We start from the raw sequence: 274801 nt of genomic DNA, 5'->3' as shown, positions 1-274801 counted from the left end.
AAAAAAAAATTCCCACAAGTATGCAAAACCAATGCTTTATCGATAACGGTAAGTGTAGTTATATAATAGATTGATAGATTGCAGTCTGAAATGTTTCTATCGACCGACCAGCGATTTAAAACAATTATTCATTTTACCCGCCCTCTCCGTCTTGCCCGTCCGTTCCCTACTGTATGTTTTAATAAAAGAGAGACAGAGTTCAGTAATTTGCGACGCCACCATCGAAAGATGACCAACTACTGTATGGAGGGTCTTATTGTGTGACTGAACAGATATTTTGGATATTTCCTGTGATACTGTAAGAGGATAAACCTTGGGCTTGTGACAGAGAGAAAACCGGGTCCGATTTCTCGGTGATTCAGAATTATTTTTTCGGTGTCCGAAACTTCTTTTTAATATGAGTGATAGAAAAAATATTATTATGGTAACATCGTAATTTTTCTTGTGGTGTATAAGACTGTGCGCAAGGTTGAACAGTACAATTCTTTGAAAAAAATTTACGATGTTGCATCGTATAAATTATGATATTTAAGTTCTGGTTCGGCACTACAATGTACTATACTAAAAATTACGAAGTTTTCATCGTAATTATTCGTATAATTTTCTTTCCGTGTATCAACTTTTTTATTTAACTATTTTTAAAACTTTTCACGGAAAAAATACATGAGTCATTCCAGACCAATTTTTGTTTCTTTTCTACCTTACTAAAGGCTTTATTCAGAAATTTTTCGAATTTTTATCGAACGAAAAAAAAGTTATAAATTTTTGAAAAAAAAAGCCTTTTTTACTTTTAATAATTAATTTATTATTATTATGCATTACATTTATTATTATACATTACATTTATTACTATACATTAATTAATTTATTAATTTATTATTAATAATAAATTAGTCATAATTTAAATATACACAACTTTATAAAAAATGGACTTGTAGGGACAAATTTTTGTTTTTACAATTATTTACCGAAAAAAAAAAATTGAATAAAAATCAAACAGATCTTTTTTCGATGATTTTTTCTTTGATTTATCAGAAAAAGCCGAAAATTTTGCCGATTATCGACATTTCTCATTTTTTTTCTCTTCTTTGTTCTTTTTTTTTTATCGTAAACTACAAATACTTCTTTTTCTCCCCTCCGGGCGGAGTGTCAACTTTCGTCCCGCTGCGCTGAACGAAGTTGCCGCTTCCCGCCTTCGTCGAGCAAAAAAGTAGTATACACACCATGGGCAGTAAATAAAAAAGCCTCAGATCATATGTTTGTCGACTTCGGCTTCCCCTCGGCTAACAATTGCATGTGATCTGAGACATTTCTTACTTTCCTGCCCTAGGTGTGTATTATACTATGGAATTGAGTAATTTTTTTATTGGTGTATTTGTTTCTTTTTCTAAACGATTCTCAAGCACAAACCGATTAACGGCGATTAACCCAATTCATTGCTAATGACAATACATTAATGTATTTACAATATACACTTTAAATGGTAGTATAGACTTATCAGTGGAAATCCCAGATTTCATTTTAAACTTTTTTAGATAAGAAAATATTGATTAAATTAAAAAAATATAAAAACCCAATAGTTCATACATAATTGTGTAAGCATCAAGACCTCTTAATTAATTAATGATGAACAAAAAAATATTTTCAGTTTTACTATTGTTTTGTGTAAACGAGTTTTTCATAGTGAATTCAGAAATCGCTGAAACATACGAATTGAAACTGGATAATAATGATTCTGATATAAAAAAATTCGCAAACGATGCCTGGTTCAAGATTGACAAAACACAATACTACAGACTCAAAACCGTTGCCCGAGTCGAAATTTCGATCGGATATTGAACCTTCTGATCCGAAATTGATCGTACTCAGAGCTCCATGGTCCGACTAGTTCGTATATTGAACTTCCTGATCCGAAATTGATCTTACTTTGAGCTCCATGGTCAGACTAGTTCCGATTTTGAACGTCTTGGACGTACTGTTGACCGGAAATCGGATTTTGAACTCCTCGGTCCGACAGTTCATCGAAAGATCCGACTTTAAACCTTCAAATCCGATAAAAGTAATAAATAAAATTTTATTAATTATAAATAATTATTGAACAAATTAAACGGATCACAAAAATAATTTCTGTCCACATTAACCTGTAACTTGCATGGATTTATTCTATTCATCTATACATTTATTATGTTTTTATTATTCTTCAAGCGCAATATAATTTGTATTAAATTAATTTTTTCGAGAAATAGTTCAATTTATTTTTAACTTCCCGCTAAGAAAATTGAAAATTTTCAAAAATCGGGAAGTTATTGGTTTCACCCCGTTTTTCGAAAATCGAGTTTTCAACGGATGCTGACGTTTTGAGGTCCTAGGAAGCCTCCCCGAATGTTTCCGCGATGATGTCCGTACGTCTGTATGTGTGTGTGTGTGTGTGTGTGTGTGTGTGTGTGTGTGTGTGTGTACGGCCGTATGTAAACCTCTCATAACTTTTAAACGGCTTGACCGATTTTATCGCGGTTGGCACCATTCGAAAGGGCTTGACTAAACTTAAATTTTGACCATAATTTTGATCGATTCGAACCAGTAGATTTTGAGAAATCTGAAAAAAACTTCAAAAAAAAATTTTTTCAAATGTGGTTTTTTTGGAATCACTTTTAAACGGCTTGACTGATCAATTCCAAAAACTAATCAGCTCTTAACATAAAAAAAACATGTCGATTGCCGCTAGCCCGGTCGAAATCGGTTAATTCGTTCGTGAGTTATCGTTAACGAAAAAAATCGAAAAAATCGTTTTTTCGGAATTACTTTGAAATTCCTTGTTCGATCAATTCAAACTCAAAAGTTCTTTAGAAGGCTTCAAAAACTGCGTTGAATGCCACCAACCACGTAAAAATCGGTTCATTCATTCAAAAGTTATTGCGGTTTAAAAACCGAAAAATAGTGTATTATCCAACCTCTAGCAGATTTTTGAGCTCGAAGAGCTTAAAATGATACGAAAATTATTTTTTTTGAGCTCGAAGAGCTCAAAAACGTAATAAATGTAGGTTTGTGCGCTTAAGTACGAAAGGAGCGGGAAGTTGCAGGGATGGCCTTTAGGGTCAACCGTTTTCCTAATTTTTTTTTTTTTTTTAAATCCTATCAATATATAAAGATAATAATATAATATGTGTTGAAATTAAGAAATTTTAAACACATACATCAAAAATGTATTTACGTCATAAAATACATCAGTTCTAAAAAATGTAAAAACCTACTAGGAAATACTATTAAAAATAATTATTTATTACTTGTAAAGAATTTTTTCACAATATAAATTCTTCAAATAAAGATGTAATTATAATAAATTTATACATATTTTTAATTAAAAAAAAATCAATCTTAAATATATAATTTTTATTTATTTTTACTTCTGATATACATTCTATAGAGGTGCATGACACCTGTGCATAGACACCAGAAAAATTCAATAATATTTAATTATATATACATCGAATTAAGAAATTCATTAGCTAATGCAATGTACAAAGTATAAGTTTTCTTACAATTAATTATACAATATTTTGCTAACTAATATACTATCTTAATTTATAATTCAATAGATCTAATCCACCTCCCAAAATTATTTCTTAATAAGTTCTTTTTGCATTCAAGAGCTTTTAGATTATCGGCAAGTAGATTGAAATATTTTATTGCCACGAAAAACGCATTTTTGGTACTTAAAGTTTTATTAATTTTTGGTAAAGTTATCTGTCTATTACGTGTATTTATAAACCCCCCAGAGTGCATTAATTTACAATCTGTAAAATAATAAGTAAGCGCATTCACAATAAAAAACTGGTTGATTTTTAAAGGTACTAACATTTCATTTTCTATTTTCATTTTATTTATCAATTTATTCTGTAAATTTACAATAGGTTTCAACGTATTATCATATGCACCACCCCAAGCAATGATTCCATAGTTTATAACACTTTCGAAAAGACCATGATATATTGTTTTCAGTATAGATGGGTCTAGCCAATTACTTAATTTATAGAATAAAAAAGTGAAATAGTTGACTTTTTTAATCAGTTCTGTTACATGCTTGTTCCATTTCATATGACAGTCATACATTACCCCTAAATATTTACAGCTTTCTACTCTCTTCAGTTTTCTATCTTTAATAAACAAATGAAAATTAGTGGGAACACTATCAATGTAACTTCCGAAAGTAATGTATGTAGACTTATCAACATTAAGCGTAAGCTGATTGCCTTTTAACCAAATATCTAATTTTTTTAACCATTCAGTCAGACATTTAAGAACTTCTTACCAACTACTTCCACTGCACAGGACTGCAGTATCATCTGCATAAGAAACTAGTGCATTCGTTGGTACAATATTAAATTTATCATCAATATACAAAATTAAAAGAAGTGGTCCCAAAATAGTCCCTTGAGGAACCCCAATTTTCACAGATCTAAAATCACTAGTACAATTATTTATTTTGACACACTGCTCTCTATTCGATAAATAATTTTCAATCAATTTATGAGGAAGACCTCTTATTCCTTTATGCCACAGTTTATTTAGAAAAATTTTATGGTTCACTGTGTCAAAAGCTTTGGCAAGATCCAAGAAAACTAACACGGTAGCTAGGTTTTTATCCAAATTATTGTAAATAAAGTTAGAGGTAAAAGCTAAGGCATCATCAGTACCTCTATTCTTCATGAAACTATATTGATTGTTTGCGATCAAATTATTACAAATACAAAAATCATATAATCTTATATAAATGATTTTTTCAAAGATTTTAGTCAACTTAGATATCAAAGAGATAGGTCTGTAGTTGGTAGCCAGATGGGCATTACCAGACTTGTAAATTGGAATAATATCAGCTTTCTTCAAAGCAGTGGGCCAGATGGCTCTGCTTATGCAGTTATTAAAGATATACTCTAAAGGCAGGCTAATATCTTTGGCTATACATTTTAGTATCTTGCTATGAATATTGTCAACGCCACCAGCTTTGTCTTTCATTTCATGGATAACTTTTTCTATTTCAAATTTACTAGTAGGTAATAAAAATATACTATTACAATTATATTCAACAGTTTTTTCAAAATTAATTTCATCATTGTTACCTAGCCTACTCGCAAGATTTTCACCAACATTAGTAAAAAAGTCAACAAAATTATCAGCAATTAATTTTTTATCGGAAACAATCTCATCATCACTAATAATATAATCTTTAGCTTGATTATTTTTTCCAATTTTGCTATTTACATAGTTCCACAGTTTTTTACTATCATTACAATAATTTCTGACTTTTTTAGATTCAAAGTTACTTTTGGCTAATTTAATTGTTTTGTTAAGAATTTTACAGTATGTACTATATTGACATTTAAGTTCCGCATTATCCCTGTCTAAATTCCAAATATTATATAGTTGCTCTTTAATCTTACTTCCAGTGAGTACATTGAAAAATTTATCAGGGTCTTGTATTTCAAGTAATGTCCACCATTTGAATTCACTACTAAGAATAGCAAGATGATTGTAATTTATAGGAGCGATACCATTGTTACAATTATTACTAATATTACTATTATTGCTTTTAAGATGATCAAAACTGACAAAGATCGGAAAGTGATCAGTAAAAGTATTAGTATAAGTAAAGGACTTTAAATTACATAAGTTAGATTTGATAAAGAAGTTATCAATACAAGTTCCACCAGAGTCATTAGGTCTGGTAACACCATTGAAATACGGTAGATAACCTCTGTCTAGAAAATTTGATAAAAAGTCGTTTGCTAAATGATCTGTTGACAACAAATTTATGTTAAAATCACCAACTATAGCATGATTTTTGCCATGACTATTTAAATTAATGTATTTGTAAGTTGCCTTAACAAAGTCTTACTTGCTCACATCATGACATCGGTACACAGCAGATAATTTAAAAACACTACCATCATTCAGTTTAATTTTAGTAGACATAAACTTTATTTGTCCCGACTCTTCAATTGACGTGCTAGATTGTAGAGTTTTCTTAATATACATAACAACTCCATCGGCTCTATTGACATTAGTATGATTATAATAACAACTGTATTCATCAAGGTGAAAAAAAGTAAAACAGGGTAGTTGCCAAGTCTCCGAACATATTATGACTTTAGGTTTGACACTTAAATTACGAATAAATATTTCAAGATTTTCAAAGTTAGAATTTAGACCTCTGACATTGGAGATGCAATATTGAGATGCAAACTCTGATGTAATATTTAATACATAAAATGTAATTAGATTTTTGGCGAAAATCGTGATAAAACTTCATGGATTTGGACTTGATTTTGACCCACTTCAAACGGTCAGATTTCATTTAAACTTCGTAGACTTATCGAGGACCGATGACAATACACTTATTTGATGAGATTATTCCATTATCTTAATTAAGATCGTCAAGATTGAATGATTTTTTCACGCTTCCTTTACGTGAGAGCAAGAGAGATAGGGCAATCTCGTGGTCTTGCGCATGCGTACCATTTTGATTCGAACACTCGGCTCGGCACAATAGTCAAGGCAATAGTCATATTACAGTTACTAATACTAATCACGGAATTAATAGTAGTCTAAAATAAATAAACCAAACAAAAAAGTAGAAAATAAATGAAAGTTTAAAAAAATTAAAAATCACGCGGTTTATAGAAAACCAACAAACTAAAAAATATAAAATAAATTTTAATAAATTTGAATTAAGAATAGTGTAAAAAATTTTAATAAATATAAATTAATAATAGTGTAAATAAGAAAAAAATGTATTTTATTTAAAAAAAAGCGTTGGGTGCTTTTTAAGATATTGTCGAAATAATAATCCTTCTACTTATATCTGTCAATAAAATATTTATAACTATTGACACCATGCACCCCACGCTTTTTTTACAATAAAATACATTTTTTTTATTTACACTATTGTTAATTTATATTTATCAAAATTCATTTTCTCTTTCTTAGTTTGGTTTTCTATAAAAAGCATGTTTTTTAGTTTGTTTTAAACTATTATTTATTATATAGAAGCAAGGTGCTTCTAATGATTCTACCGCGACAGCTTAATGTTTTCAGTTTTATCGCACTTACATAAGAATGATCTGCTATCATTTAAAAAATTATCACCATCAGCAACAACTACATTATTTGCAACTACTCCACGAATAACAGTAAAGTGATGATTAATTTTACAATTACGAATGTTTTGTAAATAAATACAGCGTGACCATTGCATAAAACAATAAATCAGTCCAAATCGGAGATGGTTATTTTTTAGATACTGCACCACTGAAGATTGTGTTTGCATTATTTTTATACATTATCTTTATACATTTCAGAGATATCAAGCTTATTCTTTTTCATAAGCCTTAATTGGCAAATACTTAAGTATAGTCTCATAGTAATATTATCAATTACTAGTTCACTTCATTGCATTTCAAGCATAATTATTAATGGAATATCAACATTTTCAAAACTTGTAATTGCCAACACTGTAACAATTATCAGAAGTTTGATCCAAAATTTTTGTGTTTACTTTTTTGTCTTGAAAAAAATTACATACACTTTCATTTGCTGATAGTTCAATAAATTTTGTCATTGTTATAAATTTATTTTGAGATCTTGCTAGCTGACTATCAATATGTCAGGTACCATGCAATAGTTTTAATATTTGACCATTTAGATCTTCGAATTCATAGTATGAGCCCACAAAGGTCCTAAATTTTTCACTGAGTCAGGCAAATGGATTAATGAGTAGGGTGGGCCAAAAAAAACTTTTAATTTTTTTTTCTTTAACTACTGTGAAAATATCGTCCAAGATGACGAAAAAAAAATTCTGGTAGAGTTTGAGCTCTTAATATCAATTTCTAGAGGTGTCACTTGGTGATTTTTGATTTCCCGTTTAAGTAACACGGGAATTTTTTTTTTTTTTTTTTGAATTTTGATGTATCTCAACGAGTTATTGTGTGGTAAAAATAAATAAATATTTTTGTAGGAAATTGAACGGCCTACAAAAAAGGTCTGATATAATTTTTCGCTAAGTCAACTCGATTAAAAGTTATTCGCAGTTAAAGTTCAACTTAAAATAATATACGATGACTTTCACAATTTTTTATTCTTTTTAACAATAAAACGGCTTAAAATCATAAAACAACATATTTTTCGTGATTTTTCTCGTTTTTATTTGCCAAAATTATTGAGAAAACCTTATGTCATATAGCACACAATTCGAATAAAAGCGTTGAAAACTGATTTCAATGTAGTCGGAAGTACTGTAAAGATTTTTGATGCGATTATATCTATTATTTCTTAATTTGCTGTTACCCGCTTGCTTCGCTGAGCGCTTTGTATAATTGCATTTTTAGATCTGGACTTGAAATTTAATTGGAGTATTGTTTTAATTTGCACAGATTCCAAATGGAGCATTGAAAGTTTTAGTTGAAGTCATTGCAAGTCTCATATGTGAAGTTGAAATCTAAATAGCTTCAAATGCGAAGAATTTTTCTGTTATTCAAAATTTTTTCAGTGACATCAATTTTTTATATAAAATAAATTAAAGATGTTTTTTACAACTTCTATTTAAATAATTAGCCAAATTTATTTTTTATATATCAAATGTTTGGAAAATTAATTCATTTTCATCTGTTACAAACCCTCGATCTCGCAATAAGAAAAATTTATCGGTTATGTGATCAGCAAAAATAACATGTTATTTCCATGCATGTATGTAAAATTCTTAGTCCATTGACTGAATAACTATCATTAATATTAAATTTTAAAACCCTTACAATGACTTTTCCCCTGCTGCCAGAGAGACGATTTTTGTAAGGAAATTTTTAGAAAATTTCATTGAAACCCAATAGACTTATCCTAAATTTCATGTCTCAAAAAGTCCTAGCTTATAAACAACAACATTTTTTCTATTCTACACATCTCTCTGACACAGTCAGCATATGAAGTCAATTATCGTGAAATTTGTTTTTAGCTGATATCTAATTATTAAGAAAAAAAAATATTCAAATCGGTTGACTCTGGAGGCCATTTCTGAAATTTCCTGTTTCTCTTGAGGTTCTCGCAAATTTTATTTCTGTACACAGAAAAGGAAGTAGAATTTATTGAAATCCGTATTGAGATGATCTCTACATGACCAATAAAAGACTACTACCAAATTAAGTCTGTAGGAACTATAGCTAGTAAATTTAAAATTTTCATTGTTAACACCCACCCCCGCAATCCGTATTGGGAGTAGGTTATCATATAACATAAGTTTTTCTGAATAAATTTGGGAAGTAAAAACGAGAAAAATCACGAAAAATATGTTGTTTTATGATTTTAAGCCGTTTTATTGTTAAAAAGTATAAAAAATTGTGAAAGTCATCGTATATTATTTTATGTTGAATTTTAACTGCGAACAACTTTTAACCGAGTTGACTTAGCGAAAAATTATATCAGACCTTTTTTGTAGGCCGTTCAATTTCCTACAAAAATATTTATTTATTTTTACCACACAATAACTCGTTGAGATACATCAAAATTCCAAAAAAAAAAAAAAAAAATTCCCGTGTTACTTAAACGGGAAATCAAAAATCACCATGTGACACCTCTAGAAATTGATATTAAGAGCTCAAACTCTACCAGAATTTTTTTTTCGTCATCTTGGACGATATTTTCACGGTAGTTAAAGAAGAAAAAAATTAAAAGTTTTTTTTGGCCTACCCTATTAATGAGTGTATATTTAATTTATTATTTAACCAAAACAATTACATATCGTTAAAATTGATTTGGTCTCAAAACAATTAAAATATAATAATTTAAAGTTGAATTTTAAATATTGTAATTTTAAACATTAAGATTTAAAATAAGATATTAAAAATATACAGAACGATGTACAAAGTCTAAAGTAATATTAGAACTTAACTCTTGCTTTTTTTTAACTAATAAACATTTGTAAAAAATAGTTTATTGTCATCAAAACACAATATTAAATAACATAAATTTTATAAATAATAAACCGTCACACTTCGTCACCTTATAGATTTAGTTTATGAGAATGATAAGATGTGCATCGCCTCATCGGTCGGACGGCGTAGGGGTTAGTTATCGGTCTAGCAAGCGCGCGGCTCGGGTTCGAATCTCGGTTAGAACGGAATGCGATTTTCACTTTATTTCTATATTTAGAAATAGTTAGGTCTAAATTAAGCGTCAAATGGTCTGAACGTGCGTTAGCTCTACATCAAAATCGAACCAAAAAAAATGGCGCTTAAAAATGATTTTTTTTTATAAATTTTGAATCAAATGTTAGGGATAGACTTGAAAATTAACTATGGCCCAGTCCTGGTATTATTGTTATTAATATTATCATTAAAAAATACGATCAAGGCGTTCAAAATCGGATCGAATTTTTATTTCTGTCTGATCGTACTTTGGACTCCAGAGTGGTAAAAACGGAAATTTGTACCACTGTGGAGATCAAAATACGATCAAATTTAACATGCAAAAAAATAAAAACCTATCGACCTGCCGATGAACCTTTTGATTATTCATGTTATGTATTAGTTCGTGCCAATAACAGCGATCCAATTTTTATTGGGTGTTATTTGAAAGACGTAGGATCTAAAGCAGATACATACAACGTAAGAAATTAATTGTTTATTATTTTTACATGCCTTAAGCGCGACCGTGAAAATATATTCTATTATCTTCTAAAAATCTATGTCCCAGCGTGTTTTCACATTAAGGGGTTATATGGGTTTCGCGGCTTCAAAAAATCGATTTTTAACTTCCTGCTAAGAAAATTGAAAATTTTCAAAAATCAGGAAGTTATTGGTTTCACCTCGTTTTGCGAAAATCGAGTTTCCATCAGATCTCGAAGTTTTAAGGTCACAGAAAGCTTCCCTAACTCTTCCCGCGATGGTGTCCGTGCGGCTGTATGTGTGTGTGTGTGTGTATGTATGTGTGTGTATGTTTTTTTCGTTTCTTCCATGATTTTGAGTGATACTCCAAAGCAAAAGGTCGTCTCCGAACGCGATGCCTCCGGAAGTGGAGGGGTGATCACTCTTACAGCTACCTCCATTGCTATAAGAGCTTTCGGTCACTGAAGCGGGAAATCTCAACCGCTTCGACCCTGCACCTGCTTCCTTCATCGGCTTCCTCTTGCTCCCGTGGGTGCGGCACGTAGATGCCGGGAGTTACCACGTACACCGCGCTATAAGGATCATTTCGCACATCTCTTTCGAGCAGCGTCACCGTATCCGCTTGCGTACGTGACCCTAGGTCAGATGGTGTGACCAACCCTTCCTGCCGAAAGGGGAGTTTTCGTTTTTTACCGCGAGAGCTATTTTATTTCGCTCTTACCCTCTGCTCCGAAGAACAGCGAGCTTTCTCCGACCCACAAGGATACACGGACGGTGGCTATTACTCTTCAGCTCCGATGCCTGATTTGGTCCGCGAGGGCTATTTTATTTCGCCCCAATCCGCCGATCTTACGACCGGTTAGGACCCCCCCTATCCGCCACCTGGGGACGCGCCCGACGGGTATGTGTGTATGTATATGTGTGTGTGTGTGTGTGTGTGTGTGTGTGTGTGTGTGTGTGTGTGTGTGTGTGTGTGTGTGTAAACCTCTTATATCTTTTGAATGGCTCGGCTGATCGGATCGAAATAGGTGGCGATTAAAAGAGTATAATTGCCATTAAATTTCGTGAAAATTTGAATTGATTCGGTTCACTAGAGTTTGAGAAATCTCAAAAATAAAATTTTCAAACAATCGATTTTTTGGAATAACTTCTAAACGACTTCACCGATCAATTCCAAAAACTAATCCGTTCTTAAGTTTGAATAACCACGTCGATTGCCACCAGTCCCGTCAAAATTGGTTGATTTGTTCAAGAGTTATCGAAAACGAAAAATTTCGAAAAAAGTTTTTTTTTCACATAACTTCGACATTTCTTTTTGGATCATTTTCGATGAAATCAAATAATCACTAGAGCCTAAAAAACCAAGTCGATCGCCACCAAGAACGTGAAAATCGGTTGATTGGTTCGTGAGTTATCGTTGTCGAATAAATTCGGAAAAAGTGAATTTTTCAAATTTCTCTAAGATTTTCGGTTCGATATATAATACTGCCAATCACGTAAAAATCGATTCATTCATTCAGAAATTATTGCAGTTTGAAAATTTAAATAATGCTGTTTTATTAAAGTTCTATCAGACTTTTGAGCTTGAAGAGCTCAAAAGCTTAGAACATGATCTCGGAGAGCTTGAAATAACATAGAAATTATATTTTTCAGCTCGAAGAGCTCAAAAACGTCATAAGTGCAATTTTAAGCGCTTAGATATGGAATTAGCGGGAAGTTGCAAATCCATCTAACCCCGTAAATCGTAACAGTTAAAATGTACATAAAAATAATACTAAAAGCATACTGTTGAGAAGTAATATAATCGCTGAACTTATCAAAATTATTTTTAAATCTATTTATATTTATTTTTATATTTTCCTTTATTAAGGGCCAACAGCCATAGGCCAATGACAGAGTCACTCAATATACTTACTTATAATCAGTTAACATTATTGGCAGAGTTGTAAAAATCTTTTCTCAAACTTTCGACTCTAATGCAAAATAAAATCATTCACGTAAATTTTAATCAATTTAATTAATAGAAGACACTTTAATTAATTAAATCTAAGTTACGCACAATATTTGGATCATTACAAAAGAAAATTTATAGATAGTTATCACTACGCAGAGATATGAGTATGGATGCAAGGGAGCTGACAATAGTTAGTTAAAACCAAATAAATCAAGTAATGCACCATCATTATCGGGTGATGATTATAAAGTTGAGTAAGTTTAACAAGCGATTGTTTAACAGTTTAACAATTGTTTAACAGTTTAACGAGTAAGTTTAACAGAAACTGACTTTGCATAATTTATTATTGATGTTTCAAATAATGATTTATATGATCGAAGCCAAGTTTTAAATATTTTATCCAGTAATAATAATTACGACAATAATCACCATGCACTTAATAATTGTCGATAAACAATGACAAATGAGGTTAGGAACTTACGCCGAAGACACTGGCGCTTCGAACTTAGATCGCGACCGTCAGGATCCGTTCCCTGATTATAGCGATATGCCGTTCACGATACAACGGATAGTGAAGCGTAGAGAACTTTTTTTTCAGTGTGGTGTGGGTTTTTAAAGAATTTAGAGGAGTATACACAATAACTTTTGAACAAATCTATTTTTTAACTTAATTTATTTTTTAATCTCATGATCTACCTTATGGAAAGTTCTGGAATTAAAATCGCAGCTTAATATTGTTTTGTTTAATTATAATTCATTTTTTTCGGCTGACAGAAAAATTTTTCTGTCCTTTGAGCAGCCATAAATAATTATTTTTTAAATTTATTTTTGTTGAAAATAGTTGATAATTTTTTTCTCTGTCGACGTTTGATATAAAATTATTTAAAAATTGAAATTGCTATTAAGGCTATTAGTAAAAACTTGTAAATTTAAACCTTACTTTGATCTATTTAGGTATAAAAAGAACGCTTAAGGCATGCACAGTTAAATTTACCAATTTTTTTTTCGCTGTCCATTATTTTTATTTATTATTTATTATTGAAACTACTATTTATTAATAATTTACTCAACTATATTTTATAATTAAATAAAAAGTTATTTTACTTTTTAGAGTTATTATGATGCACGCAATAAAGGGATCATTGCAATGTACGATTATTTGAACAGAAACATGTAATATCACGAACAAATATTGGAAATGAACACTATCAAGCTTTTGTACTGTCTTACACAATGATTGTTCCTAACATATTTAATCAATAATTTCCATGCTGAAATATATTTTTATAAATAAAACTCTTTTAAAACTATTCAGAAGTGCGTACATAAAATTGAAGAGATAAAAAATAAAGATTTCGACAATTTGACTTCAAAAGTTTGTTTATTTCTTCCAATAAATTATTTTATTTTTCTGTACACTGAAAGAACAATAACCCACTGTACATCCTCGTATAGTATACTCCGTGGTATTGGTAGTGAAAAAAAATTTCAGACTATAAGGTAAAAGCCCCAATAGATGATCACGTACCAGTATATGATCACTCCATGTATTTGTATATCTATATTCACAAATATAGGTATACAAATACATGGAGTGATCATATACTGGTATATCCGAGCAAAAAACAGTTTCACTGTAAAAAAATCGCGCCAAGTCCACGTTCATAAGACTATTAAGAAAAAAAAAATTTTATTTCTTTACAAAAAAATATAAAATAAAAAATTAAAAAATCCAAGATACCGATATGATTGTATATGATTTTCGGAAATTTAAAAAAATTTTTTTGTAAATTTAAAAATTAAAAGAAATCAATTTTGGAACGTACTTGGTGTGCATGATTGTGTATTTCAATTTTTTTTTAAAGTCCTAGTGGATAGATTTTAGGAATTTCATAAAAAGTGAAATATTTTGTAACCACACACACTTAATACGTTCCAAAATTGTTTCTTTTAATTTTTAAATTTACAAAAAAATTTTTTTTAATTTCCGAAAATCATATACAACCCTATCGGTATCTTGGATTTTTTAATTTTTTATTTTATATTTTTTTGTAAAGAAATAAAATTTTTTTTTTTCTTAATAGTCTTATGAACGTGGACTTGGCGCGATTTTTTTTACAGTGAAACTGTTTTTTGCTCGTATTTCAGTATTTTTCGTAATTATAATAAAAATTGACAATTTTAATTTAATACATTTCCGGTGGCAAACCTGGCATGTGTAATTGCAAGCTGTCAAATATCTTTTTTTCACCGTAGTTTCCCATCTATTATAAGATTAGCATGCATTCTTATATTATTTAGTCTCTGGCCATCCGCTTTTTACATAAGAAAAAAGTTAAAATCTAAAAATCTGGGTCGCTATAGTTTGTGCTGATTATTTTTAGTAATTTTAAATAGAAATTATAAAGATAATTGATAATAACCAAGTCATACGCGTAATAAAAAGCATGAACTACTATTATAAAATATCATATAAAAAAAAAATCAAAATAAATTTGAAAAAAAATTTGTAACCTCAAAAAACCGTTCTGCTTACGGTATATACACACTCGGTAGTCTGGCTTGAGAACGGAACTTGGCGCCGGACTCTATCGAGTCTGTTGATGATCATCTATTGGGGCTTTTACCTTAGTCAATATCCTTCAAAGTATACTAAATTATTTTTGGACTGTACTCAGTGAAGTCTCCGATTTAATCGATTAATTTTTCTGGTTATATCGCGTAAAACTTCACGGGATATAATCTGAAAAATTATATCGTGTAAATTAAATTATACTCTGTTGAAATTTGGATTATGCCCACGGTGACTTCGTCATTTTTTTTTTTCTAAGGCCTGCGCGTAAAGTGCTGTTTATAATTTGTGAGTTATAGTCAATCAGCATATTGGACATTAATTAAAATATAATCAGTGAATTATATGAGTGTGTGACTATTTATATATTTTGATATGTAAAAATATTTTTTTCTTAGCCTAACATTTTTAAGTTCGAAAAGTCTAAGAAAAGAAAAAAAAATTTTTTAACCCCAAATTATCGGAAAAATTGTGCTTTAATGCTCCTTAAATGTTTTTGATGTATGTAATAATTATTTAAAACAATATTTGTCTAACCTAATATTTAAAATACATAATAGATATGATAATGCTAAGTGCGCAGGCGCTAGAAAAAAAATTGGCGGAGTCACCGTGGGCATAATCTAAATTTCAACAGAGTATAATTTAATTTACACGAAATAATTTTTCAGATTATATCCCGTGAAGTTTTACGCGATATAACCAGAAAAATTAATCGATTAAATCGGAGACTTCACTGAGTACAGTCCAAAAATAATTTAGTATACTTTGAAGGATATTGACTATAGTCTGAAATTTTTTTTCACTACAAATATCACGGATTATACTATACGAGGATGTACAGTAGGTTATTGTTCTTTCCGTGTACTTTGTTTATTTTTTTTTTTAAACTTTAATTTTTGCTACTTGAAAGTTATTAGTGTCAAGACAAATTTACGAAAATTTTGTTATAAAAAGTTTTGTTTTTATATCAATGTTTCCTTTTGTATACCGATTACTTAACCCGACAAGACAAGAGTTTCAGAATTCAAATTAATGTTCTGTTGGAGTTTAGTAGTTTTGTTGGCTAATAAGAAGGTAAATTCAAGTTGTTAAATTTACTTGATGTACGAGTGGTGAAATTAAAATAAATTGTAGCTTCTGGCGTGAAGTGTCAGTTTGATTTTAAGTTATAGTCAAAAGCAATGAGATTTCTTAGTGATCCATAAAATTTCAATCAAAGATAGAGATTATGACTAACTAGATAAGATCCTTTTTTTAAATTAGAGGAAAAAGGGGTCAATTGAACCACTCGACTTAAAAAATTGAAAAAATGCTTCACCATTTTGGAATTAGATTCTAATATCCTTAACTCTAATATGATCAAAATTTGAAATCATTGTGATTAATAAATTTTGAAAAATCGAGATTTTTGTATTTTTAGGTGTGTAAATTTTTTTTTTCGGCTAGTGACAAATTATTTAATGATATTTTAATTTTTTAATTAATTCAAATCGGCTGGCGATAGAAAAAAGAAAAGATTCAATGCAATAAAATTCCATCTAATAGTATTGATGTAAGATACTAAGGCGCACGTAACCCAGGAGCAGAAGATTTATTATATTTAGATAATGCAGGGTGCTAGAGTTAATATTTTTAAACCAAGCGATTATTTACTATAAAAAAATTCTTTCTTATTTTTAAGAACAAAACTTTTTTGCAATAATCAAAAGTTTTTCCATAAAATGTAACACCTCCCCTCATCAACTTAACTGCATTTTAGTGTAGCTAAACTTCGAAGAAACTTTATTTTCCAGACTACTATTGCTCCCACGAAATGAGCTTCGATTGGGAATCGTTCAACCCGAAATAAAACGAGGTTATTTTGAATTTAACGGCCCGAGTTTACGAGCCGAATAAACAAGTTCTGGTCCAGAGCACACTGGTATCGAATTCTGGGTAAGCTACTGAGGTATCAACTTAATAATGTAAAATAGACTTCTGTCAATTAGAAGCCAGTAATATAGTATGGTAGTTAAAACATATGGTGTAAGTAGTTTTAGTTGCTCGGTCATAAACATCCTCCTAATGTAGGTTGTACCTTCACTCCGGCAAACGACTCTGAAGCTATCCATCACTCTGTACCCGACGAAAAGCCAATGACGTCGTTCATTTGCGCTGCGCTGGGACCATTCTCACTCCAGTGGTGTTTGCAGGATAAAAACAACCTCAAAAGGAAATTAAAGAATCCCACCGAAACATTTAACGGGCTTCTGTTCTATTTTTTTCTTAACTTTTCTAGCGCCCGGTGAATTTATGTTTATTTTTGCCGACGTCGGTAAAAATAGTGGATAAAAACTTTCCCAGAGACTGTTAGACAAATAGATGGATTTTTGTGCTTCATTTTCTCGAGATAATTTTTATGCTTACATTTAATTAAACTTATCTATTTACTCTTCCTTTGTATCTTTCTATCCGAAGTCAAATACGTTTGTTTTTATATTAAAGTTGTGGCTTACTGAATTTAAGAATTAGATTTTTTTTTTCTTATTGATTCTATTTCGGATATTTGTACCATGTCTTCTATAATTAAGTTTCAGTTTACGTTCGAGGATAGAAATTGTTTAATTAAGCTTTTGGTTATTTACTGTAGTCAATTTTACTACACGGAAAAAAAAATTTCGTTCTGGTAACCTAACTGTAGAGTTACCACAACTATACACAGTTTACTGTTTGTTGTAGAGTTACAGTAACAAAATGTTATTTAGTTCTGATAACTTAATGTTGTTGAGCTCTCAGAGCTCTACGGGATTGTTCTCAGAGCCAAACGGTATAGTTGGGAGCGCTCTACGTTTCACAGTAGTGGAGTGCGCTGGCATATTTCATAACCTTCTAAAATGACAAACAGAATTATTTTGTTACTCATCCATATTATTAAAAATATATGAGAACAATTAAGTTTCCAGTTTATTTATTTAAGGAAATAGGTTTTTTTTTTGTCAAATTGAATTTCGTTAGAACAGTTTTGTATTTATGGTTTTTCAAGGTTCATTTGCTGTGACTATTAATTTAATTAATTAGTTGAATATATTGTGATAAATAATAAGTTATCGAAAGACATTAAAAAGACCCCATTTAACACAAAATAAAATTTGTTTTCGTTTATTTATTTTTTCTTGTGCATATACGGTAGTGATTTCATGCCCAATATTTATTGATATAATTAAGAAAATAAGATAATTTTCTGACGACCATATTTTTATTTTACAAATAATTTTTATTTATAATATAAGTTCTATTATTATTTTATTTCTATTATAATACTATTTTTATTTGTCATATACAATTATCGTTGGCAATATAAATTCGTTCTGTCGCATTTATTTATTAAATTATCAATGCTAAATCGTAAAAAAAAATTATTAAACAGACTGCCAAAAATTTGTTATAGTCTCAGAACGATCCTGTAGAGTTGTGAGAGGTAAATAACGTTTAGCTCTCAGAGCTCAACGATGTAGAGTTGCAGGAGCCAAACGGTATTGTTACCATAAGGATACGTTAACCTACTGGAACTTTTTACAACTAACTAACTACTATAGAGTTCCTATAGCAAAATTTTTTTCTCCGTGTACGTCAAACTTCGAACTGCCGTAGGTTTTCCAAGCTATGCTCAAGTTTGGCAAACCAAACTTTGGTAAATCTTCGGTAACCGTGACTTCATGCAAGTCAGGCTTACTAATAGTATGTCAAACTCCCGACTAAAAATTGTAGTGAGGAATGCCGAAGAATGAGTGAAGGACAAGTTTGGTTTGTCTAACTTAGGCCTGCCTAAGTTGCACCTCATAAAAACCAAGGTAGGCAGAACGAAAATTGGCATGCCGAAAATATTCCAAATTTGGTTGTGATCCTGAAACTGTGTGGCATTGCCGAAGTCCGGAATATTATGGAAATGCCGGACTGATTTGTAATAACGGTAATCATAAATAATTGCTGAAGTTCGGCTTGCCAAACTTGGACGTAACTAGGAAAGTCTCATGGATTCCTTAAGTCTGATATATCATGGGAATGCCGAACTGGTTTCAAGTAACGTTAACCTGAGTCTTGCCAGTTTGGAGCGAACTTGGCTTTCCGAACTTAGGCTACCCCAATTCGAATCTTATTTTTTTTTAATTAGGCAAGCCGAACATTGGTCGTGCTTATAAATATCTTGAGGCACGAAGTTGCTCATCATCGGCGTAGCGTCGCGGTATGATATAGAGCTCTCGTGCGTCGGGTACGGTGTTCGAGTCTCGCGTTCGACATGTACGATTTTTAATAATTAATAATCCACAGATTCGGTAGAATCTGGCGCCAAGTTCCGTTCAAATCCGTTGTAAACGGAGCGCCAGACTACCGACTGTGTTTACTGTAAGCAGAACGGTATTTCGAGGTTGCAAAATTTTATTTAATTATATGGTTCTCCTTTTTCCAAAATGATATATTATAAAATTAATTTATACTTTATTTTACTGATATTAATTAATTATAATCAATTATACCACTTAATTCACTTAAAATTATTAAATTTTATCAGCACAAACTATAGTAAGCCCAGAAATTTCGATCCTGACTTTTTTTCGATGGGGAATATCAGCGCCACAGACTAGATAAAATAAAAATGTGTAGCAATCCTTCCTATAGACACGCAACTACAGTAAAAAAAAGTGATTCATAGCTTGCATTTATGGCCGCCAGGGTGCACTAGAATTACATCTACATAAACTGTAGCTTCAAGGGGATAGTTTGCAGTAAAAAATGCAATCAACACGAGATTTAAGTTGTTATCAATTGTAAATTTTCATTATAATTACAAAAAATACTAAAATCCGAACAAAAACAGTTTCACTGTAAAAAAGTCGCGCCAAGTCCACGTTCATAAGACTATTAGGAAAAAAAATTTTTTTTTTTCTTTACAAAAGATACAAAATAAAAAATTAAAAATCCGAGTAACCGATATGATTGTTTATGATTTTCGGAAATTAAAAAAAATTTTATTGTAAATTTAAAAATTAAAAAAAAAATTTTAGAACGTGCTTGGTGTGCGTCATTGTGTATTTCAATTTTTTTAAAGTCCTAGTAAATAAATTTTACGAATTTCATTAAAAGTAAAATATTTTGTAACCGCGCACACTAAATACGTTCTAAAATTTTTTTTTTAATTTTTAAATTTACAATAAAATTTTTTTTAATTTCCGAAAATCATAAACAATCATATCGGTTACTCGGATTTTTTAATTTTTTTATTTTGTATCTTTTTGTAAAGAAAAAAAAAAATTTTTTTTCCTAATAGTCTTATGAACGTGGACTTGGCGCGACTTTTTTACAGTGAAACTGTTTTTGTTCGGATTACTATTAAGGCGAGTGTGAAGTAAAGTTAAGTGTTATGTGTGACTAATGTATCTAACTCCTACATCATCTCCTTCCCCTTTGACTTATCAAATCTACCAATCAAAAAAAACTTCTTCACATAAAAAAAAACGCTCCAAAAAATAAAAAAAAAAATTACCGAAAAACTAAAATTAAATAATAAAAAATAATATTAAATAAAAGCAAAAAAAAATTTGTTTTTTTTTATTCACGAAATATTTAAAAAATTTAGTCCTAAATTCCATACTTATGCTTGAAATAGTAAAAGTAGATAAAAAAAAATAAGCATTTGTTATTATTAATTTTCGCTTGATAATAAAAAAGCTAAAAACCAAGAAAGAATTAAATTTGGATTCTTCCTTGTGAATTGGGTTTCCGAAATGCTGCCTACTTAGGTAGCCAAATTCGGACCAAATGAGATTTAGATAATCACCAGCAAGTGTGGTTTCCAAACTGCAGCCTAATCAGGAAGCCAAGTTAGGCTAAGCCTCGCAACTGCGTTACATCCCAAACTTCGGCCAGGTTTGGATGCCTCACTTACCGCAAGTTTGGAATTCGGCATGCCTTACTTGCACCAAATCACTGCCTCACTGAAATTTTTAGTCGGGAATTTATATTAATAAACCATCATATACTCAATTTGTTTTAATATAAATTTTTTAAAACTCAACAAAAATATGGTTATAATATTATAATTTTTTATGAATTAATTCAAATGTTAACTTGCCAAAAACGGTGCTAAGGTGGCCAAAAACGGTACTCCTACCCTACCCGGGTCGAAAAATTTAAACTGATTTTAAGCTAAATGATCTGCATTTGAACTTATTGATCTGTATTTGAACTTTAAAAAAGATTTTCATCTGTATTTGATTTACTATTCAAATTATTTTTGATCTGTTTTAAGTCTAAATAACTTTTCAGTAAAATAATTGAGCAACTATGAATATTTTATGCTGTTTCTAATTTAATGAGACTAAAAATTTTTAAAAGTTTGATCAGTTTTTAGTCTAGTTAATTTGTAGATGGACTTTATGTATTGTTTTCAAATTCAATATGAAATCTTATACTGTTTTTGTTCTACAATTTTCACTCTAAATGTTTGAAGGCCAAAAGTCGACTAAGATGGTGACATAATTTTTTGGACTCAAAAGTATCTCATTAAAAATTATAAGTCGCATTTATTTGAAAAAATAAATCAATTTATAATATATTCATGCGTTCTCTTGTTTTATGAACTGAACGTCGATTATAACCTTACATCTGTCATATTTATTAGTCATAGCTTAACATTTCATGGATTATAAAAGTTTTGTAACTGCGAATATTAGTTGCAGAAATAACTAATAAATTTGTATTAACTTACGTATATAAAATAGTTCTCATCGTTTGATTATGGATCTAAATCTAGAGTTTTCTAATTAACATTATTAAACACAATGTGAATACATCGACAAGATTAAAATGTTGACTAGATGACAAGATTAATGATAAATTTTATACTTTCATGCTCTCACGCATCATTTAATGAGCGGTATTTATTATTTAGTAGTGCGAAGAATACCGCTTGGTATACATTGCACTACGAAATAGTGAATAGTCACTATTTCAATTTCAGAGAATGAAAAGCTGCGCCCTGTAGAGGGTCTTCGAGGACATGAATAAAATAATAATAAATAAATAAATATATTATTATTATTATTTCTATTTTTATTCCGAAGATCGGTGATTTCATTAATTGAAGAGTTCAGTAAATTCAATAAATTCAAAAAGTTGGCTTTTAAGCGCCCAGGTATGGAATTGGCGGAAAGTTGCAGGGATGGCCTTCAGGGTCAATCGTTTTCCTCATTTTTAACTTCCCGCTAAGAAAATTGAAAATTTTAAAAAATCGGGAAGTTATTGTTTTTACCCCGTTTTCCGAAAATCGAGTTTTCATCAGATCTCGACGTTTTGAGGTCTTAGAAAGCTTCCCTTACTATTCCCGCGATGGTGTCCGTGCGGCTATATGTATGTATGTGTGTGTGTGTGTGTGTGTGTGTGTGTGTGTGTGTGTGTGTGTGTGTGTGTGTGTGTGTAAACCTCTTATAACTTTTAAACGGCTCGGCCGATCGGATCGAAATAGGTGGCGATCCAAAGAGTATCATTGCTATTAAATTTCGTAAAAATTTGAATCGATTCAGTTCGCTAGATTTTGAGAAATCTCAAAAATAAAATTTTCAAAAAATTTTTTTTTTGGAATAACTTCTAAACAGCTTTACCGATCACTTCCAAAAACTATTCCGCTCGTGAGTTTGAAAAACCACGTCGATTGTCACCAGTCCTGTCAAAATCGGATAATTCGTTCGAGAGTTATCGAAAACGAAAAATTTCGAAAAAGGTGTTTTTTTCACATAACTTCGACATTTCTTTTTGAATTGTTTTCAATAAAATAAAATAATTATTAGAGCATAAAAAACACGTCAATCGCCACCAAGAACGTGAAAATCGGTTAATTGGTTCGTGAGTTATCGTTGTCGAAAAAATTCGGAAAAAGTGATTATTATATTATAGAATTTCCAAAACTGCGTCGAGTACTGTCAACCGCGTCGAAATCGATTTATTTATTCAGAAATTATTGCAGTTTGAAAATTAAAAAAATTTTTTTTCTATTAAACTTCTATCAGATTTTTGAACTCGAAGAGCGCAAAAGCTTTAAACAGCTAACTCTATGAGCTCGGAGAGCTCGAAAGAACATATAAATTATATTTTTGAGCTTGAAGAGCTCAAAAACGTCATAAGTGCAATTTTAAGTGCTTAGATATGGAATTAGCGGAAAGTTGCAGGGATGGCCTTTAGGATCAACCATTTTCAGCTCAAAGAGCTCAAAAGTATAGAAAACGTATCTTTTTGAGCTCGGAGAGCTCAAAACAACACACAGATTGTATTTTTGAGCTCGAAGAGCTCAAAAAAAGCGGCCAGCTATTAACGGAATTAGCGGGAAGTTGCAGGGATGGCCTTTAAGGTCAACCGTTTTCCTAATTTTTTCATTTGATTTTTTGTAATGTGTAATGTGTTAATAAGTTCATTGTAATTGTTTTAATTAATTTTATTATTTTTTACACATAGGTTACCTGATGAAGTCAGAATTATGCTGACGAAACGTTGTAAATTGGAATAAATAGAAAGACAAACATAAATTTATTTGGTCTACTATATCCTGATTTGGTTCTTTCAAATTTTGTAATGGTTAGACCTGAGACAATGAATATTAAGATTAAATGTTTATTCAGTTTTATTTTATTTATTTTTCCAGATTATTTCACTATACATCCTACACTGGTAGAAGGATTTAGTTCTATTTAATAAGATTTAGTAACAGATACTAAATGATTTAGTAACAAATCTTTCATTACCAAATATTTAGTAATAGGTACTAAATCATTTATTAAAGCTCATTTAGTTTCACCAAATAAATATTTAGTAGTATTTAACAAATGATTTATTGGTACTCAATAAATCGTTTATTGGTATCAAAAAAATTAATTTTTTAACTAATTTCAGCGTGTAACCTAACTTTTTAACTTAAAATAAATAAAAATGATTAAAATAAATAATTTTAAGTAAAAATATAATGTATTATAAAGAAAAGAATTTCATTGAATTATATTTTTTCGTTTGAGACATTTATAAAATTTAAAATTATACAAGTTTTTAACACATTAATAATAGACAAATTAAAAAATGTAATCTATACTCCACTGAGAAAAGACATAAATAGAAGATATTTATTGGAAGTATGTGTGTTTTTAAAGGTTTAATAAATCTCCCAAAATCGAGCTGAATAAAATAATCTAAGTTAGTGAATAGGTTATGTATCACATAAACATTGGAATTAAAGCATAGCCGTATCTACCGACAATACTTGCCAAAGAAATATTTAGTACCTGTTACTAAATATTATTTGGTGGAACTAAATATTTATTTTCGTCCTAGGCGTACGTATGGGGGTTTTTACGCGCAGACGATACTCAATTTGTAAATAATACGCGTACGCGCCAGTATCCACTGGGCTGTATAGAACTTTATACAGTCGAGGACAATGTCACGCAAGCGTCACCAATCTCTATACAGCCGAGTAGCTTACGTTTCAACTGTCATTTTAAATTAAAAAGCGCACCTTTGACTAACTTCAAGACTTTCATGTATTTTTATTTAGAGGATTAGAGAGTTATGGCGTCGTACGATATTTATTTATAAATTGAGTATCTCCTGCACGTAAAAACCCGCATACGTCCGCCATAGGACGAAAAATTTTTTAAGCACCATGGGCAAGCCACGCGCAAATACGGTCTCGGCGATAATTATTTGCAGCAGGTATATAAAGCCTCGGCCCTATCAGGCCTCAGCCTTATACTATCCCTGCTGAAAATATTTATCACCTCGACCGTATTGGCGCGTGGCTCGCCCAAGGTACATAAATAACTATTCCATGTAATAAGGCTTTGTTCATATAAAGAAATCATTTATTAAGCTGTAACAAATAATATTGATGGGTACAAAATATTTGTTTCTCCCAAATAAATGAATAAAAATTTTGTTACTAAATCAATTTAGTACTCTGTACTAAATCCTTCTATCAGTGTATGTATATAAAATAATAAATAGCTAATAGTAAAAGAACGAATGGCATTAGAGATCATTTTTACAAAGAATAATTAACTAATTGCATAATATTTAATTTTAATGATAGTTGTATAAAACTTTGTTGGAATTAATAAATTTCTCCTTAAAATTTTGTTTCTCGGCTCGAGAGATCTGTATCTTTGGTCGATAAAGAGTAAATTTTAAGGATAATGTTTTATTTATATAAAGATTTTTTTTTTTTCCTAGTCTTGTTTTTAGTATTCTGTTAAGAACTATACTAATATAGTGTTAGATTGTGGACTGTTGAGCACCTTGGGAAAACTTTGTAATTTATGTTGATATATCTGCGGGTGATGTTTATTTCGTGTACTTTCGGCTGCGGAAAATAGGGTAATTCCGCTCACGGCCATTAGTCATCTCTTTTATAGTTTTTTTTAATCATGAATCATGACGTATGATTTTTTTTTTTGTTTAGAACCTAGAGTTTTATTTTAGTGCTGAAAATGGGGAGGTGGTTGAACCACTCCCAATTGATCAGGGTTGTTGAAATTTTAGTATGTATTTTTTGGAAAACAACCTTGATTAAAAAAAATGATTTGATATGATTGAAAATCATTTATATATTAATCATTTTAGAAATTTCACAATTAATCGTTATGAATTATTTTTGATAATAGGAAATCGACTATAGCCATATTAAAGCAAATTTTTAAGGGAGTTGGGAAAGAACGGATAGGGGAAAGGGGGGGACCTACTCAGTGGGAATTTTTCCGTAATTGAAAAAATAATCAGACAGCCCAGACTGGGAATCGAACCCAGATCTCTCGGTTACGCGCCAAGGGCTCTACCAGTTAAGCTATCCGAGACAAGTACTGACTACTTTATTCAGTCACGTATATAATCAGTCACGTATATAATCAGACAAGAAATGATTTATAATGGTTGAAAATTTTTAATTATTTTAAATCATTTCTAATGGTAAAGAAATTCTCACATTTTTGTCACGAGTTATGATTAAACATTTTTTAATCATTTCGTTTTATCAAGAGAAAATATTTTAATCTAGAAAAAAATTTTCAGTCCTTGAAGATTAGCTTAGATAATTATTATAAATAAAATATCAACAATAAATTTTTTAAAAATACCCAAAAAAGACAATAGAAGAGCAATTTCTTTTTAAATATTTTTTTACTATTGAAGTTTTTTTTTCATGAGACCAAAAAAAGATAAGGATTATATATTATCATAATTTCTTTCTTTATTTAATTTATTAATTTTATCACAATGTTAATATCAAATTACAAAAAAAAATATATTTATCTTAAAACTTACACTAATTTATACAATTTTCATATTAAATTGTTTCGTAATAGTAATCATACATCATCTTAAGCCCTTCTTCATCACTTGTTCTCAGAAGCTGAAAAAATAAATTTATTTGTAATAAATAGTCACTTTTAGCAGAATTTAGTGATAAAAAAAGCGTCATCAAGCTAATAGCAGTAGCAAAATCCATTTTAGGCGAATATTATTAATGATTGTTCGGAATCTAAATAGAGAAATTTATTAGCAACAAAAAAGCAATAAATTAACACGACAAATAAATTTTGTTTCTTCAATAATGAGTTAATGCATGATGGACGTATAAAAACAAGTGATTTAAGAAAAAAAAAACTTTTTTTTTTCAAGCAGATAAAATAAAATTTATAAATTTCATTAGAATTTAAACAAATTCAAAACTTCAGTTATTGGAAATTGAAATTTAACGTCAAGTAATGAAAACTTGATTTTTTATGTGACTTCCTAATCAGTTTTAGTAACGTTACTGCCTCCTTCCTTCCTTTCCGCAAAGGATCCAACGACAATATTATCACGAAATACAGTTTGGGCTTTCGAATCGGTTAGTATTTTTAAAACTTTAATTGTTTATTTAAAATTTTTAATCGCTTCAATAATTACTCCATCATGAGTGACTTCAGCTACCCTTGCTTCTGTACAACATAGTTAGTAGATAGTAATCATATAACACATGTTTAGAGTTGAAATTTTTTCACTCGAGTGACAATTAAATAAAAGTTGACGATTAATTTCAAGCACTACTTGCTTTAAATTTGTTAACCAAACTTTTTATGTCCATACATCTATATTCTTATAAATGCTGTAAATTAATTAATATGTTTTATTTTCATCAGTTGATTTGATGACAAGTATTTTTCAATATAAAATATAACAAATATGTTAGTTTAAAGCATAATTTGTTCATTGAATTTGTCAAATTAGATTAAATATAATTATAATCAAATATGAATCTATTGATGTAATATTAGATCAAGTATCTACTAAAGATTTAACATGAACAATAATTTAATTCCAGCGTAAGCATAAGATCAGCGGACAGCCTATGAAGCAAGTCTAAGAATTCTACAATGAAACTATGTAGTACAAGATGGGAAACTATTTGTTTAAAACATCAGATTATTGTTTGAAATAAAAAATAAAATTATGAACAATCTTTTTACCTTTTACGCCTTCTGTATCCTTCCCTGTTCTTACTTAGATGTTTAAAAAGTTTATCGTTTTATCGGACTAAGTCGTTAATTTGATCTGCCAAAATCGATAATTTTCTCGAGTGAAACAAAAGTACTGGATTATCGAAGTTAGATAATTACTTGATTAAACTTCTGCATCTTAAAATATAGAGATAAGAACTTTAATCTTTCATCAATTTACTTTCTGACATATTTTCGTAAACTGTTTTTAATGTAGTGGTCATGTTGGTAAAGAAAGTATATTCGAGCTTTTACGACATTCTATTTATACCTACAGTTTGATAACGTCATAAGTTTCTTTGACAATATTTATGTTGCATTAAAGAGTTTAATAGAAAGTGGAGGATGTACTGTATATAGAAAATAGCAGCATAAGTAGTCTATTAAAATTTTTATGATTCGAAACATCATAAAGACAAGTGGGAGATTTTATAAAGTTTATTGCTACATGACGTTAATTATACGATAGAGCATGAGCCCGAGGAAGTTCTCGACAAATAAAGGGCTTTTCTCAATTCCGAATGAAAAGTAGACAATGCTGAGAATTATCATTTTATCATTTATATTTTATATGGAATTTAAGTATCTACTGTGTGGCAGTTGAAAATAAAAGTTGAAATGTGAACTCACGGGATTTTATTGGACATATTTTAATGCGAAGAGCGAGGGAGTTTCGGGTTGGTAATTTTCTAAAGATTGCCAGCTTCAATTATAGAGGAAATTCCTTTTTTCGATTGCCTACGTAACATTTTGAAAGAAAAATTTTTTTCTTCTTCTAGAATGTAAAGTAAAAAATTTGGAACCATGAAATTATGAATTTTAAATGAGATTCGGTTTTTTTTTCTAAGAAGCTAGAAAAAAGCTATGGTAATAGTTCAAATCAATTTCGAAAATAAATATTTTTAAGAAATCAAATTACGAGAAATTTATAACTTATTAAATATTTTAAAAATTGTCACGGATCATGCATTTGTCGAGATCTTCAATTGAAATTTCTATAAAATTGAAATGAGTTTAAAATCACGCCCAAAAAATTCTACCAGTAAACATTAAACAAAATACTTTTTTCGATAAAAAAAAAATAAGTCAACCGGAAAATTTACTAAAATTTTTGTTGCCGGGACTTGAAAAGAAAATTTTCTTTATTTCAGCATTTGTATGTTAAAAAGTTTGATGACATATTACTCGTTCAAATTAACTAATAATAATAGAAATTTCTCGATTTTCAGAAACAAGGAATTTTACGTCATTAATTATAAGTTCTCAAATCAAAAAAAAATATTAGTCTCTCAATCGTGGACATTTAGAAAAAATAAAAATTTGAATTAATTGGGTTTCAAACTTAATGTAGAATTAACATTGATACAAGTTACTGAAATTATATCAATTAGAGTTTTTTTAATGATACTTAACTGGATATCAAATTTTTTAACCCAGATAGTATAGCAGCTAAAATAATTACATTAAAGTTACTTTAATAATTTAAGCAATTAATAAAAAAAAATAAAAAACAGTATTTAATAGTCTAACAAGTTATAATTATCAAATATCTGTAAGCTAACAATTAAAATTATCTAAACACTAAAACTGTTATTCTATTAGACGTACCCTACCAGAAATTTAAGTTCGGCGGTGGTTCGTTTCGAATTAGGCATGCCGAATTCCAAGCTCGCGCCGAACCAGGAAGCCAAAGTTGGCCCACGTCCCGGAAATAACGCAGTCGCGAGTTTGGGCCTAACTTGGCTTCCGACTTAGGCGGTGGTTTGGAAACCACACTTGCTGGTGACTATCTAAGCCTCATTCGGTCCGAATTTGGCTACCTACCTAGGTAGCAATTCAGAAACTAAATTCGCACGGAAGAATCCAAATTGAATCCTTTCTTTGTTTTTAGCTATTTTTATTATAAAGCAAAAATTAATAATACTGAATGCTTATTTTTTTTAATTTATTTTTTAAATTTTAAGTATAAATATCGACTTTATGACAAAATTTTTTAAATATTAAGTAAATAAAAAAATTTTTTTTTTCTATTTAGTATTATTTTTTTTATATTTTCGGTCATTTTTTCGCTTCTTAGGATTTTTCTTACTATGAAGAATTTTTTTTTTGATTGGTCATTTTTATGGGTCATGGGGGAAGGAGATGATGGAGTTAGATACATTAGTCACACACAATACTTAAATTTACCTCACACTCACCTTAAGAATAATAATAATTAATAATTATTAATTATTAAAAATTTTACATGTCGAACGCGAGACTCGAACACTGTACCCGACGCACGAGAGCCCTATACCATACCGCGACGCTACGCCGATGATGAGCGACCTCTTGCCTCAAGGTCGAATTAGGAATTCCGATATTATACCTAAGTGAGAACTTGCCACAGCCTTACCTAGTCAAGTTTCATTTTGATAGACCAAGCTTCAGAATACCTTTAGTTACTGTTCGGTAAGCTTTTGGTTACCGTTATCTCGTATCAGTTTGGCAATTCATGGCGTACCGAACTTAGGCATTGCCACAGTTTTGCCTAAATGAGCCCGAGCTCGGAGAATCAAACTTCGGTAATCCTTTGGTTACCGTTATTTCATACCAGTTTGGCAATCCCTGACATATCGAACTTAGGCATTGCCACAGGTTTGCCTAAATGGGCCCGAGCTTGGTGAATCGAACTTTGGTAAGCCTCTTTGGTTGCCGTTATTTCATAACAGTTTGGCAATCCATGACATACCGAACTTAGGCATTTCCACAGTTTTGCCTAAAGAAGCTCGATCGTGGTATGCCAAGTTTCGGTAAACCTTTGGTTACCGTTATTTCATAACAGTTTGGTAACCCATGAAATGCCGAACTTAGGCATTGCCACAGATTTTCCGAAGTGAGCCCGAACTTGGTGAACCAAACTTCGGTAAGCCTTTGGTTACTGTTATTTCATAACAGTTTGGCAATCCATGATATACCGAACTTAGGCATTTTCACAGATTTGCCTAAGTAAGACCGAGTTTGGTGAACCAAACTTCGGTAAGCCTTTGGTTACCGTTATTTCATACTAATTAGGAAATCCACGATATGCCGAACTTAGGTATTGCTACAGGTTTGCCTAAGTGAGCACGAGCTTGGTGAACCAAACTTCGGTAAACCTTTGGTTACCGTTATTTCGTACTAATTAGGCAATCCATGATATGCCGAACTTAGGCAGTGCCAAACTATTACGAGATTACATCGAATGTGGAATTCTTTTGGCATACCAATGTTCGACTTACCTAATTTAAAACAAATAAGATCCGAATTGGGCTAGCCTAAGTTCGGAAAGCCAACTTCGCCCCGAACTGATTTTTCGACATGCCTTACTAAAATTCTAGTCGGGTAGATGGTTTCAATAATGTTGATAGACTAATTTAAAGTTTGTTCAAATAATAATTATTTTTTAATATTTTGTTTTTCAGATTTCTTAAAATCTACCGGGTGAGATCTTAACGGGTTAATATCCACTTGTAAACTTGAAAAAATCGAATTTTTTTGCATATTTTGAATGTACATACATTTGAGAATATTGTTTGAAAATTTCACATTGATCCGGCAAATAGTTTCGGAGTAAAATTTTTTAACTTAGTTCAAATGGTTCCCAAAACTTTAAACGCGTTTTTCTCGAAACGGTGTTTCCAAAGTCGGTGAGGAAAATTTCTCCGGAACGGCTGAACCAATCGGCTTGAAATTTTCACACAATCGTCTTAGATACTTTTGTCAGGTAATGATTAGGTCAGGTGATGATCAAAGAATTAAAGTTTCTGACAATAATTTCGATTTTTTAAGCCACTTTGAAGTGTAAATTTAAAAAAATAAAAAAAGATTTTTTTTTAGGAAGCCACTATTTTGTCATAAATCAAAATTTTGAATATTCCATTGATCATTCCCTGTATTCATCTATCCTAAAAATAAATCTTTTGGTTTTTATTTTTGATAATTTAAATTAGAGATATCTTCTTCACCGCCGACACCTTTTTATGGAGGTACTCTAGAAAATCTACTACAAGAGCAACGGAACCCAATATGTTTTTAAATACATCGTGAATTCTTAAAATACATTAAATTTTCTATATGTACATTAGTTCAATGTATTTATTTAATAAAAGCCTCTTCATAAAAAATTCACAAAAATAGTATATTACACACCTAGGGAAGTAAAGTAAGAAATGTCTCAGATCACATGTAATTGTTGGCCGAGGCGAAGCCGAGGTCAACAAACATGTGATCTGAGGCTTTCTTATTTACTTCCCGAGGAGTGTATACTATTTTTTTGTCCGACGAAGGCGGAAAGCGGCAACTTAGTTTAGCGCAGCGGGACGAAAGTTGCCACTTTCCGCTCGGAGGGCAAAAAAACACGTTTTTTCGGACTTACAAGTGGATATAACCCCTTAATTAACACCGAACATAAAAACAATTAAACTCATTGAAACGCCGCAAATTGCGTTTAGATCGGTCTAGTTCAAAAGTTACGAAAGATTTATATACATTAGAAATTTAAATAGCGCGTTACGCGCACGCCTTAATTTCGACCAATAAAGAATTAGGTCCCATTTTTTTGCGAGTTTCGACTATTGACTAACTTTACACTCTCATGTATTTTTATTGTAGGGATACATATACATACGCAGACATACATGTATCAGGACATCCTCGTAAAAATTGTTAGAATAGCTTCATACATACAGAAAAAAAATCTGATCAAAGAAAAAATTCTTGAATCAAAAAATCATTTTTTTCAACGTTTGATCGTCTTGAATCAAGTGGAGAAATTTTTTAGTCAAGCAATATTTATTAATTTATTTAAGTCAAGGTAAATTTCTTAGTTCACAAATTTTTCTATCTGATTAAGGATAATAAAATTTTTCCAACTTGTGTTCGTGGTTCAAGAATTTTTCTCTTCAATCAAATTTAATTTTTTTTTAATATAGGATTCCAATTTTTAAAAATTATTGATGTTCATGATAGGAAATTAAATAACTATGAGTGCAATTTCATTTTAAATATTTACTTAATATTAATTTTTTTTTTTCCATTAAACAAAAAAATGGTAAAGTTTCTACTGATTTCATCATAATTTCCGTTTCATTCAATTTTATTGATTTTATTATAATAAAATTATAAGATTAAAAAAAAATAATCTATATTAAAATTAACAATCTAATTATACAATCTTCATATTAAATTGTTTTATTGTAGTAATCATACATCATTTTAATTCCCTCTTCTTCACTCGTTCTGAGAATCTGAAAAATCGATCAATATAAAGTGAATAGTTATTTCGTTTTAAATTTAGATAATAAGTGTAGGTGTTTTGGAAAGAAAAATTATTTTCTTCCTCGGACGGGCAATTAAAATTTATTAATTTCTTAATAATTTTAAGAAATTCAAAATTTTAACTACAAGAAACTGAATTTGAACGTTAAGTAATAAAAAAAAATTGTTTTTTACAAATGAATAATTTTTTTTTTGATTGGATTAAATAAATTTTTGAATGATGCGAAATCAATTTTTATCCAATTAATTATGCAATGTTATACAAGTTACTTTAATTCTGTATCCCTAACAAGACTATAATAATAGTAATAAAAATAGATCTAGAGCTTTGAGCGATGTCTGATTCCAAGCTCGGAACCAAGTTTGCGTCCTTTATATTTTTGTTCCCCAGCTCTTGAGTGATATTGACAACTTTGGGGTTGTTTTTGTCGAATGACGCACGAGTCGATAATTCTTGAGTTAGTTATTAATCGTTTCATAACGTGGACATCATTTAATGTTGATACGAACATGGATAGTAACATATTCTTGATATTCTTGTTAATTTGCGTGACTAAACTTTGTATAGTCGATTTACAACCAGTTCGGACCTACAAGGGGAAACTGAACCCTAATGACACCCAAGTAGTGGATTTCGCTAAAGAAGGCTTCCAGGAGTTTTTCAAAGGTCTCAATAATACGGGTCCGCCTAGCCCATATTCGCTGAAGGTGCAAAAAGCTGAGGTTCTGCGATTTGGTGAAGAAAAACGGTACACGATTTTGGTAAAATATACCGTTAAATTCAAAGAGCAGTCTTATGAATATTACTGTCATTTGCTTGCTCGAACAACGGAAAACAGTCCAATCTTCATAAGGTGTTTCAACTCAGATCCAACGACCATCCTATCACGAAATGCAGTTTGGGCTTTTGAATCGGTTGGTATTTTTAAAACTTTGATTGTTTATTTAAAATTTTTAATTGCTTCAATAATTACTCCATCATGAGTGACTTCAGCTATCCTTGCTTCTGTACAACGTAGTTAGTAGTTAGTAATCATATAACACATGTTTAGAGTTGAAATTTTTTCACTCGAGTGACAATTAAATAAAAGTTGACGATTAATTTCAAACACTGCTTGCTTTAAATTTGTTAACTAAATCTTTTATGTCCATACATGTATATTCTTCTAAACGCTGTAAATTAATTTATATGTTTTATTTCCATCAGTTGATTTGATGACAAGTATTTTTCGATATGAAATATAACAAATAGATTAGTTTAGAGCATAATTTGTTCATTGAATTTATCAAATTAGATTAAATATAATTATAATCAAATAAGAATCTATTGATGTAATATTAGATTAAGTATCTACTAAAGATTTAACATGAACAATAATTTAGTTCTAGCGTAAGCGTATGATCACTCAACAGCCTATGAAGCAAGTCTACGAATTCTACAACAAAACTATGTAGTACAAGATGGAAAACTACACGGTGAGAAATTCCTGTAGAAATTTACTATGCATACATAATAAGACTGAACCTTAATGACTCAATTCAAAATATTACCATAAAAATTTAAGAATATCATATTGTACCAATCAATATTTACTAGGGACCATAGTAAATTTGACCATGCAACTGTTACATAAACATATATAAAAAATTTTCGTAAACTGACAGAACAAAAACTGTTAGTGTGCTTAAAACTTTTCATTATAGTTCCATAGTAAAATTTCTGTTGCTCAGTCGACAATAAAAATTTATAAAAAAGTTTCACATTTAGTCACGTGTACTCGGTTTAAATTTAAAATTGTGACTATGAAATTTTCAAATGTCCCATAGTAAACGTATGCGCGTCAGTCGCGACGCGCGCTCTTTCATTTTTTCGTGCTGCTTTGTTTTGTCAACATAAGTCTACAGACGCTATCAGTAGTGGTTAACGGTGTTATGAAAATTGCAATAAACATTAAGTTTTAAATAAATATTAGTTTATAAATCCATCAACACATGAATAGTTAATGAAAATTTGTAAGATTCATAAATAATAAAATATTTAATAATTTACCGTGAAAAATTAAAATGAAAACAAACATTTGGTGGTTAACCTGCAACCGACACTTCTAATAATAATAAAAAATAATTTAAAAGTTATATATTGTGTTTATAATTATTCATAATAAAATTAACTGCCAAAATAAATCCTACGTTCATTGTTAAAAATGAAAAAAAATTAAAAACTATATTTTAAAAAATATTTTTAAAATTATTGCAAACAAAAAATCTTGTTTGGTTTGATATTTTTTTTGATTGCTAAAAACATTTTTTACTCTAAAATTTTTTATTTTTTACAAACGTTTTCTTATTTTTTTTGCTATAGTACATTCGGAAATTTAAATTATTGCATATTTCATTTTACTATGATACATTTCAATTTCTACCATTTACTATGTCTGATTTCATTTGTTTCGGAAATTACTATGGGCCATTGTAAAATTTTATTCTGAGTCAATAAGGTTCACTAGTAATATGCACCATTGTAATATCTAAAATCCATGCAGAATAAAAAATAATGGAAATTTCTCACCGTGTATTTGTTTAAAACATCAGATTATTGTTTAAAATAAAAAATAAAATTATGAACAATCTTTTTACCTTTTACGCCTTCTGTATCCTTCCCTGTTCTTACTTAGATGTTTAAAAAGTTTATCGTTCTATCGGACTAAGTCGTTAATTTGATCTGCCAAAATCGATAATTTTCTCGAGTGAAACAAAAGTACTGGATTATCGAAGTTAGATAATTACGTTATTAAATGTTCGCTTCTTAAAATATAGAGTTAAGAACTTTGATCTATCATCGACATACTTTCTGACATATTTTCGTAAACTGTTTTTAATGTAGTGGTCATGTTGGTAAAGAAAGTATATTCGAGCTTTTACGACATTGTATTTATACCTACAGTTTGATAACGTCATAAGTTTCTTTGACAATATTTATGTTGCATTAAAGAGTCTAATAGAGAGTGGAGGATGTACTGTATATAGAAAATAGCAGAATAAGTAGTCAATTAAAATTTTTATGATTCGAAACAACATAAAGACAAGTGGGGAGATTTTAAAAAGTTTATTGCTACAGGACGTTAATTGTACGATTGAGCAGAAGCTCAAGAAAGTTCTCGATAAATTAAGTGCTTTTCTACATTTTGAGTGAACAGTAGACAATGCTGAGAATTATCGTTTTATCATTTATATTTTATGTAGAATGAAAGTAACTCGATGTCTATAATTGAAAATAAAGTTGAAAATTGACAACTGATAGGGTTCTACCAAACAATTTATTTTTGTATTATGCAGACACAGTGAAAGAAAAGTTTAAATTTACAGTAAAGTAAATTTAGTTTGCGTGAAGTAAATTCACAGGAAAAATAAATAAATTTCATTACTTAAAATATAAATTTTGAAGAAAACTTAAAAATTTTTATCTATAAATTTGTGAGCGTCCGATAAGACAATTATTACATAGAACAGAAGCAAAATTATGGTGAATAAATGGAATAATTTAATCTTGTACTTTACAGACATGTTCTAGCAAACTTTTTTAAGTGTATATTTCAGGTTTTATAATGCAGAGTCGTGCTTAAGAGATTGAATCAATGCTCGTTGTAAGACAAGTAAACGTTGTACTTTACTTCACTTTGTGAAAGTTTAGTTGTTTCGTGAGTAAGAACCCATTTATCTTCGTAATAACTAGAAATAATGTAACGGAAAATACGCTAGGAACAATCAAAGGTAATTTTTGTTATTATTGTTGTCAACTCAATGGGTTACGAAGTATTATTTTCCAGTTCAGCAACAGGATCATCAAGAACAAAGATATTGGAAAATTGTTGGCTGCTACTTTTTTTTGTCTTTTACTTCAGTTATGTTATTTTTTGATGAAATTTATTGTATAAATACATGGAAAGAAATTTTCTTTTGAATTACCGTGAAAATTATAGCAATTGTGGGACGATCTGCAATTTTTGATCTGATTAAAAAATTTTTAATATTTGTTTACAAATCTAATATAAAAATATAGAGAAAAGTACTATTAATTTTTACCGTAGTAGTGTGGCGGTAAAAAATAATAAAGGTGAGAAATCAATAAGATAAAAAATTGTTTTTTACACTTTAATATTAAAAATTACAAAAGAAACCGAAAATAATGTGCAATAATGATATTAAAAGTGATAAATATATCATATATATATTAAGTTTGACATATATATGCATTAAGGGGACTAATGTAAGTTTAACTTAACTAAATTTGAAGAAGGAAAAGTAACAAAGATTTTATGTAAAGACTGTACTTATTAAAAAAAAAATTAATAAATAATTATTAAAAAATTTTACTAGTTTTTACTGAAATTAGTTAAAAATTTACCGGAATCGTCAGTAAAAATGAATCTAAGTAACGGAATTATTTACTGATGTTGAGGCACCGCTGCAATCGCTCTCTCAGCTGTAGAAAAAATTACACATGTCATTGATCAGTTGCTGTTGAATTATAATTAATTCTAACAAAATTTTAGACAATTAGCATTTTAATAAAATTCTATACAACTAGTTAAATATTATCTGTAAGAATGTACTATAATGAGATTCGTAATTTTTTTTTTTATTATTAGCCATTGTTCTATATATATTGTAACGTGAAATGACCTTAAGAAATAAATTAAATGAAAAAAAAAAATTTTTCTCACTTAATTTTATTAAATTAAAATCTAATTTTTTTTTTAAATGTAGAATTTATAAAAGTTATAGTAATTATATTCTATTAATAACAATATGGTCAATAATAATTATATTCCATGTATGCAGGAAGCTGCATTAAAATTTTTCCTTTATTTTACTATAAACTTCTGTAAGTTTTACTTAAATAAACTTTAAAAAGTTTTGCTGTTACCAATAATTAGTAAAACTGCGCTCTAGCGTCCCGCAATTACAATAGTGTGCGGTAATTTTTCTCATGAATTTGACATTAAATTTTAAAGAAAATTGCTCTTCATCTGTCTCAGAGAATAGTGACCCCCTTTAGAGAATAAAGTTTGAGAATAAATTTGTTGTCATCAAACTTTAAAAAGTTCCGTACTCACAGAAAAATTAAAGATGAGATAAAAGTAAAGTACCAAAATTTTTGAAGTAATAAAATCTGAAAAGTAAGATTTTATGCATTTTTTTTTTATCTTTAATACCATTCGACAAAACAGACTTGTTTTTTAATTTTCGTATTTTTGTACTTACTTTAAATCGTCTTATATTTTTTTGACATTCACCCGCATCTTACGCTCACAGTAAGCTTCAATAGTCGACAAAGTCTTTTCTGCTCCAGTCTACGCTTTATACATCGACTCCTTATTCATTATATTCGAGAGCTTCTATTAAAGAACTGGTCTCGCTACAGCTACTGGTACACATAATACTATTCTGTGCTTTTTTACCCTTCAATCTAATTTAATCTAGGTTTTATTTTTTACATTGATGTTCATTCAATGACTTGTGCTACTCACGGAGTTTAACTCACAGAGAGATGGCTCCTGCACTAAGGGTTGTTCATAAGATGAATAAAGGTGACTTGTTCTCATGTCTAACCGAGGATAAAGCTCCGAAACCCCTTAAATCCTCAATCATTATTACACTACATTTGATACCGTTTTTTCTTGTGCTTTTCTTACTTTGTTGCTTGATAATTAATTTATCAGGAAAGTTTAGATAATATATCTGCTATGGTTATTTTACTCGAGTCGTTTATGATATTTGAAAAAGAATAGCAATAATAATACTTACGAAATATGATTTGGTGGAAATTTACTTGAGTTTATTAATATTTACTAATTCATGTCTGTAAATAATATAATTCTCATAAGAAATATTCTATAGAAAGATTAGATAAAAATTATATTTCACATGAGTTTACAAATATATTTTTTGCTATTAAAGATACCTTTTAAAAAATTTATTTAGTTCTATTGTGGACACAAAATTTAATTCCCCAAAATTTTAATCGAATACAAAAAATATTTTTTTTCAAAATTTCAGTCTTATTTCAAAATATTTAAATTTCTTAATTAAAGAGAACGTCACTCTTGAATCAACAAATTATACTTCAACCGAGTAATTTAATGTTTTTAAACCAATTACATAATGTAAAAGCCCCTATTATTGACAGGGCCCCCACTATTGACACCCTATTTAATTTTATTATTTCATCCTTAAAATCTGTTAATAATCACAATTTAATTCCAAGGTACAAACCGCAAAATTTCATTTTTACCGCAAAATTTCATTTTTTCAAGTAAGCCAAAACTGCTTATACGTTTGTAATTTCTTAGCAATATTGTTAAGAAAGACCTTATTTTCAAATCCAGATTTATCAATGTTTTTTTTTTATGTAATTGCATTGTTAAAAATTATTTTAGATTATTTATAGTTTAAATAACCATATAATTATTTATTTACACTTTATCGAGTGGAAATTAATTTTAAAATAGCGGGATGTCAATTATGGTGACACAAAAATTAACTTGCGTCAACTAACGACATAGACCATAATGTAAGGTAATCTAACCCCCTCAACATCCATATTAACGTATTACTGTTTACATACTGTCATGTGATTTCATAAGAATCAAAGTATTTGAGATTAGAAAAAATTGCTAAAAAAAAACCTGGTCAAAAATATAGAAAAGCTAGGTCTTAAACGAATTTTAAAATAATAAAAATTATTGATAGTTTTGCATTAGTTTAATTCCCAGAACGAGATTTTTTTTTCCGTGTACTATTGGTATGCCTGACTTCCATGAAATCACAGTTACCGAAGATTTGCCGAAGTTTGGTTTGCCGAATTTGGGTGTAGCTTGTAAAACCTACGGCAGAACGAAGTTTGACAAACTATTGGTATGCCTCACTTGCATGAAATCACGGTTATCGAAGATTTGCCGAAGTTTGGTTTGCCAAACTTGGTCATAGCTTGGAAAACCAACGGCAGTTCAAAGTTTGACATACTATTGGTATGCCTGACTTGCATGAAATCACAGTTACCAAAGATTTGCCGAAGTTCGGTTTGCCGAATTTGGGCGTAGCTTGGAAAAACTACGGGAGTGCTGAACTTTGGCTTACCTATAGTGGAATTAATAAGGCGCGAATTAGGCTTGCCAAAGTTCAGAAAGCCAAACTTGCCCCGAATTGATTGTTCGGCAATGCCTCACGAAATTTCTAGTCGGGATTCATTTCTATCGTTGATTTGAACAATAAATGGCCATAAACGGTACAGTGGCCACAAACGGTACTTCTACCCTATCTCTCGAACAAATCAACCGATTTTGACCGGGTTGACGGCGATCGACGTAATTTTTCACGGTAAAGAGCTGATTAGTTTTTGGAGTTGATCGATAGAGCCGTTTAAAAGTTATTAAAAAAAACCACTTAAAAAAGAAATCTTTTCACAGTTTTTTTTTAATTTCTCGAAATATATCGGTCCAAATTATATTCAAAATCTAAGTTTGGCCAAGCCCTTTCGAATGGCACCAACCGCGGCGAAATCGGTCAAACCGTTGAACAGCTATAGGAGGTTTACACACACACACACACACACACACACACACACACACACACACACACACACACACACACACACACACACACACACACACACACACAAACACACACACACACAGAGCCGCACGGACACCATCGCGGAATAGTCAGGGAAGCTTCCTTGGACCTTTAAACGTCGAGATCTGATGAAAACTCGATTTTCGAAAAACGGGATAAAACCAATAACTTCCCAATTTTTGAAAATCTTCGATTTTCTTAGCGGTAAGTTAAATATATTGAATAATAATGTTTTGAAAAGCAAAAAATCAACAAGGATAAATTCTTGAATTTTCCATATCGACCGATGATAACATCTTTTGAATCAAGTGACAATAGTAACAGATTACAGATAAGTATCTCTTAAGCCAAAACGCAAAATTCAAAAAAGCAATTCTCGAAGCGTGACAACGAGTCATCAAAACAATTTGTTTCTTGGAAAGAAAATTTTTCCTATATCAAGATAGTTAATTAAATTAATAATTGTGTTTTTCTTTTCTCATCACCCTTAGTCACAAATAACGACGCTACAGCGTACAATAGAAACAAAATCTGGACCAAATCCTCGGACTCATAATATTTGAACCGGTCCATCGTCCATCGATAAATCACGAGGTGTTGAAGACTACTTCTTCGTCTCGGCGCGTACTGGGGGGTCGGAATCCGAATCAGTGTCTAGAATTCGACATGAAACCGCACGGAAGCGGTGACTAGGGAACGCCTGCGCGTAATTTGTGCACCCTCACCGATAGCACAAACCATTCCCTTGTTTCACCCCGAAGCCTCCCCCTCTTCCCCTCCACCTTGTTCTATTCTCCCTTTCCGCAACTCCGCAACTCCGCCACCCTTAAGCTTCTCCGCTACCCCTACCCTTCCTTCTACTCTCTTTTTTTACCGACGTACCTCCTGTGGCGCCACTTCCAGTCGGGGTCAGTTCAGTCTACGTTAGACCGGAGTCTCCGGTGCACCACATCTCCGGGTTTGTTGTCACCCTTTTACGTGTAACGCCCTGGCTCGTGTCACCGTCTGCTTTGTTAATTATTAATTATTAATTATCAATTATCGATGTTTTTTATTTTGTTTGTTGTTAATAAATAAAAAATATACAAATGTGAATATTTATAAAATCTGGGTATTCATTTCCACTGCCGTGTAGTGAAGTGCATCGCATTACGAGCAATTATTTATTTTTACTATCGGGTAGTAACTGGATTACATGTGAGTGTAGTGTTTAAATTTATTATGTGAAGTGAGTGCATTATTTTACGGAAAACGGAGCAAACGTTCAACTGGTACTGAGACATGAGAAACACCAGGGTGGGTTTTTTTTTATTTTAAATTTACAGCTGATTTTAGAAAAATATTTATTGACTTTTTCATGCAAGAAAATAATTTAGAAAATTTCTTGACCGAGCTCAAAATTTTTTTTAAAATAAAAAATTCATTTTCTTGTATTAAAATTTTTTTTAGTTTCATCAAAAAATTTTTCAATAAAGCTCAAGATAATTTTTGAAATTTGATGATTAAATTTTTTCATCAGTTTTTTTTTTCCTATCAATTTTTCGATGTTTTTTCAATTGTATCAATTATTTTTATCCAAATGTATTTTTTTTTTTTAATTAGAAAAAATTTTCTGAGCTCAAGAATCTTTTTTTGAAATTCAAGAATTAATTTTTTTTTAATCAAAAAAATTTTTTAAGCAAACTCAATTTTTTTGAATTCAAAAATAAATTTTCTTAACAAAACTTAAGATGTTTTTTGAAATTATACAAAATTTCAAATTAATCTTTTTCTTTTATAAAAATATATCAATTCAATACTCAAATTAGAATATCGTAAAAGTGGATATTTAACAATTTTTAATATTTTCATAATAAAAAAATTTGAAAAAAGTGTGCTTATAGTTTTTTTTTATTTAGACCAAAGTTTTTTTCTTACAAAAATTAATAATTTGTAAGTAAAATTTTATAAACTTCACATTCTAGAAATGTTCTACACGTGCATATTCTCAATATTATTCCGTAATAACTCAACTTGAAAATGAAAAGAGATAGAATTTAAGCTTATCAAACTGCTATTCCCAGTGTCGTTATTTTTTATTCTACGCTCGCAGACGTTCGTCAGTAACTCAGTTTAAAATACTGATAATGAATAATATAAATTTTAAAAATGTTTGCAAAGAAGTTTCCAAATCCTTAAAGTATACATTTTCTTTTATGATATTGTTTGTTTTTATTATGTCCATTATGTAAAATCGTATAACTATCTTATACTACTTCCATACTAAATTCTGTAATTCCTTAAAATGACGTTCGAAACTTTAACTAATTTTTCGAATTATACATGCTTTAAAAAAAAAACCTGTAAATGTTTTACACTTAATTTTTGAAAGAATGTCCCCGACTAGAAATTGTAGTGAGGAATGCCGACGAATTAGTGAGGGGCAAGTTTGGCTTGCCTAACTTAAGCCTATTTTGCGCCTTCTTAAATCCACGTTAGGCAAAACGAAGATTGGCATGCCAAATTTGCATGTAATTTGGGACATCTATGGCAAGCCAAACTTCGGCGAACCTTTGGAATGCCTGACTAGCTGGAAGTAACGATAACCAAAGATTTGCCGAAGTTTGGCTTGCCATAAATGTCCCTAATTACCTTTAAGTTTGGTAAACCGAACTTTCGTAAGCCTTTGGATTTTATAATTTCCTGCAAGTTAGGTATTCCAAACATTCGCCAAACTTCGTCTTACCATAGATGGCCCCAATTACTTTCAAGTTTGGCAAACCGAACTTCCGTAGACCTTTGGATTTTATAATTTCCTGCAAGTTAGGCATTCCAAACGTTTGACGAACTTCGGCGTTTCTTGCCAAAGTACTCTAAAATGGAGTGGGAGAAGATATTTGGCTTCAAGTCTTTCCAAGGTTAAGCCTTTTAGTTCTATACATATAAAAGTGTGTATTTATGAGAGTATTTGTGTATTGTACATATAAACATGGTGTCTCATGTACCCGACTAGAAATTTCAGTGAGGCATATGCCGAAGAACCAATTCGGGGCAAGTTTGGCTTGCCTAACTTAGGCTTGCCTAGGTTGTACCTCATAAAAACAAAGGTAGGCAGAACGAAATGTTTGGCTTGCCATATTTGAACGTAACTAGGAAAGTTTAATGGATTCCTTAAGTCTGATATATCATGGGAACGCCGAACTGGTTTCAAGTAACGATAACTTGAGTTTTACTAGTTTGGAGCGAACTTGGCTTTCCGAACTTAGGCTAGCCCAATTCGAATCTTATTTGTTTTAAATTAGGCAAGCCGAACATTGGTTGTGCTTATAAGTATCTTGAAGTAAGAGGTCGCTCATCATCGGCGTAGCGTCGCGGTATGGTATAGGGCCCTCGTGCGTCGGGTACCGTGTTCGAGTCTCGCGTTCGACATGTACGATTTTTAATAATTAATAATTACTAATTATAATTACTATTAAGGCGAGTGTGAAGTAAAGTTAAGTGTTATGTGTGATTAGTGTATCTAACTCCTCCATCATCTCCTTCCCCCTTGACTTATCAAATCTACCAATCAAAAAAACCTCTTCACATTAAAAAACGCTCCAAAAAACAAAAAAAATTACAGAAAAAATAAAATTAAATAATAAAAATAATATTAAATAAAAGCAACAAAGAATTTGTTTTTTTTTTTTATTCATGAAATATTTAAAAAATTTAGTCCTAGATTTAATATTTATACTTAAAATAGTAAAAGAAGATAAAAAAATAAGCATTTGTTATTATTAATTTTCGCTTGATAATAAAAAAGCTAAAAATCAAGAAAGAATTAGATTTGGATTCTTCGTTGCGAATTTAGTTTCCAAACTGCAACCTAATCAGGAAGCCAAGTTTGGCTGAGCCTCGCAACTGCGTTACCTCCCAAACTTCGGCCTGGTTTCGATGCCTCACTTACTGCAAGTTTGGAATTCGGCATGCCTTACTTGCGCCAAATCACTGCCTCACTGAAATTTCTAGTCGAGTCAATTGTGAATTTTTTTATAATTTCACAATCATTCAATTAATGCGACCGACATTTTTTTCTTTTTTTAATTAGGAGTTAATTAAATTAAAACATTTTTAGATTCCAAAACTAAACTCTTTCTTTTAGTAATTACAATTAGCAAAATTTTAATGGAAATAAAATGAAAAAATTCTAGTCCAATATTTTTAATTTAAAAAATCGCTCAACTTTTCCACAAAAACTGATTAATAATTAAAATAAGCGTAACAATAATAATAATTTTTTGTCTGAAAATTTTAATTAATTAAATGCAATTAATGAAAAAAAAATTCTTTAATTATTTACTTAATGAAGCCGAGTCAAATAATTACTAAAAAAAACAGCATAATAATTTTCAATTAATTTCGTCATACTTTCATAAAATAATTGCGGGTAGTTAATTTAAATTTCATCATTGTTTGTTTTCAATTAACCGTATTTTTGTCGGAGTAAATAGAGTCTGTCACTGTTATTTTTGCTGAAATTAAATTTTCGTTCTTATTCTTTGTGCATTTCAATAAAAATGTCCTTTAATTTAAAAAATTTTTTATTTTTTTTTTTTTTCATCTCAATCATAAAGTTTGGATTTAAATTCATCTTCAATTTTTTTATTACCGACTTTTTACAGTCACGATAAATTAAAGTTAGTTCGCTTTCTGTTCTAGAAAAAAAAAAATGACAAGCAAAATTTTAGGGTAAAAATGATTGAAATTAAAAAAAGTTCCAAAAAATGAAAATTAAATGTTTTAGTGAAAAATCTTACACTTATAGCAGGTAGTTTATTATTATGAGAGAGAGTAACTAATTTTAAACTACGTTCTATGTATGTAGGTCTGTATACAAAAGAATAAATAAATCATACACAGCGAGTCAGTGTACTGAAAGAATCGATATTCTGCGTGTACGCGGGCAATCTAGTTAAGAAATTAAAAATATAAAAAGGAATTTAATCTTTAATATATTATTTGATCAACTTTTTTTATCTTCTATCTCGGGGGAATATTATAAATATATTTTCATTCGGTAGTTTTTTAGTAAATAATTTTTAATTAACAAGTAAAAGAACACAGGGAAAGAAATAAAGCACGAAAAATACGATCTAGGTCAGCTGAAATTTTTGGGGTCATTATAAATTTATGAATTGGATTTTAAAATTCTTAGATTTTTTCGTCTGACTAAAAATAAGGGTAGAATGTCTCTTAAAGTGTAACGTCGGCGTTTAAAAATAAAATAACATTTTTTTATTTTTTTTTTTATGTAATGAAAATAAATAAGTAAACGTATTTATTTACTTTGAAAAAGTAGAGGATTAATAATGGAGTAGAATTTATTTAAACAGATGAAGGTATTAACTTTATTCAGAAAAAAATATTTCTTGAACTCAGAAAACTCGTTGGAAGAGAAAATATTGCTTCGAGAATTTTCTTTCTCTTGGTTTCTAAATTTTTGTTTCAAAATATGTTTATGTTTGGTTCAAAAGTATTCAACTCAATATAATCTAATTCTCAAAACAAACATATTTTTTTCGGATGAATAAAAATTCGAACACTAGATGGCGCGTCAGCAAACAACAGCCGTATTACTATGATGACAAATGTAATTTTTTTTCGGTTGTAAGTTTTCATTCTTTACATCAGAAAATCGTCTTCGAATTTAATTATTATTGTAATACTTAAGTAAATACAAATTTTACTAAAAAAAATCCAATATACCCATACAAAGTTTCCCATGCTCAACAATTTCCGTTCATTGGCCAAGACACGGCTGCTAATGCTCGGCCAAGTATCGGCGTTTTATATCGGCCTAGCCTCGGTAAACCATCGGCTTTAATGTTCAGCCAAGCATTGCCGTTTTGTACTGGCCCAGTCTAGGTAAGCTACCGGCTACCGCACGATAACTATTATAATATAATGGTATGTGACTTGATTATCAGCCATTGCTTGGCCGATGCTCTGGCTAATTCTTTATTACACTTGAGAACAATTAAGGAGGAACACCACTGTGACAATTGAAAAAAAGAAGTGATTCTCGGAGAGCTCAAAATGATACGAAAATTATATTTTTGAGCTCGAAGAGCTCAAAAACGTAATAACTGCAGTTTTGTGTGCTTAAGTATGAAATGAGCGGGAAGTTGCAGGGATGGCCTTTAGGGTCAACCGTTTTCCTAATTTTTTTTTTTTCACTGTAGATATATTTTTGAAGCGCCGTAAAATAATAACTGAATTATAAAAATGTGAAATTCTTAAAAGAAGTCGGTATCATCTTGAATCAATTTCACTGGTATTAAACCAATACACTGTAAAAAAATTGCGGAGTAAACGCGGAGTGAATGAAGAGTGAATGATTTTTAATTGATTCACTCCCAGCGGGAGTAATATTTACTCCGAGAAGGAGTTAATTTTTATTAATAATAAAATTCACTCCGCATTCACTCCCAAAATAAATGAATTTAGAAATAAATAAATTTTTGTAAGGAAAATATTTTTATAAACCCTTTTTATATTTAATTATTAAAAATTTAATTTATTATTTTTTTATTTATTAGTCAACCCATAGAGGAAAGTACCACGAGGCCTAGCTTGGCCCAGCCTTGGCTCAACTATGTAAAACTCTGGGCCAAGCTTGTAAGCCAGGCTTGGCCCAGTCCTGGTTGAAGTCTGGGATGATAACGATGGGCCAAGCCTGGTTACCAGGACTGGCCCACGCCTGGTTACCAGGGCTGAGCCATAGTTAATTTTCAAGTCTGGCCCATGCCATTTGATAAAAAATGATAAAAAAGAATTATTGGAATGTTATTTTTTTATTTTATTTTGTAAGTAAAGTAAATTCAAACCTAACTGTTGCTAATTATAAGAAATAAAGTGTGAAAATCGTATCCGTTCTTCTAATCGAGATTCGAACCCGAGCCGCGCGCTTGCCAGACCGATAACTAACCCCTACACCGTACGACCGATAAGTTGATGCACATCTTATTATTCTGATAAGCTAAATCTATATAGTGACGAAGTGTGACGGTTTATTATTTATATAATTTATGTTATTTAATATTGTGTTTCGATGAAAATTAACTATTTTTACAAATGTTTATTATAGTTAAAAAATGAAAGAGTCAAGTTGTTATATTACTTTAAACTTTGTACATCGTTCTGTATATTTTTAATATCTTATGATAAATTTTCATGTTTAAAATTATCAATATTAAAAATTCAACTGTAAATTATTATATTTTAATTTTTTTAAGACTACATCAATTTTGACGATATGCAATTGTCTTGGTTAAATAATAAATTTTAAATTTTAGAATTTGTTAGCAAATATTCGTTAAATAATAAATGTTTACTGTTTAAAATTCTATTACTTAATGATTTATTAAGTTTGAATTTCCCATTGAATGGCTAAGGCTAGGTTACCCAATTCTGGCTCAAGTCTTGGTTGCCATTCAACGCCCATGGCTACAAAGAAAAAAAAATTTACTTAAATCAAGTAAATAATTTTTAAGAATTTCATCTTCTTGATTTGAGTAGAAAAATTCTTAAACTAAGAAATTTTTCTCGATTTAAGTAAATTTTATTTAATTAAAGAATTTTTCGTTTTGATTGAAGACAATTAAACTCTTCAAAGTTATTTTCTTGGTTCAAGAATTTTCTCTTGAATTAAGTTAATTTTTTTTTTCAGTGTAGGTTTCCCAATCTTGGCTAACCCTTGGGTAATCATTGTGGCCGTGACTGGGTGACCCAGTTCTGACCCAGGCTCGGGTAATAATTGGGCTGACCAAGGCGTGGTTGCCCATTCTTGGCCCAAGCTTGGGTCACCGATGAATCGCCAAGGCTAGGTTAGCCAGTCGGCACAAGCTTGGATAATTATTGGCATGGCCGAGGCTGGGTTAACCAGTCTTGGCCCACGCTTGGGTCGCCAATGAATGGCCAAGGCTGAGTTAGCCAGTCTTGGCCCAAGGTTGGGTAATCATTGGCATGGCCGAGGCTGGGTTAAACAATCTGGCCCACGCATGGGCCAATACAGGTACGCCGAAGCTAGGTTTCCCAGTACTGGCCCAAGCCTGGCCCCTTTGTCAACTCTGGGGGTTTTCTGCATGGGAAGGTCAACAACAATTTATAAATAAAAAATCTATTAAATAAACATTTTCTCGTGGACTGAATTGTGAATCTAAACCATTCTGGAATCCACCGGAAGACACACAAAAAATTTCATTAAGATCGGTCCAGCCGTTTAGGAGGAGTTCAGTGACAAACACACGCACAGAAGAAATATATATATATATATATATATATATATATATATATATATATATATATATATATATATATATATAAAGATTAATTTTGAGATTTTTTTTGTAGAACAAAAATTCATCCTTATTTTATTTATTTTAAAAACTCCGAACGCGGATGTTTTTCGGAGTGAAATTCGAAATCACTCCGCAAATAAAAACTCCGGATTCACTCCCTACGCGGAGTGATTAATTACTTCAATCCGGAACTCCGAGTGATGGGAGTGAAATAAGAGTGAAATGCACTTCCGATTCACTCCGGATTTTTTACAGTGTAGAAAAAAATACTTGGGTCAAAAAAATATATACCTTGATTGAAAACAATAAAATACTCTATCGAAGAATGAAATTCTTGAATAAAGTTTTTTTTTAATTTCCATCAAAGAGTTATAATTTATTTCTTCAAGTGTGACATTTTCTTTAATTTATAAATGTAAATACTTTAAAACAAGACTGAAATTTCAAAGATAAATATTTATTTGAACCAACTTATTTTTTTTTTTTTTTTGTAAACGATGTAGTCTTGTTCGAGTTTGAAGTTGTACGAAATAAGTTTATTAGTCCAAAAGTTATGTTTGAAAAATGTATTGATTTTTTTTACAAATAACTTTTAACTAAATGATAAAAAAAAATAATATAATTTCAAAAGTATATTTTAGATCTTAATTTTCATCTGAAAAACTGAGAAATTAATCTTTTCACATCGGGCGTGGCTGAATAGCGTTTAAATTTTTCACTTTGATAAATAATTCAACTTCTTTGATTGAAAAATTATATTAAAAAATTAATTGAAAAATTATATTTAAAAAATGAAATCATGCGAAACATTTCTCTTTGTTATAAATATCCAGAAAGAAATACCATATTTGACACACAACTAAACAATGAAAATACGCCTTGCATTGAGTACAACCGTGCGTGACGTCACGAACCGCTCTAGTTTCGATCGGAACTCTGGTTTTAAAACTCGAGTTTACATTTAAACTTTACTGAGCAGAGGGAAAGCATAAAATCAAGTGAAAAAAAAATTTATACACAAAAAAATTTAATAATTTCACTTACTGGATTTTTTCATCCCCCGAGCTAGAAACTTTTGTAATAAATAAAAAAAAACATTCAGTGGAACGGGAATATGTGAATGAATTATAAAGAAAAACGAAATTTCATTATTCATTATTTAGAAATCTTTCACTGGATTATACGTCAGCAATAAATCATGCAACAAATTAAATTATTCTTTTGATAAAAAACGAAATTATAAAAATATATATTTATCCATAAATGTCCGTTTATCATTGTCTGATTATGTATGTATTTCATTTTATTTATATTTAAAACTCCCAAGTAAATGGAACGGAATAGATAAAAAAAAAACGGAGGGAGGTTTATTTCAAGTTCCTAATAACGATTTATGGCGGAAAAAGGAAAATAGGAAAGGGGAATATAAAGATTGATAACTATTTACCTCATTTTTATTCATTCATTTATAATCTTGTCTTGTAAAAAGAAATATTTTAAATAGAGTGGAGCATCATAAGGTTTTAACAGCTGCCGTTGTATTAAACCTCATGAGAATGAGAACAAGACGAGTTTTCTTAAAAAATCTAATGACTTTTTATTAAAGAATTTAGATGGTTTTATGTTGCGGATTATTAAATTCCGCTGAGATAATGAGGTAATATCAGAAAATATTTTAATTACATACCGCTTTAAGGAATATTATTACTAAATGGCTAAAGAATTTTTTTCATAAATAAAAAAAAAGTACGACCGTTTTTTACGCATTATAGTCTTTATTATCAAGAGTTCTAAATAGAACTTGTGTTTGAAAAATTTCTAATAAAATCATGTATTTTTAAAGTTTATAAGAAATTTTCTATAGGTTACGAAAATATATTCTTATAATTTTTAAAAATTTTGAGCAAAAGTATTTTTTTTCTCAGTGTAGAAAAAAAGAAGGTTGCAAAATTGAATATTCAAAAAATGAAATTTTTGAAATATTTTTGTGACTTTTCGAAATTTATGATAGTTTTTACGAGATTATGACAGAAAAACAAAAGAAACTCTATAAAATTAGGTTCTCAGGAAATAAAATCATGCCGAAATTAAAGATTTTTTAACCTGGAAAATTTTTTTTGAAATTTATCTAAATTAATAGATTAGTTAGGAAATTTTTCAAGCTAGGAAAAAGTATTTTTTATGATTTATCAAAATTTTTGATAGTTTCTGAGATCTTTGCAGAAAAATAAGAAAAATTGGCTTAAAATAAATTCAATACAAAACTCGGTCAATGTTGAATATTTGACTAGATAAAATAAAATTTTTTTTTTAATAAAGCGATTTTATAAAATAAATTTCTCAAGCAGTAAAAAGTATTATGCAGCTCATAAATTTTTTATAGTTTTTAAAATATTAATAAAAAGTAACTCTCTAAATGCAAAATTAAATTGACCATTAGCGATTGTATGAAAAGGGATCATTAATTTTTATTAAGAATTATTATCACTAATTTATCCAGAAAAATGTATATTTTTTTTCATTTGACCGTAAAAGATAGTAATTCTGAAGATATGATGTTGCATAAAAGAGATAAGAGCCAGAGAGGAGTGACAACAAAAGGGGGTTAAAGCATAATGTGAAAAAAATATACTCCGTGCTACATAGTATACACTATAGATACGGCCATAAGTACTCCCTATGTATATATGTGTATACATTTACGTTTACGAATGTCGTAGAAAAGTCGATTGCTCATGAAAACCCGAGAAAATGTGTTACTACTGTCTGGAGGATAGACATATGAAAAAATTAGAGATCTACTATGTCCTTATTGAATTTTTTTGTTTATCATAATTTTCTCGATAGCAACAATTTATCGCGGAACAAAAATGTTGTCTATTTTTTGACACTTTTGGCCCTTGAAATTGAATAAAAAGCCTCTTTAGATGATATAACAGATTACGAAATCTCTACTGGCTCGGATAGTCATAAAATAAAATTTTAGAACCTATCACATAAGTACGGAAGCCGGGTTGGCTCATTGGTGACTGGTAGACTAGTGGCACCGCACACAGGCACTTCCAACATGTGCACGCGTGCACGCGTGCACATGTGTCCGTGTGCGGGATAAATGCAGATTTCTACCTTATTCCGGAACGGTCATTAAGCTACGTATACTTTTCATCTCTGTCTTTGAATTGTCAAATTCTGTAAGCAGCGTTACTTTATGCATTAAGGTGAGGTGTAGCTGAAGTTTTGTTTATAGCGAAATGAGAAAGTAATAAATGAATTTTAAAGTAAAAATTAGAAATGATTTTCGTTAAAATTAAAAATGAAGATGTTATCGTAAAATTACCTGTGATGAAAATTTTAATTTTTAATTTTAACGAAACTCATTTCTAATTTTTAGTTTGAAATTCTTTTATTACTTTCTCATTTCACTATAAACAAAACTTCAGCTACGCCTAACCTTATTGCACAAAGTAACGCTGCTCACAGAATTTGACAATTAGAAGATAGAGATGAAAAGTATACGTAGCTTAATGACCATTCCGGGATAAGGTAGAAATCTGCATTTATCTCGCACACGGACACATGTGCACGCGTTCTCGCGTGCACATGTTGGAAGTCCCCGTGTGCGGTGCCACTAGTCTACCAGTCACCAATGAGCCAACCCGGCTTCCGTACATAAGTCTATTCATCTAAATTAAAGATTTAAATGCAATAAAATAGAATTATGACATTTGTGAAAATTGAAAAAAATTTCTGATAAATCATAATAATTAAGGTTATAAGCAGTGAAGTGAAATAAAAATCTGATCAGTTATTTCTTTTCGTGGATATACTAATTTATTACAAAAGGCCGGAACAATAAAAATTAATCATAAAACTCACTTTTGCCTTCAAAATTGTGTTAACGACCACTTTTAACAATTTTGTTCTCATAAAACTTTCAGCCTATAAATAGAATTGCGAATAGTGGGAATAATTTAGCATGTGTTGTATATAGATTCATAATAAAAACTACCTGGACATGGACAATTACAACCCGTGCGGCTATTATTCAATGATCGTCTGACATTACACCTCCCCATTTATTTACGACCTAAAGTTGGTATAAATTTTATGGTTTGATATTTTCAATTTTACGTTGTAAGTCTGTTCAGAATTTTTATGTTGTAATCATTATCATCGTTTAATCAATATCAATAACATTATTATTATTATTAGATCATTGTTATTATCATTATTAATATTAATATCAATACAATTATTATTCATAAATTTTATATAAATCTAACATTGCATTTGTCCTCATGTAGTAACATTTGAAAAATTTTCTAATTTAGCTCATCGAGCTCGTTCCGAAAATTCCGTTACTTTGAAAGTTTATTTATGAATGTATACTAGAATTCAACACACGTAAACTTTTGTTAATACCTTTTGATTAAACCAACTTATCGACTTCCGTGAAAAAATATTCTGATCAGGCTTGATATGAGCTGATAAGGCCATATAAAAATTTTTGATATGTTCATATCTGGCCTGATATGATCTGATATGTCCATATTTAATTTTTGATATGTCCTGATATAGCCTGATATGAAAATTGGCCATATCAGGCCTGATCAAGCCTTATTAATTTGATATGTCTATATCAGACTTGATATAGCTTGATATGCTCATATCTAATTTTACATTATTTTTTAATAGGTCCTGATATGCCCTGATATAACCTTATAAAGTTATATATACTTTGATAAACTTGAAAAAAAAAATCCCTGATCAGGGTTGATATAACTTGATATGGATTCATATAGTCTGATATACTCATACCCTTACCAGCACATAAGTAGTCTTATGTACTCATATAAAGGCATACCCGAGTAAAAAAACTATATATCATTATATATGATTCATATCTAATTATATAGAAGAATATGTAATTCATTTATAATTACATAGATGAATATATAATTCATATACAATTATATATGAATCATATCGAATTCTATATAATTTTTTTTACTCCAGTGGGTATTTTGTGATTACCATAAAACATTCTCTTTTTCTATCTAAGAGTCTGTTACTCCTATGATTAACAATCTTTTAATATATCCCGGGTCAAAAAATTTAGTCTGTTTTATGATTAATAAAAATTATTAATATTTTTCATTCAATTTAATTTTGTTATGTGTATCTATTTTATATAAGAATTTAATCTGTTTTTGCCTGTACTATTCCCAATTCAGACCAATTTCAGATCATCTTTAATGTTATAATAAAATTATTTTCTATTGTTTCAAGACCAAAATCAGACTTTTTTTGTCACAATCATTTAACTGGTTTTGATCGCATCAAGGTCAAAAACAGACCAAAACGTTGCATAATTTTTAGTCGGTTTTTGATCGCCTGTAGATCAAAAACAGACTTTTTACGAATTAGATAGCAATAATAATAATAATATACTTATTTATTTATTTATTTATTATTATTTTATTCATGTCCTCGAAGATTCTCTACAGGGCACAGCTTTTTATTCTCTGAAATTGAAATAGTGATTATTCACTATTTCGTAGTGCAATGTATATCAAGCGGTATTCTTCGCACTAACAAATAGTGAATACCGCTCATTAAATGATGCGTAAAAGTATAAAATTTAATATTAATCTTGTCATCTTGTCAACATTTTAATCTTGTCGATGTATTCACATTATGTTTAATATCGATAATTAGAAAACTCTAAATTTAGATCCAATCAAACGATGAGAACTATTTTATATACGTAAGTTAATACAAATTTATTAGTTATTTCTGCAACTAATATTCGCAGTTACAAAACTTTTATAATCCATGAAATGTTAAGCTATGACAAATAAATATGACAGATGTAAAGTTATAATCGACGTTCAGTTCATAAAACAAGAGAGCGCATGAATATATTATAAATTAATTTTTTTTTTTTCAAATAAATGCGACTTATAATTTTTAATGAGATACTTTTGAGTCAAAAAATTTATAAGTTGCCATCTTAGTCGACTTTTGGCCTTCGAACATTTAGAGTAAAAATTGTAGATTAAAAACAGAATAAGATTCCATATTGAATTTGAAAACAATACATAAAGTCCATTTACAAATTAACTAGACTAAAAACCGATCAAACTTTTAAAACTTTTTAGTCTCATCAGATTAGAAACAGCATAAAATATTCATAGCTGCTCAATTATTTTACTAAAAGGTTATTTAGACTTAAAACAGATCAAACATAATTTGAATAGTAGATCAAATACAAATGAAAATGTTTTTAAAAGTTCAAATACAGATCAATAAGTTCAAATGCAGATCATTTAGCTTAAAATCAGTTTAAATTTTTCGACCCGGGAGGTCCACGTTTTGTGAAAAAATATTTGAATCAAACGTTGACTATTTATTGTTTTTGGTAATTTAATTATTTAATTAATCTAATTAATAATAATGTTAATGTTAATAGCAATAAATTTTCGTATTCAAATTTTTGATTTTAATAAAAAAAAAATTTAGATTCTATTATGACTTACGGAGTACTGTATGTGCAATCTTAAACGATCGAGTTACTAACATGAGTGTCTTTAAAGTTCATAATTCTATTTCTCAGTCGATATCTCTCTTTTAAATGGTAGAGCGATTATAAAGTACACGGAGAAAAAAATTTTGCTATAGGAACTCTATAGTAGTTAGTTAGTTGTAAAAAGTTCCAGTAGGTTAACATATTCTTATAGTAACAATACCGTTTGGCTCCTGCAACTCTACATCGTTGAGCTCTGAGAGCTCTAAACGTTACAAATATAAATAATGCTGTGAAGCGGGAAAGAATAGGAGTTACGGTAATTATTGAGTGAAGCGTTCCACATTCACGTAACAGGATATTGGTAGGAAAGGATTGGGAAAGGAATGTCGAGAGGATCATCTTAATGTGAGTTTATAGAATATGCGAGAAAAAATTATTAGATAGCTCGGGCTGGGATTCGAACCCAGAACCTTCCGAAGACATGTCGGCTACTCTACCATTTGAGCTATCCGGTCTAGAAATTTCCTTTCGCTTATTCTATATAGATTAAGCCACACCGTCCATCTTACGGTAAGCATTTTTACAAATGCTTATTTACCTCTCACAACTCTACAGGATCGTTCTGAGACTATAACAAATTTTTGGAAGTCTGCTTAATAATTTTTTTTTACGATTTAGCATTGATAATTTAATAAATAAATGCGGCAGAACGAATTTATATTGCCAACAATAATTGTATATGACAAATAAGAATAGTATTATAATAGAAATAAAATAATAATAGAACTTATATTACAAATAAAAATTATTTGTAAAATAAAAATACGGTCGTCACAAAATTATCTTATTTTCTTAATTATATCAATAAATATTGGACATAAAATCACTACCGTATATGCACAAGAAAAGATAAATAAACGAAAACAAATTTTATTTTGTGTTAAATGGGGTCTTTTTAATGTCTTCCGATAACTTATTATTTATCACAATATATTCAACTAATAAATTAAAGTAACAGTCACTGCAAATGAACCTTGAAAAACCATAAATACAAAACTGTTCTAACGAAATTCAATTTGACAAAAAAAAAACCTATTTCCTTAAATAAATAAACTGGAAACTTAATTGTTCTCATATATTTTTAATAATATGGATGAGTAACAAAATAATTCTGTTTGTCATTTTAGAAGGTTATGAAATATGTCAGCGCACTCCACTACTGCGAAACGTAGAGCGCTCCCAACTATACCGTTTGGCTCTGAGAACAATCCCGTAGAGCTCTGAGAGCTCAATAACATTGAGTTATCAGAACTAAATAACATTTTGTTACTGTACCTCTACAAAGAACAGTAAACTGTGTATAGTTGTGGTAACTCTACAGTTACGTTACCAGAACGAAATTTTTTTTTCCGTGTAAGCTTATTATTGTCCTAAGATTTTATTAAACTTTTTGCAGGTAACAGAAACTTTTTCGCAATGATTGAATTATTTTCAACTCAAAGTGTCAATTTAATGTACTATCATAATCCAGTTATTAATTTTGATATCTTAAATTTTAAAATCAACTATTTATCAAATTTCTCTCTTTTAAATCGAGGAAAAATTTTAAATTATTTTTGTCCTAAATTACTTTTGTTAAATTTTTTGCATATATCAGAATCTGTTTAAAAAGAATTGAATTTTTTATAGCTTAAGAATTTTATTAAATTTCAATCATTCATTTGCAGAAAAACTTTATAGGTAATCTCGTTTTTGATTTTTGATGTTGGCTCTAAGATTAAATTATCTGTTGTTCAAACATCTGTGTTTTTGTTACCAAAGTTCCAAACAAAATTTCTCTTGAATTGATGCAATAAATGATTATAAATTTATCTCATTACGACTTCTATTATTATTATTGTTTTAATAATTGTTTTTACCACCGTTATTTATTTACTTGAACATATTCATTATTCAAAGCATAAAAAGGAGCCTAATGTAGTGGTATAACAACGACATACAAATGCTCGGTAATTTTTTTTATTGACTCAATTTCACGGAATTAAGGTCACAGAGAAGTAAAAAAGTTGAGAAGGTAACAGGGATAAAGGTCTTGGGAATAACGGTACATGGCGACTGACGAATGGTGAATGGTGAGCACTAGAAAACTAGGGTGTAAAGGATGGTGTGTAGTCAGGACAGAAGAACACGCTTGCGGGTGCAAGTATAAGTATAAGTTAGAAAAGGGTAAGAGTGAAGGTAAAAGTAGGGAAGAGCCAGGAGTGACAAGGGTTGTGGAGGCGAGAGTTTAACAAAAAAGGATGAAGAATGGGAGCAAAGAGTACGCCTAGACGCTATATACACATATTGCTCTCGGTTAGGAATCCAAGTCGACCGAAATGAGGAGCACAGCTAAGATAAAAGGCAAAGTAAAGGGGTGGGTGGGTTTTTAGTTTGAGTTTTGTTGTTTGCTGGATAAAATAAAAATGAAAAAAAAAAGAATGAAAAAAGAAAAGGGTGAAACTCTTAAATCCTAATGATGCTGTATGCTGTGTTTTTTAATAATTTCATGTCTCAGGTAAAATATGGAGGTTTTATGAGTTCTTTTGATTAATTGCTCGGAGATAAAATTTTAAATTACTGTGACAAACTCATTATGCTTTTTCATTGTTATTACTAATTCTGTTGAAGTTTAAGTTGTAATTACCGAGTTATATTTTTTCTTCAATCATACTAAAACGATTCTAGAACGGACAAACAATATAATTGAACACGGTCCTCAAGATATTGATCGTGATGTAAAGACATTCGCTTAGATTATAAAGTCAACAATGTTTAGTTGAATTTGTCTTTTAATTTTACACGGAAAAAAGTAAACTGTAAAATTCACTCGGATTCCGGTTAACTTTTATGGTTTTAAACAGTAGAGCGGACATCGGGATAACAAAAATATAAATATCACAGAACTTAATGTAGAATATATCGAAAATATCGAAAATAAGTGATTAGTAGCTGTCACTATAGTAAATAACGACTTTGTCATCTTAAAAAATTAGTTTCTAACGGTAAAAATTGCCGTTGTAATATATACACGGAGAGAAAAATACGGAAATGATTCCTATAATTTTAATGAAATGTTTACCTATACCGTTTTAGGAGCGATTACTTAAATTTTGGAAATTGTACCCATAATTTTTGGGAAATGTTACTACAATTATGGGAATGGTTCCTATAATTATAGGAACGATACCTATAATTATAACTGTAATATCGGCATAATTCCCATAATATATAGGAATGGTTTCTATAATATTATAAGAACCATTCCTATAATATTATAGGAACCATTCCTACACTATTATAGGAACCATTCCTATAATATTATAAGAACCATTCCCATAATATGATAGTGATGATGCATAATACACAGTAAAAAAATTTTCGTAAAATTTAACATAAAATTTTGTGTAGATGATTTTTTTACACAAAATTTATGTTAATTCTACACATACTGTTTGTATTGATGAAATCAACATAATTCTGAGTTAAAAGTAACACAAAAATATGTTAAAACTTTCATTGGCTGATTCTCGGATTTCTACACACTTAAATGTTATCCATAACACAAATAAAGTGTTGATTGTAACTTTTTCTTTGTGTTACTCAGATCAGCCGTCAAATATGTGAGTTTTACTAATAATTTAAATATATATATATATATATATATATATATATATATATATATATATATATATATATATATATATATATATATATATTTTGTGATTAAAAAAAATACATGAGCAATTGAAAATAATAAATTAAAGGAAAATGCACATGTAGAAAATTAAAAACTGTAAGTTTATTTTCTAATAATTTATTAATTTCAATTATTTATTTTTTTGTCTAATTCAAAAAAATAAATGAAAATTAAGTTAGCCGACATTTGAAAATTTTTACAATTTTTTTTAATGAAAAAATTATTACAAAAAAATTAAAAAAAAAAAATTTCACTTGTAGAAAATTTGAAGAATTATTCGTGTAATTTTTTTTAAGTATTTTTTAACTTGTAAATAATTTGTCAAAAAAAATCAACATGTCTGCTAGATTCATAATCATAAAATTTATAATTTTTCTTATTTTATTTATTTCCTCATAATTTAAAATTTATTCTGTCTTCTAGATTCACACTAGAAAGGACATTAACCTTGTAATGAATTTTAAGGTTACAATTCTGTTATCGGATGGTTTAATATAAATTACCCTTTATTTACTTAGTTTTTAATTGCTATACACTACAATTGTATATTTATTAGCTGCATTTAAGTATTTTACGTAATGACACAAATCAAAATCCACCAAATTAAAATGACGTTGAGGCTATCACATTTACATGTCTATCTTGTGTGGCATACGTGACTATATATGAAGAATTCTTTAACATAAATTTTGTGTTGGTTGGCCAGTAACATTAAAAAAGTGTAGTTTTACTTTGAATTAACACTTGAGTGTGTTAAAAAATGGATGGATTGATCAATACAAACCGTTTGTGTAGAATTAACATAAATTTTATGTAAAAAAAACATCTACACAAAATTTTATGTTAAATTTTACGAAAATTTTTTTACTGTGTAATATTGAGATATTTATCATTATAACTCAAGTTGTTTGTGACTTCGGTGACCACTTTGAAGCATTTAAAATTATTAGTAATTTCGATAATTTTACTTGCTTCCCAATAACATCATTTGAAATATGTAAAATAAGTAATATTGTTCATATAAATAATAAAAGTTACATACCCAAAAGGTGGATTTAATAAATATTCAACGTATGTATTGTAAATAAATAATTTGTTTTAAAAATACAATGAAATTGTAAAAATAAACAATGAATTTCCATATCTACATTGCTCCTCTAATTGTATAGTGAGAAAATATCCCTTTTATTATAGAAACTTTACAATTGCTACAATATTTTTCAATATTATCTAACACAATAATAACTGAGTTGGAATAAACAATTTAATATTAAGTACACACGTGAATAAAAATTATGAAAAAGAAATTTTTTCACTCTAGTAGAGAAAGATCAATTTTTATTTACAAAAAAAAAAATTTATTAGCAAAAAAATATATAATAATTACTTTATATTTTTGATGTGATTGCTTGATTATTATGAACATAAACGTTTTTCTATTATTATGTGCGTCATTCCCATAATATTATAGGAACCATTCCTTTAATAATATAGAGACCATTCCTATAACATTATAGGAACCATTCCCATAATATTTTGAAGCTATTCCATTATTGTATAGGAATGTTTCCAATAAACTATGGGTATGGTTCCCATAATGAGCATAGGACATACCTATAATGATCATTTTATTATAGGAACCATTCTCATAATTTTTGGAAAGGTTCCTATAAATTTCTCTCCGTGTAGTCCATTCTATGAGGAGAAGGGGAACTCAGATGAAGAGAAAGGGATCTCAATCTAGAAGAATTTAACATTTGAAACAGTAAAAATTCTACTTTTAAAATATACATTTTACCAGTCCAAGCTAGTCAATAATTATAGTTTTATTTTTAGCGTTGCGTTTAAAATTTGCCATTTTACTTTGTAAATATTGACGTTGCTTGTATTAGAAATTTAGTAACTTTATTTTGTACTTTTTGTATATCATGTGACTATTTTTTAGGTATGAAATGATAAATATCAAAGTCAAAATTCTTAATCATTATACTTTAACATTTTTGACATTCACATAGCGAATATTACTGTTTGAAATTGTATTTTCTTCCATGAAAAGAATAAATTGTAGCGTTTAAATGATAAATATTATAAAGTGAATAGTAAAATCACGATTTCACTGTTTGAAATAGTAATTTTTAGCAGTTAATCATAACTTATTATAGATCGACTATTATTTATTACAGTTTACTTTTTTCCGTGTAAAGTTTTATGTATTTTATTGTTTATGTAAGTATTGATTTTGAAATTTGAATCTGTATTAACGAGACGTTGTAATGAGCCATTCGATAGTGGGATTTAAAACATGATTACAATGCAACGATTTGTTTTTTACACGCTTTTTTTTAATGCATTTATTATTGTTTGGGTATTGAATGTTTTGCAAGGAAAGAACAACAATGAGCAGATGGATTTTTTGAAAACAAATATCGGAACAATAAATAAATGGGTGAATGGGTTTATCGAGGAATAGTTTCATTCATAGTTAATTCGAGTGTTATAATTGGGACTCGATTTATCCAATTAGTAAATTTACTAAGTAAATAATTAATTAAATGAATATTTTTTTGATTAAAGCAGTAGGATGCTTGCTTGTCGACGATTATTATTACAAGTAATGAGTCAGCTGTTTAAATGTTTGCACATGAAATTTAAAATCGATCCAATAGTTCTTTTGTTGGTTTATTGTTGTTAGATAAAGCGGGAGGAAGTTTATAAATAAAGAGACTCTGGTGCTCAAGATTGTGCCGCATTAAAAAGTGACACCCACCAGATTATTTTTCGACAGAGCTAAACATCACCGAGACAATTATCTGCACTCGAAATATTTCGGTATCGATTTGTATTTTGGTTGTTTATTTATTTATCGCAATTGCTCTCGGGGATCGAACGACTGACCGATTCGATGGACAGATAAATGATAAATGTTCGGTAATATGTTAAACGATACCAATAACTTGGAGCAATAAAGCAACAAGAACTCGTTATTTAGTCAATAACTAATTGGACGCGTGGTAATTGTCAACCTGGGAATTACCGCAGTTAATTTATCGGTTATTAACACTTGTAACGTGTCGTGATCTTCGGATATCAACCGACGCCAGAGAAAACGTTAATCGATAACTATTTTACTTTAAAAGGGGTTTTAATTATCTAAACATTCAAGATAATACTCGTATTAAATAGAATCTTACTATTGATATACAATAAAAAATAATATTCAAAGGTGAATAGATAAATCGATTTATTACTAATATTTTTATCGGACTTATTAAACACTAGAGCGATCGGTTATTTACAGACAAAGTCATTCAATTGAAGATACAGTTCAATATGTATGCATAAAACAAAATTTAGTATTATTAACAAATAAATATATACACAGAAAGAAAAATTTCTTGATTGTAGAACAAAATTCTTGACTCAAGAAAATTTTCGGGTGCCTGAAGGAAGACCGAAGTTGTGTTGGCCAAAGTAAAAATTTTTCTTGAAATTCTATTCTAGGTGGAAGTAATTTTTTCTTAATTCAAATTATCATAAATACTTGATACAATAAATTTTTATATTTTATCAAGATTTTTATATACTTTAGGGAAGCAGTGATATTTCATTTTTTGGAGCAAGAGGCTGAATTTTCTCAAAACAAGAAGATTTTCTTGACTTAAATAAATTTTCTTGAATCAAGATACGTATTTCTTAAAGCAAGAGAATTACACTGATAGAAAGATTTGTTTGTATTTAATAAATCAATTTATTAAAATCTTTTTCAGATATTTTTTTGGGTAGAAAAAATATTTTTGTATTACTCATGCGGGAAAAGTAGTATCTTGGCGCTCGCTGTTGCGGTTGAAAAAGTTTGATAAAACTTGAAACTGTTTGCCCATTTTTAAATTACGCACGAGTTTTTTCATAAATGAAACTGTTATTTGAGTGCGACAAGTTTACTTGTCGCGCGCAAATTATTTTTGGCACACTCAAACTATCCTTGTCGCACGCAATTGACTGTGAAAACTGCTAAAATTAAAATAAATAACTAAAAAAAAAAATCTAACTGTCAATATTAAAGAAGTGAGGTTGACATTGCAAAGTTCATATTTGTAACGAGAGTAAAAATAATTAATTAATATTGAACTGTGTAATTGTGATATAAATTAATTTAGCAAAAATTTGATAATTTTAATAATTTTTGCAAAAAATAAATTATGACAAAAAAAAATTTTTTTTAAATTGACATGTAGGAATTTTATAAAATAAAAAATCCAATTTTTTATCAATAATTTTTTAGAACAAATTTGTTTGTTAAAGAAAATTAAAAAATTGTAATGACAGCTAAATTTAATGTTATCTTATTTTATGTGTTGGTTGCTTCAACGAGTAAATTTATTTTTTGTTAATTAATGTTAGTTACTTTGCATTTATTATCTAAAATATATTTGTTTCTTTTTTTTTAACTTTTTATTTGTTTTTAAGGACTGGGGGGAGGGGGGGGGGCTCCGCTCCTGGACCCTGCCGGGGCTTCGCCTCTGGACCCCACCGGGGCTCTGCCCCTAGACCCCGATTTTGTGCCCAGATCTATCGCCGCATTTGTAATACAAAATAGTATGTGCAACTCGTGCGACGTTGTCGATTACCCACTTAAGCGAATGACCGTTCAACTTCGCTTTCGTGGGCAATCGACAACTTGCCGCACTTTTTGCACAATATACTATTTTACTATTAACAATACTCTTTAGTATTAACTAAATCTATTTTTTATGAGAACAAAATTTTTGTAACTATTAAGAAGCTTTAATGTATTGAAAAAAGTATTTATTTCCACCAAATAAGATTTGCTAATAGTTAACAAATATTTTGTTGGTGGTCGGTGTTGGTAGATGGCTGTACTTAACGCTTACAGTCAACGCTCTCTGTATCTGACTCGCCCATACAGGACCATTCTCTGTATTTGACTCGTCCTTGTCCATAAGAGCTGTGTCGTCAAATACAGAGGAAGAATGTAGTCAAATACAGAGAGCGTCGACTGTAGTTGTAAATATTTTATTTACTCTAGCGAAAAAATTGCAATTTGATTTATGCGAAAAATTATCAAAGCAGAAGGATTTAAACATGTCGTAAAGTTTGGTCAAATTGTAAAATATACTAATCTTGAAAAGTTATCAATTAATTAAAAAAATTTTTTGGCGTTTGAATCTATAAAAATTAACAAAAAAATATATAAACCATCGTACGCCTTCCACGTTTGTAATGATTCTGAGTATAATCCTGTATTCGGTTTTATTACTATATATAAAAAGTTATCAAATAATATTATCAAAAACAAATGATCCAGAAAATTTGGTACTTATAACTTTCGATAAATATTTTAAACCATTAAAAATTCATGTGACATCAGATGATTATTATGTAATATCTCAAAGGAGTTTGATTTGACTCGTTCATAAGTACCAACTTAACGATTATTGTACAGTAGTTACTTTGATTTTAAATGTATGGTTGCAATAAAAAAATTAATTGTAAACTTCTCTAATACTTCTCTTGTAAACTTCTAATTGTAATTTCTCTTTTCATTATTTGTATCCTTTAATTTCATTTTTCATTTACTTCATTAAATATCTAATTCTCTGTCATTTTTACAATTAAAATAAAATATTGAAACACGTTTTTGAGAAATTTTTTAAATATTAATAATCCAGTGTATAAATACTAATAAATGATTTATTAAATATTAACAAATTATTTTATAGATGTTAATAAATCATTTTTTATATGTTAATAAATCGTTTATTAAATAGTAATAAATATTTGGTTAGCACAAAAAAATAGCTGCTAATAAATGATTTATTAACTATTAATAAATATTTGTTAAGGACCTATCCTCTAATAAATCATTTATTAAATATTAACAAATCTTTTTAAATACAAAAAAATCCTTCTATCAGTGTAATTTTGTTGAAATAAGTGAAATTTCTTGTGTCAAAAAAAAAATTTTTTTTTGTTCAAGAAAATAATTAGGAAGAAAAACATTTTCTTGGCTCAATTGAAACTTTTTTTCTATGTAGTTACATTGAAAATATTATTACAAAAAATATCTAAAGCGTAATTCAAATTTTATTAAATATTTAATTAGTTTAAATGTGTTCGTGGCCCCGCCACTTGACAACAAAAATACTTGAAATATAAAAACAATTTTTAAAAAATAACTAAAACTCTCAATTTTATTGAATACTTTTACTAATTAAAATACACAGAAGGAATGGTTCACTTGAACCAAGAAAATATTTTTCTTGCTAATTATTTTCTTGGGCAAAAAAAAAATTTTTTTTTGGCACAAGAAATTTCACTTATCCCAACAAAATTAATTCTCTTGCTTCAAGAAATACGTATCTTGATCCAAGACAATTTATTTAAATCAAAAAAATTTTCTTGTTTTGAGAAAATTTTTCTCTTGCTCCAAAAAATTAAGTTCTTGACAGAAGTAAATTTTCTTGTCTTGAGAAAATTTTTCTCTTGCTCCAAAAAATTAAATATCTCAATAATAAATTTTCATTAATATTTTTATTGACGAACATGTCAAATGGGAAGATCAAATAATATTGAACCATTTTCTTTCATTCAATATGTATAATTGCGTGCTAAAATAATCTAAAATGGGTATCAAATATTCAAGAGAAAAATTTTCTCAAGGTGAGAAAATTTTTTTCTCAGCTGAAGTAGGTGGCACTGCTTCCCTAAAGTATCTAAAAATCTTGATCCAATATAAAAATTTATTGTATCAAGTATTTATGATAATTTGAATTAAGACTTTGAATTAATTTGGCCAAGACAACTTCGGTCTTCCTTCGGGAACCCGAAAATTTACTTGAGCCAAGAATTTTATTCTCCAGTCAAGAAATTTTTTTTTCTGTGTACTAACTGAAAATATAAAATTTAAAGTACTCAAATAATCGAATCCGAAAGTTAATCAACGACAGTGATAAATAATTTAAACATTACTCTGAAAACACTTATTGGATGAAAAATTTTCCATTAAACCATTAGCATAAACTCCCCCGACAAACGCTAAAAATTTCCATCTCAAATAATTTCCAACACTAGTTAAGACCTCAATAAATAATTCACAAGAATACAAAGATTACCTCTTATTCCTGTCCCTTGGATCCGAAGCTCCAAGCTTACATACAAATCCATTCGTATAAATCAGCAAAAAAAGAAAAATACAAAACAAAATAAAACTCGACTAAAAAAACTCTCTTCCTTTTCATTTCACTCAATCATCCGTTCACTCGTTAAGATCATTAATTTTATTTTAAAAGTAAACCCCCATCTCAATCACCCTCTATAAACCCACCCCATCCCTCTCCGCTTGCTATCGGCGTTTCTCTTAACGTGATTATTGAAGCACGAGTGAACTTGACTCGAAAATATTTTACGCTTGACACTATTCTTTACAGGCTTCTTTGTGTCTGAGAACTCCCAATATTCGCGATCAACCTCTCTCCCCTGCTTCTCCTTTTCGTTCTTCCGCTTTCCACTTCCTTCCTGACCTAAACCTTAACGTCATAATTAAACCTTCTGCAACTAGTGCTATCAATTTAGATTCAAAATACCCATCACAATTAGTAATTGTAATTAGAGCTTCTTATTCAGAGTTTTAGAAGTAATTAAAAAATTTTTGCGGTTCAGACATTCGGATCTACCCTAGTCGAAATTTAAGTCGTAGATTCAACGTATTGAACGTTCAAACCGTAAATTCGACGTATTGGACGTAAAAAATATAGATTCGAAATTTTCAAAAAAGAATAAATTCAACTGTTTTGAAAAAAAATATGATCCATAGTAAAAATCAAAAGTTACAAAGATCGTTATTTACATACTCACAATTATCTTTCTATTTGATCATTTGGCATTTGATAGACTCTTTCTAAAAGAAAACTGAGCTTGATAGCTTCTAAAGCCAAATTTTCTAGCTGTGAGAGTACCCAAAAATACTCCATAATTACCACTAGCTCTTAATTAAACGCTTGATAGTCTTCTTAAACAGCCATCATATACCTTCGAAAAAAAAAAAAAAACATTTTGGAAACCATTCCACAAGTAAAAAATTCGGACTGAGTATTTTTATCGAATGGATGGTAGAATTTTAACCAAAAAACTGAGATTCTGCCTAACAGAATTGAAAAAACATTTTTTATCGTACTTCCGTTTAAAAGCATATAGTTATCTAAATAGTTTTGATATTACTTATTTTCACTTCTTATCGGTTTGAATCGTTTTCAACTAACGTTTTTAACGTTCAATACGTTCAAATAACGATTTTAACGTCCAATACGTTAAACACGTTTTCAACTTCTAATACGCTAAACTTACGATTTGAACGTTCAATACGTTGAATCTACGATTTAAATTTTAACTCGGGTACTGATTTTAAAGATACACTGAAAGAAAAATTAACTTGAATCAAGACAAAAATTATTGAATCAAGTACAATTTATTTAAACCAAGAAAAATTTCTTAGCTGAAAAATTTTTACACTCAAATCAAAAATATGAAGTTCTTCAAATTTATTTACTTGATTTAAATTAATTTTTTTTCTGTTTAGTACTATCAATACTTCTATAAAAAAAGAAATTTTCTTTAAAAAATACCGTAGACATCACAGCAATCGTATGAAGTTTTACAATTCCTGATTCAATAACAATTCTTTTAATAATTATTCACAAACACAATTGCACGCCTCATATGCGAAGCGGATAAGGTAGTGCTCTATTCTCGCCTTACAAAAATCAAGTGATTTAATAATATTTACACATAAATGTCATGGAAAAATACTAGTTTCAACACTAATAATATTTTTAAAAGACATTTTGCTTTTTATATTAATAAAAAAAATGTTTAAAAAAATTATTCCGTGGAAGTCTGTTTTTAATTTTTTTACTCAAGAGTCTGATTTATAACTATAATTATTTTTTACTATTTTCATATTGAAAATTACAATTAAGTCTTTTATGTTAGTATCTGCGGTATCACAAGTAAACTTTAGTTACACTATGAGTTTCAGAAGCTTACCGCGATGCTACTACTTACATGTTGTCACCTGTTTAGCATAGAATGAAGCTTGAAAGTCATGGATTAGCTTCAAAGAGATCGACATTCTCTAAACTTTGATAGAAACATGTTTTACGAAATAGATCATTTCAAGAGCGGTTACTTTCAGTATTTTATTCTCTCAAATGCCATAAAAGAACTTTCTTTACAGTAAAAGTATTTGCTTGATTCAAATGTATCAAAGTTTTGACTTAGTAATGAAAATTGCCTACATCTAAATAATTTAAATTTAATTCAAGTTAGAATATATTTACTCAATAATATATATGTGTCATTAAAAGTAATTATTCTTGATAGTATTTTCTTGCAATTGCGTCTGCAAAAAATTACTCATTTGACAGTTTATTGTTCCAGTTTGAAAAATAGATGGTAAATCGTTTGAAAAAATCCTATTAAGGTAAAAGATCCAATTATTAACCTGGCCTAGTTATTGACACTTGCAATTTTATTTTAATTAAAAAAAAAAAATTAGGAAAACGGTTGACCCTGAAGACCATCCCTGCAACTTCCCGCCAATTCTATACCTAAACGCTTGAAATTGCACTTACGACGTTTTTGAGCTCTTCGAACTCATAAATACAATTTGCGTACTATTTTGAGCTCTCCGAGCTTAAAAATAGCTTTTGTATGCTTTTGAGCTCTTTGAGCTCAAAAGTTTGATAGAAATTTGATAAAACACTATTTTTTGAATTTTCAAATCGCAATAACTTTAGAATGAATGAACCAATTTTCACGCGGTTGGTGGCATTCGACGCAGTTTTTAAAGTTCCACAAAGAATCTTCAAGTTTAAATTGATAGAGCAAAAAATTCCGGAGTAACTCCGAAAAGAGACTTTTTTTGGTTTTCTTTCGTCAACGATAACTCACGAACGAATTAACCGATTTTGACCGGACTGTTGGCGATCGACGTAGTTTTTTGATGTTAAAAGCTGATTAGTTTTTGGAATTGATCGGTAAAGCCGTTTAAAAGTTATTCCAAAAAAACGACTTTTGAAAACATTTTTTTTTGTAGTTTTTTTGCGATTTCTCAAAATCTACCGGTCCGAATCGTTCCAAAGTATATTTAAAATTTAAGTTTGGTCAAGCTCTTTCGAATAGCACCAACCGCGATCAAATCGGTCAAGCCATTCAAAAGTTATGAGAGGTTTACATACATCCACATAGTGACAACCTCGCGGGAGTAGTCAGGGAAACTTCCTGTAACCTTCAAACCGGAAAGATATTCGAGCGTATAATTCATCAGTGAATAGAGGCTGTAGTCGATCCACTCCTGGCAGAAAACCAGTTTGGTTTCCGAAAAGGACGGTCAACTCTGGATGCGATCAAATTGGTTGTTGATACAGCCAAGGATGCAATCGCCGGAACGAGATGGAAGGGTGGAAAGAAGAAATACTGCTTAGTGGCTGCTTTGGACATCAAGAATGCCTTCAACTCCGCTAACTGGGACTGCGTTATGCAGGCTATAGAAGAAAAAAACGTACCAGGATACCTTCGCAGAATGGTAGCGAGCTACTTCACGAATAGGGTTCTGAAATATGACACGAAGAACGGTATGGAAGAGTACGAAATCACCGGAGGAGTGCCACAGGGATCAGTTTTAGGTCCTCTGCTATAGAACATCATGTATGATGGCCTCCTGAGAATAGCATTGCCTACGGGAGTCAAACTTGTAGCATATGCGGATGACGTAGCTGTCGTGATCGTCGCAAAGCACCTCGAACAGATAGAAATGGCATTTGATATTACATTCAGACGAGTCAATTTGTGGATGGACATGGTGAACTTGCAACTAGCCAATCATAAAACCGAGGCAGTGCTCATCACCAGTAGAAAAACGGTAAAAACTATCAAGTTGAGAGTCGGAGAACAAGAAATCACATCACAACCATTTATCCGTTATCTGGGAGTGATGCTGGATGCCCGACTCAACTTCAAGCAGCAGGTGGAACACGTCAGTGCCAAAGCGTCAGTAGTGAGAGCTAGTCTCGCACGGCTGATGCCTAACATCGGAGGCCCAATGCAGAGCAGGAGGCTACTATTGTCATCAGTAGTCACATGTGCTCACTTACGGAATATCCATTTGGGCTGATGCACTGGAAACCCAAGAATCATGGAGAAAAACTGGACCAGTATATCGACTGAGTGCCCTACGAGTAGCTAGTGCCTTCCGCACTATATCAGAAGAAGCAGTGTGCGTCATTGCCGGAACCCTACCTCTTAGAGTTCTAGCAGAGGAACGAAAAAGGTCAACTGCGCTGAGCCCTGAAGAATTTAGAATTGAAAAATGGCAGAATAGCATAGGCCGATGGCAACTACAATGGGATGCTGCAGAGAAGGGTAGGTGGACGCACCGCCTCATACCTCGGATCGACATTTGGCTTAACATGACACGGGTGTTTTCGAGAGTATCTACACCGCTTTAAGCACGATGACTCTTCGGAGTGCCCGTCCTGCCCAGGAGTTGCTGAAGATGCGGAGCACGTCTTCTTTGTATGTCCTCGTTTCGATCCATAGCGTGAAGAGTTGGAGAGGATCCTGAACCAGAGAATGCAACCAGATTCACTAGTGGAAGCAATGTTGTCATCAGAAGCTGCCTGAAACGCTACCAACACGTTTGCAACAGAAGTCCTCAAAGACTTGCGTTCCACCGAAAGAAGAAGAGCAAATATCAGAAGATAGAAGGAAGGTAGTTAACACCTTAGCCACCAGAAGGAAGAGCAGTAGCTAGTTCCTCCCCTCACGAAGTAATGCCTGACGGCGGTTCCCATGAGGGATCAGAGGAAAGAAGAAAAGGGGTTTAGGGTTTAGTGAGTAAGGGCGTTAGCGTCGAGTTTTAGTATGACGCGGCGTCGAATCGTCACATATCCAGGCCGAACAGCTATGCCTAGAATCCGTAAAAAGGATTTCCTCCCCTAAGGAAAAAAAAAAAAAAAAAAAAAAACACACACACACACACATACATACATACATACAGACACCATCGCGGGAATAGTCAGGGAAGCTTCCTAGGACCTCGAAACGTCGAGATTCGATGAAAACTTGATTTTCGTAAAACAGGTTGTAAACAATAACTTCCCGATTTTTGAAAATCTTCGATTTTCTTAGCGGGAAGTTAAAAACATATCAACTCTAATAAATTAATAAGTGTCATTTTGAACTATAAATTTTAAGATAATTAATTTTTTAAGAACATTTTATTTTTTTAATTATAATAAAATTGTAAGTGTCAAACAACTAGGCCAGTGTCAATGACTGGGTCTTTTACCTTAGATGTCAATTTATAAAGAGTAACAATTTCATTAGTTAACCTCAAACTTCATTTTTAAGTTCCATACTATTTAGACGTATTAATATGGTTAAAATTAATTAATAATACGATTTATAAATCTTTAGTATTAAATCGACATGGATAATATTTGAAGAAATATTAAGTATTCAAAATATCGAATATAATTTTTGAATGTTACTTAATTACTTGATCTATCGCTTTGCAAATGAAAACTTTGGACTATTTCTCACCACCCTTTAATGGTCGCAGAATTATTTACTATTGATAAAATTTGTTTCATTGAAATTAAGAAAATATAAAATAAAATGGTATAATAAATGCTTGGAACAATAATTTCCTCTTGTAATTTCCAGTATAATTTTTTCTGATAATAATTCTTTTTGTTTTGCTAATAAAATTCTTGAATAAGTTTAGAATTCAATAAATTAGAGAGAATTTTAACTAAACAGGACTAGTGAATCAATGATTGTTGAGCGATTGACCACTAATCACAAAAACGTTTCATGTGCACTGAAATCCAAATAAACAGAGATATTTGTCTCTTAAATCGCAACATAATTCAATTAATCATTGACAATACTCTATTGCAGGTGACGCCACGTGAATTAGCAGCAGTAGCAGTCACAGCTATTGGTTGCCAGCGGTAGCAGTAAGCCGATTAAGTCTTAACTCGCCAATCGCCGGGGAAACCAGTCGATAAAACCAGGAACCAGCATCTGCCTATTGCCCGTTCCCAAAACTAATCCACGATGAATCTGATCAACATGGACGCGGAAAACCGCGTTGTCCTGAATATAGGAGGGATCAGGCACGAAACATACAAGGCGACCCTCAAAAAAATACCAGCCACAAGGTTGTCCAGGCTAACAGAAGCACTCGCCAATTATGACCCCATTTTGAATGAATATTTCTTCGATCGACATCCTGGCGTCTTTGCCCAAGTTCTCAACTATTATCGCACTGGAAAGCTGCACTATCCAACAGACGTTTGTGGTCCACTTTTTGAAGAGGAACTTGAGTTCTGGGGACTTGATTCCAATCAAGTGGAACCTTGCTGTTGGATGACGTATACACAAGTAAGATACTTATTTAAAATAATGAGAATATTGTTAGATTGGTTGTTTTTCTAATAAGATCCGATCAAATTTATTTAACTTTTGATGGAAAAATTTGGTAAGATCTAAAATTGCAATTAAATTTGACAATTTTTGGTCATAACATTTTCTATTTCAGGTTATATTTAAACGGATATGACCTACTTATTTTATTTATAATCTTGCATCTAATCCAGATATAGTTTTTTTCGATTGAATCTGAAGTTATCTGACTAAATTCATTCAATTCTGATTATATTTGATGATTTAGTGCAGTTCTTGTCATAAATAATCAAATCTAACGTTGTTTGATCAAATATAGCCAGATCTGATCATGTTTAATGAACTATCTAATCTAGATATAGTTTTTTTTCGATTGAATCCGATGTTATCTGATTAAATTCATTCAATTCTGATTATATTTGATAATTTAGTGCAGTTCTAGTCATATATAATCAGATCTAACGTTGTTTGATCAAATATAGCCAGATCTGATCATGTCTAATGGAGTATAAAATTCAGATCTGGTTATATTTGATCAAATTTGACGTTCTCCAAAGAAATTCGATCAGACCTAATCATATTCGATAAAGGATTCAGTGTTGATATGATCTTATCTGATCATATTATATTGTCATTGGATTCAACCATTCCATTATTTAATTTCGATGAAATTTACACAGATTCAACGTAATTCAACCACATATAGCCAGACATGATTACACCTCTCTTTTACGTCTGATTAGGCATAACAAGATCTGCCTAGATATAATTCGATCTAAACGAACGATCATTCGGTTGTTTGCGAAGGAATTGAACTGGATGATGATAGTGTGATAATGAGAACGACGCAAATGATGACGAACCTAACTGGAATCAATAGACGGTGGGAGTATTCTATTAGTTATGTGTTATGTCAAACGGAGCATTTCCATCCAATCCACGTACACGTCGGCTCGTACTCGCGAATTCTCTCATTCACGTTATAGACCGTTTGACGGGAGATTTAACACTGTGGACCGCAATAGCGTTGATGATTCTATACCTTTGACATGAACATTTGCACAATCTATTGCTTTTACATTCGATGAACGATCAACGACAACGTTCTGGCATTGCCGTTTAAAATTATTGCTTCAAGTGCTTCAGAGATAAATTTAAATAGATTATTTTTCAACCGGGCTTAGAAATTCAAGTGCGTAATCTACAGATCCAGTGAATAACAATAATACTACACGGGGGATTTAAATTGTTGGACAATTTATGTCCGATCGGAAATTGAATCCCGGTTTAGAATTACTGTGATTATTTAAGTGATTCTTTAGCTGATTGTTAATACCGAGCTTTGACAGATTATCCGATAGTGAATCGTTATTCGGATGAGTTATTTATGAAAGAGTTTAGGTGATTATTCAAATTTTTAAGAGTACTCATGAAAAATAAAATACGAATGGGAGTAAGCCCAATTTGGACTGATGCCAAGTTGCATCAAACTTTCATATTTCCGGTCCTATACCGATATATATGTTTGGAAAATATATTGATTATTACTGAGATCGAAATTAGATGCTCTAAAAATAACCGTTATGTAGATTGGAGCGACGTTTGTAGGGCTCAGACTCGTTCCAAGATATTGGAACTTTCAATCTTTGCTGATTGGAAGTCGTCAATCGATTTCAGATAAAATTCAAGTGCAGAGTAGGGATTACTTTCTATGCTGTGATTTCGAGTATGATATGCTGCTTCAATAATGATAAATTCTCTCGCAAGATAAGTATTGATTTCAAATAGAAATTCGGATTTCTCAACTTCTTTAAAGTCAGAACTACTTTTCAAGTGATAGTAACTTTGGAATAGCTTTTACAGGTGATTCATTCGTGATTTCCATGATCGAAATGGAAAATCTGAAGTGATCTTCCATAAGTTCAAGCCAATTGTTAGTCTGAAGTTATAACTTGATTTTGATGTTCTAAGACCGATTCTGTAAATTTATTGCTTATTTATGAGTTGTAAGATTGCTTCAATTTTGGTGGAAATTGAGTTAAACCATTTTTAAGAAAATTAGCGAAACACTATTTTGGGTTTGAGTGCTTTTTAGTTATGGAAAATGTTCATGCAATATAAAGCAAAACTTGGAGTTTCAGTATTGTTTCCGAAAACTGATTTTCTGTAATTGGTTGGTTTGAATGTGGTACTTATTCAAAGATGATTTAATTTGAACAAAACATCTTTATTTTGAAGGAGAATTTCGAGGTCCTTTTAAATCCCAAATTTCCAAAGTCTTAGAAGGTTTCAGGAGATTAAACATCAAAATTCTTCAAAGAACATCTAAATTCACCGAAAAACTGATTTCGATCATTTCTTCCGAATTTTTATTACAATCTTCTAACCACTGGACTTGAACCAGTCACTCTAAATATAAAATAATAATAAAATGCAAGCGCATTCAATGATAAAAACTAGAATTTTATCAAAAATCATCCAATAAACTAAAAATATGCTAAAAACATGAATCTTAGCTGGGTTTATAATTTGATACCCATCTTAAAATGCGTATAACTGCACTAAACATTTTTATTTTGAAGAAGCGTTTCGAGGACTCTAAAAATCTAAAATTTCCAACGTTTCAAAAGACTAGATATCAAAATCCTTCAAAGAACATCTAAATTGACCAAAAATCTTAATTTTTGAATCATCATTTATTTTTTCATATCACTTAGTTTGGACCAGCAGTTCTAAATATTAAATACCAACACGATTTAGGGACATCCAACAATAAAAACTTGAAATTTTATCAACAATTCTCTAATACACTCGAAAAACATTTTAGAAACATTAATTTTAACTAGATATAGAATTTGATACCCTCTTTAAAATATATATAACTGCCCCGAATGTTTTCCTGTTGAAGGTGAACTTTAAAAACCCGAAAAATTTCAAATTTTCAAGTTTCAAACAACTAAACATCAGCATTTTTCAAAGAATACCAATCACAAAAATGCAAACTCTGACATTCTTCCTTTTTTTCGATAGCCATTACTCATTACTCTTCTTCAAGCATTCTATATCTTCAAAAGCGGCACATTTTCGCACCCTACAGATAAGACTACATCCATTAAAAAATTTCCTCAATAAATCAAAAAAACGTAAGAACATCTATTACCCGGGTCGAAAAATTTAAACTGATTTTAAGCCAAATGATCTGCATTTGAACTTACTGATCTGTATTTGAACTTTTAAAAACATTTTCATTTGTATTTGATCTACTATTCAAATTATGTTTGATCTGTTTTAAGTCTAAATAACCTTTTAGTAAAATAATTGAGCAGCTATGAATATTTTATGCTGTTTCTAATCTGATGAGACTAAAAAGTTTTAAAAGTTTGATCAGTTTTTAGTCTAGTTAATTTGTAAATGGACTTTATGTATTGTTTTCAAATTCAATATGGAATCTCATTCTGTTTTTGATCTACAATTTTTACTCTAAATGTTCGAAGGCCAAAAGTCGACTAAGATGGCAACATAATTTTTTTGACTCAAAAGTATCTCATTAAAAATTATAAGTCGCATTTATTTGAAAAAATAAATCAATTTATAATATATTCATGCGCTCTCTTGTTTTATGAACTGAACGTCGATTATAACCTTACATATGTCAAATTTATTTGTCATAGCTTAACATTTCATAGATTATAAAAGTTTTGTAACTGCGAATATTAGTTGCAGAAATAACTAATAAATTTGTATTAACTTACGTATATAAGATAGTTCTCATCGTTTGATTGGATCTAAATTTAGAGTTTTCTAATTATCGATATTAAACATAATGTGAATACATCGACAAGATTAAAATGTTGACAAGATGACAAGATTAATATTAAATTTTATACTTTTACGCATCATTTAATGAGCGGTATTCACTATTTGTTAGTGCGAAGAATACCGCTTGATATACATTGCACTACGAAATAGTGAATAATCACTATTTCAATTTCAGAGAACAAAAAGCTGTGCCCTGTAGAGGATCTTCGAGGACATGAATAAAATAATAATAAATAAATAAATATATTATTATTATTATTATTTTTATTATTATTATTACTATCTAATTCGTAAAAGGTCTCTTTTTGATCTACAGGCGATCAAAAACCGACTAAAAATTATGGAACGTTTTGGTCTGTCAAAACCAGTTAAATGATTGTGACAAAAAAAGTCCGATTTTGGTCTTGAAACAATAGAAAATAATTTTATTATAACATTAAAAATGATCTGAAATTGGTCTGAATTGGGAATAGTATAGGCAAAAACAGATTAAATTCTTATATAAAATAGATACACATGATAAAATTAAATTGAATGAAAAATATTAAAAATTTTTATTAATCATAAAACAGACTAAATTTTTTGACCCGGGTAATTCTTCAAGAAAGCGATCATCTTAATCAACCAACCTAAAGCACTTTTTTCACGAGGTTAATCCACAAAAAATGGCGATACTCTCTTTACTTGAGTATCTTGCCAAAAGTCCATAAATTACATTGATCATCCAGCCTTGGTACCCGATAGCCCTTACTGTAAACACCTAAACGCCATTCCCGGTTTTAATCTTCGACTTACTACCCAATAACACGACTAATTCCTTTAAACCGTACTAATAACCAAACATTTAGCTCGCCATTTAGCTTAAAAATATTAAAAAAAGGCTATTTAAATAACGACCAATTAAAAGAGCGTTTTTGCTGGCCCCCTTCTTCTCTTTAATCCATTTATCATGTTAATATATATTTATATATTCAACTACAAACTATAAACTCAGCTTTACTTCCATTCAAGTTGTTCTCAACTATTTTATTTCGAGGTCATGTTTTATAACACATTCTCTTCTGGCTAGCTATACTAAGTAAACTTTTTAATTTACAACCTTTTTTTGTGAATATACAAAACTGAGTTAACTTCCATGAAAAACAATAGAACCACTTAATACGTAAATTTAACATAAATATATTACATAAACCTACATTTTTTCAGCCAGAAATTAAAAGAAAAATTCTCTAGTTAAAATGTAAAATATTGGTAGCGCTAATTATGCAAAAGCTATCCACAGTTTGTGGGTATGGATTATTACCAAGGCTGCCAAATAAGTCCAATATCTAAATTATTTAAAACACCATATTTGCATTTTTATACAGTATTATAATATATTGTGTTACATAATGCAACATCTTGGTCTTGATATAAGTTGAACTATTTTTAGGTTTTTACATCCAGGTCATACGGCAATTTATCGCTAAGTGTTGAACAATTTGCTTTGGTCTATCCATGACGGGTTGATAATCTCGTGGGAATTTTAAAGCTTAAATGAATCGCGGGGTAGTACATTTCACTACACTGTACTAGATTGTACAGTACCTAGAGTAGGTAAGTGTTGTGAGTATTCTTTGTGATGGTAATAGTTTTTGTGGTATACTTACTTATACAAAGGAATTCTTGAGGCACATTACTATAGATTGTATACTGTATAAAACTAGAGTCTTCTTATCGGGGAGGAATAACTTAAGACTTTACTTGGTATACTAAATATGAAATGTCTTTCATGGAATAACTTGGTAAATGAGGAAGCACCGAATAATAGGTAAAACCTGTCGCAAACGGTAAACTCTCATTCAATGGTATGCCGGGAGTCTCTTTTCAAGCTTGTATTAAACTTTTGAATTTGGAATTACTTTGATTCTTGATCGGGGATTCAGGGCATTACTATTCTATGACGCAGCCTGTTTGACGGTTGATCGAAAAACTTTGTACTCTTCGAACCGGAAAATCGTCTTTTTGTTTAAAACTTTCGGGACCAAATGCTTTCTTACTTTTGATTTTTAGTGCGAGTAATTAAGGGATCAATATTTGATAAGTTACTTTGCTCCAGTTGGGGAAAATTTCTTGAAAATACACGGAAAGAAATTTTCTTTAGAATTTAATGTTAAATTAATGGAAAAATTATGGGACTGGATTGTAATTGTAGATACTAGGGCGCTACTTTACTATTTATTGGTAACAGCAATACTCTATATAAGGTATCTGAGTAAAATTTACCGGTACAATAAGATTACTACTTGAAAGCTTACAAAAGAATAAATTTGTATCATTATTGTTCATAAATAGAAGATAGTTCATAAAATACGAAAATTTAGTACCTCACTTATCCGCAAGATGGTTCTTGGCGCTTATATCTTTTCATACTCGAGAACATAGAATCAAGAGCATAGATATAGATCCGAACAAAAGCAGTTTCACTGTAAAAAATCGTGCCAACACTGTAAATCCAAGTGTTTTAACAAAACACACATAAAGTGTTTTGTTCCTATCTTGAAGCATTGTCACTTTTAAAACACTTCCATGGATTTTAATTTCCCATGTTAAATACCCATTCGTAGTTACTTTTAAAACACTTCGATTTACAGTGAAGCCCAGGTTCACAAGACTATGAAAAAATTAGAAAACGGTTGACCCTAAAGGCCATCCCTGCAACTTCCCGCTGAGTCCATATTTAAGCGCTCAAAATTGCACTTATTAAGTTTTTAAGCTCTTCGAGCTCAAAAATATAATTTTCGTATCGTTTAGAGCTCTCCGAGCTCAAAAATCTGGTAGAAGTTTAATAAAACACTATTTTTTGAATTTTCAAACCACAACTTTCTAATGAATAAACCGATTTTCACGCGGGGTAAAATCAATAACTTCCCGATTTTCGACAATTTTTAATTTTTTTAGCGAGAAGTTTTTGTAAAGGAAAAAATTTTTTTCCTTTACAAAAAAATATAAAATAAAAAAAAATCCTAGTAACCGATACGATTGTATATGATTTTTGGAAATTTAAAAAAATTTTGTTGTATATTTAAAAATTAAGAGAAACAATCTTGGAACATACTTGGTGTGCCTCATTGTGTACTTCAAATTTTTTCAAGTCCTAGTAGATTCCACGAATTTCATAAAATTATGAATATATCTTATTAGGTTTTTTGTAACTTTTTATGGTTGCCTAAAAATAAACTATATTGTAATCACCTATAAGAAAATTAGATTATAACGACATTAAAACTAGCTAAATCCAATGGACAGGATTGTAATAATAATAATAAATTAAATGTAATAATGTATTAATGGTTAGTCATACTATTAAGAACATTGTAACGTCTTATTATGTCAATAAAATTTTCTGAAATCTGGAATTTCATAAAAAGTAAAATATTCTGCAACTATGCACACCATTTAACGCCATTTTTGTTAGAAATAATTGATAGGCAATAACTTTATGATCCCAATCATTAACTATTATAGATCTTAAAAATTTTGATTTTTGCAAATTCGACAAAAACATCAAATTATACAAATGACAACTTCTTACCTGTAATTCTAAAAATATTTCCCGGCGTTGAAAGCCTTGTTCCGATTTAATACGAAATTGATATTTTTGTCGGATTATCTGGGATATTTGAGCCAAGAATATCGCAAATTTATCGGGTTTCAAGTCCCCTGTCAATCTAGCGTAACGTATGCCTGCAGCTGCTCGATTTACACAACGTCTGATGTTGATTGCGAAATCGGCATTGATCGATCGCCCAGGGACTCCGAACCTACTAAGAATTTAAAATTCGCTTCGTTTACCCAAGCTTATTTGCGGGAGGTCACTTTTTCACGGGAATTTACTAGAAAGTCGTGTTTTTACTTGAAACTCGTAAATCTTAGATTTTAAAACTCTAAATTTACTAACGAATAAATTCCCATTTGTTAAACCGACGTCTGATTATGATCTTTGAACTTGATTTATCCGTTTATTGATCGCCCGAACGGTTGACCTCTCAATGTGTTGCTAGTTTATCAAAGACTCCGATCCGCTGCCTATAAAGCCCTCATTTTTCGCGACAGCTCCAATTTCTGATGATTGATGACTTCAGATGTTTACAACCGTCCCGTACATCTTGAAGCACATTTTCAAGTGTCACTTGATTGCTTCTCAACATCTTCCAGTCACTGAATAGGAAATTACTTCTCTGGTGATTTCTGACCAATTTAAAAGTTCTACTACTTAAAATTTTAACTCTCAATAAGATGTTGTTCGCTCGCTTGTAGAAGTCAAATCTTACACTGTCTACTTGAACAGATCTGAGGAGATATAATTACATGTAAAATCTAAATAATTTTTTAATAGCAGAATTTACAAATTTAATTTAATTTGTTCAGATATTGTAAGATTGAAAAAATAATAATCAGATCTGACAGTTTTTCCATTAACTACGTCAAATATGATGAAATTTATTTAGATCTAATATTTTTGGCCAGATACAGTCATTTCTGATCAATTTAGAGCTTACAATTAGTACAGATCTTAATTTTATTTAATTAGACATCATTATATAATAAGATCAAATGTTTTTTCAAGTGTTGGAAATACTTCAATATTGTCGTCGAAAGGTCACACACACACACACAAAGCCTGCTTGTCATCTAAGAATACGTCTGGTGCGTTTAAAAGTTTTGTACTAATGTAAAGATAAAAGTGCGTGTGACAAACCGCGAGTTAATAAATAGTGAAACGTGAGTTATTAACGTAACACAAAATGGCGGGCACGAGTAGTAGTATACAGGCGCTGTCAAAGGAAAACTATGACACTTGGAAGATACAAATGGAAGCATTATTGATCCAGAAGAAGCTATGGCGATTTGCTGAAGGAACATCTGTTAAGTCTGCAGAAGCCAGCGGAAACGAAGAAGCCATTGCGAAGTGGACCGAGGGAGAATCAGCACGTGCAAGCATGATACTGGCCGTAGCACCATCGGAGCTAAAGAGCATAAAGACATGTAAGACGGCAAGGGAATTATGGCTGAAATTAGAAGAAATATATGCATCAAGGGGACCGGCGAGGAAAGAAACATTACTGAAATCGTTGTTCGTACACAAGTTGAAGGAAGGTGAGGACATTCATCAGTACCTAGACAATTTTTTCGACGTTGTAGATAAACTGGCAGAAATGGACATAGAGATTAACGACGATCTACTATCAACTATGCTGCTACATGGATTACCGTTGAGTCTTGAAAACTTTCGACGCGTCATCGAAAGCCGAGATAATCTGCTGAAGCCGGAAGAATTAAAGATTAAAATTCTTAACGAGTGTCTAGCTAGAAAAGGTGATTCACATGACACTGAAACAAAAGCATTTGTGGCAAGATCAAAAACTCGAAAAAATGTAGGAATTTACGGAAATTGTTACAAATGCGGAAAGCCAGGCCATTTTGCGAAAAATTGTCCCGAAAGGAAAAGGGATGTGAGACGGCAACGTGCAAGTGCAAATACCACGGAAGACTTCTACATTGCGGCACAGAACTGAGAAGAGGCGAACCAGATTCCAGATGAACCAAGATTGAAATGGTGTCTTGACAGTGGGTGTACCACATACGTGTGCGGAGACGAAAGAGTTCTCGAAAGTAAAGTCACGTGCAATTCAGTATTGAAGTTGGCAACTGATGCGTCAACGACTGCCAAGGTGAAAGGCGTAGCTAAAGTAGCGGTAAGCGGAGGCCGAATACAATTGGCCAAACTACATGACACGTTGTATGTTCCAAATTTGAGAATTAATCTCATATCGGTATCTAAAATTACGGAAAAGGAAAAAACAGTGATTTTTGATAGTAAACAGGCGATAGTAAAAGATGCCGATGGTAACACAGTGATGACAGCTGATCGAGTCGGCGATTTATATTTCATGAGAGAAGGAAATAAAATTGAACAAGCACAAGCTGTCACACGGGCAACCAGTAGAGGAGTAAAATACCCATCGAGTCTATGGTATAAAAGACTCGGCCATTTACACATGAATGGAGTTACGAAGTTGTCTAATGAAAATTTGGCTACAGGAATAAACATAAATCCGAAAGGCCAAAACCACGTGTGTGAAGTATGCTGTCGAGGAAAAATGGCAGCAATGCCGTTCGAAGAGAGGAGTTAATGTTAATTAAATGAAAGAAATGAAAGGAAGTAAATGAGAGCAAAGACAAACTTTGAAAAAACAAATGGGGTTGGTTACCAAGCCAGGAATCGAACCTGGATCTCCCTGATAACATCTTTATAATCTTTAATTAACATCTTTATAACTCGAACAGATACTACAAAAGCTTTCAGCTTCACTAGTATTCAAGTTCGGTGGATCCTCATCGAAATTATGTAAAGAGAGAATATGTCTCTCGACCAATATTGAAGATGGAATGTCCATCCGTTGGCTTGAATTTAGATCTACTATTCACTTGACCGCTAGGCGCTAAAACTTTAATTTATCATTTACTTTAACCAACTAAACTTATTATTTAAACAACATCAAGTTTATTATGATTAAATTCGTTCAAATCTGATGTACTTAGCCCAGATATGGTCAGATCAAGCTATTTTAAGTATTATATTTTGATCATATTCTAATTTTATCTCATCATACCGTGATCTAGAATTTTTTCTCACGACAAATTTAATAAAATTTATTCATATAAATATAGTCAGATCTGACTATTTTAAATGTTTATATTTAGACCTGATCTGAATTATGTCTATTAAAATTTCATAATATCGTCAGATCAAATTTTTTCTTACATCAATACGATTAAATTTGTTTAGATCTGACATTGCTTGACCAGATATAGCCAGATCTGATCACTTACAATGTTACATTTTGCTCAGATTCTAATAATACCTTGTCAGATCTTATTCTATCGTCAGAACTAATCTTTTCTGAGATCAAACATAATGAAATTCGCTCAGACCTGACATTATTCAATCGGATAAATTGATGTGACCATTTCAAATGATATATCTAGTCCAGATCCTAATAATATTTGAAGATCTCTTTGTATCGTCAAATATAATAATTTTTCGAGTTAAATACGATGAATTTTATTCAGATCTGACTTTATTTGGCCATACATAGTCAGATCTGATCATGTGAAATGTAGTTTACTCAGATCCTAATTATATTTAATTGAACTTTATCATATCGTTGGATTTAATCTCTTCTAACATCAAACACGATGAAATTTATTCAGATTTTACATTGTTTGACCAAATATAGTCAGATCTGACTATTTTAGATGTTTATATTTAGACCTGATCTAAATTATATTTATTAAAATTCCATAATATCGTCAGATCAAATTTTTTCTTACATCAATACGATGAAATTTGTTTAGATCTGACATTGCTTGACAAAATATAGCAAGATCTGATTACTTACAATGTTAGATTTTGCTCAGATTTTAATAATATCTTCAGATCTTATTCTATCGTCAGAACTAATTTTTTCTTAGATCAAACATAATGAAATTCGCTCAAATTTGATATTATTCGACCGGATGTATTGATCTGACCATTTCAAATGATATATCTAGTTCAGATCCTAATTATATTTAATTAAACTTTATCTTATCGTCAGATTTAATCTTTCCTAACATCAAACACGATGAAATTTATTGAGATTTGACATTGTTTGACCAAATACAGATCTGCTTATATTTGCCGTCACAATTCGCTCTAAATCCTAGAGTACAATTCCAAGGCTTTCAAATTAACCATTTTCTGCGGGCAGAACATCTCCAACATCTCGAAACCTATTCAAAAGTTTGACTGGTTAAGTCTTCTCAATTTACGAAGGCTTAAGACTCGTAAGTAGCATTTCGATTTAGAAGCTAGTTATAAAGTTATGTCATGTCCCGGAAAGCTGGGATTCTGAAGGTTCGAAGAGGCACTGCATGTCTCGATCACGAAGCGTGCTTAAATCCGACATCAAAGCTTCAAAACGTAGATAGCGGCAGTGGAAGTAGGGTCGTTTTGTAGCATTCAGACAATAGATAGCCATCGATAAAATCAAGTGTCGGTGAAGTGTGTCTTAAACAGTAATAAAGATCTAAACATTTGGCAACAGGGCGCTACAGACCGTAAAGATAATCTCCTCGAAAAGGTCGTAGTGGATTCCACAAGTTGTGTAAGTAGTTTTTCCACTGGAACGGGAACAAAAAGGGGGAGTGCACTTGAATCGAGAAAGTCGTTAAACTCAAGTTCGTTTTTCACTTGTTCAATCGAATTCTTAAAAGGATTTTCACACTCTCTTACCAGTTGGTTACACACCCGAGCTAAGTTTCCTCCCAGTATGCTCCACTTCTGGTCTACTCTTGTTTTATCTACCCCAAGTAGCTTTTTCATTTCATGGTAAATCGTAACCTCGAGTACCCACGACTGCAGTTGGGCAGCCACTCTCCAGATGGTTTATTTTTAACATAGCATTACCACTGGCTGCTGGCCAGAAACGCGATCATCGGAATTACTTTTAAAGCTTTACCAAGTGAATAAAAAGGGAATATGATATATAACGAGCGAATCCTCCGAAGCTGTGTAAAAACCTACGAGAGTCATCTTCCCTTCGGAAGCTTCCAATTTTCCAATGCCAGTCTCTATTTCCTCTTTTATCATTTACCCTCATTTTTCTCCTTCGCTCTTTTTATTATGTACTTCTATTTTATTTTTCTTTCTTTTTTTAACTGACCTCATATTCACTTGACCGTTTTCAGTTTCTAACATTCTGCAACTTTTCTGTAAGACGTATCATAAAGTTCCACTTGCTCAGTTATTCTTATACCCAATTAAAGGAAAAAAGTTTTGTTAGTCCAAATGTGCATGCCTTGAGTTTTCGTGTCATACTTAATTAAAGTAAAGTTTGAGTATATAAAAAGGTTTCACTAATAATTTTAATACTTTTTTCAATTTTATATCAAACTTTAATAAAAAAAAAAAAATTAGGAAAACGGTTGATCCTGCAGGCCATCCCAGCAACTTCCCGCTCAACTTAACGGCAATAGATGTAGTTTTTTGAGCTCTATAAATAATTCTGAACAAAAAAATTGATCTGATGAAAAATTTCGGAGTTATTACAAAAAAACACTTTTTTCGATTTTTTTCGACAACAATATCTCACGAACGCATCAACCGATTCTGACGCTTTTGGTGGCAGTCGATGCGGGTTTTCAAGGTTAAGAGCTGATTAGTTATTGAGGTCGATCGGTTCAGCCAATTCGAAGATATTTAAAAAAAAAACTTTTTTCACTTTTTTTTTTGCAATTTCTCGAAATCTACTGGTCCGAATCGGTTCCAACTTACAGGAAATTTAAGTTTGGCGAAGACCTTTCGAATGACACCAACTTCGATCAAATCGGTCAAGCCGTTCAGAAGTTATAAGAGGTTTACACACACACACACACACACACACACACACACACACACACACACACACACACACACACACACACACACATAGGCGTACGGACATCATCGTAAAAATAGTCAGGGAAGCTTCTTAAGGCTTCAAAACATCGAGATCTGTTGAAACCTCGATTTTTCCAAAACGGGGTGAAAACAATAACTTCCCGATTTTTCGAAAATCTTCGATTTTCTTAGCGGGAAGTTAAAAATAACTATCTACTGTATACTACAATAATAAATTGAATAAATTTTTTAATAGTAAATTAATTACAATAAATTTTTATTTACAATTCAATTTTATAGCTCGTTTAAATTTTTCCATAGATAATATTTATTTTATACGAAATGAACACATTCATTCGTTTCGATGCATGGATCATAAAAAAAAAAAAAAAAACAATAAAACAAAACAGTATTAAGCTGCCACTTTAATTCCATAACTTCCCATAAGGTAGATAAAGAAATTGAAAAATAAATTGAATTAAAAAATAGATCGTTTCAAACGTTATCGTGTTTACTCCTTCCATAAAAACTTTAAAAATCCACACCATAAGCCATTAAAATAACTTTTTTGTGTAAAAATAGCAATTAATCGATTTGAAAGAAATTTTTATGAGTTCAGCGATAAATTTTATTTCTAGCAGTATGCTCTTTGTACCATTGGTAAGTATAATATGACTGTCAGGCACGATTTAATGTGACAAAAAGTTGAGATCTTGATTTTTAGAGGATAATAGAATATGACTAAGCCCTCGGACTGAAAACATGCAATTGTTTCGCAAATTCCATATTCCATGAAAAAATTTTCTGATGTGGCCTGACGTGTTCATATATAAATTTTTTATAGGAAGTAGTGTTAAATCCCTCCACTAGAAGGTGCATGATCGCTGAATTATCTTCTTACAAGAGAGTTAATTTTAAGATATTATAACAGAACCCAATTATTGACGTACATTATCTGTAAAATAAATAACAATGATTACGGAATAGATTTCAATTAAAGAAAATGTAATAATTTTATAAATTGTATTGATTCACCTATTTCTTAAAAATTCCGTTGGTAAAAGATAAAGTTTCAGCTATAAAATATAATTTTTTCTGAGTACTAGCTAAAAAAGCAAGCTTTGATTTATCATAAAACGTCAACAGCGAAATTAAAGAAAAAATAATGGAGTGGAATAGCGGTTTACATGTGCATAAAAGCCTTTCGTGTACGTGTTTATCCTCAGTGGTGGGCTCAGAAGCTCTACCTGACGCCTGACGCCGCTTGTAACTTATCGATTGGCTGGCTCGGTTCTACACGGCCGAGGAAAAAGAAAATAGATCAAGCCTCTGGTTGTTGGTTGGATATTTCTTTAGAACAAACGCAAGCGTCACTGTACACAAATGGAATACCTACAATATATAAAAATATATATGTATATTTTTTTTTACTTACTTTCATTCTCTGCACTCGAATTCTGCCTCGTTCTTCCCTTTTGTGCCGTTATATTTTATTTTTATGTTCCGTACTTATTTGACAAATAACTAGATACATACTGACGAATTTGAATTGGATTACAGCGATTCCTGCGGCTTTTTTACGTTGGCAAACTTTCCGAACATATACGACCTAGATTTTCCAACCGACGTATAACAGTAATAATATAATACTGAATCGTATACTGTAGACACTGGCACACATAGAGAAAGCGTATCCAGAGTATTAACATTCTATCCCTTTTCACTTAAGCTCTCTTCGTATTCGCTCGGCATGGAGACTAAATCGATGTCTGACCCAGCAATAACACTTTCAAGTCAAGTACCTATTAACACCTTTAAATCACAGTGTAAACACTTGGATGTATTTACCGGGTACTAAGTCAAGATTTTTAAAATCGATAAATTTACTTACCATTTCTACCACTTGTGAAATTTTCCTTAACCGCTTTCCATCGATTTTATCCCATAAACGATTAAAAAACACCAACTTCCCGTCCTTGAAGCAGCTTGCACTTTATTATGAAATCTCCATATTTTCGCCGCTTCTATAAATATATCAGGTGAAAACTTGAAAATTTAAACCCGCTCGGGTACTTTTCTTTGTTAGGGCATTTACGGACCCTCATTATCTCCCGAACCGTTCGAGATACTGAAATATATTATCGGTCCTTTTTTGTTCAGAATTTCATTTCCTGTCGAAGTTTCTTTGATCATATATCACCGCCAGCCATAATTTTAGCGTTGCAAGCAAAAATTGAAAACTTTATCTTGTAGGTCTCGATAATTTGTAATTTTGAGATAATTTTGAGAAAATTTTAATTTTTAGAATTAATATCAATTAACAAAAAAAAAATAATAACAATTAAAAAAAATTCCTTTTTTAATAATTTTTACAAAAACAATTTTTTAAGGTAACTAATTTTTAAAAAACTGACTAATTTTTCAGAAACAAAAACTTATTTTTCTAGAAATTATGCACATGCAACAATATAATCATAACTCTGAATAATTAATATCTTCTACACGGAAAGAAAATTGAAGGAGTTTTTATTATTTTACTATTGTAATTTTTACTAATTAAAATAGTAACGGTGGACTATACTTCTCATTTAGTAATTTTTACGATCTACTATTGTAAATTTAATCCAACAAATAAGACTAGCAAGAGTCTTAAAAAGTCGAATACTATAAAGCAAATTATACAATATGTGTTTGTGAACTTCACAATTCAACTATTGTAAAAATTCACAGTTGGATTTTTTAAAAGAAATATTAGGGAGGGAGAGAGATAGAAGGTTGGACTAATTGGTACCTGTACAGTAATCGAAAAAAGAAACCGGCATTTTCGTCCTCTGGGAATCGAACCCAGAACTCTGTGTTGGCAGCCAGAGACTCTCCCTCTACGCTATCCGAGGTAAACTAAGGCCCATATCCTTTAACATTTACATAAACTCGGAGTCTAGCGCTGTGCACGGCCATCACTCACACTAATTGAAAAACATTCTAATTCAACTATTGTAAAATTTGCTATAGTTCTATTGGAAAGATACAGAGGCAGCACTGGAAATTTTCATCTCTTACTTTTTACAATAGTAATATCGTATTTTTTCATGAATAAATAGTATTTTTTCTTCTAAACTATTTGACAATTAATAGTAATAAAAGTATAGTCCAGCTTTACAATAGTTGTATCGTAAATTTTCCCAGAAATTTTTTCCCGTGTATTATCCATTATATCACAATATTATTTATCAATGAAAATTGTTGGTTTTAGAAATTATCAATTTCATTAATAATAATGATTCATTTTTATAAAAATTGACTAACGAATAGAAAAATTTTGTGTTATTATTTACTTACTGATAATCGGTGGTCCTAATTAATTATTCACTGATTACAAAATTAAGAATTTTATAGAAAAGAAAATGACTTTTTTTACAAAAATTGGAAATTTCAATTAAGGTACATTCACACAAATGATATTTAGTTAATTATATAAAATTTTATAATAATGATAATTGTATAAAACTGATAAATGCAACAATTGATGACTGACATGTGTAATTTTCTGTACCAGTTAATAAGTCGAGAACGATTGTAGCGCTGCCTTAAATTTAGTGAATGATACCGTCATTTAGAATAATTTTTACTCGAGAGTCTCGACTCGAGAGTCGAGACTCCTATAAATTTTGTAGTAGTTTCGGAAAAAATATTTAATCTTACTGCAATTTTTAATATTAAAATAGTAAAAAGTAGTTATTAATCTTATTGACTTTTTACGTTTCTTATTTTTTACTAATATACTATTGTAATAATAAATAGTAATTTCTTAAAAATTTTATATTTTATTTGAGAATAATTATTGAAAGAATTACAATCAAACCAAGAATTGCAGAACATTCCACGATCACTATAATTTTAATCACAGTAATTTTAACGCAGTTCCTACATGTCAACAGATTTTGTTAATTATTTTTTGACGGTTCAAGAATAAAATTTACTAAAAAATCACGAAGTTTCAGAATTTTTTGCTATTTAGAATGCAAGATAGGGGAGGGTGGGGCAAGACGGCCCACCTGGGGCAAGAAGGCCCACCTCAAAAATTGACCAAAAATTTGTTTTTCTAATTTTTTTTTTTAATCACCACAAATTCGGGTTATTGATGCATTTTTAGCTCAAAAATGTAATAAGTGCAATTTCAAGCGCTTACGTATGTAATTAGCTGGAAGTTGCAGGGATGGCCTTTAGGGTCAACCATTTTCTTAATTTTTTTGATTTGCACAGATTCCAAATGAGCATTGAAAGTTTAGTTAAAGTCATTGCAAATCTCATAAGTGAAGTTGAAATTTATCTACCTTCAAGTGCGACGAATTTTTCTGTTACTTAAAATTTTCTTAGTAACATCCATTTTTTATAGAAAACAAATTTAATATGTTTTTTACGAATTCTATTTAAATAAGTAGCCAAATTTATTTTTCACATATCATACGAACAATTTATCGGCTATGTGATCAGTAGGGCCAGGACTTTCGCAGCAGTTCCTGGCCCTAGTGATCAGTAAAAATAACATGTATGTTAAATTCTTAGTCCGTTGACTGAATAACTACACGGAGAGAATTTTATGTTAACGGTAACCATCCCTATTTTGTAGCTTCTACTATCCAGGATGGTTATTAACTTTTGCAAAGTTAAAATGATAAATGCAACTATCCGGCGATTGTAATTAGTACAATCAGTATATATTAATTCCCACAATTATGATGATACGGTTTATTATCTAAATGGTAACTTTTATCATCGGAGATAGTTAAAATCATCATGATTGCAATCATAAAAAAAATAAACAAGAAGTATAAAAAACCAAACTTTTTCGATTTTAGAGAATATAATAACATTCTAATGTTTGACATAAGAGTGAGTATTGAAAAAAGTATACCTATATTATTAAGAGAATAACAAAAATTTTGTCTCCAGGCCAGTCATATAATAAAATCGGTTTTTTTAGTGAAATTTAGTGTCATTGCAAAGATCTTGGCTTGAATTTCCGCCTTTTCAAGGTTTCATATCATTCTCATCGATAGTCAATTTATCATGATAAGTATTTAGGCTGCATTCGAAAATGCTCCACTTCTAGACACATAATTAAGAAATGACCTTTTATCTTGTTAACTATTGACATTTTTAAAGATATAAGCTCATCCCGACATTACACTCATCGAGACCTTTCATTTGAGTACCCACATCAATTTTTCATATATTTCATATATTTATATATATTATATATATGTATATATCAAAAATATATCAAAAATGCATGTGGGTACCCAAATAAAAGCTCTTGGTGAGTGTGACATCAGGATGAGCTTATATATTAAAAAATGTCAATAATTAAGAACTGACATTGCTATCTTGTCAACTATTGACATTTTTAAAGATATAAGCTCATTCCGACATTACACTCATCGAGACCTTTCATTTGAGTACCCACATCAATTATTTATATATTTCATATATTTATATATATGTATATATGAAAAATATATCAAAAATGCATGTGGGTACTCAAATGAAAGCTCTTGGTGAGTGTGACATCAGGATGATCTTATATATTAAAAAATGTCAATAATTAAGAATTGAGATTGCTATCTTATTAACTATTGACATTTTTAAAGATATAAGCTCACCCAGACATTACACTCATCGAAACCTTTTATTTGAGTACCCACATCAATTATTTCATATATTTTATATATTTATGTATATTATATATAAATATATAAAATATATGCTTATATCTTCAAAAACGTATATGCTTATATTTTCAAAAACGTCAATATTTAAGAAGGTACAGTGCAATTTAACAAAAGTCATTATTTAATAAAGCGAAATTTTTGTTTATTTATAATTCACAAGTCACGATAGTAACTAATCATATTACTAGCTGCGATGGTAATAATTACCATCATGATTGTAGAATTTACAATCAACATGATTTTAGCGGTTAACATATATTATGATTAAGTTTACCATTTTTAAGTTACCAGCCAGATGGTAATAATTATTATCCAGATGGTAAATGTAACTATCTGGATGGTTCAGTTAACAATTTGGATAGTTCTTACAATCATTCATACTAAGAAGCCTGTTTTTACAATACTCGGATAGTTGTATTTACCATTAAATTCTCTCCGTGTACATGTAATGTTAAGTTTTGGAAACCTTACAATGATATTTTCCCCGCTGTCAAAGAGACGATTGTTGTAAGGAAATTTTTAGTAAATTTTATTGAAATAAAATAGACATGTCCTAAATTTCATGTTTCAAAAAGTTCTAATTTATAAACAACAACATTTTTTCTATTCTACTCATCTCTTTGACACAGCCTGCATATGAAATATATGCATATGAAACTATTGTTTGGAAATAAGAATTGTTCGTTGTTAACGCCCCCACAATTCCTATTGAGGTTGGAATTTAATTAATAAAATCCATTCTTAGCTGAACTTGACACGAAGATTATACACGAAGATTTCTACTAAATTTGAAGTCTGTAGGAACTATAGCTAGGAAATTGAAAATTTTAATTGTTAATATCTACCCCTGCAATCCTTATTTAGGTTAGGTTGTCGTAAAATCTTCATTTAGATTACTTCTACATCACACATAGAAGACTCCGACCAAATTTTGGAGTCTGTAGGAGCTATAGCTCGGAAATTTACAATTTTCATTGTTAACACCCACCCCCGCTATCTATATTGAGAGTAGATTGTCATAAAATCCGCTTTTAGATCATTTCTCCATCACATACAAAAGATTCTTACCAAATTTGGACCTTATAGGAGCTACAGTTCGGAAATTTTTAATTTTCATTGTTGACATTTACCCCCGCAACCCCCTGTGGGAGTGAGATATATCATTTAGAATTATTATAAATTAATCCTCACAATATTCACAAATGTAATTATCGGTACTGTACTTGGTAATAGGTTTGTATTAAAAATCATTTCACTCAATTTTTTTTCTGTAAAAGTAGGGGAACGATTGGTATTATGTTAACAATAGTTTTTCTGAGTAATATAAAAGTGAATGCAGTTGTCCAGGAGAGAAATAAAAATATTTTTGACGTGAAAAACAACTTTGCCATGAAAAAAAAAAAAAATTTTTTTTCATTTTTTGGAGGTGGGCCATCTTGCCCCAAAAAAAAAATTTTTTTTTGAAGTTTGGAAAAATTCCGGTGAATTGAGTCAAAGTTGGACGAGAGTAAATCCACTTGATAGTAAAAAGCCACAAAAAATAAAAACCGGCTTAGGTGGGCCGTCTTGCCCCACCCTCCCCTATTTAATAACAAATTTCGTGATTTTCAGGCTTACTACTCATTTAAAGCTCTCTGACTACCCAAATATTCTCTATTGTATTAAAAAAATTCCTCGATAGAGTAAAAAAGAATATTGTTTTAATAAATTAATAAAAAAGTAGTTCCTTATTGTTTTGCTGTCGAGATGTAAAAATTTAATCATTTTTCGTGTCATTTCAATCTGGTATTTCTATGGTAAATGATTTGACAATAATATCAACCCTCCAACAAAAGTAAATGCTCTGAAAACAGTATCACAGAAAAAAAGAAATATTTGATCGAAATAAGATTTATTTGTGCTAAAGATATAAGATATCCGAACAAAAACAGTTTCACTGTAAAAAAATCGCGCCAAGTCCACGTTCATAAGACTATTAAGAAAAAAAAAATTTTTTTTTTTCTTTACAAAAAGATATAAAATAGAAAAATTAAAAAATCCAAGTAACCGATATGATTGTATATGATTTTCGGAAATTAAAAAAAATTTTGTTGTAAATTTAAAAATTAAAAAAAAATTTTGGAACGTATTTAGTGTGCGTGGTTGCAAAATATTTTACTTTTAATGAAATTCGTAAAATCTATTTACTAGGACTTTAAAAAAATTGAAATACACAATGACGCACACCAAGTACGTTCCAAAATTTTTTTCTTAATTTTTAAATTTACAACAAAATTTTTTTTAATTTCCAAAAATCATATACAATCATATCGGTTACTTGGATTTTTTAATTTTTCTATTTTATATCTTTTTGTAAAGAAAAAAAAAAATTTTTTTTTTCTTAATAGTCTTATGAACGTGAACTTGGCGCGATTTTTTTGCATTGAAACTGTTTTTGTTCGGATTTCAGTATTTTTTGTAATTATAATAAAAATTTGCAATTGGTACTAACTTAAATCTCAAGTTGGCTGCATTTTTTATAACAAACTATCCCCTTGAAGCTACAGTTTATGTCAAAATAATTGCGGCGCACCCTGGCGAGTGTAGATGCAAGCTGTGAAATTTATTTTTTTAACTGTAGTTTCCCATCTATTGGAGGATTACCATGCATTCTCGAATTACTTAGTCTGTGGCATGTCACTTTTTACATCGAAAAAAAGTCAGGATCAAAATTTTTGAGCTTGCTATAGTTTGTGCTGATAAAATTTAATAATTTCAAGTAAATTAATGGTTATAATTGAATATAATTAATTGATATCAGTAAAATAAAGTATGAATTACTGTTATAATATAAAATTTAGGAACAAGAAGTACCGTCGAATTAAATAAAATTTTGCAACCTCGAAATACCGTTCTGCTTACAGTAAACACATTCGGTAGTCTGGCGCTCCGTTTACAACGGATTTGAACGGAACTTGGCACCAGATTCTACTGAATCTGTGGATTAGGATATGGCCAAATAAATATTTATTTCTGGTAAATATATGTAATTCATTTGAGCGATTTAATTGCGTAAAATGAATAATTTATTGATGGTAAAGATATGGTTTATTTTTGGTAAGTAAATTATAGTTGATGAAAATAATGAACTTTTAAAATTTATTTTATCAATTTTCAGAAATTATAATGGCTTTAAAATGAAAAAAAAAAAAAAAAATTATTTTTTATTCTTTTAGTTGAATAATGAAATATTTTCCGTGTCTTCTATTGAATGAAAGTGTTAATTATAGGTTAAGAATAATTTAGATTTGTTTTCGTAAAATATAATATTTTAAACAACTTACCATATAAGTTAGGTATGACTTTTTCTAATCCCCAATTAATTGATAGTTTATCCATCGATGAATAGAATTAATGATCACTATTATGTATGTAAATAAACTATTTATTGAAACCACGCTGTAGCTGAGTTGTGATCAAAACAATAAACACTTAGTAATAATGGCGGTCACTTTTGGCGCGGTTCAAGTGACGTCATGAGAGCAGTAGCTAAGAGTTTCAATACCAAAGATGTCGTTGTTTTCGACAAATTTAGCATCTTTACTACAAATAAATGATATACTTCTGACGAATAATAAAATAATCCGAGTCAATTGTTATATTTACTTGTATCAAATCTATATACACAGAAAAAAAGGTTCACTTGAGCCAAAAAAATATTTTTCTTCCTAGTTATTTTCTTGAGCTAAAAAAAAATTTTTTTTGACACAAGAAATTTCACTTATTCCAACAAAATTAATTCTCTTGCTTTAAGAAATACGTATCTTGATCCAAGAAAATTTATTTAAGTCAAGAAAATCTTGTTGTTTTGAGAAAATTCAGCCTCCTCCTCCAAAAAATTTAGTTCTTGTTAGAAGTAAATTTTCTTGTCTTGAGAAAATTTCTCTCTTGCTCCAAAAAATTAAGTATCTCGATAGTAAATTTTCATTCATATTTTTATTGACTAACATGTCAAATAGGAAGATCAGATAATATTGAATCATTTTTTTTCATTCAGTATGTATGATTGCACGCTAAAATAGTATAAAATGGGTATCAAATATTCAAGAGATAATTTTTCTCAAGGTGAGAAAATTTTTTTTCTGCCCTCCGGCCGGAAAGTGGAAACTTTCTGGCCGCTGCGCTAAACAAAGTTGCCACATTCCGGCTACGTCGAGCAGAAAAATAGTATACACACCTTGGCCAGTAAAAAGTAAAGCCTCAGATCACATGTTTGTCAACCTCGGCTTCGCCTCGGCCAACAATTACATGTGATCTAAGACTTTTCTTATTTTACTGGCCTAGGTATGTAATATACTATTCTTAGCTTAAGTAGGTGGCGCTGCTTCCCTAAAGTATTTAAAAATCTTGATCAAGTATAAAAATTTATTGAATCAAGTATTTATGATAATTTGAATTAAGAAAAACTTACTTCCACCAAGAATAGAATTTCAAGAAAATTTTTTACTTCAGCCAACACAACTTCGGTCTTCCTTCAGGCGCCCGAAAATTTTCTTGAGCCAAGAATTTTGTTCTCCAGTCAAGAAATTTTTCTTTCTGTGTAGTTGTCACAAGGAAATATTTGAAAAAACAACTTAAATAAATTAATTTATTTGACAAATATTTCTTTTTTCCTATGTATAGACCACGATGTAACTACCTTAAAGAAAATGTCTTCCCGCGTATGCAAAGTTGCAGTGACGTGGCAAACGGGTTAAATAGTTTCTCCTAGAACACACAAAATAAAGCTTCTAAGAATAGTAAAATACTTGCACATAATATGATATGCACTGTACAAACAAACCTTTTGTTGTATAGTCAATGTCAGTAGTATTAATATAGCTGTAGGTAGTAGATATTATTATGTAGGACGCGTCGTTTGCAGAGCAAACGGCAACATACATGTCATTGGATTTGTATAAGTATATTCCGTCGTTATGCAAATCATGGCATATACACAATAATACACTCTTACACGCGAATGTGTACTTCGCATTTCGTTGTCTAGTTTTCGTACCCGATTTCGATCTCTCGTGACCTTTTCAACGGGGTAATCTACCCAGGTCGTTTCCATGGCATGCAGACAACAGACAGCCCGATTCATGTTGCCCTAGGATACCAGGACAATCTCAAACCTCGTATATATCTAACACCCTTAACAATGTTTCCCAACTCTCGGCTGTCCAACTCCTTCCTGCCCTCGAAACTTTCGCACAATTTGATGAATCATCTTCCAGTTCACCGATGTTTATGTAACTAGTAACTAGTAACAAAACTTGTGTTTTTGGACGAGTGGAGTATCTCACACATGAGCTCGCAATGGAACACGACTAAACGAATTTGTTTGGACAGCTCAATTGGATTTTATCCATTAGAGCTCCGTGTCCGATTAAATCACGAGGTGAATCTAATATGCTTAGAATTTAACTTCTCTCCGGATTTAGATTTACTGCCGAAGCTTTCAGTCAAGTCCTCGCATGGGTTTTTTTATTTTAATAATCTGGATTTGAAGTCAAACTTCTGAAAAAATTTTAATGGTTTTTATCTTTTGTTTAAAGTACTAGAAATAATATGTGTGCGCTTTAATATAAAATTTTATATATTTCCATGCTTATAAGATATTCGACCAATCAGGTTACGAATAAATTGGCTTCACATACATTTCATCTCAATTTTATTATATGGATTTTCGATCTGTTTTCATTCTGAATAAAAAGTTATATTATTTAAGTATTCATAAAATTTCAGAAATTTGTTGAACTTTGTGAAATCCGAAGAAATAACTAAAAATTGGAATTTTGCTGCTCTTTTTCTCTTTATATCTTATTGTTCTCTTCCTTCTCCTCTTTCTTTTCTCCATTTCTCAAGAGTTGTTACTTATCCGAAGTGACAAACTCCAAATGATCACAGGTTGCAAACAAGAATATCATTGAACTTGCACTTTTTGTTAGACCTTATCTTCCGCCTTCTATCTTACGACACTGAATAAGTTATATTATTCATGAAATTTCAGAAATTTGTTACAGTTTGTGGAATCTTGAGGAACCCCTAAGAATAAGATTGATATAAGACGACATAAGAATTAATGATCTTAACACAAGAACGTATATTCTTTGAAATTTCTAACTACGTACACGAAAAAAAAAACTAAATTATAAAATTTACTCAGTATAATCATTAAATATTACAAAGTATACTTTGAGAAAATATAAAAGCCAAAATCTATCATATATATTAAAAGTATTTTGTAGGGTTTTCTATACACGGAAAAAAGTAAACTGTAATAAATAATAGTCGATTTATAATAACTAATGATCAACTGCTAAAAATTACCATTTCAAAAAGTAAAATCGTGATTTTACTAATCACTTGATAATATTTATCATTAAATGCTACAATTTATACTTTACATGGAAAAAAATACTATTTCAAACAGTAATATTCGCTATGTGAATGTCGAAGATGTTAAAGTATAATAATTAAGAATTTTGACTTTGATATTTATCATTTCGTACCTAAAAAATGATCGCATGATATGGAAAAAATATAATAGTAATGTATATCATATGGCCGCAAAGTGGCGATTTTCTGACGACGATGTTGCGATATGAGCTTAAGTTGGTGGCGGGAATGTACGAAAACGGGCGTAATTTTAACGTCCGAGGCGAAGCCGAGGACCGAAATTTACGCTCGTTTTCATACATTCTCGTCATAAACTTTAAAGCAAATATCGTAAAATCGTCGTTGTCAAAATCACAATGGCCAAATGACATACAATATTTTTTGTTATTATCGCTCCATAAGTTTAACTTTTGAGAGGTAGGAGGCAAATAATGACATATTTAAATTTTATGAAGTTCGATAAGGGCAAAAAAACTTAATTTTATATTAAGTATCTTTTTATTAATATTTATTTATGACGTGGTTGTTATTTTATTAACATTAGGTCCGCTTCGTAATAAACTGCCAGCAGAGAAATAATTAGCGCCACTTAATAGTAACTAAGTTTAAATTGACTCAAAATCATCGGTCGGTACATTAGAATTTGATTTATTTCGTTCTAAATTTCATCCGATTGCACAAGGACAGTACGGAAAAAAGGGGGAAGTCAACTTTGCGGCTTAGGCCGCGGAAAAAAGACGGTATGGTAAAGTCTCTAGAAATGAGTATCTTTTCGGACGCCACCCAGTGCTCAAAAGTTGAACTTTTGGAGCAAGTATAACAAAAAATACAGTTCCTAAATTTCCAATACAAGCAACATCAATATTTACAAAGTAAAATGGTAGATTTTAAAGGCAACGCTAAAAATGAAGCTATAATTATTGACTTTCTTGGACTGGTAAAATCTATATTTTAAGAGTAGCATTTTTACTGTTTCAAATGTTAAATTCTCCTAGATTGAGGACCCCTTCTCCTCATCCGAGTTCCCCTTCTCCTCATAAAATGGACTAGGGGAGGGTGGGGTAAGATGGCCCCCTGGGGCATAACGGCCCCCCTTCAAAATTTAGTTGAAAAATAATTTTTTTTTTTTTTTTTACCAAATTATCATAAATTTGATATATTTATATATTTTGGAGCTAATATAGGGGAACCTGGGGCACAACGGCCCCCCTCAAAAATTAGGTAAAAATTTTTTTTTCACTTTCCGTCAAGTTATAACTTCTATAATATTTTTATGATATTTTGGGCCAATATGTGATATGTGGGGCATAATGGACCACTTGAAAAACAAATTGCAACGAAAAAAAAAATTTATTTTTTCGAATTGAGATAAATGTGGGGTAAAATGAATTAGAAAAAATTTAATTGACCCGAAAAATTTAACAAGAAATTGAACTATACAGGGGAGAGTGGTACATGACGGCTCGCTGGGGCATAACAGCCCCTCTCATAAATTTGTATTTTTTTTCTTGTATGTAGGTTTGAAACCTTAAAGTGCAATAAAAGGAATTAATTATATTATTGAGTATTATCTATATAAAACTAACTAACAGCGTAACAATAAAATTTATAATAATTATTTTATTAAACGTTGACAAAAATTAAACTTTCGGAATAAAATATGAAACATAAATGTTCGATAATTAGGAAATCACATCGAGATAATTTAATGAATATACGATTATTCGCAATGATCACAGACATATTCGTCAGAATAATCTTCGCCAATACCTGCGCAATAATTATGAGACCATTTATTACAATTTTTACACTGAATCCATGACTCTATGGATTCTGAGTAACGTCCATTGCAATAAAGACAATGGCAATCATCTTTTTTATATTTTGAATGGTTTTTTTTTTTTTCAAATTTTTTGGTTTTAGTTTAATTTTTTTTTTGTTTAACTGAGGACTTTTTTTTCCTTCATTTTGATTTTCTTTTTCTTTGAGTTCTCGGCGATACTAAAGACTCGTAAGAATCGTGGTTTTCCCTCAACGACGTTTTCTGGGAGGAGAATCTCTAGATTTGGTGGTAATGGCTTCAATAAAAAAAAAATTTTTTTTTTGATTTTTGGCAAAATTTCGACTGATTCATTCGAAATAGACGGAAAATAAAGGAATTCGATGGTTAAAAGCCACAAAAAGGAAAAACTGGCTTAAGGGGGCCGCTCTGCCCCACCCTCCCCTATGTATTAAAATGGCAATTTTTACTGTTTAAAACTGTAATTTTTTAAGATGAGAGAGTCGTTATTTACTATAGTGACAGCTACTAATCACTTATTTTCGATATTAAATTATAAATTGTGGCTTTTACACTTTCTACATTAAGTTCTGTAATATTTATATTTTTGCCACCCCGATGTCCGCTGTACTGTTCGAAACTATAAAAATTAACCGGAATCCGAGTGAATTTTACAGTTTACTTTTTTTCGTGTAGTAAATATCAGACTGTCACTTGTTGAAAATTATAGTTTCAAACAGTAAAAAGTACTAAGTTCATAATTATTGTTTGGTTTTTATCGTTTATACTTAGTAAATATTAACTTTGGCAATATTAAATTTTAAACTTTTACTATAGAAATTTAGTAACTTTTCTTGATAATTAATGGATCTCATACTGTAATCTTTAACATGCAAAATGCTAACCATTGAAGTTGGAATTATTAGTTATTATACTTGAACATTTTAAACATTCACATAGCTTTTATTACTATTTGAAAAGTATTTATTATAAATCGATTATAACTTATTATAGTTTAGTTTTTTCGATGTACTTTTTTGTCTGGAGTATTCTTTGTTGTCTGAAGAGTGGGTCGAATTGATTGAAAAATTTTTTCTTCAATTCCAGTGGAGATATTCATTCGTTTTCCTATAATAATAGAAACAGATGTTCATATCATTCTGTCAAAAAATTCATCTATTAAATTGTTAATATAAATAAATTTTTGAGTCAACAAATCCTTGTCTAGACATAATTTTTATTTTTTCTCAGTGCAGACCAAAAAAATTTCTAAAGAAATCCACTTAAAAATTTTCATTTGCTTTAAAGCAAATAAAATGTTTTGAGTCGAGTTTTCTATTATCTGTAGTTGCAAATGTGTGCAGATCGCAAGCTACGTATGATACGGATACCTCATGAGTAGGTGTGTTTGGCTTGTTGGGTGGTTGGTTGCAAGACAGCTTGGAGATGTAATACGTCAGGAAAGTTTTAAGCTGAAAAGCCACTTTTGAATGACGGATATAAGTTTTTAAATTCTTTTGTTCGTAGTGTTTTGTCTTGTTTGTAAGCCGCAAGTTTCTAAATCCGGATTATCGGAAGTAGAACTGAGAGATAATAATTGAATTAACTTTTGTGTGGTATAAGCAGAGTTTTTAGATGAATTGAGGGGAATAGTTTCTCTTTGCGGGATGTGGACAAAAAAGATATCGACGCGCAGAGTAATTTATAGAAGGAACGGGAAGGGATAGGGAGCGACATCTGCATTGCCGAATTGTCGAAATAGTTCTCTGCACCGCGACAAAAGTTATGTGGGTAAAGATTTTGTAGCGGGCGGAAACTTAATTAAGGATATTTGAAATTTTTATTTGAATTTAGCGATCTTTGGCATCTTTGCTTGGAATTTAATTAAAGAATTTATTTAATTAAATTAAACCGAGTTTGTTAGGTGGTGGGTTTTTTGTTTGAAGAGGTTTTTTATTACAAACTCTTTTGGAGAGTTAATAAGGTTATTAGACAGTACGCTTTTAATCAGATATCATGATTATTATAAAATAAACAAATAAACTCCTTAGTTTTTAGATTATACAAAGTGTATTAATTATTAAAATTATTTTACATAATTTTTAATGTACACAGAAAAAAAGGTTCACTTGAGCCAAGAAAATATTTTTCTTCCTGATTGTTTTCTTGAGCGAAAAAAAAATTTTTTTTTGACAAGAAATTTCACTTATTCCAATAAAATTAATTCTCTTGATTTTAGAAATACGTATCTTGATGCAAGAAAATTTATTTGGTTAAGTCAAGAAAATCTTGTTGTTTTGAGAAAATTTAGCCTCCTGCTTCAAAAAATTTAGTTCTTGTTAGAAGTAAATTTTCTTGTCTTGAGAAAATTTCTCTCTTGCTCCAAAAAATGAAATATCTCGATAGAAGTAAATTTTCATTAATATCTTTATTGATTAACATGTCAAATGAGAAGATCGAATAATATTGAATTAATTTTTTTTCACTCAATATGTATAATTGCACGCTAAAATAATCTAAAATGGGTATCAAATATTTAAGAGAAAAATTTTCTCAAGGTGAGAAAATTTTTTTCTCAACTGAAGTAGATGGCGCTGCTTCTTTAAAGTATCTAAAAATCTTAATCAAATATAAAAATTTATTGTATCAGGTCTATCAAGCTAGCATAGACTCGTCCATCAGGTATTGCCTTATTATTCAAGCAACAAAATTTATTTGTGGTGCTAAATTTGTTGCTTCTTTATCGCTAATTAGTTGCTCTATTTAGAATATTGTTGCCTGTTTAGATTCCGAGAAATCAATAATAATGACCGTCCAAGATGGGCTCTACCACTGCTAGCTTGATATGCCTTATTGTATCAAGTATTTATGATAATTTGAATTAAGAAAAATTACTTTCACCAAGAATAGAATTTCAAGAAAAATTTTTACTTCGGCCAAGACAACTTCAGTTTTCCTACAAGCACCCGAAAATTTTTTTGAGCCTAGAATTTTGTTCTCCAGTCAAGAGATTTCTCTTTGGGTGTAGCAAATTATTGCTAAATAAAAATATTATTATGATTATTATTACTAGCAACCTGCAGTTAAAATGTAACTGTAAAGAATTACGAATTGTTACCCTAGTAGCAATTTGGTTCAAGTATTGGGCAAGTCTGATTCAAAAATCATGATGAAGTATCTGCATACAGATTTTTAAAATTCTTAGACCAGAAACTTACGGCAGATTATTCTTCAAGAATCGTCGAAGAATCACTCATGATATTTTACCAAGATTCTTGGACAAGACTGGGGCTGGAATTCGTCCATAAATGGTCAGATATGGTGGGGCTCCTCACCACCACTTTTTGAGACTCAGTTGTGAAGGCAGAATATCTGATTCCAGTACAATAACAATGCGTACTGTTAGTCTTCATCGTTTCTCACGCAAGTCTAGGTCAAACTTCTTTACCAATAATCTGGACAATAATTCTGGCTACAGACTTGTCACTAAACTTGACCAAGTATTGCTCTACATTCTGTTTTAATATCTAGTCTAAGTCTGTCGCTCGTCTGGACCAATAATTTTAGTTAATTGTCTGGCTCAAGAATTGTACAATACTGTTTCCAGAGCTTGATCAACTATCTGGCCAAAGAATCTTCTCCAAAACCAATGTTACGAGGGTAACCATATGGAGTAGAAATATACAATATGACTTTTATTAGTTCCGTTACTATACAATTTTCGATAAATTTGCATTCGTTACTATTGTTGTGTACAGTTCTATACTATTTGCACGATCGACTCTACCCTGCAGTAAATATAGTGGAGAACAAAACACTAGTGTTATCTTAAACTATTTTACTGCACCGGGGTCTAAAGACGTAACAATAGTAACATTGAAAACGTTGTTAATTAACTGACTTCTTTTATTTTACTTTAGAATGGAAATGAGAGATGAATTTATGAATTTATGAAAAATAAATTATAAATATTTAAAATTTTTAAGGCTAGATAAGCTCGACATTATTTAAATCATTTCGTGATTACAGGGTTTTCAAATTGACAACCTCTAAAACTAACAAATTTGTTGTATTTTATACCGAAAGATACTTAACGTTCAATCAACCAGTAGCTATATAAAAAACACCAATCGATTTTAAACGTTATTAACAATAATATATATTTATGAATATAAAAAGTTAGTAAAGAAATTCAGAGCACGTGATATTTCAAATTGGTCATAAATTATTATTTCAATGTCACTCAAGTGAGAAAAATTTCAACTCTAAACATGTGATGTTTGATATTTCAACTATAAAAACTTGGACTGTTATGAAAAGTGATAATACCTAATAAATACATATTTGATATACTAATTGGAAATATACAAATTGAATTATTTTGTGAAGCAAGTAATGAGAGTTACCGTAGTTATTTATTATGGATCAATTTTTATTAGTAAATTAATTATTAAAGTTTTGCTACAGAAGCATTATTATAGTAGTAAAAAGTTTGTAAAATCCAAAAGTGCACGCCTCATAATATAATTTTCCACAATAAAATTAATTAAAATAAAATAGAAAAAACACACGGAAACAAGTAAACTGTAATAAATAATAGTCGATTTATAATAAGTAATAATCAACTGCTAAAAATTACCATTTCAAACAGTAAAATCGTGATTTTAATAATCACTATGTAATATCTATCATTTGAATGCTACAATTTATTCTTCACATGGAAGAAAATACTATTTCAAACAGTAATATTCGCTATGTAAATGTCGAAAATGTTAAAGAATAATAATGTAAATAGTATAAAATACAGTTGCTAAATTTCTAATACAAGCAACGTCAATATTTACAAAGTAAAATGGTAAATTTTAAACGCAACGCTAAAAATGAAACTATAATTATTGACTTTCTTGGACTGGTAAAATCTATATTTTAAGAGTAGCATTTTTACTGTTTCAAATGTTAAATTCTCCTAGATTGAGACCCCCTTCTCATCTGAGTTCCCTTTCTCCTCATACAATGGACTATATATTGAAACGGCAATTTTTACTGTTTGAAACTGTAATTTTTTAAGATGAGAGAATCGTTATTTACTATAGTGACAGCTATTAATCACTTATTTTCGATATTAAATTATAAATTGTGGCTTTTACACTTATTTATACATTAAGTTCTGTAATATTTATATTTTTGCCACCGCGATGTCCGCTTTACTATTTGAAACTATAAAAATGATCCGGAATCCGAGTGAATTTTACCAGTTTACTTTTTTCCGTGCAAAATAATAAAAAACAGAGAACTCTGCTATGGTTTAGTGGCGCCATAATTCTAAGGTAAACAAAACAAATACTATAATAAATCGTATAGGTACATAGATGTACAAATAGAGACACAGTCGCATCTTCGTTTTTTATAAATAATAATTAAACGACAGTTGATTGAACGCTAATATTAATAGAGAAAGTCCTTAGTATGTTACTTCAGATGATAAAAAAAAAATTAGGAAAACGGTTGACCCTGAAGGCCATCCCTGCAACTTCCCGCTAATTCCATACTTAGGCGCTTAAAATTGCACCAATGGCTCAAAAATACAATTTATGGGTTATTTTGAGCTCTCCGAGCTCAAAGAGATTGCTTTCCTATGCTTTAAAGCTCTTCGAGCTCAAAAGTCTGATAGAGATTTGATAAGACACTATTTTTTGATTTTTTAAACCGCAATAACTTTTGAATGAATAAACCGATTTTCACGCGGTTGGCAGCATTTGACGCAGTTTTTCAAGCCTCACAAAGAATCTCAAATTTTAAATTGATCGCGCTAGGAATTTTGGAGTTATTCCGAAATAACACTTTTTTTGGTTTTCTTTCGTTCACGATATCTCTCGAACGAATCAACCGATTTTGACCGGACTGGTGGCGATCGACGTGGTTTTTTGAGGTTAAGAGCTGATTAGTTTTTGGAATTGAACTATTAAGCCGTTTAAAAGTTATTCCAAAAAAACCACATTTGAATTAGTACGATTTTTAATAATTAATAATTACTAATTATAATTACTATTAAGGCGAGTGTGAAGTAAAGTTAAGTGTTATGTGTGATTAGTGTATCTAACTCCTCCATCATCTCCTTCCCCTTTGACTTATCAAATCTACCAATCAAAAAAATCTCTTCACATTAAAAAACGCTCCAAAAAACAAAAAAAAATTACAGAAAAAATAAAATTAAATAATAAAAATAATATTAAATAAAAGCAACAAAGAATTTGTTTTTTTTTATTCATGAAATATTTAAAAAATTTAGTCCTAAATTTAATATTTATACTTAAAATAGTAAAAGAAGATAAAAAAATAAGCATTTGTTTTTATTAATTTTCGCTTGATAATAAAAAAGCTAAAAATCAAGAAAGAATTAGATTTGGATTCTTCGTTTCGAATTTGGTTTCCAAACTGCAACCTAATCAGGAAGCTAAGTTAGGCTGAGCCTCGCAACTGCGTTACATCCCAAACTTCGGCCTGGTTTGGATGCCTCACTTACTGCAAGTTTGGAATTCGGCATGCCTTACTTGCGCCAAATCACTACCTCACTGAAATTTCTAGTCGGGATTATTTGACTTGATATAAGTGCACTCATATTATCCTGTAAGTGCGATATACTTAAAAAAAAAATCAATTTCAGTTTCGAGAAAACTCCTTTTTTTGACATGTCGAGAGTAGAACACTACCTCAACGCTTCGCTTATAAGGCGTGCAATAATCAAAGTGTATGTTATATATTACTAATCTAATATTAAATTTCTGTAATTTCAGCATCGAGACACCCAAGAAACCCTGACGGTCCTCGACAGACTGGACCTGGACACGGAGAAGCCCAGTGACGAGGAACTGGCCCGAAAATTCGGGTTCGAGGAGGCCTACTACGAAAACCGTCTGACGTGGTGGCAGAAGCTCAAGCCTAAAATCTGGTCACTGTTCGACGAACCCTACTCCTCGAACGCAGCCAAGGTCGGTAATATAATGACTGACAAAATAACCATACCATTAATAATAAAAATAATAATAATAATAATAATAATAATACGAACTAAAATGCATGGCATTAATGTAACCTAACAGTAGTAGCCATAAAACCGCTACAGCGCGCTCATTCTGTGGCCTCATTTTCGCCTGAGGTTGGAAATCCTCAGTAGTCCCCAGTACAGCTCAGTCTCTATTCCACAGCTTTTATTTCATTCCATTCCGTTTCATTTTATCTCAGTCTCATTTTGTGCTATTAACTTGACGCGTATGTAAATATTCCGGGTTTTAATACATAATTTAATTAACTGCGTACTAATTTGTTGAATGTATTTGCCAACAGTTAACGTATAGTAGTAACTGCTTTTATTAATTAAATATAAATACTTTTTTAATTATTTATCAATAATATATTTATTTATCATTTAAATTTAAGTCACTACAAATATTTACTTTTAATAAAATTTATCTATCTTTTAACAAAATGTATCTATAAATATTAATATTTCGCTGTACACGTGTAATTTGTAGTCGGCTGAACACGTTTAATCATCGATTGAAATGTCCGGATGCGCTAGATTATTTTCACAGATAAACACCGTTTTCATTATCTCTCGGCTTTATCTATTGATTTTCAGTTACACTGTGTCCTTATTTTATATTCATATTTTAATATATATTTTTATTTATTAAACTTTTTATTAAAATAACTTTAAAATATAAAATTGAGTTGTTAGGTACTGATCTACTTTTTCGAGAGAATTCAATTTAATTTTATTTAATATTTTTTTAAAGTCGTTCGGGTACTTTATCGTAAGAGTTTAATGAGTTTTTTATTAAGAAGTTTGAAAATTTAAATTACGGCTAAAGTTGTCGACCCGGACATGGACACCTTGAATACTGATGGTAATTTTTAGTGTCAACATTTCATTAAAATTTTAGCCTTCTTTAGAAAATTATTCTTGGAAAAAAAATTTTTTTTCTCTTTAATAAATTTGCTGTTAATTTGAATCGATAAGTTGTTTACTATTTGATTGATAGTTTAATTAGAATAGTTTAGAGACACGAACAATTTATGAGAATTCAAGTTGCATTCTACTCGATACTTTGATTAATCCTTCGTACAAAAACAGATTACCGATCAATATCCGATTACATCAACAGTGTAGTGTGTCAAACGATAGTTTCGCTTGAAATTAAACTCCCGAAAAAATAACTGTCGTTAAAATTTTTTATTAGAAAATTTACCTTCAACATTGTCTCTAAAATAAATTTTGGATGGAAATACTTTACAGTTCTCCCGAGATTTTAGTGCCAGATAAATTTTTCGTAACAACATTATGATTTCAAGATTTAAAATTGAGATTACATAAAAATTACTTTGCTTTATAGAATGAAGTAATTTTTGCAATAAAATTGTCTCGACATTTTTATCGCACGAACGATAGTTTCAGAATTTCAATTTGAGAAATTTCTCGCATAGAAAAAAAATTAATAGCCCCCGGTGTGTTATAAATAATTCAGTAAGAAAATTTCTTCTACCTTACGCGTGAAACTTGAGTAATAAATCTTTAAATGTAAATAAAAAATACATGTACTATGTTAAATTGCAATTTTTTATTTATTAACAATTGTATGTACAAATCTTTTTAGAGTAATTTCTTATTTTTATTTTCAAATTGAAGAACAGTGTATAAAAACATTTTAAAGAATTCGTTTGTATTTTTTTTTATCAAGTTCATAATTATAATTAAAAAAAAAAAAAATAAATAAAAAAATTAGGAAAACGGTTGACCCTAAAGGCCATCTCTGCAACTTCCCGCTAATTCCGTTAATACATGGCCGTTTTTTTTGAGTTCTTCGAGCTCAAAAATACAATCTGTGTGTTATTTTGAGCTCTTCGAGCTCAAAAAGATACCTTTTCTGTGCTTTTGCGCTCTTTGAACTTAAAAGTCTAATAGAAGTTCCATAGAACACTATTTTTTGAATTTTCAAACCGTAATAACTTTTGAATGAATGAACCGATTTTTACGCGGTTGGCGGCATTCTACGCAGTTTTTTAAGCCTCATAAAGAATTTCTAAGTTTCAATTGGTCAAACTAGAAATTTCGGAGTAACTCTGAAAAAACACTTTTTTCGGTTTTTTTTCATCCACGATATCTTTCGAACGAATCAACCGATTTGACCAGATTGGCGGCGATCGACGTGGTTTTTCAAGATTGAGAGCTGATTAGTTTTTGGAATTGATCGGTAAAGCTGTTTAAAAGTTATTGGAAAAAACCACATTTAAAAAAATTTTTTTTTGCAGTTTTTTTGAGATTTCTCAAAATCTACCTGTTTGAATCAGTCCTTAGTGTATTTAAAATCTAAGTTTGGTCAAGCCTTTTCGAATGACGGCAACCGCGATGAAATCGGTCAAGCCATTCAAAAGTTATAAGAGGGTTACATACATACATACACACACACATACATACAGACATACGGTCATCATTGTGAAAACATTCACGTAATAATTACCGTAACTCCTATTCTTTTCCGCTTCACAGCATTATTTATAATATAAAAAATGCTTGCCGTAAGATGGACGGTGTGGCTTAATGTATATAGAATTAGCGAAAGGAAATTTAGTATAGACCGGATAGCTCAAATGGTAGAGTAGCCGACATGTCTTCGGAAGGTTCTGGGTTCGAATCCCAGTCCGAGCTATCTAATAATTTTTTCTCGCATATTCTATAAACTCACATTAAGATGATCCTCTCCACATTCCTTTCTCAATCCTTTCCTACCAATATCCTGTTACGTGAATGTGGAACGCTTCACGTAATAATCACCGTAACTCCTATTCTTTCCCGCTTCACAGCTAGGACCTCAAAACGTCGAGATCTGATGAGAACTCGATTTTCGAAAAACGGGGTAAAACCAATAACTTCCCGATTTTTTTTAATTTTCAATTTTCTTAGCGGGAAGTTAAAAATTCCTTTTCTTGTTAGATTTCAAAACGTGGGAATCTGATAAAAAATTCTCTAAATTGGGCATAAATACACTGATAAAAAAATCGACGACTCAAGAGCCAAACTCTTGAACCAAGAATACCATTTTGAAGAAAATGATTTTCTTAAGTCAAGAGAATAAATTTTTGAGCTAAGAAATTATTCTTGGTCTAAGAAAATTTTCTTGAGTCAAGAATTTATTCTCTTGACTCAAGAAAATGGAATTCTTGGTTCAAAAGTTTGGCTCTTGAGTCAAGTCAATTTTTTTATGAGTGTAAACTTCATACTTTTAAAATTATCAATTTTTAAATCCAAAAATCAAAAAATTCTAACAAGAGCGATTAATGAAATGTTGACACTAAAAATTAACATAAACATTCAAGGTGTACATGTTCAGGTCGATAACTTTAGCCATAATTTAAAATTATAAACTTCTTAATAGAAAACTCATTAAACTCATAGATAAAGTATCCCAAGGACTTTATAAAAATATTTAATAAAGTAAAATTGAATTCTTTTAAAAAGTTAGATCAATACCTAGCAATGTAATTTTATATTTCAATAAAACTTTACTGAAGCTGCTAAAAAGCTCTACAAAGAGAAATTGTTAAATATTGTTAATTTTCTAAAATGAATGACATCATCATAGGTACCGTTTGCTTAAAGTGTAATAAACCCTCTTATAAAATTATAACAATTACATCACATCAAATTCTAATCAAATCTGTACTCTCTCAGGAACAATAATTGAATCCCTAAACCTCTATCAACTTTTGACCTTCAATTAAGACTGGAAACATTGAACCATCGAAAACCGAACCAGTTAACAATTATCGGAGTACGAGTAGATTTTGACCTTAAGCACGCAACCACAAATGGTATAGCACAGTAACTGACATCGATGCATGTCATTCAATTTCCCCGAGTATATGCATAGTAATTAGCCTACCATTGATCGAATGATGTGGCTTACGAGTTACCTCATCGCTACAGCCCCTTTTTAGCATCAACAGCCCCGGACTGATCCATTGATCACCCACACATTGATCCCAAGTTTACTCCAATTAGCGCTCTTTCCATCAAAAGTAATCAAAATTTTCCATTTCGCACCATTTTAATGTTTGATCATTAACATGGATATCCACGTTCGCCGCTTTATTAGCAGCTGCATTTAAACCGACACATTAAAACACTCGGTGATTCAATACTCCTCAATAGCATTCCCGTGAAGTGGAACGGAGCTCATTAGATCAGACCGAATTTAAAATTTTAACGCACTTTACATACTGTAGTAATTATTTGATTTATTTGCAATGCCACTGTAGCGAAACTTTGATAATTAATTTAAAAATAAAAATTGGTCCACAATAAATAACTACTGTAACTCTCATTACTACACAAAATAAGTCAATTTTAATATTTCCAATTAGTATACCAAATGTATATTTATCGGGTATTATCATTTTTTCCAACAGTCCAAGTTTTGATAGTTGAAATATCAAACATCACATGTTTAGAATTAAAACTCTTCTCACTTAATTTAAGTGACATTGAAATAAAAATTTATAACTAATTTAAAATATCACGTGCTCTGAATTTCTTTACTAACTTTTCATTTTCATAAATATATATTATTGTTAATAACGTTTAAAATTGATTGGTGTTTTTTATATAGCTACCGGTTGATTTAACGTTAAGTATCTTTCGGTATAATATACAATAAATTTATTAGTTTGAAGGTTATCAATTTGAAAACCCTGCACGGAAAAAATAAACTGTAATAAATAATAGTCGATTTATAATAAACTACTAAAAATTACCATTTCAAACACTAAAATCGTGATTAGTAAAATCACTTAATAATATTTATCATTTAAATGCTACAATTTAGACTTTACATCTAAGAAAATACTATTTAAAGTATAATAATTATGAATTTTGACTTTGATACTTATCATTTTGTGTCTAAAAATAGATTGCATGATGTGTAAAAAATATAAAATACAGTTGCTAAATTTCCAATACAAGTAACATCAATATTTACAAAGTAAAATAGTAAATTTTAAATGCAACGCTAAAAATGAAACTATAATTATTGACTTGTTTGGACGTAAAATATATATTTTAAGAGTAAAATTTTTACTGTTCGAAACTGTAATTTTTTAAGATGACAGAGTCGTTAGGGGCCTTCCATTAGTTACGTAAGGGTATTGAGGGGGAGGGGGGGTTAAGAAAATCTCTACATACCCTTATGTTGGGGGGGGGGGGTGAAATTAATTCTTTCGTAATATTTCGTGAATCAAAATTCTATATTAAAAATCTAATTCCATTTTGGATTCCAAATTGTTTTCTTAATTTTAAAGTGAACAGTCGAATTTTTATTTTATTTAAATAATTTTTATTGTTTATTGAGAAAACAAATAACTTATTAAAATTTCATATGTTTTTATTGTTATCCGTATTTGGTTCTATAGAAAAAACTATAGTACATATTTCCGGGTATTATCGTATTTTTATCATTTAGAAGATCAACCTAGAATCTTACGTAAGAAAGGAGCGGGGGGGGGGGCTCGAGAAATCCTACGGATACTTACTTGGGGGTAGGGGGGGGTCAAAAATCACCAAAATTGTCCTTACGTAATTAATGAATGGCCCCTTACTTACTATAGTGACAGCTACTAATCACTTATTTTCGATATTAAATTATAAATTGTGGCTTTTACACATTTCTACATTAAGTTCTGTAATATTTATATTTTTGCCACCCTGATGTCCGGTGAACTGTTTAAAACTATAAAAATTAACCGGAATCCTAGTGAATTTTACAATTTACTTTTTTCCGTGTGTAATCAAGTAATGATTTAAATAATATCAAAAATAGTCGAGCTTATCTAGCTTTAAAAATTTTAAATAATTATAATTTATTTTTCACAAATTCGTCACTCATTTCCGTTATAAATTAAAATAAAAGAGGTCAGTTTAACAACGTTTTTAATATTATTATGTTTGTGTCTCTAGACGCCGGTGCAGTAAAATAGTTTAAGATAACACTAGTGTTTTGTTCTCCACTATATTTACTGCAGGTTAAAGTCGATCGTGCGAATAGTATAGTACTGTACACAACAATCGTAACGAATCAAAATTTCTTAAAAATTGTGTAGTAACGGGACTATCAGAAGTTGTTTATCCTTCTCATGCCCTAATATATTGATCACTAATTCACGCTTTCTTTCGCAGATAATCGGAGTGATATCCGTGTTCTTCATCTGCGTCTCGATATTATCGTTCTGCCTAAAAACCCATCCGGACATGCGTGTCCCAGTGATAACCACGAACACGATACGGAAGGGGAACCACACAAAGATGCACATCGAGAAGGAGCACACAAACGCCCACGTGGCGTTCTTTTACGTGGAGGCTCTCTGCAATGGGTGGTTCACCATTGAATTCCTGACCCGCATTACAGCGAGTCCAAATCGATGCGAGTTCATAAAGTCGTCGGTGAACTTGATCGACATGATAGCAACACTGAGTTTCTACATCGACCTGGCGCTTCAGAAGTTCGCCTCCCATCTGGAGAATGCGGACATCCTCGAGTTCTTCAGCATAATTCGAATAATGAGACTGTTCAAACTTACGCGACACTCGTCGGGACTAAAAATTCTTATTCAGACGTTCAGAGCGTCTGCTAAGGAACTGACCCTGTTGGTATTCTTCCTAGTCCTCGGCATCGTCATCTTCGCCAGCTTGGTATATTACGCTGAGAGGATACAAACAAACCCACACAACGACTTCAAGAGTATACCTCTGGGTCTTTGGTGGGCCCTAGTCACTATGACCACTGTTGGTTACGGTGACATGTGTCCTAAAACTTACGTGGGAATGTTTGTTGGTGCACTGTGTGCATTGGCGGGAGTCCTTACAATCGCCCTGCCGGTGCCCGTGATCGTTAGCAACTTTGCTATGTATTACAGTCACACGCAGGCGCGAGCCAAGCTGCCCAAGAAGAGGCGTCGAGTATTTCCGGTGGAACAACCTAGGGTGCGTCCTGGAGTACCGGGGGCTGCAGGGCAGGCTGGTGGACACGGGACTGCTTGTAGTCAACAAGCTGCCCTTCTGCCTCCGGGAAGCGGGGGGATCGGGAGTGGGGGAAGCGGGACTATCATTACTCCTCAGAACAGGAGGATGAACGCCATCAAGACCAACCATCCTAAGGATCCATTTGCTATTAAAGGTTTGTATCACTTTTACATTACTATCAGTCGGTAATCAAGTCTTACTAACAATCAATACTGCAGTTCTATCATAAATTTTCCGTATCATTTTATTTGATCAAAAACAAAGTTTCTTTCGTTTTCAATTTATAAATAAATCTCATTAAGCCAACTTTATTGATACATTATATTCAGACTTAGTATATATCAGTTACTAGCTTCGCTAGTCAGTAAGAAAGTCTTACAATCAATTGATCTTCGAGATTTATTGACTGTCGGTAATATTAGCTTACCAACAGTCTCACTAAATATTTTTCGTAAAACAAAGTTGGTGTCAGATAGTTGCCACCAACTTAGAGACACCTTGCGGTCAAATTCTGAATTTGTAACTGTTAGCATCAATTTGGGTACAAGTTTCTGAGAAAAAGAAATCCAATCTACTACCGCAATATGTCGCTCAATTTCTTGAAAAACTTGTCGTTAACGTGATGTGAAAAAGTTTTAGAAGTAGTTTTTGCTGACAACTTGGTGAACAAGTTGACAACAACCGAGTGCATTTCCAAGACTTGCTGCCAACTTGGTGACAAGTTACGGCAGTAAATAGACAAAAAATTGCGACCAACTTGACTATCAGGGTTAATCTAAACGAAAATAATGCAATTATTCGTCGTCCTTATCAATATAGTATCTTTAGACTCACCATCGATCAGTAACTAGTTCAAATGTCTCATTTCAAAGTACACTACACTGAGAGAAAAATGTATAGTTAACTGAATCATAGCATCACAATTATGAAAATATAGTTTTCTGAATTTTTTTTTTTGTAGTTACTCAAACTATGCATTAGTTTAAGTAACTATTGATAAATAGTTATATTGACTATATTTTAATAAATATGTTTTTGTTATCGTGTTAAATAAAAAGTTATTAGGTGACTGAAAGGTTTTTACGGACAACGTCTCAGATAGCTAAACTGGAAGAGCCCTTAGTGCGTAACCAAAAGATCTGAGTTCGATTCCCGGTCCGAGCTATCCGAATTATTTTTTCTGTTTTCTGAGTTAAAGTTAATCAAGATGGCTATTAAGCTCATATTTAACTGAAAATAGTTTAAGTAACTATTTATTGGGGTTCAATATAATAAATAATGTTAGGTACAAGAACTGCAATTAAATAGTGGTGATGCTATTTAACTAGATTTTCCTAGTTCAGTTGACCATATTTTTCTCTCAGTGTAACTGATATTTTTCAGATTTTTTTTAATTTGACTTGTGAGATCAAGCATTAAACTCTAAATTGATAAAAAAAATTTGATTTAGGTATAGGAAAATGATCAAAATTTGGCCAAAAGAAAAATCACATTACTTCTTTAAAGTACAAATCAGTACTGCAAGAACAGGTCTAAAATTTTGGAGTTTTTGTATTTTAAAAACGCTTAGTCAATTTTAGGATTTTATCATCAGTTGATCAAGCAGATCGACTGTCGGTAACTTTATTTTACTATCAGTTAGTACTGCATTACTATTGTACTGCGTATTATTTATTACAATTAACACGAAAATCTTCTTGATTTCATTGATACAGAACGTATAGGCGTATCACATTGAATTTTGATAGTCGGTACTAGAATTTTATTATTAATTGATCATGCAAATCTATTGTTGTAAAAAACTTAGTATCAACAAAAGCAATTTAATCGGACAATAATTCCCGACAAATGATATGCAGCCTACGGTCATATAAGTGATATTTGAAACCGAGTTTATCCAATATAACCGATAAATATTTTCCAATTAATATTGACATTTTCTATTATAACAAAACCGCACGGTAGCGTTGAACAGCGCTTAATTATAGCCCCAGTACTCTATACCGTAGATATTGCGGAGACTATAAATGTTCCGGGTAACTTTAATCGAGTTCAATATACGTCAAAATAGTGAGTGGACGTCATGTGTCTTTCACAAAATTTACAACCTGCTATTGAAACAGGAAAACTTAATGACTACATTTTACATAATTCGGGGTAAAAATCTTTATAGGACACTTAACGGTTAACTTTCGGTACAAGCACTTGTGAAGATAAAAATAAATGAGATACCGAAAACTGTTGAGGCATAAATTAAACAACAATACGCCGAGTTTTACAAAAGTTTCTACTCGAGGATAAATTATTAACAAAATTAGATTATACATCAAGCAATATCGCGGTGCCTTTAGGGGAAACCCACAAACTCTTATTACACATTTATATCTATATCTATGTACATAGACTATTCCCTTAGCTACATACTTTGTAGTACTACTTTACTGTCATTATTTAATCATGACCCGCAAAACCACAACACTCTCTTACTCCACAAATCTCTAGGCTCTTTCTATCTACTCCCGTGTGAGATCACGATATTCACTTGACCGACGGCAATTAATACTTGTTTAGTTGAATACGCTACAACTACTTTCAATTTGTATTCGTTGATCGATTCGTAAATGATTGAGGGCAATTGTCCATCGCAGACCAAGTGTACGAATCAAAGAGTCCTGAAAATTGGAAATTAATGACTTTTGTTGCTCGTTTTGCAATTGAGGACCGCTGACTGAACGAAACAAATTATCTCTTTTTTTGCGTTAAAGTTGCGTTAGTGTTTATCATGTTTCCTTGTCAATAAACTAACAAGTCAACTTATTACTAAAAACTATGGACTCATGAATTTATGCCTAATTAAACAAGATAAATATCACTAGTCGGTAATTGAATTGACAGACCATAATTGGTTTTTTTTAATCAACATTTGGAACTAACGTCAATTACAATCAGTTTTAGTATTCTCTGCAAAATCTTTAAAATGGTTAAAAATTGATTATTACTTTCCCCTAAAAACTTAGTATAAGATCAATTTGAAAAAATGTTATCAGCACTAGATTTTTCTGAACTTCCATCATATATTATTACATTTTCTGATTTTTATTTGAAAATTATTGTATGTTTAGCATATTTAATTAATATGCTAAATAATTAATATTCACATATATTTGACATGAGTGATCATATACTGGTACATGAGCATCTATTGGGGCTTTTACCTTATTTTAAAAATTGAACCGTCTTTTGTTACGAACAAGGACCACTTTGACACTATTCTGTAGATTATTGAAAAGCTGTTAAAAAAATAAATAAATCATTAGTGTATTTCATATTTATTTTTAATTAAACCATTTAATATATTTGTCAAAATACTTTTGAGCGCTTCTGTAGAAAGTGAGGTTAGGTACAGACTATTGTTGACGTATATTTTCTGAACACTGCGCATGAGACCACACAGACTTGCGCAGACGAGACTTGAGAGTTGGTATAGTGGGAACAAAAGGACAAGTCAAGTTCTTTTGAGAGACGAGCCGCGACCTCTATACTTGGGATTCGCGACGCGTTCCACTCAAAACTAACCCTTACTCGTTTCTAACGGACTTATACGCTTCCCCTCTACTTACAGAGTTAGGCCCTGTAGCGAAAAGAGTGACGGGAGACGTAGGACACCCCCACAATCTTTCCGCACCCACCTGAGTACCCCGATTAGATAAACCAATCCAGGAAGTACTCCGCTTAAGTTCTGGGTAAAGACGCGACAATGGAGATATGTCCAGAGATACCTGGACCATAGTCTCCAGCTACAACACGAGATCTTACGAGTATAACCTCGGGGAGCGTGATCCCGCTCACCCGGGTATACTCGTCTACTAGTATATGTGACTGTAGGGAACACCCACAATCAGAACACACACGGGCGTTCGGCGATCAAAAAGACTGAAGGAATACTGGAGCACAATAAGTATGTCCGTCGATTCTCGACACTCTAGGTTAGCTCAGCGAGACACACTTCACTTCACAGCTCAGATAAGATTGACGAAACCGAGCGAAAAACTTGCAGTTAAGTACTCGGCGAGCCGCTCTGCCTCGGGACGGCGCGAGCAAAATTGCAACGCCTAGCGGCGGCCGGTGAACTAAATTTCTTTCTCTCTCTCGCAGCGGCGCGCGCACGCTAGCTTCCCCACTACTGCTCAGTCCCACTCTTCTCGATTTTGCTTTCTCTTCTTTTTCGCTCAGCGCGCTCGTCTCTCGGGTCGCTCGCGCTGGCTCGTCTCTATGAATATTATTTTTCTTTCTCTTATTTTTTAATAAAATGATAAATATTTTTTATAATATTTAAAATAATAAATATTATTACAAAATCGGATAAGTTACGTGCTCGTCACAACGAATCAACCGATTTTGACCGGATTAGCGACGATCGGCGTGGTTTTTCAAGCTTAAAGGCGGATTAGTTTTTGAAGCTGATCGATAAAGCCGTTTAAAAGTTATTCTAAAAAAACCACTTTCAAAAAAAATTTTTTTCTCATTTTTTTTTATATTTTTGAAAATTTTTCGAAATCTATCGGTCCGAATCGGTTCAAATTCACAGGAAATCTAAGTTTGAGGGAACTCTTTAGAACGCCGTTTAGTAGATTCCGATCGGTTTAGTCGTTCAAAAGTTATAAGCGAGTCACATAGTCACACACACACACACACACACACACACACACACACACACACACACACACACACACACACACACACACACACACACACACACACACACACACACACACACACACACACACACACACATAGTAACAACCTCGCGGGAGTAGTCAGGGAAACTTCCTGTAACCTTCAAACGTCGAGATCTGATGAAAACTCGATTTTTGCAAAACGGGGTGAAAACAATAACTTCCCGATTTTTGAAAATCTTCGATTTTCTTAGCGGGAAGTTAATAATAATAATAATAATAATAATAATAATAATAATAATAATAATAATAATAATAATAATAATAATAATAATAATAATAATAATAATAATAATAATAATAATAATAATAATAATAATAATAAGTACAGGGAATGCTTCTGTATGGACGAGTCAACTACAGGAAGCGTCCCTAGTAGAAATGATCAAGTTTTTACTCGATTAAATCTAGTATCTGGCTAGCGATTATGTCTAGTAACTGGCTAGTATAATATCCAGTAACTGTCTAGTTACTAACCAGTTTTACTAGACATCAAATAAAACATGGTGACACTTGTAGATTTTGAGGTTATTTAAAATTAACTATGGATAAGTTTGTTACAATTCAAAATAATAATAATAATATTCAGAAACAGTGTAAATAATTAAAAAAAAATTGAGTATTTCAATATAAAAATAATTTGTAATATATTTAAAAAAATGGATGAAATTTAAAAAATTAACATAACTGAATTGCGGTTGTGGGCAATCAAACCAAATACTTCAGACTGTCATCTAGATGAATTATTAAAAATTTTACGAGGAGTTCTTCCAAATTTGCCAATACGTGCAAAAATACTTTAAAAATAACTGTTATTTTTATTTTTTTATATTATTAATGTTTTTAGTTTTATATTTAAGGATATAATATAATAAATTAATAACTTATTTCATAGTTCTTAATACTTTTATAAATGAAACTTTTATATACAAGTTAAATGTTAAATTCATAAATAAATTTTATAATTATTCCGTTTATTAATTATTACTATTTTTATTATTAATATTATTACTCTTTTGAATTGTAACAAACTTATCCATAGTTAATTTTAAATAACCTCAAAATCTACAAGTGTCACCATGTTTTATTTGATGTCTAGTAAAACTGGCTAGTAACTAGACAGTCACTGGATATTATACTAGCCAGTTCCTAGCTTAAGTCTAGTTAAACTAGCCAGTTACTGGCCAGATACTTGATTACATTTCTACTAGGGGTTGACTGTAATACAAGTTTTTTATGATAAACCCAGCTCTCAGGAAAATTTTAGCAATATTTAACAGAATTTTTTTTGTTTTCTTTATTTTTATTGATATAACTGCTATAATAATTGATTATAATAACTTTTGTTCAAGATGACGACAGGCGGAACTCAAATTTGAGGACTAACGGGACCAAATCGTCAAGTGGCTTGGGCTAGTATTGAAATAAAACCAACTCACCACTGCCAACGCGTAAGTCGTTTGAACTGTGCGAAGAACTCAATACCGTTCACGAGACACTTGTGTGAGTAAATGTATAAAAAATAAACAGAAACCAGTGTGTGCTATCATTTATCGTGCTATTAACTACGTAACAAATCGCAATTGCGAATAAACAAGAATCGACGACATTAATTAATAATAAACAATAATCAACCAATGAACAAAGAATAAGCAGTAAAGAAATAATTTAATTATTAATAAATAAAGTAAGCAAGCAAACAAATAAATAAGTGGATGAGTGAGTGTACATTAGATAGCTAATGGATTTAATTAGCGTTAAACATACCGATAAATAAATAATTAATAAGTAAAATTACCAATAAAAAATGTGTCCAAGATCGAGGAGAAATTAGCACTTTGGTGGACCATCTAATGTAATTTATTAATTTAATTAGTCATATAATTGATTATTGATAAATGTTTTAATAGATAAAGGGGGTGCGTTATTAATAATACATTAAAATTAATTAAATATTAACCCTTTTACTATATTAATGTTAATATTAATATTAATAAAACTTTGAATGTGTATATAATATAATATAAAATATAATATATATTATATATTTACGGAATATCTCATGGCACAAATACGCGATTGATTATTCAATCAATCTTGTTATTCGTGTTAACAAAGAGATTATTTCCGGTTGAATAAACCTATCCACGCTGCCTTTTTGCCATTAAACACATTATTCAATATTTTTTTTGTTTCTGTTCATAAATAACTTTCTTTCCGTCAGTGGTACTTTTTAGTCGCTTGTATTCGTGCAGAGGTCAGCAAAAATGTTTCTGATTGAATCAAGTTTTTTTTCACGATAATGTTCTTAAGTATTCTTTTATACATTGGCATGAAAACTATTTTCAGACTAAAGAATCGTTATTTCCGAGAAAAAAAAATGTTTTTTAAACCGATTGACTTGCATCAAGATTTTTTTCCTTGAATTCTGCATCTTGGATCAAGAGATCTGTATCTTCATGAGATAACTATCGTCATTTCATTAAAGAGATTTTCAGTTGGTACAGGAAATTCAACTGCCAACAATTCTCGAAAAATTGAGATAATTTCGTTTTCTTTCAAGAATTTTGTATTTGTAGTTCAATTTGAATCTTTTTGGTTCAAAATTTTTTTAAACACTAAACTTTTACATCAATGTATCGAGTTATTAAGACCAAAAGTGCGCATAAAAAATTTAATAAAAAAATACAAAAAAAAAATTTTTTTTCCGACATACATCTTTTTTTGCTTCGAGAAAAAAGAAATTTTTTAAAGACAGCAGTATATGAATAAATGGTTAAAATAGCTTCTAAGGATGCCAAAACATCGCGATCTCAATGAAAATTGATTTTTGGAAGTTTGACTGAAAACACTAACACATCCAAATTTTTTAAAGTGTTCAACTTTTCGTAATTTGTGAAAATTATTGAAAAATATCCAAATAAAATTTTTAACTCCTCGTTAAAAAAATTAGGCTGTGATAATGTTTTCAGTCTAATTTCCAACAACCCGTATTTTTACTTTTTTTTTTTATATACGCCCTTTTGATTTAAACAATTCTTTTTCCAAAAGCCAAGAGAGCGTAAGTCGAAAAAAAAAATTTTTTTTGCGTCTTTTGACCAAATTTTTACATTTTCACTTATCAAAATTGATTGGAAAAAAAAATTTTTTTAATTTGAAACAAGTCGGTTATATCTTGATTTGACGTTGCCGAATATCTTGATTCAAGAAGATGAAATTCTGAGGCGGAGTATGTGTATATTTTGTTAAAAACAATAAAATGCTTTTTTATAGTTAAATTTTGTACTGCTTCAAAAGTTTTAATTTATTTATTCGCAAGTAAACTTCTCGAATTAATAAAACTGAATATATTAAAGCAAGAGTAAAATTTGAAAAATCAAAATTTTTTTTTTTCAATCAATCTATTTTTTTGCATTATTATTATCATTCTATTAAAAATAATCAATTAGAAATCATTAATAAAATCAGTAATCATAATTAAACATTTTTGCTGACCTCTGTGTCATTGATTGAATTCTAAAACTTTGTTTATTGACATGATGCAGGCTTTAATAAAAGCTAGTGATTTATTTACAATAATAAAAATAACATATTAGCTGCAACAGTAGTTTTTGCAAAAAATCAACTATTGGAATGAATGATAAAAGAAAAAAAGTAAACATCGCGTTTGGACAATCATCACGTCCTATCCTGATTATAAAAAAACAAATTTCTATGAATAATTATAGTAATCCCTCGATTGGTACTGTTCCTCTGATAGGGGAATATCAAAGCAACGGCTTAACAAAAGGACGCTTTTAACTAAAATCTAAAATGCCAGCGGATTATGGACGGGATAGTTTTTTCGCCATTTTGTAAACGTCAACAGGAAATCGCTGTGAATTTAATTTCACCGGCTCTCATTCTACGTCACATTGTGTTTTTTCCGACGCTCCGGTTTTATCGGTTCTGAATATTTGTCTTTACGCTTTTTGTCACCCTCTGGTTTTACGATTTATGAAAGGTTAAAGTTGACGTATAACTTATGTAAATATGCTGTTAAAAATTCCGGTTGATTTTATAGTCATGGAAAAAAAATTATTAACCATTAGAGAAAAAATATGGCTGAATTTTAAATAATAATTTCAGCTAAAACAGGAAAAATACAAAAAAATTACATGATTCTTTTTATGTAGGGAATTCAATTTTCTACAAAAAATAACCTTTTCAATGTTCTTGTATCTCTCATACTTTGACCAGAATTTTGATTTTAGAGTCCTAAATAGGAAAAATGCTCTAAGTTGTATTCAAAGCTACACAGAAAGAAAAATTTCTTGACTGGAGAACAAAATTCTTGGCTTAAGAAAATTTTCTGGTGTTTGAAGGAAGACCGAAGTTGTGTTGGCCGAAGTATAGTATATTACATACCTAGGCCAGTAAAATAAGAAAAGTCTCAGATCACATGTAATTGTTGGCCGAGGCGAAGCCGAGGTTGACAAACGTGATCTGAGGCTTTCTTATTTACTGGCCAAGGTGTGTATACTATTTTTCTGCTCGACGTAACCGGAATGTGGCAACTTTGTTTAGCGCAGCGGCCAGAAAGTTGCCACTTTCTGGCCGGAGGGCAAAAATTTTCTGCCCTCCAGGCGGAAAGTGGCAACTTTCGGCCCGCTGCGCTAAACGAAATTGCCGCTTTCCGCCTCTGTCGGACAGAAAAATAGTATACAAACCTATGGCAGGAAAATAATAAATATCTCAGATCACATATATGTCGACCTCGGCTTCGCCTCGGGCAACATATATGTGTTCTGAGACATTTCTCATTTTCTTGCCACAGGTGTGTAATATACTATTTCTTGAAATTCTATTCTTGGTGGAAGTAAGTTTTTCTTAATTCAAATTATCATAAATACTTTATTCAATAAATTTTTACATTTGATCAATATTTTTAGATACTTTAGGGAAGCAGCACCACCTACTTCAGCTGAGAAATAGTATATTACACACCTGTGGCAAGAAAATGAGAAATGTCTCAGAACACATATATGTTGCCCGAGGCGAAGCCGAGGTCGACATATATGTGATCTGAGATATTTATTATTTTCCTGCCATAGGTTTGTATACTATTTTTCTGTCCGACAGAGGCGGAAAGCGGCAATTTCGTTTAGCGCAGCGGGCCGAAAGTTGCCACTTTCCACCCAGAGGGCAAAAAAAGAATTTTCTCACCTTGAGAAAATTTTTCTCTTGAATATTTAATACCCATTTATATTATTTTTGCGTGCAATTATGCATATTGAATGAAAAAAAAATGATTCAACATTATTCGATCTCATTTGAAATGTTAATCACTAAAAATATTAATGAAAATTTACTTCTATCGAGATATTTAATTTTTTGGAACAAGAGAGAAATTTTCTCAAGACAAGAAAATTTACTTCTATCAAGAACTAAATTTTTGGAGCAAGAGATTAAATTTTCTCAAAAAAAGAAGATTTTCTTGAGTTAAATAAATTTTCTTGGATCAAAATACGTATTTCTTAAAACAAAAGAATTAATTTTGTTGGAATAAGTAAAATTTCTTGTGTCAAAAAAAAAATTTTTTTTCGCTTAAGAAAATAATTATAAAGAAAAATATTTTCTTGGCTCAAGTGAACCTTTTTTTCTGTATAATTCCTAAAATTATAAATCAAAATTCTAACCAAGTTATGAGAGATACGATAAATTTGATTGAAATATTCTTTGTAGGGCATTAAATTTTTTAGAAAAAAAGGTAACCCATGATTTTTCCGTAACTCACATATTTTAGTCAGAATTTTGATTTTAAAATCACAGAATGAAAAAATGCCATGAGAATAAGGTTGCATTAACTAACAATCAAAATTCTAACTAAAATATGAATAATATAAAAAAAATGATAAAAAACTTTTTTTATAGAAAATTCAATTTTTTGCAAAGAAAATCGATTTTAATACATCCATAATTTAATCAAATAAAATTTGAAAATTAAACAGCAAAAAATTAAATATTGTCACCCGGAATTTTTCTCTGCGTCATCCACTCCAAAATTTTTAAGTTACTTAACGCAAACGAGAGACAATAATTCGGGAGCTTGGTTCCAAGCGCGGTAGGTTCGACCCCTACGTGCGGTAATAGATACTTTTTTTGAAAACTAAAAAACTAAAACCACTTATAGTGTGAGAAAAAAGCATTTGTGCTTCTTCCCGATCCCCATAACGCTGCTGGGACCAATCATCAATCATACCCTGGGTAGAAAAAAATTAACCACAAGGCCTCAGACATTTTGTTCGCGAACGAATATTTGATGTCAATCGTATTAATATATTTTACACTTTACTATTCCGTGTGACGGCTGATATGAAAAAATATTTTTTTTTTATTCTATTCCATTCGTCGATTTAACGGGATGTTATACATATATAATATATTGTATATATAGAGATTTAAATGAACAAAATGCTTCGAGCTAGGTTATAAAGTACATACACTTATAAATATACATATATGTATAAAATATAAGTCATAAATATATACTCAAGTATTGATATCCAATAATCGATTTTTTCATAATGGAAGGTTAATTATTTATAATTAATGTAAAATTGCGTTCTATAGAATTTAATTTATCTGAAAATGCATGAGTTGATAACGCTCTAGATTGTATGAGCTATTATATTGAAATAATTAACTCTTCGTTTTGGTAAACTGTTTTTCAATTAAAAGTTTGTTTAACTGCAGGTTGATCAAAAATAGATTATCAAAAAAAAAATATCTTTAATTAACATATGGATTGAACTGTGGCCGGTATTGATTATTCGTTAAGGAATGTTGGAAATATAAAGCGATGTACAATTCGTTCGTGATCAGTCATTATGTCACTTATAATCCTCAATATGCTTTATACATGATTATGTATGCTCCATAAATCATCATATGAGTATCTCTAAGTCCTAGATGAATATAGATATACAGAAAAAAAAATAACTCTATTTGAATAAATATTTTTCTTTAGAATTTCAGTTTATATCGCTTAATTAAAGAAAACGTTACGCTTGAATGAATAAATTATTATTTGTTAATGAAGATTGAAAAAATCTCCATTCAAGAATTAAATCCTTCTACCGAGTATTTTATTGTTTTTAAACGAAGTACATATATATTTAACCTAAGTATTTTTTTCTTGGTTTGAGGCCGGAAAAATTAATTTAAGATAATACCGACTTCAATTAAGAATACCATATTTTTTAATCAAGTTATTATTTTACTTGGTTCAAAAATGTGTATATATATTTCTTACCCAGAAAGAACAAGATTACACTGGATAACATTCCAGATTATACCAAGTGACATTTGTAGTGAAAAAAAATTTCAAGTATTAGCTAGTATAATTATTAAAATTACAAGGTATGTAAAAATAATGTCCAAGACGTATGTTTTTGTGTTTAGACTTGTGACAATAAGATCTAACCTGTTCATAATCACATAATAATGCTGTGCGCAGGCGCTAGAAAAAAAATCGCGGAGATATCACTGGATATAATCCAAGATTCTACTGAGTATAATCCAAATTCTACAGGATACAATCTCGGATTATATCCAGTGGAATCTTACGTGGTATAATCTGAGATTTTACTGGGAGAAATGGGAGATTACAATGAGTATAATCCAGATATCACTCAGTATAATCTGGATTATACTAGCTACTATCTGAAATTTTTTTTCACTACAGATGTCACAGTATAATCTGGAATGTTATCCAGTGTAATCTTGTTCTTTCCATGTAGTTATAAAGTTAAATACATTTTTTTATTTATAAAATGTTAGTTTACAAATATTAGAGATTACATGTTGTTACAATTATATACTGTAGATTATTTTTCTTATATAAAAATAATTTTCTGTGATAATGTCAGGATTATTTTGTTTAATAAGCAATTTTTTAATTATACGAAACTAGTTATTGTTTAAGATTTTTAATATTTTATGACTAAATCATTCAATTACATTCCTTCGTTGGATAAATTCTTAAAAGTAGTTATTAATTATATTGGATTTTGTTCTAATAAAATTTGTATTTATTTACGCTTTGCAATAATAATTAAATACAAAGACGGTTTACCTTAGTAAATTGGTTTGTCTTAACAAAAACTAACCAAATAAAAAATGACAATTGTCATAAGTAATACGGCTGTTGTTTGCTGACGCGCCATCTAGTATTTGAATTTTTATTCATCCGAAGAAAATATGTTTGTTTTGAGAATTAGATTAAATTGAGTTAAAAACTTATACTTTTGAACCAAACATAAGCATATTCTAAAACAAAAATTTAGAAACCGAGAAAGAAAATTATCGAAGAAATAAAATCGAATTTCTCCCTACGAGTTTTTTCAATTCAAGAATATTTTTCTTAAATGAAATTAATTTTTTTCTCTGTTTACTTTAAATTTGTTTATATATGCTCCACATATGTTTCAGAGATAATCAAATATGCAATATTTATGATTCAAATGTGATCCAACTGCTCAGTACTAACGATTAATCAATAAAACGCCGTAATTCTGAATTAACAAATGTTCGTAAAACAAAAATTCTAATTAATTCTTTATTAACTCATTAAATTTAATAGATACAGGATTATCCTACTTGATCGGTTTTATTTACAAAAAAAATTGCTGAAAAGATAATTAAAAATAAGGTACAAACTCTGACTAAGACGAAACAGTCCAAAGCAACAATCGACCACAGAATTTATCTACTGCGTAAATGAAACAAACTATTTCACAGTGACGAATAACCTATTTAAATAATACAACGTCTCGTTTTAAAAAAAAAAAAGAAAATGAAATGTAAATTTTATTTTAATGGTTCATTATAATCCAGATCGTCACCGTGAGAATACTAAAAAATAATTCGAAATTATTTATTACCGCAGTTCAGCAAAATTGTTTCAATAAAATACAATGTTTATTATCTTTTATCAATTCATTACTCATATTTTCCGATATTTTCAATAAACATTTATTAATAACTTAATTCTATTTATCGCTAACAACTGTATACCCATACAGGAAGCCCCAGAGTTGAACGACGGGGCCATGCCTGGGACATTATTGGGAAGCCCATCTTGGCAAACCTATATTGTCCCATGCCCGGGCCATAACTGGGCAATCAGCCATGGCCATGCCAATGATTACCCAGGTTTGGGCCAAGACTGAATAACCTAGCCTTGGCCAAGCTTAGCGTCACCCTAACTTAGGCCAAGTTTGAGTAACCTAACCTTGGCCGTTGGATGGTAACCCTAACATGGGCCAAGACTGGATAACCTAGCCTTGGCCAAGCCTAGTGTCACCCTAACTTGGGCCAAGTTTGTGTAACCTAACCTCAGCCGTTGGATGGTAACCCTAACATGGGCCAAGACTGGATAACCTAGCCTTGGCCAAGCCTAGTGTCACCCTAACTTGGGCCAAGTTTGTGTAACCTAACCTCAGCCGTTGGATGGTAACCCTAACATGGGCCAAGACTGGATAACCTAGCCTTGGCCAAGCCTACAGTCACCCTAACTTAGGCCAAGTTTGTGTAACCTAACCTCAGCCGTTGGATGGTAACCCTAACATGGGCCAAGACTGAATGACCTAGCCTTAGCCGTTAGATGGTAACCCTAACTTGGGCCAAGATTGTATAACCTAACCTCGGCCGTTGAATAGTAACCCTAACATGGGCCTCGACTGAATAACCCAGCTTTGGCCAAATCTAGAGACACCTTAACTTGGGTTTTGAAGTCTTTATATTCACCTGACATTGTGATATGGCGACCCAGACTTGGGCCAGGACTGGGAAACCTATCTTTGGCCGACGCAATGATCACCCGAGAGTTAGCCAAGACTGGGAAGCCTAGCCTTGGCTTTCGAATGGAAACCCAGACTTGAGCCAGAATTGAGCAACCTAACTTTGGTCATTTAATAGAAAATCCAAACTTAATTAATCATTAAGTAACAGAATTTGGAACAGTAAATATTTATTGCTTAACGAATATTTGATAGCAATGCTGAAATTGAAAATTTATTTTTTAAACAAAACAATTGTGTATCGTCAAAATTGATATGGTCTTAAAAAAATTAAAATATAATAATTTACAGTTGAATTTTTAATATTAATAATTTTAAACATTAAAATTTATAATATGATATTAAAAATATACAGAATGATTTACAAAGTCTAAAGAAATATAAGAACTTGACTTTTGCTTTTTTAATTACTAAACATTTGTAAAAAATACATAATTTTCATCAAAACACAATATTAAATAACATAAATTATATAAATAATAAACCGTCACACTCCGTCACCATATAGATTTAGTTTATATGAATGATGAGATACATATCAATTTATCGGTCGTACGGCATAGGGGGTAGTTATCGGTCTGGCAAGCGCGCGGCTCGGGTTCGAATCTCGGTTAGGGCAAATGCGAATTTCACTTTATTTCTCTAATTAGCGAAAGTTAGGTCTAAATTAAGAATTAAGTCGTCTAAAATTGCGTTATCTCTACATCAAAATTAAAATAAATCAATGACAATTAAAATTTTCCTTTTTTATCATTTCAACTAAAAACTACTCATTTTATACAAAATAATTTAACCGTTTCGTAGAATTTTACTATTCTATTTCAGAGAATTTAATTTATTCGAAATTGGGTTCTTAATACTAATTTGGTTTAATATTAAACAATTAGATTCTAAATATATTTTATAATCTACTTCTTTTAGTAAATTCTATAGTGGTAAATAAGCCTGGGCTTGCTTTGGCTTAAAAACTTAGGCCAGTCTTGGTTAACAAACTTGGGCCAGTCTTGGTTAACAATCTTGGGCCAGTCTTGGTTAGCATGCTTGGGCCAGTCTTGGCACCCTGTTATCACTCCAGACTTCTACCAAGGCTGGGCCAAAGCGGGTTTACAAGCATGGGCCAGAGATAGACAGCATTGCGCCAAGCGTGGCCCATATCTGGCCCTGTCGTATTTTCCTGTATGGGTAGTCACTTTTATTTATTGTTTGATATTTAAATTTATACTGCCAATATTAAAAACCTGGGACAATGATAAATATTTTTTTATTGAATTAATTTGATATTGAAAAAAGTATTTACAATAAGTCAATTTTTATGCTAGTTTTTTTTTTTTAATAAATTATTTTTATTCGTGAAAAAAAAATTAACTTCAGATACTTAAATAGTAGTAAAAATATTTATCATATACAAATTTAAAAATATTTATCATAAACATGAAAAATATTTATTACAAATAAATAACTCCCGATTAAAAATATCAATACTTAAGTATATAAATACACAAATATATATTTACACAATAAATACATCCATATATAAAACCCCGAATACAAGAATATCCAATAGATGATTTATTCTCCTTTATATCGACATATCACTCGGGCAACTTTTTTCCCCCGACCATATATATATATATACAACACCCGTGTCAGACTTTTTTCCGTTACTTCGCCCCCTGTTTTTATTCCCACCCTATAGAATAGTGACGTTCCACACTCACTCACCCTCTGGGTCTTCTCCCCCTTCCACCCTCTCCCGAGCTTTTTTTCACCCTGTCGTATTTTATTCGCTAAAGAAACTTTTCACATACACATATACAAACACTTACACACATTTACAGACAAATGCATATACATATATTTGTCGCAAGTTTTCCGCAAATATTGAGAGAAATAACAATGAGTCTCGACTAAAACTAAATTGTATGAGTGAAATAGTCTTATGTATGTATATATTTTAAATAAAAAAAAATTTGAAACAGAAGTAATAATAAAAATTGAAAAAAATGTATTCGGGTATGATCGAGTAATCGCGTGCTAGAAGCGCACTCTACTATCGATTTCGTCTTTGAAGCGACTGCTAGAAACAATGAACAAAGAACTGAATGGAAAAAATTTAAAAACAAGAAATGCAAGGAGATACTTTAACATAATGCTCTACAACTATAAGTTGATTTTTTTTTAATTAAAGTCTTCGATAAATAGAAATGTTTTATACTTTGCACAGTTGAAAAATTTCTAGATATTTAATAGTTATTTATGTTTTATTCCAATTATTTGCAAGTTTAATTTATGGTACAATCGTAAAAAACTTGATAAATTTCGTAAGCATTTACTTACATAAGAATTTTTTAGCTGCTGATAAATTTACTTAGTTATTTGGTATAAATAATTGATTTCAAACGTTTAATAAATATTTTTTGCTAAAAAAAAAACTTCATCTGATTTGATGGAAATTTATTATGCACTAAAGTTACACTACAAAAAATCTAAAATTAATTCGAAGTGAAAAAATAAGATTAAATTTCCAAATTAGTAAAGAATGCTTCAAACAATTTATCTCAAATTCAATTTTATAAATTTTTATTATAATTTTCCAAAAAATTTGACGGGAACATTAAACTAAATTTTCATAAAGATTATTTTGATTTTAAGTTTTTTTGATAAATTCTAACGTTAAAAGTGAAAAATAATAAATTATTACGTTTAATTAAATAAAATTAATTACTTTCATGTTACGGAAATTAATTTACATATAGAATCCGGAAGGATTAAATCAATTTAAATTAATTCACATTGCATTTACTCCGCAAATCACTCACCAAATTTTTTACAGTGTAATTATAAATAGTTCCTGAATATTAATTTATTTATATAATATTAAAAAAATAATTTATTAACATGATCATTAGTAAGAAACTTCATTTGATACCTTTTCATTTTCAATAATTTAAAAAAAAAAAAAAAAGCTAACACCTTGAAGTAATATAAAAACTCATTTTTTTTATTTTTATTGAAATCTATTTTTTAAGTGATAAATTATTACCAATACAATGAATATTTTAACGTTATATATTCAGCCAGCATGACGGTGAGAAAATTTTTTCTAAAATCATTTTATCAAAGAGAAAATCGGTTCAAAGATCCACGGTAGTGCTTTAAGCCAAGTGACGTTTATATATAACATCTTAACCCAAGAATTGCTTCGTAGCGCCACCCCTCTCTAATTGAGCATGCATAAGCATCCGTTTTTCCTTCCCGCTTCTAAAAAATGCTTACGTAATTTGTGAATCATCAAATATTTCCTTCAATTTAGTGAAATTGATCAAAAACATTATCAACCATTTTTCCAACCAAATTCACAATGAGGTTAGCTGAAAATATTTTTAAGAATTTGACAGATAAAAAATATATACATATTTTTTTTATCGAAAGTATAAGACTGTAAATAAAATTTTACATTTTAGAAGAATGTTTAATATTAAGTTTGTGTTAAAATTTTTTTTATCATAAAAAAATGTTTTATCTATTAAAAATTTAGTTCCAATTAATTATTATAAGTAATTTTTTCGCTAAAAAAATGAATTTATGCATTGAAATTTTTTTTTTATTATAATCGATGTCTTAAGGTAGTTTGGTCGTCGCAATTGACCCGAGGTCAAATTAATAGATATTTCTTTTTTCTTTTTTACAAGTGATCACTTGAAAAATAGCATAAAATATAATATTATTTCTAATCAGAATTTAATTATTTAATCATAATTATGGTTAAATAAATATAATAATATAACTATTAAAATATCAACTGACAAGTACTGGGCTGTCACAAAACAATAACAACTGTTGTAGGTTATGTAAGGTCGGTACTTGAAACAGTTGCTTACGGTGTTCATTTATTGTTTAAATCTGCAAATATCACTTCAATATGTTAAATCTGTTATAATTTACGTGAACTTTTAATTTATTTTAATGCAAAAAAACTTTACGATTATATTTAAATTTCAAATTTGCCGCGCACCGAGAAGTCGCCATTTTTCCCCTGATAAAGATGGGGGAGTAATATGTCTCCAACAAACATCAAAGATAGAAACCAATGTTTGATATTAAAAAATTAATTAAATTAAAACTATGAGGTAAGTCGTTATCAAATTTTGATAGAATATGTATGAAGCATTGTTCTATCTATTGGAAAGTTTTTCTTATAGGGTCAAGCTGGCCAATTTTTTATAAATCCCCCATTTCCGGAGTTATTGAACAAATACACTCATAAGAGATCGTGTATTTTTCCAAAACTTTAATTAATTATATCTCTTAAACGGTGTGGTAAAAAAATCTGATTTTTTTTCTATAGATGTATTGAATCATAATTTTTCGAATGAATATAAAAAAATGGGGTCAAGTTGAAGTCATTTGGCAACCAAACTACCTTAACCTAAAAACCAAAAACTTAAAAGTTTTTCAACTGTGCAAGCGTAAAAGATTAAAAATTTTATTTTTTGTTAAAAACTAATGCACTGTAAAAAATGTGCGAAGTGAATGCGGAGTGAATCATTTTAATTGATTTATATTTTTGTAATTAACAAAAAGCTCGCTGTGAAATGAGTTTTTTATTTTTTGATTGAATCAAAATAATAAAAAAATTGTTATTCGTTAGAAAATAAAAAAAATACGCACATAGAGATTTTTAAAATAAATACAACCTTTTTTTACTTCAATACAAAAAATGTCAATATTAAAAAAAAATTGCACTTTTTTTTTTTCAATTTTTCTCAGTAACATTTATTAACAAATTCTCTCTATAATATTTTATTTTTTAAAAAATCATTAAAATTATCACGTGTAAATTAAAATAATTAATTTCATTTAATTAAATTAAGTAATCTTAATAATTTAATAATTTTTACTTTAAGATTTATCAGCAAGATTTAAAAACAAAATACAAATATAATAAATATTTACAAATAAAAATTTTTTTGGTATTCCGAAAAAGTTTATTTCCGATTTTTTGCAATAAAAAAATTAATTACTAAAGTAAATTACTACTTCTGTCAAAACTAATAGGCGGAAGGAACTCTCATTCATTCGCACATGGAAATTTATACGACACAGCACAAATCGATTATCCGTTATGTCGAACACAGAAAATTTGAGCTAATTTAAAGTTAAAATTTTTTTTATAAAAAAGAACGATTTGCGATAGCGAAAAACAAAAAAATAGTTTAGATTGTTCGTGAGGCTAGCACCACAATCAATTTTTTTTCAGCTAACGAACAAATGAATAACGAGTGAACACAAGAGGCGAGGCATAGGTTGAGGAAGAAAAAGCCGGAGACACAAAGAAAGTAAAGGAACGAGAAAAAGAAAAGAAAATGTGAATAAAAGGAACGAAAATAGGTGTGTAAGGGCGCAAAAAGGGGAATTGTCGTTTTACTAGGGAACAATGAGGGAAACGTGACTATGGAAGAGTTTTTTTTGCCAGGTATTATATCGGGTAAGTCGTTAAATATATAAAGCTCACGATACCAAAATTAGTATTAACGCTATACTGCCGTTGATAGTAATTTAACTTTAGTTATTCGTATTTTTATTTTTTTTATTTTTTTTTTTTTTTGATGTGTTGAGGTAGACGTTAAATATATTTAAAGTGTTTTATATGTTTGTTTTGTCGAGGGAGTCAGCAGAAAGATATGAAAGTTTTTCATGTTAATGTTATACACTGAAATAAATATTATGTATGAGCTGAGGGGAATATTGATTAGATCTGATCGTAAATTTTTTTTATTTTCATATGAGAGGTTAGTTTGTCGGTACTTAATGTGATTAAAGTTTTTTATTTGATGGAAATTTTTGCTCATGGAATTTGTTAGTCACATCTGATTAAGTGTTAGAAATTTTGAGAATTTACTTCTGTCGATGAAATAATTGGATTTTGTATAATTAAATTCATTTTTTTTTGTTCTAAATGTTTTTAAATGGTTCTAAAATTTTTTTGATTTTAAATTTTATACAGATCTAATTAATTGAAGCAAAAAAAAATTATAAGAAAATAAAATCTAATATTAATACGAAACCTTGCAAGATAAAAAATTATTCGATCTAATTAATTCTAGTTTATTAGATCTGATCACAATTATTAGATCTGAACTATTGAATTTAATATTTAAATTCTTAAACATTGAAAATTAATAAATCCAATTAATTGGATCTGATATTTTTTATCCTCACTCATATGAAATTAAAAAAAAATACTAGATTCATTCAACTCTAATTCATTAGATCAAGACTAAAGAATTAGATCTAAACTATTGAAGTTGTTGAAATTTATTAGATCTAATATTTTTCATATAAAACTAAACTAGCAAAATATTAGATCTGATTAGTTCCAATTAATTGGATCTGAACAAAATAATTAGATCGAAACTATTAGAATTTTGTTGATTAATTGAATCTAGTGTATTCAATTCTGAAACAAAAAAAAAATACTTTATTTAATAAATTCCAATTAATTAGATCTAAACAAAATTATTAGATCTCAACTATCAAAAATTCTTCAAACTAGATTAATATTTCCCACATAAAAATTTCCAGCCTATAAAAGTATTTGGTCTAATTGCTTCCAATTCATTAGATTCAACGAAAAAAAATATATTGAAGTTACTAAAAAAAAAAAAAAAAAAAAAAAATTACATTTAATTCGTTCTAAAACATGCAATCCATTAAAAAAATATGATCCGATGAATCAGAAAAAAATTTATATGAAAATTTTTTTCGTAAAAGATTTTTTTTCACACAATATTACTTGCCCTTTTGACCTGATTTCCCAGAATAAACAGCGATCAGATCTAAACGAATTGTTCCGACAGATCATCGAATCGCAAATGGAATCAAATCGTTAATTATACATTTAATGGATTCATGGAATGAAATAAAATATACGCCGGGTTAAATAAAATATAAATATACAATATTTATTACAAATAACGAAATGAATGCATATCGAAAGACACGGGAACACAAAATGCACGTAAGCACTGAATATAAATAAATAAATAAAAAAAAAAAGGGTAAAATCTATGTTTATAATCAAGGGGATTCAAAAGTATAAAGGAGTGGGTACATTGTACGAGAAAATGGTATCGATGCGGGAATTAACGAGGGATTTTTAAAATCACGGTATCACGAAGGTACTTTCCGATTTATGTTATACGTATACATATAAATATATGTAAGAATATGTTGTCAAGAAATATAGAATATTATAAAAAAGTTTAGAGCTCACGCACAGACGGATTAGGTCACACGCGAAAGATTTAACAACATGGATTAAAAATAATAATAATAGTAATAATTATAATAATATTAATAATAATAATAATTATTATAAATTTAAAAGAAAAAATAATATAATTTGTTTTTTATATTAAAATAAAAATTTAGTCACGCAATAATTAAACATCACGACATTATATACATAATCACACACACTACACACTATTTTTCATCATATACTTATTATTAGATTATATTATATTATAAATTTAAATTGACACCAAAATCCATTTATTTGATTTTAATGGAAAATTCCTAATTATAATACTAATAATAATAATAATGATTAATGAATTTTTAATTTTTATTACCGATAAGTTTTTGGGGAGAGTTTTGTTATCATTAATCAATTATTGCATTTCTGCTCGATCGTTAATTATGGAAGAGGGCAGACGATTATTTTTGTTGTTAATTATGATTTAAGAGACTTTGCATAATATTTAATAATTAATTAGGATTTTCAATGGGTTTGTGTGGCCGAGGGATAGAAATAATGGACGGAGTGGATGAAACTTTCATTTTATTAAAAATTTAAGTCGGCTAAATGAACTAGCTGTAATTTCTAGTTAATGAAAAAGCTATAGAATTTTTTCAAGAAAATTTTACTTTATAAAGAAAAATTATCTAAAAATTTTCGAAAATTATTTGACGAGAATTTTTCTTAAGGAAATTTTCTGAGAGCTCTAATGTTCATTTAGAATTTTTGTATCATGAATGAAGCTTCTGGAAGTCAGATATGAACAACAGTCTAGAAAATAAGATTCCGAAAATTTTTCGATGAGGAAATTTTTGTGAATTATCTAGAATTTTTCTGTGAGAAACAACATCATCTAGGAGTTTTTCTTAAGAAAATTTTCTTGTGAATTGATAGATCATCTAAAATTAATGTACGAACAGAAATTTAGAAAATTTGACATTTCAAATTGTTTTATAAAATAATTCTGGAGGAATTTTTAGGGACTATCTTGAATTTGTCTGTGAAAAAAGTTTTCTTTGAGAAAATTTTCTTGGAAATTTATAAGCCATCTAAAATTTTTCTATACAAAAAATAAACTATCTAGAATTTGGGTACGAACAAAAATTGGAAAAATAAAATTCTCAGAATTGTTCGATAAAAATATTCTTTAAAAATTTTCGTGGAATATCAAGAATTTTTCTGTAAAAAATGAATTCGTCGAGAAATTTTTCTTGAAAAAATTTTTTTAGAGCTCTCTATTTAATATTTTTTCAGAAAATAAAAAAATCTCTAATTTGAAAATCATTTTATTTTTAATTATTCTGTTAAAAATAATTGAAAATTGGAAATTGCCATTGAAGTGAGTTAAAGAAAATTTTTACTTACAAACTTTTCAACTATAATAAAAAAAAAAAGCAAGTCTGCCCTCTCTCCTCATAAATGTAAAAGTTAAATAATAATTTAACGTCAATACTTAGCATGTAAAATATTTTATAAGATTTGTGTTAGAATAAATTTGTTTTTTTACAATTAATGAATTTATTTATTTATACTAAAGTATTAATAATAATAATTATAATAAAAAATTATACGAAATAATTGCATCGTTGAATTATATTATTAAATAAATTTTAATGACAATTATATAATGAAAATTTTATTATCCAAAAACAACTAAATAATTTTTGATAATTTAAGAGTTTAATGAAGTTAATGCCCTTTGATTCCAAGCGCTAGTAATTACAATTACATCATTATTTAATAAAAATAATTGACTTGATTGATCTCTTAAAAAAAATGTTATTAATTTAAAGCAACGCAGAAAAAAAATGTATGAACCAGAGGTGTGAAATAATTGTAACAACAATAAAGATGTTGAGTGGTTAGCTCCTCGGCCCGTGATACTAAGAAAAATAAAAAAAAAATATAAAAGCAACTTAACAATTGATTGTCACCAAGTTTAATAGAACAATGTCGAAATAAATGAACTAATTGTTTGTAAAATATAGTATTCGAAAGATAATAATATGGTTGACTCGTTGCTATCATTTTCACGAATTTTAAATAAAACCGACGTAATAAATTAACAGCGTTTAATATAACTTTCATTAATTACAAATAAACGAGATATCAAGTTTAGTAATAACATTGATAAACATGTTATTATAATTAACAGCAAAATATTATATATATTGAAGAAAAACACATTAATATATATATATATATATATATATATATATATATATATATATATATATATATATATATTTATATATAATATTATTGTACTGAATAAAATGGACGCTGAAGTTTAAAGAAAAACTTATACTAGCTGGTTTGTAAATAAATTATTTGACTCTTTCAATACAAAGTTATTTATTTAATATACCTTCTCTATAAGTTTCCTGCGTTTAAATTTATATGTATAAAATTTTTTATTCTTCCTGAAAAATGCAGTGGATTCATTTGATTATTGTTCAAAGGCATATCCTGAGGATGTACACGTCAAGGGAAAATATGGAACTTCTATAAAGAGGTTAGTTTCTTTATTATTATTTCAGTTATGATATTTATAAAAAAAAAGGTCAATTTTTGTTTAATTTGGCGGACATTTTTAATTTTAAATAAAATTGAATCTTATAAATTAGATCTAATTTATTGGATTTATTTGATCTAATACCACTGGTTCTACTGAATTAGATCTGATTCATTATTTCAAATAACATGAAATCTGACGATATGTGTATCTAGTTCATTACAATAAGCTATGTGAAATCGAATTAATAACATCTGGTCATATAAAATCCGAATAATTAGATTGAATTTATCGGATCTAATTACATATTGTCTAAAAAAATGGATATCATACTACTGAATGCCATTAATTAGATTAAATTTTTTGGATTTATTGGGCCTTATATTACCGGATCGGATGAATTAGATCTAAATTATTATATTCGACTCATATTAGATCTAATTAGTTATATTTTATATTTAATTCATTATAATGATCCATGTAGATTCTAAGTGATCAGATGTCTCCATATGTGATCAAATATGACCATACATAATCAGAAGTGACCATTTATAATCAAGTATAATTAATTTGATCTATTTTTATGAAATCAGATGTGATCATAATATGACCAGATGTGACCACATATAACCAGATATCACTAATTAAATTTGTTCTTATGAAATTAGATTTGACAGTATATGATGAAATGTAACCATATATGATCACTAGCTGTGAATACCCGCTTCGCTAGGTCATTTTTAAGTCCATAGTACAGTTATTTGTTAATATTTAAATTTTTTAGGATGTTTTAAAAGTTTCTGGAACAATCCAGAATATTTTCGACCGATTAGAATGTTGACACACATTTTAAAGCTTTCTAGTTCATTCGGAGTAATTCTAGATCATTCAAGAATTTTCTGCATCACTCTCATTCAATCAGAATCTAAACGTAGATTTTAGAACTGCTCAGATCTTTCTATAAATTTATGGATCATTCTAGAATTTTCTAGAACATTCTCATTTGATCAGAATCTAAACGTAGATTTAAGAACTTTCCAGATCATTCCAGAACTTCCCAGATTATTCTAGACATTTCTGGACCTTTCTAGAATTTTCTAGAACATTCTTATTTGATCAAAATCTAAACGTAGATTTTAGAACTTCCCAGATCTTTCTAGAAATTTATGGATCATTCTAGAATTTTCTAGAACATTCTCGATCAATCAGAACATTGGTATACATATTAAAGCTTTCTAGATCACTTCAGAAATTTTTAAAACAATCTAGACCATTTTAGATCAATGATCAGCCCTCGTATCTTTTACACCCTTATAATTATCGACTTACAACCACCATAGTGCACGATGGAAGCCTTGTACCTATTTCCACATACAAACACTATTCGTCTGCGATGCGTAGTTTTGGCTGCAAAATTAAATATAGGGACACACACCTACAATTTTATATATATAGATGTGTGATCCTGTATAATCATATATTTTTAATGAGACCTTTTCTTACAAAATTAGAAGCATCATATATGTTCAGAGGTGATCATATATGATCATATGTGATCAAATCTAATTAATTATAACGAGCCATGTAAAATTCAATTAATTAGATCTCGTCATATAAAATTCAATGAATTAGTTAATTAATTGGATTTTATATGATCAGGTCTCAATTACTGGATCTGTAGCATTAAACTTACCTCAGATAGCAACTTAAATCACAATGCTTATTGTAAAATAAATCAGATTCAGCTGTATAGGATCCGATTTACTCCATAGTAATTTATCTTTCATCAAAATTGATCCAGAAATTAACTTTATTAGATCCAGTGCGAAAGCTTATAAGAAAGAAAAGATATTTTATGCGAATAATATTGTCACAAAGTTAACTTTTATATTGTTGCTGCCATAATATGACTGAGAGATATGATAAAAAAGTTTAAATCTCTTTAAAACTTGTCATAAATTCGATGATTAATGTGGGACTCTTTTCATCATGTAAATAAAGTTGAAGTTGACGGATATTCGTGACCTGAATCATAACCTGAAATTTTTTTTATTAAATTTAATGAATTGTTTTTTCAGCTAGCTCATTTTCTTCAATAACAATAGTCATAAATAAATTTTATTTTATTAATTTTGAAGCCTATAAAATTTTTATATCAACTTCTGTAAATTTCGTTGAACAATTTCAAACATTGCAAACTATTGAAAAGCATTTGAAGAATTACAGCATCGATTACTTCGTAACAATCGAATTACATGAAAATTACTTCGGACATAAAATCACTACTTTTTACGAACTATGACAGATTTAATAGTTTTTACACTTCGTTATTTACCAATCAATCAAATAAGATTCAGTAACTTCGATTAAATAAAAAATTCTATTATAGTTTTTATCGACAAGTTAGAAATCAAACTCTGTTATTCTATCTATCATTTTGAAGTGCTTTTATTATTCATCAAGCTATCAGTAATTGCTCATTTCAGCTTTTATGGCCTCTATAACATCAAATTTAAGAAGTTTATTGACTCTTAATATTCCGAGCATGTATATAATAAATACTCTTTTTTTTAGGACAAGGAGCAGAGGGAAAATAAACTTTTGATTGATTGAAAGTCATGTTTTCTGTAACCGAAAATATATTAGTGAATCAATATTTTTATGTACATTATCATAATATAAATATAAATATAAAAATAAATATTTAATAAATTACAATTTATGTTAATATTAAATATATATACAAACATTACTAAATAATGAGCCTTTTATGACAATAACTCTATACTGCGTTGTAATAACGAGGGTCGATGGTTGACATGAAAAGCAACCAACTTATGCTGAACCTATTACTACTAAATTTTTTATGTATTTCTACTTATTACTATTGTTGCGTACGGCACTATACTATTTGCACGATCTCTTTTCTAACCTGCCGTAAATATAGTGAAGAAAAAAACACTAGCGCCATCTTAAACTTTTTTACTGTACCGTTGACTAGAGACGCAACAATAGTAACACTGAAAAAATTGTTAATTAACTGACTTCTTTTATTTTACTTTATAACGCAAATTAGTGACGAGTTTGTGAAAAATAAATAATAAATTTTTAAAGCTAGATAAGCTCGAATATTTTTGACATTATTTAAATCATTACTTGATTACAGGGTTTTCAAGTTGATAACCTCCAAACTAACAGATTTGTCGTATTTTATACGGAAAGATACTTGATGTTAAATCAAACGATAAAAAAAAACACCAATCAATAGAAATAAAAAGTTAGTTAAAAAACTCAGAACACGTGATATTCTAAATTGGTCGTTAACTTCTATTTAAATGTCACTCGAATGAGAAAATTTTTGACTCTAAACATTTGATGGATGGTATTTCAACCATCAAAACTTGAACTGTTGTGAAAAATACTCTCTAAATATGAATTAATGAAAATTCCCTAAAATAACTCAGGATTCAAGGAAATTTTTACGAAATCATGTTTGAAATGTAATAATGCCCAATAAACATATTTTTGATATAACAATTGGGTCTGCTAAAGAAATGGTGATTTATACACCTAGGGAGAAATAAAGTGAAATTTTCTAACCTGCGTGTAAAATTACACGAGCCAAAGGCGAGGGTGGCGAACACGCAGATCGGAATATCCTACACTGATAAAAAAATGACTCGATTCAAGAAAAACTTTTTCTTCAAAATTTCATTCTTGTTTTAAGTAATTCAATTCTTTTAACTTAAGAAATTGATTCTCGAATCAAGAAACTTGGTTGTTTTAAAATAATATATATACAACTTTGCTCAAGAATTTCTTTCTCTTGGGTTAAGATAGATGTTAACATTGGTTCAAGATATAACCGATTTGTTTCAAGTATGGTACGACTCTGGAATTAAGATATTATTTTATTTATTTTAAGCATATAAATTTTCGGATTTTTGCTATTCTCTGTATTAATAAATATTTTTGAAGTTATACTTCTTTTGGCGCGTTAGGGAAAAATTATGAGAGTAAATTTTTAAGATGCGCGCGCACACCGTCACGAAAAACCGACACCCTGAAGTTAGCTAGTCAACATTTTAGTTTTTCAAAAAAAGTTACCAACAAAGTAAAAGTAAGGACATCTATGTATGTTTGCGTGAGAACTGGCAACTGTATTCACGATATTTATTCAAATGTTTCTGAACCTACACACGTCTTTTGTATCATTCCGAATAAAATATACATAAATATATATTTTCAACTTCCCGCTAAGAAAATTGAAAATTTTCCAATAACGGGAAGTTATTGATTTCGGTCCGTTTTTCGAAAGCCGAGTTTTCATCGGATATCCACGTTTTGAAGTCCCAGGAAGCCATTCTGACTATTCTTGCCGAGATGTCCGGCCGTGTGTGTTTGTGTGTGTTTGTGTATGTGTGTGTGTGTGTGTGTGTGTGTGTGTGTGTGTGTGTGTGTGTGTGTAAATAAATTTTTGTCGGACGGTTTCTCAAAAACAAATCAACCGATTGAATTCTCCGACGCATCATCTGAAAAGGTTTATCAAAACTTAAATCTGATTAGATTTGAGAGTTAATCCATCGAGCCATTCCGAAAAAATTCAAAAAAAAAATGTATACATTTTTTGTGATGAAAAAACTGCGTCGAATGCTTTTTTGAAAATTAAAATCGAACGACGCATTCAAACATTATAGTTGTTTAAAAATTCACAAAATTTTGAATTTCCCGCTAAGAAAATCAAAGATTTTCAAAAATCGGGAAGTTATTGTTTTCACCCCGTTTTACAAAAATCGAGTTTTCATCGAATCTCGACGTTTCGAGGTCCTAGGAAGCTTCCCTGACTATTCCCGCGATGGTGTCTGTATGTCTGTATGTGTGTGTGTGTGTGTATGTATGTGTGTGTGGATGTATGTAAACCTCTTATAACTTTTGAACGGCTTGACCGATTCGATCGCGGTTGGTACCATTCGAAAGGGCTTGACCAAACTTAGACTTTAAATATACTTTGGAACGATTCGAACCGGTAGATTTTGAGAAATCGCAAAAAAACTACCAAAAAAAATTTTTTCAAAAGTAGTTTTTTTGGAATAACTTTAAAACGGCTTTACCGATCAATTCCAAAAACTAATCAGCTCTTAACATCAAAAAACCACATCGATCACCGCCAGTCCGGTAAAAATCGTGAGTTATCGTTGACGAAAGAAAACCGAAAAAAGTGTTTTTTTTGGAATTTCTCCGAAATTTTTCGCTCTATCAATTTAAACTTGAAGATTCTTCATGAAGCTTAAAAAAACGCGTCAAATGCCACACTGAAAAAAATAATCGGTAGAGGCTACCGATTGGTAATCGGTAGAGGTTACCGATTTTTTTTTCGGTAGAGGCAACCGATTAAAATCGGTAGAGGTTACCGATTTTTTTTCAGTAGCAGCAACCGATTTCCAATCGGTAACCTCTACCGATTTTAATCGGTTGCCTCTACCGAAAAATCGGTAGCCTCTACCGAAACATCGGTAGCCTCTACCGAAAAAAAATCGGTAACCTCTACCGATTACCAATCGGTAGCCTCTACCAATTATTTTTTTCAGTGCACCAACCGCATAGAAATCGGTTCATTCATTCAAAAGTTATTGTGGTTTGAAAATTCAAAAAATAGTGTTTTATCAAATTTCTATCAAACTTTTGAGCTCAAAAGGATACAAAAGCTATTTTTTGAGCTCGGAGAGCTCAAAATAATACACAAATTGTATTCATGAGCTCGAAGAGCTCAAAACCGTCATAAATGCAATTTCAAGCGTTTAGGTATAGAAATGGCGGGAAGTTGCAGGGATGGCCTTCAGGGTCAACCGTTTTCCTAATTTTTTTTTTCGATATTTTTCTGAAATATCTTCGAGATTTCTCAACCAATCAATATAAACCTGTACGTTTTTTTGTGCTTTAAAAACTGCGTCGAATGTTTTTTTAAAAATAAAAATCGAACAACGCATTCAAAAGTTCTAGTTGTGTAATAGATACATTTTGAGCTCTTTGAGCTCAAAATGTGAAAAACTGTGCTTTAAGCTTGAAAAGCTTAATTAAAAAAGCTTTATTAACCAAAAAACACATTTTAAGGTGCTTCAAATGCAAACTTAGCGGGAAGTTCTCGGATTGGCCTGCGCGGTCAACCGATTTCCAGATTTTTTTAATTATGTAGAAATAATTTTTTTATGACAGTTAAATAAATTGTATTTAACTATATATTACGTTATAATAAAACTTTTAATGTATTGAATACTTTTTTTTCTATTATTAGTGTCGTTTTTTCTACAAACGTAGGATAACGCGAAAGATAAAATTTTTAGAAAGATTTTTATTTTGTTACGCCAAAAAAGTCTAACTTCTTACGTGCGTACATAAGTACACACATACTTTTTTTTTATCAGTGTACTTTTTTCGCTGACGCGTATAATATTTTCCATTATATTTTTAACCAAAAGCTTACATTTTTTGCCATTGTTTTTGTGGGAAGATTAGTGTAAATGTCAAGCTGTTCATTTGTTTGTATATAATATTCCATAAGGTAAAAGTCGCACTTCCTTCTCGCAAAACAGAGCAAAAAATTCAAACTTTCGGTGCTGATATGATGAAAAATAAACCCAGGTCAAAAAATTTACTCTGTTTTATGATTAATAAAAATTTTTAATATTTTTCATTCAATTTAATTTTATTATGTGTATCTATTTTATATAAGAATTTAATCTGTTTTTGCCTGTACTATTCCCAATTCAGACCAATTTCAGATCATCTTTAATGTTATAATAAAATTATTTTCTATTATTTCAAGACCAAAATCAGACTTTTTTTGTCACAATCATTTAACTGGTTTTGACAGACCAAAACGTTCCATAATTTTTAGTCGGTTTTTGATCGCCTGTAGATCAAAAACAGACCTTTTACGAATTAGATAGTAATAATAATAATAATATATTTATTTATTTATTATTATTTTATTCATGTCCTCGAAGATCCTTTACAGGGCACAGCTTTTCATTCTCTGAAATTGAAATCGGGATTATTCACTATTTCGTAGTGCAATGTATATCAAGCGATATTCTTCGCACTAACAAATAGTAAATACCGCTCATTAAATGATGCGTGAAAGTATAAAATTTAATATTAATCTTGTCATCTTGTCAACATTTTAATCTTGTCGATGTATTCACATTATGTTCAATATCGATAATTAGAAAACTCTTAATTTAGATCCAATCAAACGATGAGAACTATTTTATATACGTAAGTTAATACAAATTTATTAGTTATTTCTGCAACTAATATTCGCAGTTACAAAACTTTTATAATCCATGAAATGTTAAGCCATGACAAATAAATATAACAGATGTAAGGTTATAATCGACGTTCAGTTCATAAAACAAGAGAGCGCATGAATATATTATAAATTAATTTATTTTTTCAAATAAATGCGACTTATAATTTTTAATGAGATACTTTTGAGTCAAAAAAAATTATAAGTTGCCATCTTAGTCGACTTTTGGCCTTCGAACATTTAGAGTAAAAATTATAGATCAATAACAGAATAAGATTTCATATTTAATTTGAAAACAATACATAAAGTCCATTTACAAATTAACTAGACTAAAAACCGATCAAACTTTTAAAACTTTTTAGTGTCATCAGATTAGAAACAGCATAAAATATTCATAGCTGCTCAATTATTTTACTAAAAGGTTATTTAGACTTAAAACAGATCAAACATAATTTGAATAGTAGATCAAATACAAATGAAAATGTTTTTAAAAGTTCAAATACAGATCAATAAGTTCAAATGCCGATCATTTAGCTTAAAATCAGTTTAAATTTTTCGACCCGGGAAATTAAACTCAACTTTACTTATTACCGAACTATCAATAATTGCAGATATTAATCAATAAATGTTAACCAACACTTTTATTACTGTGCAAGGATAATTTTTTAGGGTTTAACAATTTTCAAGGAAACAGTTGCTTTTTACATAACAATCACCAACATAAGGTAAAAATAAGGAAATTGATCGCGTTTCTATTACTATTGCTGTACTATAGTCGCATGGAGTAATAGTCCCAGGATTAAACTTGGTATTGCTGTGGGGATTATAACAGTTTCCTTTCAGTAAGAATATTCGCTCAATAATACTTTGTATTCTGGGAGGAAAAAACCTTTTTTTAGTGTAGTAATAAGAGTAACAGAAATCGTGTAAATGGCAAGAATTGCATTTGAAACTTATATTCTATTACACTTCTTATCATGCATGTGAAAATTTAACAGTTAACTACGACTATAAAAGGCCTCATAAACTGAACTTATATTTTAAACAATTAAGCTTGAAGCATAATCATCTGGGAGCATTTCAACTTGAGCGAAATCACAGTCCTTATAAAAGAGAGAGATATAAATAGAAATAACTAAAGACTAGGATATTACGAAGCACATTCAAGCTGTTCATAGTTGAGACACATGCCCGTCATGTCAACAGGATACGTGTTGTTTTGATCACCCATCCCAAACGCCACCCTGATGTTAAATGGAGTGGCTGATGTTTCAACTCGGCAATTACCGTCAGCATCAAATTCACTCGTCATACACAGAGAAGTTCCGCAATGCTCCATATCGCATATTCCAGCGCCGTCGTTCCCCGGCTGAAAGAATTTTATTTTTTATTATTAAATTAACCATTTACATCATCTACTTCTGTTCCAGCTACAGTTACTAAAAACACTAAATAGCTGAGTGGTCAGTAACAGTGGTCATAGTTGCGATTGATTCAAGAGGAAATCCATTTATCTATTCACTATTCGATAGAAATATTTTGTTAATAACAATAAACACTAGCTTATTTTACAATTATTGCACGAAAAGAAATTTCGTTTAAATTTACTGTTAAATTCATAAGAAAAACTTCCGGATTGTATTTTGTAATCGTGGAATGCTAGAAGTTATTTTACCATTTTGAAGCAACAGCAATGATTTTTAAATATTATATGAAAAAAATTTACCAAAGTCTCCAGTAAAATAAAAAAAAAAACGCCATTCGGCCACACCCGAAATGGAAGGTAGATTTCCCTGAATGAAATTCTTGATAGAATGACGTACATAAGTCGGTTGTACTGCACATTGCCTAAAAATGGTTCAATTGCACTCTTAAATTTGAAAAAATAACTAAAAATGGTCAAAATGTCAATGTTATAAACGTCAAATTGAAAGCGATTTTATGAGCTTTCACACGAATTTATCAAAAATTAGCTACACTGAAAAAACGGTTTGTTTGACTCAAATACACAGATTTATTTGAAATGAATCAAAAATATTTATTTAATGTTAACAAATTTCTTTTATATAAATATATATTACTTTGAATCAAATACTACTTCGTTTTGGTTTATTTAATTGAATCGACTCATTTATTTCATTCAAATAAAGATTTATTAACTATTAACAAATCTCGTTTCAAGTAAATTACGCTTGGTGTCGCTATTTTTGAATGTAAAAGTATTGCTTACATTTGACTTTTTTGTGACCAACCACTATTTCTTTTATATTTATTTTATTATAATATTAATTTACCTATTGATCTTAAAGAAATTTTATTTTTTCCGGTTGTGAATTACCATTTTTTTTTTTCACTAATTTTTTTTTATATTTCATGCAGTTATTGGAACGAAAAAAAAAATGTCTTAACCTAAAATCCGTGTCGTTTAGTAATAATTATTTTACAGAAAATTTTCAAATGTGTTATTGAATATAAAATTTGTATATTTTATAACAATATTAGTTTATTTTCGTAAAAAAATATATCTATTACTTATAATCCTTATATAAAATTGAGATGAAATGTATGTGGCATCAAACTATTCGTAACGTGATTGGTCGAATATATCATAAGCATGAAAATATATGCAAATGCTATAGTCAGGCGCGCGCTTGCGCGCGCAAATTCAAATTCTAGTACTAATAAAAATACTATGATTACTACGATACTAAAGTTAGCCGTCAGCTGTCAATTTTAAAAATTTTAATAACAAATCAATACAATAAAAAAATGCTCCTAAAAAATTTACACTTATAATTTTTATTAATTTTAACATGTGAAATTTTTTAATTAAAATTTTTTCATAATAATTTTATTGTTATGAAAATTGAAAAAATTTACAGATGTCTGTTAATTTTAAATAATAAAGTTAGTCGACATTTTTTATTTTTTTATTTTGCTTAATGTGTTAAATTAGAACTAAATAATATTTTTTTTTAATTGCACACTTACAGTTTTTCGAATTTTTTACAAATGAAATAAAAAAAAAAAATTTTTTTGTAAAATTTTTTTCAATAAAAAAAATTCTAAAAATTTTTAGATGTCGGCTAACTTTATTGTCATTGTTAATTTCACTATAAGTAATAATTCCAAAAGAAGTGCCCATTTTACCCCAAACGTTCGATATGTCCACTTTTACAACTTTATAACCTAAAACTAAAAATCATTGCTTTGAGTATATTCAAACATACCATTTATTGAAATATACGATTGTTAGCACCAAAGAAATATTTGTTAACTATAAACAAATCTGGATTTCATTCAAATATACTATAACTTTGTCTCAAATAAATAAATTTATTTGTATTAAATAAATATTTCTGGTGATATTTAAATAAGAGATTTATTTATAGTTAACGAGCCTCATTTCATTTAAATGAATTGTTTTCTCAATGCAAAAACGTGATTTTCACTATTTTGAAAATTTTAAATGGCTGCCATTTCTAAACTAATTGATTAATTTTGCTCATCTTCGAACTCGTTCAAGGTAATTACCCAAAGAATATGTGTACTAAGTTTCATCTAAATCCGTTGAGAATTGTAGACGCTATCGTGTCCACAAGCCGCGTTATATTCCATATATATATATACATAAATATATAAACTTTTGAACCAATGCTAATTTTGAGCTTTACTCGACTACATAAGAGATAAAATTCCGTGTGAATTCCAACACAAGGACCAATGCAATAGATAGTTTTCTACGAAATCCACCTAAAAAAAAGTTCCAATGTAGCTTACCGCACACATTAAGAAGAATTATTATTGAATATATTTGTGATCAATGAAATATTATTATTATAAATTTTATAAGTTTTATATTTTGAAAAATACTAAATTTTAATTCAATAAGCTTGAATATTCAATTAATTTCTTTGATAAAATTTATTTTTTGAGGTCATTTCACTTTACAATTTATATAGAATAATAGCTAATAGTAGCAAAAAATTACGAATGTCGTTAAAGTACATTTTCACAAATATTTAACTAAGCTTTATTAAAAAGTTGATGTGACGTTTTCATTGTTGTCGCTTTTCGTTGCTATGGTGACCACTTTGGCAACGGTTACCATAGCAACGATTACTATAGCAACGGTTACTATAGCAACGGTTACTATAGTGACAGTTACCATAGAAACCGTTATCATGGCAACCGTTATCATGGCAACGGTTACTATAGCAACGGTTACTATGATAACGGTTACCATGGCAACGGTTAAATATTAATGAGTAAAATTTGTAAAAATATTGATTAATTAAATTGTCGACAATAAAAATTTTGACAGAAGCGTTTTGATTTTCTAGTTACATAAAATTTTATTAAAACGATAATTGTATAAATTTTATTAAAATTAACTGTAGTTCAACTACGACTGATCATCTGACATGTGTAATTTTTTATACCGCTGAGAAGTCGAGAGTGATTACAGCGCTGCTTTAAAATCGGTGGACAATATCAGTACTTAGATTTATTTTTACAGAAGACTCCGGTAAATTTTGAAGTTGTTTCAGTAAAAACATTTGATTTTACGGCAATATTTAATAATGAAATTGTGAAAAAATTATTAATTATCTTAGAAATTTTTCACGTTTATTATTTTTTACTAGTACACTTCATCAAAACATAATAATACTTTTCTTTAGTATTTTATATTGTAATTAAGAATAATTATTAAAAAAATTGAAATTAGCCCAGAAATTGTGGAACATTCTTTAATTACTAAGATTTTACGGTATTTTTTGAAGAAAATTTATTTCCGTGTCGCAACACCAACATACACTTTGACAAATTATAAACCTAGATGCAACTCAAAGCCACTGTGAATTTAGCTGCATTGCACGGTGACTGCCCTTTAGTGTTTGCCATTAAAAATTAGCATCCCGTAAATTTAATCGAAGAAGCCCTTCTTCATTTTCTGTATTCTGTTTCATATTGTAATTTTGGTTCATAAATTAAGATTTGATCCATTATATTAATGGATAAGCGAGAGCTTTCATCACTGTACCGACTGTGACGTAATTGTAGCAAACAATGTTTGCCTTGTCGATCGAAGTCCTCTGAATAATTCATCATCATCTGCAGAATAGTGATGAAATAATCCAAAAGCTACCAAACTTTGGCAAGGCATCGGCTTAACACCACAATTGGAAAATTTGGCAAATTTAAATTTCGGCAAATTACATTTTCCAAATGCTGATAATTTAATGAAATTGACGGATGTTACTGAACGACTTGTCGTTAGAGTATTCCAATATTCGACCTCTGTTTTGGCTGATGAACACGTGTTACATAACAATATATGATCGTTAGTGTTGGAGGTGACATGGTTTTTGTTCCAGTTCGGTGGAGACGAAAAAAGAAGGTACATTAGTGAAGAAAAAGGTGCCATTAATTTTCCATGAGGAGTTTTTGTTAGGCGGAACTGTGAGTAAATAACGGCTCACCCACCTGCGGATTCTTGTCAGGATCTTGGTTGGGGTTTAGATATGAAAGAAAAGTTGGAAAAAATCAGAATTTTGTTATCGTTGTGAATACTTTAAAACTTTTTATGAATAATGTTTATAACTGAGAATTATCGATTAAAAAAGGAGAAATATGAATTCTAATTATTAATTAAATCTATCGAACGAATAGTTCCGCAATAGCCGATAGGTGGCGACAAGTAGTCCAAAGTTATCTCTTGTAAAGCGGTAGTTCGAGTAATTAAGTAACATTCAAAAGTTTCCAGAGAGTAATTTATTTAGTAAATATTTAATATTTGAAATAACAATTTCAAAAATTACTAGTACGATTATTTTAAATTAATCCATGATATGAAAAATAAATTTTTCAACTGAATTTATTTTTTAATCTTTCTTATCTGACTGATAAAAAATTGTAAATAAAAATTACAGCTTAATACAACTTTGTTTAATTTTTTTCAGCTGGCATTTGGAGAAATTTTCCGCCTTGTGAGCAGCCATATAAATATTATTAAAATATTAATTTCTCAATACAGTTTGAAAGCAGCTGATACTATACTCAATTATTTCGCTGACTGATTGTCGGTCATATTCTTTAATTGGTTATTTTTTAATAATTCGTGGATAAGAACAAAAGAGGACGTTCAATTTTTATAAAGAAAATACTATCCGCGGAAAAATTAAAACGAGCTTTAAAATTGAATTATAAATAAAATCTATTTCGTGTAATTTATTTTTAATTGACTAATTAATAAAATGATTTTTTTAATTTATTCTTGTTATGTAGAGTAGATAATTATTTTGTTTCATTGAAATTTGATTGAAAATTAAAAAAAAATTCAAAATATTATTAAAATTATTGTAGATTTAAACTTTACGTTGATCAATTTACGTACGACACTTTAGATTTACAAAACATTTTTTTTAATTTTCTTTAATTATTTTAATTATAAAAATTTCATAATAAGGTGTAACGTACTGGATTTTCCAGTATATGTTTTTTTATTAATTTAAAATCCCAAGTTGGCCTCATGCACGGAAAGAAAATTGAAGGAGTTTTTACTATTTTACTATTGTAATTTTTACTAAATAAAATAGTAACGGTGGACTATACTTCTCATTTAGTAATTTTTACGATCTACTATTGTAAATTTCATCCAACAAATAAGACTAGCAAGAGTTTTAAAAACTCGAATACTATAGAGCAAATTATACAATATGTGTTTGTGAACTTTACAATTCAACTTTTGTAAAAATTCACAGTTGGTTTTTTTAAAAGAAATATTAGGGAGGTAGAGAGATAAGTAGAAGGTTGGACTAATTGGTATCTGTACAGTAATCGAAAAAAGAAACCGACATTGTCGTGCTATCTGGGAATCGAACCCAGAACTCTGTGTTGGCAGCCAGAGACTCTCCCTCTACTCTATCCGAGGTAAACTAAGATCCATATCCTTTAACATTTACATAAACTCAGAGTCTAGTGCTGTGCACGGCCATCACTCACACTAATTGAGAAACATTCCAATTCAACTATTGTAAAATTTTCTATAGTTCTATTGGAAAGATACAGAAGCATCACTGGAAATTTTCATCTCTTACTTTTTACAATATTAATATCGTATTTTTTCATGAATAAATAGTATTTTTTCTTCTAAAATATTTGACAATTAATAGTAATAAAAGTATATTCCAGCTTTACAATAGTTGTATCGTAAATTTTCCCAGAAATTTTTTCCCGTATAGTGAAAGATCAATTTTCATTCACAAAAAAAAAAATATTAGCTAAAAAATATATATTAATTACTTTATATTTTTGAAGTGATTGCTTCATTATTATGAAAATAAACATTTTTCTATTATTATGTGCGTCATTCCCATAATATTATAGGAACCATTCCTATAATAGTATAGGAACCATTCCTATAATATCATGGGAACCATGGAATGCATTCCCATAATATTATAGTGGTGACGCACATACAATATAGGAACCATAACCATAATATATTGAAGCTATTCCATTATTGTATATATAGGAACGTTTCCAATAAACTATGGCTATGGTTCCCATAATGAGCATAAGATTGATACCTATAATGATCATTTTATTATAGGAACCATTCCCATAATCTTTGGAAAGGTTCCTATAAATTTCTCTCCATGTACAAGGTAATCAGATAAATCTTAAAATAAAACAGGTTCTCAATAATTGTCACCCCGTGAATGAGAGGTGCTTTTAACTTGGTAGCATATAATTTTCATCAGCAAAATGAATATCTTTGAACCAAACGAACTATTGAAAACAGAGAGACATAAATATGAAAGCCTCCTAAGACAAGATTAATAATAGTAGAGCCGCAATGAATAATAACAGTAATCTAGTTAAGACCTACCGTAATGAATTCCTCGAAATCACAGGGAATGAGAATTCGGTCGACGCACCGACGTATTGGAGCTGCGTCAACAATAGCGTCATCAACGGGTCCCGTTCCGGATCCTTCATCATCTAGAGAGGCTTGATCGGCGGCACCAGTTCCAGTGGAGTTTTCCATCGTAGTTTGCCGGCGAAACCTCGAAGGACCAATCCGGAATGAGTCATTGGAGCATGGAAAATAGGCGATGCTGCATGAGCCTTTTTCCTGGCGCATGCAAATTAGGTAGTCCTGGTTGGCCAGGTACCGCCCGTTTGGCAAGTAATTCAGGGTTTTCACGGTACCTCTAGGCTCGGTGAAATACTGGAGACAACCTGCCGGTGCACGCTGCTCGAATGGCAATTGCGTTATGGACATCTCCCACATACGTGATTGAAGATTCCGTGGCAGCCTCAGATTTAGGGTCACCGGGCCGTCGGTTACGTCCACGTACACTGAAATATATTGTTACCGTCATCCTGAGTTATTGGAACGTTGATATTTAGATGTTTTGGTGGAGAGAAAGATTGGGGTTGTTTATTAAATTCATATTAAGCTTCGGGGTATTGATTTTTCTGTTTTATGCTCTACTACGCTTCTCAATTCTCAGATTACGATGCAATTGACGCTCCTTTTTAATCGAATTATTTTATTTTATCGGAGAGTGTTATTGTTTGAGGGAAAATTTAACCATTTGTAATTTTAAGAAACTGTTTAATAAATTAATGAAAAAAATTTTTTTCATTAAAAAATTAGAGATTGAAAGAAAAATAATAGTAATTTTGTTCGAAAAATTGGTAATTAGAAAAAATATTGATAATTACACTACTCACAAAAATTAAGGGAATAAAAAAAAAATGCAAATTTTTTTTAGATTTTTGACGGGCTGTATTTCAGCGGAAAATGATCGTATCGCAAAAACAAAAAATGCATTTTAAAGCTCAAAAACTCTAGTTTTAAGATCTTAGGGTCAAAATTTTTTAGGAATTACGGTTTCAACATTATCTGAAGAAATAGAACGAAAAAAAAATTTTCCAAATTTTTAATTTTTTTTTTTCGCTCTACAGGCTCGGAAAAATTTTTTTAGACAAAGCGACCTTATGGAACAGATAGCCTGTTTATTCAGATTCAATTGCATTCTTTATTTAGCTCGATAAGACCATTTGTTGCGGAGATATCCGAGATTAGACGAAAAAGGAAGTTTATGTCTTTACCCGTGTAGGAACCGCCAGGAATACAACAATGCCGATGACTGGCCTATTAATGGCTTGCAATCATTGGCCGATGGTCAAAATACCAGTATTGGGCCATTAATGGGTGATGAGTGGCCCATGGATCTTGTATCGAAATCGCCAGTGATACACTTGGCCAGTCATTCAGCCAATAGTTGGCCGATCAATAGGTAACCTTGGTTGGCCGATCAATAGGTAACCTTGGTTGGCCGATGATTGAATTACATTAATGGGCCAGTAATATTCGATAATCGGCCCATGGATTTCGTATCAAAGGCACTTATTAGACAATCGGCCAGTCATCCAGCTGATGATAGACCGATCAATGACTATCGATGGTTTGCCGGGGATTAAAAAACATTTTTAAACTCAATCGTAAGCTACAGAAGGTTGACAGTATTCTGAGGATAATTTTCGAGCTATATTATAAGTGGATGTTTGTCGTTTTTTTTATTATTTAAGTTTCAAGAATTTGTTCTTAAAACTATTAAAACAACATTTGACCCGGATACAAGTAAGTACGGCTGAAAAGTTACGAGGAGAAAAAATCGATTTTCTTATTGGTTAAAAAAAAATTTTCTTCACAAATTAGTAAAATATAAACTTTTAATAATAAATTAGGACTAAATTAGAATGAGTCAGAGAAATTTTAAAATTTTAGTTATTTTTCCATTTCGCATGGAATGCCCCAGATTGAATATAAAAATAATTTTTGTGAAGTATTAATTCTTAAAAATTGTTGATTTAAAAAAAAATTAATAGTTAGATCAAAAAAATGATTGTTTTATGAATAATTACTGCTCAAGAAAATCAATACAGCAATTTTTCTAAAAAATTTATGTAGTGAAAATAAAATATTTTTTCTGTCCTTTAAGCAGCTATAAAAAATCTAAATACTGCTTGAAGACAGCTGATTCATATTTATCGACGAAAATATAATAAATATTTCCTTTTCTGATTTTTAAAAATAGAAAAAAATTTTTTTCTTACATATTTTAGGTTAAATCTCCATATTTAAGCCTCTAACATCGATATATAAAAAGAAAAAAATTGGAAATTTAAATCCAGCCGAGTACTTTTCTTTGTTAGTGCATTAATGGACCGCCATTATCTTCCGAACCATTGGAGATAGCGAAAAATTTTATCAGATCTTTTTTTGTTCAAAATTTAATCTCCTATCGAAAACTCTTAGACGATATATCACCGTCGCTGATAGTTAAAGCGTCCCGAGCAAAAGTCGGGTCTTGTCTTATCTAATATCTTTTACAATTTTTAATATTTTCTTCGGGAATAAAACAAGAACTTTTTAATAAAATCAGAGCTGAATATGAAGAAATCAAGTTGCTCTCTTCGAAATAGGCTATTCTATTAATAACATAAATGTAAGATGATACGAGCCCCTTTATGATTTGAATAAGAAATGGTTCTTTAGAATTGGGAACCCATTGGAGTGAGATTGAAAGGAATATAGTGGAGAAAAAGAAAAATGTCGGACTGAAGCTCTCGGTGAACAAACTAAGATTATTCGTAGATTGCTGTATATGTATAGCAATAAATGTATAATGTATTCGAATTCAGATGAGGATATGAGGGTAGTGTTTCACTAGGACAGAAATATATATATATGTATATATTAAAATTCAATAAGCGAGTATAGAGGATATGAACGCATTCATATTAAATGAAAAGTAATTGAGAAGAATATATTATTCTATTTCCTGTCCGGAATAGTGTCTTTCCTTCCTCTATGTGCTATGTTATAGCTACGGTTATTTGTAGAGGGTGCGATGGACAAAATCAGATAAAATTGAGGCGCTATTATATTGTGCGCCAAGAATTCTCTCGAACTTATTTTATTTATTTTCGTGTAAATCTATACTATAACTACGGTATTTTGTTGATCGATTTTAATGACGTCAGAGGTTATTTATATCTGTGCGCGGTACTATTATTACAAACATTTGAAATTGACTTGATGATTATCTTAAAATCACTTTTTAAATAGTAATAATTATAGTTTCTGATAGTGTGCTTTTTGAAAATGAAGCAATAATTATGGGACGTACCAGAATTCCTGATCTAATTACAATTCATGTGATGATTATTTACAAAGACAATCGAAGAAAATATATAACACTGAGAAAAAAAATATCTTTGGAAAAAAATGAATGTTTTAATAAAAAATTGGTTGTCTGTAAAGTCGGTTTACGGACGATAGTTTTACGTGATAATGTCATAAAGAAATATTGATGAAAAATTGTATACTTTTATGAATTGAATTGAATTATTATCATTGAATTATCATTAATTTGTATTTAAAAATTAAAAAATTTTGAATATATAAAAATTATTTTAACAAAAAAAAAGGACTTATTGATACATTGTTAATCAAAAATTGATACAATAATTTGATAATTGATTTAATTATTATTGTTAATAATTAATATTAATTATTTTATCAATTTATTATTATTTTATTATTGAATATTTTATTAATTTATCGATTATAATTATTATTAATTTATTTATTTATAATTAATATTATTTATTAACAATTATTAATATCATCAACAATGATAATCTAATATCATTGATATAATTTTATATAAATATTTTTAAAACTAGTTTAAAACATTAATTTTTAATTTTCAAATATTATTTACAGTTTTTGAAAATTTAGTTTAAATAATTTGTTTAAGTATAATCACGAACAATTAGTTATAGAACAATATTCTAACTGCTAGCTCTGACGTCACTCGAGAAGAGAGATATATGTGTCACAAGCCAACGCTTAGGCCTCTCTATCGTTTGTTTTATCGTGCCTCTCTATCGCTTGTTGCGCGCTCTTGATTGCACGCACAGGCTCAGGCGGAACGTTACACTTTTTCGTGTGCGCTGCCAGTGTTCATCAATTTATAAGACGTTACAGTCAACGCTCTCTGTATTTGACTCACCCGTACAGGACCATTCTCTGTATTTGACTCGTTCTTGTCCATAAGAGCTGTGTAAAATCGTCAAATACAGAGGAAGAATGTGGTCAAATACAGAGAGCGGTCAAATACAGAGAGGTCCAATACAGAGAGCGTCGACTGTATCACGTCAAAAATTAGTTTGTTGAAAATTTTAAACAGTTTTGTTTCCAAGTTGAAAAAATTAAAATTTTTCTTACAGTAATTTTCTTGTTGAAAAAAAGTTTTCTAGATTTGCAAAAGAATAATTTTAGATAAAAATTTGCAAGTTTATCTAAAATTGTTTTTTTTTCTAGATCAATCAAACTTTTTTCTAACAAGAAAATTACTGTAAGAAAAACTTTTATTTCTTCAGCTATGAAATAAGATTGTTTAAAATTTTCAACAAATTAATTTTTGATTAGAACATTGTTTATTTTTTCACTAAAAATAATAAATATAAGAAATTAATGAAATCAATAATTATTTTTTACTATTTTCTTATTAAAAATTTTAGTAAAATAAAATATTTTTACTGAAACTACTGCATAATTTTAAGTTAAAAATAGTCTGTCATTAAATTTTTGTCGTAACATATCAATGAAAGGTTTCAATTTATATGATTAGCACAGTAGGAAAATATTATTTGTCCATATTTACGTTGAAATTTTGGTGAAAAATAAAAAAATCTTTAAAAAACTTGAATTTTTGATTAAAAAAATTCGAAAAAGTTGCTTAAAAAATCGAAGATATTTGAACCCCCATTTGACAAAGGGCTTAAAACATTTGTTTTATAGTCTGGTGAAACATATATTTTTTTCAAGAAAATTAAAAATGTCGCTCTCCAAAAAAAGTCAAAATTTGAGTTAAAATGTAAAAAAATGGTGAAAAAAAAAAATTTTTTTTTGAAAACTTTATTTAGAAGTGAAGAAAATAGCCACTTGCAAAATGAAATTACGATAATTATATCAGGAGTTATGAATTTCTGAAAATTACCTCATCGTTATTTTTCGCGATTTTAAAAAATTCGTATCTCCAAGGTTTTTGTAAATTAAGGGCTCAAAATTAAGGATTAGGTGTCTTTTTATATGTACAAAAACATAAAATATTCAACCGGATCAAAAAATATGATTTTTAAAATCAGGTGATTTGGCATGAAATGATCCATATATATTGTGAAGTTAAATAAACTTCAAAAATGAATTAAATCAAAAAAATATAAACATATAATATTATCAAATTGAAATCGAGTTTTTCCAAAATTTATAAAAATAATAATTTTCCAGTAATTACGATAAATCCAATAATAATTCAATTTGTGCGGTAAGTTGCATAGAAATTTATTTTTTTATTTTACTGAAAACCCCGGCAAGTTTTACTCACATGAACTTTAAAAAATGTTGTTGTTACTAATAAATAATAAAGAAGCTCCTTAAATTACAACACAGTCCGCCAATATTTCTCATAAATTGAACCGTAAATTTTAAAGAAAATTTTCTTCAGTGTATCAAGTATTGATGAAGATTAATTTTGTATTTCATCCTTTTTAGCATTTGCATTAAAAGCGCGTGCAACATATTTAAAATTATCTACTTTAATTCCATTTCAATATAACAAGAGCGCTTAGGACATAAAATGTTCGATTTCTCAGAATTTTATTTGTGCTTCCTACACCATTTGGTGGGATTCTAGCCGTACATAGCACCACTCAGTATTCACTGTTGAATAAATAATAAATTCCTAACTGTAACAAACCCACGAAATATTAACAGCTTCCTTGTTGGTTTCACAATTTCGGAGTTTTCTTTGGAAATAAATTGATACATTTGTTCCTTATTGATATTCAAGCACGAAGCTCTATTTGTTTGTATCGCACGTCTACTAAAAACTAAAATGTAGTAAGCCTGCAATCCTAGACAAGAGTAATATAAAAGAAGGGAACATTATTACAAAAGCATATATATTTTGTTTTCACAGGATATAAAATAATACAAACATGTTTATATTTATTTTTCTTCAAGATGTGGAAATAAATAATTCATGCAATAAGACAGTCTCATTATTATTTCACGTAGAGTTTTAACGAAATCATTACCACCTCTGTTCTAGTCTTTACTTTTTTTTGTTGCAGAGATGCAAAACGTTAAGCTTGGTCTATATTTGTAAAAATAATTATGATTATTGTAGTTGTTATTGTACGTAAAGATACTTACTATGCTGGCCGCTATTCCAACCGCACAGCTGGAATGTCCGCACATCGCTGGTGATCTCCATAACGTCCTCGTCGCAGACGCCAGTCCGTAGATTTGGTTGACCCTGGATAGGATGTGCAATACAAATTTTTATTTCTTCTCTTATTCTCCACTCGTTTCATGAATTTTTCACGTCGATCAATATCTGCCCATATCGGATTTTTATTGCTTGTTTAATATAAAAACCCTCGACTGTTTCACCGTGAGATAACGGAGCTAATAATCATCATGATAACTGACACTGATAACCAGAAATTTAACGAGGGGAAGATCAAATCGGATGGAAAGTCGTTTATTTAGAGTGTTAATTGTGATTAGAGATGAATATCATTTATGAATGAGGTTATGATTGTAATTTTTAAGGGAGATGATTTATATTAATTCAATTAGGGTTGTCAGACTTGATTATTAGTAGATAAGTAAATTAGATTTTTTCGTAGTAAATTAATAATAGAGATTTATAATTTCAAAAGTAAATTAATAACTTTTTTTATAAGGATTCATAGTTTTACTAGTTAATTAGTGAGTTATTTTTTCGATAAGATAAAAACCCCCATTATTGATACTATAAGAGTGATCATGAATGTTTGAATTTTTAACTTCCCGCTAAGAAAATCGAAGATTTTCAAAAATCGAAGATTTTCAAAAATCGAGAAGTTATTGTTTTCACCCCGTTTTGCAAAAATCGAGTTTTCATCAGATCTCGACGTTTGAAGATCACAGGAAGCTTCCCTGACGTTTGAAGATCACAGGAAGCTTCCCTGACTATCCCCGCGAGGTTGTCACGGTGTCTGTATGTGTGTGTGTGTGTGTGTGTGTGTGTGTGTGTGAAAGTATGTGAACCGCTTATAACTTTTGAACGGCTTGACCGATTTCATCGCGGTTGGTGCTATTCGAAAGGGCTTGACCAAACTTAGATTTTGAAAACTATTTGGACTAATTCAGATCAATAGATTTTGAGAAATCTTCAAAAAACTAAAAAAAAATTTTTTTCAAATGTGGTTTTTTTGGAATAACTTTTAAACGGCTTGATGGTTCAATTCCAAAAACTAATCAGCTCTTAACCTCTAAAAACCACGTCGATCGCCACCAGTCCGGTCAAAATCGGTAGATTCGTTCGAGAGATATCGTGAACGAAAGAAAACCGAAAAAAGTGTTTTTTCGGAATAACTCCGAAATTCCTAGCGCGATCAATTCAAAATTTGAGTTTTTTTTTGTGAGGCTTGAAAAACTGCGTCGAATGCTGCTAACCGTGTGAAAATCGATTTATTCATTCAAAAGTTATTGCGGTTTAAAAATTCAAAAAATAGTGTCTTATCAAAAGCATAGGAAAGCAATCTTTTTAAGCTCGGAGAGTTCAAAATAACCCATAAATTGTATTTTTAAGCTCGAAGAGCTCAAAAACGTCATTGGTGCAATTTTAAGCGCCTAAGTATGGAATTAGCGGGAAGTTTCAGGGATGGCCTTCAGGGTCAACCGCCCTAATTTTTTTATCGTGTTTCAAACCAATATTGTCAACTTTTATTTATAGGACAACTTAATCATTGTTTTTACTTATATAATTTAATTAATTAACTTTAATAGCTATAAATTTAATAATTATTATTATATCAACTCAAAACGAACAGGTCGAATGTATGTATTATTGACAGCGCGAAAAATTCAAAGCCGATTATTGACATACCATTGACCCTATTATTGACAGGTCTTCTATTACAGTTAATTTTATGTTAACAATAATCATTTTTACTAACTAATGCAAAACTATCAATAATTTTTAATATTTTAAAATTCGTTTAAAACCTAGCTTTTCTATATTTTTTAGCAGGTTTTTTTTCTTAGCAATTTTTTCTAGTCTCAAATACTTTAATTCTTATAAAATCACATGACAGTATGTAAACATTAATACGTTGACATGTATGTCGAGGGAGTTAAGTTACCTTACATTATGGCCTATGTCGTTAAGTGACGCAAGAATTTTTGTGTCCCCATCATTGACATCTGCTATTTTTAAATTAATTTTAACTCGATAAAGTATAAATAAATGATTATATGGTTATTTAGACTATAAATAATCTAAAATAATTTTAAACAATGCAATTACATAAAAAAAAAAACATTAAGAAGTCTGGATTTAAAAATAAGGTCTTTCTTAAAAATATTGTTGAGAAATTACAAACGTATGAGCGGTTTTGGCCTACTTAAAAAAATGAAATTTTTTTGCGGTAAATAGTTTATATCTTGGAATTAAATTTTACTATTTTTTGATTTAAAAAATATGTAAGATTGTCATGAAATATCAACAATTGGAATTATTAACAGATTTTAAGAATGAAAGAATAAAATTAAATAGAGTATCGATAGTGGGGACTCTGTCAATAATAGGGGCTTTTACCTTAGTGATTCATATTTTTTCTAAATCATATCTTCATTTGTGATTTATATTTCAACTAGTGATTAATTTTTTCATTAGTGGGGTCATATTTTCACTGATTAATTAATCACTAATAATTTCACTAATTAATTATTAGTGAGTCATATTTTCACCAGTTAATTAGCGATTCATAATTTCATTAGTGAATTAATCAGTCATAGTTTCATTAGTGAGATACATTTTTTCGAATAAGTCATATTTTCACTAGTAAATCAATGACTCATATTTTTACCAATGAACTAGTGAGTCATATTTTCTTTAGTAAATTGGTAAGGCAAGTTTTCACTAGTGAATAAGTGACTCATATTTGTTTTAGTCAGTCATATTTTTACTAATGGTTTAGTGGCTCATAGTACCACGATTAAACTAGTGACTCATAATTTCATTATTAAAAATTATGTAATGAATTAATAACTCAATTTCACTAGTAAATTTGTAAATCATATTTTTACTAGTGACTCAAAATTTCACGAGTTAATAAATGATTCATAATTTTACTAGTGGATCATTATTAATGAAGGAGTCAGTCATATTTTCATTAGTAACTCATAATTTACAATAGTGACTAATAATTTTATTTATGAATTAGTGAGTCATATTTTTACTAGTAAATCAGTACCATAAATTTTGTAATTTTTACTCGCGATTAAATGACTCATGTTTTCATTAGTGAAATTTTAACTCATAATTTTACTAGTGGAACAACATTTATTCAATGTATTTATGAGTCATAATTTCACTAATAAATTTGTGAGTTATAGTTTCACAATAGTGTTTTTTATCTGAATCAATATCGGTATCAGGATTCTTGATACCCCGACAAAATATCCCGGATAAAATATTTAAATATATAAATGTTAATCTTTTTGAGATTAATAATGTCGAATAAACACACACAAAATCCATGATAAAAGGGCATAACATAATAAAAAGCTTATATTTCAACGTATTTTTAGATAAACACATAAAATCACATTTAAATAAATAATTTTTTATATATGTGTCATCTTTTGGTTGAATCAAATTCTATTTTATATATTTGGCGTTTGCAATATTCAAAAATATTGTAATTTTTAGTATTATTGATAATCTTTTTTTTTTGTAACAATTAATTTTGTGGTATTCGTTGTTATTTATCAATTAGTTTCATTTTGTTGTATTTGTGATAACTAAATCATGATCATTTTTGTAATAGTTGACAAATGTTACCTAATAACCAATATTCAAATTTTTTATAAAGTCGTACTACGAATATTTGCTGAAATGGCATTAATATTTTGAAGTGTTTTATTGAAAAATTTAATTATTTGAGATATTTTGTTTAGGATTATTTTTTTTTAGAATATTTTGTCAGGGGATATTTTGTCGGGGTATCAAGAATCATGGAATCCATAAAATCAGTGAGTCAAATTTTACCAATAAATTATCAACTATTATTTTTAATAATAAATCATTGAATAAAAATAAAAAGTCAAAAAATACTTACACTACCGACAGAAAGTTTACGAACAAGATGAAAATTTATTAAAACGGTTATTAAAAGTAAATTAAATCAAGAAGAAAGTTAATGACACGATCGTACACACTTTGAAAAATAAAATGGCATTTTTTTTATAGATCAAGTTAATTTGTTTATGTATAATATTTAAATTAAAAAGTAAACAAGAAGCCGAGAGATGGACACTTCCATCTTCCCTTTTGGTCGAGAGATATTTTTTTTCAAAGTTTGTCTTTACTCTCATTCAAATTTCTTTCATTTCTTTCATTCAATTAACATCTTTATTACTCGAATAGATACTACAAGCTTCCAGCTTTACTAGTATTCAAGTTTAATGGATTTCCATCGAACTTATGTACAGAGAGGATGTCTCTCGACCAATAGGGAAGATGGAAGTGTCCATCTCTCGGCTTGAATTAGATCCACCAGTCATTTGACCAAGATGGCATGAAACTTTCATTATATATATATACAATCGGTCATGAAAATATCTTTAATAATAATATTAAAGACACTAAGTAAACAAGAAGGTTGTCCGGAAATTTTAAAAATATATAAAACACAATATATAAAAATGTCTTACAATATTAAAGTGAATAAAGTCGATTCTCATCTGGCTGACTTGAGACTCGATTTTTCTGATGACCACTGAACAATTCAAAGGCTGATCGACCAGATTTGGAAACCCAGGACTCACCACATACGTCAAGTTGTTAATCACCTCGCCCCCGCAGCCTGTTGTAACTTCATGAAACATAAATAATTAATATTCTTCAATGACCTAATTTTTACCGTGAATTCGCTAACAGCTCAATAAACCATAAAACAAATAAAATTAACATGTTTAACTGTAAAGATAAATACAACGCATATCATCCCTTTCAGTCTTTACATCCCGATCAATATCCCACGGTCACTTTATTTTTATTTCCCACAAAAAAAAAAATAAAAACTTTTTTATTATTTCTAAAGACTGAAAAAAGAAAAGGGTAAAATTAGCCGGCAATTCACGGATCGGAAAGAAACGTTGCAAGTGGGTCCTTAACTCTTCATGCATTCCCAAGCGATTCCCCAGTGGTTAAACCTATTTTTTATTTTATCATTTATTCTTTTTAATTTAAAAAAACGGCTCCTCTATTTCTCCCTCCAGCAGCCTATTCATGATTTATCCTTGTGATACTCCGCCACAGCTAAAAACCTTTTTTAATTCATAATTTCTTGGACCCGGTGAGGGATATTTGCACGCGGCAAAGGGGAAACAAAACTGGCTTTTAAAAATGCACGAGCTCCGATTCAGCGCCTACATAAAACTCAGAGGGTGAGTCGAGTCAAGTAAGAGCTTATGTGTGTTGAAGTAAAGGTAAAGGCAAAAACTACCAGCACAGACTCTAACAAAATCCAAAAAATAAAAGCTAAATAAGTAAAAGAATATGTGAGTTAACTTAAAAACCGGGGGTGGCATTGGAGCCTCAAAGCTCAACATTTCGACGGTAAATTTCCCCGGTGGCTGCGTCCAAATGTCACAAGTGTCGACCTGGGAGACCTACTGTCGAGAGATCCAAAAGCATCACATCAACAAAGGTACTTTACTCAGCTACTGATGCTCGATCTGAGGGTGACAAAGGGGAGTTATTACCACACTCTCATGGGTAACTAGAAAACCGGTCATGAACCTCCACGGTATTAACTGGTTGTCTGGGTTAAGTTTATCATTGTCTTTCAAATGCCACCCAAAGGTTAGAAAGTTCATTGTTTATTTGTTGGGACTATTATTTAACATTTATTTTGTTTTTTAAGGGTGGGTTTTTAGTAGATTTCATAGAAATCTAACTATTGCATTGGTTCTCATGACGGAACTTTTGAAAAATTTTGCTATATTTCAACTCAGCTCGTCAAGCGGATTCAGAAAATGCATATGTTTCAAAAGTTTATATAGGGGAGGGGGGGGGGGGCAAAATGGGGTACTTTAGAAACCGTTATGATTTTAAGGACTTAAATACGCTGCTTTTTCTCGTTTTCAGTCGTAATTGAAGGAAAATAATCAAATTTCAAGCTATCGTAGAAAAAAAACTTTTTTTTTGCGGGCAAAATGGGGTACCCCCTGAAAAAGTGAAAAAAAATTTTCATTATCCGAAAATGAAATGTCGTTAAAAAAATAACATTTTCTTATCGATGTCTACGAAAGAACCCAGAGAGATGAAGAAATCACCCAAAAAAGAAACATTGTTATAGTTGACGCAATATACTCCTAACAAAAATTGAGGTAGCAAAAAAAATTTTTTAATTTTGTAGTAATTTTTGACGGGTTTCGCTTGAGTAAAAATAATATCAAGATAAAAAAAAGAGTTCCCTTGAGAAGATTCTAATTTTTGGATCTCCCGGTGAAAAATTTTTTAGACATAGTTCATATATATATATATACGATATAATCGGCATTGTCTCTTCTCTAACTCCCGTAATTCTATACGGATCTCAATAAAACGTACACAGAAAAAAAAATGTTCTTGAATCAAGTATATATTTTTGAAGAGCTTAATATTTTTGGTTTGAGTAGAAAAATTCTTGATTTAAGAAAATTTTTTTTAATTTAAGGAAATTTTACTTAATTCAAGAATTTTTCGTCTTGATTCAAAACAATTACCCTCTTCAAAATTATATTCTTGGTTCCTGAATTTTTCTCTTGAATCAAGTTAATTTTTAACTTGCCGCTAAGAAAATTGAAAATTTTCAAAAATCGGGAAGTTATTGGTTTTACCCCGTTTTTCGAAAATCGAGTTTTCATCAGATCTCGACGTTTTGAGGTCCTAGGAAGCTTCCCTGACTATTTCCGCGAGGGTGTCACTATGTCTGTGTGTGTGTGTGTGTGTGTGTGTGTGTGTGTGTGTGTATGTGTGTAAGTATGTAAACCTCTTATAACTTTTGAACGGTTAAACCGATTTCATCGCGGTTGGTGCCATTCAAAAGGGCTTGGCAAAACTTAGATTTTAAATACAATTTGGACTGATTCGGACCGATAGATTTCGAAAAATCTAAAAAAAACTGTAAAAAAAAATTTTTTTAAAAGTGGTTTTTTGGAATAACTTTTAAATGGCTATATCGATCAACTCCAAAAATTAATCAGCTCTTAACCTTAAAAAACCACGTCGATTGCCGCTAATCCGGTCAAAATCGGTTGATTCTTTCGAGATATTGTGCAGGAAAGAAAACCCAAAAAAGTGTTTTTTCGAAATTACTCCGAAACTTCTGGTTTGACCAATTGAAACTTAGAAATTCTTTATGAGGCTTAAAAAACTGCGTAGAATGCCGTCAACCGAGTAAAAATCGGTTCATTCATTCAAAAGTTATTGTGGTTTGTAAATTCAAAAAATAGTGTTCTATGAAACTTTTATCAGACTTTTGAGCTTAAAGAGCTCAAAAGCATAGAAGAGGTATCTTCTTGAGCTTGGAGAGCTCAAAACAACACACAGATTGTATTTTTGAGCTCGAAGAGCTCAAAAACTTCGTAGGTGCAATTTTAAGCGCCCAGGTATTAACGGATTTAGCGGGAAGTTGCAGGGATGGCCTTTAGGGTCAACCGTTTTCCTAATTTTTTTTTCTGTGTGACATACTTATTCTTAAGACGATTTCCGAGGTTAAGTTCTAAGATGAGCTAAATCTGTCGGTTAGTTTAGAAATGAGAGCAATTAAAAAATTTTCAAAATCGCAAAAAATTTTCACTTTCACCTTATTTCCGTGCAATAACAATGGAACGCGACATCCTATCGGATTTCTGTAAATTGCATTTGAAAGCATATTTAATAAGCTTTAATTTGTGTACTTATTTATTTCTCCAAATTAAATAGTTTAGAAATAATAGCAATTCAAAAATTTTCAAAAATCGCAAAAATTTTCTCTTTTACCGTATTTCCGTGCAATTACAATTGAACGCGATGTCTTATTAAAATTCTATAAATGGCATCTGAAAGCTTATCAAATAAGCTTTAATTTACGTACCTCATTATCAGTTTAGGCCAAAAATCACTTACTATCTCAGACAGATTTAATGAAATTTTACTTTTGCATTCGTTTTGACGTCATTGTTGTTTAATCAAACAGAAATTTATTTTTTGTTTTTTCGTATGCAACCCTAGTAGTATTTTTATTATTCATTATGAAATCTACTTCCATTTCGGCTGCCGAATGGCCTTTTTTATTTTTGGCTGGTGTAAGGCACACAGTGTTTATATTGAGTGATGATTACTTTTAAATGTCGGAAAAAAGACAAGGAAGACAATTTGGGTTCGTAATATAACTAATAAACCAAATTTTTAATTTTTATTTTGAATGACCAAGTGGCTATAACTTGAGATTGAATGGGTATAATTTGATCGGCAAAAGTTTATTTTGAAGCTTAGGATTTTTACACAGAAAAAAAGGTTCACTTGAGCCAAGAAAATATTTTTCTTCCTAATTATTTTCTTGAACGAAAAAAAAAATTTTTTTTGACACAAGAAATTTCACTTATTCCAACAAAATTAATTCTCTTGCTTTAAGAAATACGTATCTTGAACCAAGAAAATTTATTTAAGTCAAGAAAATCGTGTTGTTTTGAGAAAATTCAGCCTCTTGCTCCAAAAAATTTAGTTCTTGATAGAAGTAAATTTTCTTGTCTTGAGAAAATTTCTCTCTTGCTCCAAAAAATTAAATATCTCGATAGAAGTAAATTTTCATTAATATTTTTATTGATTAACATGTCAAATAAGAAGATCGAATAATATTGAATTATTTTTTTTTCATTCAATATGTATAATTGCACGCTAAAATAATATAAAATGGGTATGAATTATTCAATAGAAAAATTTTCTTAAGGTGAGAAAATTTTTTTCACAGCTGAAGTAGGTGGCGCTGCTTTTCTAAAATATCTAAAAATCTTGATAAAATATAAAAATTTATTGTATCAAGTATTTATGATAATTTGAATTAAGAAAAAATGACTTTCACCAAGAATAGAATTTCAAGAAAAATTTTTACTTCGGCCAACACAACTTCGGTCTTCCTTCAGGCACCCGAAAATTTTTTCAAGCCAAGAATTTTGTTCTCCAGTCAAGAAATTTTTCTTTCTGTGTAGTTTTAAAAAAAATTTGTTGGAACAGAAAAAAAAATTTTTTACTCAATATTCAAAGGTCATAACAATGATAAGAATCATAATGACTAATTTTTTAACTCTCACTATACATGTTTAAATGGCTATAACTTGAGATTGAATGGAGATAATTCGATCGGTAAAAGGTTAATTTAAAGTTTGCGAGGTTTAAATTTTGAAAAAAATTTGTTGGGAACATAACAAAAATTTTTTACACAGTTTAAAGTCAGAAAATGAATATGAATCATAATGGTTAAATTTTAAAAACTCATAATCAATGCTCAACGGACTGTAACTCAGGTCCAAATTGTTGCATCAAAATGAAAAAAAAATTCAATTGAAATCTTGAAATCTCTAGATTCTCGTCTTCCAAAATTCAATATCCTAAAAAATTTCTTTTAATAGTACTTTTCAAAAATCAAGTCAAAAAAGAAGAATCAAACCTCAGGGCGTAATTCGTGAGACAAAACAGCGGACGTAAAAAATCTATGCATTAGAAGTTTAGTATGAATAAAATAACACTCTTAAAAGTTAAATCTTGTTTTTGAAAAATTTATCAGCTCGACTGGAAAGCATGTTACGAACTGTCAAAGTTTACCGGAAAATAAAACTTTTCGACAGTTTGTTTTTTACACTCGATGTCTTCGAATCTGACGTTAAAATCTCAGAGGAGCTTGGAATAAAGACGCAGAGCTTCAAAATTGATTTTTGGAGACTGATACGATAAGACGTGAGTTATCACCCAGAGTTTAAAAGCTTAAGCGCTTTTTCGTCGAAAACAAAAAGATAATGACATTTCATGATTTAAAAAAAATTGACAGTTGTCATTATCTCGCAAGAATCAAATTCAAATTAAAAACAATTAAATTCTTGGGATTCCGGTAAGCGTCGTCTATTAATAACAGCCATCACCCATCGCCCATTTAATTGGATTTAATATAACCTACAAGCGTATACGTGACTACAAAAACCGTACGAAATAATTTATTTAATTATTTCCTTATACTCGTATCATACTTACGCCATTACACGCATCTTTATTCTTAAAATTACGGGCCATGTTCATAAATTCGTATTCATATTTGCCAATTAAAATTTCTGACTGCCACATAAAAATTTTTATCGGAATATTTAATGTATATAATTTTAATTTTATTACTTTTAGATAGAAAATTCATATAATAGTAAATTTTAAAGGCAAACAGTTTATTTTCTTTTTATAAAAAATTACTATTATTATTGTTATTAAATAAGTAGTAGTTGAATTTAATAGATTTACTCTCCGAGTTTATGGAATAACAAACAAAATAAAATAATAACGAAACCTTTAAAAGTGAGCAATCAACTAACTGTACTTTCGATCCGGTTGTACCATACTCATACTCGTACGTGACTCAATCCGCACAAATATGTGTTTGTGCAAAAGCAACACGTATAAATTCTTTATAGATTTATTTTAAAAGCAAAGTGAGTCGCTTTATCCGCCAGATTATTAATTATTAATGGATATTTATTTTATTATTTATACAGGTATTGATTTGGAAATTTTAATTCGTGTTAACGAGACGTTCTAATGAGCTATTCGATAGCGGGATTGAAAACACAACTACAACCTTACGATTCGTTTTTTTTTTTTTTTTTTTTTATTTAATTATTAATTATGTTTGGGTATTAAATGTTTTGCAAGGAAAGAACAATAATGAGCAGAAGGATGTTGGGAAAACAAATATCGGAACAACGGATAAATGGGTGAATGGGTTTATCGAGGAATAGTTTCATGCAGAGTTAATTCGAGTGTTATAATTGGGACTCGATTTATCCAATTGGTAAATTTACTCAGTAAATAATTAATTAGATAAATATTTTTTTGATTAAAACAGTAGGATGCTTGCTTGTCGACGATTATTATTGCAAATAATGATTCAGCTATTAAAATGTTTGCACATTAAATTTAAAATCGGTACAATAGGTCTTTTGTTAGTTTATTATTGTTAAACAAAGCGGGAGGAAGTTAATAAATAAAAAGACTCTGGTGCTCAAGATTGTGCCGCATTTAAAAGTGACACCCACCAGATTATTTTTCGACGGAGCTAAACATTACCGAGACAGTTATCTGCATCCGAAATATTTCTATATCGATTTGTATTCTACTTGTTTATTTATTTATCGCAATTGCCCTCGGGGATAGAACGACTGACCGATTCGATAGACAGATAAACGATAAATATTTGGAAATATAATAAATGACACCGATAACTTGGAGCAATAAAGTAACAAGATAAGAGTATAACAAGTAAGAGCTCGTTGTTCAGTCAATAGCTAAAAGAGCGCGTGATAATTGTCGACCAGGGAACTACCGCGGTTAATTTATCGGTTATTAACACTTGAAACGCGTCGCGACCTTCGGATATCGACAGACACCCAAGAAAATGTTAATCGACTATTATTTTATTTTCAAAAGGGTTTTAATTATCTAAACATTTAAGATAGTAATGGTACTGATTAAAATCTTACTATAAATAGACAATAAGAAAAGATATTTAGAGGTGGATATACAAATGGATTTATTATTAATATTTTCATCGAAATTATTCAGCACTAGTGCGATCAGTTATTTATAAACAAAATTATTCAATTAAAGAGACAGTTTAATATATTTACATAGAACTAAATTTACTGTTATTAACAAATAAGTTCATTAGATATAGTGGATATTGTGATGAAATAAAATGTATTATAAAGTACTTGAAAACAGATATATTTGAAATATAACTAACAAAAATAAACTAATATACGCTCAATTTAAAATCAGAAGAAGTAACAAAGACTTATAACCAATAAAATATAAAAACAATACTTAATTAAAGGGTTACATGGGTTTCCTCCGGGAAAAAATGGCCTATTTTCAACAACATTTTTTTAATATAAAAAATGAAATAATTTATTCAAACTTTTTACTATCTTTAAGATACATATTTAATAAGGGATTATTGAAATTAAAAAATATTGAAAACTCTGCCATTGTGACGTCATTTCCGGCAAGCCCTTGGAAAAAAGATGCGTCCGCGTTGACAGCAGAACTCCTAGCAGGATCATTTGAAGTGAAAAAAAAAAAATATGTGCTTTAGTTACGACTTCAAACTAGGACTTGGACGAAGGACAAAAAAATGAAAGTTGAATTTTTTACAAAAAAATGAAAAATTTGGCTAAAATTTCGCGGCATTTTTTTTTTTAAATAGTTGTAATTGACAAAAAAAATCCTTCATCCCAGACTTTGTAAATTATGTCTCAAAGACCTATCTAAAATTTCATTAAGATCGGTGGAGTAGTTCTCGAGAAATCTTGACAACCGGCTTTGAAAACATAGTTTTGAGAAAAACGCGTTTAAAGTTTTGAGTGACAATACAACAGCGCCTTGAGCGCGCAACTTTTTAAAACTGTATCTCCGAAACTATTATTCGTATAGATTTGAAACTTTAGGACAGTATTCTAGAGATGTCGTAAAATTTAATAAAACAATAAAAAAAAAGTTTGGAAAATCAAAAAGTGCACGCCTCATAACGCTTATTCAATTTTTAAGAAAAAAATTAACTGTGTAATTGATTGAAAAAAAAAATTATAATTAAGTAATTTTTTACAGAGTATTTTTTATCTTTTTTTTTTAAATATCGACGCCCTTTTTTCTTGTCATATGCGCACGCAGTCTAAAAAAATCTAGCTTAATCAAGTGGCGCCATAGTTTTCACGTGACAAATAAGAAAAGTTCGTTTGGCTTTGTACAGTTGTATCGTAGTGAATTTTAATAAAAATTCAATTTAAAAAAAAAATACGTAAACTAGGCCACTGATATGAAACACGAACCCAGTTCATCAAATTCTTAAACTAATAAAAAAGGTCCGGTCTTGAAATATCAATTTGTTCGGGAGTAATCGTTGGTACATCCAAAATGGGGTGACATCAGGACGTCCACGTAAAATTTTTTTCAAAACGTTTTTTTTTTTTTCAGAATAGCAACATGAAATGATTTTAGAAAGTAAAAGATGGTTTAATTTAAGTGTTTTCTCGGTGTACATCTACTTATATTATTGTATAAGTGTAATATGGCTGTGATAGAAGCATTTAAAGATCACAAAATTTCTTGACCTTGAGTCGAGTATAAAGCACAACCTCACGTGCTTCGCACTATGAGGCGTGCAATAAGAAAAGATATTTAGAGGTGGATATACAAATAGATTTATTATTAATATTTTCATCGAAATTATTGAGCACTAGTGCGATAGGTTATTTATAAACAAACTTATTTAATTATAAAGAGACAGTTTAATATATTTACATAGAACTAAATTTACTGTTATTAACAAATAAATTCATTAGATATACTGAATATTGTGATAAAATAAACTAATACGCTCAATTTAAAATCAGAAGAAATAACAAAGACTTGTAACAAATAAAATATAAAAACAATACTTAATCAATGGATGTAAAATTGATTTATAATTGTATATATTGTATTTTATAAACCAAAATTTTTTTATTTTTTTTTAAATCGTTTCGACTCCAGAATCTTACTTTTTTTTTTTTTTAATACTCGTGAAATATTTAATCATTTTTTTAAATACAAAAAAAAATTGCAACACATTGACGGAAGTTCAATGTAAATCTAAATTTGCATGCAGGCGTCCATAACAGCAACACGTGTGTCAGCAAAGAAAAATTTTCACCGACAAATTCATCACACAATCCAATTATGTCTCCAATTTTTTAGACAAAATCTAATTTATCTATATACATATGTCTTTATCTATTTTCCTAAAATGGTTAGTTTTTTTTTTCGCGTGAAAATTTGTGACTATATTGTATCAAATTAATTTTATTCAGAACTCAACTCTTGAGTAAGAATAGTAACAGAATTACGTGGGACGAATCTATGAATAATATTATATTTTATTTGAAAAAACTTACAGACACAGCAAACACCAAAACCGAGAGCACATGGTCCGTGTGATTTGCCTTGTTGGATTCGACACTCGTAGGTGTTCATGCATATTCCACGTCGGCGTTGATCCTCCGAGCGGCATTCTTCTTCCACCGGAACGGGGAAAAAGTTTAAAACTGTAATTTTTAAAATTTTATTCATTTAACTGGTATTACACGTTATATATTACATTATAACCATAATGATAATTATGATTATTATATAACTTTTAACCGCGTGGTAATTAAAATTACGGGGCTTATAAAAGCTCGTACTTATTGTAATGTCATTAATTAAACTAAAAACTTTTTACTGCTCCAGTACTCCTCGGCTTTTTAAGTACGCGGTTTTATAAAGAACCGTGTCTTGAATTAATTATTTGTAAAAAGTTTTAATGGTTATTTATAACTGCCTGGGATTTACTATTTCCTAAATTAATTTGTTTAAAAAAAGTTAATACGGTTTTATTTATTACGTCTGAGGTTGGAACTTTTTTTTTAGGTTTCATTATTTTTTTAATAGAAAATAAATTGTATTGGCTTAAAAATTTATATCATTAATGATATATATACAATCGGTCATGAAAATATCTTTGCTAATTAATAATTTATGCAAAAAAAAAATTTACTATTGTCGATAAATGACAAGAAGAAAAATTTTTATCTCAAGCAAAAAAAATTTCTTAAAAAATTACAATAATTGTGGAACGATCCGCAATTTCTGATCTAATTACAATTCCTTTAATAACTATCCTTTAATAAAATGTAGAGTCCAGTAAAAAATCATAAAGGGGAAAAATAAATAAGATAAATAATAATTTTTTACTATTTTAATATTAAAAATTACAATAAAATAAAATGTTTCTACTGAAACTACTTCAAAATTTGTTGGAGTAAAAAATTACGCATTTTGGTAATCATTTGTTGATGAATTACAGTTAATTCTAACAAATTTTCATGTAATTATCATTCTAATAAAATTTTATGCTATTAGTTAATTGTTATTTGTAAAAATTTGCTCTAATTACATTTATAATTTTTTGTAACTATTTACTATTATTCTAAATTAATTAAAAATTTAATCATATTAAATTGAAATCTAGTTTTTCAAAATGTAAAACCTATGAAATTAATAACAATAATATTCCACTGATTACAATATTTTCGATAATAATTCTATTTGTGCGGTAAGCTGCATTGACATTTTGTTATTTTACTGGAAGCTCCAGTAAATTTTAATTACTTAAACTTTAAAAAGTATTTCTGTTATTAATAAACAGTAAAGCAGCATCACCTTACACGGAAAAACAATTGTAAAAAAAATTGTAAAAAAAATTACACTATTTTACACTGAAAAAAAAAATTAATTTGAATCAAGAAAAAAATTCTTAATTCAAGTAAAATTTAGTCAAACCAAGAAAAATTTCTTAGTTTCAGAATTTCTTTTACTCAAATCAAGAAGATGAAGTTCTTCAAAATTATTTATTTGATTTCAGTCAATTTTTTTTTTCTATGTAACGTTGTAATCCAGGACCAGACTTTCAACAGGGTCACTTTGATAATTTTACATTTTTAAATTTACAACGTAAAAATTCCTACAAAAAAAAATGAATATCCGAATTTTTACGATGTAATATCGTAAATTGTAAAATGTAAAATTATAAAATATTTAAAATCTTGCCCTGAATTACAATGTTAAATTTTTAATTTTTCCTACGATTTTTTTCCCGTGTGGCGCCCCACAATTACAATATAGTCCGACAATTTTTCTCATGAATTTAATTATTTTAATATTAATACACTTATATTACCCTAAAAGGGCAATATTAAATACCGACAATTAAAACTACATAGGATCATTTCTGCTTTGACAAATTAAAAATAATGCACAACCTAAAGCGTTTGCTTCTCATTATAAAGTGCAAAAACACTAAATCATACTTTTTTTCACTAAAAAGTTATAAATTAAATACTGGTAGTCTGCAAGTGTGCAAATAATTTATTAATCTGAGAAAATTTTATTTTGTTTTTTTTTTTTCTAAAAATTTCAGTCGCGCGTGGCAGATTTCTATTTAACTAATGGATTTAAAAAAAACTCGGGCAAAAGTAATTTTCTTTATGGAGGTACAATTAAATTTTCGGGTGATTGGAGTAAAATAAAATAGAAGGAGCATGCAACCGAAGGAACTATTCAAACACCAATGAACAGAACGGCCGCAGGGAAAAACAGTCAAAGTTAATTTAGATTCACGTGAGTTAAGGCAACTACTGCAATATATTTAAATTATTTATGTGGAAAAAATTCGTGTACGAGTGCACGGGATATGAAAATACAAAACATGATATTTAAATAATAATAATAATAAAAATAAAATAGTAACAGTAATAGTAACAGCATACACCGGTATTGAATCAACGGTTGTTTTATTTTAAATTCGTGATTGGATTTATTGAGCTATTGTGTTATTTAACTGATTGTCCTCGTTTGTAGAGACATTTGGATCTTTAGAGAATTTAATCCTCTAGTTTTTTATTTTTTGTTTAAATTCTACAGCTAACACTTTTCGGAGTGAATGTTATTTGATTGATTGAAAAATGTAATATTTTAAATTAATATTTCAGAGACAGAAGCTTTAAGTATTTAGCAAAAAATGAATCAATTTATGCTTTTCAAATAAAAATTTTATTATTCACAATATTATGATTGACTTTCAACTGCCCAATTTCGAATTCACAATTGGAAGAGTAAATAGAAATGATGTTTTAAATTTTCCAAATATATTTTTCGGTATTAAAAATAATTTTTAGAAAATTAATTTGGTTTTATTATAGACACAGAAATTAATCTCTGACAGTTTAAATGAAATACAAAAAAACATTTATTGACGGAGGAACATAAATTACAATAATAATTTACAAAGACGGAATAATAGTTGCTGGATTGTCAACACTATTTGAAAAACTATTTTGACTCATTGAAATTCTGTTCAGAGAGTATGAATAAAGTTTCTTACCAACAATTATTTATAAACTTTTTATTTAAAAACTCAAAGCTAACCAAAGTTATGTACTCACTAAGAACGCTTTGGAGCATGAAACAAAACGAAGGTGCACGTCTCGGCTGACAAGCATGCGTTTATTATGGGACATTTATAAGTTTAATATTTACCACAGTAATTTATAAATGGATACACGGAACTCAGTACTAATTTGTTTTATCAATCTTCAGTATTAACAGAGTTTAAGAATTTACACGGATAAATCCAGTTTTATTTACTGCACACTGAAAAAAGTTAACTTGAATGAAGAGAAAAGTTCTTGAACTAAGAAAACAATTTTGAAGAGTTTCATTGTCTTGAATCAAGACGAAAAATTCTTGAATTAAGTAAAATTTACTTAAACCAAGAAAAATTTCTTAGTTTAAAAATTTTTCTACTCAAATCAAGAAGATGAAATTGTTCAAAATTATTTACTTGATTCAAGTTAATTTTTTTTTCTGTATGGTAATTTGGTTAAAATTTCTGGTAATTTTTTCTCTATTTTCAGCATAAATTTTTGGATATTTATCAATCTTTTCCTATTATTTGTCACAACGGGTTGGTGAGGAACTATTAATAAATAATCAAACAAAAATTAACATAAGTACAAAATGAAAGCCCTAAATAAGTGACTAGACACATTTTGCTAATCATCAAATAATATGAAAAGCTTCACAGAAAAAAAATGACCTTCATTTAAGAAAAATGTTCATGAACTAAGAAAACTCGTAGAAAGAAAGCCGATTTTATGCTTTATTGTGTAGATTCTTATTTAGTAGAAAACCTAAAAAGGTTTGTCGCTGATAATTTAATCATGGAATATTCAAGATATCAAATAACAGCTAGTTTTTTATAATTAAGAAATTGTTTATTAAATAAAATAATCCTGACATTATCACAGAAAACCCTGGCGGATCCGAATCACGGTAAAATACCGTAATTAAAGTGATTCACGGTGAATTCACGGTGAAAACCTGTAATTCGGTTATTTACCGAATTTCTCGGTAAAAAACGGTAAAGTCACCATGTTTTCACGGTAATTCACGGTGAATTCACCGAAATTTACGGTGAAATTTTTATGAAACACCGTAAAATTACCATAATTCTTCGAAATCTCAAATCACGGTAAAATGAAACGATTACGGTGAATTTACGGTAAAATACGGTATTTCCCTGAAACACCGTGCTGTTACCTTTTCATGTAATTTTGAGTTTCGTGGACATAATATCTTATCCCGTATATTTTGTTTAGCTGAAATTGAACATCGTCATTATTTTTGCGAAATCATGGGCCATCAATTGTTTATAGCCATTTATTTAAACAATTGTTAAAAAAAAATATATTTTTACTAAAGAAATAGTTTTTTTTATTTCGAACAATTTTAAGGCAAAAGTTGCTCTTATAAAATTTGCGTATAGTTAAGAATTTTTGAGTTTTGAATTTTTTTTAATTTGAAATACATAGTTTTTCACAATTTAAAAGATTAAATACAAAAGGAAAAATTATTTAATATTAAAATAAATATGTATGAATGTAAAGAAGATCACCGAAAGTTGCTATTCGAAATCTAAAATGCTGTTGTTGTTTGTTCATAATACAAAAACAGAGCAATCAAAGTTGGTCCATTTGACAAGTAACTCGCTACAATTGGCGGCGCATGCGCAAAGCGAACATTCATTGCTTTTTTTTCTCTCAAGCGTTTTATATAAATAATATATAATGACAAAACTTTCGTCTTCAAATTATCAAAAATATTAAAAAAAAAATATTCGTTGTAAATTAAGCATCCTATTGATTATCTGTTGTACTGTCTAATCGAAGTATTAGTGGCATATTTACAAAAAAAAAAAAAAAAAAAACACAAGCAGCGTGTGATAATGTTTTCTTTTTATAGCTTTCGAAAAATAATTTTTCATTTGATAAATTCATTGCTACTGCTCGAGGAAAAGAAATTATTTATAAGTATACAAAATTGTTTATAAATAATTGTATAATTTTGTATCACGAGAAAAAATGACAAAAAAATTTGTCGAATTTTAAGAAAACAAGTTCAAAAGCATCAGAAAATAAAATTTTGAATGCGAGCGCTAAAAATTTAGTGATAAAAAAATCACGGTTTACGCCAGAGCTTTAAATGAAATACAGTAGAATCACTGTAATTTTTGGTGAAACTAGAAATGTGAATAGCGCGCTACGCGTGCGCCTAAATCTTAACCAATAATGAATCGTGGCCCGTTTTTTGCGAGTTTCGACCTTTGACTAACTTCAAGACTTTCATCTATTTTATAATGTAGGATCACCGTGATTTTACCGTTAATCGCGGTGATTTTACCGTAAACTACGGTGATTTCACCGAAAATCACGGTGAACGTGCACGGTGAAATCACCGTAAATTCCGGTAAATCGGATCCGCCAGGGAAATTATTTTTATATAAGAAAAATAATATACAATGTATTATAATTGTAATTACATCTAATCTCTAGTATTTGTAAACAAAAATTTTTATAAAGAAAATAATGTATTAAACTTGATAATCAGGATTTGATGTGAGAATTGTAAAAATTCACTGGTTAATAATTAAAAAATATATAAATATTAGGGTGATTAAAAAAATGAAAATTTTTTTTTCTTCCAGACAAGCTCAAAAGTTTTATTTTGTTGTAAAAAGACACCACTTAAAATTTGAGCTCTTGATATTAAAATAGTCCTCATCACATTTTTTTAATTTCCATAAGAATAACATGAGAAAAATGGTTTTTGTTTCTTCTGATTTTTATACCGCTTAAACGACAAATTAACTAATAAATCGCTGTTATAGTTTTTGTCGAAAATTGAACGCTCTACAAAAAAGAACTGATAATATTTTTTGATGAGTCCACGCATTTTTAAAGTTATTCACGATTAAAATTTAACCTTTCAAAAATTTGATTGAATTTAGTGTATTACACTAAATCTGTTGGTTTCAGGGCAAAAATAAGGATCAAATTTTCTGTCAAACATGAATTTGATTTCTGAAAGATGTTGGCCAATGATTTTTTTGTTTTGTCCAGTATATAGAGTAATAATTGTTAATTTACATGTAACACTGTCTTTAATTAAAAGAAGTAAATATTTTGAAATAGAACTGAAATTTTGAAGAGAAATATTTACTTTAACCAAGTTTTTTTTCTGTGTTCCAATTAAATTGTATTGCATCAAAAATATTTCTTAATTGAAGTTCTTAGGTGAGTTTATTTATTTAATTTATAAATTTTTCAGTACGACTTTTTGGAATTTTCGTCAAACCGTAGCATTTATAAATTGACCCGTGTTTTAAAAATTCAAGAGTAGAGTGAAATGTAAAATTTGAAAGTGTATAGAAACCAAAACAAGACGACCGGACAAATGGGTCGGTGATTAAGTAGATAGGGGATCGCCAGAAGGATTAATAGGGTACTTTACCTCTGGGCTGAATTTGTTGGTTCTGAATATTTTGATGGTTGCTCCACTCGAGCGGATATTGCCCAAAGCCAGGCCACATATTGAACATGGACCACTGTTGACTTTCCGCCACGAGAAGTTGAATAATAGTGAACCACGATGATATCCTGGCAGTCGACCGGGACATGGTAGAATAAAACCCCAACGATGGCCTAACGACACACCAATTATTGTGTCCCTCCTCGTTACTTGCACACTTATCTCCTAGCACTGTCACCTAATGTAAACACGCTATGACAACAACGGGACATCTACAATAGCGCACAGACAACACACGTGTAAATATCGATGTTATGTACACAGTACACAATACTGTACGGTATAAAAGGTACAGTAGCCTTTGATGATTAACGCCAACTTGTTTGCCGGCTCAAGGTCTCGGTCTTTATGCGGAAATACCACTGAACTGGGTGACCATCAACCTGATGAATATCCTCCTTTTCCCCTTCTATCTCCTTCTTCTTATTCTTCTTATTCGTCTTGAACTTCGAGTTCACTCTTTAAAATTTACTTCGAGAAGGATTTTATTTATATTAATAATAAATAAAATTTCGTAAAGTAAATTTATTTCTTTTATTTAATTAAATGAAATTAAAAAAATTACTACTCGTTTAAAAACTACAAAATGCATATTTATGAACTTTAAAATTAATTTAATTTTTTTTTTCTTAGTTTGGTATAATTAATTTTTAATATTTAAAAAAAATTACATCAATTTTTTTTTTTAATTTCAACAAGTGCCATTTTTAAAAATTCTCTTTATAATAATTTATTTGTTAATAAATTCTAAATATTGTCATGTAAAAGTTAATTTCACTAACATTAAAGTAATTAATTTAATTTAATTAGACGTACACAAAAAATAAAGGTTCACTTGAGCCAAGAAAATATTTTTCTTCCTAATTATTTTCTTGAGCGAAGAAAAAATTTTTTTTGACACAAGAAATTTCACTTATTCCGACAAAATCAATTCTCTTGCTTTAAGAAATACGTATCTTGATTCAAGAAAATTTATTTAAGAGCGGTTGATAGTTGATTTTCAAACGAGTTTTGCTCATGAATAAGATAAAATTTTGAAAAAAAAACTTCGCTCTTCGATAGATAATTAAATTATCCATCGAAGAGCGAAGCGCTTTTTTGGAAAATTTTCATTTATTTATTCATAAAATCCGTTTTAAGATTCCATAAGTTTTACAAGTATGACAGAGATACTCTCGTTTGTCGTTACGCGCCAATAGAGAGCGAGAGAGAAAAAAAATATAAACCCTTCTTAAGTCAAGAAAATCTTCTTGTTTTGAGAAAATTCATCCTCTTATTCCGAAAATTTTGTTCTTGATAGCCCTGATTCAGAAAGATGATTTGAAATGATTACCTTCATGTTTAAATCATGCATTTAAATCATTTCAAATCATTTCAAATTAGATTTCTTAATCAGGGAGAAGTAAATTTTTTTGTCTTGAGAAAATTTCTCTCTTGCTCCAAAAAATTAAACATCTCGATAGAAGTAAATTTTCATTAATATTTTCATTGATTAACATTTTCAATGGGAAGATCAAATAATATTGAATCAGTTTTTTTCATTCAATATGTATAATTGCACGCGAGAATAATATAAAATGGATATCAAATATTCTAGAGAAAAATTTTCTCAAGGGGAGAAAATTTTTTTCTCAGCTGAAGTAGGTGGAGCTGCTTCCCTAAAGTATCTAAAAATCTTGATCAAATATAAAAATTTATTATATCAAGTATTTATGATAATTTGAATTAAAAAAATTAGGAAAACGGTTGACCTTAAAGGCCATCCCTGCTACTTCCCGCTCATTTCATACTTAAGCCCACAAACCTACATTTATTACGTTTTTAAGCTCTCCGAGCTCAAAAATCTGCTAGAAGTTGAATAAAACATTGTTTTTCGAATTTTTAAACCACAGTAACTTTTGAATGAATAAACCGATTTTTACGTAGTTGGTGGCATTTAACGCAGTTTTTAAAGCCTCATAAAGAACTTTTAAGTTTAAATTGATCGAACAAGGAATTTTAAAGTAATTCCTAAAAAACAATTTTTTTGATTTTTTTCGTTAACGATAACTCACGAACGAATTAACCGATTTCGACCGGGCTAGCGGCAATCGACGTGTTTTTTTATGTTAAGAGCTGTTTAGTTTTTGGAACTGATCGGTCAAGCCGTTTAAATGTTATTCCAAAAAAACCACATTTGAAAAAATTTTTTTTTGCAGTTTTTCTGAGATTTCTCGAAATCTACTGGTTCAAATCGATCCAAATTATGGTCAAAATCTAAGTTTAGTCAAGCCCTTTCGAATGGTGCCAAGAATGCCGCGAAGAAATCGGTCAAGCCGTTCAAAAGTTATGAGAGGTTTACATACGGCCGTACGCACACACACACACACACACACACACACACGCGCACGCACACATACATACAGACGTACGGACATCATCGCGGAAACATTCGGAGAGGCTTCCTAGAACCTTAAAACGTCAACATCCGTTGAAAACTCGATTTTCGAAAAACATGGTGAAACCAATAACTTCCCGATTTTTGAAAATTTGCAATTTTCTTAGCGGGAAGTTAAAAATCTGGAAAACGGTTGACCCTAAAGGCCATCCCTGCAACTTCCCGCCAATTCCATACCTAAACGCTTGAAATTGCACTTATGACGTTTCTGAGCTCTTCGAGCTTAAAAATACAATTTGTGTGTTATTTTGAGCTCTCCGAGCTCAAAGAAATAGCTTTTGTATGCTTTTGAGCACTTCGAGCTCAAAAGGCTGATGGCAGTTTAATAAAACAGTATTTTTTGAATCTTCAAACTGCAATAATTTCTAAATGAATGAATCGATTTTCACACAGTTGGCAGTATTTCACGCACTTTTTCAGAATCTATGATATACGTTTGAACACAAACTGATCGAACCGAAAATCTTAGAGAAATTTGAAAAATTAAGTTTTTCCGAATTTTTTCGACAACGATAACTCACGAACCAGTAACCAATTTTTACGTTCTTGGTGGCGATCGACGTGATTTTTTAGGCTATAAGAATTATTTCATTTTGTCAAAAATGATCCAAAAAGAAATCTTGAAGTTATGTGAAAAAAACACTTTTTTCGTAATATTTCGTTTTCGATAACTCTCGAACAAATCAACCGATTTTGATGGGACTGGTAGCAATCGACGTGGTTTTTTAAGCTTAAAAGCTGATTAGTTTTTGGAATTGATCGGTGAAGCCGTTTAGAAGTTATTTGAAGAAAGCTATTTTTTGAAAATTTTATTTTTGAGATTTCTCAAAATCTAGCAAACCGAATCGATTCAAATTTTCACAAAATTCAATGGCAATGATACTCTTTGGATCGCCACCTATTTCGATCCGATCGACCGAGCCGTTCAAAATTTATAAGAAGTTTACACACACACACACACACACTTAAGGAGGACGCAAATGTCATTAGTACAGGACCTGAAGAAGACCTGGAAATTCGCGATATTGACGATACTACAACTAAAGATGACATTCTAACAGCTTTACAAGAGGCAGCTGGAAACGATTGTGGTATAACAGTAGAGGCCATTAAAATTCGTAAGGTCTTACGTAGCAGAACACAAATTGCGTCGGTGACTCTGGCAGCAACGGTAGCGCAGAAAGTGGTAGGAGAACATGGCAAGATTAGGATCGGCTGGACCAATTGTCGTATAAGAACAGTACTAAGACCAGTCCGATGTTATAAATGCTGGCATTTTGGACACCGTGCGGTTCAGTGCACAAGTGAAGTCGACCGCTCCAAACTTTGCATTAAATGTGGAGAAGAGGGACACAAAATCGCCGAATGTAATAAGCCTGCTAAATGCGCACTGTGTGCGGATCAACCCGGTACAGAGAATAACGCCTATCATGCCGGCACAAGCAGATGCCCAGTATACCAAGAGGCACTCAAGAAGATAACTGATAAACGAAAATGAGAATACTGCAGCTAAACATCAACCACTGTGAGGCGGCACATGATTTGCTCATGCAGGCAGTACGTGAACAGAAGCTTGACCTTGTGCTTATATCGGAACCGTATAAGCACCTCGGCGGCCAACCATAGGAAACTGACTGCACCACAAAAGCTGTCATATGGTCCTGTCGCAAGCTCCCCTTCCAGAGTGTCGTTAACAATGGCAGCGCCGGCTTTGTAGCAGCATCGGTAGATGGCATCCGCTTTTACAGCTGCTACGCACCACCTAGCCTCACTATTGTTGAATTCATGGACTTTCTGGATCGACTGACGGAGGACGCGAAGCAGTACTACCCAGTGGCAATAGCTGGAGACTTCAACGCCTGGGCAGTGGACTGGGGCAGCAAACACACCAACGCTCGAGGTAAAGAACTACTGGAAGCTTTTTCTACGTTAGATATAGTATTGTTAAACAGCGGTGATGCGCCGACGTACACTAAAAGAGACGCAAGTTCTATTGTGGATCTTACTTTTGTCAGCAGCAGCCTCATCAGAGGAAACTACGACTGGAAGGTGATGGAGATCTACAGGGCCAGCGATCACAATGCGATTCTCTTGGAAGTATCAAAGGACCAGAATCCTAAAAGACTGGCTAAGAAACTTGACATCGTTGGGTGGAAGGTGAAATCCTTTGACCCAGGTGCTCTAGCAGCTGCCCTAAATAGTGAACCGCTTACTACTGGATCTGCAGAAGAAATGACCAAGGACTTGATGAAGAGAGTGACCCAGGCTTGTGACACCTGCATGCCCCGTAAACGGGGCATGAACCAAAGACCTTCGGTGCACTGGTGGAACGAACACATCAGCTTCCTACGGAAAGAGTGTCTCAAGAAAAGAAGAATATCTCAGCGTGGTTATCGGCGGCCTGACTCAGTGGAACTAGTCGCAGAATACAAGAAAGCTCGTCGACATTTAAACAAAGCCATCAAGGATAGCAAGAAGAACTGCTGGAAAGAGCTAATCAACGAGGTGGACAAAGACTTGTGGGGTAGACCTTACAAGGTAGTCATGGCACACCTGAAATATCAGCCAATGCCGTCTCCTACGTGTCCTCAACTCTCACAGAAGATCGTGACTGCGCTGTTTCCACGACAGCGCGTCTTCAACTATCTGTTGACACAGGACGAACTGAATGATATTCCACCTGTCACAAAAGAAGAACTGATGGAAGCTTGTAACCACGTCGGGAATAATAAAGCACCGGGATTGGACGGAATCCCTAATATTGCCTTGAAAACATCTATTAAAGCAGCGCCAGCGTTATTCCTCGACGTCTACAACATCTGCTTGAAGGAAGAGACTTTTCTTCGGAAGTGGAAACAACAACGGCTGGTACTACTTCCGAAAGGGAAAAAGCTGCCGGAAGAACCGTCATCCTACCGACCACTCTGCATGTTAGACACGGCCGGCAAGATATTCGAGCGCATAATTCATCAGAGAATAGAGGCTGTAGTCGATCCACTCCAAGATACCTTCGCAGAATGGTAGCGAGCTACTTCACGAATAGGGTTCTGAAATATGACACGAAGAACGGTACGAAAGAGTACGAAATTACCGGAGGAGTGCCACAGGGATCAGTTTTAGGTCCTCTGCTATGGAACATCATGTATGATGGCCTCCTGAGAATAGCATTGCCTACGGGAGTCAAACTTGTAGCATATGCGGATGACGTAGCTGTCGTAATCGTCGCAAAGCACCTCGAAGATATAGAAATGGCATTTGATATTACATTCAGACGAGTCAATTTGTGGATGGACATGGTGAACTTGCAACTAGCCAAGCATAAAACCGAGGCAGTGCTCATCACCAGTAGAAAAACAGTAGAAACTATCAAGTTGAGAGTCGTAGAACAATAAATCACATCACAACCATTTATCTGTTATCTGGGAGTGATGCTGGATGCCCGACTCAACTTCAAACAGCAGGTGGAACACGTCAGTGACAAAGAGTCAGTAGTGAGGGCTAGTTTCGCACGGCTGATGCCTAACATCGGTGGCCCAATGCAAAGCAGGAGGCTACTATTGTCATCAGTAGTCACATCAGTGCTTACTTACGAAATATCTATTTGGGCTGATGCACTGGAAACTCAAGAATCATGGAGAAAAGCTGGATCAGTATATCGACTGAATGCCCTACGAGTAGCTAGTGCCTTCCGCACTATATCAGAAGAAGCAGTGTGCGTCATTGCCGGAACCCTACCTCTTCGAATTCTAGCAGAGGATAGACGAGCCCTTTACCAACGAAAAAGGTCAACTGCACTGAGCCCTGAAGAACTTAGAATTGAAGAACGGCAGAACAGCATAGGCCGATGGCAACTACAATGGGATGCTGCAGAGAAGGGTAGGTGGACGCACCGCCTCATACCTCGGATCGACATTTGGCTTAACCGGAATCACGGCGAGGTCAATTACTATCTCACACAGATGTTGTCGGGACACGGGTGTTTCCGAGAGTATCTGCACCGCTTTAAGCACGATGATTCTTCGGAGTGCCCGTCCTGCCCAGGAGTTGATGAAGATGCGGAGCACGTTTTCTTTGTATGTCCTCGTTTCGAACCATAACGTGAAGAGTTGGAGAGGATCCTGAACCAGAGAATGCAACCAGATTCACTAGTGGAAGCAATGTTGTCTTGAGATGCTGTCTGAAACGCTACCAACACGTTTACAACAGAAATCCTCCAAGACTTGCGTTCCACCGAAAGAAGAAGAGCAAATACCAGAAGACAGAAGGAAGGAAGTTAGCACCTTAGCCACCAGAAGGAAGAGTAGTAGCTAGATCCTCCCCTCACGAAGTAATGCCTGACGGCGGTTTCCATGAGGGAGTAGAGGAAAGAAGAAAAGAGATTTAGGGTTTAGTGAGTAGGGGCGTTAGCGTCGAGTTTTATTATGACCCTGCGTCGAGTCGTCACATATCGAGGCCAAACAGCTATGCCTGGAATCCGCAAAAAGGATCCCCCCCCCCCTAAAAAAAAAAACACACACACACACACATACAGACGTACAGACATACAGACACCATCGCGAGAATAGTCAGGGAAGCTTCCTAGGACCTCGAAACGTCGGGATCCGATGAAAACTCGATTTTCGAAAAACGGGGTAAAAACAATAACTTCCCGACTTTTGAAAATCTTCAATTTTTTTAGCGGGAAGTTAAAAAATTACTTCCACCAAGAATAGAATTTCAAGAAAAATTTTTACTTCGGCCAACACAATTTCGGTCTTCCTTCAGGCACCCGAAAATTTTCTTGAGCCAAGAATTTTGTTCTCCAGTCAAGAAATTTTTCTTTCTGTGTAGTAATAATGTTAATAATTTATAATTTTTTACTTTTTATGTTAGGATTTATCAGCAAAACTTGTAAATAAAATTTATTTAATAAATTAATCTTTATGAAAATTTAGTTTAATTTTTCAAAAGTCAAATTTTTTGGAAGAATATAATTAAAATTTAGAAACTTGAGATAAATTTTTTAAAGTATTTCCCTAATTAAGAAATCTAACGTAAAAAGTTATTAAAAATGATTTGAAACAATACATATACGCTTTCCATAGATTGAATCATTTCAAATTGGAAGCTAATTAAAATTTATTTTAATCTCAAAACTTCGTACTTGAATATATTCATATATGTTAAAACGATTAAAAATTCACATTCACTCCACAATCACGCCACTTAAAAAAAAAATCTTGTTTTATTCCGTACGCAAAGTGCTTTATTTCTTCACCCGAGTAATACTTCGAGTTATTAGAGTGAAAATTCAATCTGAATTCACTCCCGATTTTTCACACTGTAATAATAATAATTTACAATGAATTAATGCAAGAATATTGATTGAGCTTTACTATAATTTGTTACATTTTATTCTATATGACACATAATAAGACTAAATAAAGAAAAATATTTTATTATAATGTTTTTGTAACACAAATATTTTCTTATGTAATAATAAATACAATAATACTAATAATAATTTCATCACAATAAATTGAATATACATGGAGCATACGAAATAAATCGAAAAAAATTACCCTAAAAACAGGAAACATTTTTAGAGCAGGCGCTCAAATTATCGATTCGTGGAACCGCGAGTTATAATTAGAGTTAACATAATTGTACTGCTTTTAATGTAAATTATTAAATAGTTCACTGTTCAGTGGTGAAATTTCATTGCACAAATATAGAAATACATGATATCAGTTTCGTAATGTAAATATTTATTGATTATACCTATATTTGTGTATTTATTTTTACTTCCAGTTAAAACAAATACTGTTTGACAGTTTCATACGAAAAAAATAACAAACTGACAAAGTTCTTTCACAAAGGGTATTTTTTTTACTCTAGAAAACTTTTTTTAACCTCAATTTGAGTGAAAATATTTAGTTTTATTCAAACACAGAATTCACAGAAATAAAAAGCATTTTTTAATATTCAAAAAAATATTGTATAGATATTTAACAGGTGCAATTTTATCCACAGTCTGGCCAAATTCCAGTAAGTCTAAAATCTTACCGATTATGATCAACACTCTTATCTTTGAAAACTCAATCTCTGACACAATAACTCTCGACTTTGCAACACCCTTGTGGAAAAATTTCTCTGAAATGATGGTGAAAAAATTTTATTAATTACTAATAATAGTTCATAAAGATTTTGATTTTCTTAAAAATTCCGAAAAAGTCTTATTAAGTCGGAAAACTCTTCATTTGACTTAGAAAGTCAAATTTTTTGCAAGATTTGGGACTCTGCCAGAAGAGTTATTCAGAGAGTTATTCAATACTACACAGAAAGAAAAATTTCTTGACTGGAGAACAAAATTCTTGGCTCAAGAAAATTTTCGGGTGCCTGAAGAAAGACCGAAGTTGTATTGGCCGAAGTAAAAATTTCTCTTGAAATTCTATTCTTGGTAGAAGTAATTTTTTTTTAATTCAAATTATCATAAATACTTGATATAATAAATTTTTATATTTGATCAAGATTTTTAGATACTTTAGGGAAGCAGCTCCACCTACTTCAGCTGAGAAAAAAATTTTCTCACCTTGAGAAAATTTTTCTCTTGAATATTTGATACCTATTTTATATTATTCTCGCCTGCAATTATACATATTGAATGAAAAAAACTGATTCAATATTATTTGATCTTCCCATTGAAAATGTTAATCAATAAAAATATTAATGAAAATTTACTTCTATCGAGATATTTAATTTTTCAGAGCAAGAGAGAAATTTTCTAAAGACAAAAAAATTTACTTCTATCAAGAACTAAATTTTTTGGAGCAAGAGGATGAATTTTCTCAAAACAACACGATTTTCTTGACTTCAATAAATTTTCTTGAATCAAGATACGTATTTCTTAAAGCAAGAGAATTGATTTTGTCGGAATAAATGAAATTTCTTGTGTCAAAAAAAAATTTTTTTTCGCTCAAAAAAATAATTAGGAAGAAAAACATTTTCTAACCTCAAGTGAACCTTTTGTTCTGTGTATTAGATGCATCTAGCAAACTGACCACGAAGAAGTTATTACGATTTTCTAGGATTTTTTTTCCGTCCCTACACGAGCTGGTATCTCGGGTTTTCTCATAGAAAAACTGCATGCCTTGAAACCCTTCCTCGATATCGATTTTGAAGCCGTCCAATTTTTCAGGGCAATCTCTCACCTTCTCTATGTTAACTTTAATCGTCGCAAAGCACTTTCCATGCATGGTAGTTCTACCGTAGGGATCAATTGTCCGCCTTGTTCGAGGTTTTTGACCTACAGAACGTTGAACCGGTTCGCGTTTTCCCATCAAGCTCCGTAGACAGACTTTTTAATTTAGCGATCTGTCACCAGACGCTTGACACCATTTTGGTCAAAGATGATCTCAAATGGCTGACACAGTTCGTTGTTCTCTCCCGTGTCTTGAACAGATTTTGGGTAAAGGGGAATTTATTTTACTGCATGTTATGTTTTACTTTTCAATATAGGGGTGGTTACTGCTGGTACTTACTCAGGAGAAAAGGTATAAAGTACTTTATAATGCTGTGGGAAGCTTAATGGTGAATGAAATTCTTAGCTTTTCCACCGGTACAATATTACTCTAGTAGTACATAGAGGCATATTAAATACCTTAACAAAGCGCCTGTTTATTTAATAAAGCGATATTACCTTCGATTTTACCAATCTCCCTACTCACGGCTAGTAGTATAACAAAATTTTCTGGGTTCTGAATAATCACATACATTATTAATGTATATTATGCACTGAAAAAAAAAATAACTTGATTCAAGACAAAAAATAGTGAACCAAGAATATAATTTTGAAGACGGTAATTGTCTTGACGAAAAATCAAGACGAAAAATTCTTGAATCAAGTAAAATTTCCTTAAATCAAGAAAAATTTCCTTAAATCAAGAATTTTTCGACTCAAATCAAGAATATCAAGTTCTTCAAAATTATATACTTGATTCAAGAACATTTTTTTTTTTTTCTGTATGATATTTCATCATTTTTTTCTTCCTATAAGATGAAATTCATAGTTTTATTGTACCATTAAGATTGATTGCTATTTCTATATTGAAAAAAAATTAGGAAAACGGTTGACCGTAAAGGCCATCCCTGCAACTTCCCGCCAACTCTATACCTAAACGCTTGAAATTGCACTTATTATTATTTATTATTTATTATTTAGTTGGTGTAAATGCCAAGGCACAAAGCCGAATGGCAAAAATGATATACATAAAATTATAATTCACATAAGTACAGCTAATATATACATAATGGAAATATGAAATTTGCATGATAGTATAAAATATAGAATTTATATAATGTTCAAATGGACATAATGTTTTTAAACATATTAAACTTATTAACCAGCTCACTATTTTGTCATTGTTCGAGATTTATAAGAAAATCAAATACTTTTGTTTTGAAGGATTCTAGACCAAGAGAATTTGTAATTTCAGGAGGTAGATCTTGCCAGAACCGTATAGCTGATATAACAAACGAATGCTCGTAGATTGTGGTAACAAAGTTGGGTATTTTAAAAGTGACATTATTATTTCTGCTGGCTATTCTTTGTGATCGTCTGATAACAGGGTCTTCTTCAATAAATAAATCACGTAGAAATTTTGCTTCAATTTTGGAACAATTTGAAGAACACGCTGGCTAGAAAGTATAACCTCCGTGACTTTACATTTAACCAATTTAATGACCGTCGATATGGTGTGATGTGCTCATCTCGCCTCAGATTAAAATGAATCGAATAGCATTATTAACAAGTCGCTGCAATTTGCAATCAAGTTCATTCGATAAGTTGAGAAACACTACTGAGCAATAGTCAATAATAGGAAGGATAGTAGCAGAGACTAATAACTTGCGAGTCTGTGTGAGACAGAAAGTTCTTCCTACGTTTTAAACTATTTAGTGAACCATAAACTTTGCGTGATACCTGCGAGATATGCGTATCCCAAGAAAGATTATTTGAGAGATGGACTCCTAGATGTTTGGTTGAATTTGTATATGGTATTACATTGCCATCTATAATGATCTCTGGTAGCTCAAAGTTTTCAAGTAGTCTCAATTTATGTTTACTTATGACGTTTTTGAGCTCTTCGAGCTCATAAATACAATTCGTGTGTTATTTTGAGCTCTCCGAGCTCAAAAAATAGCTTTTATATGCTTTTGAGCTCTTCGAGCTCAAAAATTTGTTAGAAGTTTGATAAAACACTATTTTTTGAATTTTCAAATTGCAATAACTTTTGAATGAATAAACCGATTTTCACGCAGTTGGTGGAATTCTACGCAGTTTTTTAAGCCTCATAAGAGTTTCTAAGTTTCAATTAGTCAAATTAGAAATTTCGGAGTGATTCCGAATAAACACTTTTTGGTTTTCTTTCGTCAACGATAACTCACGAACGAATCAACCGATTTTGACCGGACTGGCGGCGATCGACGTGGTTTTTTGATGTTAAGAGCTGATTAGTTTTCGGAATTGATCAGTAGAGCCGTTTAGAAGTTATTCCAAAAAATCGATTTTTTGATTTTTTTCGTTAACGATAACTCACGAACGAATTAACCGATTTCGACCGGGCTAGCGGCAATCGACGTGTTTTTTTTATGTTAAGAGCTGTTTAGTTTTTGGAATTGATTGGTCAAGCCGTTTAAAAGTTATTCCAAAAAAACCACATTTGAAAAAAATTTTTTTTGTAGTTTTTTTGCGATTTTTCAAAATCTACCGGTCCGAACCGTTCCAAAGTATATTTAATGTTTAAGTTTGGTCAAGCCCTTTCGAATGGCACCAACCGCGATCAAATCGGTCAAGCCGTTCAAAAGTTATAAGAGGTTTACATACATCCACACATCCACACACACACACACACACACACACACACACACACACACACACACACATATATACAGACGTACGGACATCATCACGGAAACATTCGGAGAGGCTTCCTAGGACCTTAAAAAAAGAAGAAAGTCTCAGCGTGGCTACAGACGACCTAACTCCGCAGAGCTGTTGACAGAGTATAAAAAGGCCCGTCGAGAACTAAACAGAGCCATTAAAGAAAGTAAAAGACGCTGCTGGAAGGAACTGGTCGCAGAAGTAGAGAAAGATCCATGGGGCAGACCGTATAAGGTGGTTATGACCCACCTGAAATGCCAGCCAATGCCATCACCTACGTGTCCACAGCTCCTAGAGAAGATTGTTACTGCGCTGTTTCCCCAACAGCCGGTATTTACCTACAAGTTGGAGCAGCTCAACCCTGAAGACATCCCAACTATCACTTTGGACGAGTTGATAGAGGCAGGCAATCAAGTAGGGAATAATAAGACGCCGGGATTGAACGGAATCCCTAATATTGCCCTGAAATCAATCCTTAGGGCAGCACCGGCATTATTCCTGGACGTTTACGATACATTCCTAAAGGAAGGGACTTTTCCCCAGAAGTGGAAACAGCAACGGCTAGTGCTACTTTCGAAGGGGAAAAAGCTGCCGGAAGAACCGTCATCCTACCGACCACTCTGCATGTTAGACACGGCCGGCAAGATATTCGAGCGCATGATTCATCAGAGAATAAAGGCTGTAGTCGATCCACTCCTGGCAGAGAACCAGTTTGGTTTCCGAAAAGGACGGTCAACTCTGGATGCGATCAAATTGGTTGTTGATACAGCCAAGGATGCAATCGCCGGAACGAGATGGAAGGGTGGAAAGAAGAAATACTGCTTGGTGGCTGCTTTGGACATCAAGAATGCCTTCAACTCCGCTAACTGGGACTGCGTTATGCGGGCTCTAGAAGAAAAAAACGTACCAGGATACCTTCGCAGAATGGTAGCGAGCTACTTCACAAATAGGGTTCTGAAATACGACACGAAGAACGGTACGAAAGAGTACGAAATCACCGGAGGAGGGCCACAGGGATCAGTTTTAGGTCCTCTGCTATGGAACATCATGTATGATGGCCTCCTGAGAATAGCATTGCCTACGGGAGTCAAACTTGTAGCATATGCGGATGACGTAGCTGTCGTGATCGTCGCAAAGCACCTCGAAGAGATAGAAATGGCATTTGATATTACATTCAGACGAGTCAATTTGTCGATGGACATGGTGAACTTGCAACTAGCCAAGCATAAAACCAAGGCAGTGCTCATCACCAGTAGAAAAACAGTAGAAACTATCAAGTTGAGAGTCGGAGAACAAGAAATCACATCCCAACCATTTATCCGTTATCTAGGAGTGATGCTGGATGCCCGACTCAACTTCAAGCAGCAGGTGGAACACGTCAGTGCCAAAGCGTCAATAGTGAGGGCTAGTTTCGCACGGCTGATGCCTAACATTGGAGGCCCAATGCAAAGCAGGAGGCTACTATTGTCATCAGTAGTCACATCAGTGCTTACTTATGGAATATCTATTTGGGCTGATGCACTGGAAACTCAAGAATCATGGAGAAAAGCTGGATCAGTATATCGACTGAGTGCCCTACGAGTAGCTAGTGCCTTCCGCACTATATCAGAAGAAGCAGTGTGCGTCATTGCCGGAACCCTACCTCTTCGAGTTCTAGCAGAGGATAGACGAGCCCTTTACCAACGAAAAAGGTCAACTGCACTGAGCCCTGAAGAACTTAGAATTGAAGAACGGCAGAACAGCATAGGCCGATGGCAACTACAATGGGATGCTGCAGAGAAGGGTAGGTGGACGCACCGCCTCATACCTCGGATCGACATTTGGCTTAACCGGAATCACGGCGAGGTCAATTACTACAATGTCCTCGTTTCGATCCACAGCGTGAAGAGTTGGAGAGGATCCTGAACCAGAGAATGCAACCAGATTCACTAGTGGAAGCAATGTTGTCATCAGAAGCTGCCTGGGACGCTACCAACACGTTTGCAACAGAAGTCCTCAAAGACTTGCGTTCCACCGAAAGAAGAAGAGCAAATATCAGAAGATAGAAGGAAGGTAGTTAACACCGTAGCCACCAGAAGGAAGAGCAGTAGCTAGTTCCTCCCCTCACGAAGTAATGCCTGACGGCGATTCCCATGAGGGATTAGAGGAAAGAAGAAAAGGGGCTTAGGTTTTAGTGAGTAAGGGCGTTAGCGTCGAGTTTTAGTATGACGCTGCGTCGAGTCCACATATCCAGGCGAAACAGCTCTGCCTGGAATCCACAAAAAGGATTCCCCCCTCTGAAAAAAAAAAAAAAAAAAAAAAAAAAAACACACACACACACATACATACATACATACAGACACCATCGCGGGAATAGTCAGGGAAGCTTCCTAGGACCTCGAAATGTCGAGATTCGATGAAAACTTGATTTTCGTAAAACAGAGTGAAAACAATAATTTCCCGATTTTTGAAAATCTTCGATTTTCCTAGCGGGAAGTTTAAAATTAACTTGAATCAAGAGAAAAATTCTTGAACCAAGAAAATAATTTTAAAGAGTTTTATTGTCTTGAATCAAAACAAAAAATTCTCGAATTAAGTAAAATTTACTTAAACCAAGAAAAATTTCTTCGTTTCAAAAATTTTCTACTCAAATCAAGAAGTCGAAATTCTTCAAAATTATTTTTTTTCTGTGTACATAAAGTAATAGTTTTAATGGTTTATGGTGTAGATTTTTTTAAGGAGGGGTAAATATGATAACTTTGAAAAACTGCCTTATGAGAAGTTGTGGAATAAAAATTGCAGCTTAATATTGTTTTGTAAAGTTATAATTGAAATTTTGGGCTTGAAATTGAAAAATTTTTCTGTCTTTTTAGCAGCAATAAATAAAAATTTATTTCTCAATCCAGCTTGAAAAATAAGCTCTAAATCAATAATATGAAAAAATTACGATACGTGGAAAAATTTAAACGATCTTTAAAATTGAATTATAAATAAAATTAATCACTTGTAACTTATTTGTTATTAAGTTATTATCAAAATTAATTTTTCAATTTACTTTTTGGTATGCACAGTAAAAAATTTTGCGTCATATTGCGTCAAAAAAGTTTATGTTAAATATTTAACACTTTTTTGTGTTGATTCAACAGAATAAATGTTAAATTTACACATAAAAGTGTTAAATATTTAACACTAAGTTTTTTGACGCAAAATTTTTTTACTGTGTGTACAATAGATAATTATTTTTTTTTCTAAAAAAATTTGATAGAAAATTATTAAAAAATTAAAAATAGCATTAAATATATTAACGAAAACTATGAATATTTAAAATTTACCTTGGTCAGTTTATAGGTCACAATTTTATTAAAATTTGGAAAAAATTCACGGCGTTTTATCATTTTTTATTTCAATTTTTGTAATACCGCAAATAATAAGTATCTTCAAATTCTTTGAATTTTTGAAGCAAATCAATTATTACAAAAAGAATATTCTAAAAATCTGCTCTTTATAATTAAAAAAAATTATTTTTATAATTATTTAATTGTTAAATTTTCATAAAAATTAAGTATCATCAGTTTTTCACTAAAATTAAAAGTTTTTATGAAAACTAAAACTTCATTAAATTCAGATATATTAAAAAAAATCTTTTATTTTCATTATTATTGAATATATATTAATTTTAAATATATTTTTCTACAATTTGGCAAATTACAACACTATTTAAATTTAGCGCGTAAAAAAATCTCGGCAGTCAATAACTGGGAGCTTCTCAAAAAATCCACAACCACGCTACTGTTCGGTTCTCGTCTTCTGTGATTGTGTTTCCAATAATAACAAAATGGACGCTATCTCGTCAGCATATTAAACCGAAGTCCTGAACAAAATCAACGTATATATACAACAATATTAATAAATACTTTAAGATAAAAAAAAAATTCATTAAATTTATCAAAGGGTAAGTTGTTAATTTCTTACTCAACAGACTCCTCTTAGAACTTTGTTGTAAACTAATTACATACACACATATTAGGTCATATTTGTATATGTAATTATTTGCAGTAGATTCAGCGTCGATTTAGGTATATACATTGAAATAAATAAAATCGTGAATAATTATTAATTATAAATATTAAAATTAAATTTTTTACTCACGTTTCCTCTAAAAATTTTATAAATTCAGTTCGTTTCTATTTCCGACAAGTCGTTGACTGTCACATTATTTTACATTTATATTAAAAACGTGATCAGTGGAAATGCATTTGTTATTTGTTATATATAAATATAGTACACATGTAAATTGTAAGTAATCTAATTGGTAAGTAAAGTGGTAACTACCCAAAAGTTTTAAAATGTGATCTGTTTAAAAGTTATATTTATTATGTTCATTTTGAGTTTTTTAACCTTTGTGATCAAGATGGTATATATTCATAAATATATATATGAAATTATTAATTCTTCATTTTTATTAAATTTATATTTAATAAAAAGCAATGTTTATTATTAATTCTATTTATTTGTAGCTATTGTTGGTGCGAAATTATTTTTTTATAAAATTATTTTATTATTAAAATTAAACATCTGACAATTTTTTTTTGATAGGTGAATTATTACAAAAAATTTTTTTTTTTAATTCTATTCAATTTAAAAAATTTTTATTTTTGTTTAAAATTTGTTAAAAAAAAATAAGAAATTTTCAAATGTTTGATTTTCATTAAAAATTTTTTATTAGTACAAATTTTTATTTTTCAGATTGAGGTTCATTTATTGTCAATGTAACAGATTGTTTTATTACACCAAGTTTGGTAGAAAAATTTTAGTATCAAGAAATTTATTTTTATCAAGTTTTTAAATTTTAATTTAAGCGAAATTAGCAGGCATTGACAATTTTTTTTGTTTTCAACAAATAAATTATTATAAAAAAATTCAGTAATTATTTAGTTTCTCAGTCTGGATTATTTCCACTCATTAGAATGATATTCAGAATTTTTTTTTAACAATTATTTTTTTTCTAATGTTTATTGTAAACAGAATAATAAAAAAAAAAATTTTGTTTTTTTAATCTTAATTTTTTATGTTAAAAAACGAGATAACTAAAATTTAAAAATTCCATAAAATTTTTTCTAAAAATTTATAGTTAAAAAAAGCTTAAAAATTTACAATTGTTATTTTTTAAAAATTACTTGGTGCTAATTTATTTTTTCAATAATAATTAAAAAATTATTTTAGATTTTTCAATTAAAAATTTTGATCTTATAATTTTAAAAATTGTGAAAAAAATCGTAAATTTGTAATTCAAAGTTCTGATACAAAATAATGACATTAAAGTTAACAGTCACTTGATAATTTTTTTATTTTATTTAAAAAATAAATTTTTGCTGAAAAATTTTTTTTTAAAAAATAGCATTTAAAATTTTTAAAAATTTTTACGTCAATTTTTTTTTGCCATAATTTATTTGTTAAAAAAATTCGAAAAATTATTAACATCTGCAATTTTCATTAAAAAATAGGTAAAATCTTTTTATTATTTCAATTTATACATAAAAAATTTTTCAAATGTCTGCCTAAAAATATTCTATAATAATTAACAGCTCATATAAAATAAATAATTGAATAGTATTAAAAAAAAAATTCCAATTAAATGACTAAAAATTTACTAATTAAATTTATGCTTAATGTAAAATTCCAACTAAATCACAAATTCTTCCCTCAACTTTTTAAAATTTCTCAAATTAAAACTTAAATTACTCGCCAATAAATCTTTAATCAACCTAGGGCGTCCCTTAATCCAAAACTTAGAACAAAAATAAATAATCAATCCAGCAAACTTGAAGTAATTAAATGAATTAAAACCTTGCAATTAAAACTTACAGAACAAAATAATAGCGCACTTAAACAATTAGTTACTAATAAATCCTGGTACAATAGCTCTTAAAGTTATTGTAACTATTAAATAAACTATTACTGAATTAAATCCGGTAAGTAGGACTGTGGTTTTAAAGGTTTAGATTTAATGACCCTTACATTAGTCAAGTTAATTATTACTTTATTATCTGTAACAGTAATTAAACCTTTATATATAATTTCAGAATGAATTAAGACTAATATCGTTGAAAAATTGAACATTGATCATTGAACGTGAAGAAATGCAGAATTTTGACGATCTTGATATCGAAGGACGTAATCCTTCATATTTGTCTGAAGAAGAACGTGAAAAGGTAAAAAATCATCACTGAAGATTCATCGGCGACTTATAATTTAAATAAATAATTTCTCTCGAATTTTTTCAGATTTTTTTTTCAATTAAAAAAAACATTTTTTATTTTTATTATTATTTTAACAAAAAATTTATTAACTAATGTAATTACAGGATGAAAATGACCGGAAAAGATTGATGAGATGCAGCGTAACCGCTGAAGACAGCACTCTTCGTCCAGTATACTCGCAGATGGAAGAAGGCGATATATGGTGTCACATATGCAATCTCCAGTTGTTTGGGGCCCACAAACTCCAGAGCCACAACAACTCTTCTAGACACAAGCTCAAGTTAGACGAATGGCCGTACCCTGTGTCCCTGTGGTCAGACAAGGACACTATCAAGAAACTGCAGGGTCCTCTAAGCGGAACAATCGGGATACCAAATTCTCTAGCTCCTGGAGAACCAGTTCCTCCAGGCATGGAAGACCAGATCACTCGGACAACCACCATCCAGATGAGCCTGGACCGCCACCAAAGTTCACCGCTCGTTGGTCTTGAATATCTGCTAGAGTTGGTTGATAACGACTCGTGCGAACCCAGTTACACATGTGTATTGTGCGACAAACGCGGCGATCCTCGAACAGTTATGGCCCATATTACGAGCTATAATCACCGTATTTCTTATTTGAATCGTCACTTTCCAACCATATCACGTGCGATCGGGGATTTACCACGGACGCTTAATTATAAGCGTGGCGCTAACGAAATGTCAGTGTTGGTGGCTAAAAAAATAGAAGAGAAATTTGGAAGATTGCAACCACAGCTTGTTGATAAGGCGCAATTTGAAAAAAACCGAGTTCAGTTTATTAAAAATGTCTTTGATGAGTATCATTTTAGGTAGGTATTCATCTTATTCTTTTTAAATTTATTTTTGATATTTTTTAGTTGATTTTTAAGAAATTCTGTTATCATTATTACTAGATATTTTTAAGAATTTTTTTATTTGAGGATTTGCAATAATTAATTTGGAAAAAAAATAGCCTGAAATTTTTTGATAAAATACTAGATAATTTTATTGAAAAAAATTTCTTTAAATTTATTACTTTGTTCTGAGTTTTAGTCTATTGAATTATAATTTTTTTTTATTATTGTAATGTGATTTCATAGTAATTTTTTAATTTTTGCTTTAAGGAGACCCGGTGGTCTAGCGGCCTAAAATTTGAGCTATTTTAAAAAATTTTATTTCTATATGAAGGTAATGACTAATGCTTTCAAATTTTTACTACACTTATTCTATTACTTATCAACTACACGAAAATGAAAATTAAAAAAAAATTTTTTTTTTAATTAAAAAAATGGCGCTGAAATCCCCCTCTCCAAAAAAATGGACCTTACTGGCGCAGGTCGACTGAGCTCTCCCTCTGATCTGAAATAAAAAAAAATGACAGATTTTCAATTAGTATAAGTATAGTTATCGTCGGAACTAGAATGAAAAAAAATAATAATAAACAAAATGGCGCGAAGTTAAAAGAATTTTTTGAAAACGAATTTCAGATTCGTACTTTTAACTACGCGCCATTTTGTCAAATATTTTTTTTTTTTTTTTTTTTTTTATTCTAGTTCCGACGATAACTATACTTATACTAATTAAAAATCTGTCATTTTTTTTATTTCACATCAGAGGGAGAGGTCAATCGACCTGCGCCAGTAAGGTCCATTTTTTTTTAAGAGAGGGACTTCAGCGCCATTTTTCTAATTTGAAAAAAAATTTCTTTTTTGTTTTGATTTTCATTTTCGTGTAGTTGATAAGTAATAGAATAAGTGTAATAAAAATTTGAAAGCATTAGTCATTACCTTCATATGGAAATAAAATTTTTAAAATAGTTTAAATTTTAGGCCGCTAGACCACTGGGTCCCCTTAAACTTTTTGATCAATATTATGATTTTATTATTTTTTAATTTTTCATAAGTTCCATAACGATTGAAAATTTTACTAATCATAATTAAGAAATGATTTAATTAAAAAAAATTTTAGATTGGTAAACAGTAAAATTTTTTAATAATTTTTTTGTGTTCATTTTTTCCAAATTAACTTACACAAAATTTAAATTAGAGAATTAATATAATTTAAAGAATAATTAATTATTAAAATGAAACTAATAATGATGGTAAAATTAAAACTAAAAATCAATTCGCTACAGCAAGTGAAAGTTATTTTGATAAAAATGATCTAAACATATATTTTAAGATATTGTTGTTTTTTGATATATATAAATTAAAAGTGGCTGTTTCCTACGTGCGCAGGGAAACGCCTGAGTTAACATTTATGGAAGTTTATGATGTGCGATGGGTGACAAACTTTGAAGAGAAACTGGCTGAAATGACTGCCGATAAGAAAGGTGAGTGTGTTTATTTATTTACTTTTTTGCAAACTTTTTTTTTCATTGCTAAATGAAAAATTTCGATAAATCTCTAATGAAGATTTAAAACTTTCGGTAATAATTACTATGGACCTTCCTTAGTAATAATTACTATTTTTCTGTACTGTTATGAGTTAACAAATCATTGACTAATACTCTATGATTTTATTACAAAAAAGATGTGTCAAAAGAAGTGGATAAAAAGGAAAAATCAAAAAAAGAAGATAAAATAATGGAAAAAGCATTCCCTAAAAAAATAGAACCCGATACTTCTAAATCGTAAGTAAAAATTTTACTATTATTAATAACATAAATTAACACATACCTTATACTAAACACAAAAAAAACTAACAGATGATTCTTCTTAAATTTAAAAAAAAATTCTAAATCTCATTTCGAAAATTGGTATTTTTTTAGATCTATGAAAATCCGTATAGTAACAAAAGAAAAGCTGATGAAGAAGTCGTCCAAAGACAACGTTCGACCCTCTGATGACACAAAGTCCCTATCATCCTTATCAAGTATATCCAGTAGTCCATCTCCATCGCGGTCGCGTTCACGCTCGCCAGGGAACCCTCGTTTCAACCCATCAAATCACTCAAAAAGCTCTTCCTCGAAGCACCGTTCTTACTCCTCAAAATCGCGGCACCACACCCGGGGATCGCGTTCCCGATCGCATTCTATAGAGCCCCATCGCGAGCGCGACAAATGGGAAAAGTACCGTGAGTTGATCCGTCGCACGGAAGAGAACCTAAACCGCGCATTGGCATTCCACGAAAAGAATCCGGAGAAGCATCCATCTTATCCGGATGAATGGAAGAAATTCTGGAACCGGCGGTACAAGGAACTCCAGGCAGAAGGTAAAGATCCGTCTAAGCATGACTTCAAACCCGAGTGGATTGAGTTTTGGAACAAGCGAATGCGGGAGCTGCATAATGAACAGCTTTCTTCCCGCAAAGAAGACATTCGCAAGCAACTGGATCTGCCTGAGGACAAGCCTCCGGAGCAACCGATCAAGTGGAGCTCCAGCACCAAGAGGAATAGCAAAGAAGATCGACTACCGTCTCCTCCTCCGGTAGCCAAAAAGACCCGGTTGCCGGATAGCGATGATGATGATGTTGAGTATGTTGGTACCAAGACTATCAAACCAGAACCCAAGGTTAGAACCGCTGGAGAGTACCGGGAACAACGGGAACGAGAACGGGAACGGGAGCGGGAACGCGAACGCGAACGTGAACGAGATCGTCACCATGAGCATGCTCGCGAAATGGTCCGCGAACGTGACTATTCTTACCTGTATGCGCGTGATAAGCCGCCCTACCGACCTTATTACCAAGCGACTCCCAGACCAGTGATTCACCCCAGAGTGCGGCATTATGCTCCCTATCCATTGAAAGAGAAGTCCGCGAGTCCGCCGGCCCAGAACTTGGAAGCTTTGAAGGAAGATCTGGAGATCATTGGGCTGTTGAGATTGCTATCAGCCATTGAGCAGCAGCTAGGCTCCATGGGACCGAAAGTAGTCGAACTGCTGAAGCGAGCTCTTGCTCTGGAAAAAGCAAAACCCAATTCCGCGGAAGAGTTGCTGCTTGATGAGGAGGTAAGTGTCTTCTTCGAAGCTGTTAAAGAAAAACTAAAGGGCCAGTTGTTCGCGGGGATGATTGAGAAGAAAGCGATTCCTGCTACCAAATCCGCTGTCCAGAATATTGCCCAACTATTGCACAAAGCGGAGGAAGACAAGAAAAAGAAAGAGGAAGAGGAAGAGAAACGCAAGAAACAGACTGAAGAAATAGCACGTTCCTTGGCTTCTTTTTCGCGGTCTGCTTTTCTTACTCGCAGTTCTGATGTTAGCTCGATGAAGTCCGAGCCTGTTAGTGTTCCAGGTGTAGGTGCTGTTGATAAGGTTGCCATTGCTCAGCAGATTGCTGCTGCGTTAGTGGCTCAAGGGAGGACCAATGTCTCCCAAGATGAATTAGAGACTCTGATAAACGCAGTCGTGGGAATGGCTGAAGCTTCGCAGCACAGCGACAAGCCGATTACTGCTGCTAGCTTTGTGAAAAGTTTGACTGCTACTGAAGCCCCAGCAGCTCCAGCTCTCACTCCAACTCCGGTAACTCCAGTAACTCCAGTAGCTCCGGCGCCAGCTCCACCTCCACCTCCAGCTCCAGCTCCAGTTCCAGTTCCAGTTCCAGTTGAGGAGAAGAAACCAGAATTAGCTCCGGTGGAAACTGTTGAAACTCACGCTGCTAGGATGGAAAACCTTACGGACAATGACCTTAAAGACCTTCTGCAGAACTTTAATGATCTAGGAACTGACAAGCAGCACGGGTTAATAAATTTCTTAAAGAAGTTAGAAGCCAGTGATCCTGCTAGAGTTGAAAAGCTTCGTGGGTATGTAAATTTAGGCAGCTCTGGAGGCTCCGTTCGCGATGACTCTCCAAGGGATGATGAGCCTATTAGTAAAGGACGCAGTCCTTCGCCATTTGCTTCCCGCAAAGGCGCTCACAATCCCTCAGATGATGACCACCTTAAGTGGAAACCCAAGATAGACATGTTTGCTGATGATGAAGAGGATCGCAGACGCAAGGACGATGAGAGACCCAAAAAGATTGACCTCTCTGATGACGACGATGATTATACTTTTGAAGACATTTACAAGGCAGCTGACAAAAATGTCCTGGAAAGCGAGAAAGCTAAAAGACACTCTGACTCTGTAGCACGTTCCTGGTCCCGATCTAGGTCCCGATCCCCGTTGTCGCGCAAAGAAAAGTCTAACGATACTATCCTCAGTGAAACCAAGCGGCTGATAGACAATATCATGGGTGGGCTTCCCAATAAGTATGTAGTTAAGTCACACATGCAGAGAGAACGTTCCCCCGTTAATTCTGACATCCTGCCCCCTGGGTCCACTAATGTAACCATTCCACCGCAGAACTACCCGCCGTTCAACCCACCCAATCAGTCTCTCCCTCCGGTGCACCAACCTGCTCAACTCCACCAACCTAGCCACCAGGTTAACTACAACCTACCCAACCAGCAGAACCCCTACCCTCAGAACTACTCCCAGCAGAACTACCCTAACTCGGCCTACATGACCAACAACGTCCAGCCGATGTCGAACATGAACAACGGATACAACCAGCCGTACAACCAATCCTACTCTGGGAACAATATGGCTCCCAACCAAAACCAGTATGGACCTCCGCAGAACCAGTACCCCCAGTCTCAGCCCCAGTCCCAACAGATGTACGGCGGCCCTCCGAACCAGTACAGCTCGGGGCCCTCCGCTCCTGGACCGATTGGCTACCCTCAGCAAAACACTAATCAGTATGGAAATTACAATAGATTCTATTAATTATTAATTCTTAATTATTAACGATAATCTTTTTCTTGTTTTTGATGTTGATGGTGTTAATTTTTCAAGTCCTCCGTTTTCTATGCATTAGTTTTATCATTCGAGATGGAAATTAAGGTCATTTTTCCGAGTGAACAAAATATTTAAATAATTAAAATGATTTTAATGTTACTGTGTAAAAATATCAAGATTATTTTTTTTAATTTGGTTATCTTAATATCATCTTACTCTTCGGCTTGTAAATTAAGTATTATAGATTTTGCTATTTACTGTGTACTCGATACTTCAATAAGCAAGCGATTCAATAAAGTTTTGAGAAAGATTTAAAATAAAATTGACCGAGTTTAGTGTTATGATAATAGATTTATTTATTTATTTATTTATTTTTATTTTAATTGCACATTTAATGACTAGATTATTCAGTCTAGTTGTATTTGAGACAGTACACTTTCTTAACCTTATATCCTTACCCTTAGTTAGATAATTAATTATTAATTACAAATATGCTGCTTATATAAAAGTGGACTCCGGTTTTTTTTTTCTTTTTTTTTTTTTTTTTTTTTTTTTATATATTAGAGGTAAATGCAACAGTAAATTGATAAATTAACTTAACTGATTAAGGTTTTAAATAGACACTTGAGGAGCTTCCACTTTTGTATAATTCCTGGAGAATTTTTTCTGTAAGTTTGGATGTGAAGCTATGGAGATTTTTTTTTTATTTTAAAATGTTAAATTGTGGATTTTATATTAAAAAATGGTAATGGTAGAATTTTTATAAATGTTTTAACAATTTTGAAATTGTATTTAATTAATTCTGAAAATTTATATTACAATTTTTTTCAAATTCAGCAAAAAATTGAATTTTATTTTTAGTTTTTCAAATTAACAATAATAAATCTAGAAAATTTTTAATATTTAAATATTTTTAATATATTATAACTAATTTTTAAATAAAAAATTTAGATCTTTTGTTGCAAAAAATTTTTATAGAAAATTTTCAAATTTTACAATCAATAGAAAATTTCAAAATTATATTTTATAATTTTGACAGTAAAAATTTGTAAAATTTTGAAATTTTATAATTTTTTGGAAACCATAAAAAATTTAATATAATTTATAAAAAATAATTTTAAAACTTAACAATCAATTTTGCATCAGAAAAGCTCAAAGTCATATTTTATAATTAATAAAAAAAATTAATCAAATTCGTGCAAATCCTAAAACAAAAAATTTCAAACTTTACAATGATCAAAAAGCTCATTATAATAAAATCCACATATTTACCTCAATCAAAAACTTAACACCCAAAACTTATAAAAAATTCCAGGTTACAAAAAATCAAACCTTCCATAAAGAAATCTCCAATTCCATCAGTTTCGCCAGCAGACACAACTATAATGGATCAACAACAAACCAGCAGAGCAAAAATAGCATAGTCATAGTCTATATATAATAAACATATATCTCAATATTCATAAAAAACAAGCCTATTTAGGAACAAGTCCCCGAGTCTTCGGATAAACCGGAGCAGGGATCTGCATCTGTGGAATTTTGCCAACACTCCTAGGCCGGGCCTTGGCGGAGGGAATCCTGGGCTTGGGAGTCCTGAGTCTTACATTAGAAGCATCCACATCAATGTCACCTTCATCCCGTAGCGCCTCTTCAAGAACCGCCTGAATAGTCGGAGCAATAGCCGGTCCCTGGTAGTCCAAAGTCGTCCTCGAGGGCATGTCCAGCTCTAAGTTGAGAATATTCTCCCCAGCATACCTGAACCCGCGGCCCATAGCCAGAGCAATCTTCGCGTACTCAGTAGTAGGTCTCCTAGCCCCAGGAGTCGCAGTCGGCCGCTGGATCACCTCAACACCAGCAACACTGGGCTCCTTGATCACCCAAGTGTCTTCATCCTCATCAAACCTCACCCTGGTCAAGATCTTGTGCTTCTCCTCCACCGGGATGAAGTTATCAATAATCAAGTACTTGAGCTTCAACTCCTTCATCAAATCATGCTGCGTCTCCTCCAGCTCCCGACGATCCCGGTTGTACTCGCCGTTAATATCCTCGAGCTCCTGCTTCAGCGCCTGAAGCTTAGCGAAGCACTTTCTGAGCTTCTTGGACTTGACATCCACCTCCTGCTGCAAGTTCGCGTAAGTATCCCTGACCCCCAAGAAAGTGGACTCCTCATCCTCCAACTTCTGCTGCATCTCCACCTCGCGCTTCTTCCGCTCAGCAATCTCCGCTGACCTCTGCTCCAAGGCGCGCTGCTGCTCGTTGGTATGATCAACAATATTCTTCCCGCCACAAAGCATCTTGCTCTCCAACTCCTTGATCCTCATCACCAGCTGCTCAGTCTCCTGCTTCTCGGTCTTAAGCTGCTCGGCGATCATTTTCTTCTCAGCTTCAGTCACCCGGTTGTCTTCCTTGTTATCATCAACCTCCGACTCGGTGTCCTCTTCTTCCTTCTCCCTTTCATCACGCTTCTTCTTGGTCTTCTTTTTCTTCTTAGCAACCGGACCCTTTTGAGCCAGCCGTTCCTTGAGTCTGCTGATCTCCTCCTGGTACTGCCTCAGCAAAGCGTCTTTAGGATCTTCATTGATCCTCGGCTTATTCTTAATATTCTTCGCCCGGTTAGCGTACCTGAGAGTAGTCAGCGTTTCATCGTAATTATACGAAGCAGGACCAATGTTAGCGACCATGATCGTCTTCGAGTTTCCACCCAGAGAGTCCTGAAGTAGCCGAGTCAGCTTGGAGTCACGGTAAGGAACATGAGTAGTTTTACCATCAACCAGAGCAGAAATAACGTTGCCTAACGCGGAGAGACTCAGATTGATCTTGCTGGCTTCCTTTAACCTGTCACCACAAGAACCGGTTTTGCTCTGCCTCTCACTGCCTGCCAGGTCTACCAGGTTCAAGCGGCCGACCCGGATCCCCTTGCTATCACCCACCAAGGACTCCATCTCGATAGTGATCAGGAAAATGGCATGGGACCTGGAACTGTGCTCGTTCATGTTAGTAGCACCTATTGTCCGGTTCAAGTTCCCCTTGTTCATCAGCTGCTGGATCTCCTGAGCACTCTTGCAGACCACTGTTGATAAATCCTTGACAAAGACTCCGCTATCAGGCTTCTCCTTCAGCTCGAATCTCAGCGACTGGTCGGCATGCAGAAGATCCCTGATTTCTTCCTGATAAATCTCGAGGTAGCTCGCGCGGACCAGGTACTGCATGTTCTCAGTACGGCCTATGTGGTTGAAGATATGCTCGAAGGACCTGGGGATGATTCCTCTCCGGTCGTAGTCATTCTTAGAGCCCTCCATCGTGTACGTTTTTCCAGTTCCGGTCTGTCCGTACGCGAATATCGTCCCGTTGAACCCGTCCAACACTGAAGAAACAAGCGGACGCACTGTCTCCTCGTAGATGTCCTGCTGACTAGAGTGCCAGTCGTAGACTGCGTCAAAAGTGAACACCTTCAAGTTGTCCTTGGACGGGTCTTCTCTAGGACTCTTTATCTCTACGACTCCTCGAGAAGGTGTTACTTCCACCACCCGGGAATACTGCCTCGCGGTTTCCTTTGCGTCCATGGGACGACATCTCACCACCACTTGGACGCACTGGGTCCCACTTTCTGAAATAGTGAGCGCCTTGGCTCGTTTTTTTGCTGATTTGCTTTCCTTCTCCATTTTAATCTAAAATTTAAAAAAAATTAAGCTTTTCAATGGTTTTAAGGAAAATATTTAACTTACCTTGAACTGCTGAAAATTATTAAACGTTTTGTTATTCAAGACTTAGATACAAGGTGTATTGATCCATTGTTTGAGTCCATACCAACCGTGTCAATGTCTTTTTTATTATTTGATAGCAACTTTTCACTCACTGTAATTGCGAAGAAATAATTAGAAATTGTAATTTGTTTTAAAAATACTCAACTTAATTTTGTATAAAAAACCACTTCTTTTTTTTTTTTTTTTTTTTTTTTTCACATCCTTACTTTGTTTATCGCAATTCAATTTACGTTTGACTACTTAAAATTGCGCGTGCGCACTCGCCCATGACAATTTCACTACCGATCAATGAACGCGTACTACCTGGAAGGAATACTTGCGAGTGTGGAGGTTAAGCAGGAATTTTTTTTATCTACTAAGACCAGCTGTTCTAAAAATTGTAAAAATTGTAAGTATTAATATTATTTAATGATACTTATCATGAATTAATTGATAATTTATAGTAAAATACAAATTTTTTACTTTTAAGACAGAAAATAAGCGAAAAATTGCAAAGTCAGCTACTCTAAAAAAATGGTGAAAAATCTAAAATTAATACCGAGTTTCACCGCTAGAATCTCTTTAGTCTGTGGCTGCCTAACCACGCGAGTTGATGACGTTACTTCAATAGTGTCCGCAAAATTTTCGAGTAACTGAACTAGTGACAACACTGGGACAATTAAAGAAACACTTCAATTTTTACAACTCATCTTTTTGGTTTTATTTTTTTTTTTTTTTCATCTGTGCTAGATATAAGTTCAATTATATATATATACATATCATTAAGTTGTGTGTATTTGTGGTCTAGAGCTCGGATTATAGATGTTCTACCTCGGCCTATATTATTGAGGCAATTAATACACGAATCACATGAGGAAACGTGATTCGATATTTAATATATAATTACGTATTTTTTATCTAAATTGTAAGTCATAAATTTTTTATAAAATTTTTAATTAGAGTTATTTTTGGATTTTAAGTTGTGGGGAGTTTTTAACCCCTGGGATTCGAGGTGACGTGTCTTTTCATAAAAAAAAAAAAAAAAAAAAACTAAATTTTTGTATGAAAATTTATTTTTGATTTTTTAATTTTAATTCTAGAATTAAAAAAGATCTGGAAAAAAATTAATCCTGCCGAAATTCTAGAAAATTTTATAAATAATTTAAGTAGCAGATATTTAATAATTTTAAAAATTTTTTTAATAAATAAATTAGTGCAAAAAAATTGACATGTGAAAAATTAAAAATGCGATTTTTTTTAAATAATTTTTTGGAAGAAAGTTTTTTGTTAAATAAAATTAAAAAATTGTGAAGTGACTGCTAACTTTGATGTCATGAAAATTTTTTAAATTATTTGTTAAATAAAATTAAAAAGTAGTTTAGTAATTTCAGTTTCATTTTTAAAAAATTTATTTTTATAAATTTGAAGAATAGTTATGGGTAATTGTATTTTTATAAATTATTGCAAGTTTTTATTTTTTAAATTTAGTCTTACTTTATACTAAAAAATGAAATTTTATTTTGTTAAATATTACTCTCATAATTATGATACTGAAATTGAGTTACTCAAAAATTTTTAGAATTTTTTTATCAAATGAATCATAGCAAGAAAAATCTATTTAAAAAATTCCATCTCTAGAGGCTCTTAAAAATTAAAAATGCCATTTTTTAGAACTAATTTTCCAGACCTAATTTATTTTTCACGAAAAATCAGAAAATTGTTAAGTTTTTGCTAATTTTAGTGTAATTGAATTTTTCTAGTAAAATCCAAAATCTATAAATTTTGTGATAGTTAAAATGGTTATAAGATTATTTTTTAATTTTTTAATAAATTATGAAAATAAACTGCAACAATTGAATTATAATGAAAAAATTTAGCAAAAAAATTCCACACAAAAATTTTAAAAAATTACAAAGCGAATTTTTATGAATAATTTTTTTATAATCACTGATTTTTTTTATAAAAATTCCAAGAATTATCAGATATCTCCTAATTTAAGAATCATAATATTTATTGGAAAAAATTATCATTTATAAATAACAAAAAAATGTTTATTATAATAACAATTGTTATTTAATGTGTAAATATAACTGCTTTAATTCCAATAGCACTCCAATTAGTATTCCTCAAAATATTATTTAATTCTTCATACATTTCCATAAAAATTTTCAAACATTTTTTTCACTTAAAAAATTTACAAATTATATTTTATACAAATTAAAAATTCTATTAAAAATTTTTATTTTCTAAAAAGTACCTTTAATTAAAAAAAAACTCAGTAATTATTTACAAGTGTAGTCAACTTCATTTTGGGCCATAACTAGGTGAAAAATTAACATTTTCAAATTTTTTTTTATTCTGCTTGTTTTTACGGCACATTTGATAAAAAATGTGACAGAAAAAAAATAAAGATTTCGATAGTTTTTTTGCCTTTAAAAGTTGGAAAAAATTTTGGCTTTTATGTTATAGGATAAAATTTTTATTTTATTTTTTTTTTATGTTTTTGATACATTTTTTTTTTTTTCGAAAAGTACATAAAAAACGAACAATTAAAAAAAAAATGTTACATGATCTAGCATGGGTTGACCCCACTTGTAAGTAATTACTAAAAACTCTATTCTCTCCTACATTTTAAAAATAATCTTTAAAATCAATACTTAAATAACACCTTTTAACTTTTTACCCCTTCCAAAAATCTCACCTGATAAATTCAACCAACTATAATCAACTTGACCTAAATAAAATAAACCAATCTGATAATATTTTCCAGGCCAACATGAAGCTATGGCTGGTGGTGATCCACATCATCCTGGTGGGCACAAATTTATGGGCGACTGCTCACTACAACGAGGAGGTGACTGAAGACAACGAGTTTGCGGAGTTTGAAGACTTCGAGGACGAGAAACCCGCATCTGCTTCTGACCAGTTTCATCCCGCCAGCACCACCAATAAAAATAATAATAATAATAACAATAATAATAATGATAATAATAACAATAACAACAACAATGACGATGAAGTATCTGTAGACGACTACGAAGAAGAAGATTCACTGGTAGAAGATGACATAGATTCAGAATTCGACCATTTCCAAGACGAAGAAGAGTTTGAAGGTCTAGACAACAACAACAAGAACGCTGGAAAATCCGACGAGCCATCAACATTGACCATCACAAAAGTACCCTTGCACTTACGGGCTCGTTGGGACAGTTACTACTTGGAGATTCTTATGGTGACCGGGTTGGTAATCTACTTTATCAACTACTTCACCGGGTGCTCGAAGAACTGTCGTCTAGCGGAGTCCTGGTTCGCCGAGCACCGGAAAATCTTGGAGGCAAACTTCTCCTTGGTCGGCGACACCGGAAAATCCCTGGAGGAATCCTCAGAAAATTTCCTGATCAAGGAAAGCGAGTCCCAGTACAGCATCTACTGTTCAGGTCGGGTTGGCTGCGAATCGCTGCTGATAGAGTTGAAACTACTGAAGCGACAAGACCTGATAAATGTAATAGCTCAGATTCTAAGGCCCCAAAACGATCAGGCTCACTTAAAATTTGAGATGTCCAAGGACGAGACTGATAACTTTGTCTTCGCGGTGGCTACCAAGCGGACTGCAGTCCATTTCACTCGGGACATTGCAGATATTTCTACCTACTGTCCCGAAAAAAGGCCGGGAGATAAATTTGGACTTCCTGCTGGGTTCTATCTGATGTCAGAGATCTCAGAGGCTGCTACTGCGGTTCTGGACTCCAAGGTTGTGGCTGCTTTTACCAAATACTCCCAGTTTATTGACTATATTCATATCAGCGATCAGTATAGTGGAAATAAACAGCAAGAGTAAGTTGTAATTGATAGTAATTGTTTTTTTGTACTAATTGATGATCATTTTTATGATTTTTAGGGACTCTGGGGCGTTAACTATGCCGGAGGTGAAGAGAGTCCTCCTGGTTGGACTGAATATCAGCGTGAAGGGAAAAAATCCTAATGCGGAGTCTGTGGAAAAAATGAGAGCGTTGTTACAGTTGACGTTCTATCTTGTTGATAAATTAAGGCGTTATAGAATGTCTAAGGAGGTAAAGTTTCTGATATTTTTATTACTACCAATATTTGGTGGTTTTGCATCAAAATAGCTGGAGCAATTACTGATAAATAGCACACAGAAAAAAAGGTTTAGCGCAGCGGGCCGAAAGTTGACGCTTTCTGCCCGTCGAGCAAAAAAAATTTTTACTTCGGCAAACACAGCTTCGGCCTTCTTTCAGGCACTCGAAAGTTTTCTTGAGCTAAGAATTTCGTTCTCCAGTCAAGAAATTTTTTTTCTGTGCAAGCATATATGCATTAAAGCATGGCTCGGAAGTATTATTCTCTATTAAGGTAGTTGTCATGGTATAATATTGTCAAAAAATTAGAGATTATACGCGCCGCAAAAATATATGAACTTGTAGCTAAGTAATCCATAATTTTTACGCAAGATTGTAGCCGTGGAGACACAACCCATACAATTGTTTCTGTCCGACTCCGTAGATGTATACTTTTTCATAAATTGTTGAACTTTAATCCGTTATTTATAAATAATTACACGGTCAAAAATTGTTTTTTTTTTTTTTTTTAAATCACAACAAATACATTAAAAGACTGTCAGTTTTTTTAAAGTTTCTGACAGTTAGTTTTTTATTTATAACTAAGAAATTGGTACAAGACTGCAGAGAGCGTATGCAATCAATGTTAATTATCCAATTTTTAATTGAATTCATCTCGGGTTAGAGGTGGTCAATCGACTTCAAATTTTAAGAGTAATTGTATCATCATGTCCTTAATAAGTATACAAAAATTTAGAATTTTCTGACGGCATGCCTTAACCACGACAACTACCTTAAGGTCGAAAAAACCTTTTTTTTACGATACTTTTTTTTGAAAAAAATTTTATTTGACAAATACAAGAAGTATTATCCATGTAGTGAACGTCTGTAAAGTTACCATTGACGCAATCCAGTATTGATGGATGTTATTTATGATTTCTCGGAATCTAATCAAGTAAAAAAATTTGAACTAGAGCAACTAATTAGCAACAAATTTATCACCGACAAACGAATGTAGTGACAACTTTTAACTTTTCTAAGGCACTTATAACTTTGAACATCTTTAATAATCTTAAAATCTTGCTCACGTCCAGAAAATGTAAATAACTTAAAATTGGTCACAGGAATTCAGGACAATAATTTCAAACTACGTATTGATTCTAGTTGAACGTTTCGTCATTTTATTAGGACTTCCTCAGCAACTACAAATAAACATAAAAATTATAACCTTTGTATACAAAAATATTCGTAAAAAATTTTTATAGTACAATTATACCTTAATCATACTAGTTCACAGTTTAAAATATATTATTATTGAAACATATAAAGTATTAGTATACATATTATAAAACTTTACAAAAATTAACAACTTAAACTGAGAACTAGTATGATTAAGGTATAACTGTACTATAAAGTAGTTTATTTTTTTATGCTGTAAAAAATAAAAAGAATTAGATTTATCTTAGCGCTCACAATCTGCATATTATAATTCTTACAGCGTAATATTACTTGCAATTGATTTCAAATAAATAAAAGCATTATCTTTATTATAAGACTGGATAACTCTTAAAACACGTTTGTTAAGGTCACGGTAATTTTTTTTAATTAGCATCAATACTGCGTGTATTAATTTGGTCAATTATAATACGACTAATTTTTGTTAGTATCCACAGCTTTAATGATTAAAAAATTCTTAATTATATTTAACGATTATGTATTGATAAAAAATTACCTTGATTAACGAGAAAATATTTTTAATCAAGAACGTAATTTTTAAAAATTTAATCAAGAGAAGAAATTCTTCACTTGAATTAAGTTAAATTTCCTTAAACCAAGAACATTTTTTTACTTAATTCTTCAAGACAATTAAGTTAAATTCTTAAAAATGATGATTTTTGTTCAAAATTTTTTCTTCTAAATTAAATTAATTTTATCAGTCTATATATTTTAAAGGGAAGTTATTACTTAGATGAATTTCACGTTCAGATAAATTAATTAAAAAAAAAGAGAACTTATAAGCATTCAAGTAGACTGAATAATTTTTATTATATTTAAAATTACTATTAATATTAAATTTAATTCAAATTAGCCAAAAAAATACTTTATTAATATTTTCGCCATGAACATAATTTCTATAGATATTCCGACCAGTCACTTAATTGACAAAGACCATACTAATTGCTATTAAATTTCAGGCTAAAAACAAATCAGACAAAAATCGTCAGAAAGTTGAAGAAGCTTTCTTAAAGACAACCCACGCAGCACGTGCAGAAGCTGCAGCAGCCAAGCGCGAGGAGAAACGCCGCCAGGAAAAAGAGCGAATTCTCCAAGAAGAGGATCCCGACAAGCAGCGAAAGTGGGAGGAAAAAGAACAAAAACGTCTGGCGAAAAAACGCGCCCCTAGAATGAAGCAACTCAAAGTTAAAGCCCTGTGATTTAAATCCCTTTGTAAACATTTTTTTTCTAATTTAATTTATCTAATACCTTTTATTGAGAAGAGGACTGATTTCATCATCGCATTTAAATCGTACGTATTCTCATTGGAAAAATCAATCTCACTTTTTACATTATTTTTTTTCGAATCGCGATTTTTTGTGGTACCTCGAACAAATATCAATAATAATCATTGTATCAGATTGTAATTTTGTAGCACTTTTTTTTTCATATTTAATCAGGTCATTTCAAAGGCACCAACAATTGTTATTGATTAAATTATCAAATTTAATCATCTCTTTAAAATAAGTCAAGAAGTTTTGTAAAATTTTCGAGTTTTTTAGAAGAAAAAATTTTAGTGTGTCAAATGCTGCAAAATTAGTCATAAATATAACATCGCATATTAAGTTTACAATATTTGATTGTTGAGTGCAACTGCGTGATGTGCGTTAAATATATATTCATATATATTGACCATACTTAAATCATGTATTAAATAATAATGTATAATTTATTGTACATAATAAAACGTTTTACAAACTGAAGCAATAAGTTGTAAAAATAAAATAATCTTTAAGACAATACTTTACTTTTTTTTTTAGTTTCAAAGTATAATACGGTCTTAAATAAAAAAAAAATTAAATTATATAATCAAAGAAGTTATTTTAATTCATACTACTGAAATTAGTAATCTGAAAATTTTTGGAACTTTTATAACGAATCAATTATTATAAAAAAATACAATTTTAAAAATTCACACTTATAATTTCTTTTAATTTCTACATGTGAAATTTTTCTGCTAAATTTTTTTTTATTATAATTTAACTGTTATAAAGGTAAAAAATTTTTAGATGTCTGTTAAATTTAGTATTATTTTAATTTCATAAAAAAATTTATTTTTATCAATGTTAATTTTTAAGAAATTATAAAAAATTAATTTATATAATTTTCTTTTGAATCTATTTTTTAAATTGAATTTTTGGATTTACAAATTGTAAATTTCTTTAAATTCAGCTACAAATATCTTCTTCACTTTGATTTGTACAATTAAAAAAATCAGAAAATTATATCTAAAGAAAAAATGATTAATTAATTTAATTTTTTTAAGCAAAATTTTAAATTTAAAGTATTTCAAATTTTCCCTCGTAAAGAAACAAGTTTCTGCGCCGCCGCGTTTCAATCCATAATAAACTTAGTATACATTATATACATCAATAATTAAATAAGATTATTTTACAAAAGCCACGTCAGTGTTAAAAGAGCTCGTTAATGACCTGCATCAACAATTCCACTCACTAATCACAACAACAAAAACATAAATAACTAAAGAAGTTCAATGGACGAATCCATCAGGACGAATCTCATTGGTCCAACCTCGGATTTCGATCACGATGTCATCCTAAGCGATAATTTAGAATTCTGGATGACGCGACTCCCGCCATCACTCAAAAAAATACCGATCATTCACCTAGCGATCCCAGGTCAGTAAACGTAACCTTCAATTGTCGTTTTTGTTTTAATTTTCTATGATTGTATCGTAGAACTAAACATAAATCATAACCTAGGTAATTTTATGAAAATAATTACATTGAAGTTAGCAGTCACTTGAACACTTTTTATTTTTTTTAATAAACAAATTTGTTTCAAAAAATTATTTTTTAAAAATTGTATGAAAATTAATTTAGCATATATTAAATAATTTTAAGAATTTCAAAACAAATAAATTATATAAAAAAAAAATTACAAAAAAATTGACATTTAGAAATTAAAAAAAAATGTAATTTTAAAAAAATAAATTTTCTAAACAAATTATTTTGTCAAATTAAATTAAAAATTTTTCAAGTGACTGCTAACTTTAATGTCATAAAAATTGTACTTTTATTTTTTTGAAATTTCTACAAGTCAATTTTTTGTTTGCTAGTAGGATTTATTTATTGTTACAAAAATACTTGAAATAATGAAATGTCTGCTAAATTAATTTTAATTTAAAAATATTATTTTTAAAAAATTGCATTTTTTTTAATTTCTCCATATCAATTTTTTTTGCCATAATTTATTTGTTACAAAAATTATCAAATATCTGCAAAATTAATTTTCATATGAAAATTAATTTAGCATATATTTATGATACTGAAATTAACAGACGTCAAACATTTTTTCCGATTTAAATAACAATTAAATTATTTTTTTTTTTTTTTAATTTGTTTAAAGTCGCATAAACTACTAAGGTCATGAGCGACTACGGTAGGTGGTAAACTTTTGAGATTGGAACTCGTTTTATTTTTTTGGGCTGAGCAGAATAATACACTTAAATATTGAAAATATTCGTTGGTGTACGCCGGACTCGAACTCGGTCCAATGCTTTGGTAAGCAAGGGCCGGATCCGATAGGGCTACTCCGCGCCTCAATTAAATTATTATAAAAAAAATTTAATAAAAAAATTCCACCCAAAGAATTAAAAAAAAAAAACTACAAGTCCAAATTTTTAGAAATTTTTGTTTTATCATAATTAATTTGTTGAAAAAATTTCAAAATCTATCAGATGTTTGCTAATTTCAGTATTACAATTATTTTATAATGTTAAGAATTTTTTTTAACAAATAAATTATGGCAAAAAATTGACATGAACAAATTAAAAAAAAAAATAAAAAATGCAATTTTTTAAAAATAATTTTTCGGAACAAATTTTTTCGTTAAATAAAATATGACATTAAAGTCAGTTATTATTTAACAACTTTTTAATTTTATTTAATAAAAAAATTTGTTCTAAAAAATTAAAAAAAAAAAAATGCATTTTTAATTTTTTAAAATTTCTACGTCAATTTTTTTTTTCTCATTTTTTTTTCCATTAATTTTTTTCTTTAAAAAATGCTAAAAATGATTAAAAATCTGTTACTTTAATTTTCATAAATAAAAATAAAGAATTTCTCACGTGACTGCTAACTTTAATTTCATGATAATTTTAGGTTCTCACAACACAATGACGTACACAATAGACCGGTTCAACAATGTTGGCCCTGATGAACCAGCATCTCTTCAATTTTTCGGGAAGTATTTTTCACTTATATCAAAACCGCTGATATTTAATTGGTCTGTCACGCAGTATGACGATATAGTTCAGCAATTGAATGGCGGAATTCGTTATCTAGACTTAAGATTAGCAACCAAGACTAATAATAATAACAACAACATCGAAGCTAATGACATTGACAATGACAACGTTTACTTTCTTCACGGCCTGTACGGTGATGAAGTGACACAACACTTGATAAACATAAAAAACTGGCTGCTCCTGCACCCAGAGGAGATAATAATAATCGACTGCCAGCATTTCTACCTGTTCAACGAGCGAATCCACAAAAGATTCGTTAACAAGCTGAAGAATATATTCAAAGAGTTGATATGTCCTTCAACAATAAATCTGCAGAAGATAACCCTGGACTGGATGGCGAGCAACCGGTACCAGCTGATACTCGTCTACAGGAACGAGATCGTCAGGACCGAAGTCAACTTCTGGCCTAGCGGACTGTGGCCATCGCCCTGGCCAGATACTACTCGGCCTAGAGCTCTGGTGGACTTCTTAGATATGAGACTGAAAACACGGCTCGCTGACACCGGGTTCGTGTCCCAGTGCTTGCTTACTCCGGATGCTAAGTATATTCTGAGGCACTTGTGCGGAAGCTTGCATCGTGATCTAGCGGGGGCTTGTAGGAAAACTTCGCTGGAATGGATCAAAAGGAATGCGCCTGGTGAAGGAGGGCTTAATATTGTGATCACGGATTATGTATCCTTTGATAATTTTCTTTTTTGTAAGCTTGTCATCCAGAGGAATGCTTTATTGCTCAATTATTATGAAAGACACTCCAATGCTTTTAATCCATGCCCATGAGAGGAAGTTTGGATTTTGTTTGAGGTTGTAATTGTAAATGGGGTTAGTTTTTCAAAATGATACTAAAGGTAGTACTACCGGTTTTAGAATTGACGTTCAGAATTTGATGAAACTTGTAATATAGGTACATAATAATATCTTAATTAACCACTTGAATTTTTGGAGGCCTACCGAAAACTGAAAAAAACATATTAATATTTACATATTTTTGCCTTTACCATTGATCCTTATGGAAAATCACAGCCTTTATTTTATTTCACAAAATTGGACGTTCAGATTCTTACAAAGATTAAGACAACGAGAGAAAATAACATCTAGAACATATTTAATGACAATGATAATGATCCATGCTAAAAGGGCGCATTAAAAAAATAGGAAAACGGTTGACCCTGTAGGCCATCCCTGCAACTTCCCGTTAATTCCATATCTAGGCGCTTAAAATTACACTTATGGCGTTTTTGAGCTCTTCGAGCTCAAGAATACAATTTATGTGTTATTTTGAGCTCTCCGAGCTCAGAGAGATAGCTTTCCTACGCTTTTGAGTTCTTCGAGCTCAAAAATCTTATCAAAGTTCGATAAAACACGATTTTTTTAATTTTCAAACTGCGATAACTTTTAAATGAATCAACCGATTTGCACGCGGTTGGCGGCGATTGATATAGTTTTTTGAGCTCTATAAATAATTCTGAACAAAAAAATTGATCTGATGAAAAATATCGGAGTTATTACAAATAACACTTTTTTCGACAACGATATCTCACGAACGCATCAACCGATTCTGACGCTTTTGGTGGCGATCGATGCGAGTTTTCAAGGTTAAGAGCTGATTAGTTTTTGAGGTCGATCGGTTCAGCCAATTCGGAGATATTTAAAAAAAATGAAAAAAAAAAAACAACTTTTTTTTTCACTTTTTTTGCAATTTCTCAAAATCTACTGGTCCGAATCGGTTACAACTTACAGGAAATCTAAGTTTGGCGAAGATCTTTCGAATGACACCAACTGCGATCAAATCGGTCAAGCCGTTCAGAAGTTATAAGAGGTTTACACACACACACACACACACACACACACACACACACACACACACACACACACACACACACACACACACACACACACACACACACACACTCACACATACACACACACAGACATACGGACATCATTGCGGAAACATTCGGGGAAGCTTCCTAGGACCCCGAAACGTCAACATCCGTGAAAACTCGATTTTCGAAAAACGGGGTGAAACCAATAACTTCCCAACTTTTGAAAATTTTCAATTTTCTTAGCGGGAAGTTAAAAATGGATTAAATAGATATATTTGTGAAAAATTTTTTCTCACACTATTGTTAGCGTAAGAAAATAATGATTTTGAAAAAAAAATTTTTTTCAGAAAAACTATATCTTAATGTTTATGATCGTTTTTTTTTCAGTGATATCTGTGGTGAAAAAAAACTTCAGATAGTAGCTATAAAAATCCAGATTATACTGCGTGATATTTGGATTATACTCATTGTAATCTGGATTATACTCATTGTAATCAGGATTATTCTAGCTACTATCTGAAATTTTTTTTCATTCAGTATAATCTGGGATGATTTCTAGTGTCATCTTGTTCTTTCCGTGTACGTAATAGATTTGTTAATTATCTATTTCATAGCAGAGCGTTTTTTTCAAAATTCTCATTTGTTTAAAAGAAAAACATAAAACTGCAATAGTTTTATAATTATGAGTGCAACAAGGATAGTACCGATTTATACAAGCTATAGATAAATAAATTAATCGAAAACTTATGAGATTAAAATAATTTTCAAATAAAAAATGAATTAATACGATCACGCATACTTAGCAATTTTTTAAAAATATTTTTAATTGTAATGCTAAAAGAGTGTATGTTTAGTTAGAATACGCCTCTTTTGAGTGACTCTACCGTTTTTTTTTTTTATTTTTAGGCTAAAAATAAACATTTTAATGAATTATTTAGAAAAACAATTTATAGGCCCTTTTAGCTTTAGGTCATAAAATTTTTAAATTCCTAAAGCTAAAAGGGCGCATAATAAGAGACATACGCCCTTTTAGCTTTAGGAAATCAATGCTTTATTTTTAGGCGAAGAATATGTTAACCAGTCGATTGGTGATAAAAAAAAGTTATGCGCCCTTTTACTTTTTGGCACGCGATTTGTTAATAAAAAACATTCAAAATTTATCTGTTTCTCTTTCTCCAACGCAATTTAGTATAGGGAAATCTACTACGTTAATCAAATCAGGTTGGGATTTGACTCTTGTGGTAACGGTAGTACTACCTTAAATCAGCAGACACTTAAAAATTTTTTGATTTTTCTTGAAATATAAACTAGAAAATTATAAAAAAAATTGAATTTTTCATATAAATTTTTCTTGCTATAATTTATTTGTTAAAGAAAAATTCTAAAAATTATTATTACACGGAAAGAACAAGATTACACTGGATAACATTCCAGATTATACTCAGTGACATCTAGTGAAAAAAAATTTCAGATAGTAGCTAGTATAATCCAGATTATACTGAGTGATATCTAGATTATACACATTGTAATCTCCTATTTCCCTCAGTAAAATCTCAGATTATACCGCGTATAATTTCACTGGATATAATCCGAGATTGTATCCTGTAGAATTTGGATTATACTCAGTAGAATATTGGATTATACCCAGTGATATCTCCGCGATTTTTTTCTAGCGCCTGCGCACTTAGCATTATCATATGACTATGAACAGGTTAGATCTTATTATCACAAGTCTAAACATAAAAATATACGTTTTATACACTATTTTTACATACCTTGTAATTTTAATAATTATCACGGCTATAAAACATATTATTACATAGCTCAAAATATAAATGTTCACACACTAATTAATGCACCGATTGGATTTTTTTAATGTTTAATATACTGATAATTGACTATAATTTACAAATTGTAAGCAGTACTTTATGCGCCGGCGCTAGAAAGAAAATGGCGCAGATATCACTGGGTATAATCCAAGATTCTACTGAGTATAATCCAAATTCTACAGGATGCAATCTCGGATTATATTCAGTGGAAGCTTACGGGGTATAATCTGAGATTTCGGTGGAAAAAATGGGAGATTACAATGAGTATAATCCAGATACCACTTATAATCTGGATTATACTAGTTACTATCTAAAATTTCTTTTCGCTACAGATGTCACTGAGTATAATCTGGAACGTTTTCCAGTGTAATCTTGTTCTTTCCGTGTAGGTGTCTTAATTTCAGTATCATTTCTCAAATAATTTCAATTGTAAAAGTTTATTGTAAGATTAATATTGTTAGAATATCAAAATTAACGGAGATCTGATGATTTTTAGGATTTTCTTTAACAAAAAATTATTATAAAATAAGCCTAAAAAGAATCCATATGAAAAAATTACACAATTTTTTACAAAAAAATAGTGATACTATTTCTTTAAAATATTTTTTCTGTAAAAATATATTTTTATTTATAATACTAAAATCCGGAAAAATTTGATAGTTTTTATAAACAAAATATATTTGAAAATTCGCGCTTGAAAATTTTCAAATTTTTTCATATGGAATGTTTGAAATAAATTTTTTTACACTATAATTGAATTTTGATAAAAATTTCAATAATTGTCGGATGTTTGCTAATTTAAATTTCATAAATTAAGTCAATTATTTTGTTTACTTTAAAAAATTTTTAATGGAGTAAATTTTGCGTGTGAAAAATTATTGACATAAGACATTAATTGTTCTCAGAAAATATAAATTGAAAGCTCTAATGAAAACGGTTAATATACTATCAACTTAATTTGTAGGCTAATTTGTACACTGGATTGGGTCATTAAAGAAAATTAATTTTCTAATTAAAAAAAAAAAAAGAAAAAAAATGCCTTAAAATTTTTAAATTTTAAGTTATTTAGAATTTTTAGAGTTGTAACATTTGCTCTAATAAAAGATTTATAACTTTTCTCTTAAAATTACAGCCAAAACACACGGCATTTCTTGTACATGCACTTCGCTAACATCCAAGCACATAATGACTCGTATTTTGAAGCTAAAGATGATTTCAAATAACTCAAATCAAAGAAAATGAAATAGATTTTTTGTCAAGTAATTTGAATAAATGAAAGGAAATTTTGAAGAGCTTTTTATAGAGTTGATGAATGAAGCTAGTTTTTTCAATATTTTTTTATGACAACAAACGAACAAAGAATTTTTTTTATCACCCAAATGATGAGGCTCAATTTTAAAAAAAGTATTAAAATAGTGTATTTTTCGAATGTTACTTTAGTCAAAGATATTTTTATAAATAAATATTTAAAAACTTGAAGGTATAAATTTATTAGTTTCCTTAAAGATGAAAAAAATTATATCTTAATGTTTATGATCGTTTTTTTTTCAGTGATATCTGTGGTGAAAAAAAACTTCAGATAGTTGCTATAAAAATCCACTATAAAAAAACGGTTGACCCTAAAGGCCATCCTTGCAACTTCCCGCTAATTCCATACTTGAGTGCTCAAAATTACACTAATTACGTTTTTGAGCTCTTCGAGTTCAAAAATATTAATTTCGTATCATTTTGAGCTCTCCGAGCTCGAAAATCTGATAGGAGTTTAATAAAACACTATTTTTTGAAGTTTAAAATTGCAATTACTTTCGAATGAATGAACCGATTTCCACGCAATTTTAAGATTAAATTGATCAAACGAGTAATTTTGAAGTAATTCCAAAAAAACACTTTTTTCGGTTTTCTTTCGACAACGATAACTCACAAACGAATCAACCGATTTTGACCGAGCTGGCGGCGATCGACGTGTTTTTTTTTTTAATGTTAATAGCTGATTAGTTTTTGAAATCGATCGGTAGAGCCGTTTAAAAGTTATTTAAAAAAATTTTTTTTTGTAGTTTTTTTGAGATGGTTCAAAATCTACCGGTTTGAATCGGTCCAAAGTGTATTCAAAATCTAAGTTTAGTCAAGCCCTTTTGAATGGCACCATCCGCGAAGAAATTGGTCAAGCCGTTCAAAAGTTATAAGAGGGTCACACACACACACACACACACACACACACACACACACACACACACACACACACACACACACACACACACACACACACACACACACACACACACACACACACACACACACACACACACAATACATACATACATACAGGCATACTGACATCATCGCGAAAACATTCAGGGAACCTTCCTAGGACCTCAAAACTTCGAGATCTGTTGAGAACTCGATTTTCGAAAAACGGGGTAAAACCAATAACTTTCCGATTTTTTAAAATTTTCAATTTCCTTAGCGGGAAGTTGAAAATTTTTCGTCAATCAACATAGTGACAAAAGCGTAAAAATTTTTTTTCAATAAATTATCTATTTCATAAAATAAAAATTAGAACATGTTTAAAATGAATTTTCTTTTATTTTTACTGAAATTTGATTGTGTTTAAAAAGAGAAAAGCGTCAAATGTACTATGTTCAGCAGTTAATTTTCTCATTATTTGATCAATCATTTTGTTTTCTGTTTAGCCAACTTACTTCCAAAATCAACCATCAGTTGAGAAATTGCTTGATTATTAGGTCAGAATATATTACTATATATTATTATTAGAATATTATTATTCTGAAACAAAGTATTTTTTTTCCACAAATTAATCATTTCAGATAATTGATAAAAAATTAATAACAGAAATAATAATAATGATAACTAGAAATTTAAATTGCGCACTGTACGCGCGCGTTATAATCCTCAATGAAGAAATAGTTACATTCTCTTAGAAATAGTCAAATAGCTTCCTCCGATCTCAAAACGTGGAGATCTGATGAAAACTTGATTTTTGAAAACCGGAGTGAAACCAATAACTTCCTGATTTTTTTAAAATCATTGATTTTCATAGCGAAAAGTTGAAAAACGAATTAATGTGAATGATTCAAAATGCGCAAACTTAACTCGTACTGCATGTAAGTGTGCGCACTCGTGTGGGGTAAATTTGCGCCACTAAGGGAAAATTGTGAATTTTTAATGCCCTGAGCAGACTGATTTTAATAATTCTTACATAACTTTATTGAGACATAACATAACTTTAAATGTTATGCTAAATAAAAAGCGCAAATACATTATTGACAGACAAAAAAAATGATTTACTTTAGTTACTATCCGCAGTACAGTGTCACAATCTTTGTTATGACAGCAAATTTTATCTTTACGGCCCCAGATTCTTAACATTTTCTTTTTTAAGTAAAAAAATGATACCATATGGGTTTTTCTTACATAAGCTAATTTTCCACCAGCAAATCTTTAATTTGCCTACACATATTACTCACTTTCCCCTCTTCATTCATAAATAAGGGAAAGCAGTTGTGCACACTTACCCCACGTGACTACGTACATCAGTATAATTTTTTTTCTCAGCATTGTGAGTAGAGAAATAATTTCTTTTTTTCAGTGTAGGATGGTGAAATTCATCGAACACTTCGAAATCTGATGGAAACTCGATTTTCAATACCTGACTGAAAAGAAAAAACTTCTTATTTATTAAAAATGTTCATCTGGGTGAACGAAAACTTAAAAATATATTAAGTTCTTAATAAGTAATTCTAATAGCAGAAAAAATTCTCAAAAATGATAATCTCTATTAGATGGATGAAGCAAACAAAAAGCTGAAATTGAGAAAACTACAATTATCTGATAAAATCTCAAATTCTACGGTAACACCGTAGTTATTTTTACAATTTTCAGGAAATCATGAAAATATAAGTTCTTTTTGATGAGTATGAGTTTTTGTAAATTAATAATTGAAAATCAACAGTTTCCTGCTTATATTTCCACTGCTCGACAGCAGTCCACATAAATTTTGGAACCCGACTGGTTACTCTTCTTTACCTGACTTAGTACAGTCATAGAAAAAAGTTGACAAAAATGTAGGTAGCACATGACTGAGTGATTTGCATTCACAGTTTTCTATACATTAAAGAAACGTTTATAATTGGTATAAGTATCGCAGCAGTAAAAATACGATTGACAAAATAATATAAATAGTTGTGAATACACCATCGATCATATGTATTTTAAAAATTGTGAATCAAAATCATGCTTTGATTTTACCTCACTCTGACTACCTGTGATCTTTTTAATATTAAATATTATTCCTTTAATACTAAATATTATTATTTCGAGAACATTCTTGTAGATCCTTTTTTTCAGACAATGGTAAATTTTATCAGTATCTTTTTCTATATTTGGTGTTTAAATTTACTGGAGTAAACTGAAAATCTTAAAACTACAAAATATTTTGTTCCAACAAAAATATAGATTAAAATTATGATAAATATTCTCATATATTTTATTTACAGCGGAAATTCTAGAGCTTACAATTACAATTTCTAAAAAAATTTTCAGGTTACACTCAGATAAAACAAGATTTCTGCAAAAATGATCTTGGAAAAATTCAGAGATAGCCCGCGGAGCCAAATGCGGTTAATAATTATTTTTATTCGATAGCATCATGTTGCATCATAAGAATCAATACAGCAATATAAACTATAATTTGGTTTTAGATTTTTATGACATTAAAACTGAAACAATAGGCTAATCTAGTGTTATATTGTTGCAACATTAATGTTATAGACAGATATACAAATAAATTGTAATTATTTGATTATATCTTATTTGTTATCCAGAAATACGATTATGCCTCACGTCAAGTTTCCAAGATGTATGTGCTCAGTTTTGTCAAATTCAACAAATCGCAATAAAAATATTGAATTGTCTGATGTAATATTTTTTATGAAATAACATTCAATTATCTAACGCAAAAAAAAATTGTGCGGCTAATTGGCATTTTTGTAGTGCAATTAATTGTTCATTAATAGTGGGAAAATGCTGGCCTATTTATACTGTTTGATAGCACTCACTTTTTCAGTTGCGACTTTCAAGAAATATAGCTTCCAGAGCTTATAATTAAAGTTTCTGTGAAAATATATTTTTCATTAAGTAATACGCAATAATGATCTTAAGTGTACTGATTATTTTGACAGCGCAATTTTATAGTGTACAGGTATTTTAAATATTGATAATTTAGATCATGTCTCATTCAAACTTTTTCTAAATTTCTTTTCATAACAAATAAATGATATTATTGATTTTTTAGGGAAAAGTCCAAATAGTACTTAGAGATATAAATGAAACACACACACACACACACACACATACACACACAACCGATCAAAATGAACGAAACGGCGTTCATAGAATTAGAAGTCAATCGGTCGTGCCGTTTCAAAGATATTCAAACAATGAAAACCAAAAAAAAGTTTATTTGTTTTTTCTAAATAACTTTCAAAATATTTGGTCAATTAACTTCAGACTTCAAAGACAATTTCTTGTACTTAAAAAATTGCGTCAAATAACGTCAAGTAAATTAAAATTTAACGACGCGTTCAAAAGTTATAGCTATTTAAAAATTTCTAAATAATCCCTTTTTTAAATATAACTTTTGAATTATTAAATCCTTCGACTTAAATAATTTTTGTATTTATAAAATTCTATCAAATGTCGCCCAACAAATCGAAATTAAATGACGTATTGAAAAGTCATAGCCATTTAAACATCTTCGAGCTCAAAAACTCTAATTGAATGTATATATTTCAGCTTTGCGTTCGAAAATAATCCAGATTAAGGAATAGTCTCCAGATTCAACCGATTTCCAGATTTTTTTCTAACAAACAAATTGTATTTTTGATTATCTAGGGGGAGTTTGGTGTTATTTTTAGAGATTCACTTTGTCCATTTCATGATGCGGAATATGTGACAGAACCTGATAGTTACATTGATGAAAATAATGGATTATTTTTCAATTTTTCGATAATAAAAACGTTCCCATTGACAACAGAAGTAATAAATTTTAATTTAATGCAATAAACTTCGATAAATTTGAAAAAAATACATGTTAAATTTTTTTTTATAAATTAAACGAAAACTTTTATACTCATTGCTTCAATACGCCAGTCAGTGAAAAAAAAATTTCACAAAAATATTCACTTCTCGGAAGAATTTAAAGTTTTTGATCAATAAATACGTATGCCTGAAATAAAGAAACATAACAGATTTGCTATTTTCAGGGTTATTTAGGAATAATAAGAGCATCAATGGGTGAATATGTCGTAGACACCGGGATCAATGGACAATTACCGTTATGTGAAATGTTTTATGAGCCTATCATCTTCGGCCCTATTCTTCAAATGTTTGGATTTGATGAAAATAATTGTCCCCCTAAACCTGTAAGATTTTAGATTCATTTTATTTATTGATAATATTCATATAATGGTGTGAAATCAACAGACTCGATAGAGTCTGGCGCCAAGTTCCGTTCTCAAGCCAGACTACCGAGTGTGTATATACCGTAAGCAAAACGGTTTTTTGAGGTTACAAATATTTTTTCAAATTTATTTTGATTTTTTTTTTTTATATGATATTTTATAATAGTAGTTCATGCTTTTTATTACACGTATTACTTGATTATTATCAATTATCTTTATAATTTCTATTTAAAATTATTAAAAATAATTAGCACAAACTATAGCGACCCAGATTTTTAGATTTTAACTTTTTTTTTATGTAAAAAGCGGACGGCCAGAGACTAAATAATATGAATGCATGCTAACCTTATAATAGATGGAAAACTACAGTGAAAAAAAAAATTTAACAGTTTACAATTACATACGCCAGGCAGCGCAAGAATAACTTTTACATGAACTATAGCTTAAAGGGGATAGTTTGCCACCGGAAATGTATTAAATTAAAATTGTCAATTTTTATTATAATTACAAAAAATACTGAAATCCGAGCAAAAACAGTTTCACTGTAAAAAAATCGCGCCAAGTCCACGTTCATAAGACTATTAAGAAAAAAATTTTATTTCTTTACAAAAAGATATAAAATAAAAAATTAAAAAATCCAAGTAACCGATATGGTTGTATATGATTTTCGGAAATTAAAAAAAATTTTTTTGTAAATTTAAAAATTAAATTTAAAGTGTGTGTGTGTGTGTGTTTTTTTCAGTGGGGGAAATCCTTTTTGCGGATTCCAGGCATAGCTGTTTGGCCTGGATATGTGACGACTCGACGCAGCGTCATACTAAAACTCGACGCTAACGCCCCTACTCACTAAACCCTAAACCCCTTTTCTTCTTTTCTCTAATCCCTCATGAAAACCGCCGTCAAGCATTACTTCGCGAGGGGAAGAACTCGCTACTGCTCTTCCTTCTAGTGGCTAAGGTGTTAACTTCCTTCCTTCTATCTTCTGATATTTGCTCTTCTTCTTTCGGTGGAACGCAAGTCTTTGAGGACTTCTGTTGCAAACGTGTTGGTAGCATTCCAGGCAGATTCTGATGACAACATTGCTTCCACTAGTGAATCTGGTTGCATTCTCTGGTTCTGAATCCTCTCCAACTTTTCACGCTGTGGATCGAAACGAAGACATCTTCAGCAACTTCTAGGTAGGACAGGCACTCCGAAGAGTCATCGTGCTTAAAGCGGTGTAGATACTCTCGAAAACACCCGTGTACCGACAACATCTGCGTAAGATAGTAATTGACCTCGCCGTGATTCCGGTTAAGCCAAATGTCGATCCGAGGTATGAGGCGGTGCGTTCACCTACCCTTCTCTGCAGCATCCCATTGTAGTTGCCATTCAGGGCTCAGTGCAGTTGACCTTTTTCGTTGGTAAAGGGCCCGTCTTTCCTCTGCTAGAACTCTAAGAGGTAGGGTTCCGGCAATGATGCACACTGCTTCTTCTGATATAGTGCAGAAGGCACTAGCTACTCATAGGGCGCTCAGTCGATATACTGGTCCAGCTTTTCTCCATGATTCTTGGGTTTCCAGTGCATCAGCCCAAATGGATATTCCGTAAGTGAGCACTGATGTGACTACTGATGATAATAGTAGCCTCCTGCTCTGCATTGGGCCTCTGATGTAAGGCATCAGCCGTGCGAGACTAGCCCTCACTACTGACGCTTTGGTACTGACGTGTTCCACCTGCTGCTTGAAGTTGAGTCGGGCATCCAGCATCACTCCCAGATAACGGATAAATGGTTGTGATGTGATTTCTTGTTCTCCGACTCTCAACTTGATAGTTTCTACCGTTTTTCTACTGGTGATGAGCACTGTCTCGGTTTTATGCTTGGCTAGTTGCAAGTTCACCATGTCCATCCACAAATTAACTCGTCTGAATGTAATATCAAATGCCATTTCTATCTCTTCGAGGTGCTTTGCGACAATCACGACAGCTACGTCATCCGCATATGCTACAAGTTTGACTCCCGTAGACAATGCTATTCTCAGGAGGCCATCATACATGATCGTTCTTCGTGTCATATTTCAGGACCCTATTCGTGAAGTAGCTCGCTACCATTCTGCGAAGGTATCCTGGTACGTTTTTTTCTTCTAGAGCCCGCATAACGCAGTCCCAGTTAGCGGAGTTGAAGGCATTCTTGATGTCCAAAGCAGCCACCAAGCAGTATTTCTTTTTTCCACCCTTCCATCTCGTTCCGGCGATTGCATCCTTGGCTATATCAACAACCAATTTGATCGCATCCAGAGTTGACCGTCCTTTTCGGAAACCAAACTGGTTCTCTGCCAGGAGTGGATCGACTACAGCCTCTATTCTCTGATGAATTATGCGCTCGAATATCTTGCCGGCCGTGTCTAACATGCAGAGTGGTCGGTAGGATGACGGTTCTTCCGGCGGCTTTTTCCCCTTCGGAAGTAGCACTAGCCGTTGCTGTTTCCACTTCTGGGGAAAAGTCCCTTTCTTCAGGCATGTATCGTAAACGTCCAGGAATAATGTCGGTGCTGCCCTAAGGATTGATTTCAGGGCAATATTAGGGATTCCGTCCAATCCGGCGCCTTATTATTACCTACTCGATTGCCTGCCTCTATCAACTCGTCCAACGTGATAGTTGGGATGTCTTCAGGGTTGAGCTGCTCCAACTTGTAGGTGAGTACCGGCTGTTGGGGAAGCAGCGCAGTAACAATCTTCTCTAGGAGCTGTGGACACGTAGGTGATGACATGGCTGGCATTTCAGGTGGGTCATAACCACCTTATACGGTCTGCCCCATAGATCTTTCTCTACTTCTGCGACCAGTTCCTTCCAGTAGCGTCTTTTGCTTTCTTTGATGGCTCTGTTCAGTTCTCGATGGGCCTTTTTATACTCTGCCAACAGCTCTGCGGAGTTAGGTCGTCTGTAGCCACGCTGAGACTTTCTTCTTTTTTTAAGACACTCTGAATGTAGAATGCTAATGTGATCGTTTCACCAGTGCACCGAAGGTCTTGAATTCATGCCACGTTTCCGAGACATACTGGCGTCGCAAGCCTGGGTGACTCTTCTCATTAGGTCCTTGGTCTTCTCTTCAGCAGTTTCTACGATGATCGGATCGCACTCTAGGGCTACTACTAAAGCAGTGAAGTCGAGAGATTTAACTTTCCACCCAACCGCGCTAGCACTCCTGTTGTCTCTTGTTAGATTCTGGCCAGTTGATATTTCCCATAGTATTGCACTATGGTCGCTGGCTGTGTAGATGTTCAATACTTTCCAAGAAAAATCTCTTCGAGCTAAGCAACTGCTGACAAATGTAAGGTCGACAATTGAGTTTGCCTCTCCCTTAGTATACGTTGGCGTGTCACCGGTGTTAAGAAGGATCACGTCCAGTGTGGCCATTACCTCGAGAAGTGCTTTTCCACTTGTATTAGTGAACTTGCTGCCCCAGTCTGCTGCCCAGGAATTCAGTTCACCAGCTATTGCCACGGAAAAGTGTTTTCTTGCGTCCTCAGTTAGCCGATCAAAGAAGTCTTCAAACTGTTCATTAGAGAGACTAGGTGGTGCATAGCAACTGTAGAAGTGGAGGCCATCTACCCACGCTGCTACGAAGCCGGCTTCTTTATTGTTCACTGTTCTCTGAAAAGGACATTTACAGCAGGACTAGATGACGGCTTTGTTAGTGCTGTCGGATTCCCAGGGTTGGTTATTCAGGTGTCTATAAGGCTCACTTATAAGTGCTACGATAAGCTGCAATATCTTCATGTTTTTGGCTTCGTTATCTTCTGGAGTGTGTGTGTGTGTGTGTGTGTGTGTGTGTGTGTGTGTGTGTGTGTGTGTGTGTGTGTGTGTGTGTGTGTGTGTGTGTGTGTGTGTGTGTGTGTGTGTGTGTGTGTAAGTATGTAAACCTCTTATAACTTTTGAACGGTTGAACCGATTTTATCGCGGTTGGTGCCATTCGAAAGAGCTTCGCCAAACTTAGATTTCCTAAAAATTTGAACTGATTCGGACCGATAGATTTTGAGAAATTTGGAGAAATCTAAAAAAAAAATAGGAAAAAAATTTTTTTCAGAAGTGGTTTTTTTTTGGAATAACTTTTAAACGGCTCTACCGATCGATTCCAAAAACTAATTAGCTCTCAACCTCAAAAAACCACGTCGATCGCCGCCAATCCGGTGAAAATCGGTTGATTCGTTCGAGAGATATCGTGAACGAAAGAAAACCGAAAAAAGTGTTTTTTCGGAGTTACTCCGAAATTTCTTGTTTGACCAATTAAAACTTAGAAATTTTTCATGAGGCTTAAAAAAATGTGTAGAATGCCGCCAACCGCGTAAAAATCGGTTCATTCATTCAAAAGTTATTGCGGTTTGAAAATTCTAAAAATAGTGTTCTATCAAACTACTATCAGATTTTTGAGCTCAAGAACTCAAAAGCATAGAAAAGGTATCGTTTTGAGCTTGGAGAGCCCAAAACAACACACAGATTGTATTTTTGAGCTGGAAGAGCTCAAAAAAAAAAAGGCCATGTATTAACGGAATCAGCGGGAAGTTGCAGGGATGGCCTTTAGGGTCAACCGTTTTCCTAATTTTTTTTTAGAATATGGCTAAATTAGGTTTTAAAGTTGTCGTTAGTTAGATCTCACTATAATTATTGATTTCTATATTAATATTTTTAGGGCGTTTATGGCAGCGAAAATTACACCTTCCCAACATCCATGTTTCCAGATGATTTTCCTCCAAATAAATATAAAGTCGCCTTCGAAATCATAAACGAGAGTAAACAATTACTTGTTATCCATGTATATGCTGACGTCCAATGAAGTTTAGCAAAAGTCCATCATACAATTCTAAAATGATTCGTATGAACAATGATGTAACGCAAACGTAAAAAGTAATTGACTTGTCATCAATTGTATAATAGACGTATGGTTCGATGTTGGATGAAATAATAATTATATTTGATAACAAATATTGTGTTTCTAAAATAATATAACCTCATTCTACGACTCACCATTGAAAGTAAAATTAAAGTAATTGCATTGGAGAACATGAAAACTTCATGCTTCATAATTATAACTCATATTTTGTTCGATCGATCATACTTGCAGTAACGTTACAGTACGCAATAATTTTTACTAACTTCAGATTATATAAAAACATAACAATAAATCTAGCTTTCTTTACGTCGACACTCACCTGTTCAGTACGTCTTTGGTGCGCTTAGAAACCACACGTCCCTAATAAATAAACTTTTTTGTATTTAATTAAATTTGTTGCCTAAATTTAAATATTTCCCGGGAAAAACGGAGTAGATCTGGCCATATATGAACAGATCTGGCCAGATCTTTAAAGTGTCTCTATCTGACGAGATCTGGCCGGATATAATCAGATCTGACTAGATCTTTAAATTGCCCGGGTAAAAAAGATTATATATAATTGTGTGAACTCGTACATTATTACATATGAAAAATCGCCCCATATAATTATATAGAATTATTTCCATATAAAAAAAAAAAAAAAAAAAAAACCTGAAATTAGTTTTTTAACTTTAAATCGAGTGAGCATTAGCTTCACAAATGAGAAGAAGAATGAGTCCCACACATCATGCGATCACTTTTTAAGTTCGAAATGACAAATATTAAAGTCTAAATTTTTAATTATTATACTTTAACATTTTCGACATTCACATAGCAAATATTACTGTTTGAAATAGTATTTTTCCCATCTAAATAATAAATTCTAGCATTTAAATGATAAATATTATAAAGTGATCATTAAAATCACGATTTTACTGTTTGAAATGGTAATTTTTTTCAGTTGATCATTACTTATTATAAATTAACTAAAGTAAAAGCCCCAATTATTGACAAGGGTCTAAATATTGACACGCTAAATTATTTTTTAATATATTTAATTATTTGTAATAAGAATAACTATCATATCAATTTTTATTAAATTCTAATTAATTAAAAAATTGAAAAAAATTACTGTCAGTTCAAAATATTGAATATTAATTATTGAAAAAAAATAAAGTCAGTACCAGTTCATCAAACCAGTTTACGAGCATCTACACTGAAAAAAAAAATACTTTTATTAAGAAAATTTTCTTGATACAAGAATTTATGATTTTGAAAATTTTCAAGAATATATATTCTTAGCTCGCGAAACTGTTAGATTGATTGAAATAATTTTTACTTAATTTAAATAAAGCTATTCTTTTGTTTATCTATTATCCAAAGATATATATTGATGTTCTTCTCTTCAGAAATTAATAATTAATAATAATAGAATATTTGATCGTCAGCGAGTTTCTTGAGCCAAGAAATTGTTAATTGAGAAAAAGTGTTTTTTTTTCTCAGTATTTTCTTAACAACTTTGATTAGAAAAGCATTTTTTTTGAATGCCGAGTTTAAATTAATTTCTTAATTATAATGATCTTTTTTTTTTTAATTAACAATATATGCAAAATTTATAAAATTAAATAATCGAAATTAATGTTTTCAACTGACGAAATTCTAAGTTCCATGAAATCGTAAAATTAACCTACTTATGCTCGTAATAGGCTGAACTACCGCAAAAAAGGTGTTCAAAGCGATTCTAGGTTTTGGAGGTTGAAAATATTATCCTAAAACACTAATTTTAGCCTCCATACCCTATTTTGAGTACATTGAAGGTCAAAATAGTATTTCACATTCAACGGTAGGCACAACATCAAATGAAAGTAGGCTTTTGAGACTCTAATTAGTGTTTTAATTTTGACTCGGGATGTTCTGCGAGCTCATGTTTCAACTTACCAAGACTAGGAAATTCCAAGACTATTCTTACGTCTATGTTTATTCCACGTATAAATTCACTGTAGGAATCCATACTTTCGATGTGGATTTCCCATACAGAAATCCATGAACCTACAGGTTCTTATGTGTATTCCTATAGAAATTTATATTTCCTATGTGGATTTCCCTTATAGGAATCCATGTATCCACAGGTAACTATGTGGATTCCTATCGAAATCCATACTTCCTATGTGGGTTCCCATATAAACTCAAGTGGATTTTTTTGATAGAGTATGTATTAAATTATATATTTTTAAGCGGAATAAAAAATAATAATCAACGTGAAATTGAAGAAGCGTGTTGACGAATAGTAACAAAACAATAACTATCCTATAGAATCTTAAAAATAATTCTGTGGAAACAATATAATTATTTATATAACATCCAGTAGAAGACATCATAAAAAATCGAGATATTTGATACAATATACATTGTTGACAAGACTTCATAACCGGAATTAAAAGTGAGATTAATTTCATGATAGACTGCTTACGACAGTTTTTCGTGATGACTGATGAGTTTCTGTAAATAAATTATTGATAGTTATCTGATTCTTGGGTATTTAATTTGTACCGCAGCAACTATTTTCAACTTCCCGCTAAGAAAATCTCAGATTTTCAAAAATCGGGAAGTTATTGGTTTTACCCCGTTTTACAAAAATCGAGGTATCATCAGATCTCGACGTTTGAGGGTCACAGGAAGCTTCCCTGACTATCCCCGTGAGGGCGTCACTATGCCTGTATGTGTGTGTGTGTGTGTGTGTGTGTGTGTAAGTATGTAAACCTCTCATAACTATTGAATGGCTCCACCGATTTCTTCGCGCATGGTGCCATTCGAAAGGGCTTGACCAAACTTATATTTTGAATACTTTTTGGATCGATTCGAGCCGGTAGATTTCGAAAAATCTCAAAAAAACTACAAAAAGAATTTTTTTAAATAACTTTTAAACGGCTCTACCGATGGATTCCAAAAACTAATCAGCTCTTAACATTAAAAAAAAAACACGTCGATCGCCGCCAGCTCGGTCAAAATCGGTTGATTCGTTTGTGAGTTATCGTTGTCGAAAGAAAACCGAAAAAAGTGTTTTTTTGGAATTACTTCAAAATTACTCGTTTGATCAATTTAATCTCAAAAATTTTTCACAAGGCTTAAAAAACTACGTCGAATGCTGCCAACCGCGTGAAAATCGGTTCATTCATTCAAAGTTATTGCGGTTTGAAAACTCAAAAAATAGTGTTTTATCAACCTTCTATCAAACTTTTGAGCTTGAAAATGTCAAAAGCATAGAAAAGTTATCTTTTTGAGCTCGAAGAGCTCAAAAGTGTCGTAAATGCAATTTTAAGTGCCCAGGTATGGAATTAGCGGGAAGTTGCAGGGATGGCCTTCAGGGTCAACCGTTTTCCTAATTTTTTTAGTAGCAATCTTCAAGGAATCGCTTTCAGAGCTTATAACTCCAATTCCTGGAGGAATTTTCTGGTTATCTCTTAGTTGAAGTAAAGTATCTGCAAAAATGATTTTAAGTGTACTGATTCTCTTGACATCCCAGCTTTTTGGCGTTCAGGTATTCTGAATTTTGCTGATTTTTTTTTTCTCACTAATAAATATTATTGTTGATTTTCTAGGGTGAGATTGTCGTGATTTTAAAAGACATAGAATATCCTTTTCATGATCCGGAATATATAACAGAACCAGATGCTTACATTAATGAAAATAATGAAATATTCTGTAAATTTTCGATAAAAAAAAAACGTTTCCATCAACAGCTGAAGTAATTAATTACAATAATAGTTATTCTTTTTCTATTTTTATTACCATTTTGTAATAAAATACGACATATCAAAATTTTTAAAAATATTTATAAATAAGAAGATTTGTAAAATCAATATGAAAACTGGTGTCTGAAATGAAGAAGTATACCATATTTGTAATTTTTTAGGGATATATTGCATTGATAGGAGCATCAATGGGTGAGTATGTTATAGATACATGAATCAATACACGAATGCCCTTATGTGACATGTTAAATGAACCTATTGTCCTGGGTCCAACTCTTCAAGTGTTTGAATTTGATGAAAATAATTGTCCCCCTGAACCTGTAAGATTTTAGATCAATTTTATTTATTAAAATTTTTGAAATAATTTTGTAAAATAATGTTTATAACAGACAAATTGTTTTATTTTGGTATTTCTAGAATATGGCTAAATTAATTTTTGAAGTATGCGTGAGCTGATCGTAGTAATTATTGATTTCTATTCCTTCTATTTTAACATTTTTAAGGCGTTTATGGTAATAAAAATTTCACCCTATCAACATCCATGTATCCAGACGATTTTCCTCTAAACCAATATAAATTAGTCTTCGAAATTTCAAACGATGGTAAACCATTACTCGTTTCACATGTATATTATGACAGCCAATGAATTTTGGAAAAATTTTATGATACAATTCAAAAATGATTCACATGTACAATGATATGAAGCAAACGTAAAAAGTAATTGACAAGTCATCAATTGTGTAATGGGTGTATGGTTTAATGTTGGATAAATTAATAATTCTATTTGACACCAAATACTGTATTTTTAATATAAAATAACCCCACTGTACAACTTACCATTGAAAATAAAATTAAAGCAATTCCATTGAAGAACATGAAAATTTCATACTTTATAATTTTAATTTTACCCAGAAAAAAATGTTCAGACATGATCATGCCTGTTTATGTATGATCAGATCTGAAACTAGAAATGATCATGCTTGTTCATGCATGATCATGCGTGAAGAGTTAATAACGTTCAGGCATGATTATGCATGGTCATCTCTGTTCATATCTGGTGTCAGGCATGACCGTACCTATTCACGTATGATCATGTCTGAAGAGTTGAATAATTCAGGCCTGAGCATACATGGCCATGCCTGTTCATGTCTGACTAATCATAAGCATACATGGTCATGTCTGAAGCGTTAAATACTTCAGACCTGATGATGAATGACCATATCTGATCCAACCTTGAAGGTTAAGATTCTGATCAGGACTGATATGTTGGTTCATGTCTGACTCACCATATTATAAATTGATTTAAGCATAATAGGCTTTGTCTCGGATAGCTTAACTGGTAGAGCCCTTGGCGCGTAACCGAGAGATCTGGGTTCGATTCCCAGTCTGGGCTGTCTGATTATTTTTTCAATTACGGAAAAATTCCCACTGAGTAGGTCCCCCCTTTCCCCTATCCGTTCTTTCCCAACTCCCTTAAAATTTGCTTTAATATGGCTCTTTACCGTAAGATGGACGGTGGCGTTGTTTGCTCGGTGGGTCTTATATACGTGACTGAATAAAGTAGTCAGTACTTATCTCGGATAGCTTAACTGGTAGAGCCCTTGGCGCGTAACCGAGAGATCTGGGTTCGATTCCCAGTCTGGGCTGTCTGATTATTTTTTCAATTACGGAAAAATTCCCACTGACTAGGTCGCCCCTTTCCCCTATCCGTTCTTTCCCAACTCCCTTAAAATTTGCTTTAATATGGCTTTACAACTCATTATAAATGTATTTGATTGTATGGCCCTTAGGGAGCACTTGCTCTAGGGTCAAAATTATTAAATAAATAAAAAAATAAATAATCATGCATGTTCGTATCTGACCAAGTCTAATCTTACTGCTTTTTTTTTGAATTAACAAAATATTCAGTATTGTCTACAATACTGATAGAAGGATTTATTTGTATTAAAAAATATTTGTTAATAGTTAATAAATCATTTATAAGAGACCACTTTTCAGTATTAAACAAATATTTCATAGTATTTAAAATGATTTGTTTGTGTTTAATAAATCTGATATTCATTTATTAAATATTAATAAATCTTTTTAAATACTAAGAAATATTTATTGAGGACTAAAAAATGGTCTCTAATAAATGATTTGTTAAATATTAACAAATATTTTTAACTATAAACAAATCCTTTTATCAGTGAATACATTCGTCGATTATAAAATATGTTATTTTATATGCAGTCTGAAAGAAAAGTTTTATCGAGCCAAAAACTGTATAAGTTTAAGTTTATAATACTAACATCAAGAAGATTATAACCACCTTTTTTAATACTATGAAATTTCATAAAATTTCGTGAAATTTCTGTAATTATAATATTACGATAAAAAAAAAAACGATTGCATAAGATATTTGAAATTTTTCAAAGTTACATATAATTTTGTGAAATTTAATAAAAGTACTATTCTTAGTTGCTGGTTATATTTTTATATAATTCTATATCAAATTCTCTTTCACTTACATAGTTTCATGAAGCGCACGAAATTTTCATAAACATCCGTAAAATGTTTATTCAGTACCGAAGGTATTACTAGCAAGCCTTTTATAAGAACTTTTACAAAATTCTATGATTTTCCTCAAGTTCTGTGAAATCCCATAAAATTTTATAAATTCTTCATAGGCTTAAATTTCGTACCATTTCATCACTCAAATTCAATGAAATTCCGGTATAATTTATAAAGTCAGTATTTTCGGACATTATGATCTATTTAGTGGCATTTATTCATTCAGTTCATATTATTACTAACTTAGACCTATATTGATAAATGTATTAACATCCCCTGATAAAACGAAATGATTTAAAATGATTAAAAAATTTTGATCATTCTGAATCATTTTTAATCATAAAAATATAATTAAAAATTATTTAAAATGATTAAGAATTTTAAATCATTTTTAATCATAAAAATAAAATTTAAAATTATTTGAAATGATTAAAATTTTTTAACCATTTTTAATTGTGAAAAAATGATTAAAACTGATTTGAAATTATTAAAAAATTTATAATTATTTTAAAATTATTCAGAATGAATAAAAGAAAAATAAAATAAAATGGTAATAAATAAGTATGATTTCGCGATAATGAAAGTTGTATCACCATTTTTCAAAAAGTTATTCAATTGTTAGTTAACATTTTTTTTAAGGGTTTGTGTTATCATAGAAGGCGGCATAAGAGTTTGAATAATAACTATAAATTTTTTGTTTCTTGGAGCCCTTTTGATAAACATACTCAACAACATATTTCATGACGGTATGAAAGTTTATAAAATATTTTTATTTCATTAACTATTAATTTTTAAAGTAAAAAAAAATTTTTAATTTAAAAAATGTATAAAGTAAAAGTCCAAATACATGATCACGTACCAGTATATGATCACTCCATGTATTTGTATATCTACATTCACAAATATAGGTATACAAATACATGGAGTGATTATATACTAGTACATGATCATCTATTGGTTCTTTTACCTTATTAAATATTTTTTTTTTTTCAATTTCAAGCGATATCTGATTTAATATTGTTGTTAGGTATTGTATGATTGTTTTTCAAATTTTTGTATGCCATTGGTTTATAAATTTTTTATAAAAAAATTAGAAAAACGGTTGACCCTAAAGGCCATCCCTGCTACTTCCCACTAATTGTATACTTAAGCGCTCAGAATTGTACTTACTATATTTTTGAGCTCTTCGAGCTCTTTGAGCTAAAAAATCTGGTAGAAGTTTAATAAAACACTATTTCTTAAATTTTCAAACAGCAATAACTTTTGAATGAACAAACCGATTTTCACGCGGTTGGTGGTCGCACTCGATGCAGTTTTTCAGGCCTCAACGAATTTTTAAGTTTTAATCGATCGAAGTAGGAATTTTGATGTAATTCCAAAAAAACATTTTTTTCGGTTTTTTTTCGACAACGATAACTCACGAACGAATCAACCGATTTTGACCGAGCTGGCGGCGATCGACGTGGTTTTTTAATGTTAGAAGCTGATTAGTTTTTGAAATTGATCGGTGAAGCCGTTTAAAAGTTATTCCAAAAAAACCAACTTTCCAAAAATTTTTTTTTTGTAGTTTTTTCGAGATTTCTCAAAATCTACCGTTTCGAATTGGTCCTAATTGTATTATGACCAAAATTTGGGGACAGGGACAGCTGAGGAGTAGGGCGAGAAGGCGGAACGAGGAGGGGAGCAACAGCGGCTGCCTACTCGACGGTCCAATCCTCGTTTTGATTTAATTTAATTTTGTTTATCGTTTAAAATAAACGTTTATAGTTATGTTTTTGTTCGAATAGGTATTATTATTATTATTATTACGGTTTTTTTTGAGTTCCAAAGATTAGTTGAACTATTGAGTTATTTCGTTTCATATATTAAATTACAAGTTAGTAATTATTAGTTGTTTAAAAACAAAAAGAAGAAAAGACAGAGTTGTATTATAATTATGACCCAGATTTTACTTTTGTATCTGAGTATTTTAGTTTATTTTCTTTATATTACTTAAAAATTAATAGAAACAATTATTGTTATTAGTACGGCGATTAATTATTTAATTTTTGTATTTATTTAAAAATTTTATATTATTGTTACCGAAGGTATGATTAAATTGTAAAAGAAATTAAAAGACTGGCAAAATTATTCTAAGTCCCGAGGACCATTTAGTATGGAAATTCAACGAATGGATATATAATGAAAGAAATGACGATTATTATTTTTGTAAGAAATAAATTAGGTAAGCGAAAATTTTATAAGTCCCGAGGACAATTTAGTATGGAAAAACCAACGAATGGATATATAATGAAGGAAATTGCGATTAAAATAATAAAGAATTGTGAATTTGACGAAACGAATGGATAGAGAATGAAGAAAATTGCGATTAAAATAATAAAGATTTGAGTTTCAAAAATAAAAACTTAGAATTTGGCGAGACGAATGGATAGAAAATGAAGGAAATTGCGATTAAAATAATAAATCATTATTTTTGAATGCTAGTTCGAGAACACCGGACAGGTGTCTAAAACGACTCTTCCTTTTCGTTACAAGAGAGTTAGGCAAAAAATGATAACCGCCAAAATTTGGCTCGGGAAAAGCAAGTCTTAGACAGAGTGGTTATTTGTGGTGAATACTCTTCCAACAAATAACACCTGGAGGGACATTACCTTGGTTTCGTCTAGAACATTGGTAAGTACCTTTGCACTCTTAACAAGATTTGACTTCCCTGGACGTTTGACCTTCTGTCAAACTCCAGTAGGTGATCATACGCCGTGTAGGTGGGGGCGAAGAGGACACTCTCCATTCGCTCTCGGGGTAGAGGTTAGGGCCCAGGGGTGACGGCTAGTCTCCTGGGGAAGCGGGGAACCAGTTTTTGAAGAGTAGTTCGCGATTTTGACGCTCACGGCGAGTGAGAGTATGTGTGAGAGGATTTTGTTTTGTAAAGACCAGTTTTGATCACCGACGGAAGGTACGCGTGCGTTTACCGACGTAATATTATTGTGTGGTTTGGTTTAGTTTTGGGGTTTTTGATATAACCTAAAATTGTACCACGTGTGTTTTTGTTTACTTGTAATCTTGTTCATTTATTTATTTTATTGATTTTGATAAATAAATTCTTTATTTTGACTTTATCATAACCTGTTTTGACATTTTGAATTTATTTATTTAGACTTAGTTATTTATAGTTTATTTACAGTTAATTGAGTTTTGTTTTGACGTTTATTGTCGTTTTGATAACAACCCCCTTTTTGACCCTGGAATTCGGCGAGCTTCAGATTCGAGCAAGGGGGCGTTGGTGTCGCAGCATTGTTTCGTTAGTTTAATTATTTTTTTTAAACACATCAAAAATTACCCGTTACAGTATTCAAAATCTAAGTTTGGTCAAGCCTTTTGGAATGACGTCAACCGTGATAAAATCGGTCAAGCCGTTCAAAAGTTATAAGAGGGTCACATACATACACACATACACACACACACACACACACATACACACACACACACACACACACACAGACATACGGACATCATCGCAGAAACATTCGGGGAAGCTTTCTAGGACCCCGAAACGTCAACATCCGTGAAAACTTGATTTTCGAAAAACGGTGAAACCAATAACTTCCCAACTTTTGAAAATTTTCAATTTTCTTAGCGGGAAGTTAAAAATGGATTAAATAGATATATTTTTGAAAAATTTTTTCTCACACTATTGTTAGCGTAAGAAAATAATGATTTTGAAAAAAAAATTTTTTTCAGAAAAGCTATATCTTAATGTTAATAATCGTTTTTTTTTTTTTTTCATATTTTGATTATTTAAATAAATTATTAAGGAATCGATTTTTTTTAACCATAATTTGCATTTCTGAATATAATAGCAAAAAAAAATTTCTTTATCAACAATTTATTCATTCATTTATTTAACAATTTTAATTTATTTGTCATAACTGAAAATTTTCAACTAATTTTACAGAATTTTTACATTCAAAAATTCATTCCTTCGTATCTACTAGGGGTTAAGAAAAAAAACAAACGAAAATCATTAAGTAGACTCTACGGAAGATGTTCAGACACATAATCGATTGATCCACCCCCTAGACACGGAAAAACAACCCCTGAACCCCACTGAAGGTCAAGGAAAGAAACTCATGAGAATCATAAGGAGACTCTAAAGAAAATTCCTAGAACAATGATCGATCAATCGAACCCATAGACACGGAAAAAACAGCTCCACAAGTGGCAATTTTTAGCTAATTTCACTGAAATAATATGTTAAAAAATTCATTTTTCGGTGTCCACTGAAGATTACGAAAAAAAAACTGATGAAAATTGAATAATAGATTCTACAAAAGATTTTCAGACCAATAATCAATCGATCTACCCCAAGGACACCGAGTAACAGCCCCATGAGCGGCGAATTTTGACTAATTTGACAGGAATTTAACTTTGAAAATTCATTTCTCGGTGTCCACTGGAGATTAAGGAAGAAAACTCATGGAAATCATAGAATACACCCTACAGAATATTTCCAGACCCATAATCGATCGATCCATCTCATGGACACCGAGTAACAGCCCCATAAGTAGGGTTTTTTTTGACGAATTTAACAGAAATTTGACATTTAAAAATTCCATTCTCGGTGTCCACTGTGAATTAAGAAAGGAAATTCATGGAAATCATACTGTAGACTCTATAAAAGATTTCCAGACCCATAGTTGGTGTATCCACCCCATGGACACCGAGTAACAGCCCCATGAGAGACGAATTTTGTCTTATTTGACCGGAATCCGACTTTTTAAAATTATATTTTCGGTGTCCACTGAAGATTAAGAAAGAACATTCATGGAAATTTTTGAGTAGACTTAATAGAAGATTCTCAGACCCATAATCCATCGATCCACTCCACGGACACCGAGAAACGGCCTCATAAGAGGCGAATTTTGACTTATTTGTCAGAAATTTGAATTTAAGAAATTCGATTCTCGGTGTCTACTCAATATTTAGAAAAAAACGAGTATACTCCACCAAAGATTTTAAAACCTATAATCGAACGATACAATCCATAGACATGACAAAACAACCTGATAAAATGCTCAATTCTGCTTATCCGATAGAATTTTGACTTATAAAAATTCATTTTTAGTTATTCTTGAAAAATTAAAGAAAAAAACTTATGAAAATTTTAGAGTTCACCATATCGCAAAATTGATAAAATAGACATTTGCATGCGATCGCAATCTTTTTCAAATTTTCAAGAATCAAATTCCTGTCCAATAAGTTAAAATTCGCCACTTATGGGGCTGATACTCGGTGTCTATGGGGTTAATCGATTAATTATGGGTCTAGAAATCTTCTTTAGAGTCTTCTCTATAATTTTTAGGAGTTTACTTTCTTAATTTCGAGTAGACACCGAAGATTGAATTTTTAACAGTCAAATATCTGTCAAATAAGTTAAAAAACGCCACTTATAGGGCTGTTACTCGGTGCCTATAGGGTGTATCGATCGATTATGGGTATGGAAATCTTTTATAGAGTCAACGCTATGATTTTCAGAAGTTTTCTTTCTTAATTTTCAGTGGAGAACCGAGAAATGAATTCTTAGACGTCAAATTTCTGACAAATAATTCTTGAAACGCCTTTTATGAGGCTGTTCCTCGGTGTCCATGGGGTTGATCGATTGATAGTGGGTCTGGAAATCTTCTTTAGAGTCTACTCAATAATTTCCATGAGTTTTCTTTCTTAATTTTCAGTGGAGAACCGAGAAATGAATTTTTAGACGTCAAATTTTTGTCAAATTAGTCAAAAAACACCTTTTATGAGGCTGTAATTCGATGTCCATGGTGTTGATCGATTGACAATGGGTCTGGAAATTTTCTGGAGGGTGTACTCTATGATTTCCATTGGTTTTCTTCGTTAATCTCCAGTGGACACCGAGAAATGATTTTTTAACAGTCAAATTCCTGTCAATTTTGTCAAAAAACGCCATTTATGGGGCTGTTAAACGGTGTCCATGGGGTTCATCGATCCATTATGGGTTTAGAATTCTTCTATTGATTTTACTCTATGATTTTCATGAGTTTCTTCTCTTATTTCCCCGTGGACATCGAGAATTGAATTTTTGAATGTTAAATTTCTGTCAAATTAGTCAAAAAACGGCACTTATGGGACTGTTTCTTCGTGTCCATGGGGTGGATGGATCGATTATGGGTCCGGAAAACTTCTATAGAGTCTATTTAATTATTTTCATGAGTTTCTTCTCTCGATTCCCAGTGGAAACCGAGAATTGAATTTTTATAAGTCAAATTTCTGTTAAATTCGTCAAAAAAACCCCACTTATGAGGCTGTTACTCGGTGTCCATGAGATGAATTGATCGATTATGGTCGTGGAAATCTTCTGTAGAGTTTCTTCTATGATTTCCATGAGTTTTTTTTTCTAAATCTCAAGCGAACACCGAGAAATGAATTTTAAAATTTGAAAATTATGTAAAATTAGCTGAAAATAATTAGTTATGGGGCTGTTTCTTCGTGTCCATGGGATGGATTAAACTCATCGATTTTTTGACACTTTAAAATGTTTCCATTTAAGGTACTCATCGCGTTCATCTTATAGTTTTTGCTAAATACCGAACTTCTAATTTTTTTCGTCTTTGGATTTTCATTTTGCTTGTCGTTTGTCAATAGAGTCCGTGCAATGCGTGCACGCGACAGAGAGGTCCGACCGCTACTTATCGTTTTTTGTGATATTTCTGTAAACATTTATTTTATCAAAAAATTAATGAGAACCCTTTTTGTTAGTTTTTTTAATTTCAAACATTTTTTTTTTTTAATAAACTTTCCTGTCAAATCAGCCGTTCCTGAGTTATAGTGGTTTAAACAATTAAATTGTTGTTCACAATTAAATTTACTATTTGCGAGCAAAATAACCTAGTTTTTCGTAATCCTTGGCAAAAAATACGTAAATATCAATTATCAGAACCCGGGGACATAAATGCGCATGTAGACTTTCCTGTTCAGCTAAGGGACTACTAGCCGAAATTAGCATTAACAACCATTTGAAATGATGAATGATCAATTTTAAAAATGATGTACACTATTCTATAACATTGAATATAATTATAATATTAACCATTGGTTATTTTATCAAACCATTTCGTTTAATCGAAATTTCGCCAATAGAAATAATTTACCATTATTGGAATTTTCTTTACACTAAACTAATCATTTCCACTCATAACTGATAATTAAACGATCAAGCGAGCCCGCCGAAGGCGGGCGAAGCTCGATCGCAATTATACATAGCGTCTCGTTCGAAGATGATTAAATAATTGATTACATGTACTGTTAGTACGTGTCAACTACACAACGTTTAGAGTTTAAATTCAAATGCTTTTTTGCGCCAGTAGCCATCAGCGCCTGGCGCGCACCCTAGCAGTCTCATATTTTTAGAGTCTTTTTCATTTATTTATTTGTTACTTTTTTTTTTTTTTTTTTTTTTTTAATTTTGACCTATGTAAAGTTATCCCACCTTTCACTAGATGATTACTGGGCCTATATTTTTTTTTTTTTTTTTTTTTTTTTTGGGCTCAAAATCTCTATCGGGAGGGTAGTAATCATCTTCGAACGAGACGCTACGTATAATTGCGATCGAGCTTCGCCCGCCTTCGGCGGGCTCGCTTGATCGTTTAATTATACTAAGCGTCTCGTTCTCGATGATTAAATAATTGATTACATGTAGAAGTTTAGAGTCAGTAATAACTTTATTGTCAAAATCACACATTATTTACTTCTTATCGGCTACTGTAAGTGCAAAACTCTCGCTAGAACTTTGAATCGGTCGATTGTAGAAGTTGGCGAAAATCGTGGACTTGGATGACCACCCTGCGGTTCTTCTAATAGTGTCCACGTCTACTCCTCTTTTATATGCCTTCGACACGGATGCATGCTTAACGCTGTAGGCGCTGAAAGTCTCCGTATCAACTCCTGCTTTAGCAAGAAGTGCCTTTATCCAGTGCCCAATCGTCTGAGCGCCAGCTGGTTTATGCGGTTTTACAGTCCCAATAAACAGTCGATCCGAGTTGGTTCTTAATTCTTTAGTACGCTCTAAGTAGTATAATATGATAGATGCTACACAAGTCTTCTTCCTCTTCTTGAAGTCTTAATCAAATCAGGTATCTTAATTTTTAATCCAGAAGCAGTCTTAGTGATATTTTCAGTTTTTATCAAGGACAAAGTCTGCATTCTGTGTGCCGTGATGAGAATAAGGAGTGTCACTGCTACCTCTGATAATTCTTTTAATTTTAAGTTATCTAAGTTTCCCAATTTTTCAATATATGTCAGGACCTGGTCTGTATCCCAGGTATCGGAGTACTTCGGTCGCGATGGTCTTTTCTTGAAGGTTCCTCGGATGAACCTTGATAATAAGGAGTCTTTTGAGAGGTTGTTTTTAGAAATCAAAGAAATAGCAGCCCGCATAGAGTTAAGAGTGCCATGCTTCGCCCCTTCATTAAACTGTGCTGTAAGAAACTCGATGACCTCCGTACCCTGGGGATCAAAGGCATCGATATCCCTTGCTTGAGTAAAAGCTAGCCATTTCTTCAATGTTCCCTCATACTGCTTAATCGTTGACTCCGACAATGAACTGAGCATGATGTCTATTGATTTCTCTCCGATGCCCTTGGTGAAGAAGGCTTGCCGGATAATTTCCCGACCACTAGTGACAACTTGTTCGCTAAGGGGTGACACTCCTGCCTAGAAGGAGATAATAATAAGGATAATGAAGGCTTAAAAATCAATGGAGGTTCACAGAGTAGGGAAGTGAATAACGGGTACTATGGTTGAGCTGGCCAAAAAGGAGCAACTACGATACCCGATGCTTCATCGTTGATTATTTTTCTCAAGGTTGGTAAAATTAGGGCAAAGGGTGGGAAAGCATAAAAAAAATTCGTTTCTCCAAGAAACCGTAAACGCATCTACTGATTCTGCATCTGGGTCTGGATAGCGCGAATAGAATCTTACGCACTTCCTGTTAATACGCGACGCAAAGAGATCAATCGAAGGCAAACCAAAAGTGTTCAATACGGTTCGGAAGGCTTCTTTGGATAATTCCCACTCCGTGTCCAGGTTTTCTACTCTGGAAGCGGCATCTGCTTCTACATTCAGCTTCGATGGAATATATGCTGCCCTTGGCCAAATCCCTCTTAATTGACACCATTGCCAAATCTCTCTAGCTAGATCTGATAACTTTGGATGCCTAATTCCGCCCGCTTTATTGACGTAAGCGATCGCTGTTGTATTATCTATACGAAGAAGGACTTCGCAGTCGCGTAACTCGTGAGCAAAACATTTGAGAGCGAAGAAAGCTGCTAAAAGTTCTAGATAATTAATGTGGTGTTTTTGATCCTCTGGATTCCAAAAACCCCTTGTAACAACACCTCCAGCTTCCGCTCCCCAGCCTGTCCTCGAAGCATCTGAACTTATCACTATGCTATATTTGTGAGACTTTATTCTGCTGTTAGCGCTCATTATATTATCTCTCCACCATTGAAGATCCTCCAAAACGCCCTCCTTTATTGTCATAAAACCCTCAAAGTCATTATTATTCAATGTAAGAGCTAACCACTTAGCTCTTTCTAATCTTTTGCAATATGCTCTGCCATACTCTACGCCTGGAATACATGCTACCAGTACCCCAATTAATTGAGCTATAAATCTGATCCTAAACCGTTCTTTCAACCCTATGGAATCTAGTAGCTTCCTAATATATACCCTCTTCTCGATTGTAGGTTCTACACAATATTTCTCCGAGTCCAAGATAAAACCTAGATATTTACACCTTCTATTAGGAGTCGTCGTACTCTTACGATAGTTAATAATAAAACCAAGTTCCTCTAAGAGGCCTATCGTACTCTGCACATTATTCCTACAAGCTTCGTAATCTTTGCCTACACATAGAAAATCATCGAGATATACTACCGATAAAAAACCTTTTGACCTAAGTTTATTAACCACCGGTTTCATTATTTTTGTAAATGTATGAGGACTAGAACACAAGCCAAAGGGTAGACACACGAATTGATAAAGCTGGCCCTCAAATCTGAATCTAAGGTATTTCCTAGAGGATCTTTTTATCCGGACCAGGAAATACGCATCCTCCAAGTCTAGGTTAGCCATGAACGCGCCCTTATCAATGAGATCTCTAGCGGATCTCAGGTCCTCCATTTTGAAGTGATATGTCTCAATGAACTCATTTAATTGCTTTAAATTAATAATAAAACGATCCGATCCATCTGCTTTTGGTACTAGGAAATACGATGATATAAACTGACCCTCAATATCTGAGCAAGGCTCGATAGCCCCCTTTTTCAAAAGTTTACCGACAGCTTGCTGGACCCGTACTTCATCACTCGGAGACCTTACAGGTTCACTGGGTTCTACAAGTTGTATGGGTTGGGATTTAAAGGGAATACTATAACCTTTAAGACAATCAAAGATGAATTTATCATGTGAAACACCTTCCCAATTCTCTGTGAAAAAACTGAGTCTGCCTGCTAATTTATTTACCTCTTGTTGTTCTTCAACAACAATCTCCACTACTTTCTGTTCTTCTCTGAGTTGGGCTTCAGTGGGGGCTTCGACGTCCCTGCCGTGGATCTCGGCTTGTATCTCGTGTTTGAGAAGAATCTTCTCTGCTGATAGTTGCCCACCTGCCTGAACCTCGCAGGTGGGCCTCTCAAGTTTCCCAGAGACGCAGTCCTGGATGCCTGTTTCTTGACAGCTGGTTTTTCAGAAGGTTTTAAAGATGCAGCCGCTTTGACGATGGCCTTTGCATCTTTAACCTGGTCATTAAGTTTCTGACCATAAAGCCATTCGTCTGGGATACTAGCCTCTAGAGTAGATTTTATGTCCTTATCTAGAGTCGGAGTAATAAATGATTTCCTCGCTATTGACTGTTGGTGGAAAACATCACTCAAGATTTTTCCAGTGTCCCAGAGATATTTCGTCAAAGTAATTTGATCGATCTCCTCTGATGAGCTATCTGACAACAGAGATATAGCTGAGCTTAAAGACGATAATGCTGACCCTACACAATTTTGTGTGTCAGTAAAGTGATCATCACGTTTCTTCGCGATCTCAGTCAAGTGACGCTGAATTTCAAGGTTAACCTTGGGTGCTTCAGTTCGGAATTCTCCATCTCGAACATATTTCTTTAGTAGAGCTTTTTTAACCTCTTCAGTTAAACCCTTTGACATCCAAGTCTCCCACCATCTTTTCAGGCTGTCATTTACCTTGACTGATGTATTCGTGTTCGGGATCTCTTCCCCAAGCACTTCACGAAGTTCATCGTCCAAATCGAGCTCGTCCACCATTGAAGCCTCTTCAGGAACCTCTCCGTCCTCCAAAACCTTTATGTCAGACTGGGTGTCTTTACCCTGCGAATCTTCGGCTATGACCGCATTTGTCAAAGCTCCAGTCCCCTTATTGGGTTCTAAATTTTCCTTGTTGGAAATATTGACCTCCACTGTAATAAAAATAAGGAAAAAAAAATTTTTATAATGATGGTTTGCTAAGCATTTTTTTTTTTTTTTTGCATGTATTTTGTGTGGAAATAATGCTTTGGAAAAAAAAAAATAAACATCAAACTTTATGTCCATAGAGAACTAGGTTATGTTCATGTGGAAATAACCTGTGTGAAACTTCGTATGGAAGAGGCACACCAACACATATACCCATGTGTAATATTTTTTCCCAAAAAACAAACCATTCTCACCTTTATTCTGCTCTGCAGTTTTGTTAACTGTAGCCTGCAAATCCTGTTGCGCTTTTAAAAGCTCCTGGACGCTCTTGGCGATGGCTTCAATTTGGCATTGTAAATCTTTCTTAGATAGCTTGGGGGGTCTACTTTCCACTGAACTTGATCGGGAACGTTTTTTGGATTTCCCCATCGTTAAAAAATCAAATTTTTGCGATTATGTAATAAAAAAATTATTAAGTTTTTTATTCCAGTAATTGTAACCCACGTCCGTTGTTGTTGAAACAACAAAACAATATGAGACTGCTAGGGTGCGCGCCAGGCGCTGATGGCTACTGGCGCGAAAAAGCATTTGAATTTAAACTCTAAACGTTGTGTAGTTGACACGTACTAACAGTACATGTAATCAATTATTTAATCATCGAGAACGAGACGCTTAGTATAATAAAAATTCGAACATTATTTCACGATGACGAATTATTTGACATAATTACAAATTTTTAATACTAATCAAATTATTTCCAATTATAACTAGTTACAAAAATTCTAGCATTATTTCATGATTAAAAATTATTTGTAATGATTCAAAATTTTTCAATACTAACCAAATCATTTTCAACGATAATTGGTGACAAAAATATATAAAATATTTTTGGATTAGTAATGATTAAACATTATACAAAACTTGTAATACTAATCAATCATAATGTTCAATGGCGAAAATTACGATCTGAATGAAGCGTGCAGAAAAACTTTTCAAAAGTTGTATAATAAAGATGAATGCCATAGTTCGGTATCTAATAAAGTCTATTGTCACGAATATCAGAAATGCATAAAATAAATAAATTTACAATAGACTTAATTACGTTCGAATGTAAAAAAAAAGATAACTCGTGTAGATAATCTAATTAATTCAATAAAAAACAACGGAATTTATTCATAATATTTTCTTTGTAGCACAATCTTGCATGACATTGTTGTTTCATTTTATGTAAATGATCGCTGGTGATGATACTGTACACACCAGTCGACGGCATTATTTTTTCATAATTTTATTTTCTAGTAACTGTTTTATAGAATTGATCAGTATACATATTACTTGAAGAGATTTACTTAAATATGATTATCAAAAAAATGATTCAAGGCATATTTATTGCAATCATACCTCAACTCATTGGAATACAGGTATTTCAAAAGTCGTTGATTTAATTAAATGTCGCCTTATTTTTTTTATCTTTTTGTTCTTACGAAAGAAAATTCTTTTTGTAGAAGTTGTCGGAAGAAAGATAAACATTTTTCAAAAAAATTTAAACACATACTCGATTTACTAAAATTACAAAGAATATTTCATTGTGCAATAATGATCTTTGTTTTTGTTTACTTTTCAGGGTATTCTCGAAATCAATATAGAGGATGCATTGTGTCAAACTTTTAGTAAAGAATATTTCACCGAGCCAGATGTTTATATAGATGTTAATAACCAAGCGTTTGTTAACTTTTCGATAATTAAACAATTTCCGCCTGATGTTCAGGTAATGAGTGTTTTTATCATTTTTATTATTAAAAATTGTAAATACACTATTATATATCACTTTAACCTTCTGTCAGGCGTCTCTCTAAAACTCCCAAGATCGCGGCGCGGTGTACCTAATAAGCTTAAATCCGAAAAGTGATAATTATAATTTCTCTAATGAATATTATATGATTAATATTATTGTATTAATGATAAACATAATGAATAATTATAATTTTTAGGCCCACTTTCATTTACTAGGAGCATCGATGGGTGAATATGTCATACAAACTGGATTAGATTTTGAGATGGGCTTCTGTGGAATGTTCGATGAACCTGTCATACTGGCTCCAAATCTCAAATTATTTGGATTTGTGGCGACCGATTGTCCACCATCTCCTGTAAGATTTATTAAATTTTTAACTTCCCGCTAAGAAAATTGAAAATTTTCAAAAATCGGGGAGTTATTGTTTTCACTCCGCACGGAAAAAAAAATTTCATTCTGGTAACCTAACTGTAGAGTTACCACAACTATACACAGTTTACTATTCGTTGTAGAGTTACAGTAACATAATCTGTGGATGTTATTTAGTTCTGATAACTCAATGTTGTTGAGCTCTCAGAGCTCTACGGGATTGTTCTCAGAGCCAAACGGTATAGTTGGGAGCGCCCTACGTTGCGCAGTAGTGGAGTGCGCTGACATATTTCATAACCTTCTAAAATGACAAACAGAATTATTTTGTTACTCATCCATATTATTAAAAATATATGAGGACAATTAAGTTTCCAGTTTATTTATTTAAGGAAATAGGTTTTTTTTTTGTCAAATTGAATTTCGTTAGAACAGTTTTGTATTTGTGGTTTTTCAAGGTTCATTTGCAGTGACTGTTAATTAAATTTATTAGTTGAATATATTGTGATAAGTAATAAGTTATCGAAATACATTCAAAAGACCCCATTTAACACAAAATAAAATTTGTTTTCGTTTATTTATCTTTTATTGTGCATATACGGTAGTGATTTTATGTCCAATATTTATTAATATAATCAAGAAAATAAGATAATTTTGTGACGACCATATTTTTATTTTACAAATAATTTTTATTTGTAATATAAGTTCTATTATTATTTTATTTCTATTATAATACTATTTTTATTTGTCATATACAATTATTGTTGGCAATATAAATTCGTTCTGTCGCATTTATTTATTAAATTATCAATGCTAAATCGTAAAAAAAATTATTAATCAGACTGCCAAAAATTTGTTATAGTCTCAGAACGATCCTGTAGAGTTATGAGAGGTAAATAACGTTTAGCTCTCAGAGCTCAACGATGTAAAGTTGCAGGAGCCAAACGGTATTGTTACCATAAGAAAACGTTAACCTACTGGAACTTTTTACAACTAACTAACTACTATAGAGTTCCTATAGCAAAATTTTTTTCTCCGTGCGTTTTTCGAAAATCGAGTTTTCATCAGATCTCGACGTTTTGAGGTCCTAGGAAGCTTTCCTGACTATTTCCGCGGTGATGTCACCGTGAATGTGTGTGTGTGTGTGTGTGTGTGTGTGTGTGTGTGTGTATATAAATCTCTCATAACTTTTGAACGGATCATCCGATTCGATCGAAATAAGCGCCGTTCTGAAGAGTTCCTTTGCCTCTAAAATTCTGATACTAATTTACAGAATTTGAGTCGATCAATTTTAAGAAATCTCAAAAATAAAATTTCCAAAAATTTGTTTTTTTGAAATATCTTTTAAACGGCTGAACCGATCAATTCCAAAAACTAATCAGCTCTTAACCTCAAAAAACCACGTCGATTTCCATCAGTCCGGTCAAAATCGGTTGATTTGTTCGTGAGATGTCGTTGTCGAAAAAAATTAAAAAAAATGTTTTTTTCAGAATTTCTATGAAATTTTTAGTCTGACCAGTTTACGCTTAAAACTGGCTTAAAAGTTGTTCTAGAAAACTTCCATTAGCCTTTTGAGCTCGAAAAGCTCAAAAGCACAGAACAGCGATTTATTTGAGCTCGGAGAGCTTAGAAAATAAGTGAATTGTTGAGCACTTAGGTATGGAGGTAGCGGGAAGTTGCAGGGATGGCCTTTAGGGTCAACCGTTTTTCTAATTTTTTAACTTCCCGCTAAGAAAATTGAAAATTTTAAAAAATCGGGAAGTTATTGCTTTTACCCCATTTTGCGAAAATCGAGTTTTCATCAGATCTCGACGTTTTAAAGTCACAGGAAGCTTCCCTGACTATTTCCGCGATGGTGTCCGTGCAGCTGTATGTATGTATGTTTTTTTTTTTTTTTTTTTTTTTTATAGAGGAGGTCAAATACATTTACGTATACCAGGACGAGATGTTTGTCCTGGGTATGTCGGACTCGGAAGTCAATATTATTGACAACAATACCAACTAAACATCCTCCTCTCTCTTTCCCCATAAATGTTACGGGGAAGACTGGATCGGGACCGCGTTAGCATTACTTCAATCCAGTCCATGTTGCGTCTCACGACGGTTGCTCCTAGTTACTAGTCTCTTTCTGCGATTTTTTCGTTTAAAAGACGCTGCGCATAGGCTGCGACAGCTGACCAGTTATCTTCTTTTTTGATCATGCAGGTTACTAAGCTCTTAGGGGAGAGCGTGGTGCCAATTGTTTTATCAGTACTGCTTTTGTAGTCCTTCCACCGGTCACACTCAAAGAACGTGTGCTCGACGTTGTCAATTTTGTCTGGGCAGTATTTGCACGTTGGTGTGCTGTGCACTCCCATCTTAAAAAGATAGGCATTGAACTGCCCGTATCCCGTCAATATCTGGGTCAAGAAAAAGTCCGTTTCTCCGTATTCTCGAGAAAGCCAGACGTTGATGTTTGGGATCGGGCGTGCCGTCCATCTGCCCGTCTCTCCTAATGTCCATCGGTCCTGCCACTCTTGTTGCGTTTCAGCTTTTATCCTCGTTCTTGCGTCTTTCATGTTTTCGCCACTGTTTTTAGCGTCATAGAGTTTCGATCTCTCAAACGCGAGTAGGTCGATGGGTGCGGCTCCCCCAATGACCAATATAGCCGCCTCGGAAACCGTTCGATAGGCGCAGGCAACCCTGAGAGCGCCTCGCCACTGCACTGCTGCTATTTTTCGTCGGTAGGTCTTCTGTTTCAATATGTCTGCCCATTTTTCTGCTCCATAAAGCAGTACCGAGTGGACTACTTCTAGAAGAACTCTTCTCTTTTTGGTTCTTGGTTCCATAGTGTTGGTCATGATTCTTGCTAGGCTAGACACCGTCTTGCAGGCTTTCTTGCATGCACTGTCAAGGTGTTCACGGAAAGATAGTTTCTCGTCTATCATTACCCCTAGATAGCGCAGGGCCCTTGTTGACGTCAGTGTTGTTTCTTCCATGTCCACAGCGAATATCTTTTGGGAACCATTTTTGACGTGTCAGAACAACCATCTCGGTTTTATGCTTGGCGAGTTTCAGGTGGTGTTTATCAAGCCAGGTCTCGACGGCGTCAATGGTTTCCCGGATCAGTAATTCGGCCTCTTCTACGCTGTCTACTACTATCGTGGCCGCAACGTCGTCTGCAAAGCCCGTTAGCTCTACTTGCTTTGGTAACGAGATTTCAAGAAGCTCGTCGTAGTCCGCATTCCATAGATCGGGCCCCATTATTGAGCCTTGCGGTACGCCAGCCGTTATGGCGTATTCTTGTGGGCCTTCCGTAGTTTCCGCTATTAGCTTTCTTTCGTCCAGGTAGTTGTCGACTAGTGCCAGATTCTCTGGCTCCGCGTCAAACTTGTGCTCCAGAGCATCTAAAATGTCTCTCCAATTTGCGCTGTTAAATGCGTTTTTGACATCTAGCGTGAGGAGGAGACATACTTTACGAGCTTTGAGGCTACCAGACCATGCTTGTGTTGCTGTCATTATAACTTTGTTCCAGGGCTACAATCTTGATCACCGCTTCCGGGATGCCATCAGGTCCAGTTGCCTTTCCTGTTTTGAGTGACTTGGCCGCGTCTTGTAGTTCCTTAGTTGTGAAGGGTGTTCCTTCGCTGTTTTTAGAGTAGTATTTCTTCTCCCGCGGCAGGTGTTTGGGGAAAAGCTCCGCTACAACGCTGTCTATTAAGGCAGGAGACTTCGGCGCTCCTGGTGAAGCCTTTTCAAGTCATTTGGTGACAATTTGGTAGGCTTTGCCCCAGATGTCCTTGTCGAGATTATTACAAATCTGTTTCCACAATATCGCTTTTCTTGCTTTAATGGCTCGGTTTAGCGTCTTTTTGGCCTGCTTGTATTCTTTTGAATACAAGTCCTCGCTTGGGGAGCGTTTCGCGGCTCTCGTTGCGCGGCGACGTAGCTTATGACATCTTTTGCGAAGTTCTGCTATGTCTGTTGACCACCAGTACACCGGCCTGTGGAAACTCCTATTTTTCAGCCGCGGCATAGATGCGACACATGCGGCAGCAATCTCCTTCATCATATTTAGCACTGCCTTTTCCGTCTCGCTGCAGGTATCCGGAGTCGGGTTGTTCTGAAGGATAGACCAGCTTCGTGCAAGTGAAGCTCGCAATGCCTCTGGATCAAGCCTTCTGGCATTCCACTTCCGCTTAGAAAGGTCGCGTTGTGAAACCGGAGTAGATGACAATCCAACGTTGAATGTCACAAACTGGTGGTCACTGCCACTGTATTCTTCGGATACAGTCCAGTCTTCGATCATGTTGGCAGTCCTTGGAGTCGCCAACGAAATGTCGAGGATGGACTCTTGGTACCCTGGTCTTCTAAAGGTCGAGGTGCTCCCGGTGTTAGCACTATGAGGTCGAGTCTAGCCGCGACGTCAACGACCTCGTTACCTCTGGTGTCGTATGAGAAAGCAGCGCCTCACTCAGCCGATTTAGCGTTGAAGTCTCCGGCTAAGATGACTTCGCCGTTGAACTTAGTGATCGCATCTTCTATATTTGCCAGTTTCTGTCGGAACACACTAATCCCTTCGTTAGGTGAGAGATAGACGCTCATGAAGTAGGTTGTGGGGGTTTGAATCCAGACAAAACCTGCTCCACTTCCGCTGTTGTTGACGGTAACGTTCTTTGTGTTCACAACTCAAATTGCTGCCGTGCCAGTTTCGTCTGAATTTTTCAAAATCTACTGGTCCGAATCGGTTCCAACTTACAGGAAATCTAAGTTTGGTGAAGACCTTTCGAATGACACCAACTGCAATCAAATCGGTCAAGCCGTTCAAAAGTTATAAAAGGTTTACACACACACACACACACACACACACACACACACACACACACACACACACACACAGTGTGGGACGTACGGGCATCATCGTAAAAATAGTCAGGGAAGCTTTTTAGAACTTCAAAACGTCGAGATCTGTTGAAACCTCGATTTTTGCAAAACGGGGTGAAAACAATAACTTCCAGATTTTTCGAAAATCTTCGATTTTTCGCAAATCTTCGATTTTCTTAGCGGGAAGTTAAAATTTTTTTTCAGTTTTGTTGGTTCATGCGAGAGCGACATTCGTACTAATCAAGAATCCATCATTGTTTTATTTTTCAGATGACCGCAAGGGTAGAAATCATGGTGACGAGGACACGGCATACACACACATAAACATACATACATACATGCAGATATACGGACATCATCGCGAGAACATTCAGGGAAGCTCTCTAGGACCTCAAAACTTCAAGATTTGATGAAAACTCGATTTTCGAAAAACGGGGTAAAACCAATAACTTTCCGATTTTTGAAAATTTTTAATTTTCTTAGTGGGAAGTTAAAAATAATTAGATGGGACTTAGTTCAATCTGAGATGATAGCGAGTTAAATCTTCCATAGTAGTGACACCAATGCCTGATAGCCAGCGCTTTCTCAGTAAGTAGTTGACTTCTAGCAGTTGCGGTTAACTTAATGAGCGTGTTCAGCTCAACTAAGTCCTGAGTAAACTTAGTTAGCCTAAGTATAATCAAAGCATTCCCTGCTATACATATATCTATCTACTATACTATACATATCTTACTAAGTTTACTGAGGACTTAGTTCGGCTGAACACGCTCAATATCAAGTTCGCGGTAATTCCTCATTCAACAACAGTTGTAAGCAAATTGACAGAAATATACGTCCGCAACTTGAATATTCACCAATCAAACTTGTAGTTAAATTTCCTTTCAACTTTACTACAATTTGACAGAAATACTTGTACACCAAGTTTTGACGTCCATTTGCAGAGTAAGTTATAGGTTACTAATAGGTAATCACTTGCTTTGCCAACTCTTTCCGTCAAGTTTGCTTCAAATTGCGGACGTAAATTGACAGTACGTTATAGGTAAGGTGGCTATCAGGGATGTTGGATGGAAAGATGGAAACAGTTTAAATGATAATGTAGAAATAGGTACTATCTACAGTAGGGTGTGTCATTTTTAGGCGATATTTCTTTTTTTTACTGCTATACCAGAAAACCTGGTAGTATATAGAAAATAAAAAATTATGCCGCTGAGCTAAAGGTTTTAAGTCTAATAGCGGCTTAGCTCATCAAAAAATTCGATTTCTCATTTAAATAACACAGGAAAAATTTTTTTTTCGTTTTAAGTGGACTTTTCGTTATTAAAAAAGTTTTTTTTCGAAAAACCTTCTGATGGCTTTTGTAGAAAATTAAATTCTCTACAAAAATATCTCTTTAAACAAAGACTGTAGAACCACTATTTTCGAAGTTATAGCCCGTTAAACGGTAACATTTAAAAAAATGCACATTAAATTCCATTTAATTTTCAATTTATTACTCTTACATGAATAATTTAATTTTATTGTACATTTTTGAGCATCAAAATTTTTAATTACAGTATTGACTCGTTTCAATATAATAATCTAAGTCAAATTATTATTAATTAATCGTTATAGTTACAAAAAATTTCATTTTTTCATTTATCTAAAAATGGTAACATTAACGTCTGCTTGTTAGCATTTGGAAATTTTTTCCTGTGCATAGCTACAACTTGCAATAAGTTCTGTTTCTGCTAAAAAAAAATATATGCCGCATATACGGGGGCAAAAAAAAAGTATGTGGCGTATATCTATATATATATAAGAGATTTCCACCTATATATTGACTCATCACGATATCTCTGAAACCATAAAGCGTAGAGACTTGAAATTTGGTAGGAATATTTCTTTCGCCGTGTAAAGGTCAGCTAAGAACGGATTTTACGAAATTCCACCTACAAGGGGGGTTGCGGGGGCGTTGACAATGGAAAATTCCCATTTTTAAACTATAGCTCCTATTGACTCCAAATTTGGCAGGAATCTCCTATATGTGATGTAGAAATGATCTAAGAGCGGATTTTATGACAATCTACTCCCAATATGGATTGCGGGGGTGGGCGTTAACAATGAAAATTAAAAATTTCCGAGCTATAGCTCCTAGAGAATCCTAATTTTGTATGAATTTTTTGTTAGTGATGTAAAAATAATTTATAAACGAATTTAACGATATCCTACTCCACAAGGGGTTGCGGGGGTGGGTGTTAATAATGAAAATTTTAAATTTCAGAGCTGTAGCTCCTATAGGCTCCAAATTTGGTAAGAATCTGCTCTATGTGATGTATAAATGATTCAAGAGTGGATTTAATGACAGCCTACTCCCAATACGGATTGTGGGGGTGGGTATTAACAATGACAATTTTTAATTTTCAAGCTATAGCTCCTACAGACTCCAATTAAGTAGGAATTTTCTCTAAGAGATGTAGAAATAATATACGAACGAATTTTAAGATACCTCACAGGAGTTTGCGGGGGTGGATGTTAACAATTAAAATTTTTAATTTCCAAGCTATAGCTCTTATAGACTCCAAATTTGGTAAGAATCTTCTATGTGATGTAGAAATAATCTAAGCGCGGATTTTACGACGAATCACCCCCACTAAGGATTGCGGGGGTGGGTGTTGACAAAAAAAAATCTTAATTTCCAAAACATAGCTTCTAAAAGGCGTAAATTTGGTAGGAATCTTTTATTTGTCATGTAGAGATTATCTCAAAACGGATTTCAATAAATTCTACTTCCGACAGGGATTGCGGGGGTGGGTGTTAGAATTTCAAATTTCCATTTCCAAACTGTAACTTCTACAAACTTGAAATTAGGTAGGAATCTTTCATTTGTCGTGAGATCATCTCAAAACGGATCCCAAAAAATTCTACTTCCGATAGGGATTGCGGGGGTGGGTGTCAAAATCTAAAATTTTAATTTCCAAACTGTAACTCCTGCAGATTCTAAATTTGGTAGGAATCTTCGTGTACGATGTCAAGTTCAGCTGAGAATGGATTTTTTCGAATTCTAACCCCAAAAGGGATGGTGGGGGCGTTAACAATGAAAATTTCTCATTTCCAATCGATAGTTTTTATAGACTCGAAGTTTTGTTGAAATCTTTTATTTATAATGTAGAAATTATCTCGAATAGGATCTTACGAAATTCCTCCCCCATATAGAAGTGCGGGAGTAATAATTGTCAAAAAATTCATATTCTTTAAATACAGTTCCTACAAATATAAAATTTGATAGAATCTGAAGAGAAACAGGCAAATACCGGGATGGCCTCCAAGGTCAACGGATTTAAATATTTTTCTTTCTTAATAGTGATATTTTCTTACAACAATTTTCTCTTTGGCAGCGGCAAAAAAGTCGACTAAGAATTTTACATACATTTTTTTTTGCTGATCACATAACCGATGAATTGTTCTTATTACGGGATCGCGAAAATGTAACAGATTAAAAGCATTGCATTTTCTAAACACATGAGATATAGAAAAAAAATTTGGCTACTCATTTTAAGAAAATTCGTAAAAAACAAGTACAAATAATTTTCTATGTATAATTGATGTTACGGAAGAAATTTTAATTAACAGCGAAATTCGTCACAATTTAAGCTAGGCAGATTTCAACTTCACTTATGAGACCTGCAATTACTTTAACTAAAACTTACAATGCTCATTTAAAATTTTTTTTCTTCGTGTCAATTAATATTCATTTTTGGAAGAAAGCCACGGGAATGTTATAGTGATTGCACATTGAAAGTTACAATGAATTTTAGCTAGAATAATCATGTGGACACAATATACAGACCAATTTGATGGAATTTGGAATCTGTGCAAGTCAAAACAATCTTCCAATTAAATTTCAAATCTAGATCTAAAAATACAATTCTATAAAGCGCCCAGCGGAGCGGGCGGGTAACAGCTAGTATTTTATATGTGCGACGTATATGTATTTTTGTCAGCATATATGCGTATATATATTTTTTCAGTGTGGGTAGCCAATATAGGAAACAAAGCATAATCTGAAGGTTATTTTAAAACAGTTTTTTGATTGTAGCAAGATTGTCTCTGTGATTTTCAATCCGACTCTATATCAAAATCGCGATTTTCAATATGATATTCATCGTCGAAAAATGATTTTATGCTTGGAAATAAATAGAAGATTGATTAATTGATTAGATAGCTGATTTTATTTACAGCCTCATGTAGTGAGTTTATATAAGTTTCCTTTGATAGAGCATGCAGACAATCGTGTTTATACTGTTCGATAGCAGTCACTTGTCTTAGTTGCAATTTTCAGGGAATAGTTTCCGGAGCTTATAATTACAGTTTATCGACGAAATTACTTAATATATTTTTCGCTGAGACAAGTTTTACCCAAAAATGATTTTGAGTGCTCTAATTGTTTTGACAGCGCAATTTTTTAGCGTACAGGTATTTTGAATTTTGATAATTAAGATCGTGTATCATTTAAACTTTTACTTAATTTTTTTTTATAATATATTAACAGTACGTTGTTCATTTTCTAGGGAAACTTTGTTGTACTTCTCAAAGATATAGATTGTCCACTAATCAATGAAGAATTTTTCACAGAACCGGATACCTACATTGATGATAATAATGCAATATTTTTTAATACTACAATAGTAAAAGAGCTCTTACCAACAACTCAAGTAATAAATTACAATAGTTATTAACTTTCAGTTTTCTTGGTCATAATATATTTTTCAAATATATACTCAAATCAGAAATTCTTCGAAGTCTGTGATAAATTTCATTTAAAAATTGACTGTGATATGTAATTTTTTATGGGAAAACATTTTTTAAAATTGAAAAACAAAATGTTAATGTTTTTCTGAAAACACAAAAAAAAATCTCAAGGAAAGATTAAAAAAAAATACTTCACTATTTCTCAGTTTTTTTAATTTCTAATCAATGAATACTCTAAAAAAACCGATGAACGTCCAAATGATATAGGTGTTAATATCGCTGGTATTAAATCGTGATACCCAAAGCGGTGTTGAATTAACACTTTTGGAAGTGTTTAACTTTACGTTCGCTGTTAAAATACTGTTTGAATATTTTTCCATTAGAATTTTTAACTCGCCACTACTGGTTTCCCCCCGGTTTTCGAAAATCGATTTCTCACCAAATCTCTATGATTGAAGGTCCTGAGAAGCTATTCTGACTATTTCTACGAGGGTGTCTCTTCGCGTGCGCCAGCGCGCGCGCGCGCGTGTGTGTGTGAGTGTGTGTGTGTGTGTGTGTAACTCCTTATAATTTTAGAATGGCTTGACCGATCAAAACGTGGTTGGCGGCATTCGAAAGAGTATCGTTGCCGTCAAATTTTTTTGTGAGTTTTAATCAATTCGACTTGATAGATTTTGAGAAATCTCAAATATAAAATTTACGCAGAGGAACTTTTTGTAGAAAATTTTATGCTCTACAAAAATTATACATGCGTTTTTCCCAAAAAAATTTTTTTCACGTCAAAAAATCAAGTTGAAACCGATAAAAAAATTTTTTCTGTGTTATTTAAATAGGAAATTGAATTTTTAAATGAGCTAAGCCGCTATTGCACTTAAAGCCTTTTACCCGGTGGCATAATTTTTTATTTGTTATTAAGTATCAGATTTTCAGGTAGCTCAGAGAAAAAAAATATCGCCTAAAAATGAAGCACCCTAATGTACAAGTACTAAATCTTCGAGCTCGAAGAGCTCAAAACTTTAGAAAACAATTTACCGAGCGTTTTGAAATCGTACATAGCAGAAAGTACCAGGAATAGCCTGCAGGGTCAACCGTTTCCAAAATTTTTTTTCTATTGACGTTTAATAATAAATTATTAAAAAGTTGAAAATAGTATTGATGAGATTATTAGTGAAAACTTGTTGTGTATTTAAATTTTACGTCGATTAATTAACGTATAACCCGAGTGCTTAAGAACTGCACATTTGGAACAACTTAACTTTTTTAACTTCCCGCTGAGAAAATTAAAAATTTTCAAAAATCGGGAAGTTATTGGTTTTACTCCGTTTTGAGAAAATCGAGTGTGTGTGTATGGAAATCTCTTATAACTTTTGAACGGCTCGACCGATCGGATCGAAAGAGGCGGCGATCCAAAGAATATCATTGCCATTAAATCTCGTAAAAATTTGAATCAATCCGGTTTGCTAGATTTTGAGAAATCTCAAAAATAAAATTTTCAAAAAATCGATTTTTTGGAATAACTTCTAAACGGCTTCACCAATCAATTCCAAAAACTAATCAACTCTCAACATCAAACAACCACGTCGATTGCCACCAGTCCTGTCAAAATCGGTTGATCGGTGAACTCTTTAAGCTCGGAGAGTTCGGCGAAATAACATATAAATTGTATTTCTGAGCTCGAAGAGCCCAAAAACGTCATAAGTGCAATTTTAAGCGCTTAGATATGGAATTAGTGGGAAATTGCAGGGATGGCCTTTAGGGTTAACCGTTTTCCAGATTTTTTTCTAAAGCATACGATCACAAAGGCTACATTATGAGTATGAGTTGAAAATACATTAATAGGACTTACTTTTTTCTGGACACAACCTAGGCAAAAGAATAATTTCTTGGCTCAGGAATTTTTTCTTTTGACTCAAGAAATACATTTTCTTCAAAATATAGTTCTTGGTTCAAGATTTGTTTTTTTGAATCCAGTTAACTTTTCTATTAGTGCGTCATAACATTCAACGGTGTTAAATTAAGTTCATTTTTACACCGTTTTTTAACAGAATATGAGAAATTATAAAACACAACTGATTTGTCATTTTCAGGGATATTGGGGAATAATAGGAGCATCATTGGGTGAATATGTCGTAAACACAGGAATCGATATACAAATGCCCTTATGTGACATGATAAATGAACCTGTTATCCTGGGCCCTCTTCTTCGTGTGTTTGGATTTCGTGAAGATAATTGTCCACCTAAAATGGTAAGACTATAGATCCATTTAAATCATTAAAATTAAAAAAAGTTTTTTTACTAGAGGCGTTATATTTTTTGTCATTTCCTCAACATGACTGAATTAATTTGTAAAATTTGTGTAACTTAGATCCTATTGATTATTAATTTCTATTTCTTTTATTTTAATATTTTTAGGGTGTTTATGGCAGTGAAGGTTATACTTTATCAACAGCTACGTTCCCAGATGATTTTCCTCGCAACCAATATAAATCACTTTTTGAACTTACAATCGAGGGTAAAAAATTAATCATCGTGAATATATTCTTTGAAATTCAATAAAGCTTAGCGAAACTTCAATGTCATGCATTTGAATGTTGTCCATTGAAGACAATGTAAACCAAATGTAAAAATTTAATTAATTCGTCATTAAATATTTAATGAAAGTATGGTCGATTATAGAAAAATTACTTGACACAAAAATAGTCTCATTTTGCTGTTTTCTGTTTGTATTGTAAGCTGTTGATGGAATAAATTCAAATTTACTGATTAAGCTGTTGGCTGTGCATTTTTTTATTTACTTACCTTTTTAAATTTGGGAAACAGAAGAGGATTCAAATTCATATTTTGAAGTTCGAAGAACTCAAAAATTAACTTATAGGTAAATTTTCGTACATTTTAAGAATAATGTTGAGAAAAAAACAAAAAAAAGTTAGGAAAATCCAAAAGTGCACGCCTTATAATCTCATTTTCTATAATAAAATAGATTAAAATAAATTACAAATACTTTTAAATCTTTCGCGCCATTGTCCACTCAGAAAAGAAAAGTACTGCGCATGTGTTGTGAACAAACCTTATTTACATAGATACAGATACACAAACAATAAGTGGATTTTAGTTTATTGCTATAACAATATAACTATAATTGATATGGCTAGTATAATATAGTTTATTAAACTAGCAGGTCACCCCGGCTTCGCACGGGTATTTAACAAAAATGTTTAAATTAATTATGATGTAATGTAGCCTATGTCGCCCGGGGATAGTGTAGTTTCCCAACGATGAAAAAATTTTTAACTTCCCGCTAAGAAAATTGAAAATTTTAAAAAATCGGGAAGCTATTGTTTTCACCCCGTTTTTCGAAAATCGAGTTTTCATTAGATCTCGACGTTTTGAGGTCCTAGGAAGCTTTCCTGGCTATCCGCGGTGACGTCACCGTGTCTGTATGTATGTATGTATGTATGTATGTATGTATGTATGTATGTATGTGTGTGTGTGTTTTTTTTTTTTTTTAGGGGGGGGAATCCTTTTTACGGATTCTAGGCATAGCTGTTTGGCCTGGATATGTGGCGACTCGACGCAGCGTCATACTAAAACTCGACGCTGACGTCCCTACCCACTAAACCCTAAACTCCTTTCTCTTCTATCCTCTGATCCCCCATGGTACCGCCGTAAGGCATTTCTTCGCGGGGGGAGGAATTAGCTGCCGCTCTTCCTTCTGGTGGCTAAGATGTTATTTCTTCCTTCTAGATTCTGTCTTTCGCTCTTTTCCTCTCAGTGGATCGCAACTCGGTAAGCACTTTTGTAGCAAAAGTGCTTGTGGCGTTCCAGGCAGCTTCTGACGACAACATTGCTTCTACTATTGACTCTGGTTGGGTTCTCTTTTTCAGAATCTTCCCCAACTCATCGCGCTGTTGGTTGAAACGTGGACACACAAAGAAAACATGCTCCGCATCTTCATTGGCCCCTGGACAGGACGGGCACTCTGGGGTATCATCGTGCTTAAAGCGGTGAAGATACTTCCGGTAACATCCGTGTCCTGATAACATCTGCGTTAAATAATAGTTGATCTCACCGTGACTCCGGCTGAACCACACATCAATCCGAGGTATGAGACGGTACGTCCACCGACCTTTCTCTGAAGCATTTCAGTCTTGTTGCCATCTTGCGATGCTGTATTGCCGTTCTTCCTTTCTAAGTTCTTCAGGGCTCAGTGTGGTTGACCTTTTTCGTTGATATAGGTTCCGTCTTTTCTCAGCTAGGACTCTGAGAGGCAGAGTACCGGAAATAACACACACTGCTTCCTCTGATATTGTGCGGAAGGCGCTAGCTACTCGTAGGGCACTCAGTCGATATACTGGTCCAGCCTTTCTCCATGATTCTTGCGTCTTTAATGCGTCGGCCCAAATGGATATTCCGTAAGTGAGCACCGATGTGACTACTGATGACAATAATAGCCTCCTGCTCTGTTTTGGGCCTCCGACGTTCGGCATTAGTCGTGCGAGACTAGCCCTCACTACTGATGCTTTGGCACTGACATGTTCCACTTGCTGCTTGAAGTTGAGTCGGGCATCAAGCATCACTCCCAAATATCGGATATAAGGTTGTGATGTGATTTCTTGTTCGCCGACTTTCAGCTTAATGGTCTCTACCACTTTTCTGCTGGTAATAAGTACTGCCTCAGTCTTGTGTTGCGCCAGTTGCAGGTTCACTGTGTCCATCCACCGGTTAACGTGCTCAAAAGTGAGATCGAACATATGATTTATCTCGTCAAGGTGTTTGGCAACGATCACTACGGCTACGTCATCTGCATATGCTACGAGTTTGACGTTTCTTGGCAGAGTTAGTCTTAATAGACCGTCATACATAATGTTCTACAGGAGCGGGCCTAGAACTGAACCTTGTGGTACCCCTCCAGTAATATCATACTCCCTCGGACCGGTCTTCGTGTCATACTTCAGGACCCTGTTTTCGAAGTAGCTTGCTACGATCTTAAGCAGGTATTCTGGTACATTCTTCTCTTGGAGGGCCTGCATAATGCATTTCCAATTGGCGAAGTTGAAGGCGTTTCTGATGTCTAGTGTCGCCACCATGCAATACTTCTTCGTTCCACCTTTCCATCTGGTTCCTGCGATTGCTTCCTTGGCCGTATCAACAACCTGTTTGATTGCGTCCAGGGTTGATCGTCCTTTCCGGAAACCATACTGATTGTCTGCCAGGAGTGGGTCGACTACTGCTTCAATTCTCTGGTGAATTATGCGCTCAAATATCTTACCCGCCGTATCTAGCATGCAAAGTGGTCGGTAAGATGACGGTTCTTCTGGTGGTTTCTTCCCTTTAGGTAACAGTACCAATCGTTGCTGTTTCCACTTACGAAGAAAAGTCCCCTCCTTGAGGCATGCATTATAAGCGTCGAGGAATAATGTTGGAGCTGCCTTTATGATGGTTTTCAAGGCTATATTAGGGATTCCGTCCAATCCCGGCGCTTTATTATTCCCTACACGGTTACAGGCCTCCAGCAGTTCTTCTTCAGTGACAGGTGGAATGTCGTCCAGTTCGCCTGGCGCCAACTGGTAATCGAAGTTGCGTTGCTGTGGGAACAGTGCAGTGACGATTTTCTGAAGAAGTTGAGGACACGTAGGTGATGGCATTTGTTGTTTTTTCAAGTGGGTCATAACCACCTTATAAGGCCTACCCCACACGTCTTTATCCAACTCGTATATAAGCTCTTTCCAGCATCTTCTTTTGCTCTCTTTGATGGCTTTATTCAGCTCACGACGCGCCTTTTTGTACTCTGCGATCAGCTCCACTGAGTTGAGCCATTGATAGCCGCGCTGGGAGATTCTTCTCTTTCTATGACACTCTTTACGGAGGACGCTGATGTGGTCGTTCCACCAATGCACCGAAGGTCTCGAATTTATGCCACGTTTACGAGGCATACTGGCATCACAAGCATGTGTTACTCTCCTCATCAGGTCCTTAGTATGTTGTTCTGCACATCCAGTGTTGATCGGATCACCATCGAGGGCTATTAGCAATGCTTCTGGGTCAAAAGATTTCACCTTCCAACCAACGATGTTAGACTGCTTGATTGGTCTCTTGAGGTTCTGGTCGTTTGATATTTCCCAGAATATCGCATGATGGTCGCTGGAAGTGTAGATGTCCAACACTTTCCAGTTGTAGTCACCTCTAGCAAGGCTATTACTGACAAAAGTGAGGTCTACAATTGAGCTTGCGTCACCTTTGGTGTAGGTCGGCGTATCACCACTGTTGAGCGAAACTACATCTAGTGTAGTAAAGGCCTCTAGTAGTGCTTTCCCTCGTGCGTTGGTATGTTTGCTGCCCCAGTCAACTGCCCAGGAGTTGAAGTCTCCGGCTATCGCTACTGGATGGTATTGCTTCGCATCTTCAGTTAGTCGATCCAAGAAATCAGTGAAGTCAACAATGGAGAGGCTAGGTGGTGCGTAGCAGCTATAGAAGCGGATGCCCTCTACTGATACTGCTACAAAGCCGGCATTGCTGTTGTCGACTGCATTTTGGAAAGGGAGCTTGCCACATGACCAGATGACAGCTTTGGATGTGCTATCAGATTCCCAGGGTTGGGTACTCAGGTGTTTATATGGCTCTGCTATTAGTACAAAGTCAAGCTCTAATTCTCGCACGGATTGCATGAGCAGGTCATGCGCTGCCTCACAATGGTTGAGATTGAGCTGTAGTATCCTCATGGTTGTTTGTTCGTCAACTTCTGGAGCGCCTCCTGAAATACCGGGCACCTGTGGGTGCCGGCATGGTGAGCCACGTCCTTTGCTCCTTGCTGCTCAGCACATATTGCACACTTGGCAGGATTTTTACAGTCAGAGATACGGTGCCCTTCTTGTCCACATCTGATGCAGAGTTTAGACCGGTATACTTGGCTTTTACATTGGGACCCAACATGTCCGAAGTGCCAGCATTTAAAGCATTGGACTGGTCTTCTAGTTGCTCTTATTCGGCAATTGACCCAGCCAATCCTTATTTTGCCGCTTCCTTCCAGTAGCTGTTGTACTCCAGCTGCTGGTAGTGTCACTGTAGCCGTTTGCGTACCTCTGTAGGCCTTACGGATCTTGATAGCCTCTAGTGGTATTTCGCAAGTTTCTCCGGTTTCCGTTTTCAGGGCAGTCTGAATGTGCTCCTTCGTCGTGTCATCATCAATGTCTCGGATCTCGATGGTCTCCTGCGGTCCTTTGCAGATTACGTCGGCCTCTTTTTGAAGAATATCCATGATGGTCTTTTGCAAGGCTTGGCCTTTGTCGATACTCTTCTTTGAGAGCGTAATCAGCATGTCCCAAGTTTTGGTTTTGTGGATCTTTTCCACGGTTGTGCGGACCTGTTCGTCAGGGACGGCCTGCTTTATACGACGCAATATTTCGGCGTACTTCTTCTTCTCGACCGGACGGATGATCAGAGCGTCAGGCCTGGTCCATTTTCGCGGTTTCTTCCGCTTAGGTTCCGGCCGGGGCTCTTTCGGCGGTTGCTTTGGGAGTTGCTCTCTAGCTAGCCTTCTCTTCTCCTTCTTAGACTGTACTTTTTCCCAGTCAGTCGTCTTCTTAGGTTCGTCGACCTGCCCTACCAGTCGTTGGGGAGGGCTTTTTTTCAAGTCCTTCTTCTTTGTGACTTTATCGGTCGGCTCTGGCGAGTTTCGGTCCTTTCTCTTTCCAGGCCTTGTGTCAGTTTCACCCTTGTCTTCAGCGACTGATTCACCATCACCTTCAGCTCCGGTGTCCATTGCTTCGTCAGTCACGACGACAGCCTGACAGGCTTTCTCCTGTGTAGCATGAGAAATGCGCTGCAATGATGAGCGCCACTCCTCATCCAGCTTCTCAAACCTTTGAAGGGCGTTAGTTACACCAATCATCTTGGATTTTATCTCTTTGTGAATGTTGACCTTTGGTTGGACGAAATCATTCAGCTCACTGATCAGCTTTTCAAGGCGTTTGAGCGCTTGCGAACGCTTCATTTCAGCGCTTGCGTCAATCGCTGCTTGTTGGGCATGTAGCCCGTTTCCCCTCTTCTTTGTTTCCTGTGGGTTACTCATACTTTTTTAATTTACCAGCGCATCGTACGGAGTGGAGCGGGTTGCCATAACTAGGAACGGGTGTACCCTCGGAGATAGTACTCCTACCCCAGTTCCCTGAGGCCTAGCCGACACTTAGCCAGTCCCGGAATACACGGACGGACTAGACTCGCTCGGAGCAGTGAAGATTCCGATCTCTAACACTCACTGCGTACTTCCTGATCAAGGCCCGAAGTGGCTGGCTCCTGATCCACTGCTGCAACTTTCACCTCGGCAGAGCAAGCCCACATCAGCCGTGGCCTGCATCGTCGGAAACTACGATACAGGTTTCGGACACTCCCAGTGAGTTACAGCAGGAACCAATCGTCTTGCTAGGTCAGTTAGTGTAACCAACCCATTGAAGGGGAGTTTTGTCCACGGGAGCTTATTTTGTTTGGTTATTTTGCTTGGCTCCTACCCGCTGTACCTCATCAACTAAGAGATTAAGTGTCATCCAAAGACAGCGAGCGTTCTCCCATCCGCTCGGGGAGACGCGCCCGGTAGCAGTATCTCTTCTGCCCCGAGTGTATGTGTGTGTGTGTGTGTGTGTGTGTGTGTGTGTGTGTGTGTGTGTGTATGTATGTAAATCTCTCATAACTTTTGGACGGATCATCCGATTCGATCGAAATAAGCGGCGTTCTGAAGAGTTCCTTTGCCCCTAGAATTCTAATATTAATTTACAAAATTTGAGTCAATCAATTTTGAAAAATCTCAAAAATAAAATTTCCAAAAATTCGTTTTTTTGAAATATCTTTTAAACGGCTGAACCGATCAATTCTAAAAACTAATCAGCTCTCAACCTCAAAAAACCACGTCGATTGCTACCAGCCCAGTCAAAATCGGTTGATTTGTTCGTGAGATATCGTTGTCGAAAAAAATTGAAAAAAATGTTTTTTTCAGAATTTCTATCAAATTTTTAGTCTGACCAGTTTACGTTTGGAGATTTTTCAAAGAACTCAAAAAACTGCGTTGAATGCCGTAAACCGCGAGAAAATCGGTTATTTCATTCAAAAGTTATTGCGGATTGAAAATTCAAAAAATAGTGTTCTATAAAACTTGTATTAGCCTTTTGAGCTCTTCGAGCACAGAACAGCGTTTTATTTGAGCTCGGAAAGCTCAAAATTACACAAAAATTATATTTTTGAGCTCGAAGAGCTTAAAAAATAAGTGAATTGATTAACACTTAGGTATGGAGGTAGCGGGAAGTTGCAGGGATGGCCTTTAGGGTCAACCGTTTTCCTAATTTTTTTAATCGGTTTAGTAGTTTTGGAGACTAGTTAATGTAAACAAACAGACAATCAAATTTTTCCTCGTTACGATATTAGGATAGATTATTTTTAATTTAATTTTTTTATTTTAAAATTAATTGTTTTAAGTTTTGATATTACGGCGAAAATATTAGGCTTAGAAAAAAAATTAGGAGTGTGTGAATATTCGAACTATTTGAATATTCGATTCGAACACTATTCGCACAGCCGTAATTAATGATCGTGAAAAATGAATTCTTTAGATGTTTTAAAGTCTAATACATCCTGATTCGCTCAAAAAACAAACACAGAAGGATCAAACCTTGAAAATTATAAATGATCTTTTTGAGAGTTTTAAAAAATAATTCATACTAATTCGCCTAAATTCGCTCAAATTCAGGCACAAAAGGATCTAATGTTGAAAATCATAAATTAACTCCTTGAGAGTTTTAAAACCTAATTCACACTAATTCGCCCAAATTCCGTCAATTTAAGGAACAGAGAGATCTAACGTTGAAAATTATAAATGAACTCTCTGAGAGTTTTAAAACCTGATTCATACTAATTCACCGTAATTCGCGCAAATTCAGACACACTGACTAAAAGATCTAATTCATCAGAATTCGCCGTAATTCGCACAAATTGAAAATTATAAATAATCGCTTTGAGAGTTTTAAAACCTGATTCACACAAATTCGCCCAATTTCGCTCAAATTCAGGCACAGAAGAATCTAACGTTGAAAATTATAAATGAACTCTTTGAGAGTTTTAAAATATAATTCACTTACATTCGCCCTAGTTCGCTCAAATACGGACACAGAAGAATCTATCGTTGAAAATTATAAATGAACTCTTTGAACACTTATAGAAAATTACTACCAATTCTGTAGGAACTACAGTGTGAAACTTAAAAATTTTCATCGTTAATACCCACTCTCGCAATCCCCTGTGGGATGAAATATCGTAAAATTTGTTCATAAATGATTTTTACATCAATTATAGAAAATTTCTATCAAATTTGGAGTCTGTAGGAGCTATAGATTGAAAAATAAAAATTTTAATTGTTAATGCCCACCCCCACAACTTCCTTTGGGGTGATCTATCGTAAACTATTTCTACATCTCTTGCAGAAGATTTCTATCAAATTTGGAGTCGATAGGAGCTATATTTTAAAAACCAAATTTCAAGTCTCTAGGTCTGATGGTTCCCGAGATATCGTGATGAGTGACTATATAGATAGGAATCTCTTTTAATAATATAGACTATATTGAATTAGATCGTGATCTTCAAAAGGACTTAATTACAGATAATACTGAAGCGTATAAAAAAAATGGAATTGATGAGTTAAGTTTTTCGGCAATTATCGTGACCACGCCATGTACACTATTCTATAACATTGAATATAATTATAATATTAACCATTGGTGATTTTATCAAACCATTTCGTTTAATCGAAATTTCGCCAATAGAAATAATTTACCATTATTGGAATTTTCTTTACACTAAACTAATCATTTCCACTCATAACTGATAATAAAAATTCGAACATTATTTCACGATGACGAATTATTTGACATAATTACAAATTTTTAATACTAATCAAATTATTTCCAATTATAACTGGTTACAAAAATTCTAGCATTATTTCATGATTAAAAATTATTTGTAATGATTCAAAATTTTTCAATACTAACCAAATCATTTTCAACGATAATTGGTGACAAAAATATATAAAATATTTTTGGATTAGTAATGATTAAACATTATACAAAACTTGTAATACTAATCAATCATAATGTTCAATGGCGAAAATTACGATCTGAATGAAGCGTGCAGAAAAACTTTTCAAAAGTTGTATAATAAAGATGAATGCCATAGTTCGGTATCTAATAAAGTCTATTGTCACGAATATCAGAAATGCATAAAATAAATAAATTTACAATAGACTTAATTACGTTCGAATGTAAAAAAAAAGATAACTCGTGTAGATAATCTAATTAATTCAATAAAAAACAACGGAATTTATTCATAATATTTTCTTTGTAGCACAATCTTGCATGACATTGTTGTTTCATTTTATGTAAATGATCGCTGGTGATGATACTGTACACACCAGTCGACGGCATTATTTTTTCATAATTTTATTTTCTAGTAACTGTTTTATAGAATTGATCAGTATACATATTACTTGAAGAGATTTACTTAAATATGATTATCAAAAAAATGATTCAAGGCATATTTATTGCAATCATACCTCAACTCATTGGAATACAGGTATTTCAAAAGTCGTTGATTTAATTAAATGTCGCCTTATTTTTTTTATCTTTTTGTTCTTACGAAAGAAAATTCTTTTTGTAGAAGTTGTCGGAAGAAAGATAAACATTTTTCAAAAAAATTTAAACACATACTCGATTTACTAAAATTACAAAGAATATTTCATTGTGCAATAATGATCTTTGTTTTTGTTTACTTTTCAGGGTATTCTCGAAATCAATATAGAGGATGCATTGTGTCAAACTTTTAGTAAAGAATATTTCACCGAGCCAGATGTTTATATAGATGTTAACAACCAAGCGTTTGTTAATTATAATTTCTCTAATGA

At 31.5% G+C, this 274801-nt stretch overlaps 10 protein-coding genes and 5 long non-coding RNA genes across 22 annotated transcripts in view; 12 read left to right on the top strand and 3 right to left on the bottom strand.

Moving 5' to 3' along the window:
- Positions 1–3315: 3315 nt before the first annotated feature.
- Positions 3316–27563, top strand: LOC123268598. Its single transcript, XR_006510262.1, has 3 exons — positions 3316–3327; positions 15917–15920; positions 27461–27563. It is a non-coding gene; the product is annotated as an uncharacterized LOC123268598 (long non-coding RNA).
- Positions 10517–13970, top strand: LOC123268592. Its single transcript, XR_006510256.1, has 2 exons — positions 10517–10649; positions 13715–13970. It is a non-coding gene; the product is annotated as an uncharacterized LOC123268592 (long non-coding RNA).
- Positions 27564–33480: 5917 nt separating the features above from the next.
- On the top strand, positions 33481–35643 carry LOC123268588. Its single transcript, XM_044733813.1, has 3 exons — positions 33481–33942; positions 34417–34499; positions 35603–35643. The coding sequence occupies exons 1-2, from the start codon at positions 33538–33540 to the stop codon at positions 34480–34482; spliced, it is 471 nt and encodes a 156-aa protein (XP_044589748.1). The 5' UTR covers positions 33481–33537; the 3' UTR covers positions 34483–34499; positions 35603–35643.
- Positions 35644–40950: 5307 nt separating this feature from the next.
- LOC123268579 (potassium voltage-gated channel protein Shaw) lies at positions 40951–120713 on the top strand. The gene is made up of 5 exons (XM_044733802.1): positions 40951–41958; positions 72233–72718; positions 106751–106945; positions 113185–114181; positions 120116–120713. The coding sequence occupies exons 2-5, from the start codon at positions 72392–72394 to the stop codon at positions 120178–120180; spliced, it is 1584 nt and encodes a 527-aa protein (XP_044589737.1). The 5' UTR covers positions 40951–41958; positions 72233–72391; the 3' UTR covers positions 120181–120713.
- On the top strand, positions 75952–85606 carry LOC123268595. The gene is made up of 3 exons (XR_006510259.1): positions 75952–76015; positions 78190–78197; positions 85593–85606. It is a non-coding gene; the product is annotated as an uncharacterized LOC123268595 (long non-coding RNA).
- A 25373-nt stretch (positions 120714–146086) lies between the features above and the next one.
- Positions 146087–197210, bottom strand: LOC123268583. Of its 2 annotated transcripts, none has more exons than XM_044733808.1 (6): positions 197148–197210; positions 174093–174242; positions 164589–164749; positions 160035–160137; positions 153624–154096; positions 146087–147098 (listed from the first exon to the last, which is right to left on the bottom strand). In XM_044733808.1, the coding sequence occupies exons 2-6, from the start codon at positions 174169–174171 to the stop codon at positions 146880–146882; spliced, it is 1035 nt and encodes a 344-aa protein (XP_044589743.1). In that variant the 5' UTR covers positions 174172–174242; positions 197148–197210; the 3' UTR covers positions 146087–146879. The 2 variants fall into 2 exon arrangements, with proteins under 2 accessions (XP_044589743.1, XP_044589741.1); XM_044733806.1 differs by lacking the exon at positions 197148–197210 and adding an exon at positions 180586–181104.
- On the top strand, positions 196813–205321 carry LOC123268576 (uncharacterized protein CG7065-like). Of its 5 annotated transcripts, none has more exons than XM_044733797.1 (7): positions 196813–196950; positions 199082–199210; positions 199363–200087; positions 201495–201589; positions 201790–201889; positions 202028–202802; positions 202833–205321. In XM_044733797.1, the coding sequence occupies exons 2-7, from the start codon at positions 199139–199141 to the stop codon at positions 204960–204962; spliced, it is 3897 nt and encodes a 1298-aa protein (XP_044589732.1). In that variant the 5' UTR covers positions 196813–196950; positions 199082–199138; the 3' UTR covers positions 204963–205321. The 5 variants fall into 5 exon arrangements, with proteins under 5 accessions (XP_044589732.1, XP_044589731.1, XP_044589727.1 ...); XM_044733796.1 differs by having other exon boundaries at positions 202028–204972; positions 205162–205321; XM_044733792.1 differs by having other exon boundaries at positions 202028–205321.
- Positions 205322–206332: 1011 nt separating this feature from the next.
- On the bottom strand, positions 206333–209031 carry LOC123268577 (kinesin-like protein KIF3B). Of its 2 annotated transcripts, XM_044733799.1 has the most exons (3): positions 208945–208971; positions 208700–208829; positions 206333–208642 (listed from the first exon to the last, which is right to left on the bottom strand). In XM_044733799.1, the coding sequence occupies exon 3, from the start codon at positions 208634–208636 to the stop codon at positions 206450–206452; it is 2187 nt and encodes a 728-aa protein (XP_044589734.1). In that variant the 5' UTR covers positions 208637–208642; positions 208700–208829; positions 208945–208971; the 3' UTR covers positions 206333–206449. The 2 variants fall into 2 exon arrangements, with proteins under 2 accessions (XP_044589734.1, XP_044589733.1); XM_044733798.1 differs by having other exon boundaries at positions 208700–209031.
- A 277-nt stretch (positions 209032–209308) lies between these two features.
- Positions 209309–215765, top strand: LOC123268581 (PAT complex subunit CCDC47). Of its 2 annotated transcripts, none has more exons than XM_044733803.1 (4): positions 209309–209642; positions 211488–212551; positions 212616–212787; positions 214986–215765. In XM_044733803.1, the coding sequence occupies exons 2-4, from the start codon at positions 211494–211496 to the stop codon at positions 215223–215225; spliced, it is 1470 nt and encodes a 489-aa protein (XP_044589738.1). In that variant the 5' UTR covers positions 209309–209642; positions 211488–211493; the 3' UTR covers positions 215226–215765. The 2 variants fall into 2 exon arrangements, with proteins under 2 accessions (XP_044589738.1, XP_044589739.1); XM_044733804.1 differs by lacking the exon at positions 209309–209642 and adding an exon at positions 209711–209729.
- A 671-nt stretch (positions 215766–216436) lies between these two features.
- Positions 216437–219538, top strand: LOC123268585 (PI-PLC X domain-containing protein 3-like). Its single transcript, XM_044733810.1, has 2 exons — positions 216437–216704; positions 218190–219538. The coding sequence occupies exons 1-2, from the start codon at positions 216560–216562 to the stop codon at positions 219110–219112; spliced, it is 1068 nt and encodes a 355-aa protein (XP_044589745.1). The 5' UTR covers positions 216437–216559; the 3' UTR covers positions 219113–219538.
- Positions 219539–227045: 7507 nt separating this feature from the next.
- On the top strand, positions 227046–233344 carry LOC123268591. Its single transcript, XM_044733815.1, has 4 exons — positions 227046–227205; positions 227898–228041; positions 228269–228427; positions 233137–233344. Exons 1-4 carry the CDS (start codon positions 227155–227157, stop codon positions 233278–233280), a joined length of 498 nt encoding a protein of 165 aa, XP_044589750.1. The 5' UTR covers positions 227046–227154; the 3' UTR covers positions 233281–233344.
- A 3360-nt stretch (positions 233345–236704) lies between these two features.
- LOC123268593 lies at positions 236705–237385 on the top strand. Its single transcript, XR_006510257.1, has 3 exons — positions 236705–236854; positions 236916–237061; positions 237230–237385. It is a non-coding gene; the product is annotated as an uncharacterized LOC123268593 (long non-coding RNA).
- A 10339-nt stretch (positions 237386–247724) lies between these two features.
- Positions 247725–251542, bottom strand: LOC123269739. The gene is made up of 4 exons (XM_044735574.1): positions 251368–251542; positions 250194–251118; positions 248559–250065; positions 247725–248348 (listed from the first exon to the last, which is right to left on the bottom strand). The coding sequence occupies exons 1-4, from the start codon at positions 251540–251542 to the stop codon at positions 247725–247727; spliced, it is 3231 nt and encodes a 1076-aa protein (XP_044591509.1).
- Positions 251543–252360: 818 nt separating this feature from the next.
- LOC123268587 lies at positions 252361–265588 on the top strand. The gene is made up of 5 exons (XM_044733812.1): positions 252361–252534; positions 252738–252881; positions 253105–253263; positions 264953–265111; positions 265279–265588. The coding sequence occupies exons 1-5, from the start codon at positions 252469–252471 to the stop codon at positions 265420–265422; spliced, it is 672 nt and encodes a 223-aa protein (XP_044589747.1). The 5' UTR covers positions 252361–252468; the 3' UTR covers positions 265423–265588.
- An 8685-nt stretch (positions 265589–274273) lies between these two features.
- LOC123268594 overlaps positions 274274–274801 on the top strand; it is a 762-nt gene continuing 234 nt past the window's right edge. Inside the window, exons 1-2 of the long non-coding RNA XR_006510258.1 lie at positions 274274–274473; positions 274677–274774. This is a non-coding gene — a long non-coding RNA (uncharacterized LOC123268594). The remainder of the gene's footprint in view (positions 274474–274676; positions 274775–274801) is intronic.

Source organism: Cotesia glomerata, linkage group LG7 (assembly GCF_020080835.1).
Source record: "Cotesia glomerata isolate CgM1 linkage group LG7, MPM_Cglom_v2.3, whole genome shotgun sequence".
Taxonomy (NCBI): domain Eukaryota; kingdom Metazoa; phylum Arthropoda; class Insecta; order Hymenoptera; family Braconidae; genus Cotesia; species Cotesia glomerata.
The sequence above is the reverse complement of the archived record's forward strand: the minus strand, read 5'-3'. Positions and strand labels throughout refer to the sequence as shown.

Coding starts and splice junctions, on each gene's coding strand:
- LOC123268583 (XM_044733806.1), bottom strand. CDS start 180,751: ATGTCCCGGTCGACTGCCAGGATATCATCGTGGTTCACTATTATTCAA. Junction 154,097..160,034: donor TTGGAATAGCGGCCAGCATA/GTAAGTATCTTT, acceptor AATATATTTCAG/TGTACGTGGACGTAACCGAC. Junction 147,099..153,623: donor ATTTCGAGGAATTCATTACG/GTAGGTCTTAAC, acceptor AAATTCTTTCAG/CCGGGGAACGACGGCGCTGG.
- LOC123268591 (XM_044733815.1), top strand. CDS start 227,155: ATGATCTTAAGTGTACTGATTATTTTGACAGCGCAATTTTATAGTGTA. Junction 227,206..227,897: donor CGCAATTTTATAGTGTACAG/GTATTTTAAATA, acceptor TTGATTATCTAG/GGGGAGTTTGGTGTTATTTT. Junction 228,428..233,136: donor ATAATTGTCCCCCTAAACCT/GTAAGATTTTAG, acceptor TAATATTTTTAG/GGCGTTTATGGCAGCGAAAA.
- LOC123268579 (XM_044733802.1), top strand. CDS start 72,392: ATGAATCTGATCAACATGGACGCGGAAAACCGCGTTGTCCTGAATATA. Junction 72,719..106,750: donor GTTGGATGACGTATACACAA/GTAAGATACTTA, acceptor CTGTAATTTCAG/CATCGAGACACCCAAGAAAC. Junction 106,946..113,184: donor ACTCCTCGAACGCAGCCAAG/GTCGGTAATATA, acceptor TTTCTTTCGCAG/ATAATCGGAGTGATATCCGT.
- LOC123268577 (XM_044733798.1), bottom strand. CDS start 208,636: ATGGAGAAGGAAAGCAAATCAGCAAAAAAACGAGCCAAGGCGCTCACT.
- LOC123268588 (XM_044733813.1), top strand. CDS start 33,538: ATGGATAGTAACATATTCTTGATATTCTTGTTAATTTGCGTGACTAAA. Junction 33,943..34,416: donor CAGTTTGGGCTTTTGAATCG/GTTGGTATTTTT, acceptor ATTTAGTTCTAG/CGTAAGCGTATGATCACTCA.
- LOC123269739 (XM_044735574.1), bottom strand. CDS start 251,542: ATGGGGAAATCCAAAAAACGTTCCCGATCAAGTTCAGTGGAAAGTAGA. Junction 251,119..251,367: donor AACTGCAGAGCAGAATAAAG/GTGAGAATGGTT, acceptor TTTTTATTACAG/TGGAGGTCAATATTTCCAAC. Junction 248,349..248,558: donor AATCAGTAGATGCGTTTACG/GTTTCTTGGAGA, acceptor ATCTCCTTCTAG/GCAGGAGTGTCACCCCTTAG.
- LOC123268585 (XM_044733810.1), top strand. CDS start 216,560: ATGGACGAATCCATCAGGACGAATCTCATTGGTCCAACCTCGGATTTC. Junction 216,705..218,189: donor CATTCACCTAGCGATCCCAG/GTCAGTAAACGT, acceptor TGATAATTTTAG/GTTCTCACAACACAATGACG.
- LOC123268581 (XM_044733803.1), top strand. CDS start 211,494: ATGAAGCTATGGCTGGTGGTGATCCACATCATCCTGGTGGGCACAAAT. Junction 212,552..212,615: donor AGTGGAAATAAACAGCAAGA/GTAAGTTGTAAT, acceptor TATGATTTTTAG/GGACTCTGGGGCGTTAACTA. Junction 212,788..214,985: donor GTTATAGAATGTCTAAGGAG/GTAAAGTTTCTG, acceptor ATTAAATTTCAG/GCTAAAAACAAATCAGACAA.
- LOC123268576 (XM_044733796.1), top strand. CDS start 199,139: ATGCAGAATTTTGACGATCTTGATATCGAAGGACGTAATCCTTCATAT. Junction 200,088..201,494: donor TTTGATGAGTATCATTTTAG/GTAGGTATTCAT, acceptor CTACGTGCGCAG/GGAAACGCCTGAGTTAACAT. Junction 201,890..202,027: donor GAACCCGATACTTCTAAATC/GTAAGTAAAAAT, acceptor GTATTTTTTTAG/ATCTATGAAAATCCGTATAG.
- LOC123268587 (XM_044733812.1), top strand. CDS start 252,469: ATGATTATCAAAAAAATGATTCAAGGCATATTTATTGCAATCATACCT. Junction 252,535..252,737: donor CTCAACTCATTGGAATACAG/GTATTTCAAAAG, acceptor TTTACTTTTCAG/GGTATTCTCGAAATCAATAT. Junction 253,264..264,952: donor CCGATTGTCCACCATCTCCT/GTAAGATTTATT, acceptor TGTCATTTTCAG/GGATATTGGGGAATAATAGG.